Genomic DNA, 276,640 nt, shown 5'->3' on the forward strand with positions numbered 1-276,640 from the left:
GAAGGGGTCCAAAGAGTAGTTTTTAGAAGTTAAGATGTAACACTCTATGGTAATATAAGAACTCTTATAGGCTGTATGTAAATGCTATAGGATTTGTATCTTGTATTAGATTGGTTAGTGACAATTAGAATATTCAGTACAGAAGATGATTTATTGTATTGTAACCAGGACTTCAGACACTTCTACTTCAGACTTTCTCATACTTCTCTCTTCTCTTCATCCCTTTCCTTCCTTACTTCCACTCTTGCTCTTACACTCTCTCTCTCTCTCTCACCCGTTTACTCTCTTGCACTCTTGGGCCTGCTCAGAGCTGAGTCTGGCAGCTCTGAGCAGTGCCCCTATACCCACGCCCTTTACAATAAACCGGCTGTGTCCCGAGACCTGCCTATAGAGATCTCTGTCTCCATCCGTTACCGTCTACGTCCGGCCGTCCCGACTGGACCACAGAACCCCCCGAAACCTACAGGAAAAGTCTCATTCCCATCCTATTCAATGTTTCTTCTGGTTTTTTTCCTGATTTTGTCTCTTAACAAAACAACTCCTCCTGAACAAGAAATTGGGGAGCACTGTTGCTAGGGCAGATCCTGGGCTGAATTCCCAGCCATGAACCCTATTTCAGTGCAGCAGAAGTGGAAGCATAGTCCATGGGTATGACACCAATGTACTCATGAGAGCCCAGAACACCTACAGCACTGTGTCCAAATTCACGGCTTTTCCATGAGAAGTCTGGGCAGTCTTGTGAGCAGCTAGGAGGGGACTGAAGAGCAGCTTACCTTGAAGCAGGATTATTCCCCTCCCTGTGCATTAGACTTGGCTGGAAAAAGAGGGAGGAGAAGGTAAGGTTAGGATGTGAGCTGAAGGGAAGCTCAGAGCAGGTCTTGTTTTTCCTGTCCTTTCTAAGGCATCAGTTGCCTTAAGAGAATGAAAGATTTTTTCTTCCTTCTTGTGCAGTTGCTGGTTAATGGCCACTGTCTGCATCATCATTTTCCAGGGATCTGTAAAAGTTTTACCAGCTGCTTTCTCCCCCTTTGAAGCCAGCCCCCAAAGCAGACTTTCCACAGCTTTTCCATAAGTCATGTGAAAAAAAATGACATAGGAGGTGAAATTGGGATAGATTCCTTTATTATTATTAGAAATATTAGAATATTAGAAATATTGTCCCTAGCCCTCACTCCAGGGAAAAGTGGCAGTGGTATCAACATCTACTATCAAACCTTGTCTTATCACGAGGAGGTGCTACCCTGCATCTTTTTAAGGCTTCTTTCCTTGAAATGTGATGCAAATGTTAACAGAAATGAAACTGACTGAGACTCCCAGCCTTTGTAGCAGGATTGTTGAGTATTGATTGTTTAGATCCTTGAGCAGACAGGACGTGCTGGGGGTGCCCATTCTTATTCCCAGCCCCATGCATGCAACAGTTCTTGGGGCTGCCGGCACCTCCTCTGACTGACACCACAGTGCCTCCCGAGATATCAACAGCATCCCTGTGTAGACGTGATGCCACATTACTCAACAAGTCCCGTGTGCCTAGAGTGCCTCGGGCATGCTGCAGAGGCATAGGTCTGTCCTGGGGTGCAAAGGGGCGAGGTGTCCTGAAGCTGTCTGGCCAGGCTCTGCATATGCTGCCTGGAACGTGCCCCTCGCCTTCCACCCAGGAAATGCTGGACAGAAATATGGGGTCACTGCTTTCTGAACGCAACTGATGGCACTTAGATTAGCTCTTTAAGTCTTGCTATGGGTCCTGATACACGTGATTTGAATTTCTAATGCTGGAGAGAAGGAATGAAAAACCCCCAAAAGGTTTGTTGGGTTTTGGGTTGGTTTTAGTTTTGGGGGGTTTTTTTGGTTTGGTTTTTTTTTTGGTGTTGGTTGGTTGGTTGATTTTTTTTTTTTTTTTTTTTTTTTAGAGGGCTGTTGTTTTGTTTGTTTGCTTTCAGATGTGCTAGGTTCTTTGTATTAAAGATAAATTCATGTTTTCCCCTTGACTGGCTAGCTTTGCACTCTTGTCAATACATCTTTCATGTCTAAGATTGTCTGTATAGAAGTTGGAAGATATGGTGAGTTCTGAACGCCAACAAAAAAAATCTTTAGGTCTCCATCTATATTCAAGTGCAATTAATTGTAAATGCTTCCAGGTATCTAATCTCATTCTTTGTTCCTGGTAACTGTTTTTACTTTCAGCCTTTAAAAGAGCCCTAAACAGAAGATCAGACTGATGTTCAAAACTGGAAAGTCTGCAAACAAACTTTAGGTTAAAATGGGGTTACTCAGACTTGGCTTTATGCAAAAATAATCAATTAAGAAGCTTATAACTCAGAAACTCCTGTTTGAAATGTGCACTGCTGGACAGGGGAGGGAAATAAAAGGATTATATAAAAAAAGTCTTTCAGCATGAAATGTCATTTGTTCTCCATTTGAAAACCCAGGTACATTAATTGGCTCTTCTGAAATCCTTTCTTCCTGAGGTCAAGGAGTTCATAGCGTTAAAAGAAAAATAAAAAGGAAGAAAAGCTGAATGGCAGTTTAAATTCTCAGAGCGGCTTCCCGCACTCGCTGAAGCCCTTGTGTTCCTCCACGCCGCTGCAGTAGCGGGGCAGCAGGTCCCTGTGCGGGCGGGCCGGCAGCAGGGCGCTGCGGGCCAGGTGGCCGGGCAGGTGGCCGGGCAGGCCGCTGGCGGGGCCCGGGCCGGGCGGCAGCGGCCGGGGCACAGCCTCAGCCCCGGGGCGCCATCTTCCCAAGGGCAGCTTCGGCTGCTGGTCAGGGCTGCTGGGAAAGGCAAGCGGGAGAGGCCATGGTAAGGGGGCTGCAGCCCACCCCGGCGATGCTGAGGCAGGGCCAAGGGGAGCCCTGCGCCTCTGGCTTCCCTCCCCCTTGAAAAAGAGCAGGTGCAAGGCTTCCACTGCTGATAGGTGCTAGGTGGGGAGCACGTAAGAGGGTGAAGCAGGGGTTTGACTGCCCAGGAGATGCGAGCTTTTTTACAGCTGGCTGCTCCTGCCTCCGGGTAGTCTGGGAGTAGCTCTTGCCCTTGTGTGAGGAGCTTGGGGGGGCAGCGGCAGGGAGAGGTGCTGAGCGGTACCTTTGGAAAGCCAGGTTATTGCAGCCTGCGAATGCCCCTGGGAACACAGAGCTGGAGAGGGCCGAGAGGTGGTAATCGCGCCGGTGGTAGTGTTTGAATCTCCCGAAAGCATTCCTGCCCCCCTCGGGGGCGGAGGGGTCACGCTTCCGTCCTCTGCCTTTCCTTCGGTGCTGCTGCCTGCAGGGTGGTGAGAGAAAGATGCCCATGCAGATGCTTTCCTTGTGCTCTGTGGTCTGGCTTTTATTTACTCACACCCCTGGAAGGATCTGGCATGTTTGTATCCTAAGGCAGCTTAGGATGTCACCCAGTGATTTTTACTCCCTTCCTCTGCTCCCAGAGGAAAGGCCTGATGTCGTTTCAGCCCTGCACAAAAGGGTTGCATCACCTAGGGAAGAGCAGGCCCGTGGGGAGAGGTATGACTGGTGCCTGCTAAAAAGACGGAGATGCTCTCTCTTGCTGGAAGGGTTTGGGTTTTTTTTCCTCCTTGTCCTTGTGCACTTCTGATAATGAGTTAGGCTCTTGATTAAAGGTGCATTCCTAGGCTGCACGGTCCCTAAGTGTTACTTAATCCCTTGCCCAGGATACAAAAGAGGTCCTGCTGGACTGTAGTGTAGGCCAAGAAAACTGGGCAGTGCTGCTGCAGAGATGATGCTCTGTGAGTGACGTCTTGGCACCTCTGCTTGTCCAGTCCTGCTCCCTACCATGACTTTTCTCCCAGTTCTTTCCAGAGGAGAAAGCTCCTTCTTTCCCTCCCCCACCCTGGGCTGTGTGCAGGCAGTTGCACTGAACTTAGCCTCCAAAAAGGGATATTCCTATCAACCATCTTCCATGTATTGTCAGTTCCCTTCTTCCTCTGATAATGGGGGGCTTTGTGTAAATCACCAAGCTAACAGAATTGTAGAATAATTTGGGCTGGAAGTGACCTTTAAAGGTTGTGTGTCCCCACTGCAATGAGCAGGGACACCTTCAACTAGATCAGGTTGTTCAGAGTTCCATCCAATCTGACCTTGAATTCAGGGATGGGACATCTGCAGCTTCTCTGGGCAACCTGTTCCAGTGTTTTACCACCCTCATTATACAAACCATCTTCCTTATATTCAATCTTAGTCAACTCTCCCTCACTTTAAAATAATTGCCCTTTGTCCTATCATAATGGGCCCTGTTAAAAAGCTTGTACTCATCTTTCTTGTAGGGTCCCATCAAGTACTGGAAGGCTGCTGTAAGATCTTCCTGGAGCCGCCTTCTCTGCAGCTGGAATGCCAGCTTGCAGCCTTTCTCATAGGAGAAGTGCTCCAACCCTCTGATCATCTTGGTGGCCTCCTCTGAGCCTTACTCAAACAGGTCTGCATCCTTCTTACTTTGGGGACCGCAGAGCTGGATGCAGCACTGCAGGTGGGGTCTCAGCAGAGCAGAAGGGCAGAATCCCCTCCCTCACCCTGCTGTCCAGCTGCTTTGGATGCAGCCCAGGATACAATTGGCTTTCTGGGCTGGGAGTGCACATTGCTGGGTCATGTCCAGCCCCTCACCCACCAGAACCTCCAAGTCCTTCTCCGCCGAGCTGCTCTTGATCCCTCCATCCCCCGGCCTGTGTTGATATCTGGGGTAGCCCGGACCCCAGTGCAGCACCTTGCACTTGGTCTTGTTAAACTTCACGAGGTTTCCATGGTCTCACTTCTTGAACTTGTCCAGGCCCCTCTGGATGGCATCCCATTCCTCAGGCATATAACAGGAGCACCCCCTCTGCAATCAGCAGCAGCATCCCCACTGCCAAAAACCCCTTCCAAAGTCAAACATACCTTGGCTTTGGAGCAGTGGTTTAACTCCTCTTATGCTTGGTAGTTTCAGATGTGTGAGCAGGAGGGTTGTGAAAGAGCACGGGTGGGTCCCAAGTGTCCCGAGTGGTCGCAACCCGCGTGTCTCAGCAGATGGCAGCAGCGACACTCCTTCAGCTCCCGCAGCTGCTCCTCACTCCTGCGAAACCCACCCCACCGCTCCCACACCACCTCCATACTCACCCCGCGCGGCTCTTCCTCGCCCTGTCCCGCCAGCAGCACACGGCGAAGGAGACGGACAGTGCCAGGATGACGGCTCCGCTCAGCAGCGAAGCGGCCACCGCCACGCGGGACCCGGTGTCCGAGGGCTGCGGGGCGGCTGCGGGCAGGGGGCGGGGGCGGTCAGCAGGGCCGGGGAAGGGGACCCCCCCTTACCCCCGGCCGCCGTCCCCCTTGCAGGTAACCCCAAAGTGATGTTACAGAGAGTATTTATTAATAACCCTTAAAAAAGCTAATGGTGAACGTGGGTGATGCCATGCCGGCTCAATACACCAGAAAGTTAATGGAAAAAAACCCCATATTAACACGTCATATTTTCTTCAGATAATTCATATAAAATAATAATACGGGGCTGAAAATATCAAGCATTTGATGTGGCTTGCATAAAGCGTAAGGGTAGTAGAAACTAAGCCCGAAAAAATGAAAAAAGGTTAAACAGGAAAAATAGAAAAAAATTAAAATGTAATAAAGTTAAAAAGGGAGAAAAGTTTAAAAGGAAAAAGGGAAAAAAGTTTAAAAGCATAAAAAGTTAGAAAGGAAAAAAGTTGGAAAATATAAAAAAGGCATTTAAAAGGGACAAAGAAAACAGCTGAAAAGAGAAAAAAATTAAAAAGTACTAAGGAGGGCCACTTGCAGCTGGCACATGCTCAGCATGTCCCGGGTTATTGTGAAGTTCAGTGTTCCTCCTGTTGTGAGAGCTTCTGGCAGTGCCCTGGACTCCCTGTGCCTGGCACCAGGAGTCGGGTCTCAGCCGGTACCAGGTTTTGACCCAGCCTGATGCCTTGAGCAGCAGTTACTGGCAGTGAGGGAAGGTCTGGTTATCTGCTGAGCTGATCCCAGGTGAATTCACCCTCTGGCACCCCCTGCCTCCTGCAGCTCCTGAAATGCTGTTGCAGTGACCCTGCTGGAGCAGGCATTTCACCGGTGCTGACCACAACTGACTGGGTCAAGCTGGACCTTCGCTGTCCCTGTTCGGGGTGGCGGGGTCACCCCACGTCCTTCTGCCCTCGCTGGCTTGGTCAGAGTGAGGCAGCCCCCGTGTGAGGGCCGGTGGCTGCACGTCCCCACCCGAGTTAGCGAGTGTATGGCGCTGCCCCCGCGCCCCGCTGAGCCCCTGGGGCTGGGCACAGGGGCCGGCTCCCGCCCGAGGGCTCCTTACCCTGGCACTGGGGTGGGGGGTGGCTCCAGGACGAAGTACTCTCCTGGCGGAGGCAGGCGAGCCTCTCGCTGCCCACCAGCTGGTATCCCTCCTGGCACCAGTACACGAGCACCGAGCCCAAGGAGACGCCTGAGCCTCCTTCCACGTAGTAGTATCCATAGCGTGGCGGGGGGAGAGCTGTGCATGGCACTGGGGGAGAAGGGGACACGTTAAGCGTAGGTGGTGACAAAGACCCCCCCCTAGTGATGCTTTCGAAAACGCTGCCAGGCCCTGTGTCACTCCTGCGGGACCTGCAAGTCTCTGGGATTTTTTAATTGGTTGGTTTTTGTGTGTGGTTTTTTTTGCATTGTCCATAGGAAATACATTAGAAACTCTAGCAGCTTTATTTGAAAAATAAGTTTTTCAGTTGCAGACTCTCCAGTGTGAGCAGCTACTGAACAGCAGAAGTGAGACTGGAAAGGTAGAGGTTGGGGAGAGTATGCAGAGAGCAATTTTTAGGAACGAAGAGAATGTTTTTTCATAAGACAATATTCTGGGAGAATATTGTTGGTTGGAACTCAAATCAAAGAAATATTACTCTCTGCTAGAGAGAGCTGCTTTTTTCATCCCAGCCTTTAATTTTTTAACTAGTTTGTAACCCACAGCTATTCAGACCTACTTAGTTATTTTGCTTAGACCATCTCTTCTGCATTGCACTAATACCTAAGGAGAGCCAAAAGTGAGGTGGGCTTCAAAAAGAATGCCAGTCTGACTGGGTGCTTGCCAAAACCCCCCCTGGGTATTCTACCGTAAGGCCAAGAAAATTTGGTTACAGGTATCGTGGCTATCAATATCCCAAATGAAAGGAAAATGCTCTGATCAACTCTAATTTAATCAAGCTTAAAACCTGCAGGCAGAAATGTGCTTTATCTAGCTTAGGGGGAGCTTCTGTGGGGAATTCCAAGTGGAATAGTAAAGCTAATGTGAGAAAGAGGTTTCCCTCTGCTTTTACTGAGGTGGTGAAGGCTTCTACTCCAGTGGGGCTGATAAGAGACACGTCAGGTTGAGTAAGATCAGACTATGTCTAATTTCAGCAGTGCTGTTAACGGGTGGTGCAGAGGTCTATGAGTTGATTCAGCGGTGCCAGGGAGGCTGCTGAATGCCTGGACTGGATCTCTTCTATGGTTACATTGTCCAGCACTGGTTGCCAGGACCTTCCCGGACAACCACCGTGATTTGGAGTGTGACATGGGCTCTCTGAGCTGCTGCCAGCCCTGGGTGGGTGGTCACCCCACAGCAGCCCTGAGGCTGTGTACCACTCGCTGGGGAATGGTGTGTGCTTTGCCCTGGAAAGTGGATTAAAGAAAAATAATCACCCTCAGCATTTGGAGATTATTTATGCTTTAAAAAAAAAAAAATCTCCATTTCTTCCCAAGGGTCCCAGCTCAGCCTCTAGGGATAGCGATGTGTTCAGTGCACCCATACCCTGAGCAGACAGCTGGTCCATCATCATATGCATAGATGTTAACACGAAGGAGGACTTTACTTTCAAAGGAAAACATCAACTGTTGAGTTTCCTCCCTGTGCCTTCTGACGGCTTCTGATGTGACACATCTCTCCCATATCACAGAAGCTTCTGTGGCCCCTACGCATGCCTTGGGAGTGCCGCTGTGCCCTTCATCACCACGTCCCTGCGCCCTTCCCCCTGTGTGCCTGCACCGTGGGGCCCCAGGCAGCCCGCAGAGGGAGAGGCGGGAGATCGCTCATTTAAGTACCTGAGATGTTGCTGTGCACATCGGTCCCGTTGGCAACGTCTCTGGGCAGCCCCTTTCTGATGTGTCCTGCACCGAGTGAGGCGGTCCCGGGCCCAGCAGCATCACTCCAGGCAAAGCTCAGGCAGCTCCAGGGCAGCAGGCAAAGGATGATGCATTTCCCGAACCTTTGTCCCGTCATGGTTTGGGGAAGCACAACACCATTGGGCGCCTGGCCGCCCCGAGTGCCTGCGGTTTCCCTTTGCGTCTGAGCAGGAGTCAGCTGGGCTCTTAGTGCATTAAGCCCTGAGCAGCAAAGCTAGCAGCCGCTCTTCCCTCCGCGTCGGCACAAGCCCTGTGTCCCTGCTCCTAGCACTGCCAGCCGTGCTCTGGCCACTCGGCTCCAGAGCCCCGCGGAGAAAGAAAACGGGTGTGGGAAAGGGAGTGAGAAACAGCAAACCCGTAGGATCCATTCTTTACAGCCCCCTCTTGCAGGGACTGGCTGTTAACCTCTTTCCAGGTGCTGGAGCTGCACATCAGGAACCCTCCTCCTTCTCTTCCTCCTCTACCTGCCAAAATCCATGCTCGAGCTCACTGCTGAGACTCTTGAGCTGCAGACCCTCCTGTGCTCGTCTCTTCCTTCATGCCAGAACGTAGGGCTAGTTTTCTGTGGAGTGGGATATGAGCCATGGGAATCAAAAGGGTATCATAGCAGCAATTCTGCCAGCTTTGCCACTATGGGAACTGCAGAGAGATCTGCTTTTCCTTTTCCTTTTCTCTGCTTGGCATCTCTCTGCTGTCATTTCAGACTCTGATTATTTTATGATGTTTTAAAGCTGGAGGGGCTGTAGTAGCAACCAGCTCTTGCCTCCTGGAATGTAGGTTGCTCCTACCTGCCCCTACTTGCCTGGTCACTTGTGTACACCCATGAAGAGAAAAGACGCTGCACGTTGCCGGAGAGCTTGAGAGCAAGATGTTTTGGAGCAGGCAATGCCTTTGTGCCAAGGCTCTCCCCAGAAGCCAGTACATCAGCTGTGTGACCAGCAGGACTTTGGGGTGACTTTTGGAGCATCCCCTGCTGTGGCATCCCCTTCCTTGCATCCCCTGGAGCTCCCCTGCGGGTGTCCTTTGCCCCTCCTGTACTGCATCCTTGCCTGTCCTGGGCCAACCTAGAACTTCCTGCAGGAATGAGGATTAGAGGCTGTTATTCACTAGTAGCATTGGCACAAATACAGCTGTGCAGGGAGATAGGTCAGTTTTTGTTCATTTCTCTTTTTATATCTGTGGCCTTTAGCTGTAGCCCGTGTACTTGGCTGCCTGTGGCTGCCCCGGTGGGTTCTGAGGGGGGGAAATGTTACTTTGGATGTGTGAGCAGCTTCTATTTCTAAAACCCAAGAGTGGTCTTAGTGTGCTTTACATCTTAGTGTGCTTTACTGTAGTGCATAAAGGAGAAATAAAAATGTCAGACAGGATCAAGCTCTTGTCACATCCCATCCCAACACAGGCATGCAGATGAGGGTGTCTGCAGAGTGGAAGGGAGTTGTGGGGCCAGGCAGTGGCCGGACCTTGCTTGCCTTCCTCCCCAGCACTGGGACCTGCCCTTGCTCCCACTTGAGGTAGTTCAGCAGTACTCTGGCCTCCTTGCACTTGCAGAGAGGTTTCTTGTCACCTCCATGGGACTTGGCACGTGGGAATGCCTTAATCCTGGCCTGTTTGTCCATCCATCTCTCAGACAGTCCTTTGTTTGGTTTTGGTTGGGCTGGTACTTCTGCACTTCTCTCCAAGGGATTTACTTGATTTCAAAATAAACCTGTTTCAACCTCCCATGACTCATAATGATCTGGCTCAGAAACTACTTTAATTTCTTCACTTTTCTGGTTAATCCTTCTTAAACAGTGACCTTTCCTTGGCTCCCCCTGGAGAGCAGACCAAGGAGGTATGTTCCTCCTTGGCTCAGTGAATACTAGTGGTTTCTTGGGGGGTTTTGGTTTTTTATTTTTTTCTTTTTTTCCATCTGACTGCAGGGATTTTGCAATGTGCAAATGTGGGTTTTGCTTCTGCAATGAAGGTAACAGCTTTGAGGCAGACTGGGCTGTGTGACAGTGTAACACTGACGGTGGAAGAGCCTGCCTTGGGGCATGCCCTGGGTGCAAACCCTGTCATCTCCTGGCAGCCAGGAGCTGGAGCGCAGGCAGCCCCCTGGGCTCTGGGAACACACCTGTCCAGTTGGACAGGACCGACCCTGAAGTGGTCTCTCTGTTGAGCCTGAGCCTGGAATCTGTGTACCTTCTCCTGCTGGGGCTTAGGAGCTGGTCCCTCTGCTGCCGATGGCTGGAGGACAGTGGGAAGAGCCTAAGGCAGAGTCCCTCCCCGCTGCTGGGTGTGTCCCTGCTAAATAGCTGGGGACTGAGCACATGCCAAAAGCGTGGCCTTCAGCAGGGGCCGGCAGCAGTAAGCTTTGTCACATGTGTGCCAGGGAATGAACAGGCTCAGCAAAACCCTCGTGACACGATAACCACGCTTGTGCTCAAAATGCTGAGTAGATGACATGGATTAACCCTTTGCTAATGCTCTTAAGAGCTAGTCCTGGGACTGACGGAGATAAAGGGGCTTATTATTACAAAATCAGTATCCTGCTGGAGTGGGATTTCAGTGCTGTTCCCAGTTCCTGCTTTCCAGAGGCAGACATCTGCATCAAGCAGGAGAGCTGGGCACTAGAGCAGGGCACCAGGCTGATCCTGCAGGGAGTGACCCTGGGCTCAGGAGAGGAGCCTGTCCATGCCTCAGGTCAGCAAGCCCTTTCCTTGTGAGGAAGGCTAAGAGGAAGGAGGAGCTAGTGGGGAAGCTGTCATGGCCATGAGGCTGCAGCTGTCCTAGCTCCACGGTCTTGGCTGGGGTTGTCCACCTTTCCGGTATATTCCCTGTGGGTGATCTCCTTCAGGGGCAGCTTCTCCATCACAGCAGCCTGTAAGGCAAAGCTCAGCTGATGGTTTTCAGAGCTAATTCAAGTATCTCTTGTGTTTGCACTCATATCTCCCTGCTGTCTGATAGGGCCGTACTGAGGGGTAGAGCTTTCCTGAGGCACAGTGGCATTTCCCCCTACCTTCTCTTGTGCCCCTTTGAACCTTTTAAATCTCCCCTCTGCAGAAGTGCCCCTCTCACACACTCCCACTACTGAACTCTGAACTACAGAGAAGTTGTGGATGCCCAGAGAAATTGTGAATGCTCCATCCCAGGAAGTGTTCAAGGGGTTTGAAGCAACCTGGTCTAGTGAAAGGTGCCCCTGTCCATGGCAGGGGGCTTGGAACTAGGTGACCCTTAAGGTCCCTTCCAGCTGAAACTACTCTAAGATTCAATGAACACACAGGTACTAATTTCAAGTCAGTGACCATGGGTATCCTCCTTCCTTGCAGAAGGTTTTGCAGACAGAAGGACATAGAGGTGTTTTGTAACTAAATTAGTAATTGCAAGTCACTTGCTTAGCTCTCTTGCTAGTCCATCCTTTGTGCAAACCAGCCAGGGCTAGAGCTGTGGAAGAACAAACTGTTCTCCAGAAAGATGATTGCAGTCTTTGGTGTTTTGTTGGAGTTTTTTTTCACAAAGTCTCTAAGACATGCCTCTTCTATACTGCACTGCTTTTATTTCATAGCCCTGAGTTCCCTTTAGACACACCTTTATTCAACTCCAGTAGCTGGAATTCAGTGCCACAGGTCTGTGAGAGCACTGTGGATGAACCTGCTCTCTCAGCAAGGGCCTTGGCACAACTCAGTAAATCTGCACCTCCCCGGGTTACATGTGCACAGCCCCGCATGGAGGGAAGCCTCTCCTTCAGCTTTAGACATCTTCATCTGTGCCAGTCACTCCTGGTTGGTTCATAATTTGGGAAAGAATATGGTGCTAATAACATCAAGGTTGTGGGTTCAATCCCCATATGGGCCATTTACTTAAAAGTTAGACTTGATGCTGCTTGTGGCTCCCTTCTAATTCAGAATATTCTGTGAAGCTGTGAATCCATCCCACTTGGGACTCCAATTTCAAGGTGCACTGGAAGTTTTAGGGGTACCCACTGAAGGCAAAGGGAGCTCCTGTATCAGTGCCTGCACTGCAGTTGCTTAAAGTCAGAGGGAGGATTTTCAGGCACCAAACCTGCCTGTAGCCACTGGTAGTGGATAAATCTGCCAGCATGCTCAGATTTATCACCACACAGATCTTTTAAGGATGGTGTGAGGCAGGTACTTGCCACATCTATATCAACCAGTAGGGCCTTGGAAGTTGCCACGCTGGTGTCACCCCAACTGCAGTTAGGCAATCTAAGGAGTGAGGGAGACTTCTTGACTGTGGAGGCACAACCAGGGACAGTTTAGGTTTGCATCTCAGGGTGACATTACAGGTTGATTCATTATGGAATATGCCCTGGAGGAAGACTTAGAGGGAGGAATGTAGCATAAGAGAGAAAAATGGCCCTGTCAGGAGAGTTGGGATACATATGGTCCAGGCACTCCTTGTGGAGACAGGAGACTTGGGATCAAGCCTGAGTATTTGCACTTTGTCTCCCATGTTCCTAAGCTTGTCCTTGATTAGCTGCTTTTAACAGATAAGTCTCCATGTGTTTATGCCCCTGAGAGGCATAAACTGAGCCAGCTTTTACTGTCACGAGCAGCTGGCCAGATCATTTGACTGATAGCAAGAGATATGCCAGGCACACAAGTCTAAAGGCACTCTGTATTATATTTTTTTGTTATCTTTCCTAAAACATTATGAATAACTTGAAAAGGGTATACCTGCCCATTTATACTTAAAAGTCATTTGTACAATGAGTAGGCTGTTGTCAATAATCATTAGTTCACAACATTGCTGTTCAAACATGCGTTTTTGGTAATTGAATAACTCCTTGTTCTGAAAAACCTCACAATTTAGTAATTTATTGCTAATCCTGTTATATATACTTAAATATGCACCTAAATGTGCATATATACGTTATGTATACAAACATTTGCCTGTACACAGAGACTTCCTACTTTTCTTGCTTATTTCGGAAGGCAGGATATTCCAGGCTGGAGCATTTCACATGGACCACATAAATTTCTACTTTGACATGTACATTGTACTATTTCATAACCTTCATCTAGATTCCAGATTATTAACCTGTTGGCCAGAGGCTGGTATTGTTAAACTTTTCATTCCTAACAGGCCTACTCTAATGTTCAGGCTTTTGGCTATGTAGGACTTACTTCTTGTGTTTTTCATTAAAATCTACAAACTCAGTACTGTAAGAAGTGCATTTTTTGCACTGCAGGATTTCCCGGGAGGGCAAACAGGTTTTCTGCTGAGCTTTTCTTGAGAAAAAGGATTGTTGTTGTTGTTATTATTTTGTTCTTCTCATCCTGTTCACTTAATTCTATTTGTGTGAGCAGTTTCACATGCTAGTCTAGATGACACAGGTGTTGTTATGCACCCATGCCTTTGGGATGTTACACCAGTTTCTACAACTTGTTTAAGAAGCCCTGGTTACTGAGTACCTGGGTCTCATCTGAAAACAAGGTTATGGCAGGACTGAGGAGTCATTGAACAGATGCCGGGCTGAAATTAGGAGGTAGGAGACTTTCTTTAATGGGAGGTTGCATAAAAATTTATTGGGAAGATAGACTAGCCCCGGAGGAATACTGTGCTGTGTCTAGAACTAGATGATCTTTAAGGTCCCTTCCAACCCAACTCATTCTATGAGTCTATGATTCTATGATCTTCCAGGTCTCTTCTAATGCGAACCATCCTATGGTTCAATGATTTTGATGTCTTTGAATTTATCTGTCCAGCAGGTCGTAACTTCACTCAGTGTTTAGGGCGATGTTGTCCTATCTGTAATGCAGTCCTGGTCTCAAGAGAAGATCTGAGAATACCAAAGCTCTGTAGAAGAAGTAGGGGCTGGGATTTATTTCAGTTCCACTGCATCCTTTGTGGAAACCAGATGTTGCCAATGGCTGGTCACTAAGTGTGGGTGATGACATGCCCCTCTCTGAAGGAGTTTTTTGCAACTGGTCTGGGAAGCTCACTGCCTTAGCAAGCCATTAAATTAAACAGAATTTAATCTAAGTAGGGGAGGGGTGGGGTGTCCGGAATGGTTTGATGGAGCATTAATACCATTTGCTAATTGTTAAGAAAAGGGTAACTATGCTTTGGGCCATCTGATGGTCGTGAGCTAGGATCCTTAGCTGCATGGGGATAATCAGATGACCTGAAGTAATCTTTTTTCAGTCTTATGTTTTCTGTACCTGTCTGGTGTCATGTTCTGATGACTTGTGTGAAAGGAGGAGCCGCTGCCTGAGCATTCCAGGAGTCACACATGCACACCCACCCCTCACCCAAGACTATAACAGCTGAGACCAAAGTCATTTCACAGTGAGCAGCTCCATGAGCCAATGGGTGTCCCTTTACACACACACACACACACACACACACACACACACACACACGCTCTCAGGTGCACTTCCTCCTCATTCAGGCTCAACCATAGGTTTCCCACAACAGAGTTGCAGGCATCAGAATTTATAAAAATAAAGAATTTAACAGAATGGTACAGCAACAGGTCAGCTTGAGCTGAATGCCTTCAGAGAGGGACCATGAACAAAGAAATCCCCAGGCAATTATATGCTTAAGATTGCATACCTGCCCTTCATATGCTCTTAATGCACTTTTTTAGTCCAATGGTGATTTTTGGTCTGTGTCTTCTAATATCTTATTGGATTCCTTCTCTGTCTTCATGCAGGCAGGCCATTGCCTAATTTTATTGAGTTGATGGTTGTAGCATCTTTATCTTCTGTTTTGCATTTCTTGTGCACCTGTTCTCTGGCAGAACATGGGGAACTTAAAAAGTGTTAGACTCAGGATAAATATTACAACTAAAGCATCAGGGTATTATCAATATTTTTCTCATACTAAAGACAAAACACAGCACTGTACCAGTTACTAGGAAAATTAACTGTTTTTCAGCCAAAAGCATATGTCAGTGAAAGTCCACAGCTTGTGCGCCAAGGCTTCTGTAAATCTAGCTACTCATGCTAAGCAAGTAAAGCTAAGCAAACAGCATTCTAAATCACACAGTATTACAACTATGACTCATTCTATTTAAAACTTATTTAAGCTAAACAACTAATATATCTCAACACGTGATCGTTGATTGCTGCCATAAATAAATTCACAGAAAAGCTTCATTCTTTTCAGGCTGTAATAGGAGTACCCCACAAGATGACAGTGTTTGTACTTAAGCCAAAATACACAGTTGTTTACATATGAAGGAAGTGAAACTATCTAATAATTGAATTTCCCAAAGGTGATGACAAAGATCTTTAAACAGGCCCGACCCACACAAAAAAATGCAAGTTGCTCTTGAAACAGTAATGAAGCAACAATTTCCAAGGCTGTGCAGGATGCCTCTGATATCCTCTAGCATCCTTACCTATGGATGAAGTTTTTTCTGTCGTGAGGTACTGATTAACTCATTCCAGGGAAGGGCTGCTTCCCAGTTTGATGTGAATGCCGGTCCTCTAATCAGCCGGAGGAGTTGCTTATCTAAGCCAAAGAAAAGGAAATGCTTCTGCGATACAGCTCACATGAATAGCTAGGACTGAGCGCTGTTTGGGTCCTGAAATCCAGCTTCTGCATCTTCTCACCCTGTTTCTTTTAGAGTGGTTTTGACTGGACGGAGTGGGAATTTGGGAGGCTTTCCTCTTCTGACTGGTTCTTTTTCAAGGCAGTCGGTGAAGGCAAGTGGAAGGCATGACCCCCTCCTCAGCCAAAGATCTCAACGGGCTAGATAACCCCAGCTTTGTGGTGAGTCTGCTCTCTGAAGGGGAATTCTTGCATAAACAGGTGCAAGCCCTGTGAAAGGAGAAGAAAGGGAAAGCCGGGGGCTCGGGCTGCTGCAATAATTCTGGTGTGTGCTTAACTTCTGTCTTGGCTCTTACTGACAAGAATCTTATTGACAGGAATGATTTCCTCACTACAGCCTCTGCTGCTGCTGCAGACCCAGCATACTTTCTACTCTCTGGCACTCTTTTAACTTCTTTACTCTCCATTATTTCTAAAATGATAATGTAGATGAATGGCAGTGCAAGTGTATCTGTACTGAAAAGCAAGTGAGCTTCTGGCTGTGTTCCTGGGTAAAGCATTTTATGTATTAATTAGAAAAATTATAATAGAAATTTAGCCTAGTAAATACCGTGTTTCTTTGTCTTCTGGACCTATTTCCAGTGAGGCGAATTGTCAGAAAGGTGGGTGAAGAAGGGATTTGGGTGTCAGCTGTGGAGGGCACCCTGGAGAATTGTAGCAGTGTAGTAAAAGCTGTAAATGATGTACCAGTGCAGGGGTGTGGGGTGCACTGAGAATGCTGCTAGCTATAACAGCCATGAAGCAAGGTCCTGGGGCGTGGAAGCCCCTTTCCTATCCCACAGCAGGGGTCACCTCCATTAGAAACTAAAAACTTTGCTTATTTCCTGTCAGCAGGTGTGAAGGAGTGGGGTCCTGCAACCATCTCACTACCTTGGTACAGACCACCTGTCTATGCTACCTTGGAGGAAGCATTTAACCTCCTAGTGTACAAATCACACATTTCTTGGGTAGTCCTCAGTGAGTTTGCTATGTGCAGTGAAGGTGTTGTGCCAGCTGTGAGCAGAGCCTCAGGGAAGTGCTCAGAGCCAGTCAGAGTTTTCTTTCCTTATTTTTAACAGGCTCTCAATTTCAATTTGTTCTTCCGTAACACATATCAGACTTGTGAATTCTTACGGTCTGAATCATCCTAAAGAAGGTCGAAGACAAAGGTCTTTTACCTGTGGTTCAAGCAGTTCAGTTCCTGACTGCCTTCCTGATGCACTTATTTAAGATGCAATTGAGGGCCCTTGTGCTGTGTCTGGAGCCTGAGGCACATGGAAGATGTACTGGTCCCCTGAATTCATGGGAGCAGCTGGGCTGAGAACCCCCAATAGTGGTTTCCCTTCCCTGCTCCAGACTTCTCCTGCTTTGTCCTCCTGACAGCATCTCAGCATCACAGGCTGGCTGAGGTTGGAATGCAACTCTGGAGGTCACCTTCTCCAAACCCCCTGCTCAAGCAGGGTTGCCCAGAGCCAGCTGCCTAGGACTGTGTCTAAACAGTTTTTAATATCTCTAAGGGTGGAGAATCCACAACCTCTCTAAGCAACCTGTGTAGTGTTTGGTCACTGTCACAGCAAAATAATGTTTTCTGATTTTAAGATGATACCTCCTGCATTTTGGTTTGAGTCCCTGTCTCATCCTGTTATCTCCACTCCATTCTTTTCCTGCTGAGCCCTGCTTGCTCCCCTCCAGCTCCTGGGTAGGGTCAGGCCCTCATGTGATGATCATGCAGGGCTGTTACTGGCACAGGCTCTGCCTTGCTGGAATATGCCTCCTGATTAATACGGGGAAAATTGCAATGAAAAGAAAAGAGCTTACTGCTGTCTGCCTAGCTTAGCATTTGTCTACCTGTGGTGTTACTCAGGAGTTGTCCCCAAATAACCCCATGCATGGGCAGTCTTAAGTACCTTGCTGTACATTTGTTAATCCATGGCTCAGGCTCTCTTGTTCTGAAATGAAAATGTCTGCACAGGGAGTTATTAAGGAACACCTTTTGCTCTTGAAGTTCATGCTCGAGTCCCGTTTGAATTAACTCTGCTGTCACCTATCTATTTTGAAGTATTTGTAATGCTCCCGGTTTGCCTAGGCTGGATAAATACATTATGTTGTTAAAGAGGCTTCTCCACCCTAGGTATCCCATAGCAGAGTCTCGGGCTTTGAGTTGATTAAGGTAGTTTATTTGAGTGGTACTGCAGTAGAAACAGCTTGAGCTGCATGCCTCTGGGGAGGGACCTTGAACAAAGAAATTAATGAGCAATTATACCCTTACAACCTGAGTTTCCCACCCCTCACACGACAGTTCAGATCAATAACAATATTAGGGTCTGGAGTCCTAGGGATTACACGACCTATTTTCAGCAGCGTGATCTAAAATGGGACTTTGGAGGCTCAGCCAAGAGAATGGAAACCTGGAGGTGTCAGGCAAATGAATTTGGTGTTAATCTGCCACACCTGCAAAATTTACAACAGAACGCAACATTAATTTTATCCCCGTTCCCTGACCACAGCACTACCTGTTTGCCTCCATCAGTAGGTAGGCCAGGAGTGTTTCTGCAGACACTTTGCTGTGTTGGGCATTTTGGTGTCTTCGTGTTCCCACAGGACTTGGATAAAAAAACAAAAAGAAGTTTGGTGCAGGCAAACTGGTTGAGCTTCTCCAGACAGCAGGTTTCTGTCCCTGCGTGACAGAGCAGGGCATGTCAGCCCAGAAAAGCCCTCTGCTGCCAGCATGCTGAGGACTTGCTGGTTGGAGATGGGTTGATGAAACAAATGCTTTGGGATCTTAATTAGCTTTTGCATCTGGCTCTAAGTGTTGCAGTTTCCCAGGCAGCCTCTCTCCACCCCACTCGTGTGAGTGTGTGTGCGCACAGGGGTCAGGGTGGGCTGGAAGGAGGAGTGAACAACCAGGAGCATTTACTTAACTTAAAAGCTGTTGCAAATGAAGCAAAGCCCTGCTTTGCTTTCCTTGGCAAAGTGCACCTTTATGCAAGTAAACTCTGCAAGGCATACAGCTCCCTGGGAAGCCCTGGGGCTTCTGGCTGCCTGGGAGGAGACCGAGCCTTCCTGGGTAGCAATTTCAGTCAGCTCCTTTGGCATGGATGCTTGGATTTCCCATCTACTGGTGTCTCTGTGTTTCACTCAGTTCCTCTGTAGGAGCAGGGTTTTCTAATAAGACAAAAGGCAGGTGTCTTTATCAAGGTGGAACACTGGTAAGGGTGTGCATAAGGAGATTGGAAGGAGAAGACCAAGGAAGTGAAATATAAAATGTGTTTCTACTCAGTAATTAGTGGCAGCCAGGTGTTTTAGCTTATTTCATCAAAAATGCTGTTTGGGTGGAACTGCTGGGAGGGAGAGAGACCAGAGGACAGTGCAGCTTTCACTGATGAACCCACTGCACACTCTTTCTTGCTTCTGGTTGCAGTTTCTTCATCCTTAGCTAGATTTTAATGATACTAATGCACTTTGTCCAGATGTCCCTTTGAGATTGAGACACCCTCTACTGTTTCTTGAGGCCTAGACACACTAGTGCATACAAAAATTTTCCATATGTGTTTTGTGCCTCTATTTTAATTTCCCCTCCATAATATTATTTTTTTTAATATTGTGGCATTGTTGAAAGCTACATAGGAGGTGTTCCTGCCGGATGTGGAGTGTAGCTGCAAGAGAGGCAGCTGCTGGGCATCTGCAGGGCCGGGCTGTGGCTAACAAAGTGTTTCTCCTGTTGTCCAGGATGAAGATGGGAGCCACTGCTGTTCCTCATCAGCTTGTGCTGCCTGGGGCCCAGAGGAAGGTGGGGGCACTGGCCCCGGTGGGATCAAGCTTGGCTACACTGTCATAGATGTGCCTCCCTGGTATCTGTGCATCCTGCTGGGCATTCAGGTGAGATGGGGAAGAAGGTGGAGGCTGGGAGTAGGTAGAAGTTACATGGCTGTTCAGCCAGTTGATTGGGGTGAAACCTGAATTTGGGAGTGCTTTACCTTCACTGGTCTTGACTGGAGCTGTGAGGGTGGATCTCAGTGAGCTCAAGTCCTTTGGTCCACATCCTGAGCACTGAGTGTTATCATTGTGCCCACAGCTACGCTGCACCCTTTGAAGTGTAAATGGTCAGGCAGAGTCCTGGGGCCGGGTGTCATATAGTTAATACAAACATGTTGGGTACCTTGGCTGAAGGTAGCCAAATGCTTCTGAACTTCAGCCTTCCCATGGCAACAAAACCTCAGCAGAAAGGCACACACTGTTTTGGCTGGTCTGTGCCCAGGTGTGTTAAATGACCCAGTGCCACCAATGCCATGCCCAGGTAGGGAGCCTGGGGGAAAAAGAGACCTCAGAGTCATTAAGATAATGATGGACTGTGCTTGGAGGTTGGTAGAATTTTGTACTTTGTTTCCTTAAAGGGAAATCTAGAGTGCATCAACCCAACACATCTGCATCATAATTTTAATAAAACATGCTTCTAATGAATACAGTGAGTTTCTGAGTGCCACCAGTTCCACCACTGCAGTCCTGTGCTCCAAAGTGAGAGTGACCCAAAAAGGTTAATAATTAAAACAAAAAGAAGTGTGAAAAATTATTTTCAGATTTAGTCATTAACTACAGGTCATTGTAGAAATATGTCTGTGACTCTTCTGACAAATACAAGGCCAAATTCTTCCATTCTTTGGCACTCACTTTTTATGGTTATCCGTAACTGCACTGTGAGAAAAGCTACTGAGGGCAAAGAACATGTAGCTCCAAATTCCCAACTTTTTACGTCATCCTTTGTGGTGTAAATAAGACGGACTGAAATATTTGCATCCACTTTGCCTGATTGCTCTCTCCCTGTACCTTGGGATGTCCCCAGCTTCCTGGAAAACTATGTCCAACAGCTTTGTCTGCAGGTGCTGGGGATAAACTGGTTGTGTCTGACAGTGGCCAGAGCACTACAACAAGTCTTTGGACATGTAAAGGAGGAGACATTTCAGCGGGTGCATTGCAATTCTTGTAGGTGCTTTGGAACAGCCCCTAACAGAGCATTAAAGCTGCCAAAAAAAAAAAGAGAGAGAATGGGTAATACTGGTATTGCCCAAGCACAAATCTGTGAGTTCTCTCAACAACATGGTAATAATATAGAGCCAGTTCTGTGTCCTTCTTCACCCAGTCTTTCTCTGTGGCTCCTAGCACTTCTTGACAGCCATGGGAGGTCTTGTAGCCGTCCCGCTGATCCTGTCCGAAGGGCTTTGCCTCCAGCATGATCTACTGACCCAGAGCCACCTGATCAGCACCATCTTCTTTGTCTCAGGAATTTGCACCCTGCTGCAAGTCCTCTTTGGAGTCAGGTAGGCCAAATGCAAGAACTGGGAATGTGAGCAATTACTGTGTGCTAGGCCATCACCTTGTTGTAAAGTTTATCAGTGAGAGTTGTTTGTTACCCTTGGGCAATCAGGGCCCATGCCAAAGCACCATGAAACTGCTGAGAGCTTTACAGGGCTACCTTGCTGTTCTGAATTTTGCATCTCCTGATACTTCATATACCTTTTGTCGGGCCTTTAAGGAATCTGTCCTCAAAATAATAGAGCATTGCAACATGCAGTAAAAAGTACCTGCTTGCTCCTTACTCCAGCAATCCTCCAGATAAGGCAGGAGCCTTCTGATTTGGACCCAGGGTCAAGAGAGCACAGATTCTACAGGAAACTCTAGGGGAGGGGATAATTAGGAGAAATTGAAGTCCACCTGCCACCACTTAGGGATGAGCTCAGCAGCACATCTTGTTAGGTGGTGCCACTTCCCATGCTCAGGGATTTGTGGCATAAAGGTAAATCCTTTGCTGGTGGGCAGCCAGCAGTGAGATGAGCATGGAGTTGCCATTCAGTACCCAGAAAATGAAGCATTTAATGAGAGAGATGACTGTAAGTATTCCCTCTTTCCAGAAAGACCCTGTATCTTTGCTGACCTTGAAAAATTTCTTCTGTTCCCCTTGTCATAACTCTGGGCTTCCTCTCTCCTTCCACAGGCTGTTTTTAACTCCAGTATGGTGGGAACCTGTGTTTGTTGCTTTAAAGACAAAAATTACACATTCTTTGGCTTCTGAATCTGAAGGACTCTGGTTAAAACTTCTGCCATCAAATCACTGGTCAACTGTCAGCTCCACAAAATGTTTTTACCCCTTCTGCTTAATTCACTACTGAAACTTTTCTATCTCTGTCTTAAGAAGTGTCTGTAGACAAACTTCCTGGAGGGTGCTCCCCTCCTACATTGTTACAGGATTAGTGGAGGAAGGAGGGGCACCCTGACCACAAAAAACAGAGAAACTGGTTCTTCAGCTAAATTAAGGCTGGGGTGCGTGACCATTGCTGCTGGTGCAAATCAGGAGTTCTGTGTTCTCCCAGGCACCCTCCAAATGCCTCGGTGAATTCCTGAGAGCTGTGATGTCCCCTGGTCTATGGGTAGCTGAGGATGAAAGAGGAGCAGGGAGCCTCTCTCTCCCATGGCTGAATAGCTAATTGAGGTACTATAGATCAAATTAAATGGTAAGGAGTTGTTCCCATGGGATAAACTTGAATGGCTTCTGCCGTGCTGAGGGTACAGTTGCCTTGTTGCTGACCCCAGCTATAAGGCATGAGGATATTCATGATGCAATAGCCAAGGGAGAAGCTGACCCACTGCAACCTGCAGCTCAGTCATGTTACACAGCATGAAAAAGCAGCAGGGGGTCCCAGACAGTCACCAGAGACACTATCAGAGGCTTCTGAGGGGAGACACAGGTCACTTGCCGTTGTGGTGAGCCTTGCTTAGTAAATGCTTGGACATCATGTATTGATTATCAAAACATAATATTGCCTTCCCTAATTCTGCAGCTTTCCCTCTTGCAAACCCCATAGAAAAGAGTTCAGTGTGCCCCATAAGCATCACTTTGGCACCCCATTTTCCTCTGAGCCTACCCATGTCAACACTGAGCCCACCCATGCCAACACTGGCTGTGAAATAGCTTAAGGACCAACACTGCAGGAACTATAAATCTATTGTTAGATTCTAAGTCATGACCCTGAGCCTTCTCTGGTTTTTTTTGTTTGTTTCTTGTGCCTTGCCCAGCAAAATTATTTCAAAGCTTTGACAGTGCTTCAGTTGTGCATGACTGATAAAAATATTTGTTTTAGGTGACAGAGACACGGTGCTGTTACAGCTGCGCCATCTCTTGTTTTCAAGAACTGTAGAAATGTCTCTGTTTCAGGGAAAGCTGTGCAAAATCACTCACATGAATTGCAAATTGCTGTCCCATGGCTTGTCTGAGCAGGTGCCATGAGAGCTCCTGGCACAAGGAGAGGTTGCTTTGGGGTTCCTCCTAGGGGTGCTTCCTATACGGAGGAAACACAGGCACCTTGGAGGTTTCCCTTGGCTGTTTCAGGACTGCTGTGCCAGCCCTCAGGCAGCTTAGGATTTTTCAAGCACACTAGAGGAATGGTTAAAAAAACTTGCTCTGCAATGGGGGCAAAATTGTGTGGGGCTTTGAGGAGCCAGTCAGGCCTTTTAGGTCTCTGTCTTCATTTCTTTGAGCATGGAAAGAGAAGAGGCTGGTGTAGCTCAAAGGAGCATTGCTTTGCTGTATAAATCTCTGCATGAAGCTGGTGCTGAGCTCCTCTGCAGATGCAAGCTCCTTGCCAGCCTGAGGGATTCCCAGAGGGAAAGATACTCTAAGCCAGGAGACATGTGGTGTGGGGGGAGAGCCATGGTCTCATCCAGTCAGTGCCCACAGACCCCTCCATGCAGGTTTTCTTTCTAGTTTCAGTGGAAATGCAGAAGAGGAATTGGCATTAAAACCCTGGTACTAAAAGCCAAGTCACATTTTCTATCACCCTCAGACAGGATCATTGTGACATGGAAAATAGTTAGTGCATGTCCTTGTGTTCATGAGCAGACTGTGAAGAAAACCGAAACAGCCAAAGGGGACAGAGGAAGCAACTGGATATTGGCAAGAGTGATGCTGAGCTTTTCTTCAGTGTCTCACCATCTTTATTCCTTGGTGGTTTTCCCTCCTCCAGATTTTTCCTTTGGTTTTTCTACTCTGTGCAGGTCTGTGGTCTCATTGGCCATTAGGAGGACTGCTTTTTCCTTAACAAAGGGTAGCAGGGTTGGACTGTAGCACCGATGTGCCCCTCCTTTGCTGGTATTTGAACCTCAGCTCTTCCCCCATGTCACTGCTCTTGCATGCAATGGGCAGTAATTCCTACCCATGGTCAGTGATGGTGACCTGCCACAACATTTCAAAAGATAATGTCAGAGGCCATGGACAGACTGATTTTTAAATTTATTTAGCTTTCCTTTCTCTCACCCACATGGAGCTGAGTTTCTATCATTCTCACTTGTCATTTTTTCCCTCTGCTCTCCTTCTAGGCTGCCTATTATTCAAGGAGGGACTTTCACATTCCTGGCCCCCACCTTGGCAATGCTGTCTCTTCCCACTTGGAAGTGTCCTGCCTGGACACAGAATGCCACCCTGGTCAATGCCTCTTCACCAGAATTTATCCAAGTCTGGCAGACACGGATGCGAGAGGTATATTACCTTTTCAGTGCCACCTGCTTTGTATCAGGGCTGTTTGCTTTCAGTAAAGTGCCTGACCATGTCATGACCACCACAGCTGGAGAAACTTCTATCCCCAATGAACCTTGGCCCTCATGCTGTTGCAGCTTCCTAAGCATCAAAAAAGCTGCTGAACAGGGGACATGCAGGCTTCCTCATGTGATTTATGGTCCCTGCAGTCTCCACTGGTCCAGTCAGATCCGTTCTGTGTGAAGCATGGTTAGCCTTGAAGAAGCAAGGGAGGGAAAATATTTTCAAGGAAAGAACCCTGTCTGAGCACAGGAAACCTAGTTTAAAAAAAAAAAAAAGCAAGGCAAAACCTACTGTAAATATTAAGGAAAAGGGCATTCTTAGGTAATCAGAAGGGAGGAGGAATGCCTTATTCTACATTGATTGCCTTTATCAGAGCAAGTGACTAAATTTGCCTCTATTGATCCATTTGTTGGTGTGCTTTCCAAACCACTTGGAAAGTGTTGAAAGCTCACAAAGGATTTTGCTGTGCAGCACAGGTTGCTCTCTACTGATACACATAAATTTATCACAAGGGCATGGCTGACATCTCCTTTCTTTCACCCAGCCCCTGTGTTTCTCTTCCTTTTGGAGCTGGGGAAAGGAAGGTGCTCAGCACCACAGATGTCCCAACCTGGGCTTATCACCAAATCTGAGAAGGCAGAGAGCAGCCTCACCCCTGCCTGAAGCTGACATTTCAGAATGTAATTGCTGGCTCCTTGTCAGTGATTGTCAAACACTGGGAAGTTCAGGGTGATAAATGTGTTCCCAGAGCGAAACTGATACTCTGGAAAATAAAGAGGCTGTAATGAGTCACTTGCCCCACCAGTGTCCTGAAGAGACCCAAGCCCTTCCCAAAAGGGAGATCAGTAGAGACCATGGCCCTGCTCCTGTTTTTGGGCAAGAGCTTTTCCCCTGCCTTGGACGAGGAGGCAGGAGAGTGCAGGGCAGGTGGTGCATGCTTGGGTGGCCCAAGAGGATGGGGAGGAGGTGATCTCTGGAACAAAATTAGCCCTGGTGAGGACTAAATCCATCAGCCAAAGAGGCAGTTGCTGTGCTGCTGCTTTGGTGGTCCTTCCCACATGTAATTCTCAGCCAGGTTTTACTGTTGTCAGCAGGAGGCCTCTATGCCAGTCTGTCACTGGAGACTGAGCCTGGCTCTCATGCTGGATTTGCACTAACATGAAGAAAAGGCTCAACAGCTGGAGCTCCTTCCAACCTCTGTTTTTATCCTCCATTTTCCTAGGTGCAAGGAACTATCATTGTAGCTTCCTGCTTTCAAATCTTCGTTGGATTTTCTGGCCTGATTGGATTTCTGATGAGGTTCATCGGCCCCCTGACGATTGCCCCCACCATCACCTTGGTTGCACTACCTCTGTTTGAGTCAGCTGGGGATATGGCTGGGCAGCACTGGGGTGTAGCATTCATGTAAGTCTCACATCTCTGTGGGAAAGCTGAGAGTACACAAATCACCTGCCTCTAATATGAAACCAAGTGTCGCCGTCTGTAGTGGAATTCCCCTGGGTTCAAGGTTTATTTGTTGAGCACTGACATGTGACAGGCTTGTGCAAGGCAGCCACGTGGCATAGTCATTCTCCTCCAACCCCCAGAAGGCTAAAGCCCTCAGCAACACAGCAAAACCCAAAAATGAGTTAAAACCCCTGATTTTTGTGAAAATCCAAAGTTCATAGGTCAGTAGAGATACAAGCCTTTCCCACATGTGTGCAGTCTCTGTCACAGTTGTCTACACACACTGTCTTACACACCCGTTATTTAAGTTGAAAAGACATCCTAAAATGACAAAGTTGAGCACTCAGAGTTAGGTATTCTATGTTGAAATAGCTGGTGCTTTATATATTGTCTTCACATGAATAGGAGGAATTGTTCTCTCCAGAGAGGGCCTGGGGGGCTCTGGAAAGGTCTATTTGCACATGTAGCTTTGCAGCAGTGAGTGCTCTTGCAGGGACATTTGTGTGCCTGCCCTTGTGCACGAGTGTAGACTGCAGCAGAATTTCCTTGGTATTTCAGAAATGAGTTAAAAAAGGAGAAATGCCACTGTGTGGTTGCCTTGCAGACTTGGCACCTTCAGCTCCCTAATTTAGACTTCAGCATGGGATAGCATGCAACAGGAGTAAGTTGTTAACTTCTCTGTGGGCTCCCATTATTTACTGGTGCTTTCAGAGCTGATTTTGAGGACTCGAGACACAGGCTTGATTGTAGCCCTTGAAAGACAGCATGCTGTTGGGAGGACATGCTCCAGTACACTTCTCTCCTGGTCTCTTCTCCTCCCTGCACCTGCCCTCCCAGACCCCAAAAGCCACCCCTCTTTTCCACCCCCAGTTCCTCACCTATCTGGTCTCTTCTACCAGCACCCCATACAATTCCAAGCCCTGCTCAAAACCTAGCTGTCTTTTCACCAGTGTTTCTCCCATCATATCCCTGGCTTGTTGTCCTGTTCTCCAGCTCTGGTGATTTGTCCTAACCCCTTTGCTTAGCCAGTGTGAATTTTCCTCTTCAAACTGTATGTCCTTGCCTGGACTATCTCCTTTCTCTGCTGCTCTTCTCCAGCCACTAGCTCCTAAGCTCAGATTCATGCTTGACTCTTCGCCCAACTGTGCCACTCCATTAATGGGGTCCCAGTCCTTCAGCCTGTGTCCCTACTCTCAGCCCAAGTCACCTTTTCTGTCCTGTTCCTTTGTGTCCCATCTTCTACCTGTGATAATCCCAATCCATTCTTTCCTGACTCAGACACCTTAGCCCCAGCCTGATCATTGTGCTCTGAGCCATCCCAGATGTGTCCTCTTTTGCTGCCTTCTCCATACTCTGTGGATGTCATTAGTGAAAGAGGGAGAGCAGGGATGGAGAAAGAGGAAAACAGGAGCCATGTGGTCTCAGGCCTGTGTTCAGCCCCACCACATCCCAGAGTTCTTGTGATGGAAGGTCCCCATTGTTGCCACAAGAAACTCCTCTAGTGTGTGGTGACTTACTCGCTGGTGATGGTGCACATGCAGTTAATCACTGGGCAAGGCCTGGACATACTCAGAAGGCTGAGAATCTTTATGGTCTGCAAATGTGAAAGCCTGAGATGTTTCTGCTGACTGCTTGGGACCTGGAGTCATTGTTGCAGACTGAGCATACCTGAGCAGATTTTTGTGAGAAACATCAATATCCTTTTCCCCAAAGAACAAGTTCTACTAAATCTCAGATTTCTGCTCCAGGTCATAAGGAGATCTTGTTACTGCTCAAGGCAAAATGACCTTTTCCATGCAGGCTATATGCTATGTCTATTTCCTGAACGTCACTCTTTGAAATAGGTTTGATATATATTTTTCCAAAAATATTTGGCCTGAGGCAGATGTTTCCCATGGAAATTTTCATCCTGAATGGGTAAAGTTAGGTAGAACTATAAGCAACTGAAAATAGAGTTTGCTACTAGATTGTGTCAGGCAACCTGAATAATAAGCAGTGACACCTCCCTGAGACAGATGAGGGTTCTGCAGTGAGTTGTAAGGCTGCTGAGCACCTTTGTTCATGCAAATGCACAAAATGTGTGCTCACACAGTCTGCCTGGGCTCTGTAGCATTAGAAACCATGAATGGGAACCAGTTCCTCCTCAGACTTTCTGCCTCCAGTTATCCAGTGCTTTGAATTCTGATGGATAGATAACCTCTGGCTGTATGTTGTGGAGTGTCTTTGCAGAGAACCGAGGACAGCATTTTCTTTGCACTGTTGGAATTCTGCCTGTCCCTGAATATTGCACCTACAGTTCGTCAGCTTTTCACATGTGGAAAACACTGTCAGTGCACTTCAGCTGGTACAATTGATTTCTCACCAAATCCTATCCAGATTAATTCACTCAATGTACAAAATTTAGATTTGTTATAAAATAATGAGGAGCCCTTCAGAGGCCTGGCTAACACAGGAAATGTCCATGGTCTTCTACCAGCTCAGCAACTGAAATGGGATGCCCAGTCCCTGACCTCTCTCCATATGTGGTAGCCTCCAGCTTCATCTGGTTGGCCTTTCTGGGTAAAAGGCATGGGGGGCAGGCTGTGAGTGCACCCAGATGTGCTGCTGTTCACAGATATGTCCTACACAAGGGATGGGAGAGGAGCTGCACCTGCAGTTACTTCCACCAGCATGAGCCCCAGGTGCTGCTGGGGGCACATGGGAGTACCTTGCCTTGGAGGGCCCCTCCATCATGCAGCCCTTGCAGACATAGGGCCGTGCTCTCCCCTTCTCGGCTGGCTGGGAGGGCTCTGTGGGCACCATGTACAGCCCCACAGTCCCACTACGTTTTTTTCTTTTGAAACAGGGATTTGCACAGCCAAACCAAATCCTTTTCTTTTACTCTGTGTCACAGGATCTTTTTGCCCCTTGAAAAGCAGCATAGGTAAACCTAAAATCAGGAAACAATAAATCCTGTATTTCTAGTGTATCTGAATTACACAGGCAGGACCTGAACCTTGCATGTCTGTCAGGTCTTTCTTTTACTTTAGGAATAATTTTTAACCTTTCTGCAACTGTGTCATACTCATTGATGCGCTACCTGGGGTGTCAGTCTTGAAATAATAAGGAGAAAAGATATAATTGCAAATGTGCAGGAGCTATCAGTAGATTATGATGGAAAGCTTGTTCCACCTCTGGCTTGGTGAAGTGGGGAGCCACCCTCTGCTGCTGAGAGCCTGTTTTTATGGGTCCTCTGAAGTCCTGGGCTCTTGGGTAGCAGGTCTTCACTTAATGTGGGGACAGCAGCTGGGCACCCACTTCATTTATGGTCTCATTTTCCCTCTTTCTAGGACTATTTTTTTCATAGTTCTGTTCTCTCAGTACCTGAAAAATGTCGCTGTGCCACTGCCATCTTACCAGAGAGGCAAGAAGTTCCACTTCTCTCCAATCTACCTCTTCCAGATCTTCCCGGTAGGTTGGGGTTCCTGGATACCGGGGGATTGTGATGGGGGGACTGGCCTCACCCACCACGGGCTGCCTGGGCTCTTTCCACTCGTGTCCAGATGAGTTAGCACTTCCCAGCCGAGCCTGGGTGGCAAGGCGCAGAGGGGAAAAGGTTCCCCATGGCCTTGATCATTGGGAGGGAGGGAGGGAGGGAGAGAAGAAGGAAGGGCCACCAGGAGCCCCTGCTGCGTCTTTGCCTCCATTCCGTGTGCAGGGAAAAGGGTCGGGCAGGGAGACACCTTGTCCACTCCAGCCGTGCTGAAGACGCAGCCTTACTCTAACCAGACCCCACTGGTGCTTGTGATGGGCAGGTGCTGCTGGGGCTCTCCCTGAGCTGGCTGCTCTGCTACGCGCTGACAGTGACCAGCGTCCTCCCTGCGGCCCCCACTGCCTACGGCCACCAGGCCCGGACAGACACCCGTGGGACGTTCTGTCACAGGCTCCCTGGTTTCGGCTGCCTTACCCAGGTACCGCTGCCCCCGCTTCCCCATCCTGCCTGCTCCTGCTTGCACCTCCACTTCTGATTACCAGGGGGAGATGAAATGTCAGAAATCAGGCAAACACCCACGGGCATTCCTGCTGTTCTTCTTCCCCCGCGGCAGATTCAGGGCAAATGTGCCCCACCCACCTGAGCGGAGCTCTTTACTTGCAGGCCAGTGGGGAACGCCAACGGTGAGCCTGGCCGGGATCTTTGGCATCTTAGCCGGGGTGATTTCCTCCATGCTGGAGTCCGTGGGAGATTACTACGCCTGTGCCCGCCTGTGCGGGGCCCCGCCGCCGCCGAAGCACGCCATCAGCCGCGGGATCGGGGTGGAGGGCATCGGCTGCCTCCTGGCTGGGGCCTGGGGCACGGGCAGCGGCACCACATCCTACAGCGAGAACGTGGGGGCCCTGGGCATCACCAAGGTGAGCCTCGCTGCAGCAGGCGGCTGTGGTGGTGTGTGTACAGGACAGTGGTGCACATGAGTGTGTGCTGGACCTGAGAGTGGTCTTAGCCCATCTCCCGAAAGGCACGCTGGAAAATTGTGCCCTGGCACACTGGTGGCCAGCTCAACAGCACTAAGAATGACTTAACAGAGGTGGGCAATGCTTCCCTTTCTCTGCATGTGGTCTGCATAGGGAATTAGTGCACTCACTCGTAGCACCTGGCCTAGGTGAGGCTGAAGAGAGCATGCTACATCTGAGCTAACCTGGACAGGAGAGGAGAGGGAGAGGGAAAGGAGAGGAGAAGAGAAGAGAAAGTGAAAGGGAGAATATTTAATAGGGCTTCAAATTCCACAACTTTTATAACCCGAGAATGTCAATCATGTGAAAGGTAGACTATTTCTTTGGGGTTATAAAATGGGATAGCAAAGGTTTGGTTTTTTATGTATCTATAAAGTTTTGTGAGTTCCTCGAGTGTATTAATTGCTCTTATAAGGGAAAGAAATTTCCAGAGATAAGCATGAAAATCAGATCATAGATTTTCACTAAGCTTTGCAGCCAGAGGATAGGCTGATAGACATCTAGCTGCTAACTGGACAACATTTTCAAATCATTGCCAAATAAGCAATGTCATGCCAGAAGAGCTGTGAGTCAGTAAATAAATGTAGAATTAACATACAGCTTCCACTCTATAATATTGCTTATTTCACTGGATTTTATAAACCTCACTCACAATAACCATTTTTCTCACATTGCAGTGTTAGTGTTTGGCTGAGGTGGCTGCCTCAAGCACCAAGGGCTGTCTGGATGTCTGCATGGAGTCCAGTTTAGCCTGTCACCACTTGTACCTTGTCGCTAGGAAGTCTGTGCATACGAACCATTTACCTGAGCCAAGTCTTTCCTCATGTGTGCTGCACTGTATGTATGGGATGCTGCCCAGATTCATGATTACCAGATTATAGGACATGTATTCTCACAACGTACGCTAAGTGCTCCACGTGGACATGCCATCCTTCCCAATTCAGGACAGATATTTCCCTTGGATCCCACTTCTGCTCACTCTGTCCACACTTAAATGACCTGAAAATGAGTGTCATCTCAGTCAATTTAAATCAGTGTGAACACTCTGGTTGGGACATATGGGGGTGCTGAGAGCACAAGGCAGATTTAATTTCTTTTTTATGTGGGAAACATGTTTTTCCATGACAAATGGAAACACAAGGGACTTGTTTCCTCTTCTTAAACAGAGATGTCCAGCACCAGCTGAGGAGTCTTTGGAGATCTCAGATACATAACAGGGACTAACAGATAAGTCAAGGAGAAGCTGCTAGAAGCTGCCAAGATGCAACATCTTACATGGCACCAGGCACCAATATTTAAACTGCTTGATCAGACCCAGTATGCCAGTACTGAGCACTCCTTTCCAAGAAAAGGAGGATTTTAGAGAGATAAAGGCCTCAGAATCGCCACATATTGTGGAGAACCCTGCAGATTCTTCAACCTTAAGAAAGAGAACTGATTTTATTGTTTTCCTGTCATAGTTGAAACAAACTCTAAACTAGTGGTTTTAGCAGAAGATGGTCTCAGTGCTATCACTGGATTAGGTCTTTTTCCTTTAAAGCCAACTCCATATACATGGTAATTCAACATTTTAGCAAATTGAGAATCTGAATCTTTGTTCTAATCCTGGAACAAATAGATCTGTTGGCTTTTATTAATTAACATTTAGATGGTAATAGTGTCCCAAGGTTTTAAGCCAAAGAATATAAAAAGCCCACCTGAAGGCAATGCATGCTTTTGAAACTCCACACCAAATCTTAATTTATCTTTCACAATCAAGAAAGACTTAAAATATTTTAAAGGGACGTGCTTAAGAAATATTTTAAAAGAGGCACTACTAGTTAACTGAGAATGTTTTTGTTGAAAGCATTCACAGGAAGCTTGTCCCGTAATTAGACATTCTTCAGATATTTAAAAGGAGGGATTAAAATATTTAATTGAATTATAAAATGTTTGCAGAAGATTACAGAGTTTCCCCGACACAAATGCTGCAAGTTTAGCATGATTGTTTAGGCAGTCCAAGTTTTGGTGTGGGCAAGGTGTATCTTGAATTGGAAGTTTAACAAATATTGCTGCTTTTCTTTTCACTTTCCATATAAACGTCTCTTTCAACCCTTTGTTTGGCAGATACTCTTTTTCTTTCCTAATCATATAGGAAACAGTTACGTACAGGTAATGGATATGAATGAAGGGCATGGCTTGGTGCTTCATCCCATCTTTGTTGTAGTGCTCAACCAAGAAAAGGCCACCCTGACTCTTCCTAGGGGAAAAATGAGGAAAAAAATGGTTTTACTGAAGATAGATGGGTGATGAGATAGTGTTCCAGTTCAGACAGACCGAGAGACTTCCTCACTTCTTATTTCTTGACCATAGAAAGAATCTATCAGATCCCAGACATAAGGATGGATCAGCCAGCCAGCTCAGGTCTCCAAAATCTTGGTCTCCAAGGAATGGAGGGATCATTGTGGGATACCTCATTGAAGGCCACTTTTAGATGACAATCTAAATGCTGGTGGAAGAATAGTCTAGTGAATTGACTGGGGGGTTGCAGTGCCAGGCTTGTATATATGCCAAGATATTTGTAGGCTAGAGCAAGAACAAGCAAGAACAAGTGGGGATTACTGTGCTCTTAATTTAACTTTTTAATTTCAGTTTAATAGCAAACTGCTGAAGTCCTGTCAACAGTAAGAGAGAGGATAACACTGAGTAAATAGGTATGGTGCTCTCAGAGTGCCTTTCATTGTAAATATTTATGGTGCACAAATACTGATGCTTCCCATTCAGTGTCAGCATCCCAGCCCACCAGCAGCTTCATCCAAACCTGTTCCTGAACATGCCATGGAGTGCTAGGGCCAGAGCTGCAACCCCTGCCTGACAGGTTGGCGCTGGAGCCTGCCACCCCTCACCTTTCTCTGCTGGTTGGTGCGTGACTTGCCTCCTCTTCCTCTTGCCCCAGGTAGGGAGTCGAATGGTGATCATTGCTGGTGCCTGTGCCATGCTCCTGAGCGGCGTCTTTGGGAAAATTGGGGCAATACTTGCCAGCATTCCTATCCCTGTGATTGGAGGCATGTTCCTTGTGATGTTCGGAGTTATCACAGCAGTGGGGATTTCCAATTTACAGGTAACAGCTGTGTGAGCACGTTTTCATCCGTGCTGAAGGGGACTTAATTTCATTGAAACAGAGAATATGCTGAGTCCAACTCCTGGGCCTAAGCAGGACACCCCAAGAGTCACACCCTGTGCCTGAGAACATTGTTCAAACACTTCTTGAACTCTGTCAGGCTGGTGCTGTGACCACTGCCCTGGGGAGCCTGTTCCAGTGCCAAACCACCCTCTGGGTGAAAAGTTTTTTCCTAATATCCAACCTAAGCCTCCCTTGACTCAGCTTCATGCTGTTTGCTGTCACAGGTCATGAGAGTGAAGAGATCAGTACTTGCCCCTCCTCTTCCCCTCATGAGGAGGCTGCAGACTGCAGTGAGGTCTCTCCTCAGTTTCCTCCAGGCCAAGTGACCCCATACGGCTTCCCCTCAAGGCCCTTCACTGTCCTTGTGGCCCTCCTTTGGACACTCTCTAATAGCTTTATATCTTATATTGTGGTGCCCAAAACTGCACACAGGACCCACAGTTTCAAGTCAGATTCTTACCAGACTGTGCCAGCTATAACCACAATATTTATGTTGGCAATTCCTCAGGTAAAGATAAGGGGCTGTACCCAGAGGGGCTAAATTGCAGAGGGCTCCCTGGTTAGGGCAGGGCTGGCTGGCACTGGGGACTGCAGGATCACAAATGCCCCAGCAGCACCAGGGCTGGGTCCACTCCTGATTGCAGTGTTTCCATCCCACCATGTCACATGAACACAACAGTAATCCACAATTTTATGCATGGTAATGTATGAAATTTCTCTGTGCAGTACACAGATATGAACTCCTCAAGAAACATCTTTATCTTTGGATTTTCTGTATTTGCTGGCCTCACAATTCCCAACTGGGCAAGCAAAAATAGCACACTGCTGGAAACAGGTAAGAAGTGACATCAGAAGCATTTTCTGTAGTATAAAACTTAAGGAAAGGCTGATCCAGAGAAGTCTTTTAAAACAGTTTTTCCTGATAAAACATTGAAACCTGTGCTTTGCCTGTTTCTTTCTGTGAGGGCTGTTTTTGTCTTTTGCTTTGATGCAGAGCTCTGATGCAGAAATCTGCTTTTGGTCAGTGACTGCACCTCAGCAGATTCTTCTTGGGCTAAGGATTGCAGAGCACTTCCCTGGGACACATTCCTGGGGTGGGGCAAGAGAATACTCCAGGGCTGAATCTTGGTCAAGGTTCTTGATGAATGAGGCTTTCTTATGTGCTCCTACACAATAAAATGCCGGACTTCCAAAACACAAGAGCATACTCCTCTACTAAATTCCATCAAGTTCACTTTATTGAAATTTCCAGTTCTCCAACATCTGCCCCTTCACTATGTCTTGTATGATTAATGTCTTCATCACAAAGGCCAGAGTGTCCTCTCTCAAAGTCTATGTGGTGAGCTGGGTGGGCTGATTAAAGAGCTCTATAGATGGTCTATCAGATGCTCAGTGCCACTGGGCTTTGCTCATGGCCCTTAGCCCTCAAGGGGAAACATCACACCTGATGAGCTTGTGGTGCAATCCCATGCTAAATATACCCATATTTCTTCGGGAACTGAAGCTCATGCTCCTGTAGGGAACTGTTAGGTGTTATGTTGTGGAGGTGCAGCATGTGTTTGGAGCAGAAGGTGGCTTTTTCTCAGACAGTGCTGTGGTCTGCACTGTTAACAGGCTCTTAATGTATTTATGAGTCATCTCCTGCCCACTGTGGGTCTGTGAATAATCCTGTAGAATAAAACTGTAGGTCTGAAATTGGCTGCGAGATCATTTTCCCTTCCACTGCCAAATCTTATGCTCTGCTTTGGGATTTGCAAGTCTAGTCCAAGCAAGCATGCAGCTTGCAGCCTCTTGGCACTGGGAATGTTGCTGATAAAACTTGTGTCTCCCTGCACCACTATCTAAAGCTTTATTTTTCTGCTAGGAATCATCCAGCTTGACCAAGTGATCCTGGTGCTTCTCACCACTGGCATGTTTGTTGGTGGACTTCTGGGCTTTATCCTGGATAACACCATTCCAGGTAGGATTTGCTGAAATGAGCTGCTAGTTTATGCCTGTCCTAGGGTTTTTTCCCTGGCATTTTTTGTCTTCATGACTCCTGTTCTATGGATAGGAGTTGTGCTAGCAACCATGAAACACCATGTGATTGCACTCCTCCCAGAGAGGGGTGAGGAACAGGAGACATCACTGAAATGGTCTCTGGCTGGAAAACAGCAGCTTATTAAAAACTGAATAATTTGTCAGGAACATCCCAGGCTGAGGAAAAGGTTTATTTGGCAAATATGTCTTTCAGGGAAAATGCCAGCCTAGAACCATGTTGCTAGTTAAAAGGAGAGAGGAAAGCCCTCTGAAGTGGAAGGAGCCAACATGTGCCTCCTTAGGGGAGCTGCTAAAACTGAGGCTGAACTAAAGCCACAGGAGTGGAAACCAGTAGGAAAGGCTGGTGACCAAAGACAGGCCACCTGCAGCTGGCCCCCACAGGCAGCAAAGAGCCTTGGATTTTCATTGAGCATGGGGAGGGAGGGCACAAGAATAGGAGAGGGAACCCTCCCTTCTGCTACAGGAAAAGAACAGGAAGGAAGGACACTGTTAACCAGATTCTGTTACTGTCTGAGGCTTCTCGGAAAGCCAATCTCCCTTTGGCTCATTAATTTTCCTGTAGCCCTCAATCTTCAGTTCCTCTGGGCAGAATTTACAGGTGTGCTCATTCCCTTTCCTAAGAGGGACTTTGCTGCCACAGCAGTTACAGGCACTTAGGAATTCCTTTGGCTAGGGTAAATACCTGTGACTGACTAGTAATTGCTAGCTAAATGCACTCTGAAGTGTCTGGGCAGTTAACATCCAGCCTTGCTTTCCCAGCACTGTATGAACCTCCCCTTTGAACAGTTCTTGGATCCCCCGTGGCAGGTGAAAACTTGTCTTGGTATCTATCATTCCCATGGAAAGCAGTGGAGAAGACTGCTTATCTGGAAGCTGTTGCAGGAAAAGGGGTATTGTCTGGAAGCTCATTAGTGACTATTTGTAAAGGCCTTTGGAGCTAGAAGGGTTTAAGTAGAAGGGATTTGTATTTTGTGCTGGGTCTGCTGGGATTTGAGCAGTGGGTGTGAGGCACACAAAGCAGCCCTGTGCTTGAACACCTACTGTTCTAAACCCCACAATCTCCCTTTTGCTGTTGCAGGAACACAGGAGGAGCGGGGGCTCCTGGCGTGGAAGCAAAGCCACGAGGGAGGGATGGAGAGCTCTCAGCTTGTTTCCAAGGTCTATGATCTTCCCTTCGGCATAGGCACCAAATACTGCAACGTCTCTTGGTTTCGCTATCTCCCTGCTTGCCCCAAAAGACTTTCTCCTGACAAGAGAATGGATGAACTGAAGGCCGTTGGACAGAAAAACAGTGTTAAAGCAAGCTTAGAAAGAAACTCTGAGATTGGTGCTGATACAAGGATATAAGCATCTGGCCTGCAAGTGAACTCATCTCAGAGGTCTGAAACTGTGTCTGCAGCCCCCATCATCTGAGCATGAGCTGGCAGCTGTTAGAGGGGGGAACAGGAGAAGGATAATGTCTTCCTGTTCCCAGCTCTGCCCACTGTACCACTGGTGACCTTGAGGAAGTCAATTTTTCTTCTCTCTTCCTGCCTGCCCACTTCTAGGAAGAACCTAGTCCCTCTTCGGGGGACACCAAAGCCCAAGAAATGCCTAGGAAAGATGTTCTGTTTCCTTCCTTGCACTGACCCTTGGGCACCCTAAGGAGCCAATGGAGAAGGCATCCCTGATATGGGCCCTGTGCTACTCTCAGGCATCCCTTGGGCCGGGGTTAATCCCCAGCACCTTAAAACAACACTCACCTCTCACCTCATGTTTTATACCTCATCCTAGCCAAGGGGAAGGAGCAGGCACCTCTGGGTCATGATTCATCTCATTCCATATTCCCATAATTTAGTCAGCCAAATGAATGTTATTGTAAGAGAGGCATTTCAAGTTAATGGGATGGATTTTCTTCTGAACCTGTCTCTTCTGCCTTAGACCACAAAGGGCTCTGGAGACCTTACTTAGGTTCTTGACCTAACAGAAAAACCCAGCTTCACTGAAATGTATCCCACCTGGAGTGCTGGGAGGAGTCTCAGGCAAGCCAGTTTCCTGTAGGGCAGCCAACCCTACAAAGATGAAGGAATCCTCATCAAATATAAAGGAGAAAACATTTCTGCTCACAGTCTTGCACATCCCTATGCTACTGCTATGTCCTGTGTACCCTTGCTGTACCTGTTTGGTCTGGTGGGGTGACAAGCACTTCTCTGGAAAACAGGTGTGCAGATTATTGCTCCTATTCCCTATTAGCAGAAACAGCCTCAATCTGTATGGCCACATGCAGTGTGATCACACGTGGTCCTGGTTTCTGGTGGTGTGTAATAACATTGTTGCTGTAGCATAAGCTTGTGTTTCCTTCATTGAGATTTATACTTCCTTTTTTGTAAGTATAATAAATAAAATGTACACTGTAATGGTATTTCTCAGGTTGGAAGGGACCTCTGGAGGTTATCTGGGCCAGGCCCTGGTCAGAGATGGTCCTGTTAGGCCAGGTTGCAGAGGACTGTGTCCCATTGAGCTATGGATGGAGAGCCATGGCCTTTTTGGGCAGCCTCTTCCAGGTCTGCCCACCCCCCATGGTGTAAAGTGGTTTTCCTTGTGTCTAACTGGAATTCCTAATGCTTCACCTCTTGTCTGTTGCCTCTTGTCCTTTCACTGTTCTTCTCTGAGAAGAATCTGACCCTACTTTTCTGTACCCTCCATTGGACAGCTGAAGGCCAAGATACGATGGCCCTTTTGCTGTCTTGTCTCAAGGTAGAACAAAACTGGTGGGTTTCTATGACAGACATATTGCAGCCCTGTTCCTTGGTCCCATACCACAGCTGTAGCAGTAGGTGGCTTGTTTATTGGTAAGGGATATACTGGGGTTTTTTGCTTTGTGTGGGAATGAAGCCTGAATAGATCAATTGTGTGAGTGTTTGAATCTTAAAGGAAGAAACATTATGGTATAAATAGTTTGGTGTTATGGGCAGACTGGAATGCCTCTATTGATGATTGTGGCGTTATGTCTTTGAGAGAAAAGAAAATGATTTGTACTTGAAGTATATCTGACCCTGCCTCTACCATGACAGATTTTAGATAGGACCAGTCCCAGGCATCTCAGCTCTGGTATCTTCATCATCCCCAACCTTGACTATGTCTCCAAATCCATTTAGAGCCAGCCTATGCTCCCAGGCTTCTCTCACAAGTCACACCAATAGCTCCGTGGATGCTGCAGCCATATCCTTTCCCTTCTCCTCATAAGACGTTAGGATGCTGGCAAGTGCCAGAGGTTTACATTTGCTTTAGTTCTGTTAAAAAAAACCCCAAAACATTGGCACAGGTTTACTACAAAAATCATCTAGAACTGGCTTTTTGTTCCCCACCCCAAGGCTGGAGAACATTGCTCATCTGTTTTGCTGTCATCTTGCACTCCCAGCACCTTGCTGTGTGTCACCATCTCATATTTGGCTTGCAAGGCCCCTAGAGTGGAGCTGGGCATGACTTTACAGATCCTGGCATGAGGGGTCCCAGCTCCCAGAGGAAGCTTCTTGCCCAACACATCCTATGGCTCTGGAGGCACAGACAGCGGTGGGGGGTGGCATGCTGGTCTGGGGCAGCTGTGTCTGCTGTTGCTAAGGCTTAGAAGGCAGATTTTCTGAAGTTGTTTACATCCCTATGTCCATCTCAGGCTCCTAAATGCCCTTTAAAATTCCCCCTTTGATGTTCGTTATCTATTTATTAAATACCCTTTTATTTGCCTCAGGGGGGCAATTCCAAATTTTAAAATTATGTAGGCAGGGGTTAGTCTGCAGGGCCACCACTTCTCCCAGCTGCATGTGGCCACTTGAGATTTGGAAACAGCTTTGGCTTTGCTCTGCAGCAACACAGTTTCTGTTTACTTGCTACTTAATGAGAAGATGAAAATCAGAGGATCCTCAAGGCTAAAACTGAACATTTGAGGGCTGTTCCAGATCGCTTGGAGCACAGCCAACTAACTACCTGTCAGCTGTATTTCCCTTTCACGCTACTGAGTCCTGAGTGCAGCAAGACTCACTGAAGTCAGCCAGGTGTGGGGTCACTCTGCTTGTGGCTTCGCAGAGGCAGACAGCTAATTGGCAAGTCCAGATGTTCCTGCTGTTCTGGTGGGACATGGTGATGGGGATTTGCTTGTACCTAGGTGCACTGGCACTAGAGCAGCTAATCAGAGGCTCATTTTCATACCTTTGTCACAAGAAGATGTGACCTGAGCAGTAGGATTGCCTTTTGTTAGGCTCACTGTGTTGTAAAGTTAGAGGCTGCTACCCTGCAGCACAGCTGTCACGTACTGAGTCCTGTTCAGCTAGGTCTGCCCAAACCCCTATCATGGCTGCACTGTCCATGTGCATGGATGTGTCCATGTTTCCCACTGCTCCATCCCTGCTGCCTTTCTGCCTCCAACCCGTTTCCACTGCACTGCCCCAGTAGCCTGCCAGCCTACATATTTCCAGATTTTTTCATGAAATGTTTTCATCAGAACGACCACTGAGTGCTGCTCAGTGTGGGACCTGTGCACACCTAACAGTCACATGCTCAGGAATTAAAGCTGCTTCCCTGCCAAGGCAGAGCAGGCGTCACACACACCAGTGCAGAACAGCCATTGTCTGTGTAAAGTTGGCTGTGCAGGAGAGGAAACCCTGTTCCCGTGGTCCTTGCAGGCCTGCACTCTTGTGAACTATGATCATACAAGAGGCAGAACCAAAGTAATGTGTTCTTCATCTTCTCCTTAATGTCATTACCTCAAACCAATGCCAGCATGTATAAATGACGCACACTGGAAAGGCCAGGGAATGGCAAGGCTGCACCCTGGAGAACTCTGAAGAGCTCTTAAACCCAAACAAGACCCCTGCACCCCCACTTTCAAACACAGCAGCCTGGCAAACATTCATCTGGGAGTGCTACCACAGCCTCACCCACAGAAAGGGCTCTGTAGTGTTTATTTTTCCCTTGTACTTTGGTACTCAGCTCCACGTGTTTTTGCCTGAATGTATCATGCTTTTATGCACCAGGACAATGCTGGGCCACAGTCCAGGCCTCTTGGATTCAGTCTGAAAGCTGGCTGCTGAAGATGGATACCTAGGCATGCCAGCTTTAGTTTAGGTTTTAAAATAAAACTTCCATCCTTTCTGTTTGTGATGGCTGGTAGCATGACCTCAACAACACTATCAGAACACAGTTTGTTCAAGTCTGCAGAGAGCCTTTAATGATAACTCAGAGATGTGAAGGACTTTATTCAATTTCACAGCACTTTTAATTCCAAGACACTATCTGAGCATCTCTACTCATCCAAGAATTAGATGTGGAAGAAGAGCACAGGGCTGATCACTTGGCTTTACACACTTCACAAAAGTAAACAATCCAAAGTGTATTATTGTGCCTGCACTTTTCTGGGTGACTGGGGAGTGGGTGCTCACTGCTGCTGTCCTCATAAAGAGATCGAAGAGCCTCATCCCACTCTCTGTGAGAAAATCTCTCTTTCCTTGTCAGCCCAAGATGAAAAATTGCACCAGAAAAGTAATCACTGCCAGGAGGTGATTTTTGCAGGTTGCAGTTTGAGACCTGCATCCTATGGGAGTGTGCAGACTGCCACTGATCTGGCCTCCCGGCTGCTCTTCCCACAGCTTATGCTAGGCAAGGTCACTTAACTGTACATGCCCCAGTTTCTCTGTGAAGTGAGGCTAAACATTAAATAGCAATGGGTAAAAACATTTATTAATAAATATCTAAGACCTTTGAAACCTTTAAAAAGTATAAATTACTCAACTGATATATCAAGAAGTACTAATGAGGGAAGGAGAAGTCAGTGGTAACAAACCAGTTCAACACAGTGTCTCCACACTCTGCTTAGAGAGGTAGCTCGCTGAAAGAGGTGAAGCTTCCTCATGTGCCCGGTGTACCTGGCAGTGCTTGGCAAAACATAGTGGAGATACTGTTTAGAAATCTTCATCATCGAAGGTCTCAGTGCACCGCAGCATCACGGTCTCATGATCATAGTGAAGATCTTCTTCCTGAAAGCCCCCCCAAAGTCAAGCAGGATTAAAAAACAGAGGAGTTCATTGAATTTCAAATACGCAGTGAGTTGGTCAAGAGCTGATGTGCCAGCAAATGCACCATGAGCCCTCCCTCCTCTCTGAATCAACCACCAGCATTTGGTAAGTGCCTGAGGTGCCTGATGAAGAATGGCTCAAATTTTCTGCCAGTTTCCTTCTAAAACCACATGGCTCCACCCTGTGTCTATTTACATCATCTAGACAGATGTAACTGACTGTGGTAGCAAGGATGTCACAAAACAGGCTATGAAGGTATGAGAGCTTCCTTGAGGCCTTAACTTCTACCAACTTCAGGCTTTGTTCCACTTTTAGCAATAGAAGGAAACGGTCTTCTCTTTCACCAGTTTAGAGAGAGTAAGTGGCTCTTGAGAAATCCAAGTTTAGAAGGTGAAAGTGTTCGTGCCTGCAGTCCATCTAGTCCACCTTCCGCATTGATGCAAGACTCTTCAGTGAAATACTGCTTTTAAAAATAGGTGCTGTTTAAAAATGTATAGCTTAAGGAGCACTAAATACCACTTGCTTGTTAAGTGACTCATCTAAAATCCATGATTTCAAAAGAAAGTGTGCCTTTGAAGACACAAAGGTGCTCAGCACTATTTAGGAAAAAAACCTCATTGAGTTTCATTGAGGTAAAAACTTTGGATCTCAGTCTAAATGAATCCTTTACTGCCTTTGCTGCTAAGCTTCTCTTATGATGTGACCTTAAGACAACAGCTCTTGAAAAATTACAAGATTGCTTAACTAATCTCATGCTCAGAAATATTTCTTTATCAGGTACCATAGAAGCATGCTCCTGTTCTCATTTTGGGGTCACTGCCTTTTTAAGAGCTCTCCCTTTCCTTGTCCAAATCATTTCTCCCCTCCTCTTGCGTGAGTTTTTCTGAAGCTTTTTATTCCAGTGAGGGGCATGCCATTGGCAGCCTTGAGAGCCAGGGCAGCGGCTCAAGAGGAGCTGTGCTCAGTAGCTCTGTGACTATGAAACAGGGACCATCCACAATCCAACAGCAGTAGTTGCAGTTTGTACCTGGACAGTTAACCAGAAATGACAGAACATGGCACTGGCATGAATGACCAGCAATGAAATCCATCACCTCATCAGCTCTGCAGATGAAAGGAAAGGAGACCATGGGCTGCCTTTTGTATTTCAGTCAGGTGCACATCACACGACTTACCTTGGTACTTACTGTACTTGCTGCCCACCTCTGTATCTTCTACAAGGCGTGTGCACAGTGTCCTGGGACACTGCTTTATCCTTGGGATAATTATCCCAACACTTCCCAAACTCCTGTGCTAGCATAGCACCAGCACAGGTACCACGTCAAGGGAAGGGGAATGGTCTGCAGAGGTTCAGTCATACCCATAAGGTAAGCAGGACGGGTTCCTTTCCCTGTCAAGTCCAGGAGTCTCTGATGCTCTGAGCAGCCCAATTTCTGGGGTAAGGTGAGTAGCCTATACTGATCTCTCTGCTGCTGCCTGAGTTGGTGTGTTTCAAGCTAGCTGGAACATCTTCTATCCCTGCTCTGCAACCACTTTCATAACTGTCTCAATCTGTTTGCTTTGAGATGGATCCGAATTTCTGCTCTCAAAACAAAAAATATCTTGTCAGTCATATTTTCTTTTGGCTTTTTTTTTGCCTCTTGGCAGCACTGTCTAGATGTGCAGTACTGCACTCTAAATCAAAACAGATTGTGACCTTCACATTATCTAGCCTGGGTGATTTCTGCTCAAACTCCCTTTTTATTGTCTTATCACAGACAACTAAAAGTTCCTGTGTAAAACAAATGTGTGCAGCTTTTTATTTCCTTTTGGATCCACACAGTACACTCAACTGCCAATTTGCAGTACTTTGGGTTCTTTTGCTGCTTTTCTTCCCATCACTGCCATTCTCCTAGTCTTGTTTTAAATGTGCCTCTTTAAAGCTTGAGAGAGACACTACCTCTTCCCATACCACCTCATCTGGGAGCTGGGAGATGGACTTGGGCTCACATATAACGAGGCAGCTCCAAGCAGAAGGAAAAGATGAGACCATGCCAGGCCTGACACTCACAAAAGAAATTTAAAACCATAAAATGCTATATCTTGCCTAAAGATTTTCTTTCTTTTCTAGGCCTGCTCAGTTCATGGTCATTTACATAAACACAAGAAGAGCTCCGCTCTTACATAGAACATAGCTATTCACAGACCAAAGGGCTCTGTAGATCAGTGCCTGGTCTCTGACAACAGTCAGCAGGTGAAGTTTAGAAAAAAGTGCAAGAATTGGGCACACAGTGTGCTCAGTTTTACAATAAATGCTCCTACATTATAGCAAACTGTGCTGTGAGGTCCTCCTGTACTGGAAAATGAATCTGCACCTTCAGATTTAGTAATTGCCCATGGATTGATGACCCTGGAGTTTAAATATGGTAATTTGTACATGCAAATATCTTTAATATGTTGTTTTTTCATTTTATTTAGTGCTTTCTAGTTCTTCTGGTGTTAGACACAATGAGTAATCATTCTGTGTACCAAATCCACACCATGTAGGAATAAAATGGTCTTGCAGTACCCCTCAGTCTTTTTTTTAGAAAAGTCCTACTCTTAACAGTTTCTATTTAATGCCTTTGCCTGTGCTTGCTGCCATTCTCTGCACCTCCTTTAGTGCTGTCTCCAAGATGGGGGAGCCAAATGGCATGCAGCAGTTTCTATGTGATAGATTCAGACAGTGGTGCAACACTAGTTTCTGCTTTGTTTTCTGTCACAACTACCCCTCGCCACAAACCTATTTTCCTTCAAAGGAGCATCTGTTCAAGTACTAGAGACAGGTGGGAGCTAGGAGCTAGGCAATAGAAACCAGCAAACCAGTGGCTGCTGTGGAGGTACCACTGACTGAACCAAACCTCTGCCTGAGGGGTATCTCCCTTTCTGTTCTTCACCCACAGGCAAGCTCTGAGCCACCTCCTTGGCAGGGAGATAAGAAGGGGAGGACAAACAATGCAAGCACAAAGACTTCTGGCTCAGCAAACTTGCAACAGTAGGCTGAGGTTAAGAGGAAGCTCAGGACCTTTTCATCAGCTCTTTCAAGAACACGAGTATCCTGCTTCTAGGGCCTGCCAGTGGAGGGCTCAGGGCAGGGAACCTGGCACCCAGACAAGCAGAAGGTGGTTCTACTGAGCTCAGAATGAAGCAGCTGGGGGTTGATGGAGAACTGGAAAGTGAGCTTTACCTGGTCAGAGGAGATCACTCAAGCTTTTCCACAAGGAACTTTCATGCAAAGGATAATAATAAAAAAATTTTTAAATTCCTTACGTCATTTGCCATTTTGAATAATATTCAAAGCAGTATTCACTCAGTTTGCCTCTTACAAAGGCAATCCTACTGGCATTTTGGAATGACACATCTGAAATTATGAACCCCAAGTTCTTATTTGTAATCATTCTGGACAATATGATCAGAAGCATTGAATACAAAAATCCCTTTCTGACATTGCTCCTGAAATACACTGCTCCTTCTTTAAGGAATCCTTTGGCAAGGCTTACCTGGCAAAACTGTGTATTAGCAAAGAAGAGGTGTTTTAGGAAGTCAGTGACCTGCAGATAGAGTCTCTGGTGATCCTCTGGATTTTCAGAAGTGCAGCTTGCAAATGCTGAACTGAAAATGGAATCAGATACTGTATTTAATTTCCTGTTCCCTTCTCCTTACTTTCTCTCCTCCATATTTTACTTATAAATTTATAAAAAATTCAAATTGTTTTCGAGATGGTTCTGATAATAAAGAAAACAGCCAAGCAAGACCGGGAGGAGTGGTGATGGATGTATTGATGAGATACTGTTTGCCAAGTGCAAGGCAGATGTATAAGAACAGAGAAAAGAAATACAAGCAACTGGTGTCACAACAAGGAGATCCACTGATACATGACAGCTACAGTAACACTGTTTTGGGGAAAAGTAAATATCCATTAAAACAGACAGCTGCAATGGTTATTTGGGAGTGTATTTGGTAGGGTTGTTCAGAGGAACAGCTTTGACTTCTTCTGTAAAGTTTTTGAGTGAGTGCAGTAACCTGTGTTCATGTAATGACATGTTAGCTGTAACTGGCAGGTTTGTTCTCAGGTAACTGTGGCACAAAAATAAGCTTTTCATTCTGGACCTCACCTCTGCATTCTTCCTGGGATTTTACAAAGTTCTGCCATCACACCTCTGTCCAGAATTACAAGGTGCAGAACAATAGGCAAGAAGAGAAAACAATAAATGTTGACTACTGAAATACTAAACTGATTTGGGACCTAAAACAGACTGTAAAGATTATTGTAATACTCTGCAGTATTAAGAAATACTTAATCTTATTTTAAAAGCAAATGGAAATTATGACCTCATAAATACTATTTAATAAATAAATATTTGTTAAGCTTTTTCATCCATTCAAGTATATTCTGATCAACAGCCAAAACAACCTTATTTTAATTCATTCTCTTCTGAAAGTGCAACCTGGAATGGTGGCAAAAGAAAGAGAGTCACATTAAAGATTACTCTAAATGTTGAAAAGTAAGTAGAAAGTGGGATTAAAACCCCACATATTAAAAACACTACTTGCAAAGAGAAACAATCCTAACAAAGACTAAGCAGAAAGAATACATAAAAGAGAAATCATAATGTGATTTTCCTCTTGAGGAAAACAACCCTTTTTGTTCTTTGGTCTACTGGGAAAAATCAAAGGCAGTGCCAGCTTTGTATTTGACATGTTCTCTTCCAGGTAACTCATCTGAACTGAAGAGGAAAGAGGTGTTATTTAACAGGTCCTGTGTTTCTTTGGTATTACTGTTCAGGTCAACCACACTTTACCCTGATCGCCTCCACGTGACTGAATTAGAGTACTTGAAAAAGACAAGGGAGAAAATGTTGACAAATTATCATTTCTGTCTCATTAAATGAGAGTACAGTTTATGATTAGCTGATTCATCCATGGAATGCCTCTTGGTCCTCACAGGCCTGGTAAGTGACAGAGAGAAAAGGAAAATATTATGAGTATTGTAAATTGAAAAGACAGAAAGCTGTGCAGAGTAGCCAAGAAAATCAGAAGGACCTCAGTTGTCCTGAAGTGATGGGCTGCTCTTAATAAGTGATTCTAACTGATTCTGCTGTAAATGACCATTAGTAATTTCACTTTTACACCTGAAAAGGAAGTATTATTGTGAGCACAGTTGCTGGAGGCTGCTACTCTGACCATTTATTAAAAAAGAGAGCTGGACTATTGTCTTACTCCACAGAGTACTTGCCGTGGAGTACTGAAGTGAGCTATTAACGTACTGTGTCTGCCAAAAGGGGGCAGTTTGTAATTTACCTCTGGCTGGACATGCCCTGAGTCTTGCTTCTGTCGAGGAAACCAGCAGCAACATCAAACGCATCTTCAAACATCACCTAGCAGAGAAATCACTTCAGATGTCAGCATATCCAGCCACCTAAAAGTTTTACCCACAGCATAACTTTTAATAATGAAGTCTTTAAAAGCATGATACTCTTTCTTTACATTTAACAGGTATGTTTGCAGCTAGAGTAAACCAAGAGGTTTTGTGGAGACAGGAATAATGTGGAATAACTGTATTTCATGGCTGGGAACACAAGGTCATTCCACTCCCTTAAGCCTGTGTTTCAACCTCTAGGAATTAGGCTTCACATTACATTTCCCAGAAAATCAGTAAAACCCACAAATTGTGTCGGTGCTTTAGAGACTTGACTGTGGACTGCTGCTTATGGCTGGAGGTCTCAGCTGTACCAGCCAGTTTCTCCAAATTCCAGTTTACAAAGGAGTTTGGATGCTCCTTGTGCCAGACCACTAAACTCATTAGTTCACTCTGCCATAATGCAGTTCACACACTTTCTGTGCCAGAAAAGTACCGTACGTGGAACATTCCCATGACATTTCCTAAGGTGACGAGCAGTATGAGCTGTGTCCTGTGACCCAAAAAGAACTTGTCAATGCAATTTACTTATATGCTAAAGGTAAACATCTGTCCCTTTCTTGCAGCTAATGAAATTACACATACCTCTTCGAGCAGCTAGTTCCTTCAGCAATCAGTGCTCCAGGAACCATTTATAGAGTTGGCTGTTCTTTAATCAATCTCTTATTAATAAATGCCCTGGTCTATTCAGTCACTGACTTCTGCTCTGCAGAAGTGCATGGTACAGGCAGTCATTGGCCCTGTACCACTGGGACTGGTCTAAAAATACTTTCTCTTTGCTACCAAGTGCTTTGATGAAAAAACCCCACCCAACCCAAAACACAGCAGGCTTTGGCAAACTAGGTATCCCTTCTGGATTTAGATAATCTGTGCTCTTTGGAGAGTTTGCAGAGCACAGTAACTGTATAATTCTTGTTCTTGCTTCCTGTCCCTGGAGCAAGGTACGAGCAAATTTAACTGTAACTTGGCACAGAAACTCCGCAAGTCAGTGGAGACCAGCAGGATTACTACACTGCACTACTGCAGCTTGCTAGGTATCTTCTCCTATCTTACTATCTTACCTTGCTAGGTATCTTACCAAGATAAATTTTGCTGCAGACATTTACTCAAAGACTGCTTATTGTCTCCATGTATACATTCATGTGGTCTTGGGAAAGCTTAGTTACAACTACCCTATGTTTGCAATTAAAAGCTGCAGAGCCAATTGGCTTCTGAAGGCTTGGAGTTTCAGAGGCAGACTATGAATGTTGCTGAGCACTTACTTCCTCTGGCGTGGAGACTGAGGAACCACTGGCTTCCTCACTGTTACCTCCGCTGTCCCTCACACTACCTTCAGTGCAAGCAGGCTCTGGGCAAACAGCCTTGGGATCCATGAAGAAATCTCTCTGGCTACAGTACTGCAAGATGCTGTCCCTGCTCTCTTCAGAAAGCTCTTGCCAGAAATGGGAAATAGCTGTGGAGACCTCAGGAAGAGGCACCTCTCCAGTGCAAACAATTCCATGCTCTATCAGCAGGTCCACTGTGTGCTTATAAAAATACAGGTATCTGGAAGGAAAGGAAAGGAAAGGGAGCATCTCTTAAGAGCAGGCTATAAGGCAGCCATCTACTGAAAATCAGCGGGACACTGGGGAGTGGCTCTGATCCATAACTACTTCACTGACTCTGCCTCCAAGACTTCATACAATTACTGAGTGATGCCCAACACTGCTGAAGATTTCACCTGAAATCAGGCTCCAGCTTCAGCCTCAGCCTCAGCAGGACTGCCTCACAACAGAAGCTCCAGGCACTGCAGGTTGTACTGGTCGCACAGGCAAACCTCATACTGGAATTTAATAATTTTTCAGTTACTTGCCTCTGTATCCTGAGCCTTTTGCACTGTAAGTCCCTTTTTATACATCTACTGGCATCGCACTACGCTTTAAAGCCCTGGCTGAGGTCATATCCTGATGCACAAGGTGCTATACATGCAGACAGAAGGACACTACCCTAGGTCTGGATGCTCTGACTTAAGCACGGATGCTCAATTTCCTCCATTTTACATCTAAGGAAACACATCCCTAGGACTGACTTCTATGCAGTCTGTAGTGAAACTGGTGGTGGAACATAGGGCTCATAATTTCAACCCAGTGGCTAAATCTCAGAACAAACCTGCTTCTTCTGCTAGCACTGTGTGGCACAGTGAATCAAGGATAATAATGTCTACTTCAGAAAGCAGCACTGAAGGTTATTTTACATTAATTAAATGCTTAGAGAGTCTCAGATGAAAATAAAAAGATCAAAGGAGTACAAAGCAAGAGTTCTATAAACAGCAGTCATTGGTACTATGTTTGGGCTCAAAATGATTCCTTGGAAGATGTCCCAGATGAGCACATTTCCTGATTAACTGAACAATATTGCATGAGAAAGCAACTCAAAAAGAGTTCGTTCTTTTCTTTTTTATTTGTAAATATTTGTTCCAGCAAACCAATATTGAAAATATAATTTTGTAGGCAAGCATAAATCTGTTTAAACCCCATTTCCACACTCAGGAGTATTTTCCACCACTGCTGGAGACAAAATACCAGAAGGGGAATAAGTGTTCTCATGTAAGGTACTGCACTCACTAAGGTTTCTGTATGTCCAGCTCCAAACAAAGGACCTGGAATTTCTCAAGCAGAACATGAATCACCATTAGACTGCTCTGCTAAAGAAATTAAGCTTGAAGCACGACTCAAATATTTCCTTCCCAGATGGAAGGAGGCAACCACATTTTGCACTGGGCAGAGTACTCTGAAGTCCTACCAATGTAGCTCCTGCTGCTGGACATGGGGAAAAAAACCCAGTCAGTAGAAGCTCAAAGCATTTCTGATGCTTCCCAAATCATGTGATTAAATGATCATCAAAAGGCTGTTGCTTTCTTTGCTGAAGAGTCCCTTTCGTTTTATGCCTGTTATAAAAGGTAATTTTTTGACAAGAATTAGCTATAAACCAAATGCAATTGGCCCTAGGACTATAGGGTAAGTGCCAGAGTCTACACAGTACAGGCCCTGGTCTGCCTCGTCAGTAAAGAACGTGAAAGTCAGGTGTTTATGGCTCCGTCGTGCACTCTTTGATGAAGCAGATTTTTCTAATCCTGAAAATCTTGGTTCAGCACATTTCAAGGTCTTCTAAACGATACCTTAACTACAGCCACCTCCAATTCTAACGGGAGCAAAAGCAGGAGCAGGAGTGGGAAGCTGGTGCCATCTGCTGGTCCAGCTGCACTCTCTTTTTGAGGAAAAACCCGATGATCCAAGGCGTTTTTAGAAATACACAGCAGTTCAAAGCAAAAGAGAAGAAGGAACTGCAGAAGTTTTTGGCTACAGCGGTGATGCCATGGAAGAGGATGCCAGCTGCAGCTCTGGATTCTCCTGCACTGCGTGTTCTTAATTCTGGAATGGTTAGGGTGAAATGGACTGCTTGATGGTACAAAATAGATTACACATGCATCTATTTCTCATATCTTTACAATCAAACAGTCGTTTATCCTGTTGGAAATGCAGGATAGAACCTCTAATTACCTCCTAGTGTTGTCTGACAGGAAGGGGAAGAACATGGGAATATAATGTACTCAGTTTTAAGGTATCAGTAACTGAAAAAACCCCAGTAATTTTACCATTACGACTTCTAACTAAAATACATGGACAACTGACATGAGAATGGTGGTCTTTGACTGTTAGGTCCTGCATCAGGCATTTAGGAGCTTAAAGGGTTTACAGATTCACACCCACTAGCTCTAAGCGTAACACACGTGCAAGTGTTTAGGTTCCCCTCCTCCCCAGTGTTGCAGACATGTTTGCATTGTTGCAGAATGCCTTCTGGTATCTTCCAGACAACCTCTATTCTGCAGCCCAGAGGCTGAGGACTACAAGCTCTTCCTTGGTTGAATCCAGCCTTACCCTACTCTGATCCCAAGCTGCCAGGAGCTAAGGGTCTGTTTCTGGAAGGGGCAGCTCCTCATAACAATGCCATTAGAGGAAGGATGAGCATCACTGTGGGGAAAAGAATGTGCCTAACTCTGGTTCCTGCACCTCCCTGGAACACATACAGTTAGACACCTGACAAGTTCATCTGGTGCAGCAATTCTTACCCTCCTAAAATCTAGCCCCATTGCAGGGATACAGTGGTAAAGCATGGCAACACAGAGACTGACACACTTGAAAGAAATTTTCTTCTTTTTCTTAAGGGGTGAAAAATCCTCAGGGATCTACCAAGGCCTGAAAAGCTGGGGACTGCTACAGCACTGAGAGCTCATTCATGTGCAAGCTGTGGGGGCTTAGGAAGTGATCAGCTTCATCACCAGTAGGGCCAAAGTTGCTGGCACAAGGCTTCTGCAAGGCAGGTGCAGGCTCCAGCAGGACTGCATGGACAGCAGTGCCTGGATGCAGTGATTATGCAAACAAGTTAAAAACCTGAGGCTATGTGGGGTGCACCTACCGTTCAAATTCCATTAGATCTGGGGATAAAGTGTCTGAAAACTGGATCAATTCTGGCTTCCCATATTCTTCCGGTGTTTGTTTTTCACATTCTTGAAGCAAATACCAGATGGCAGAGTCACTTTCACTCACATCTTCTGAGGCTGATGTAGTGCTGGAAAGAACACAAGGGGAAAAAGCCACATGAACAACTTCTTAACTGGATTAATAAGGCCCTTGTCATGGTCACTCCAAAGCCCAGAGCCATTCTTCCCAAGCCAGCTTTTTCCTCCTTCTTTTGCTCTGCAGGCAATGAGAAATCCTTGCCAGAGATCAGCTACATAGAAGGGAAAGAAAATACAAGCACTGACTGGAAACGAGACCAACAACATGCTTAGAATGTTTGTGCACTCAATGGGATTACAGCAGTCCAGGTGAAACCTCTTTCTCCTCTCCTCATGATGAAAAACCTCTGCTTGGAAATACAGTAGCAATGACAAAGAAGTTCAGAGATGCTGGGATGGAAGCAAGTGCAAAGTATTATCATCTTTTATTGACTCGTATAAGCCCTTACCTGGAACTGCCGAACTGCCTCCTGACATACTCCTCCCTGACTTCCTCCAAGCTGGATGGGCTCCCATCCTCCAGACTGCAGCTCGCTGTTGTCAGCAGAAAGGTTACTGTCACATCAATGGCACTTTTGGCTTCTCTCTCACCCTCAGCCCCAACCAAGCAGAATACTGCCAACAACTGGTTCTTCACAAGCCAGAGCTTGTCATTAGGCAAAAATGATGTGAAAGAAGGAACATTTGTCTCTTCTACAATGTAACTAGCACTACTGGGAGTTTATGAACACTGAGGAACTTAGAATCAATGCCTTCTTTCTAAAATTGATTTGACAGAACTGATGGTGAAAACAACCAGCAAATCAAAGTCTGGGCATGCACTAGTCAATGCAGTATTTTTTGATTACCTTATAATGAATAAATTGCAAGTAAAAAACCTTGACATCCAACCTGTGATTCACAAGCAGTATGAATTTTGCATATATGCAAGTACATACAAGGGGAAGCTTGCCTCAAACTCCCCTCAGCAAGCCTCACTGCTTGTTATCCCTTCAGTTTTGCTGTCAAACTATTCTTTCTACCTGTAACTCACTTTTATGGGTTATCCAAGGATGTGGGTTCAGATGAGGTTGTTCATTTTAAGCACTGAGACTTCTAATAGATGCAAATTACTGGAGGTGCAAGTCACATGAATAGCCTTTTTTTTTCTAGCTGACAGGAATTTGGAGACTTGAAGGGACAAAAAAATATGTCCAAAGCCTCTATCCTGTCAGCCCCTAGTTCTGCCTGCTGCCAGCGGAGGCAGTGGCCAGCAGCACTACACAGAAGGCACGTTGTTGGGGGCGTGAAGCCCCGCAGCAGGAGCTGCCACCCGTGCCGACGGTACCTGCTGACCAGTGTGACCGAGGTGTCACAGGCTGTAACAGAGCAGGGCGTGCCAAGCTGAAAGAAAACAAAACTGTAGCATCTCTCTTAACCATTTATATCAGAGTACACTCTTTACCAGAGGCTTCCATTTCCTACCCTAGGAAATCCTTCTAGCTAACACCCCAGTGTGCTGTTGGGCAGTGTAAGCTCTCGCAGGGCTGGGTGCTGGTGACAGCTGTGACTCACACTGTGCCATACGGCTGTGGCCAGAGGAGCACACAGCTCCTGCAGGCTCCGAGTGGGAGCCTAAGGATCCAGCCTGGGCACCCATGCCAAGCCCCACACCTGCCAGGGTGAAACTGCCAAGGGGACTCAGCTCAAACAGCCTGCTGCCATGGGACAGCAGGAATTGCTTGTTTCCTTCCTTCACCTAGACTGGGGAAGGGGCAGGAAAGACTGAGAGTCAGAGGGGCATTTCTGAGACACAGTGCTTAGTGGGTTGGCAGACTTTTCACCATCCCTTGCTTTTTGCTACAACTAAAGCCACAGTTGGCTGCAACGCTTTAATGGGCTCAGCTGTGTACAGCTGTCTCTATTTAACAAACACATAAAAACCAAGTCCGGGCTCTTTGTCCAAGCAAATACTTGCATACAGTTACCTTTCATCTTCAGCAAAGAACACAAGGTTTGCTCCAGCTTCTGGATAGATGTCTTAGCCTTACGCAAAACTTGATACTAAACATAAGAAGAAAACAGAACTGATTGTTCTCTGCTCTAACTAGATTCATGTTTTAACATGCCTTCGTTGCTTTCTGCATTTTTCCTTCATGTTTACCTTCAGTAATTTCCATGTCTCTGTGAAAACAACTGTGTTGTTTCACTAGCTACCCTTATACATATGAAAAGGGGAAAGAATTAATAGGAGAGTAACTTCAATATAGAATATAAATATTTGGGTATACATTATGCAATACATACACAAACACCCAGTCACACAGACATTTGCTACTTAACTCTGATCTTTTTTCATCAGCAAATGGTCTTGTTTGGATCGTTCTCTTCTTGGAGCATGTCCAGAAATACCATGCTGTGAAGTCTTGTTGGATGCCTACCAACTTAAGGCATAAGATTTTACTAATGATTTCCCATGAGACTTTTGCTAGGAGAAGCCTTTGCCATGTCCTGCATTGCTCTAACCCGGATTACAGCAGTGTAGAACATGGCAAAGGCTTCTCCTAGCAAAAGTCTGGATTAACAGGATTAACTTCAGTGCTGCACATCATTCCTTCATCATCTATACCAAGCACAACTGAAAACATACAGCTAAAGCATTTAAACATACATATCTCCAAAATATTTCAAGACTTATGTGCATGGTGAGACCATCCATGTCTACACTGCAGAGCTTTCATGCTGGATATTTTAGCCAGGCACCAAGTGCTAGGATTACAAGCAACCCTTCTGTATTTAGGCTTTTTAAGATATTAAACTTCCTTTGCCCCCTAGAGTCACGCAAGGGGCACATGACACTATGAAAAAGCAATTTCAAGAACTGGCATGTGAACACAGTCCCCTTAGACCAGGCAAAGGAAGTAGTTGTTTAGTCTTGGCTTCTGAGATCATGCTGACTTCAGGTTAACTTGTATCTTGCTAGAACATGGCAAACTGAACTCTTACCTCAACCTGCACGAGAGCTAAGGGACTCAGCAGGCACAAGCTACATGTAGTGGTATTTAGCATATTCAGGGGACAATTCCTGTCCTAAACAATCATTACCCCCTCTATTTTACAAACTGGAAAACTGAAGGTAACCAATGTAACTAAACAAATCAGTGGAAGAATTGAGAAAATACTCCTGATGTTTACTCCTCTGCCTCAAGCATGGCAATTTCAGTCTTTTCAGTAGTATTTTAAGTAAATTTCATCTTCATAAACAATTTTGCTTAAATAGTTTCTTCCTTTAATAGAGACCAAGAAACAGTACTGGTGCTTCTTTTTTTCCTGAACTTATTTTTCCAGTGTCTTGAAGACAAAGTACACCTCCTAAAGCTGATTGAATTACTCCTTTCCCTCTAGCTCCTTCTGTCCCTAAACTCACTGTTCTGATTTCAGAACAAAATGCTGTGACATCAGCTTCCTCATGGGATCCCTTGGTTTGTTTCCAAAATACTATAAAAGAAAATTCAATGCTATAAAAGTGCTGCAAAAAGCCCATAAGGAAAGTACAGATAAGGCACATGACAAACCCATGACCCAGAAACTACAAACTGGACAACTCCCTTACGCTGAGTTGGCAGCTTCAAAGGGAAAGGTGCATAGAGTGAAATTACACACATACTGGCACCCATAAAGACACCGTGATCCTCCTCAGAGATTGAACCTAAAGCTGGTTAAATTGGAACATACTCAGGTATTACAGCGATGCATAGAGAAATAGTCACTGTTCCGCACCTTTGAGGCACAGTTGTCTGACTGGGATAAAACTCTTCCCCGCAAGCTGCTGAAGAGTCTTGCCAGAGGAACCCAGTGGTGTGCCTGTGGCAAGTGCTGCTTTGCCATGCAGTGTTCTACCTCTTGCAGGTGTGGCAGGGGATTGAGACTCACTTTGGCATGTGTCTTCCTTAGACTAGTCTCCAGCTGTGTCTGTTGAAAGCTGCAAGGCAACATTTATTTACACTGAATAAATACGTAAGTGAAGAGAAAGAAATCTTACAGCCCATATAGTGGACAGACAAAAAGAAAAAAACTGGCTGACTGACAAGAGTTTATCTTTCTGTAGAAAATCATGGAGTTTGAAATATTCTCTTTCCCTGAGAGATACCTGCCTGTTAAGTACTTACTGAAACCTAATTCACCACTAACAATTAACAGCAACCCAGCTGAAGCCAGCCTCCTATCTCCTGCACCCTTCCCTACAATGATTTGATGTTTCATTTCCATGGAATATCCAGGGCTCGGCTTCACAAAGCACTCCTCTGCTCCCACCGATGTTGCTAAAGGACAAGCTTCTTTACAACACTGATTTTTTTTTTTATCCCAATAAACTGTGACATTGATGTGGGCAACGATACCAGACATACACTTGCACGAGAGGGCCAGATCCAGGCTCAGCCGGGCCTGCTGCAGCTGCCCCGCCGGCCTGACACAGCCTGAGGGGCCCGCCTGGAAAGCCCTTCCCGGCCTTTCACTGGATTAACGCCCACTGCGCCGCTACCGACCGCAAGCACAGCCTAGAGGTAAGAGTGCCCGCCCCCGCTGCTCCTTCTGAGGTCGGGAGGGACAGGCCGGCCGGGGGAAGCCCGTGAGGGACCACGCCGGGAGCCTCTGGGATCGCTCGCTCGGTCTGTCTGTCAATCCGGCCGCGCCGCCCCGGACCCCGCCCCGGACCCCGCCCCGGCCGCCGCCGCGCCCCCGCCGCCCGCGCCAAGCAACACGAGCCGCACGTGGCGGAGGGCCAATCGGCACGCAGCCGGCGCCCGGCGCTGGCCAATCAGAAGGCGGGAAAAACGCGGGCTGGTCAGGCCAGCGCGTGGGGCGGGGGGCAGGGACGAGGGGGTGGGCAAGGCACGCTGGGAGCTGAAGTCTTCCCGGCGCTGGGCCGCGCCAGCCCCTCCCCGCCACGCCCCGCCCCGCCCCGCCCGTGGGCGGACGGAGCCGGCGGCGCCGCGGGGCCCCCATGGCGGCGGCAACGGAGCGCACGGACGAGCTGGTGCGGGAGTATCTGCTCTTCCGCGGCTTCACCGCCGCCCTCAAGCAGCTGGACGCCGAGATCAAGGCGGACAGGGAGAAGGGTTTCCGGGTGAGCGGCGGCTGCGTCCCCGTTCCGGGCGGGTGCTGGGCGCGGGTGCCCCCCGGGGAGGACGCGCTCCCCGGGCGGGCCGCGGGCGCCTCTCCGCGCTCCAGGGGCTGGGCGAGGGCAGCGAGCCTGGCGGTGGGGGAGCTCTCGGAGCCCCCGCGCTTCCCCGGGGGAGCGGCCGCCCCGGGCCCGCTGGGCTGGGCTGGGCTGGGCGCCGGGGCCCGGCCGGCCGCACAGGCGGGACCCCCGCATCCCGGAGCCGCCCGGCCCGCCCTGCCGGCGTTTCTGGCGGCGGGCTTTAGCCGGTTGAAGGCTCCCTTCCCACTCGGCTCCGGACCGGCATCAGCGCAGGACAGGGAGCTCCATCCCCTCGCCTGCCTTCCGAGCCAGGGGCTGCAGTTCGCAGCAGCCGCTGGTCAGCCTGGCCGGCTGTGGACCCTGCGTCCGACCTGTAACCCACCAGCGGATTCTCGGCTTCGAGTCGCGAAGAACGGAGGAGACCGCGTAGTGAGAGGGCAGCCACAGGAAGACATTTCTTTGCCTGCATCTTTTCTCGGTCATGAGATTTTTATCCAGCGGATTTATAGCTCTGCTCTTTAGTTTGTATGTCTTGAGTACCAGCTACCTGGACTAACGTGTGGAAATTGGCAGACAATTTGCCAGTCTCAAAAATACAGTTTCAGGCCTTTGTGTGAGCTTCATGTTCCTGTAGCAACAGTTTTGGGTACCGAATGTAGTGCTTTGAACAGTCAGAGTTTTCTTTGACCAGTAATACAAGCACTACTTTTATCATTAATAAAGCATGTTGCTTTTATTTTTTAAAACACTAGCACTTTGCTAATGTTTAGCAGTTGGCAAACAGCTGACTTAATTGGAATTATTGTCCAAGAAGGGTCTGCTGGGGTCACAAACTTCAGTTTTCTATATCTGCAGGAAGCCACAGAGATAAAAGTTGGGTATGTCCTAAGATACTAACTGTTGAGGGGAGAACAAACCACATACAAAACAGCCTTAGTTTAATTTTATAGAGGATGCAGGTTTTTTTTTTTTTTGATGCCTGTCTTGGCCATCAGAAACCACTGAACAAGAAAATCTATTCCCACACCACCATTCTGCCTTATTCATGTTGCAGAAATGATTTCCAAAGAGACATAATGATAAAAAAAATCCTGTTGCAAAGTTTTATGCCTGCCTTGTTAGTAGATGATGTTATTAAAAATCAAGGTAATTCAAAGATTGCATTAAAGCAGAACTGACTTCCTCTTTCTGTTGGCTAAATACAGGGGTATTTTCTTTTAGTCTAAAAATAACGCCTTTTTTTTCAGGTGCTGCACTTGAGTTTTCAACATTTAATCACGTTATTACTTTTATTATCAACTGACTTTTAAAAGAGGCAGAAAGCTGTGCTTATTTGCAAAAACGCCCGTCAGTTGGGTTCAACAAAATGTCAATTTCTGTCAAAATCTGTTTGGCTATGTTCTATCATATTCTTTTTCCCTTCATTTGAAAAGTGCTGTGGAGTGGAAGAATGCTAATACAAAATGCAGAGTATTTCTGGGATTAGGAAATAGCTAATGCATAAGGATTGTATTGTACTACTTCTGCAGTTAAAGCTTCTCAGCACTAAGTTACAGAAAGTCTTGTGTCTCAAGAGCCCTCACGTGACTGAAGTCTTCCCTGGTTTGCCCTCTTTAGGTGGATAAGATAGTGGACCAGCTGCAGCAGTTTGTTCAGAGCTACGATCTGGCTGCCCTGCGGGATTACTGGAGTTATCTGGACCGACGCCTTTTCAGCCGTTTGGAAGACGTCTATCGGCCAACAGTGAACAAGCTCAAAACCAGCTTATTCCGATATTACCTTGTCCATGCTATTCAGGTAGTATTTGATTGTTAGGCTTCTATTTTATAAAGATCCTGGTTTCTGATACCAAAGCAATAAACTACCCGTGTGAGCCTCTGACAGGCCTGCTGGATAAGGAACAAGCAATTCATATGTCATGGTCAGGAGTGTAGTAAGGAGTTTGATGCAGACTCACATGACAAGCTTGTGTGCAGGATAGGGAAATTCAGGCAAGAGGGAAGCATGGTTTTCTGGGAGCAAGATAGTCACACTCCCGTAAAGACAGATTCCCCTCAGAAAGGACAGCTGTACTGCTAGCTCAGTCCTGCTCAGTTAACTTGGATACTGGCAGAGAAGACGAGGTTCAAACTGGAACAAGGAAATATGGGAGAGAAAATGGATGTCTTTTTGCTTGCTTTGAATAGAAAAGAATGAGCTTAAAATGGAACAGAGATTTTTCTGTTCAAACCTTGTAAAGTCAGTGGAGTATGTTCTCCCCTTGATTCTTCCTTCTTGATTCCATTCCCTGATGGAAGATCTTTAATGATGGGTGTTGGTGGAGGAGTCAAAATCTAATGCATCTTTCTAAAAGTGTGTTTTTTCATGTTTTGTTTTGCCATGTGCTTACCCTGAGGTGTGACAGTCCTGTCTGAATAATGTGTCAGATGGAAACCTTTTCAGGCTGCAGCTGCTGTAGACTTGAGTAATTTGAATTATACTTTGGTCCTGTATAAGAATGCTCATGTCTCATTGCACTGGTTTAACTGGAAATCAGTGTGTTTGGTTCAATTGGTCTCAGCCTTTAAACAGGATTGTGGTGACTAGAAACAAGGTTGGATTAAGTGCATTTGTGAGCTTTTCCTAGTGTATTTGGGATTCTTTTGTTTCCTGATGAATGTTTAACTAACCACTTGTTGTGTCAGATGGTGAAAGTAGTTGTTACTGTGTTCATAACAAAAAGCAAATGTTCCTAGACCTAACCTGGTGGCACTAACGGAAGTGTGAGCCCTGTTCTTCTTGCTGTGTTTCAGAATGGCCGCAATGACAAGGCGCAAGAGTTTTTCCTCAAGCTGGCCTCCGAGCTCCAGAACCAGGCAGAGTGGAAGGATTGGTTTGTCCTGCCCTTCCTCCCTGCTCCAGATTCCAACCCCACCTTTGCCACCTATTTCTCACGCCAGTGGGCAGATACGTTCATCGTGTCCCTGCACAACTTCCTGAGCGTCTTATTTCAGTGCATGCATATCCTTTTTTGCAACTAATAGTTAAATCTCCCTTGCCCTGGTGTTATACTGTTAACAGTCATGCCAAGAATATAGTACTACAGAACTTCCTGTTTTCAGGTGATTTTTTATAGCCAAGACTTAATAGAAAGCTGGTGTTTACCAGAGGATGTTGGAATAGTTACTGCTCAATTATCTGATGGTATGCTGTATTCCCTGGGCACAAACAATCGTGGTCATTGCTGATGCTGAATCATCCCGATGCTAGTGACTAGAAATCTTGTGCACATCTTGTTCTGAAATGCTTTTACTCTTTGCTTGACATAGTACAAACAGGCATACAACCTTGGGCCATAGTCCATGACTGTACTGGCATCTTCTCTTAGATCCTTCTTTGGGTACATTATGTTCACAACATTGCCTAGTGACAGCTCATTATAATAGAGCAGTTGATTGTTGGCAGAAATAAGTGTTTTGCCCCACACTACAGAGTTCTGTCTTACTTGTTTGTTGATGGGCAGGCTTATGCTGCAGCTGGAAAACAGCTCATCTTGAACTGTTTCTTCAGTGTACAGGAAAGCAGTAACAGAACCTGTCTTGTCCTCCACTTCTGACTCTAAAAAGAAATAATCTAAAAATCCTTGCAAAGTCCACATGAAATAGTTTGTGCAACAGCAAAGTAAAAAGTTGACTTAAGGAATTAAGATGTTGCTAATCTTCTGGTCATGCACATACTTTTTGCTGATTGTATGGACTGGGCAGCTTTGTTTTTACAGGTAAACAGCTGGTATGGAGTGCTGGCTTTTAGAATTAAGCCAGGTGCACACAAGTTACTGCCTCGATTTTCTTTAACATTGCTTACCAGTTCCAGTCATACTGAACTTTGAAGCTGAATGTCTCAGGAGCAGTCTCATACAAGAAGAAAATGAATCGTTGCGGCATAAGGTCAGAACTGAGATCACTTTTTAGCTGCTGACTGACGCTGTGAGTTTTGTAAAATTGGTTCCATCAGTTCGAGAATATTGTAACTGTTCGGTTTGGTGCAGTTATTCAAAGGCAGATTCTTTAAGTGTGCTGTTTTATTTTGATTTATCTTTCAATCGTCTCCAGCAAGCTTAAGGTTGTGATCATATTGTGAAATGTGTGTTTAGGATATTCCCGTCCCTCTGCTGGAGGTGATTGTCCCCCCTCCCTGTGCTGTCTGACAGGTGACTGAATACTATACAAACTCCTTTTCTGTTACACTGCAAAGCCAAAACAAGGTGAAACTAGTGGTAGGTTAAGGGTGTATGTCATAGAATTATAGAATGGGTTGGGTTGGAAGGGGTGTATGGCTGATTTTGTGAATAGTATTCCGTCACTTCCAGGTTTTAGCTGATAGAGCAATAGAAGCTATAGAAACGGGCAGTAAGTTCTGGCAAAGAGACAGGAACTGTTACTTCTGAAATGACTACTTCACCATGTTTGATGTGCACTCAAAGCAATTTAGACCAACTAATGGAAATGTGAATGTCTGTTTCCCAATTCTAGATCTTACAGTAAGCCATAAGAAGGGTCGATTGGTTCAGACAAAATATTGCCCAGCTCCATGTCTTGTGTTTGACAGTATCATCAGCAGATACTTAGGAGAGGGTGTAACATGGGTCAGTCATTTCTGAGTATAACTTCCTATTAGATTTATAAAATCTGCAGTTTAAGAACTTTCTAAACTGTAGATCACATGTGGATGCTCACATACAAGTAGGAAGGCTTATTCATGTAAGCGGAACTTTAATTTCACTTCCTCAGACATACCAAATAAAAGCTGTTTCTGTATAAATACTTCAGTAAAGTTTGGGCTTTGCCTCCTGTGTTACAAAACATTGTTGTATGTTGTGCTTTCTGCTTTTACTGTTTTAATAGCTGTTCAACACTATCCTAAAAATTGAAGTAAAATAGAATCATTGATTTCAAAAGGAGGCAGTTTTGGGGGAAAAAACCTGAGGTTTGTCACTGAATTGTATGGAGTTAGTTCAGTCAGACATTGATAGGAGGGTTCTGCAAAGATGGTCAGTGAATAGGGACAGCAGGATAAGAAATAGACATTTTTGAAATGGAGCTCTTTTATTTCCTCCAATTTTGTATTCTTTACTTTTAGTCAAATTAAAGCTATGGTTGGTGTTCTGCATGTTGGTTGATATCATTTGCAGTCTGGATAAGAGTTTTCTGGCAAATTGACAGAGCTAAAACTAGACTTTCCCTTTTAGAGAATTCCTCGGGTCAGAGGAGGAATCAGCTACCTATAGAATACAGGTTTTAAAAAAAGATGTGAATAAATACTGAATTTTATGGTAGCGGAAATTAAGTACTGATTCTGTTTTATGCTGCTGGAACAATGCAAATACATAAATAGCAAGCTAGATTTCTAAAGCTCATTTTTCTTCCTGTATTTTCTTTCCTTAAATACAAGATAAAAAGAAAAAGAATTATGTCTGAAAAACAAATGTACAGAAGCAGAAAAGCCTGAGGAGCTCTTTGTGTGAATAAGAGTCACAGGCATAAACCACATCTGTTCCAGAAAGCTGCATCCTGAGGTTCCTCTCTGCTGAGGAGAAAAAGAGACAGTTTTCTTTCTCCATAATGTGGAGATAAATCTCATTGTTATGCTTGGGAAGGAGTTGCACAGGGTATGGACCTGGATTTCAGGGTGACCTTGGTGCACCCTGCCAGTTCACCAAACCCTTGGCTGTGGGAAGAAGATTACCTTCTAGGCTCCGTGCCTGCATTGCCCTAGCCTCAAACTGCCTTCACAGAGAGGGATTGGTAAGCTCTGCCCTGCCCAGCTCTTGTTTCCCAGCACCACTAATGTCCCCACAGCTACAGCCCGAGGAGAGGAGTGAAGGGTTTTAAGTGGCTTCAGTTTCATGTGCGTAAAGTACCTACCGGTTGTTTTGACTAATTGGACTGATGTGGTGCTCAGCCGGTCAGAGCAACTTTTTTCCTTCCCCACCCTTCCAGGGCTGTTGAAATAAAAGGAATAAACAACTTCAGTGAGTGGGAAGGAGGTGAATCTCAGTGACCCTGTGTTCACTTGGCTCTTTTCTCGTGTTGTAGCTGTTTGCTCTGCAGGCTGAATCCTCCCGCATGAAGAAAGAGGAACTGGAGGTGGAACAAACAGTTACGCATCACAAGTTGCCTGCATATGTGGCCAACATGGATCGACTAGGGGACTCTGAACTGTAAGTGCCTGCAGGAGAAGAGCTGGGGACAGGCTTTGCTGCTTTTGTTAGGTCAAGGAGGTTCCTGGAGGGTCATTTCCTTGTCCCCTGCCCTGGGAGTCAATGCAGAAAGACATCCTGGCAGAAATTATGGTGACCTAAGTAGGTTTAATGGAATTCATGACAGGCGTCTCTCCCATCATTTGGGAAGTTCTTGCAAACCAGTGAGAGCCCAAACACACATGGAAGTGATTCTGCTCTGCTCTCAGCATTGCACCAAGGTGTTCTGGGCATCTAGCATGTTAGCAGTACAGTACCCTGCAGTATTGTTCAAATGAAGTGGACTGTCTCTTGATTCCAATTTACTGAGTGCCTACAGTGCCATAGGTGAGTGCCCTATGTTGTTTTGTAGATACTGTTACTGTATGACCCAAAGGGATTCTTGTTACACAGGGATGTTTTCTTGCTTTTGCAAAGTCAAGGGAAAAGGAGCTTCTCTTCTGTGAGGCTCAGTTATGCACAGAATTCCCCATGAACTTGCTGCAGTTAAAAGTGCATTTTATGACTACATCTCTTGTATGCCTATCTCTGGAAATTAGGCAGCATACACAGTGATACAGCTTCTTTGATTGCTATTTTTTTACCCCAGTGTCAGGCAAAGCAAGTCTGTGTGTTTGGATTCACTGTGTTACTGAGGCTTTTCTTTCCTTTCTTTTAAAAGGATCTGAAAGCATATGTAGCTCAACTACAAGTTACAAATAACGCTGTGGCTCAAGTTTCTCATGTGCTTCTTTCACTTGTATTGGGACAGGAGCAGGATTGATTAAATTATCCTGTTGCTGGTGACAGATAGAAGTTGTAGCAGGTACTGCACACAAAATGTTTTAACCTAAAAGCTGTCTGATTCAATAGACTTAAGTGTCTATTGAACTTATCTTGGTAATGGCTCTGCAGTCTTTGCACAGGACAGGCTACAGAGTTTAGTTTGTGATACATTTTTTTTAACTATGTGGAAAGCCCTGATGCTGTCTGCATGTATGGATGAGTGTGACATGAGGGATGGGATAATTTATTCCTGTATTTATTTTTGTCCATTTGAATTAGAAAAACTTGCCTAAGAAGTGATATTTCTTCTGTGTGCAACTTGTCTCTTAGTCTGAGGGCCAGTTCTGTTTGCTTATTTTCATGTCTGTGCTTAACTCAAAGCCCAGGTTTGGTAGAACAGTTCCATCCTTGAAGAGTGGATAGAGACAGTGAAGCATATTGTATTCCTCTTCCTCTTGCTGCCACTCTGCTCTCAGAGGAAGCTGTAGCAGAGTGAAGTCAGATGGTTGTATTCTGGGAAGCAGCTGCTGATTTTGGCATTGTGGATTGAGATGGGAGGTGTTTATAATCATGGAAATGGGCTGTAACTCTCTTATTTTCTTTGGGTCTGGATTTTGAAATATTGAGGGCCTGTGCTGTAAAACTGTTGAACATAACTTGCTGATTATCAAAGAGTGTCCAGTGAAACACTGGATGCTGAATGTCTCTCAAAGTAGGTCTGTTTTATGTTTTGAATTGGGAATCCCATCTGAGTAAGTTCTACAGAAATCTGAATTCCCCTGCCTTTCCCTTAGGGTCTTTCTAAACAAACCAGATGGAGTGGAAAGAGTTTTAGGTGGCTTTAGGGTTTACAGTGGATTCAGCAACAGTTTGATCTCACTGTCTCAGTGGCATCTCTGAGAAGTGAGCTTTTGGTTACAGTAACTATAATGACCTGCTCCAGGCACTAACAGGATATTTTCAAATAGTTTTTAAATGCATAGTGGTGCATTGGCTTGGAAATGAACATCTGTTGTCCAGTGGTTCAAACAGCTGCCACTTCACTTAACTGGGTGGCCTTTGATCAGGTTACCTCGCTACACTTTCATACTCTCTTTGGTGATGTTTTGTTTTTTTCACTAGTGATATGACCTGCAATCAGAGGAGTACAGCACATTCTCTTCAGTCCCGGGGAGGCTTTCTGTCCTCTTTTCTCTCCCAAAGTAAAAAGGGCCCTTCCAGACCAACCCATTCAAGTGGGGCTTCTCCAACGCAGACTGGCAATATGCTGCTAGGGAAGAAAGAACCAACAAATCACCAGGTAATTCTCAACTGAAAGTTGCTCAGTCTCCAAGGAGTTAACTTGCAGCATGGCACTGCTCCAAGGTTTTGCTTGCACCTGAAAAATTAAATGTCCTTTCCTGCCTTGCAAACGTATGCTGGGCCTGAATGCAGCACAAGAACAGCGGCTGTCTTCTAAGAGCTTGTGGAGCCTTTGCAGGTGCTTCGTTGCTTTGCTGCTGCTTTTGCTCTTTGTTCTGCAGCCTGGTACAAGCATAACTTTGCCCAGTCACTTCTCTGCCTTCCAGAGTGCCAAAGGAAAAGAAGGAACAGTGAGCTGTAAGGACGGAAAGATCCCCTTCAGTGGTTTAGTGGCAGGCGAGTCCAGTTCCCTGCAGCAGCGGCAGAAGCGCTTGCAAGAGCATGGGAAAGAAAGGAAGGAACTGTTGTCGAAAGGGACCTTCCAGGTACTGGTCAGCACTGCAAGGCTTGGAAGCAGAAAGCTGGTATTTCTGTAAAACTTAAGTGGTGAAACAAGTGCCAGTGTTTCCTTTAAGCTTTGGAATTGCTAGGCAGAAGTAACTGTATCAAAGGTTAATGTCTGTAGTTAATCAACTCCATCTGCACTTCGTTTGTTTCTGTGTCCCTGGAAGGTAATCAGTACTGGCATTTCAAATGGAAGAAGAGTTGTCCTTTGTCTCCATGTTTTTCAACAACCTGGTCCTGAGGCTTCGTTAAGGTTTCATTCACTTTTAATGGCTGTGTTCCAATATCTTGTTAAAATCTCCATTCCTCAGTGGCAATGAACTTGGCTCACTCATTCAACCAAAGTGAGTTCTGTTCCTGTAGGTTCCTAGGCTGATTTATGCAGGCTCTGTGTGGGATGATGAAAACTAATGGAAAATTTTCCTGGATAGGAGTGGAAGTTGCTTTCTTAGCAACATTTTCTTTTTGGAGTTTTTTGCACTTTATTGTTGCAGTTTTGCCTGGGGGTGTGCCCTGCTTTAAAATCTAATGAAACAATAAAACTGTGTCCTGGATTTTAACTGCTGAAGGTCAGCAGACTACTTCTGTTCACCTGTGTGTTGTCTGGCTTTTAGCAGCCATGTTGTCAAAAAAAAATACAGAGCACAGGCAGCATCTCAGCCATTGTTATTTTGTCTGTATGAGACATTCTGCGGTGTGGAGAGACAGTGCTGAGGGACTGTTGCCCATTGGCCAATGTGTGGCTGTTCTGTGTGTGGGAGTGCTGTTTTAAAGAGATGTTACTCTATCACTCAGCATTCAAGGCCTTGAGAGAACTTTTTTCTTCATGGTTCATCTAAAACACTTTCAGCACTGGTTGGAAAATTGCAAAGCCCAATTTCCCAGTAAGTTTCCTTTGACTTTCCTTTTTCTATGATGTTCCAGGTTAAGGCAGTGATTTTTGGGCTGTGTAAAGATTGGTTCTTGTGCTGTTGGGGAAGCTTGATACTCTTTAACTTTCTCTTGTACTCAAAGCATGTGAGCAAAAAGGAAACTGAAAGGTGGCACTGTTTCTTTCACGTGAATGTCATTCACTGGTTGTTACCTCCCCACACTAACTAGCAGAATAATTCTTGGATTTATTTCCCAATCTTTTCCAGCTCTGTGATTTCAGATGATTTGATTATGCAATGCTTGATCCGTTGGTCACGATGTGAGGCTACTGTAAATTAGGCAAGCATGTGTTACAGAACAGGAATTCAAATCCATCAATACCAATACCATTTAGGGACACTTAGTTTTCTTATCAAAAGAATGCTAGCAGGTGATTTACCTCCTTATGTGCTGTATCTGCTTCTTGTTCAGCTTCTGGTGGCAAGAGAAAACTAAGCTGCTTCCAGATATTTCTGCCGTGCAGATCTTGTCTCACCCAGATACTTTCACCTCCTAAAACTCCGTTTGTTCTGTCTGCCCTGTCAGATTGGGTTTTAAGCTTTTGGACTCATGTGTCAGCTCTACTGTTGTCATCAGTCAGTTGGCTGCAGTGGTGGCTCCAGTGTGCACCGTCTAAAATCTCTGGCAGATGAGGATAATCCATCCACTGGGGTTTGAGATCCAACAAGTTTTTGTGCAGGTTTGCTGAACTGCATAGTATACAGACTTAACTTACATTGCTGAAGACAAGAATTCCTTGAAATATTTTGATTTACTTGTGAATCTGTGCTCTAATGGCCCATCTAAATGGACCTCTGATATACCTCTGGCTGAAGTATGCTAGAAATGTTGTGGTTTCTTTAATTCTTACAGGAAAGTATATAGCTGGGCACATGGAGGGGGATATAAGGGACTCAACAACTAAGCAGCTCATATAAAATAGTGCACTTGTGCAACACGTGGTCCTTGTGCTCAGAAAGGTCCCTGGCAGAAGGAGTGTTGGGCTGACAATGCTTCTGTTTTGTTGCAGCTTCTTTTTTTTTTTTCTCCCAGCAGGCTGGGATAGCTGAGGAGCTTGATATGGAGCTGCTTCCTTGTATTTCACACAGGATTTCTTCCTTCAGGGCCAAAGTGCTGAGAAGAAAACAGATACTAGCATAGCTGAGGCAGAACCATGCTCAGATCTGCATGCTGAGCAAACAGAGACTTCAGCCAAAGTTCCTGGCAGCAGTGCAGAGGCTGTGGGGGTTCGGCAGGAACAGCCTTTCATCGTCCTGAGCCAGGAGGAGTATGGGGAGCACCATTCATCCATCATGTACTGCAGGTAATGCACTGGCAGAAGAGGGCTCTCTTGTAGAAGCCTCTGCAGGAGGATCAGCTGTGTCTGGCCTCTTTCTTCCAGTCTCTGTTCTGTCCAGCACGTTGGACATGTGCTCTCAGTTGTAGGGCAGTGAAGCTGGTGTGACTGAAAATAGCATGTAGCTTGTGCAGTGAGAATGGACAGAGATTTTTGTGACTGGGCAATGCTAGCCAGGAAGAAACTCTCTTGGAAAGCAGGATGGTATTGCTTAAGGGCATTATGCTTTACGTCTGGAGCTTAGTGCCCTTCATTGTGCCAGTTACTGTGAAGTGAACAGGAAGTGGTGCAAAGAAGTTCTGATTCCTGCAGAAGGAACTCGTGTGTGGCCAGGAAAGGAAGGATTAGCGGATTGCATCTAAGAATTTGGAGCAGAAAAATATCCCAACAGTTTCATTCTACACACAGGGTTGATTGTTCTGGACGGAGGGTGGCCAGCTTGGACGTGGATGGGGTCATCAAAGTCTGGTCTTTTAACCCCATAATGCAAACTAAAGCTTCATCCATTTCCAAATCTCCATTGCTGTCCCTGGAATGGGCCACCAAGCGTGATCGGCTGGTGAGTAGTCTGCATGTGGAAGCACAGCAGATGATTTGGGGCTGTGTTGCTACGTGTTGCATGTTCACTTCTAGACAGCTGTACTGTGGATAAGATTGAGGCAGCGGTTAGTTTCCACTTTTAGTGGGACACGGGGAACCAAAGCCTCTAGGGTCTAAGAAAAACTAGAGTGGGGAGTGTATGCTTTGTATTGAGCAAGGAGTTCACCACCACTTGCCCTGAAACAGAAATTCCCAAGCTGCAGTGTGGGTACAGCTGCAGGATAGAAGTTGTTCCTTTGAGAGAAGTGCCTGACTTCACACAGATCACGCAGCAACTTGTAAAGACAGGCAGAGGCAACTGAGTACAACAGCCTGTGGGAGGCCTGCAGCAGAGACCTGTGGAGCTTTACTCATACCCCAAGCCAGCAGCAGAGAAGGGGAAACAGGGTTGTGGGGGTGGCATTTTACTTGTGCAGGTGTGAAAAAAGCTCCATGGCTAGTTTTAGACTGTTGTCTTAAGAGCTGAGGGTTTGTGTGTGCATAAGGAGCTTGTTTAAATAACATGGCAGTTTAAATGTTTCCTATATCCCTTTTTCTCTAGTTCTGTTACTAGAGAGGACCCTTAAATTATATGCATTCTTCTGAGTCCTAGAACTGTTGCTAGTGTTTCATGCCCTCCCTTGGCAGATACAGGGCTGTATGAGAAGGCTGGCCTGCAAATGAGGCGGCATTTTTCCCATTTTGGCACTGACAATGTGTGGCTTGCTAACCCCAAAATGCCACCTGTGAAGAGCTGGTGCTACAGCTCATCTCTTCTTTTGCTTTTAGAAAGCAAGCTGTTGATGCAGTTGTTGTGCTTTGTTTGTTGTGATGATGTTTCTTCTGCTTTGTGGAATTTATTTCCTTCTTGCTAATAGAAAGATTCTTCATTCTGAAATACATGTGGGATTGATCAGCAAACTAGGCACTGAAGTGACAAAGATCTGTCTTGCTCGATTTTTCTTTTATAATGCATCTCTCTATGATTTAAATTTTAATTGAAATTGTAACACCACTAATAAAGCATGTGTGAGCTCTTCTGGATGATTTCATCCTCCCGTGGGTGAAAGGAGTTGGCTTCCACTTGATTTTCTCTTTAGCAGACAGTTAACAATCTTAAGCCTCTCTGTCCTTGGCCCCTAGATATTGAGATTCCATCCATGTTTTGCATCCTATAATGTTGAGCTGTGATCTAGGAAGTGGCATTTTTGCCGCCTTGGAGCCTATTAGATCTTTTTCTCACTGGAAGGGAGGGTTTTAGCTCTGACTTCTGTGGCTCTGGGGTAGTCCTACTCAGTATGATTGCACAGGAAGACATGATGTACCATAATGAAGTAATATTTAGTCTGAAAGGATAGATAGAAAAAAATTATTAAGTCTTGGTGGTTGTTGGACAGCATCATTGTACTGTTCACTCACACTCTTTCCATCTCCCTGCTGGTTTCAAGCTATTGCTTGGCAGTGGGGTTGGGACGGTTCGTCTTTATGACACAGAAGCAAAGAAGAATCTCTGTGAAATCAGCATTGATGAAGACATGCCCAGGTAACTCTGGAATACTGATTTTTATATATAAATATAAATAAGTTGTGTTGGTTTTAACAGTGAACATCTCAATGTTCCTGCTGCTTTTCTGCAACTGCAGGACAATCCAGCCTTCATCTAGAGGGCAGTCCCTGCCTGAGCAGCGTAAAACTGCTCAGTTAAATGGGAGACACTCAAAATATGTCTAAGCACATGAATCCTGCCCTCCTTTACAGTGCACCTTGTCTTGCGGGGTCTTAATGGGAGAGCTCGTAGGTGAGTGTTTTGCTTGAGGCAGCTGCAGGAGAGAGGTGATTCAGACCATGTGCCTGTGTTTCAGGATCCTCTCGCTTGCCTGCAGCCCAAGTGGTGCCTCCTTTGTCTGCTCTGCAGCAGCCCAGAGCCCCATCTCCCACATTGACTTCTCAGTAATCAACTCTGGGGGCAAAAGTGTGAACCAAGTTCCTGGGAAGCTGCTACTGTGGGACACTAAAACGATGAAGCAGCAGGTACTTGCTGGGTTTCTTTTCCTTTCTCAGTCTGCTTGCTGAGAATGAGTGTCTTCTGTTTCAATGTGTAGGAGCCCTCTTTCTAAATTTTGCAGACTTTCTTTTCAACACCCTTCTTTTTCCTCCTTCTTCCTTTCCCCTCTGTCACATTCAGGATAAAAATAAATAATGTAAGTAGCTGCTGGATTGGGTGAAGTTTTTTTTTTTATTGGTGCGTTGGGGTTTTTATGAGGGATTCTTCAGAATAGTCCATGGCCTTGTTTCTATCCTGGTTGCACAGTTTGTGACTGGAAATATCCTGAGTGGATTGGCTGATGCTTTGCTCAGGCTTTCTCCAGTTGAGCTATACTGAAGGGGTTTTGTTGCTGCTGTTTCCCCTGCCTTCCTTGTTTTTAAGTGAAGTGCTGTCCCTGACATGTAGGAGAAAGCAACATACTCAATCTAATGCCTGCCAGAAGCTGGTTTTGCAACCTTGAGGCCATGGCTGAGAAAGCGATGGCTTGGCTGAGATGAATTGCTGGTTTAGTGTCACACTAAAGTGCCACTGCCAGACCTTGAAGTCTGTAGTTATTAGAGGTATAGGGCTCCAAACCAGAGTTCTTGTTACTAAATACTGTCTTTTCTTTCTTCCTTCCCCTGGAGTTCAGCTCTTCAGCCCCCCCAGCTCCATTTCTCAGCATTAATGCAAATTTTCCCTTTCAGCTGCAGTTCTCCCTGGAGCCTGAGCCCATTGCTATTAACTGCACAGCCTTCAACCACAATGGCAACCTGCTGGTCACCGGGGCTGCAGATGGGATTGTTCGTCTCTTTGGTATGGTGGGAAAGGACCTGGGGGTATTGGTTGATAGCCAGCTGTGAGGCCAGGTGGCCAAGACTGGCATCCGGGCTTGTATCACAAATAGCATGGCCAGCAGGACAAGGGAAGTGATTGTCCCCCTGCACTTGGCACTGCTGAGGTTGTATCTCAAACAGCATATTCCGTTTTGGACCCCTCACTACAGGAAAGACATTGTGGGGCTGGAGCGTGTCCAAAGAGCAAAACCAAAGCTGGTAAAGGGTCTGGAGCACATGAGGAACAGCTGCAGGAGCTGGGGTTCTTTAGCTTGGAGAAAATGAGACAGAGGGGACACCTTACTGCTTTCTACAACTACCTGAAAGGAGGTTGTAGCCAGGTGGGTGTCAGTCCCTTCTCCCAAGTAACAAGGGATCAGACAAGAGGAAACAGTCTCAAGCTGCATCAGGGGAGGTTTAGATTGGATATTAGGAAAACTTCCATCACCAAAGGGATTGTCAAGCACTGGAGCAGGCAGGAAAGTGCTGGAGTCACCATCCTTGGAAGTATTTAAAAGATGTTGTAGATGTGGCACTTAGGGGTATAGTTTAGTGGTGCACTTGGCAGTGCTAAAGTAACAGTTGGGCTTGATTATCTTGGAGGTCTTTTCTAACTTACATGATTCTGTGAAACTGAGTAGTGAGGTGGCCCCTAGTCCTCAGCTGGCTGCCCCTAGTACCCTTCTGCCAGCAGGGAGGCAGCTGTGGGATATGCTTGAAGACCAAGGTGGAAGCTATTGTCTCTCCTCCACAGGAGCTCTCAGGAGTGAATTGACATAGACTTTTTCTGGAGGACATTGGCTGGAGACCCTGGTAGTACTGCTGGATTTGTTGTTTCTCTCCTGCTGAAGAGGAGAGTTAATTTGCCCTTAAGCTGTGTGGTCTTGGGCTGTGTCAGGTAGCAGTACCACTAGAGGCTGAGTTGTGTGGAAAGGAATTAATGTGAGACCTCACATTTAAATGCAAGGGCTTCACATCAGTCCTGCTTCTGTGAGCAATTTCTCTTTCTCAGGTTTTTGTCCTCTTCAGCCTGTGCTTGCAATAAAGGCAGTTCATGCCTCTTACCTTTGAATGGGGAATCTGCTTCTGGCACAGGTCGAGGCTGCAGTCGCAGGTCTTTGGGACGACAGAGCTGTCAGCAGCTGGGAGGATGGGCAGGATTACTAAGGGAGGAGTGCCAGTGGTGCTTGGATGCAAAATGTTTGCAGTTGACAGTGAGTGTGTGAGCAGCCCTGTAAAGCTGAGTAGATACAATGATTTTTGTGGCCAAAGTGAAAGCCATGTGTGGGAGTATAGGCACAGGGGGCTGGGAACTGGATTGGGCTCCCCCAGGCTGGTTTGGAGGGCTGTCACAGAGAGCTTGGGAACATAAAAGGCCTCCCTCTCTTCACCTCAGCTCTGTGTGAGTACAAGGAGTGTTCAGTACTGTTCTCCCCTCAGATATGCAGCAGCATGAGTGCGCCATGAGCTGGAAGGCACATGATGGGGAAGTCTACTCCGTCGAGTTCAGCTATGATGAGAACACAGTCTACAGCATAGGCGAGGATGGCAAGGTAGGCTATGGGTGACTTCCTACTGGTCAGCTGGCAGGGAGATCACTTCTGGAGTCTTCTCCATATAGTGAGGACAAGCATAAAAATACGCTCAGATCCTGGATGATCTGTGGGCTGCTAACTGTAATCCTAGGTGTGCAGTACCACCCTGCTCCATGCTATCTGCAGAGAGAGTGGCTGAAAAGTGTATTAATAGTTGGAGCTGTCTCGGACCTTGTGTGCAAATCCTGCTGTTGGTGACATCCCCTTCCTAGATAGTCCATGTGAGGATGACCTTTCTCTGCCCCTGAGATCACCACATTTGAGATCTGGGATTCACAGGGAAGCAGATCCTTGACCACTTTGCATGTATCTCCTTGTCCGCAGCTCCCTGTTTATAATAAACAATTCAGTTTCTGCAGTTACATAGCCTTCAGCAGTAGAGGTGTGGCTCAGGGAGGGACCTTGGTTGAGGAGTTAAGCAAGTTCTCACCAGAATACTGCATGCAATGTGGAAGGACACATAGGCAGTAGTGCTTGTGGAAGGCAGGGCATATCTTTGCCTGGATACTAGGCACTCTTACAGCATTTGCAGTCTGTGTTTTGTTAATACAGCCACTTAGATACAGATGTCAGAATGCCCTGTTCTGTTTGTGAGGAATACCTACTTGACTTAAAAGGAAAAAAAGGTGACTCTACTTGCATCCCAGTTAATTTCATTATGGGCTTTTGTCATCTCTTTTTCTCATTCCAGTTTATTCAGTGGAATATCCACAAAATTGGCTTGAAGGTGTCTGAGTATGACCTTCCCAGGGAAGCTACAGGTCCTTTTATTCTGTCTGGGTACAGTGGCTACAAGCAAGTCCAGTTCCCACGAGGACGGCTTTTTGCTTTTGACTCTGAGGGCAATTACATGTTGACATGCTCTTCTACTGGGGGAGTAATATTCAAGGTAAGTTTCAGAAGTGGTGGAGAGTACTCTTAAGTATCCATGCAAGCTTTTGTTAATTGTGAGAGTGCAACATCAGCCACTGGAAGTTCTTAAGCAGCGCCTACTCATCTTTGCTCTGTGAAAGTTGCTGCTCAGTTTCACACAGTGTGCACTTTAGCAGTGTGTGGTGTACAGCAAGTGTTTGGGTCCTCTGTAGGTAGCTGGAGTATGTGTGCTCCTTCTTAAAGCTTAGGTTTTTGTGTCCCAAGTGCCTCGGACAAAGTTTTAATTACTTTTTAAATATATGGATGCATGCCAGTTCAATGCAAAATGTGTGATTGTTAACTGGTGCTCATCTTCAATCTGCCTTCTGTGCCTGCTGATTCTATGTTAGACCCAGCCTGATTCTCTTCCCTTATTGTGTACTGAAATTAAATGAAGGGTAAGGCTGAATGGTTCTGGGTGCCCAAATTTTGGTGCTTCAGTAGCAAGTGTTACTGATCACATGCTCATGCTCTTCCAAAGCAGATTAGATGACATTTGTACTTTGCATCTGGGGCACTCAGAGCACCTGAACTAACATGAGCTATATCTCAGGCTTATGTGCTTCTCATCAGTGTGTGCTCTTAGCCTGCTTTGTTCAATTACTGCAGTTCAGCTGATGTCAAAAGTTGAGCTGCTTGAGAACACCTGCTTCTCTAGTGAGACTGGAAACTTCCTTTCATGTGTGTGCTACACACATCTCAATATCTCTCTGATTTTCTGCTTACTTATGCATGCTGTTAGAGATTCGGAGTCTCTATCACACTTTGGCTTGTCTTGTCAGGTGCACTGCTCCCACTGCAGAAACTTACCTCCTTAAAATCTTATGCTTTCCTTCTTTTTAGTTAAATGGTGAGGAAAAGGTTCTGGAGAGCTGCCTTTCCCTGGGAGGACACCGAGCTCCTGTTGTCACAGTGGATTGGAGCACAGCCATGGACTGCGGGACCTGCCTCACTGCTTCTATGGACGGGAAAATTAAATTAACAACCTTACTGGCTCAAAAGTCTTAACCTGGACAGTACTGAAAGGGGAAAGAGCAATAGACTTGACAAAACCAGTGTTAACTCACAGGAACAAACTGCATGGGAGAGAAGGCAAAGCAAAGTCCCTCTTCTCATTGTAGCTTTTGCCTCTTGATAACTACATTTGCCAAACTGCTGTGCAACAGAATGCCAGTATGGGACTGGATCAGTGGCAGCACTGAAAAATAAGTCTCCACTAATCCATTGAGGCAGCTGGACTTCCCTCTGTTAGGGAGTCTTGAGTAGCACGTGGGTAGAAGGCTGGGGTCACATCAGGGTTTTGCAGAAGGTGAGGCTGGAGAAAGCAAGCATGAGGCAGCACAGTGCATGACGATAAGATGACTCAAACTGGAAAGGCTGATGAGAAACCAGAGTATTCTTTGGGTATAACATTTGTTGTTATGATTTTGTTAGTTTGTTTTTATTTGGTTTCTTTTTTTCCATAAAAAGAAAATATTCCCTTGCACTTGAGCTCTATGCTTTGTCGAGCAGTTGCTGCAAAACATGGAGGGTGGCTAGGGCAGTGATGTGCCAAGTCTCCTGCATGCAAAAAAGGCCCTTGTGCTTTCATGAGTGCTTCCAGCACCACACCAGGGTGAACCAGACATCCAGGAACAAAAATAACTCTTGTTTGGATGTATTGTGTTACCTTGCCATAGGTCTCTGCTACTAACTAGAGCAGAAATCCTGAGTCCAACTTTGAAATATTTGTGTTGGAGTTCAGAAGCTCCATAATGCCTAGCAGCTACCTGATGGCGGATAGGAGGAGGGAGGCCAGAACCAGTCTGGCCCTATATAGAGCTCTGTCACTGGAGCCGTCTCCCACTAAGCCCCCCAGCATCAGGGCAAGTGCTGTGCTCAGGTATTGCATAGTCTTTGAATGGAGTAAGCAGATACATTTCATCTGCTTACACATTGCCATGGAGCTTTCTGCTGCTTATGTCCCTGGCCTGTTCTGGGAGTTTATGGTACTGTTGTTCCTTGGCAGAGCATACACTCTGCTGAAACTGAACAGCCATTCATGAGCCATATGGGTAGCCATACTCATAGACAGCTGTTCAAGGGCAACACTGCTGGATACTGAAATCCTCACTACAAGCATATTCATGCTGCAGCTATCTATTGTCCATGCAGTATCTTGCTCCTGCTGACTACAGTCTCATCTGATACCCCACCTTCCTGTTCAAGGACTTCCAAGATTAACAGGTCCCCTGGCAGACTGACATCTAAGTACAGGGTTTCCACCTCAGTGGGATGTGATGCTAATGATGCAGCTGCTCTTCATGCCACTCTGAGGTAATGTCTCCTCAAATCCAGTGCTGACTTCGAACTGGCTTCAGGAATTCCCATGGTTAGTCTGAGAGTTTAGAGAGCTCTCAGGTGGCAGCCTTTGCTGGCCTCTCAAAAGGCCAACAACGATTGCAGCTGTATTCCAAGCCCTGCAGGGTTGACTACATTGCACAGGTGTTTTAGAATTTAGAATTACAAAATTATAGAATGGTCTGGGTTGGAAGGGACCTTAAAGGTCTTCTAGTTCCAACTCTGTGCTATGGGCACGGACACCCTTCCACTAGACCAGGTTGCCCAAAGCCCCATTCAATCCAGCCTTGTACCAGGGATGTTACTTTCTTCCAGATGTTATCTTCCAGCCCTCACAGAGGGTCAGTTGAGAGTCTGGAGAGAGACCACTTTCAGGTTTGCTTCATAAGTAGGACTAAAGCAAAACAAAAACCCCCGACCAGGGAAAGAAAGTATTTAAAACATGCTCCAGACCAAGGCTGCTATGCAAAATTATGCATTAGCACAACATGGATACTGTGCCAGAAGCCTGGAGGGAAGGAATGAACATGTTTTGCTAGAACAATGCTCAACAATGCTGTATTCCTAGAGGAGCTTTTACTCCGTGCTTTGTCCGGGCTCCCCTCTCTCCGCTCTTCCCGGGACGAGCCCCCGCCGCTCCGGCAGAGCGGTGCCGCCGCGGCTGCCCTGCAGGGGGGGCCTCAGGCTGCGGGCGCGCTCGGGGCCTCACAGCGCGGCCGTAACGGAGCGCTCGGGGGCGGCCCGGCCCGGCCCGGCCCGCCAGACTGCCCGGGGCCCGGCGGCTGGCACGTCTCGTTCCAAACGTGCCGTCTGCTCCGCAGCTGGCTCAGAGCTATGATGCTCCTTGACGGAACATCGAGGCATGCGCGGCCTCACTGGCTGCCTGCCTGCTTGCGTCGCCTCCCACCCCGCCTGATCAGACGCGGGGCTCTGTCGTGACGTGGGTTTTAGGGCGGCTTGGGGCTGCTTTTCCAGCTCCCCTGCACTCCGGCTGGGCGGGGAAGCAGCCGCGGCGTGACGGGCGGAAGGCGCCCCGGCGGCACCGCCCCGCTCGGGAATGGCGGCGGGCGCACGGCGGCGGCAGCTCCCGGCCTGGATGGGGGCGGCAGGGGACGAGCGGGCGGCGGCGGCGCCGTCCCCCGGGGCCGGGCGGCGGCGGGGCGCAGGTAGCGCCGCTGGGGCGGGGGAGCGGCTGGGGCGGCGGGCGGGCGGGAGAGCCCGGGCGCTGCCCGCGCTGAGCGTCCCCTGTGCGCTGCCCAGGCCGGCGGCGCTGTACTGCATGAACGAGGCGGAGCTGGTGGAGGTGGCCCTGGCGGTCCTGGCCGAGGTGAGCCGGGACCTCCGGGGGTGGGGACGCGGCCCTGGCCGTACCTGAGCACGGCCGGGCAGCGGGGCGGAGGACGGGCGGGGAGCGCTGCTGCTCGCGCTTGCCTGGCGGCCTCTCTCTGTGAGGGGTTCGGGGGATGCTATCGGGTGCCGCATGGCTTTCCCGGTCCCCTCCTCTCTTTCCCAGCGGCTCTGCAGGGCCGAACCGCGACCTGGGGCCTGTGGAGGGGAGGCTCACGGGAATGTTGGGCTGCTCTCCTACTCCTTGGAGTGGTCCCGGGGTGAAGTCACGCACGGCTGGGGCTTGTTGTTTTCCCTCTGGTCAGAATCTGCAGAGCAAAGAAGGTGAAGAGAAGGGCCGGTCCAGGAGTGAAAAGGACCAGGAGCTCCCGGCAACACCAGACGAGGCTCCTGGAAGCACGGCCAACACGGATGGAGGCAGTGACCACAGTCTGGCACTTCCATCCCCTCCTGGTCCTGGTGCTGACGCTGAGAGGACAGGCGAGGAGGACTCTGAGGACGATGTCCTGAAATACGTCAGGGAGATATTTTTCAGCTAACATCTCCTTTCTGACTCCCCAGGAGCAGAGGGCACAATGGGGAGGGTGTCTCTTCCCACGGCCCGGAAAACGGTGGGAGGAGGGCCTGGAGGGGGCTGTGCTACTACACAGGGCTACTGTGTTGGCCCTGTTTAGCTGGTAGGATACCCATGAAGGCCAGAGGGGGAAAGAGGAGGTACTCACTTCTCCCACTCTGCTAGGATTTGGCTCCAGATTCGGATGTGTTCGTTTCTGTTTCACATCTCAGAGCATAGACAGATTAAAGAGGACATTCGGGTTTCTGTGAGCGTCCCTTTGGTGAGTCAGTGTTGGGACTGGAGGGGAGCAGGGAGGTGCTGGCCTGGAGTACCTTTGCTGGCAGAGCTACATCGTCATGGTTCAGCCTTGGGAGCTCCCTTGTCCTTGTGGTCCCTCTGTCACAGCTGCAGTGGGGCCTGGCAGGCTGTCTCCATTGGACCTGGTGCTGACTTTGCCACCAGACTCTAGCAGTCCTCCCACGGCTGAGGAAGACTGACAGGGGCCAGGACTGCCCTGAGGGAGCTGGTCCCATGGCAGCCTGCATGGGGGTCTAGGAAGGGATGAAGATGGCTCAGTATCCTCTTCCCAGTCCAAAAGGGAGATGAACAAACTGCATGAGGCCAGGTGTGAGAGCCTGTATTGAAATGAAGAATCAGTCAAACCAGCATCACCAGCCTCATCCCCACCAAGGCTGAAGCAAGAGGGAAAACTATAGGAGAAAGGTTCACGAAGGCTGTCTGCACTTCAGGCAGCTCTCTTGAAAGCTGTTTATTGCATAGGCGAAGTTACAGCATTTCAGGGAGTGGGTATCCAGAGCCAGCCCTACAGCTGCCAGCTCCAGCTGTAGGCACACCTGAAGCTGCTTTCTGTTCAAGTTACAAAGCATTATATACTTTTCTTTGCAGAGTATCTTAATACATAACAACCAATAAGCACCGTACACAACACCTTTACATTTGCCTATAGCCTATCATAACTACTACCATCACCATATTATAATCATTATTATCCAATCACAAGAGTAAGTAAGTTACAATTTAAGCTTACAATGGAAAATTCTCAGACCTCTTTTCTTCTTCCTACATCAACATTTCTTGTTTGCCTGCGGTATCTCTCTTTTTGGTAAAGACATGTTTTCTATTTACTTATGCTCTTCTTGAGACTTATTTACTTGGTGAAAACATGTCTTTGTTTGTAGTCACATACTTTTGTCTTATTCCTAAAAATCTCCTTCCAGCTCATCTCCAACCTTTGCCTTCTCAGTTACTCATCAATCACTGTTTCAGCAAAACATTTTCTACTCTATATCAAAACTTGCTTCCATTTCTATCTCATCCCCAGTTTCTACTTGGCAGATCTTTCTGCCAAGCCTACATACCTGTGAAACTTTCTTACCAAACTTTCATCCTCCCCAACAGAAAACAGACCCTCATGTCCCTTGAAACAAATTCACTCAACAGCAAAGGATATCACTGTTAAGCAGGCATTCTTTATTTACGTAAGTGCTCCCGACCACTGGGTGAATTAATGCAGTTTTTATTTACAAGGCTGTTACATATTCATTACACAGACAAATCTCAGTAACAAAATGCCTATTTTGAAAAGTGATTATAAAAACCGGAGTCAACTATTTAAGCCTTTTCTGCCATCTAGTGTCGTTTAGGGTTTATTACAATCCTTTTGGTGGTCGTTTGGTAGTCTTCGTCACTTGTCCTTCAATTGCACTTTCTTAATTGGTGCATGCGCAGTCTGTTGTGTTGTTTTCAAACTACAAAACCGGTTCTTTCTGGTGTTATTTCCTTATCGTTCTAGATGGCTTACTTCACAGCTTCGAAGGTTGGTTGTTGATTGGCTGCTTATTTATTTTAAGCGATTTGTATCCTGTCTACTTACAAAGAAATTACCTACTTAGTTACATTTTCCTGAACATTTGTTAGTTACTAGTTAAACATAATCTACAGATCCTCTTATGTGGTGGGGCAAAAGGTCTTAAAAACATTTTGTTAGTTAATTAGATTTAACCACATATTATGAGATACTAGCAACTTACTTTCACCCTAAAGGGGATGGGGGCAAAGCAGGCGTTTCTTTGTGCGAGGTTACAGAAATGCAGGGAGCACTGCTGTGTGCTGTCGTGCCATGGAGACCCCATCCAGTGCTCTGGGTACAATGGTCCAGCTGGGGCACTGCACCCCAGCAGCCCTGGCCCTGCGCCCTGAGCTTGCCCTTGCGCGGCATGTGCTGAGCTGGCTTTGTGGCAAGCTGTCCTCACACAGAATCATTTCTCCTGGAGTGTCAAAGGCTGTTGGAGTGCTGGGCTCAGCCCCATAATATTAGTGGGAACAAACCTGGAGCTCTGCACCAAAATCCTCTGCTTTCTCAAGGAAACCCTCAATTAGGGCTGTGTTCCTTGAGTTGTTAGGCTGCCTCCCTCCATGTGCTCTGCTGCTGCTGGGGTGCATGTGGGGCACATCACCCTAATGAGCTAAGTCAGAGTCACTCTAGATATTATTCCAGCAGGTAAAGTACAAGTGCACCTCTGAGGGTGCCACTGCTGTGATGGCAGCGTGAAGCCACAGCTCCTCAAGTCACAATTACCTTGAAGGCATTTCTGGTTAGTCCAGGAGATGGAGAAGGAGCAGATTTTCTGGGCAACTCCAAGAAAGAAAGCTTGTTTGCTTCTCTGTTTTCCTGTACTTAGACTAGGTGTGGGCAGAAGGCTGTGTCCACTGTATGCTGGTTCTGCTACCTTCACTGCTCTTTGGGTCAGGGCCAGAAATGCTGTCACTTTGATGCTGTGCCCCAAACTGAGGGGTGTCACATGCCATTGTACCTGGGAAGCTTCCGTGCTTGTGCTGTGGCTGTTGGTGTCTGCTACTAGCTCGATGCAGGAGTGCTGCACACAGCAATGTGCCAGAGCATGGCTTGACATGAGCCTTTGGACTAGGGATCAAATTATTGCTAGGGAGTAAAGCTGTATTAGGATTACTATATTAAATCATGGTAACGATAGTTCTTGTATCTTCTTCACTGTCAAATCTTAGAGGGCAGGGCCTCCTTAGTTAAAGGGCTTTGACTCATAGGTACCTGAGCTTGGCCCAGCTGAGGTACACAGTGGCAGTGAGAATCTGGAGCAGTAGCAGAGCCCAAGTCCCAAGCAGTGCCAGGAAGCCACCAGTGAAATCAGAGAGATTAATCCACTGCGAGGTTTGTAAAAGAAACATAGCCAGGCCTCCAGACAGGATTATAATCTTGCTGAAGGGTATGATGAGGATCCTCTTCCATCCCTCTCTCTGCTCTGTGTAATGCATAAATAAAACATAAACGAGGTGGAACATGATGAAGACCAGGCAGCTATACACACAAACCCTGGCTAATGCCATTTGTAGTAGATTGATGCCCATCTCCTCTAGCTGTTCGTTCCCCAGGCACAGCAGCTCCCCAGCTGTGTCATTCCACAGGCAGAAGTTGTAAAAGCCAATGCGTTTGTCTGGGAGGTTTACCAGGTTTCCAAATTCCCACAGCAGTGCGTAGGACATCAAGGCCAAGGTCCCAACAGTCTCCAGTAAAGTCAGCACGTAGAACAGGTTCTCGGCACTCCTTGGTCGCAGCAGAGCCATCATGGTGCCCACAAGTTTTCTTGCTACCAAGGTAAAAGCTGCCGTGGGGATGCCTGTTGCAAAACGTGAAGGGGGGACCCCTCAGTTGTTGCCTGTTATGGCACTCTTCCCAAGTTGGACTCTGAGCCTTATGGCTGGAGTTTAGGGATTCCCCTTGCAAATAGAACAGGAGTGTCCCTGTCCCACCTAGGACTCTGCTGCACATATGTTACTGGGCCAAGGGGGGTACATTTGGTGCATTTTTGGTCACAGCAAAGGTGGTTTAATGATGTCCCATGTTTGGACCAGTAGTGAGAGGAGAGTATGACTCAGCCCCACACATGCCCTTTGCACCATGGTCTCCCTGGAAAAGAGGCATTTGTCAACAAACTGCAGTGCTGGGAGGAGAGCAGAACTGCTGTTGGGTAACAAGTAGGTTAAGAGCTATTCAGGGATAATGCCTTTCTTTCAGTTTTTATCAGACAAGGACATCCCTTGTTGATCTTTGGACTATTGAGTAAAAGAAGTGGGGGTTAAGAGCTATTCTGGGAAAATGCTTTCTTTCAGTTATAGTCAGAGACATCCCTTGTGATCTTTGGACTACTGAGTAAAATGCAGACATGACAGGATCTGAACTGCAGGGCTCCCCTTGCCTCCCTGCCCTTGTCCTATAGGTCTGGGAAACCCAGTGCCATTGATACCACCCATTTCCAGCATCTGAACTCCACAAGCGCCTGAGGTCCTTGCATGCTTGTAGATCCCTGAGCACAGCAGGACTGAATACCTCTGCTACCCACTGAGGCTGGCAGACATGGTGCTCCTCTGTCTTGGTTGCTTGGGGACCAGTGCCCTACAGGCAGGTGCCCAGGTCAGAGAGGTACCCTGGAACCACCTGCAGCCACTCACCTTCCTCTGAGGCCCAGGGACATGGGTGCTACTGAGGCACACCTGTGATTGCCATCCACCTTGCTCCCGTCTCAGACTGGTTGACAAACCCAGCTCTGCTGCTCTCCCAAGAATGTGTACTGTCCTCAGTGCTGTCTTGCAGGCTTCTGCTTCACGCTGAAAAACAGGGAAGTGGCATCAGGAAAGGGTATCACTGGCTGCAGAGCCACATGGCATTGAAGCACTGTCCACCCAGGTCTGCAGAGAGGCATAAACACAGGACTCACAGACCTTGGCTTCAAGCTCAGCCTCAGGCTTGAGACTTCGCAAATAACTTTTTCTTCCCTTTGACAAGCATTATCTGTTGAGAATCATTTATCACTTTCCTTCAAGAAGTTCACATTGGCCCTGCTGTCCCCTTCCACTGCCTACTGCCCAGTGATATATCATCCTTTAATCCTGTGTGGCCCATTTACTTAAGAATTAGACTCTGTCCCTTCCAACTCAGAATATTCTGTGAATCTGTGATACCCTGGATGTCCTCCTAGACCATCACCCAAAGCTGATTGTGAATTTGGTACAGCCTCTGAGTTTTTAGAGTGCCAGGAGAGACTCCACTCAATCTGTACTCAGCAGCTGGCAGCAGTACTGGTGACTAGAGACCTCTCAGCGTCCCCCTCCCACTCCTCTCCCTGGAAACTTGGAAGTGGAGCACCTCCGTTTAATGAGCACAAAGACAAAGCTTCTCAGTCCCAAACTTCTCGCAGGAGCAGCACACACACATACCATGGAAGGGGGGGGTGGGGGGGGTGGGGGGGTGTGTCACAGCATCAGACACCAACCTGAGCACTTCCCTGGTCACTTTCCCCTCACTTCTTGTAGTCTCCCTTGGAGGGCTTCTTCACAACAGGCTTCTGGAAGTTCACATGGAAGGTGCCCATTGTTCTGAATCTGCAATGAAGACACAAGCAACCAGGAAAATATCTATGCTTGGGCACAGAGAGTGCTGCAGAATGAGACCTCGAGCACGTGTAATTTCACCATGGTTTGTCTTGCCGCTGGTATTGCTCCTTAGTTTGTTTTACACATGGTCTTGTGTACCCAGGCACCCTCTCCCTGTTCCTCAAGGGCTCACGCCACTCACTGTTCTCCCTGCTGTCAGGCCTTGCAGTCCTCAAGAGGAAGAACAAGCTGCACTTGGAGGGAGCTCTTGGCTGGCTGAAATCCCAGGTCTCCAGGGATTTCTGTTAGACCTCAGAGGTGTGACCACTTGGTTTGAAAGAAAGGTGTCTGCTAAGGAAGGCAGGAGCCTCCCTTGGAATGGAAGATGCAACCCCCCTTCCCTCCAAATTATTATAATTTTGAAATCAAGGGGTTTTCAGGCAAAGATATGGGAAATAGGAATAACAGTTCTTTACTAATATATATATATAAAACAAGGCAGGGAAAAAACTGATCTAAACTGACAGTCAGATACAACCTGACCCTGTTAGTCAGGGTAGCGGTAGCAGTCCGATAAGGTGGTGGCTGCAGACCTCCTGAAGTGAATAGATGTGGTTCTGTTGAAGCAGTGATCCTGTGTAAAAAGATCTGGTCTTCATCAGAAGGTCCAGTGGTAGGTATGTAGCTCTTGTCCTCTGGAAATCCAGTGGGAAAGGCTGCCTGTAGTCTTCAAAAATCCCAGTTTATATGCAGGATGAGATGCTTGGTTCCTCCCTCTGGGCGGAGCATCTCACAATGGAATGACTCGAGATAAGGCGCTGATGGGCCATTAACAGGACACAGTGTTGAGGGAGGAGGCAGGGAGCACTGCTCCACCTGGTTTTAACAGCTCATGAAGATGGTGATAGAATACATGCTTGTGGGCACATCTTGCATTGTAACTTAGGACACCACTACAGCCCAGCCGACTCCTGGCCCTGCCCACCCACAAACCCTTGCTGCTGTATTTCTTTAGACTGGTTTCCTAAGGAAGGCAGGCTTCTAGAAACATGGCTTTTTGTTCAATCATCTCACTCTCACTCCCTTGGCATCCATGAAATATAAAAGCAATTAAAAATTGCCCTAGTTGCACATGTTAACTAGAGGGGGGGATGGAGAATTAAATTCCTATCAGGTTTGTGGAAATATATGGCAGGGATAGAGGACAACCTCCTCAGAGACCCTGTGCTGCTGTGTGATCTCTGCATATATGAGGACCTGGGGAAAGCCCATAGTACCTCTGCCCTCTCCTCTGTTTTGTGGCTCATGTGTGTAAGGACGTATTTTCCCAGTGATGTCCCTCTGTTCACTGCCACATTGCTGGCATCTTTGCCCTTCAGCCTCCTGCTGCTTCCCCAGCCCAGCCCAGCCCAGCCCAGCCCAGCCCAGTAGGTAAATCCCTGTCCCTAGGTGTGACTGATAGGACCAGAAACATGCCTGGGATGGTCCCGTGCCAGCTGGATAGAGAACACATGACTGGCCTGGAGACAGTGAAGGCTGAGACCTGGCACAGTGCAGCCACAGATATGACATTTGTGAGCTCTGCAGCTCATCACTGAGGCAGGATTGGCAGCAGCCTGTCTGAGAAGCAAGGGACAAACAGGAAAGAACTCTCACCCAGTGTACAGCTTGGGTTTTTCCCAGACAGCTGCAGCCTCACTGCCTCTAAGGAGGTGTCTATGCCTTTGGATGGGAATCTCTGTGGCTCTTCCTCAAAGGTGCGAGAACCTGAACACAGCACAGCGAGCCCCAGCCTGGATTCAGCCTCCTTGTTCCTGGACTGGCATTGCTGGAAACACTGGGTTTCACCATAGGAGAGCTTTGTGTCTCAGCCTCCCCGGCAGAGAGAGGCCCCATGTGAATGGCTCAGGAGCTCCCTGAGGTCTTTGTGTGGGAAATAAGGCTCCAGGCACCTTCTGTGCTTTTGGGACTGCACAGCCCTTTCCTCTGCTGCTCGTAGGCAGGTGGGCAGCCTTCCCAGGCTGGGGCTGTGCCTTCCTCCAGCAAGCTGCTGGCAGAGTGCCTGGGCAAAGGAGACAGGAAGGAACACAGCTCTGATACAGTGTCTGGCCTCTGTGCAGGGACGAGAATTTCTGTGGAGCCATTGGATGCCGCTGCAGTGGGGCTGAGTGCAAAGGGACGAGGGAATGGGCATTTCCTTTTGCACTGAAGAGCGCCCCAGACAGCTTGACTTTCCTGCATCCCCTCTCCCTGGCTGCTGCGGGGAGACATGCTGTACAAGAGTGATGGGAAAGTGTCGAGCTTTGCACGTGACACTTTTCCTTCACCACCTCCCTATCTCCCCACCCCAGCTATCCCGATCATCTTTCCCCCTCAGGCAGGCTTAGCTGCAGAGAAACCATGGCTGAAGAAAGACCACTGACAAGTGAAGGATTGCCGGTAAACAGAAACCAACCAGCAGCAAATGGAGCAGACTGTGCGGGAACTGCCCGCGAAGTGTTTTACAGCAGGGGAAGGATCCTCCAAGACATCTGCACCCTGCAACACCACTTCTTCTGGCAGTTCTCCCCAATGCCAGTGACATTAAAAAGGGGGGGGGGGGGGGGTGTCTCAGTGGAGGATACTTACAGGCTGCCCATTTGCGTGGGTGTGGAGCTGAAACACGCTGGAGAGGGCTGTGGTGCCGTTCTAGGTGCCGAGCGGGTTTCTGGCTCCTGCCGGTCCTGCGCTGGCACCACAGCCCCTGTTCTGTCACGTGTGGATCGTTATCTGCTTTCTCTTTCGCTTCTGAGGGCAGCGCTCTTTCCCGATAGTCGGCTGAATACGAGCAAGAAAGCAAACCAAGCCCAGCTGCACAATGTGAGCCGGGGTCAAGTTTGCGTTCCTTCTCCCTGCTGTGCAGAGCAGCACGAGTAAGTGACCGGGCTAAGCTCATCCATGACTTTTGTGCTATTCGAGTAGCTTGGGTGTCCATGAGGGCTTAGATGAATTTGTTTTGTTTTGTATGGACACTTCTTTAGAGGTGACTGACCGTGCCAGCACCGACCCCGGTACCGCAGCACTGCCAGAGGTTGCTGACAACATGGCCCTTCTTGCACTTGGGACGCTGATCCCCTCCCTCTGCTTCCCAGACACAGCGTCGCCCAAGCTTCTCTCGCCCGCAGCCAACATGTTTATGCAGGCACAGTGCAAGGTGGCTGCTGCTCAAGGAAACCGCTGAAACCTTGAGTGATGTAAGGGGCAAAACTCTCCTTCCTTTAGTCGTCCTGGGCAGATCTGGAACTGTTTGTCCTACTAGCAGACTTGGGTATGGTACACGATATCTAGGAATGAGTATCTGCAGCTGGGAAGCTGCCAAGACTGCAAAAACATTTAAAACATTTAAAAAGACATTCTTTATTAATCTCCTCTTTGGCAGGCAAGCTCTTACGCATCATAACACTGCAATATACTCAACTGTACCATACTTAAACTGTACTTGAGCACTACTTAACTGGACCTCCTATCCCACAGAAGACTATTACAGCTGTAATGATCTGTGCCCAGAGGCTGGGAGAAGGGGACACACACCCTTTTAACTTCATCTCCCTTCCATGCTATGAGTGACTGATGTGTCTTTTTTCTCAAGACCTGGATCTCCAGTGCCTTGGCTGATGTGACAGGCACAGCCCCCGCACTGACTGCATCTCCTCAAGTGTCCAAATCAGTGCTGCAGGCCAGGCCCCTGGGCTCTCTCTCAGCGTGACCTGACCCAGCAGATGTGTCTCACCAGCTGGACACGGGCCAGCTTAGCTGCAGCTGGCTTTAGTGCCGCACTGCAAATACCTCCCCTCACAGAACCACTGGGTGAGGTCCGTGGTCAACAGGTGAGATGAACCAGGTCTGACAGTGTATGGGGTGGTGTGTCCCTTGGGCACAAAGAAGATTTACAACATTTTGAAGCTCCTTTTATTCTAAGCAAAGAGGTGCCTTATACAGTTGATACTGAATTTCATTAATAATATTTAACCTAATGAGCATGTTATTACAAATGCATGTACCCTACTGCCAATAGGGAAAATATTTTTTCACCTCTCTGGAATTTGCCTTGGGTTTATTTTTTCTTCAGTGAGATTGTTGTCAATCAGTAAATCATAGTGTAGTAATGTGATGAAGACGGTTTAAATTGCAGAAAAATGAGATCTTCCAAATTCTGAGACTGAGTGAAATCCCAGCCAAAGAACTCCATACTTATCTTTGTGGAACATACTCTTTACTGAGGTCTGAGATTATAAAAAAAAATGGCCTATTGGAGTTTAAAGGATTAAACAAACCTGTAATGTTTGCCTTTTTTCACTGGCTCAGGTACCTGAAATATCTTAGGGTAATTATCAGCACCTGAGCCTGTGAAACAGAGTAGTGTCTTGAGTTTCTAAAAAAGAACAGAAGCAGGAATGAATTATTACTACAAGTTCCAAAAGACTGGTTGACAAAAAGGCATTATCAGTCAGCCACTTTTGGGGCTGTTCAGGGAGTGTACACCAGGCTGGCACACGGGAATCTTGGTAAGAGTTCAATAACTAATGGGAAAACAGTGACCATGTAAAGGCTGGTATTTTTCTTTTGGTGACAAAATTGTTTATGTAAAGTTACAGTGGTTAAATTGAATTGTCATATATCAGTCTCTGGTCAGAAAAAACCCAAATAGCCACAGCATATTCTTCCTGGGATGAAAAATATGGGTATTTCTGCTTTTAAAACTTCTGTTCTTAGCAATGCTGTGAAAATATTCTCCTGATATTTTAGGGGTTTTTTTTCTGCAGAGAAAATAGTTTGTAACCATTTTGATTCATAGGGGAATATTACAGTTACAAGTTTAAAAAGCCCTAACAAACCAAACCAACAATTGCAAATAAACATGATAATCACAATGCCAGAAGGAGTACATGTAAGAAAGCTGTTCAAGAGTGAATTCCTTATGCTGTTCTTTTCAGTAAGTATTTATGAACCTGGATACAAACGTATCATACTGACAAGGGACCTTACTTCCTACTCACTATGGCTTGTTTATTTTTAGTCTGGGAACCTGGACAGCTGTGCTTTCTCAGCAGTATTAACTGCCACTGCTCTGTTTTTCATATGTTTGGGCTTCTGAAAAGAAAAATTGGCATAAAATGCAAAAAGCTTGAGAAATGCTGGTCTACCTATTGAACCAATGAAAGCATTGATAAAGCGATCAGCATTATAAAGTTTATGTACATAAAAAGAATATTACCCATCGAAACATCAATGTGACATTTTTCCCAAAACCAGTTTGCTTTCTCTAGGCAGCAGTAACAGTGCTCCTATTCTATGTCTTGGGGCCATATAATTTTCTGGGCCGAACATCAGCAAAGTGCCTGTGAGGGCTACGTACAGCTCCAGCATGAATTTCTGACAAGAATTCTACTGCAGTTGTGATATTCCTTGCTATTCACCTTTTTTCAAATGCCTTTAACAACTTTGATCAAGATCAACAGCAGAAATTTTGTTAAGTCTTTTGATCTAATAAACTGAATTAGTCACTGAAGTAGATCCACATGGGAAAATGCACATAATCATGAGAGGAAGAGAATTAAGAAGTTTCTTGAAGGAATTGTGATCCATTTGATAAAGTGTTGTTACTTGCTTTACACGGTAACAGAATCACCCTGACATGTTTTGCTTCTGGTACACACCCAGAAAAAGAACTTTAATTCATTAGATGAAAGATGTATGAGTGCAATCCCTACAATTTCATTGCATGAAAGATGTCTTTGCCTATATTTTAGCACAAAAATTACAGAACAGGACCTAGTGAAGCTCGGCCTGACTAATAGTTTTGCCATGTATACTGGTGTTTATAGGTCTTGGCAAGCACAGCCTTACAGGATCAGGCTCTTTGGTGGCCAAAATGGTGTTCAGTCCTGAACATCTCCTCCTTTACGAAGTTTTCTCTTTTTCTGTTGTTTATTTACTGTATTTATGTCACAAACAGGAAGCAACATTTTACAGGAACTATTATTGTTGTCTAAATTTCATCCCCAAGTTCTCCAAAAGTCATTCACTCACAAGAGTTTGCTTTCTGTATTTATGGGAAACCTCTTGAGTAACAGTATGTCAATCACAGGCAAAAAAACAAACACCAAGTAAACAAGGAGAAAAACATGCTTCAACCCTTTTTTTTTCCTCAGCAAAACAAATAAATAAAGGTTACAGGAAAATAAAATGTCTCACTGTCCTCCTGTGAAATCACTCTTTTAAATCTGAGGCTGCATTTGTCTATGAGCTTAGATATAGGCAATGGGCCCTTAGTGCCAGTGTGATGACTTTTCAGCGTGTGTGAGAGGAGAACACAACTCCTGAACAGTCTGAACTGTGTGTTGCAAAGTATGACTGACACCAAAGTACATGGGCATGATACTTCTTGCGTAACGCCGGTGCCCTCCCCATCCTGACCCTATGACTGCTTGCTCAGCTGTACTGCAGAAGCTGACAGGTGGAAAGCCACCTTCTTTGGAACAAAAACTGCCTTCAGATGATTGGGGTTAAGCTACAGGGAAAATGAATACTACTGGTCTGCACTTCTCATTTGACCTAATCCTCTGATGATGCATCAAGGTCATAGAACCATCACAGAATCATAGAGTGGTCAGGGTTGGAAGAGACATTAAAGATCATCTGGTTCCAACCCCCCTGCCATGGGCAGGGACATCTTCCACTAGGCCAGGTTGCTCAAAGTCCCATCCAACCTGCCTTGAACATTTCCAGGGACAAAGCATCGACAGCTTCTCTGACCAGCCTGTTCTGGTGAGTCTTCACCCTCATAGTGAAGAATTTTTTCCTTATATCTAATCTAAATTTATACATGTGTCTTTTTGCTTCTTTGCATTTCAGTACCAGTTGTGAAGCTCAGATCTTGATTTCTATACTCTGGACAGCTTAAATTTAATGAGATAGATCCAACCCATTAATGTTTCCCCCCCCAAAAATGTACAAAAGATTTATTCCCTAATAAATGACCACATTACGGGCACAGCTCTTCATAACACACAATGCCCACCTCTCTTAAATCACCTGCACATCTGATCTCCAAGTCATCCACAGTCTGTACAGGAGGAGCTGATCTTGTTTAATAGGTGTATTGTTTGGTCAGCATGCAGATCCTGAACTTAACCACTTTGGCTAAAAGGAATCAGAATAGTGCCTTCCATGGTTAATGAAATAAGGTTTACACGAAACCAAATAATACACCTTATATTGTGTCTAGATTGATCTGCAAAATGTAAGGCTGCAAAAAAAAAGCATATTGATTTAAATGATGCAATAGACCAAACTCTGTGTCAACACAGTTTTTCTCTCCTCAGGAAGGCCACCTGGAGTAGATACAGAGCTTTGCTTCTTCCAATGAACTGCCTGTTAAGGTTTGACTAAAAAATTTGTGTGCAATCTTTTAAAAATTGTTAAATTAAGTAGTGTGACTCTTAAAAGTCTAATTTTAGTAACATTTCTAACATTTACTGTGGCATTCTTTATGAGATACAGAGAACATATAATAAATTGTGGCATATCTGAATAGTTCTAAGTGACCTGGAATTCCAGTTTAACACATCAGAATTCAGGACCTTGGAATTCACCCTGGCTTGTTGTTTCACTACCTTCTTATGTTCCTTCAGGCAGAGATAATAATAAGAAACACCACAAATTTAGTGTATTGCTTAAAGAAAGGCATTATCAACTTTATTATTGCTATAAACCTATAGACTGTTATGTTTTTCAGAGCTGGACTAATGAGGCAGGGAAAAAGGCCTAGGGGAAACTTCCTTCACCTGCTTGTTGTTTACACCGTAGTCCAAGAATACATTGGGAAAATACTGTCCTATGGACTCCAAGTCCTTCATGTTGAAATGGGTGTTTTGTCTGCAGCCTGAAGCATCAGTCTCCTGTAAGTTAGGGATCTACAGGCCAAAACATTCATTTGAAAGAACACAAACATTATTTAAAACAGGCTGTAACAAGATGAAAAACATTAAATATACTAATTCTGACACTGACTTTCTGCACAAGAGTCTTTTTTTTTGTTAATTTGTTATAGAAGTAAAACTGGGGGGATTTGGTTTACCAGTTGAAGGTTTAGTTTAATACCAGAAGATTTAATTTTATATCCAGTGTATCAATGCCTTTGTGAGTGGAAGTCTGCATAAGAAATCAAAGCCATTTGTAGCAAAACATACAAACATACAAAGATTGCCAAGCAAAACTTGGCAATCTTTGCTGTTAAAAGGACATCTGGGATCTATTCTGAACCTAACTTCATTCTGGAAAGTGGCTGTATGCCAGAAAAGAAGAAAATGAAAGAAATAGGGAGTTTGATAAGTAGATTTTTGCAGAAGACATGGGGAGAAATATGCTGAAAATGTTTTAAAGAAAATTCTTCTATTTTGAAGATATTACCAGAAAGGAGAAAATATATTAAAGAAAACCTGCACAATACTGAAGAACAAAATAAACCACTCTGAAAAGAAACTTAACCTAAACAAAGCAGTCAGAAAGTCTTGGGTGCAGTGCAAAGATGTAAGCAATACCAAAATAATAAGGGACGTAGAGACATCAAACTAACAAAGATATAGTGGAAAGGAGAATAGGGTATTCTAAAGGGAAAGAAAATGAGATTACCTTTTGACCATGTTTTGGGTATACCAGAGAGAAGGGGAACATTTCATCATGATAGATCTGTATCTGAAGTACAACTCCTGGCCTGTTAAACAGCAGTGGTGATTTCCCACAATCACACCATCTGGATTCAACACTGGTACCACTTTCAAGACAATATTGTCTCTCAGGAGTTGAGCTTTGCCTGAGTCACCAAGAATAAAATCCATAAAGCCCTTCATTATCCAGGAATTGTTAGTTTCTCCTGGATGCACCCTCACTATCAGTATTGCAGCCTTCTGCTCAGTGCCCTTGCCACTTTTGCAGGGGGGTAGTGATGGTGATAGTTAAAATATACACCGTGTTTCACAGTGAACAGCATGAGATGTGAATCTTGCAGAATTTGGACAGCACTGGACTTTTAGAGATGGTCATCAGGTACTCCTGCAGGTTCTTGCAGGTGTAATAATAGTAGTGGACAAAGTAGCAGGTGTCTTGGTCAAGGAACTGGAACACCCAAGTGAGTGAGAAATACTGATGTCTGTCTTGCCCCACACTGTTTTGGTAGTACTTGATTAATTTCCAGTCCTCTACCAGCCATTTCTCATGCTGTTCCTTAGCACTGGTTTCTGAGTACAACAGTGGCCACAAGCCATGCTTGTACAGGCTGTTTACTTGGCAAAGTTGACAGTAACGAAGCACTACAGCATCCCTGCCTGCGTATGGCTTGCTTGGAAGTAGTACCACTGTGTGTCTGCTTGTGTGGAGGTCGGTGTGGGGTCAGCCAGTACTCAAACACAGCATTAGCAGGCAGAGAGCAGGCAGTGTGATGCTGGTTAGCACTGTAGTATGAGGTAGTGTCAAATAATGTGCACTGCCATGAAAAAGCACCCTACAGTGAATCAGGTGCAAATCTGATTCACACTGTTATAAATCAAAGTCTAAGCAACTGCTGGGAAAAGATGCCTAATCTCACCAAACATGTCAGTAATGCAACTGGTATCTTGATTAGAACTTCTGGTAATAACTAGAGCTTCTAAAAGCATTCTCCACACTATGCTTTAAAAGGAGGTGCTTAAGAAATGTCTTGAGTTTTTGTACATGATTACCACCTGGAGAACACATTTAGTGCTAAGCAAGCACTCATGTTCTACTGCAGCTTGATGCTTGCTATCTCAGGAATTGCTAACTGCATGCCTGTCATTCCTCAGGAGCAGGAGGGTCAACTGGCCACACTTAAAGGCATCAGTTTTCTTCTCCCTGGTTGGAAAGTTTCATTAATGAAGCCTGAAAACCAGAATACTACAACACCCCCTTTGCTGAAGAGCTGCACAGGCTGAAATAAAAATCACTTCCAGTTGCCTGTGCACGAAGTTCAAGTCAGTAATAAAAAATATGGAAAGTTGAATTTTTAAAGAACAGCAACTAAAAGACTGTAAGAGAAATCCCTGTCCTTGTTTACAAAAAGGCAGGGAGCTGGGATTCAGAGTGTTCCTCCACATCTTGTCCCTTGCAATAAATTAGTGTGTCCAGTTGCAAAGGACAGAGGTTCCTTCCTGCACAGCAGTTACCAGTTTTCCTGGGTAGCAAGTGTAGCAACCTACTTGTGAGAGGTAATATGCCCATACTGCAGAAGTAGCTAATTTCTGAATAAACTTACCTCAAAGAGTACCAGTGCTTTTTCTGTCTATTGCAAACCTTGACTAACTGTGTTGGCCTCAAGAAAGTTACCAGATCCCTTTCAGTTTTGTTCTTCTGAACATTTTGTGGCCACAACTAGTTATCCTAGGATTGCAAAATTATTATAATCCTTTCTTATCCATGTAAAAGTATCCCAGGACCAAAATCAACAACTGCCAGAAGTTCCAAGTTCATCCAAGGCAACTGGATCAACTTAGCAAACACAGGAAAGAATGAATAACTCTGATACTCAACCAGCAACAATAGAATAAGGCAACTAACTTCCTTCAGCTCTGTCCAATGAATCCTTGCCAGACAGAGAAGCCTGTATTCAAGAACTGATCCAGTCTGAGCAGGTTCTGTTTATAAAACAAAATATTCTTCCAACACTGACTTCAGTGTTGATATTGCAGTTACACATCTCTCATTTTTCACTTACTTTTTTGGCTCTTATCTTTCTTTGTTCGTATGTTCTCAACAAACTAATTTTAAGCTGGTTCATATTGTTTTTCACTGAGAACAATGGCTTGAGCTGATCTGGGCTTCTGAGATAAGTAACATTACAAACAGAACTTAAAGATGATGAGGCAGATATGTAACTGTGTAACTAATTTCCTTCCCCGCCCACAGGAAAATAATTTATTTCCAAGTGCTCTTTAAAATAACATAGAAAATCATATTGATTCATCAGGCTTTGAATGATATTTGTAAAGGAGATCACAGCAAGTACTTCATGTATCTACATCTGACAGCAAGATTTCTTAGGCTGTTCCCACCATCTCCTAGATAAATCAGTTCTAAATAAAAACTCCTTTTTCAGGAGTTTGCTATGGCAGCACTGTCTCCAAACCTGTTGTAGTGTACAATGATTCAGGGGTAGGGGGCATCCACTCTGGAAAAGGTAGCAGAATAAGGGCACAGATGTCTCAGTCCCACCTCTATGCATTTCAAATTTTTTTATTATTTCTGAATTGCAATTTGTTGTACACATAAAGCACACAAACTGCCTTAGTTTTCACTATCTCAGAATAGGCTTGCACTAGGACTTCTGTATTTATTTATTAGCTGACATTTATATTTAACCCTATATCCCTGAAATACAGTGTTGACATTGCTAATAACAGGACATGAGATTTGTACTGAATCTGTAAGACCTCAGGACTAAAGTCTGAACTTTATCTGCCTGCAGCTTTGTTTCACTTAGTTTAGCTGTGATAGCAATTTCTCTAATTGACATGTGTGGCTAACTTAGTTTATTTTGTTTGCCTTTGTGTGGTATGAACACAGGCTTATACAGACAGCAGCAAGGAGGTGTTCTGTGTAGGAATGCAGGCCTACAGCTGGACAAACCATGTTTTAGGGGTAACAAAGAGACATCTGAAGTTGGTGGGGGGTTACTTGCTTGTCAGCCAGGAATTCTTCAAAGCTGGGAAAAGCCACTTGAATGATAGGCAGAGAAAAGGCTTTGGAAAAAATCTATTAATTGGATGATTGGGACTGCTGGTACTGTGCACTGACTGCAACATTGCTCAGAGTTAATTACTTGTCATAGGATCATAGATATGAAAGGATCCGCTTTCAAAGCATTCCCCATCCTTCCTACTATCTGCTCAATTCTGGCCAAAAGATAGAAGTTTGTTTTCATGCAAATTTGTATTTGCTTTGGGTCTGAATCAGATATCAGCAGCAGTAGCACTTATTTTTTACTAGAAAAAAAATTCTCATTGCTTTAGGCCTGATTTCTAGATTTAATTCTCTTCACAACGGACAAAAACCCATAATAAACAAAAGATCTTCATCTGAAGGATCTGGTTTCAAGTGTAGATGACATCATATATGAGAAGTAAAGGAATTAAACACAAAACTGATGAACCCATTTTTAAACTGTAGTGGATACCTAACTCTAAGGGATGGCTGGCTCAGTAGCTGGTGGTTAAGGGTGAGCTGCAAGGTGAGACTGAGATAAATACTCAGCTAGGTCAAGAACCATTAAGTATGAGTAGACCAACCTCCAATTTTGTTCAGAGCTTCACAGTAATGTGATCATTAATGTATTTTCCCTTGTCTTTTCTTCCACCCTGAGGTTCTACCGGGAAAATGTAAGGGAATAATTGAAAGGGTCTTAATATGTAAGAACAGTGCCGACTGTCTTGTGTCACAAATTAGCTGGGGGGGGGTCTTCATCCTAAGCTAATTACATTTAAATACTAAAATAAAATTGAAAGTTGATAGTAGGATAGCTTGATTTTGTTTATTTTCAGAGAGAAGAGCTACCTCTTTTGGTTTATTTTATGGCCTGCAGAAGAATTAAGCCTAATGTCCATAATCATGTACTCTGTCATTATCCCATGCCTGGATAGTGTGCTCATGCCCCTGTATAACTGAGACAGGGTGCTTGTCAGCTGTTTGAGGAGGCATGAGCAGGAAAATCTGGTGGGTTATACCATGAAGGCCCAACAGAAAGGTCAATTTGTGCAGGAGTTAAGGAATAACTGTGGTGTTGGAGGTCACAGCGATCTAAGCAAACTGGCTGGACTCTTCCAGCTTCCTCTGTTGTCCATGAAGATATATACTCGTGAGGAACCATCCAAAACACCGAATTTTGTATCTGCTTGGGTTTGCTCTCTGGAAGAGCTGCTTTTCCTCCACTGGTTATAGAGGCACCAATGGTGAGTTCCTTGGCTAACACGGGAGTCCAAGTTGGTTATGTGTGAATATACATGGCCAGGATTTCTCTGAATTGCAGGCAGGCATGACAGTCCAGCCCCCTGGACCTTGGCCAAAGCAAGTCACGAAGGGGATATGTGCCTACAGAAGGGACTGTAGGTGGTAAGCGTGTTCTCTACTGAGCAGAGGAGGGGTAACTCAAACCTGCCCTTTAGAGTGCTCAACGTGTTCCTGTGTGCTTTTGATCATGGGTGTAACAGAACACCTATGAGCTCCACAAATAGTGGAGCTCCACAAATAGTCTCTCCAGGGCTAAACAGTCATGGGGGTTCTGCTGTTCACTGCCACAAGACGAATGCCATGGCCTCTGTACCAGCAATGTTTGTTATGGTTGCATCAGTCTAGATGACACGAGGGACTGACCATTGGTTCTTCATACAGGTGGAAAAGTTGTTTCCTCCCTGTCATTATCACACTCCACATGTGGTTATACAACCCCCTCTAGGGTCAGACTCTGCACCTTCAGCACTGGAAAGCAACGGATGTGTTTCTCTCCGTAGTGAAGGTGGCCCTGAGAGGCAAGCAGGTGTGGAACATCTGTGCCATGCTACTAAAATGTTCGAGATAAATTATGTCACTGAGAAAAAAATACTCAAACCATAATGCTCCCCTACTTAAAATGAACTAAAATTGTGTGTTTAATATAACTATATTTACAGTACTACTGTGTGCTGCAAGAAAACCATTGTAATATGAGCAAATAGTGGGGAAAAATCCTGAAAAAGCCTTAAAATGTTTTGCAGGATAAAAATTAATATTAAATGATCAATATCCTGTGATTTCCAGAATTAGTTTTTTCTTTTCCCAAAATGCCGGTCAAATGATCAGGTTTACTTCCCTTGTATAAACATTAATTTCTGTAATCTAACCACAAACCAAATAAACTCAGTCATATGCTCATATTGCAATTATCCAATTTTATTTCTATCATCATGATACTAAAAAATCATCATCTCAATTGGAATCATGTGTAAGGTGCAGTGTTTTGCTAAGAGTCTACCCTTCTTCTAGAGAGGTGAAAAGGAGAGGCAGAGATGACAGAGATAGGAAACAGGAATGACTTTTCCCAGAGTTTGGAGTGGAAGAACTGCCAATGAAAACTATATCATAAATCTGTCCTGTCCACTGGGCAGCATTATCCCTTACATGAGCTCTAAAGTTTGCTGCTGACAGGGGAAACTTCACAGCCTAAACTTTAGCCTGGGATCTCCAGGAAACTTTGGGTACCTCTGGTGAGAATTTTTGTATTATTTCTTGGGAAGAAATGCTTATGTTGGTAGCAGCTTGATTTAAAATGTTTTCTTTAAGCTTTATGTTGAAAACTGTTTATCTCTCTAAGTCTTAATTTGTTTCTGAGTGAATCAAGGGTGGCAGGAGTTTAGGGTGAATGCACTAAAGCTTTGTTTGATACTAAAGATATTGTTCTTCATGAGCTATTTATTTGTTTTTAAAGGATCTGTGTTATATTTCCTTATAAGAGTTTTATTTGCTTTTGCAAAATGAAGTGATAGGTGCTATTTTCAGATCCTTGTGTAAACTTTATGAAAAATGGTTTTGGCACGTTTTTCTTTAATTTTATCCATTTTACAGTGTCACAGTACACATAAAGTGCTTTGGGTTTGCTACTTCTTTCCCTAAAAATCATTCATTTCTAGTAGAACAGCTAAGAGAACAGGGGAAAACAGAATTGGCTTTTAAAAAGGTCGGGTGCTGTTGCCAACAGAGAGAACAAGAATGGCCACGAGATGGTAGCAGTCTGTCAGGGAAGGGCAGGAGATGGCTCTGAGCTTCCCTTCTTGATCCAGGGAGGCAAGTGCTTCCTGTGTGCCTTGTACCTTAGGGTGGAACATTTGCGGTGTACAAGCAGAACTATTTCAGAACTGTGTTTTGAATTATTTCGCTCTGAGGTAATCTCGTGTGAGGTAAAGCAATGAAGAGTAGCACCACAGGCTGGTGCGACATGACTCAAAGAAGGATGCCAAGTGCAAATCCATTTTCAAATTGCCGGTGTAAGCTGACATCTGTGATTGTGTGCTGCTGTGAGGCCTTGGCTGGCTCGTTCAGTCCTCCTTTTTGGGCTGTCCTCATGGCATCCAGAATGGCACAGCCCCAGGCTGCAGAGTGTTGACCTGCCATAGACTCCTTCTGCCCTCTTTGATCTGTTCAGAGCAATATAAGGGGTTAAATTCATACCACTCGGCTTTGTGAGAGATCGGGTGTCATCCACTCTCCCCTGGCTGACATAAACTTCATGTTCATAGGAAAAGACAGTGAAAACTCCATCCTGTGCCCTGTCTGATTTGACAGAAATGCTGTCATATGCCCACACGTGATCAAGATTAAACTTTTGCAGCATACTGATCTGTCAGTGTGCAAACCCCTATTAATTGCACAAACACACAGTTTTGGGGGGAAAAAACCAAAGTTTTTTCTTCTGCTGCTTCTGCTGTAAGATAAAAGAGAAAGGGAGCTTCTGACAGATTGCTGAGGCAGAGAACTGCAAGGATCATTTTGGGTTGCAATTACCAGAAAAGATACAAGAGATTGTTCTGTAAACCATTTCACTGTGAATTCTGGCAGAATTTCATCCTTTTTTCATGCATGGAATTTAGGGGAAGGTGCGTGAGGGCTGACAACACTAATCTATCTTGTGTCTGTCCTACGTCGTGCCTGAGTGAGGTTATTGTGTGTCAGCAGGACTTAATATAAAAGCAACATTCAATTTACAACATTACAAAGTTAATTTAACTCTGCAGGGAAGACGAGCCCTGCATTTCTTGTTGCATTTCTATGTACAAATGCTGGTTGTGCTGCAAATAAGAGCAGTTTCATTTGGGCATGGCACTCAGATGTGAATGCTCAAACACCTTCCAGCATGCAGTTTAAATATGTCAAAGCCAGCAAAACAGTATCAGTATTTGTATTGAGCCAACTTTCATGGCCATCTGCTTACTGAGAGCCATAACAAACCGTCTGAACTGCCTTTTCTTCCATGAAGTCCATCTTTTGTGCAAATTTTTCTCCTCAGTGCTAATGATTTAAATACCTGTTCATTACTCAGTAAGACTCTGTCCCTGGAGGCAAAGAAGGAGTCTAAATGTCACTTTATGTTGCAATAATGAAGACTTGGTTTGTGTGAGGTGCCTTTCGCCCAGTGCAAACATGCACACATGCTTTAAATTTCTCTGGGTTTCTATAGGACTATTCTTAGCAGCACAGTGAAACGTGCTAATGTTAAACATGCTACAGAGAAGGTTCAAAATAAATCATGTCTTGAATTGACCTGATTCCTTTCTTTGCTGTTTTCCTTTGGCTATAATATAGCTTATGAAAAGATAAAATGCTGCACTGAAAGTTTGTTTCAGTTTGTTCCTCTCTGATGCAACCATTGACACATTTTCCTATTTCTGACTTAATTTCCATGTTTTGCTTTGATTGCACAAGTCTCAGAGGTGCATCCTCCATTTTACAGAAAGCAAACTGTTTAAGAATATATGTATTCCAGATACTTCTAGCTAAATAAAAATAATATACTCTCTGGATACTTACACGACTGACTTACTTAAGGGATTTAGTAAATCTCTATGAATTTTTACAGGTATTTGAGAAGCTCCATGTCAGGCAAGCTCCATTAAATCCAGTTATTTCTACTTTGTTCTTTTCTGCTCTTTGCAGACATTTTATTCACTCGGGCCATCTCACAGCATGACATCCCTAGCAGCCAATACTGATCTTGTGTCCGTGCTTAGGTTTCTTCTTTTTTTTTTCCAGCTCCAACTTTAATAAGCCTCCTGGGCTTTCTTTGAAGATTTCATTTGCAAGTGCAAAGAAACCCTTGTGTATTAAAAGTCTTCTATGTGGATTAAAAATATTTTAAAAGACTTTATTTTAAAGACTAAACATAATAGTTCTTGAAGATATGTGGAGCTGGGTACTTGACACACACCTGAACTCAAGCCTGCTGTACAGAAAAAGTAAAAAAAAATTTAAAATATTTTTCTGCTTTCTTCAACAAGTTGCTTTGAGCCTGTCTTAATGTTTAAATTCCTTTCTCTGTTTACTGAGCTATAAAGGAGGTCTGTAAATATGTTTCTTCCCTATTTTCCTCCAAATCTTCTGGTTCTTGTATATATAAAAAAGTTTCCTCACATACTTGGGGAATAATTCTAATATTTTTCTTTGTAACTTCAATCTGTTTTAAAGTCTAGGCTGAAGTTCTTGAGACATGTTGAAACAACGTGAGATCCCCTGAAAGGAAATCTGAAATGTCATGGTACGAACCTGGCCTTGCAATGCCAGAAAGTTTGCAAGCAACAATAAATGCCTTTTTCTGAGGCAACCCTGTTTTAACACAAATGCTTGCCCATATCATGTTACTGTAGTCCAGCACAATCCCTTGAGAGAAATGGGCAGTGCTGAGAAACTTTTGGAAATGGTTGGGGAAAAAAGGAGTCACAGAAAATGGGCAGTGACCACACATGGATCTTACTGCTCCTGCACATGATCTCCAGGGATCAGGAGTGTCTTTTTGTATATGGTTGGGCAGTGCTTAGCACAGCAAAGCTTTGAACCCTGCTAAAGGTTTTTGGATGTTATGGCAATGCCAGTAAATATTGTGCTATTTAACCAACAGTTATTGTAGTGCTTTCAGATTTTGTTTTGTTCCCACAGGTTTTATTTTTATCCACATTCCTCAGCTATGTGTTGGTGACAGTGACTATCACTGTCATTGTTTTGCCAGGATTGGTCCTCACTGCATTCCAGTCTACTTTATTTTTGGATTCTGAGTATGGCACTGACCTCTAATCACATGCAAATGCCCGTGTCTGAGCTAGACACCTTAGGGTTTTTCCCTTGTTCGTGAAGAGTTAATCAGTGTTGCTGAGACTAGAGCACAACTCATCTCATGCTGAAGCAGATGCCTGTGTTTGGTTAGATGAATATGTCTTTCAGCTCCAGCGGTTTTGTTGACTAGATCCTCCTTGGCAGTCATGCTGTAGGTACCTAAAGCCAGGAGAGATGAATCCCGTCCTTGGAGACCTGTACCATGCTGCCTGTGTAACCAAGCATAGGAAGATGATGTGTGAAGGGGGCTCAATCCAACCCCCATCAGAGGGCTGGGGGCTGCAGGGGCTGTCCCCCCATCCAGCAAAGCGGCTCCTCTAGATTTTTACTGTTCTGTGAATCTGTCATAACCATGTCCACAGAGATGGTCACATCTAGGGCAGAACTTGAGCTCCAGATAATAATTCCTCTCCCTTTTTCCCTCTGCCACATTTTCCCTCCCTGCCCTGTCCTCCCCTTCCCTTTGGCTAATCCCTGCTGCTGTTGCCCGTGCCATGCTTGTGTCCACACGGTCTTCTACCCAGACTACCAGTTTTCTACTGGTTTCACTGATTTTTCACAGGACATTTTTCACTTGTCTTTTTCTAACTTCAGGGGCAGCAGGAGTAAGAGAAATTCCTTCCTCAGCTTCTGAAAGAGCTTAGAACATAAGGGCCAGCCCCAAGGTTTCACAACACTCTTGTTGTGTTTCGGCTATCTTCCGACAGTGAACCCTAGGGAAGGATTCAGGGCAAGCCCACAGTGGTGCTTCCAGCCTTCAGAGGTCTGACTCAAAACCTTTCTAAATCAGAGAGATTACCTTGGGGTCTAAGTACATGAACAAGAACAAGGTAGGGACGTGGCAGTCTGTCTAGGGCTGATGTGTCTAATCCCTTCTCCTTCCTCCTCACTCTTGACTTGACATCGCTGGCTGTGTGGCTGTTTTGTAAACTTGGGGTTTACTTAATAACTCAATTACTTTTTCTGATTTTTTAAAATGAAATAATAATTAATTTTTCCTTAGCTATAAACTCCACAGAGATTGGCTGTACTCAGAGAACAGAGAAGTTAATGAAAGCATTGCCATCTGGGGTGATTAGGGCCTGGTGGAAGAGCAGTGGTAGCAGGGCTGATGTGTTTTAGTATTAGTACAGTGTCTGAGTTTGTGACTTGCAGCAAAGATTGCCTCTGATTTAATACTCAGCCATCCAGGATATGGAAGCCCTGGGATAACCAGGTTCTGAAGGGTCTTGTGTCTTAGAAAGATCTCTAAGGTAAGATACAGTGCAGCTAGAAGTCTTCCTTCCCTCTGTTACACCCCAAAATTGTAGAATGCAGGCTGATTGTGAGCAACAATATGACACCAGTGCTGGAGGAACAGTGACCAGCTTTCCAGAATGGCAGGGGAGGAAGTGAGAAAAGCTGATGGGGAAGATGCTTTAGGGAGCGAAAAATTTTGTTTTACAAAAGGGAAGGTGAGCAGGCAGTACGTGCCTACTGATGGCAAGCTCTGATCCTACAGCACTGCATCAATAAGCAGGAGCTTTTAGAGATCAGCTATCCTGATTGCATAGCATCTTAAAGACCATGAACTCGGATTTAAATTTCCACAGCACAAGAGATGGAAAAATATTTTGTTATTTTCTCGTTTACTTCTTTGTGGAAGCTTGTTGTGTAGAGGTGATGTGGTCTGTGTAAAATACTCTGCATCCCTTCAGTGATTTCTGGACTGGCACATGGCTGTCATGTCTGTAGTTCATAGCTCAGATGTACTGGGCTGGCTCCAGTTAGAGCTGCAATGCCTGAGCAGTGCTGTGCTGAGATAGCAGTCTGAACCTAGAGAACAGCACAGCAGTTTCACTGGTGACTCCTTTTCTCTGCAGGAAAATTAGCTGACCAGGCTACTGTGCTGAGGTGATAGGCTGTTTCTCAATGCAGAGCTATTTTGCTGGGCATTAACTTTGTAGCCTTTGCACCAGGCTCTGTTGCCTGTTTCTGCACCAAACAGAGCTGTGGTATAACAGACAACATGACAAATACTAAGACAGCTGAGGTTATTTTAGTCTCTCTGTTGCAAGATAGCTGTACCCAGATTAGGACAACATGGAGTAGATCTGGTGATGCTTAATGAGTCAAGAAGATCTGGGGCTGGCTGTGTAAATCAGCATAGCAGATCTGTAATGCAAAAACCAAAAAGTTCAACAATGTTCCTACTTTTAAGGTAAAAGCAAAGCCTCTTGGCTCACTGAAATGACAACAGCTGAAATAAAGTATCACTGAAAGGTGATGAAACCACTGCACTAGCTTTAAGCTATCTGGCATGGATGCTGCTGAGAAAATTGGTGCAGCAGCAAGAATTCTGCATGGACTGCAAAATGCTGCTGAGAAGCTATATAAAATTACCATAGGTTCATGTTTCAGCTAGTTGAAACACTTATAGCCCAGAAAGTAGTATGTATGAAACAAGTTCCTGCTCTTTACGTGGCTTCATGGACTTTTCTAGCCTGCCTCCAACCTTGGATGAATTCTTCTATCTTTTCCCTAAACATTTCAAAATTTTTTTCTAGTGGGCTGACCATGAAATCAAAGCATAGTGACAAGCATCTTGCTTGCCTTGATTGTTTTTCCTGGATTCTTTAGAAATAGTTCATGAAGTCCCTGCAGACTGTAGACCACAGACTGAAAATCATTTAATAATTCTCTTTGCTTGTGCCTTGCATGTTCCTGGGACACAGCATGCCCTTCAGCAGAAAAATCAGGGTGTTGCCTCACAATTAATAACCTTTAATAGGTTATTTGAGACAGAAAGTGTGGTTTTCAGGTCAAGACAGTGGAGCATGCATGACAAAAAGCACCTGATAGACAACAAAAGGTCTATGTGACATTTAGATTATGATAATGAATTATGTTCTTAATTTCTTTTTGCATTCAAACATTTTCTTGGTGAGGTGAGGTGAGAGCTAAGTGAGTTTGTACAGTGGAAAGCACTGGTTCCTCCACTGTGGCTAGGCTGGGTTTTTTAATGTTAAATTTGGGTTAGAAACAGTCTGTGGCTGCTGCTTTCTTCTTCAGTTATATTTTTAAATTTTGGCAAAGCCTCATAGTCTTGAAGATGTTTATTTTTATAGATTTCAGAAAACAAAATAAATAAAAACAAGCTATTTGTATCTCTGTGCTTGTATAATTCCAAGTCCTGACTATGACTTCCTCTGGTCAAAACCAGGACCCAGCAGCTGTTTTCTTCTGCAGTTTTGGAAAATACTTGAATAATACTTGATAATGTTAAAGGTACAAAATATTTTCACAAAACCCCTTGTCTTTGCTTCCAGGAAGAGGAAGCTCTTATTTATGGAACAGCTGCCAAAAGATGAAACTCATGTTATAACACTGCTTTTTTCCAAGTAAGTCCATCCCAGCAGCTGGGGAGGGGCTTACTACTCATTTTCCTACTCTAGGAAATACTTCCATGTAGGGAGAATTTATCCTGACATACAAAGATGTCATTGTGGATGAGCATCATGGACCCCTCTGTGCTGCTCCTGGCACCAGGTACTATAGTATTGCTCCCCTTCTGCGTGACAGGATGGGTTGTGGGAGGCAGCTGGACTCCTTATGCTCTGCATTCGGATGTCAGGTACTACTAATCCTATGATTCCTCTTTCATCAGCTTTGGAAAAGCCTCTAAATGTTTCTATGGATGGGGAACTTCCCTGTGTTTCAGAGTCAGAAATGGGAAGCTCAAAAGGTTTTTTACTTCTCACAACCTGACTCAGAATGATTTTGCCTCAAGGCTGGAGAAGCATGAGCTAGTAGTGCAGAAGTTTTAGGGCTCAGTTTTTGCAGAGACTCTTGAAGAATGCCATTGTCATTAAAGCAGCTTGCTGATATTTCTGGCTCTAAAAAGTCCAATAAAAATTTTAATGGGAAAACATACCAAAGTCACCCTTATTTTCTGTATTTATAGCTCCAGTTCTCACAATACACCACTGACATTTCTGTCTAACCATACAAGGCTGCATCCTCGATAAGGACATCTCTGTGTTGACATCTTCTGAAGTCTGGCATGGCCAGGAGCTGAGTGCCCAGCACTGTGTACAGAGGGGAAGCCAGGCACAGTAACCCTCGGAGGAACAGCAGGCAGAACCAGGACAAGCACATCGGGAGCCCCAAGAGTGCAGAACAGCCTTGGCAGCCACTGCCACCATCCTCCAAAGGGAGCTTAAAGGAGGCAGCTGAGTGCAGGGCATGGGGAGTGAGAATTGGAGAGGGTGCCCCCTCCCACACCTGCAGCCTTGCTGCCTCTAGCACTGGAACAAGAGCAAGGCTACTACTCACTGCAAATCTGAGACATGGCCTTGCTTCTACAGCTGGACTTTGCTCTGAGGGAATGGGGGTGTCCTAGCTACCCTCTTGTTAATGAAACCTTATTTGCCACAAATAAATTAGTAGCATCTCTCCATTTGAATCCCTTGGGGATCTGCAGTTCTCCCTCTGCTTCTGTTATACCAAGTCTGGACCCTGCCTGCTGGACAGAGCACCTGTTGGGTTAATCACCCAGTTTCTGTCCTAGGTGTGTCCTGCCAGCTTTTCCGAGGCAATAATTCCCCACCTAAACTTTGTTTTGAATAACCCACAAAATGTAATATGCTCAGTTAAGATATTAGTGAGCATGAGGCAGTCTCGTCCTCTGGTTTCCCACAGATGGCTAAAACATTTAACCAGCTGCTACCTCGTCTTCTCTAAAATGTTCCTTCTCGCTAATTATGTAATGAAGGCTAAGAACTTTATGTCTCTTTCCACAGTAAAGCCCTCAGCCCCATTGTTTCAATGAACCTAGATGGGTTTTACCGGTGGGATCAGCTGCCAACACTCTAGAGAAGCTGGAGGTTGACACTTGGGGTGGTGATGCCTCAAACACAAAATGTGGAAAGAGACTACTTGCTGGAAGAAAACACAGTTCCTTGAAACAGCGCACACAAGACCACCCGAGCTTCTCCCAAGGACCCAGAAAGTTGGTCTTGTGACCAGCTGCAGTAAATGTGGAGACTTATGGGAACAAGGTCAATTTTCAGCAGTTATGGTTCTGATCCTTTGTGTAGAGAATGGCTGTGAATTGTATTTTTTTAATCTTGAAACTACTGCTGGAACAGAGTAATTGTAAAGATTATTTTATCTGTTCACAGGAAATTTATTTAACCAACTTCCAGTAACTTCTACTTATCTTCACCATATCCTATCTGAATTTTTTAAATGCTGCTCTTAAGTAACACTGACTTAAAAGAAAAACCCCCTCCCTCTGCATTTTGTAACTGTATTTAAATATAGAAGGTGTCTCGACCTCTCTAGGTAAGAAATAATATGGCGTTTTAATAGTTTTCAAGTAACAATGTTCTAAATTGGAAGCCAGCATTTGCAGCTGATTACCACTGGCCAAAAAAATGAATGACCACAACATCCTCTGCTTTGGAGCACCAAAAGTAATAGGAATAGGTTACTTTTGTCAATATAATATTCTTGTCTCTTCCAAGGGAAGCACTGAGGAAACTTGCAGGTAGCAGCAAGTGAAATGAGGTGGGGGTTTTTATGCATTCTGAGAGAGAAAGGTCATGGATCTATTTATTCCTCTTTTAGGTATGAGGGTTTATTGTGTGAACTCCTTTACTAAGGGTACCACAGATAGTGAAGGTCTCTATAGGTTCAGAAAGTGTCTCAAAGCATCATGAAGGAAAAAATTACCAAGTGCTATTGTACACAAAGACATCAGCTCTGGCTCAGGATGTCCTTGGGTGCAAATCACTGGAAGCTACTAGATATGTTAGTGACATGCTGTTATGTACATAATTTGTATCTTGTCCTTTGCAACCATTACTGGCTACATCTGGAGGCAAAGTACTGGGTCTGAGGGACTTTTTTTCTGATTTGGTAGAGACTTTTAATTCTTGTGCTTTTCTGGACATTTCTCATTTAAATTCGACACACAGTGTCTAGTGAAGACCTGTTTTGCCTGTTCGATACCAACAGGCTAGAAATTTTGCAGTGCCTGTGTCAGGCTCAATGGCATTAGTTTAACATACATGCCAATCTCCATTCTTCCAAATACTTTTGTATGAATATACAGATTATCACATCCAAACACATGAGTTCTTGCTCATGGGATCCCACCTGTGCACCAGTGGGTAAGCATGGGTATTAGATTGTCAAATACAGCTGGTGTCATCCTAATGATGTCCTGTACAGTCCTGACTTGAAAGCTTCTCCAGTGGTCCTGCACAGGAGGTCTGAAATACCTGAGCCACAGATGTTACCCTCAGCATATCTATCCACCTTCCTGTCACACACTCTTGGTTTGAAGACCTACAAGGCACAGATAATGTGGAAAGTTGTTTCTGAGTTTCATTATTGCCTCTGTGAGAAATTAGCAATGTGGTTCTTATCTCAATCTGCCAAACCAGCCACCAGATATGATTTTACTTTTCTGCTGCATGTAAGAAAGACTCATTTCCTATCAGAAATATGTTCCCATGAAGACATTTCTGGGTTTGATCAAATGGCCTTTTGGCTATCTCTTTAGTAAACCAAAGAGGGGTTAAGGACCCTGATGAAATATAATGAAGCTGTTTAGGGTTACTGAGTACTGTTCAGCAGCTGAGCTGCAACAATGAGTAGTGCTTGTGCTCTGAGCTTGCTGCAAGCAGGGATGATATGTGCAAGCCTAAGTCACCATGAACTGTATTTTATTTGACAATTGGAGCAGCCAAAGAAGTCACCTTCTCTAACCCAGTCAGTGAGCAGCAACTTTTAAAGCAACCCCCTTGATTTGGATTTGTGTCTGAGCTTAGGACTGATTTGCCTTCTCTGTGTACATTCAGTGCCTTGTCACAAAGCTCGAGGGACTGAAGGGACTATGAGACAGGTTTCTCATTTTTAAGTAAGGTCAGAGTGAAGACACTTGAAGGGCAGAGAATGGGTTTTGCACTGTTACATAGCTCCTGGCCACAATTACAGTTTGAAAACAAGCCAGAGGATTTGTACTATTGGGAATACTTGGGACATTTATTTGATGTTCAGAGAGAAATTCCAGGTGGTGCCCACAGTATGACTTTTCTCAGACCTTTGAAAGAGGTGACTTAAAATTTCCTCTATAACTAAATAATTATAACAAGCAACAACTTCCTCCTGTTTGCAATTTAGTTCATATTAAATTTATCTCTACCATTTTTGTCTGAAGGAACTTGGGAATCCAGTTCATAATTGGCTCATTTAGATAGATCAAGAGATAACGTTCTTCTGAGAGTAGGCACCCAAAGGCTTCAAGCTTCTCATGTTGGATCACTGTATCAGCCCTGGGCCAGAGTAGTGAGGGTAAGGAAATGTTTCTTCCTGAAGAGTTTATCAACAGCATCTTGGGATCAGGGTAGCTAATTATTCCAGTTAGATGCTGCTTGAAGCTCTGAAATTCTTATGAATGCAGATTCTATATACATGGAAAAGCTATTGTAAGATAATATAAAACCATAAAGCCTTTTCTGTCAGGTAGTTCAGTGGTTTGCAGCAGGTTGGGTTTTTTTTGGAGATTGACCTGATCCAAAGCTTGTGGAAGTCAGTGCAAAAACTCCAAAGAGAATCCTGGCTTTAATTCAAGGAATTAAGTTGTATGCCTTAATGCCATAGGATATTATTGCACTAAAGAGCTTATTAAGATTAAAATGGGATTAGGCATTACTGTGAATGAATGCAAAAAGTTTACATCGCTGGGATAAAGCTTCAAAGCTTTATGCCACCTTTCAGGGAAATGGTTCCAGACTGAAGCAAAGAAAAAAAAAATTACATATCATAGCATTACACACAACAAGGTGCACATTGTGCCTTCCAAAGTGAGAAATCGGTGGGATGTGGAACTAAAATGTTACTGTATTTTCCAAAGAAGCAGTTCTCACTGAAGAGTGAAATGAAAATATCTTGTGTGCTTCCATGCTCTTTGTTTTGAGCTTGAGATTTTTGCTGGTTTTGTCACATTTATTTTTTAGCAGCTAAGAACACAGCATCTTACTTTGTGTCTTGTTATCAGAAGCTTACAGATGGCTGCTAAGCAGAGCTTCCTATGTATTTAGCTTTGATATTGTAATGCATGAATTTCCTACGAAAAGCAAACTTATTTTCTATACATCACTAGTGTGTAGCTTGAGAGACAGCAGTGGAGATGGCCCAGGGTGACTGCCCTGACTCCTGCAGGAACTATGCCTGTTCTGTGCCAGATGCTCTCTGCAGGGGATTCTTGGTTACTTTCTACAACGCAGTCACAAATGTACTAAGTATCAGAGCCTTCCCAGTTCCCATGGGGCCAAGAGTCCAGTTTTCCCAAGGAAGGTATTTGTCAGGACTTCTTGACAACAGCTACTTAATATTTTGATATTATTTTCAGATAGTTTTTACTTGTTTCATCCTTGCTAATATTTGTCCTCCGTTGTTATCTATACCCTACAACTACCTCTGGGTGGGAATCATAACTCCATTTGACTATTTCAGGGGGCTGTGCATGCTGGAACAACTTCCCTGATGCCTGTGGAGTCCTTACTCCTCCTTTCTTCATTTTTGTTTACTCTTCATCCCCCTTCTACATGAGTTCAAAATACAGAACAGTTCATCACCTTCTGTCCTCAAAATGCCTAGAACTGAATGGAGCCTTCTGGATGGGGATGCAGTGGTGTTAAGATCCTCTCAGATTTATCATAATATAGCTCCTTGTGGTACTCTTTCAGTATAGGCAGCTTTGGTTCACAATTGCTTCATTTGCTGACCATATTTCATTCCAATGTAATTGCTGACTTGCTTTCCCTTCGCTCTTGTCTGAGACTGGTGCTTACCAGATCATCTAGCTTAAGGTTTGTGTTTGAAAGGACTTTCCCCGATGCCTCCATCTGCATGTTCCTCACCCCAGCTGTCTACATGTGACCTGGCCACGTACGGACATTTTCAAGACTGACTGTGCTGCATCTCTGCAGTGCCCCCTTATTAGTGAAGTTCAGTATCCACAGGCTGGAGCAACGCTCTTGGAGAACAGGGTTATAACTGATTTGTTAGTGATGTACTTATGAAGTGCTTAGCATGGAAAGACCTTGATCCCAGAGAATGTTTCTGGTAAAACTGCAGTTGCTAAAGCCAGATCTAATACAACTTGCTGTTTTCCACATGGCTGGCCTGTGGGAAGAGGTGGAATAAAGTTGAGTTGTGAGCTGTAAAAGCTGCCTGCAGAGGCACATGGCAGCACAAAGGAGCACATGGCAGCACACAGAGGCTTGTCTCCGCCGGACCCTGGGGGGAGGAGGTGTCACAGGGCAGACCCCTACGGAGAGGAGCCTGCCGGGAGCTGATGGACAGTGAACAGCGAGTGATCACCCCATAGAAGGCAGTGTGTTGCTGATGTGGCAACACGGGATAGGTCACGTAGTGAGAATTGCCATGTAAGGAAATACTGTGCCTTAGAAAATTGTATAAAACCAGCTCATTCCTTTGAATAAACGATTCAGATTCCCTGCCTGTCTGGGTCTGTGCCTCAGTCGCCGACATTGGCCTTCTGTTATTTTTCTTCCCTTACTTTCAGACTTGCAGCCAGTTCCCTGGTGCAGACAGATGCAAGATTGTTATGCCCATGCCAGCATGCCAGCTGTCTGGATGATACAAATTTGAGCTGGCTTGAATCCAGATAGCTCTTGTGAGATGAGCAAATGAGTTTGCCTTCTCCTTGTGCCTAGAGAAACCAATGTGGTGTTTTGATCAAGCAATGGGAGTTTGTGCCTCAGGTCACTGGTGGGGCAGAAACTTCTGCATGGCTGAGAAACTGGCCTTGCCTCCCATCTGCCTCTAGGCTGCTGTGCCCCTCTGCAGCCCCTGTAAGCCTGCCTAGGTCACACTTCCAAGAGATGTGTTCCAGCAGCCTGCAAGGGTGGTGTTTTTAATGATCCTGGGATTTCTATCTGTTGCTCCTTTTGGTGTCCTGTCCAGAAGTGAGGGGAAGTAAAACACAGGTTTATTGAGGTCTCCTAATAGCACAAGATACAGATTTTCCCATTGATGTTATTCCTGCTTACCTACTCTATCACCCATGATTACAAGGTCATTGTGGTGGTAGTTTGGAGCTCCCACACTTTGATGTGTTTTTCTGCAAGCTCTCTTTCTTCCTGGATGGTTGTGCAGCTGCTGTCTTCCAGAGAGAGCAAGGTCTCTGGTAAGGAACCAAGTTCAGCTTGCTCAGTGCTTTGTAAATAGTTTGTACCTTGTGTGGATGCTCTTGTTCAGTATCATAACAGGCTCAGAATTCCTGCAAGTGCTCCTTGGCCAGCTGCAGTCTGGCACAGGCCACAGGGCAAAGCCCTGTGTACAGCTTTGTCAGGCAGCTTCCTGGGGCTTCACCACGTTCCTTCTCCGTGGTCTCCATCTTCTTGAAGGAATCTTTCCTTCCTGTGCACTTTTCCTGTGCTGACCACTGTCCTGACCAAGTTCTCAGGGTACCAAAAGCACTCCCAGTGCCCCCCTGTCTAAAGTCCTACTCTTCATAGGGTAGTTCTTACTTAGGGTAGTGACTTACTTCTGTCATATCCCTTGTCTGCTCTGCCATCTGGACAGTCTGCTGTATGTTGAGTATGTGCTGGTCATTGCTATGCTTGGCCACTTCATTTACAGCTTGAGGAATGTGAGAGGCCCTCAGAAAAATGCCAGAGGCAAGAAAGTGTTTGCAAATTCCTGAAGGCAATGAGCCTTGATAAAGAAGGTATTCTTTTCACCCAGCAGGAGCAGAAACGACCAAAATTCGCACCACAATTATGCTAAACTTCAAGAAGAGGAACAACATAAATCGTGAGAGAACATGTTAAAGGTAAGTTGCAACTGACAGAATTCAATTGTTATATACCCCCAGCACAGAGGCTTCAGCCATCCCACTCCCTCCAGGTGGATCACAGTCGGTGTGGAAAAAGCTCAAAGCCATAGATGCTCCCTACCTTGGGCTGTCAGAACAAACTTTGGAGGGGCAGGTGCCTGACATTAGGGTACTAAACTGGTCCCAGCTTCAGCAGCCCTGACAGCACTATGGGGACTGGGAATAAGGTTTCAAAGTTAAGCAGTCTGGTATGAGGAAATTCCAGAGTTGAGCACATTTATAAGCATGTGATACTATCTTTTATTTTAGTCGCATAATCTTCTGTTCTTTTTTTTTTCAGATCTGTCTAGGTTTGCATCACAGTGGTGTGGTGATGCTGAAACAGACTGTTGGCTGGAATAACCTGCCCACCCTACGGAGCATTACATAAATGCTCTCAAAAATACAGACTTCCTGTTGCTCAGATCTCCAATCTGAGGCCCTGGATCTTACTGTCTGGGTGAGATCTGGCTCAGAGAGAATGAGATTCACTAATGAGTACTTACAGATGCAACCACAGCTAATGACAGTTGCATTTTAAACTTCAAGATAAACTGTAAAATACTCTGAAAAATCAGGTATTGAAGACCTAAAGGTGGTGAGTACTGTTAATTTACCTAACTCCTAAAAACCCACTTATAAAATAGAAAAATGCCCCACAAAACACAGAGTGATAATGTCATTTTTTAGCCTACACCTTATTGATCCATATCATAGGAAAATGTGACAGTGGCTTGATACTGAGTGAGGTGCTGATTTGAAAACTTTTGGAGCATGGTAATTTTGTACTAATGCTCTTCAGATCTCCTGAAGCATCCAACTTACACTGAGGGTTTGGGGCTTTAATTTTTTTATTATTATTTTTTCTTTTATTTATTTTTAACTGAGATTCCTGAAGTGATTTAGATACTGTGGGGGACAGAAAGGGGAGAAGCAAGACAAGTGCTTCTCACTTCTCCTAAGGTTCATTCTTCTTTTCTTGAAGAGATTTGGGTTTAATTAACTTTCTCACTAGAGTCGGAAACTGGGGTCAGTGAGGATGGGACTCAAAAGTTGGTTACTGCTTTAAATTGGCATAACCATGTGAGAAGATATTTTTATGGCTTTCAAAATGCAGTTGAGAAAAGGTTTGAAAAAGCCCTCACAAAGGAGCCCTGGGCAACTCATGTTCATATCTCACAGGATAGACAACATTCAAAGACAAAAGACTTTCAAGTGGACGCTCAGTGATGAGTTGCAAGAAAAAATGCCAAGGATGGCACAAAAGAAAACACTTCTAAGGCTGAGATTTGACACCATAGCACCAGAACGCAATTGCACTTGACCATCTTGAAACCCCTATGAACATTTAGAAAGTTCAGCCGCAGCAAGAAGCAAGAGGAGATGAGTGTTTGCAGCTCTGTCTTGCAGTCATGGCAATGAGAAGGAACTAAGTGGCATTCACATCTCAGCAATTCTTTGCTATAGGGTAGAAAACACACTGACATTCATTTGCACAGAGCCCCAGAAGATGTAACTGGCCAAAAGATTTCAGCCTGAAAGAAATCATGTGCAACACTTTTGGGAGAATATACCAGTCATCACTCAGGAAAAACTGCTTCTCAGATGATATCACAGTTGGTCTTTATTGTCTATTGCTTGGAGATAAATAGCTGCTTTTCTCTAGCAAGAGGTGATGAGTGACTTTCAGGTCTTTCCCCAGGAAAGGATTTCAGGAAAAGCTAAGTCATCTGCCTTTCCCTGGTTGTATTTTGTAAGCAAGTCAGACTACACTCTTAAGATTTTTTAAACAATTTCTATTAATTTTTATTCCTTTTGACATGTTTTTGTAGTAAAAGAACAGAGAGTAACATATTACAATGCATATAGACTGAAGTCCTTCAACAAGCTGCTTTAACACATTTGCTTTCTTGCACCATAGCCATCTCTCACTGAAAAATGGAAGCTTCAGGAATTACGGCTCATAAAAAAAACCTCAGAACCTCAGACAAAACAACTGTGAGTGTGTTTTAAGACTCTTCTTCTAAGTCTCAAAATTCCTTACAAGTAAAGGAACTAATGTAATCCCTATTAATGCACAGAAATTATTTTAAAATAACTAACAAATTGTGTTGTCTCAAAGCATCCCTCTTCTGATACAGCTCATCAGCCAGGCATGAGAGCTGGCTTATGTGTACATTCCTGTTGGACTCCTCTAGGAAGAAGAATGGAGTAGTTCTCTGATGGGAACTGGGGATATGGCAATCAGATATGGAACTACACCAGGACCTTCTGATTTGCTAAAACTTCAGTCCCTGGACTAAGGAGAGTTTTGCTTTTATCCCAGTATTTTCTGACAAAGTGTCTCAGTGTCTGTGGACTGTTTTCCCAAGGTCTGGGATGAAAAGGGAGCAAAAAGACGAAATAAAATTTTCTTCTCTTGTTTTTGTCCTATTAAAAAAGCTTTAAAAAGGGAAAACTCAATGATAATAGAGGCAGCCAGCTTGAAGGATTCAAAACTGGGTCTAGTGGATCTTTTCCCAGAGAGAAGGGGACAGACTGAGAAGGTGGGATGAGGATCATATGTAACAGGATGGCATAATGTGAACAAGAGCACGAGAGTATTGCCATAGGAACATTCACATTTAACTACAGAAGGAGAGGGCTAGTACGAGCTTGAAAAAAATGAAATCAGTTCCCTATAGTAAAAGCTAAATAAAACGTCATTTACATAAAGAACACTTAGGGAAAGAAGAAAAGCATTAAAAGGTGAGAAAGGCAGGAGAAACTGGAAGTAAGTGGAAAGGACAGACTGCCTCTGCCCAAGGAAATAGCTGAGGGCTGCAATTAGCTAAATGGTACATGGCTTCTGCGCCGTGATAGTGCTGCGGTTCTGAACCACTCCGTGGTTTACTGCTGTGTCTAATGGCAGGAGTGCTGAATAATAAAAGCTGTACTCTGGACTGCCAACAGGAATTAATTTCCTTTAGCTTTTGGTGCTCAAGCTATATTTTAACTGGAAACTGCTAGCTTTTATTTCTGGAATAACAGTAGCAGATAACTATAGCACCGCCATGGATTTATAGCAATGCTTTATGCGTGGGGATCAATCGTTTAGACAGGATTTGCTCTCCTCTCCACAATCGCTCCCTGCGCCCATGAACATGTTCAGCATAGGAAAGATAAGATAGGGGGAGGCAGTTCTTACGCAATGAGGCTTCTCAAGCTAAAGGCAATGATTAAAAATTCCACCTCCCCTTATGAATATTATGTAGCTACAATAAACTTGCTCCTTGCCTGCAAACAAGCCAAAAGCCCTCCCTTAATGCCAGGGCCGTAGGGAATCTCGGTGCCTTCCCCGAACATTTAAGTGGTTACGGGTGCCTCACCACTCGGCAGCACTCAGGCTGCCAGAGACCAGGAGACACAGATCGATGGGGTTAAGTGGATTCTCTCTGTGCTTGCCTGCATGTACACATCCTACCCTTCCCCTGCCTCCTCACTTGCTCTGTTGTTACTTTTCTCTGGGGACACCATTTGCCTGCTTGTCCAAACAAGCTCCACAGCTTGAAATTGCCAGGGAGTAAAGAGAGAAAAGCCTTCTTGCTTATGAGGGGCAGCATGAAGGGAGACTTGTCCTATGCTAAATACAGGGAAGAGGGAGCAATTACTGCAGTACCATTTTCTGCTGAATGTGGCGGGACTGCTGGCACAGTCTGGTGACAGACCATAAGGATTCCCTGTCTTAATCAGCAGCAAGCATGTCCTGGGGAGCAAATGTCTCATGTAAATATGTATGGGCATGGGGACAGTGCAAGTGTCACACGGGGCTTCCCATCAAAGGAGAGGAAACGCAGCGTCATTTGGAGAGCTGCTTCTTTGGAGTTGCAACCACAAAGGAATGAATAATGGGATCAATTCACTTAGCTATTGATCTCAGACGCACACGTTTTCATTTAACATTATGAGAACAGCCAGACTCTCATGGTTCGTCGCCTGTGGGCAGTACAGCAGAGACAGCATTTGCAAGCCCTTTTCCCCATTTGCTGATGAGGTAAATCTTAGCAGCACCTTCCTTATGGTGAACCCCTGGGGAAGGATCTCCTATGGAAAGCAGCCTAATGTCTGGACTGGTGACTCTAATGCTGTTTTCTACAGATGTACTCTGAGCAAATAATTAGTGGCCCAAATAACACGGGGACCTACCCATGGAAATTCTATATAGAAAGACGAAGAAAGAGAGGGAAGGAAGGAAGAATACAGAATGGGCTGATTTAATTAGGTGTGGACATACATGCACACAATATCTCAGCTAAACAGGGAAAAAGTTCAAATACAGCCTCCCTGTATCACCATAAACATTGAAGATCTATGACAGTGAGAGAAGAAAAAATATTGTGCAGGGAGGCATTAAGACATTTTTCAGTAGTTTCATCACATGGAGCATGAGGCCTGCTCAGGGTCTCAAATAACTTCTTTGCCAAATTAATCTGCAAAGTTAAGTTTCTCATAACTAGCTCTTACAAAACCACCCTGCCCATAAGCAAGTGGATGCAAGGGCCAAAAATAAGTGTCAAAGGTGGTGAAGAATATGCTGGGATCTGTGGAGTCACCAGGTGACACCAGAAGAGATGCTGACACCTTAGATGATCCCAAACTGGGCCAGCTCGTGCAGCTCCAGATGGCTGAAAGCTTCCCATGGGCAAATCACAGTGATATCTGCAAAAGAGAGAAAAAGACAAATGGGTTCTTGCCAATGCACTCCTTGGATTTATTTTTTATTAATGGAAAGGCTGATTTACTCAGGAGCCATTAACAAGAATGAGACTCCATTTGAAGGTTAAATGGGCAGATGAGCATTACAAATCTGGTACTACCTGTCAGACCAAACCATATCAGTGTACTTTCTCTCAGTGAGAAAAAGCAAGGCAGCATTTCCTAGTCTCTTCAGTGACTATGTAAACTGGTGTAAAAATTCATTCCAGGTATGTGGTTTCTCCTGTTCTCATAAATTACCTGTAGCCAAACTGTGATCTCCTTGAAGACATGTGGAGTTTTAAATCAGATGCTGAATAATTTGGGCTACAATATTCAGGATCTGTGACTCTCTCATTATCAATACTTCAAAGTTCTGACTGGCTACAGCTCATCCAATGCATGTTTCTCAATCCCAGATGGGTACATGAAATGCTTAAAATTAGGATTCTGATGACAACACAAATACTTAACCATCTGGGATTTAGTTTCTGTGATTTTTTGGTATTAATAGCTTAGCATTTAGCATTTCTTTGAGAACCTCATGCTGCTGAAATTCTTAGCCAGAGTATTAGCAGAAAACAAACAAGCACTTCTGCAGCCCAATGTAAGTAGTCTGAAGCTGAAGCATACATAAATGGCCTTTCCTTCTTGTAGTGAATGTAAGCATAAGCATGAACGTGGCAGCTTGGGGAGGTAGAACGAGTCTTCTCTGGTGACCCTGAGAGCTGCAGACAGGCCAGGGAAACAAAGACCACCCCAGAATCCTTTCCCATGATGAAGTTTGTCTGCACTAGTGCTAAAGCAGGGCATGACAACAACATCCTTCAGAGCTTACCTGTGCCCAGCCCCTCCATGCCTGGGATGTCATCTCCAAACCTAGGAGAGAAAAGAGCAGGTAAGGAGTGTGTTTGGGGCAGCAGCAAGGAAAGGGGAGATGTCCTAAACGCCCAGCCAAGGAAGGAGAATTGTGGGTAGGGAGCAGAAGAGAAGCAGCTCCAGGTTGGAGAGCTGATTGTGACCCGGGGGCAGGGGAAAGCCTTCTGGCTCCTTGCCCAAGGGAAGATGGTATCACAGAAGCACAATGGAGCAGTGGGGAGCTACTCAACTAGCATGGTTTCTTTTCTTTCCAAAATTCCCTTACCCTCTTACTCCTTTTTTGGGGGGCTTGCTCTTGAACTGCCTTGTCTGTCTCTGCTTGAACTTGGGAGGCCCCTTGCGTGGTGTGCTGGGACCAGTTGGAGCATCTCCGGTGTTGAGGGTGGCGGCTGGGGTCTCGCTCATCGCTGGGCTGTGAGCGGCAGGCACGCGCCTCTCTCAGATCCCTCTGTCTGCAAGATAACAGCAAGGACTGACACAACACTCTGCTTATCTTTTCTAGGTATCAGTAGTCAGTTGACAGAATTATGGAAAATACAATTGTGGCAGGATTAAAGATAATGCTATTAAAGATAAAGAAAGATTGTAATGCATAGAAATTAAGCAGGGTAGCACTGCATTTCATCTGGCATGCTAGAATTAAGATGCCAAACAAAGGACACTCAAACTAAGGCCAAAAAGACATTTAACCCCATGGTGCAATGACTGCAGAGTCATGGAGACTAACACCTTCTTTTGTCTCAAACACAGTTGCACTCTTGGAGACAGGTTGCTGCAGAAGCTTGCCCCACAATTTAGGTAAAATAGGAACTTTAATTACAATGTTGGGGGTTTTTTTTCTAGCTAGCCCTGGAATAGCATTGCTGAGGTTTTTGCTTCCTGGTTCAGGACCTGATTGCTGCAGGAGCCACGAAGACACATGTATTGCTTAGAGAAATAGCCCATCCTTGGGAATCACCTCTTCTCATACTTGTGCCTAAGCATTACCTTTTGAACACTGATGGACATGGGATGCTGAGCTAGATGTGCCCTCTGTCTGGGTGGAGCTGCAGTTAGGGCTCCACGTTTGTCAATATCAAACTTACAGGAAATAGTACAAGATCATTGAAAGATTATACAGAAGGCTAAGGCAAAGCACTGGGGACTGTCTTTTAGGCAGAAGTTAATTCTGCAAATTTCTCAGGATTTAGAAGAGTAAAGCCTGTAACTTTCCCTGGGATGTGCCCATTTTGGTATTTCTGAGCATTGTATTACATATGCTGACCCCTTTTCATCACACTGTACATGAGCCAAACTCCACTTCACAGGGGCTAAATAGTTATCAGAGAGCAATTTCTGTTTGGGAGACCTCTGTCTTAGAGGGCAGAACTGCTGCAGTCTGAGCCTTTTGCTTCTTTCCCAGAGAGGACAGCAGTAACTCTCACCAGTGCCCAAAGGGAAGCTTCCAGTCCTTCGTCAAATTTTGTGCTAATTAGTATGCTAGAATGGTCTGAACAAGTGCATTTATGGATAAAAATAAATGCAACTTTTTTCCTTCTTCCTTGAAGTCACGTTCTTCCCCATGACTGTTATACATCTCCTATCTCCAGGTGTTCATCCCTGTGCATCCAGGCTGATGTAATCGCTGATGGAATTAACTTCAGGATTTGGTTCTAAAGACTAATCTCATTAGGTCACATAGTACTCTGGTTTAATCCCCAACATCACCGTGACACACCGGATTTTTAATCTCAGAACTATAAATGTCATCGAAGATTTTTTTTCCCAAGTCTAAAGAGAGTTCATGTCTTTGTCCTGAAATAGCCAGAGCGCTGGAAAGCAAATCCTGAGATACAAGGAGAAAGATCATCCAAGCAATCCTCCTGTGTCACTTGCACATCAATGCAAGGTTAAAAGCCATATTTCTGTATCTGTGGCAGTCTGGAAATACTTCACCCAGGACACCTTTCCATCTGTGGTGGCAGTAGGATGGTTCCAAATGATAGTACCTAGAGGCAGGCTAGCTCTTCTGTCGCTTGTGGTCAGGCTTCTGTCTCAGCTGTGATATCCCAAGCAGGAGACTGGACAGGTTCCAGCAGCCCCAAATGGAGCAGCAGATGGTTGTGTCTGAAGCTGAAGTATGCACAGATGCTATTCCCCCGCGTGTAACACAACGCTTCCTAAGCACACACTGTGCCCACAAACACAGGGATCAGCTCAAACCGTGGAAGTTACTTATTTGGCTGCCATCTCTGCAGTGCCTGAACAGTTGCCCAGTATTTACAGCTTTTTCTTTTTCCTCACAGCATGGTGGCAGGACAGGCAAACACTGCCACCTTCTTCTTTTACAGAATGAGAATGGAAGTGCAGTGATAGGTATGACCTGGACTGCACTGCTCGGAGGAGAGATGAAATCTTTTGACTCACAGATTTTTAGGGCCAAACTGAGAGATGAAGGCATTTTGCCTCAAAACAAAGACAGAATTTGGTGCCTCTCTGTTACTCAGGATGGGAGGAATTCAGATGATACTGCCCTACAACCAATGCTTCGCATCAGAAAGCTGCTCTGTAACGTCTGCTAATGTGCCAAAGTCTATTATTATGCCTCTGTCTCAGGTGCAATTCTCATCACCATGTTGTCTGTCCCAGTGCTAGACCCCGCTCCTGAACTAAAAGGGACACGCATCCACTTTTAAGCACCATGTTAATCTGACACCTAAATTACTTGGCACACCTCTCAAGGGCTACTTCCAAAAGTACAACAGAAAAAACAAACTGGCTAACAGATTTCCATCCCTTAGGACTGACATCCAAAACTTGACAGCTGTATTTGAGCTCCATCTCCAACTGAATTCCTGCTTCAATAACCTCTGCTGTGTACTGGCATGTCACCTTAACCACCAATACGTCTTTGAGGGTCAAAACTTCTTAGATCCTTGAGTCCACACTTTGTCCCTGACATTCACTCAATAGAGGAATAGCTAACAGAAAGATTGAGCCCTTGAAGTTTCTTTTTGCCCCAATCTGAAGTAGTTGTATCCATCTACCAGGTATTCAATAACACAGGATTTGGTAGGAAAAAGGATCTGCCCAAATCACACTTCATCCTCTCTCACCTGCATGAATTGAACAAAGAGCACTCAATGAAACTTTTAGTTAGGGACATTTCTAACATTAGGGACAATTCTAACTTTTTCCTTACTAACCTCCCTCTATTATCTCCATGCTTCACAAAAAAAAATGACCGAGGATGGAAAGTAACCTTAATGCCACATAACAACTTCCATCTTGCAGCAGGAATCAAGCTGCCCTCCCACCACGGAACTGGTGAGACTCAATTGCCATCATTAGAGTCAAAAAATTCTCCATTCATGCCAGCGTGGGCCCTGCCCCACAGGATGGAACCTGCTCCAGTTCCCACACCTCGGGAACAAACTGCCCCTACACACAGCCAGACAAGCACCTCAGGATCACAGATATGGAAGAAATGCCAATAGCAGCTCTTCCCGTGGGAATTTCACAGCCTTCTGTCTTACCGTACTTGGTTACTTGGCTAGTCCTTGGTACCAGATCAAACAGGTGGCTTGACAAACGTTTGAGTCTCCTCTAGATCTTTGCAAGTGCTGTGCTGCCTCTTCCCAGTGTTTCCTGGTCTGCCAGAGCTCTTTTGCTTCTGCCAGCACCAGCATGCAGCTCCTGGGCAAGAGCTGATGGCTGTGCATGTAAAGATTGTTCAGGCATAAGATCCTCTGCCATGCACTTCCTCTGCCCCCTCCTCTGATGAGGTGTTACCTAATTGCCCCTGACAGCAATTCTGCTCAGTCAAGGGCTTAATCCTCTAGGTAAGAGCTTTGCTTGCATCTGAATGCTAATTATACCTAATACTCTTTAATGGGCTTATCTCAGTTTCGTCAGAAATCCCTCCTCTGGGTTGTTGGCCAGGTTAATCATCCTTCTTTTAGTTTTATTTAAATTTAAAGGGGCTTGAATACTACTGACAAATGCTGACTCTTTAATCTGCCCCATCCTTAATCTCTGACTCTCTATGGAAAATGTCCCTGGCAGATAATGTAGATACCTCACTTGATCTTCTTCAGACAGTTTTGGTGTAGGGACTTGTCTTCCTCATCCAAAACTTTCAAAAATACAGATTCTTCTGTGTGCATTTGTCCTGTGCTGCCTCAGGGTGTCAGACACAGAACCTCCATAAGCCGTGGCCCTCCATGCAGATACTCTTCCATGAGTAGAGAGAAACCAGGAGGAAATATCCTTCTTTTCACATTCTTTTTATGGGTTTCTTGCATGCTCAGATCTTGGCCTCAGGAAAGCCACTAGCATCATCCTTTCAGGCTTTCGTCAGGGAGTATTGAATCCAGTGCCTTTGAGGAGTTTCATAGCTCCAGTCTCAATTGCTTGAGGTGGCTAATCATAGTGGCGGGAAAAAGTCCACGCAGGTTCAGCCCTTTCTGCTCCTGTGTCTTACAAAGGATTTCAAATCCTTCATTCTAGCAGCAGTTTTAAGACCAAGAACAGGTGAAAGAGGATGCACTCTAAAAGACAGAAACTCATTTCCAGTAGAACTATATTCCCAAATGGGGATCACTGGAAAGACCCCAGTTGAAAGAAGGGATTCAGTGACAGCAGAGGTACAGCATCATGTTATAAACTCCTCATTGAAGTGCCCTGCATGTGCGGTGGGGCACTGGGGCAGGAAACACCAGCTGCCTGTCCCAGCTGCTCCTAGGCAGTCCCCCGGGGCTCCTCACATGCAGGCTCAGCCAGTTGAGGACACAAGCCAAGGGGGTTCCAGGGAGCCCCAGCTGAGGGATGCCCAGCATGAGAAACTGAGCTCGTACAGCCAGGGAGCTTTGAGACAAACCACTGCTGCAGCACCTGCCCTAATGTTAGAGGAAACAGTGAGCAACCACACAAGAATCACAACTCCTTCCCCTAGATACTGGATCTGTTCATGCTCTCCAAGCACAAACATCCAAATTTTTCCTCCATGGAGTTTTATCTGGATGTTTCTCTCCCCTGGGTTTTGCACCCAGTTCTTTTTGCATCCCACTTCCCCCCCTTGCTATTACTTTGAGCTCCTGGGGAACACTTACAGTGCCAAGGGCTCCTCTTGCAAATCATTCAACTCCCGTCCTCCAGCCTGCGTAGAAAGAGTCTCGAGGTGTCCTTTGTCCTGCAGATATACCCTGCCACCAGGTGACATCAGGGCATCAATCGTGGGCGGGCATCTACACGGCAGGGGTGAAGTGGGGGGAGCACTGTGAGACCAGAGCTGTGCAGGCACAGCTCCAGTAAGGTCTGGAGGAGCAGCAGAGCCTCGTCACACTTCTGAGGGGTGATGTGGCCCTTTCTGCAAGAAGGGTGTGGCTTCTCTGGAGCTTCTGGGAGGACATCTCTGCAGAAGCAAAGAGAAATAAAGAAATAACCTGCCCTTCAAGTGATGCTGCTTCTTGGGAACACACATGTCTGCACATGTCAGGGAAGGGAGGATTCCCTATCCCTCTCCTGTGCTGGCAAATGCCTGGAGGGGTTCCCAGTAAACTTCTCAGAGGTGCCGCAGGGGAAAAGACACATCTTACAGAGCAATGCACGCAGTTAGACCAGTGTCAACAGAGCTGAGTCCACTCAAGGGAGTCACAGGGAATGCTGCTGAGATGCTGCTAGGGCTCTAGTGAAGCAGATGGGAAGGCAGGGGGAGAATGGGGAACCTTTGTGTTGCATGTGGGTGGCCAGCCAGTCACTCCTGAGAGCCCAGGTGTTGGGCTGAGGTAACAGCTAGGTCACATCTGGGTACCAGTAGCATTGCTACTGTGAGGAGCCCTTGGAGGTAGAGCTCAACCCATACTCCAACCCAACAAAACTCCGTGCATGGTAATGCATACTATTTTATACCAAGTGCTTGGTATCTCCAATATGTTGTAATAGCCTGTTGTAACTGCCTGGAAGATCAGTGTCAGAGATGTGGAAAGAGTTGGTGGAGTCTCAGGATGAAAAGAGAAGGTCTAGAGTCCTGCTAAAATGGGCTAGAAGATCATCCTCATCCTCGGCTGCAGCAGTGCCTCAGTGTAGTGGTTTGGTTCAAAATATCCATTACTTACTTATAAATCATCCCTAGGCCTATTTGCCTATCCACAACTTGCTCCGATCTTGTCCCTGATAGAAACCTAGACTATGCTAAACCATGACACTCAGTCATGGCCTGTAACTGTCTGGCTTGAGGTACAACCACAAGGTTAACAAACCTCAGGGGCTCTTGGCTCTGGTGAAGCACCTTGCACTCACCCTTGTTGAGCTCCCACCTCACAACATGAGATAAGGGCTGGCAGGACTGAAAATAATCCTGGAGAATGAGAGCAACAGGAGCATGAGAGCAGCAGAGGAGCAGAAGGACACCAAAGTGTGGGTTGTTTATGATGGATGGGATTTGTCTTTGGGTGAGGTTGGAGGAGGGGATTTTGGAGCAGCCATGCCAGCCAGGGGTGTGGCCACGTGTGGCCAAGAAGGGACAGTCTCTCACTGATGTGACAGACCCTGGCAGCAAACACCAGTCCAGCACTGTGCTGTTGCTGAGCAAGAGTCCCATAGCTGAGGCCTCTGACCTTTCAGATGGCTGAAGTTAGACAAGATAAATCCTTCAGTGAGACTCTTAGCTTACATTAAAAAAATCAGTAAGGTCCTAGCCCTTGAGTGGGCACTGAGAAGCCAGGAAGTAAATACTAGATGTAGCTGAGGGGCTTTTAATCTAGCAGAGAAGGAGCAAGCACACTTACATTCCCACACATTTAAGACAATCACACAGCTTTCAGAGGCTTGTGCAGTAATTTTTGGGCACAGGAAAGAGGACGGGGGCAGCATAGTGTTGGCATCCTCTCTTCCCTGTGGTAACTAGAGCACGTATACAAATGCGTGGAGATTGATTGCACTCATCCTCTTCTGACAGCAGAAGTGATTACTGTGGGCAGGACCTGCTTGTGTGGATATAAAGAGGTGCAGCCTGCTGGCAGCAGACTCACTCCCATTCCTGCTGCTCATTCCCATGCCTCCATCTGCTGCAGACAGGTTTCCAGGGGCTCCCCCTCCCCTTCTGCCTCCTCTTATGTAGGTAAAGTTGCTGGGGAAATCAGCTCTACAGCCCTCTACTCTTTCCTGAAGCTTAAAAATTTACATGTATTCAGGCCGTTTGTTTTCAAAATACTCCCTTTGTTTTCCTGTTTTCCCAATGAAACCTGTCTCGTTTCTCTTTAACAAAAGTGGACTGTGGGAAAAAAATTTCCATGGTGTCACACAAAGATATTTTTTTACCACTGACAACACATGACAGAAACTCCCTAAAGGGCCCCACTTCTCATGTTCTTTCTTATCTCCCAGGATTATCAGTCCTCCCTCTCCATCCATCCTCTCTCTCTCCCTTCCCCTCACGAAGTGGGTGGCATTTGCTTTTCAGAGTTGTAGGCGCACAGCTTCTTTTCAGAGCAAGAGGCTTTATGTTCATGCCTGGCTGCCACACCACATGGATGACAAGTCCTGCCCAGGGACTGAGTACCCAGTCCCTGTCCCTCCCTGCACAGGCTTTTCCCCCCCTGGTCCCAGGAAAGCCACTGACAACTTTTTTGGCCACAACAGTTGCGATTTGATCCAGACCAAAGCTGCACCAGAAACCAAGTGGTAGCAGGAGTTCAGTCCTCATGGCCTCAAAGGAAAACTCATGAGCTTCATCACCTCTGGCCAGATTATACTCTATTCCAAGGAATCACTTAAAAAGCATCTCCAAGGTTTCTGACCCTATTTATGAGCTGGTGTAGCCATGGAAACAGTAGTTATGCCAGAAATAGCAGATCACTTGAATGACAAAGAAAACACGAGTTTACAAGACAGTGATTTTTCCACAGGCTGACTGAGCTCATGGGACTGTGGGAGGAAATCCCAGCTGAGACACAGACTCAGGGATGCGGCTGATAAGGGCTGTGGTTGGTGTGGGCCACAAAACCTTTTGAAAATTATCTCTACAAGCTTGTGCCACATCCTTGGGAGATTTTGTGCCTTATTGATAGAGATTTATCACTTGCCACAAAGATACACCTAACTGGAAGTGAGCAGAGAATCAACCACGCAGTAAAATGTTGGTTTCACTCCCGAAGATAAGCGGCCTACTAACTGAGTCTGAAGCCCTGGTGAGAGAACCATGGTAGGATCTGGATTTAGAATGGGATTGTCAATTGGTCTCATAGAAGATCAGTGAGGTTGTCATGTCAACAGAATTTTGGTGAGAAACTCAATGTAGTAAGTTGCCTGTAAAAGAAGACTCACATGCTGTAATCCTCCTCCTGCAATGCCTCATGTCATTTGTCCTAGTGTAGAAAAGAGAAACAGATACAGGGGATTGGGCTTTGCCTGGCAGAGATATTTGGTTGTTCGAATACATGAAAATCAGTCCATCAAAAATGCACAGAAGACAGCACGCCCATGGATAGTTTTATCATTTTTCATCCAGGAAATCATGCACAGTTATTTTGGTGTCAGGATTAAGCATCTATAACAGCCTGCAATAAACGGGGTGTGCTGACTTTGGGAATCTGTGCCTGCTGCTGGATACAAAAGCTGTGTTCAGTGCGTCCAAGCTCAGCTCGCAGAAGAGCCTGATCTTGATACTCATTTCCACTTATGCCCTGGAGGCTTCTCTGGCAACAGGGCAGAGATGAAAGAGGATGAGGTCTGTTTTTCCACTACCGGGGCTCTAGAGGGAGATTTCCATGACCGACCTGAAGAAAAGGGTCCTTTGAGGAAATATAAATCAAGTCATAAGGTTCTGCTGAACTATCAGCAATGGCCCTGTCTGTGCTACAAACTAGGCATTGGGAACATGACTAAGTCCTCAAGCCAAATGGCCACTGCCAAGGCTTCTTCAAGAAAAATGAAGTCCCTGCTTTTCTCATTCAGTCAAGGGCGCTCTACTTGTGCATGTAAGAACATCATTACAGGCCCCAGGCATGCAGGCACAAATGCTTTAGGACATTCTGGGGCTTTTTATAGCAGATGATACAAAACCATGTAGTCTGTCCTACACTTCATTAGTTACCAGAGAGTTATGTTTTCTTCTGAGTAGAAAGTCTGGCCTTTCTTGGAACATATAACTGAGTCTTAGCATCTCACACTCACAAGGCTGCTATGTTAGCATGATTTTAGTAACTTACAGAAACTTTTCCCTGATTGGCATAAATAAAAGGAAAACCAAAAGGAATCCTCTCCCCTCTCTCTTTTTTTGATAACCCTTTTCACCATCAGATCTCAAAAGAGAGAACTAAATTTTTACCGTTCTTATTTGTAAATACAGAAGAGATGCTGGAGAGGAAGTTCACAGACTTGCAGATGAGACTCAGCCATGCAGGCATCTGCTGTGGAGACTGATGTTCTTGGCCATGCAGCACAAAAAGCTCAGTTGTTTCTAACTGCTCTGTGATTCACTGTTTAAGAGCATCCCCATGCTCATTGCAAAGCTGTCCCATGAGAAAGCAGTATCATTAGTGAGCATTCTTTCTGGGCACTAACTTTGCTTGATGTCTGCATCCAGGCTGTTGGTAATGACACAGTAGCACTGAGCTTGTTAGACCATTTTAAAAAGCATCTTTTCTTTCTTGCTTTCACTCTGCCCGCAATTAAAATATCCACTTTTTAATTTATAAGATTATTTCTCTCCTGAATGACATTTACAGAACAAGCTCAACATTAATATACTGAACCAAAACTTAGCATTTTTCCCTTTTTTATCAAACCCAGGTAGTTAATCTGGTTATCTAGGTGACTGCTATAAATCAGAGCTTGTGGTTGCTCTTAAAAATGTACCTGAATCACACAGTTTCCACAGTATTGTCTCAAGGGTCTTATTCAGATTTTTCTTTTCTCATAATTGATTCCTTCTGTATGAACTACATGCCATGTACCTGTGAACAGTGATTAAATGACACGCTAGTGCTCTCTAAAATGATCATGCATTGAACTAAACAGAGAAGTAATACTGCCTTGCTAAAAAAAAAAAAAGAGTGTGTTTTTATTTAAATAGAAATCAGATAGTCCCAGAGTTTTATTCAGTTTAAAACAGTGAAGCAAATGATTCAGTGTCACTGGGCTAAGAAGAAGAAACTGTACACAAGTCAGCTCCAGATGTCTTCTTTCCTGACAGCTCCTTTTATCATATTTTTTTTTTTTTTTTTTTTTAAATGATCGATTCTTTCTCCTTGGCAACCAGCAGCCCAAGAATGGAAGGCTCTTCTAAACATTTTGGTAAAATGTTTCTTTCTTCTTCTTAGGGGGGCACATACCTTCCCATGTCTTTCACACCATGCAACAGACATATTCTTCTTTCCTCCTCCTACCACATAAAAGCACCGCTGTGCAATCTCATTCAGATCAGCTCTTTGCCACCATTATTATGATTTTTTTCATGTAACAGTTGAGGCTTTCAGAAAGAAATGATTGCTTCTGGGGAGCATCTCACACTCTCCTTGGGAACATTTGACTAATGGGCAGAGGAGGCAGCTCTTCCTGCTCCATTATCTTGTCTCTTGGGTTGCTGCTCAGCTCCCAGACACATCGATGCTAAATGCTCTAGCTGCCATGTGATAGCAGATCCCTGGTGGAAATAACTGTGGAAGCAGAAAAGCCAGGGGATGAAAATCTGAATCAATTTTTTTTTTAAATTTTATTTTCTCCTTTTATTGCTTAGGTGTACTGCTAGTGCTAAGTCTTCTGTTTTCCCCTCAGGATCTTGCACAAGTGTAGAGCTTAATGTTGTAATGTTTGTTTGTTTGTTTTTGTTTTTAATGGCCTTTCACTGTCAGATTCCAACCTTTTTTTTTTAATCTAGATCCTCTACACTCTTGTTTCCCACTGAAGGTACACACCTCTACAAAGTGCATTGAAGCTTCTTACTGGGAGGCTGCTAAGGATATTTCTGTGCCAAGAACCTGGAATTGCAGCTTGCTTTCTGGTCCAGTCAGGCATCATAAACACACCATAGACTAAGTGAATTGTTTAGTAATCATCATTGCATGTGGGGCATGCACATGTTGCACAAAGGATGTTCTGACAGTTTTGTATACATGAAGATTTATTTGTGGCACAATGACAGCTGTTGGCATACTTTGACTGTAATGCTGAAAATTATTTCTAGAAAGAAAAAGAAAATAAAGGAAAAGGAGAGAGAGAAAAAGGGGAATTTTTTTCCACTGGCCAGATGTCAAGGGCAGTGATGGGGTCCCATAGGAGCATCCTCCTCTGAGGACTCTCTCCAGTGGTGCAGGTGATGACAGTGAAAATGACCAGTATGATGATTTCTTGCCTTGCTTTCCCTTAGCATGATATACTTTTCATCAAGACCCACTTAAACTCCTATGGGTTTTTTCTGGGTGTGTTTCTATTAGATCTGAGAGGAGAACACTCATCATGTGCAAATGCTGCACATTCATTGCTTGTTCAGCTTCCGTGAATATATGACATTGGATAATATTTACCGAGAATTTAAATAGCCATTGGTGCTTTTGTTGAACACCACATTTGTTTTTCTCCTTTATACACTGAAGTCTACAATACAAGAGAAATAGAAGGAGTGGGAGGAACAGCAATTCTCACACCAGTTCTTCCACGAGAATCTACCATAATAACGCTGTGGGGGTTTACGGAGGCAGGGCTGTGAGAGCAATAACATGTGAGCAGCACAAGTGCAATAAAGGAAAAACGTTGGCACAGAGAGGCTGCTAGTTACTGTCTCATGGGGTCAGAGGGAGGTTATATAGAGAGAGGCATGCAAGCAGCATGCCCTGAGCTACAGGCAAAGCACCAAGGTACATAAGGCACCTAAGAGCTAGTCAGAGGCTGGACAAAACCTGACAAGAAGCCATAAATTCCAGTATAAAAGCAAGTTCCCTGTTGAGAGTAGTGTTTAGCACAGGAATGTCAGGGTGCAGCTGGCAAGGGAGATTTCCCAAGGTCAGCAGAGGAGGAGAGGATTCCACAGCTCTCCTAATTTAGTCCCAGCTTCAGCTCTGGCTGTTTCAGAGGAAAGTCACAACACAGGGAGGAGTGCTTGAATAAATACCTCCAACACCCTGCCTGATGATCAGCTTAGAACTGGGATTTGATTACACTTGCTGAGATTTGACCTTACATAACCACCTGTTTTCTTAGAGGTCCTAAAATAATCAGTCCTCTTTTAAATCCAGCTCTGGTGGGCAACTTCTCCAGGACACCTTCACCTGCAGAACACTGACTTCTGCCACAGCACCTAGTGAGGGATGGAGAGCAAAAGCTGCTTTCCTGCATGCTAGGCTCTGGAGTGCAGGGGATGCAGAGAAGACACTCCTGCTTCCCAATGACAGGGACCATCTTCCCTTCACCAAGCCCTGTCTTCTCCCTCACCCCCCTCCCTCCCACTTAGCTCTCCCCCTCTCTCCTTCACAGCTGCTCTGTCCATCCTCAGCCTTTCTTAGGCTAGCCTCTGGAGGAAACTGGCTCTGTTTTGCCCCTATTCTCTCATCCCCAAAGAAATCCTTTTCCTTCCTCTGTCTTCCTGTTTTCCTTGCTCCCCCAGGGGATTTGAGTCATCCAGAAGTGACATGTGAAGTCTTTGCACACCTTCAGGCTTGTGATGGGGGTTATGGGATTAGCACTTTAACAAGCCTGAAAGCTGCTTAGACAAGTATTAAATCTCCAATCTCTCCATCTTTCAAAGAAATCACTTCTGGAGGAGTTGGAGAAATTGAGCCCACAGTTATGTTTTCAGGGATCAGCTCTTCATCCAGCTGACAGCCCTCAAGTCTGGTGGCTGGGTGGTTTGAAGGGATTCCCATGGGATTTGGGGTTGGGAAACCCAGTTAAACCCTCACCAGGGGCTCTGTGTTGGCACCTCAAAGTGCCTTCTGTCTCCATGCTGAATATTTGCTCCCTTTCCTGGCATTTTACCTAGCCTCCTTCCCTTCCCTTCCCTTCCCTTCCCTTCCCTTCCCTTCCCTTCCTTCCCTTCCCTCCCTTCCCTTCCCTTCCCTTCCCTTCCCTTCCCTTCCCTTCCCTTCCCTTCCCTTCCCTTCCTCCCTTCCCTTCCCTTCCTTCCCTTCCCTTCCCTTCCTTCCCTTCCCTTCCCTTCCCTTCCCTTCCCTTCCCTTCCCTTCCCTTCCCTTCCCTTCCCTTCCCTTCCCTTCCCTTCCCTCTGCAGCACTTTAGAACAGGTGAATAGCACCAAGTAAGAAGAAAACAGGCACCACTTCTCCTAGGCACAACAGGATCCACCGTAGGATGCTGATTTTAAAGCCAATCCTGGGGCAACTTGTGCCTGTGTTTTATTCATACAAGATGAACTCATGCTTCATTGGCTGTATCATCCTGTTTATCCCACTTAACTGAGAGTCAGAGAAGGCAGTGCTGGGATTACCAAAGAGTTAGGTGGCACCTCGTGGTGCAGTGAATGCTCCCTGACATGGCAGGGACGGGTCTCATGTCTAAGCTCCCTGATCTGTCACCTTCCCCAGCTCCCATCTCCTTGTGACTGCCTCAGGACCAGATTACCTCCTCCCATCTCTGCAGGAAAGAGGATCTCTGTACATAGTGATTGACACCATCTGGGGACACCATCTAGGGGACACCCACGGCCAAAACTGACGCTTACCTTGCAGCACTTGCTGATGTGAATTTGCTGAACTGTGAGGTTGTCTTCCCAGCATGTCACCTCTAGCCTTCCTGGAGACTGTAAAAAGCTTGAGGAGGAGGCAAAACTCATGACAGTGACAGGATTCAGCACCATTGTTCATTAGAGAGAAATCTAAGTTAGTAACACTACGTACTGAGTAGTTCCAAAACAAATCACTTTACAAGAGCAGCATAAAAAAGTATTACTCTGTTGAGCCTCTTAAAACTACAAAAATGCATTCCCTTCCTGGACTGAATCTCTTTTTATTTTTCCCCTCAGGGCTTCCAGCCTGGGAAATTTCAGCTCCAAATTAGATAGTTTTGGAAATTAAAAGTAGGTGAAGAGATTCTAACAGGTGAAATTTTTCTGGATTAGTCACTTCTAAATAAAATAGTTCTGTTCCTCAAGTGCAGCAACCTGCTCTGAAAAGATGGAGATGACATTTAGCAGCACAAAGCTGCAATGTACCATCACTGTAACAAACTCAAATCCAGAAATACTGGATACCTAATGGCAACAATCCAAATTCAAATAGAAAAAAAAACCACCTAAATTTTTGATCTTACAGTTCTAAAAAAAGTCAAGGTTTGTTGTTTCCAATAAGGTGCTACAGACATATATGACTGCTGGGAGTACAGGCTGTGTAGTTGAAGGATATGTGTTCAAAGTTTTGCATAAACTATTTGAAATAAGCTCAGACACTAGCAGTTGATCACGCCTATTAATGTGGTCTATTAATTGTACAACCAACTGTTATCAGTGGGGTAAAATTAAATAAGATCTAATAATAATATTTTAAGTAAAAAATATTATTTTCCAACTAAGAACACCTTTGAAATTTTACCATGTTTTTTGCAATAAAGCAGGTACACTTTAGCTGTTGTCCCTGCCTCCCTCTGTCCCAGGCAAAAGAATCAGCTGGGGCTGGACACTGTCTGCCAAGACATGATCTTCATGGCATGGCATCAGTTTGTCAGAGATTACATACTTGGTGGTAGAGATTTGCTTTCAGTGATGTTCTGCTCCATCATGGTTCAAATCTTTCCTTTCTTCCAGCAGAGCAGTGACCTGGTTCCCCAGCAGGATGTCGGATATTCTGACCCAAGGGATCATGCCTGGTTTCTAAGTTCCCATCTGCTTGGCATAGTGTGATTCCAACATCTCCAGCTCCTTCTCACACTGCTTACCATAGGAACATGAAGCACAGAGCAATTACATGATGTCCCCGTGATTAATAATGACTAATTTCTAATCTAGGAGTAAAATCTGTTTCCCCTGCATGCTAGGCAGATGAACCCATGTAGGCCGAATGTGCATACATATGGTGGCACAGAGCTATAGATCCCTATACCTTTATGCATATTTGTGGATAAACTGATCTTAACTTATACTCACATGCGTTTAGAAACAGTGTGCAAATAGCTGCGCAAAGGCACACACAGTCTGATGTTTAACTAAAAAGAAACCCACAAAAGAGACCAAGCTAATCTCAACTATTCCTCAGCAAGAATGGTTGCAATAACACTAGCTCGAATTGCACTGTTCACAGTCGCTAAAGCCAAGGAAATTTCAAACCAAGCCATGAGTGAACAGTAACCTCAACCCACATGTCCTCCCAGCTAAACTGTGCTCTGGTCTCTCCATATAAACTGGGAAACTGCAACCAAAGAGTTGGTGCAGACAGCAAAGAAACCAAGACAAGAAGCTGATGTACAAGACACAGGCTTCCTCAAAGCCTCCCATACTTAACACATCCAACTCTTCACAGCTTTCCCAGGCCAGGACTGCTTACGTAAGCAGTATGGGTTGCCATAAAGTGGCACTGTAGTTGAAAGAATTTGCTCTGTCCTTTCCTCATCCCTATCCCACTAAGTCACTGGTGCTAGCATAAATGTTTAGCCACATTTGTCCATTATGAACAAGTATGGGGAAACCTATCTGGGTTGAAAACTCACCAATATATACTTATGCATTTGCTTACATATTTTTTTCCCTGCTACAATTTAAACTCATCTCAGTACTGTATTCAAGTCAAGTACCTTGTGCTGGCCCAAGGGGTGGGTTAGTATAGCAGTGAAAAAGAGGGGTAGAGAATAAAATAATTTTTCTTGATGGTGAAGGTAATTCATGGAAGCTTGAAATGTTTCTGAGGCTATAGCCCCTGATAAATTGGAATCCATTGCCAGACAGACATATGCTCTGTTATTCCCTTGAAATGCATGAGGTAAGAATCATTGTGCCACCCATAGCCTAAATGAAAGCAACATCTGGCTGGAAAAATCAGTCCCCCTCTTCTGAGATCTGCTCATCCCTGAAGAAGAGCCCTTTTCCTCAGCTGTCTACAAACTTTAAAAATTTGTGTACAACAAACATTTTTTTAATGGACATGTGGATCCGGGACAGTGAATGTGAGCCCATTGGCAATAGATATGTTTTGCTTATTTTGCTTCTGTAAATGCATTAAGAGCAGTCTATCAGTCATTACAGGCCCAGACTGTTGTTTGCAAACCAATGATCTAATTTGTTGTGCACTGAGGACTACGTACATGAAGGATTTATGTGACTGATGAACTAAGTGGGCACTCCATGAGTGGCAAAGAAAGAGGAAATCTGCTGATATTTCAGAAAGTAAGCAGTGTAAAATCCTTCAGATCAATGAAACAACCCTGGGAAACGAGAGCTTTTTCTTCCGGAGGTAGCTGATCTTTGAAACTGCTTGTGTGAGAACGGCTGGGAGTTGGGAACAATAAGCTGATTAAGTGCAGCAGGTTGCAGGAAAAATAAGGTTCATAATGACCTCCATTTGCAATACCCCTTATCTTCCCACGTACGCGGGAATACACAACCTGATCCTCCGCATATTTTAATCGGTATAAATCAGCGCCAGTTTTTGAAATCGACCTTAATTACACCAGAAAAATAAACAAAATAAAAGCCTGCGGAGAAAAACAAAGACATCACCCCCCTCGCTCCCAGGCACAGCAGCCCTCACCGAGAGCCCGAAGCCGCGCACGGCGAGCACTCCCGCGTCCCTGGCCGGGCTCAGCTTCGCAGACAAAGCCCTGTGCACCTCTGCGCAAAAAGAGCGCAGCGCGGCGCCGGGCGGGCGGCAGCGCAGACAAAGCGGGGCAGGCGGCGGAGCGCCGCAGCATGCGGGGCCGCGCAGGGCTTCCTCTGCGGGTGGGCTGCTGCTGCTGCCGCGGCTCCTTTTTTTTTTTTTTTTTTTTTTTTTTTTTTCGCTGCGTGTGAGTGTTATTTTTTTTTTTTTCCTCTCTTCACCAACTTCCTTCCTGCTCCAACTGCCAAAGCTCGAGGCTGAGCGCTGACAGCAGAGGAGGACCCCGGCCGCAGGCGCCGCGCAGCCGGTGAGTGCGCGGGGCGGGTGGGGGCAGCCGGGCAGGGACAGCGGAGCGGGCGCACCCCCGGCCCGCTCCCCGCTGGCGCCGCGCAACTTTGCGCCTTTGTTCCCGCGGGCTGGCGGCGCTGCCCAGTCTTGCCCGGGGAGACGGGCAGTGCCCTGCCTGCAGCCGAGGGGGAAGTCAGGCTCCGCGCTGCGAGGGGGCGGAGGGGCAGGAGAAGGGAAGAGACCCGCGGTCCCGGGCTGGCGGCGGGTGTATCCGTGCGGCGTGGTACCCGGCTCTCCCCGGGCAAAGGGCTACCCTTCTGTCCCCGCACCCCGGGGCTTGGGATGGGGAGGCCAGGGCTGGGGGCGCTGCTGAGTCCGGTGTGTTTCTCCCCCATCACGGAAAATTACTTCCTCCCTGCTAAACCCGCTTCCTGGAGATAAGCCCTCGGCCAGGGGTTGGTTTGGAGAAGTGATGAGCAGACGGAGGGCAAGTAAAATGCTGCCCCTCTGACACCCCTTTGTGTAACCCGTGGAGGCATGGGGGGGCGAGGAGGTGCCTACCCTCCACCTTGTCACTGCCCCCTCCTGCTGCAGGTGCGAGGGCAGCCGTCCACCCACAGCACAGGCAGAGCTCAGCTGCAAAACCCTCGCACCTCTCGCTAAGGCGTGATTCCTTCTTTGCCTCCTGCAGCCATCTCTCTCTAACAGGGGTCCCTAACCCTGCCCTTGCCCTCTCCCTGCTGTTTCAGGGGTGCTGCCAGGCCTCATAGGTGCATGTGATGCAGGACTGTGGGCTGGGGCTACAGGAACGCAAGAAAAATGTGGCAGGGCAAGACACAAGCCACACAGATTTCTCCTTGCCTAGAGCAATACAGGGTTAATTCTCTCATTTTAGTGAGGCTGTTGGTCTCGGTGGGGGGCTCTATATTGGCCCTTCGCCTGGGCAGTGGCACAGAAGCTCAGGAACCCGACAGCAGCATGGTATCTCTGGGGAAGCAGTGGTGCCTGAGCTCAGGAATGTGTCTCAGCTTGCAAAGGAGACCAGCTCCAAAGCTGGAGCAAGCAGGGGCAGGAGCCGCTGAGATGGGAGCTTTCCTCTTGGTCACTGCCTGCCTTGGAATTTGGCAGGAAGGCAATGTAAGGTCCACGGCTTGGGGAAAAATGCCAGAACTTGGTCTGATCGGTGCCATCCTGAGACGCCTGTGAGTCAGGGGTTGTTCATCCCAGACAGCCTGGCTGGTCCTGTTCCCTGCAGGCTCTTGCTGTTGGCACAGCAGGTTGTCTTTCCACCTTACAGGGAGGTTTTCGGAACCTAAAAGCATTCCCCCTCAAGTGAACCCCCCCCTTTGGGCTGGCAGGGACAGTTTCTGCGGCATGTGTGATGCAAAGGGCAGGGCTGAGGGATGAGGAGCAACCAGCTGGTCCAGTCCTCACTCTGCCTCTTCTGTGCTTGTGGACAGAGATGTCTCTTTCCATCTCCTGTGTCTGACCCTCTCCTGTGATAAACCACAAGAGGTGGACACGGGAGGATGGAGGCAGGCAGGCACCTCTGGTATGTGCTTGTATTGGTGGTAGATGCAGCCTGGTATTGTGAGAGAGCTTGGGACAGTGCTCAGACCTGCAGCTGGAGCCCAAGTGGAAGGCAAGACTTGGCAGTCGCTGTCATGGCTAATCACAGCCTCTTCCTGTGCCAAATGTAGCACTGAGGGGATTGTGAGGATTTCTAAGGTGACTGTGCTGGGGCCACAGGGTGGTGGGGCATGTGTAATTGTTGCTTTCAGGAGGGAGCTTTTGGTTTCCTTTCTCGTGAGGACAAGCTCAAGGGCCTGTCCTACAGGCCTTTCCTATGGTATTTGGGTACTTCACACTCCTAGAGCTGGGGCATGAACTGAGCCAGGGTTATTCAGCTGCTAGGACCTGCTTTTTTTCCTGCTTATTTGGATTGAAATTCCCTTTTATTTCCCAGTTGCCCACTCTGTACTAGTTCCTCACTCACCACAAAATTGCAAAGTCGTCTTGAGATGACCATTTCCAATTAGAATACCTGACTGAATCTTGTTGTTTGTGCGCTGCTCAGTCCTTCTCTGTCCCTTTGTAGCACGCCAATGTACCATTCGTTGATTATTTTTCTTCCCAGCACTGGAATTGCTCTGAGAAGTCTGCATACTACTCAGTGTTGCCTGATACCACTTGCTGATTCATCTTGAACAATTGTTTTTTCTTTTTCTTTCTTTTTTTTTCTTTTGTATTTCCTTTCTGTTTTAATGAATGAAAAAACTATCCCATTAGCTCCCGGTTTAACTTTTGGGACCAGGGGCAAATGTTAAGGCCACAGCTGCAGAGAAGGACAAATGATTTGTTTGGAAAATTGCAAATAAGCAGGCAAAAGGGGACTTTTTAGTAGGGACACTCTCAAAGAAGCATAAGAGGAAGTGAACTGAATAATCTGTGTAGTTTGACCAAATCCTCTTGCTGCCAAAGAACAAGGAATGGCTTGGCCATTTGTGGCAACTGCCACTGTACCAGGACACTGCTCTCTTTTTCAGCCTTCCTCTGAAGAGTAGGAAGGTGGCTGGGACCATGTGGCTGGCTCCGTGAGGCAGGCAGCTGACTAGAAGGGACCTGGCGCAGCACTGCTTACCTCTCCTGCCTGTCTCCTGTTCCCCTACCCCATGCTCTGGCTGCCCACTGGTTGATATTTCCCTGCTCTGGCTCCCATTTGGGTTGCCACCCAAGCAGTTTCGCTGCCCTTCTGCCGTTCAGCGGTGCATGTCCCAGCCGTGCTGACTGCGGCTCCCACTGTCCTGCCTCTCCACTCCCAGAAGCCCCACTGGAGCAGCACGGTTATGCATGGCTGTTCTGTGGTCACCACCATGCTTCTTTCCTCAGTGGGAAGGAGTCCTGATCAGTGCCTGAAGTGAGCTGTTAGTGGGAGCACACGGAATGCCAGCAGATAGACTATCCTGCCCACTTCCTTGAGAGCTTCAGCTGACGTGCTAATCTAAGGAAGTGGCTGTCAGGTATTCCATCTTTCTATGAAATGTGGCTTTTAACCCATTATGAGAGGGCGAATGAAACATCTGTCCTTGGCTTTATTCGTGTTTCTCTGTGCTCCAGTGTGTAGCAGTGGCTCTTTGTGCGAGATAGCAGGCGAGCACTGAAGCCTTGTACAATGGCTTGTAATTGCAGGGTTGCTGGCCACAACTGTGCTGCAGAGTGGCTGTAAATCACTCTGGTTTCAGCCTCTGCTCCTGCACCTCCTCCCTGGGAGGGAAGAATGGTGTAGGTCTGCGTGTGCGCGTGGTGCCTGCAGGGAGAGAGGAGTGGGGGTAGAGGGGGATTGTGTTTGAGCCAGAATATCAGCACAGCAGTGTCGGGATTGCAGCTGATCACCGTCGCCATTTGCCTGTAGGAATCCTGCTGCCTTTGGCACTGGGTGGGTGCCTGCCTGTCAGGGGAACTGAGACACACTGTGCCTGGAGTGAGAGCCCCCAGGGACACTACCCCCATCCAGAGCAATCTCATTGACCGTCCCTTCCTCTGTTACCCAGACCAAGTCACCATGACTGAGAAGACCCAAGAACCTCATGTGGAGGATGATGATGATGAGCTGGATGGGAAACTCAATTACAAACCTCCTCCCCAGAAAACACTGCAGGAGCTGCAAGAGTTGGACAAAGATGATGAAAGCCTCGCTAAGTACAAGAAATCCCTGCTGGGAGATGGACCTGTGGTAGTAGGTAGGCTGGGGTACACTGATGGGGAGGGACTGGGGAGATGTACTGCGACAGAGTGCTGTGGGGATGAGGTAAGGTAGGTAGCTTCAAAGAAGAGGGATCTTGTTTGACCAGGGACATGCACTGCTTGTGCTGGAGGACTGGGGATGGGCAGGTGGAAAGATGGATGTAAAGTAAGCATGAAAGATGCTCTGAGTGCTAGGAGTTAGGAACATTACTGGGGAGTGCTGGCATCAGAAAAGGACTTGTGGTGGGAGATGTGTGCGTCTCGGAGGACTTTTGAGGGGTGAGGAACATGAAGGGATCAGCCTATGCTGAAAGGTGGTCTTGTTGCTCAGAATGATCTTAAGAAGAAAGTTTTCTGTAGCGGAAAGACCACCTCTAGGTATTGTGATGGAGGCCAGAGGGATCCATGTGGAAGGACTGGGTAGACGTGTGGTCCTATTGTGCTAATGAAGCCTGGCATTACTGGGTGTTTCATGAAATGCAGTTTCTGTGTAGGAAGGCATCCCTGTTTCTTCGGAGTAATTCCCCTCCGATTGCATTTAATTTTGTGAGCTGACAGCTTCCTCCTGACTTTTCCTACCTGCAGACCCAACAGCTCCCAATGTGGTGGTCACCCGACTCACTCTGGTATGTGACTCTGCTCCAGGACCGATCACTATGGACCTTACAGGTAGGCACAGGCTCTGCCCTTGATCACAAAGGGGAACAAGCAAAGGCCCTGGCATGCTCCAAGAGGGTTTGTCCTTGGGGTGCTAGAGTGGGTTTTAGAGGAACTCTGAAGGCATCTTAGCCTTGTTTCTTATTTTAAGGTATACACATATGAATACAAAAGGAGATGTAACAGAAAAAAATGTTAAGGGTTTTTTTCTTCATCTAGACTGCTCCAGGAGCTCCTGGCTTTCTCCTGCCATCTCTGCTTACTTCCTTTCAATGAGACTTCATGAGCACAGGGGATGTGCATGCATTTGGGTAACAGGCTGAATTGAAACTTCAGAATCAAGCAATACTGCAGTTCCGCTCCTGGGGACATGGGGAGAAAACCTTATATGGGCTTTTCTGCAGAGAGAGGAAGCTGGGCCTGGAGAGGCAGAGAAGTTTCCTTTTCACCCAAAACCACACAGAACCCTGCAGGGCCCAGGCAGCCTTCCAAGCTGGGCAGGAGCTGTGAAACATGCTCCTTTCACCCAAGCCAGGGCTGGGCATGGATGGAGCATACACACACTCCTGCATATGCTCAACCAGTCTGTGCATAAACATCTTTATGTGTATGTGCCCAGACCTGTGTCTGTTTAGGCATTATCTTCTGTGGGCACAGATAGATGTGTACATCCAGGCATTTCTGTGTATTTTGTACAGATGTCTGTGTACTCCTTTTACAGGTGTCATCCTTCAAAGGGATGCTCACCTCTGACAGCAGCCCCACCCCCATCTTCCCCCTGTGCATGGTGTCTCCCCACTGTGACATCTCTAGCTGACAGCTTGATCCTCTCCTTGCAGGTGACCTCGAAGCACTCAAGAAAGAGACCTTCGTATTAAAGGAAGGTGTGGAATACAGAGTTAAGATCCACTTCAGAGTGAGTTATTTTCCTCCCAGTTGCTTCTTGTCAGTTACTGAGGCCAGTCAGTGGCAGTCTATCAGATAACTAGAGCCAGGCAGCATGCTTGCCCAAAAGCTGAGCACTTGTAAAGTTCCTCTGGCTTCAGGTGTTGTTCTACCCAACAAGGGATGAGCTTTTTCCAGGAAATCACTTCTGCTTGCTCACCCCTTGGAGGAAGTTGACTTCTGTTTGCTCACACTGATAAACAGCAAGTGGTTTAAAAGCCAGATGGGTAGTTTTGGCTGAGTTGGGTTTTGCTTTTTAGCCACTGGAAAATCTTTACTTCACACTAAGTGGAAATGAACAGGGAGGAGAAGAGAGAATGGCTATTCATGAAGTACTGATTCAATCAGTATTACTGGGCTTCATGTACACATAAAAAAGATGTAATATTGCAGCATTTGGCTGAAGATACCTGAATTCTTCAAGTTGTGATATAACCAAATGGGCTCATTTCTCCCGCACTCCCATGAACCTGTGGGTCAGCCATTTCTTCTGTTTACAGCTGAAAATGAAGCTTGGCCATGCTGCAATGTGGCATCCAGCACTGAACTGATGATCTCCATAAGTGCTTGCTTCAAAGCTGGGCTTGGAAGAGAAGGCAGGAAGGAAAGGAAGATAATTCTCCTGAGACAGATGAGGGAGGATGTTAATATTGTGGGTTCTGTAGGGCAGATTTCCCTTTTTCTCTGAGGCTTGCTGTCTCAGAGATGATTGTCCCCCAGTGCTCTCCCCAAGACACCAGCTCTCTTTTGTGCTGTGAAACATTTCCACCTGTATCTGCGCCCTGTTGACAGGAGATACCTGAAGCCAGACAGGTTTTTCTAACTCCCTCCCTCAGTTCCATGGCTGGTAAGGGCTCATACTGTGTGAATTCTACCCTGGGATGTAAGAGCATCTGTCCATCTTGTTTTCAGATTGAGTAGTGTACACTGCAGGAAGGCAGTGTATGCTGGAGGGGAGCAGCAGTGGAGACATCCAAGCTATCCATGGGAGATTTGAGAAAAGATTATGAAAACTGTCCCTCTGTCTTTTGAGAAGAGACTTGCCAGCTCCCCATGGAGGCTAGAGGGCAGCTGGAAGTGTTCAGCTGATCTTGCCTACCCATTTAGGCGGAAGGGATGACTAGTTACCAATGTATGGTTTTCAATACGAAAATTATTAAACAGGAACTCCCTGCTTCACTTCTCTTTGTCCTCATCAGCATGTCTTGAGAACCTGACTGATGTGCTCCAGTCAGCTTCAAAGTTGGGCAAAGGATGGGGAAGTGCAGGAGATGCACAGAGGCTGCTGTAGGTCTCCAGGTACCTGTGGAGAAATTGTTTTAGGGGCTTGAGGCTCCCTGGTGTAGGGAGCCAAGATGGGTATGTCCCTAAGGAGGAGGAAAATCATCAGATACAGAACCAACACTCTCCTCTTAACACTTACTTCTGGTTACTTCTTGCAGGTAAACAGGGACATTGTGTCGGGACTGAAATATGTGCAGCACACCTACCGGACAGGGGTGAAGGGTAAGAGCCCTGCATGCCCTGCACCCCTCTGCTTCTACCTGTGTGATCCCTCTTCTCAAAGAAGTGTTCCTGCAGCTCTGGACTGGGACAGAGACTCCCTTGGTCCCAAGTCCCACCCTGTGCTAGCATGCAGGAGGTGACTTCTCAGCAGAGTGCATAAGCCTGCTTCACCCAAGACAGCTATTTCTTGTTTTGTGCAAACTCAGTATGAGCCAGCTCTGGGATCTGTATGCTGCACCGCTGTCTGCAGCAAAGTCCACAGAGACTCTGCTTAGACAGTGCTTGCCAGGAATTGCCTCTCCATGCAGAGCTCTTTTCCTCTTCTCCATCCCCTGTGCAGTGGTTTAACTTGTGTGGAGCTTCCCACCCTCTGAAAGCTCTTCAGAAGCACTTGGTGAAATTCAGACCTGCTCTTTGAAGCTTCTCGTTGTGTGCAGGGCCCTGTATTTGCCCATGGGTTCTCCTCAGTGCTGCTCTGCTTGGACAAGGCAGAGGAAAGCCCCATTTTGCACACACACATCCCACAGGCATTTTCATGCAACCACCTCTAGGGCTTCAGCATCCTGTTCAGCACACATAACTGGTGTCTTTATACCAGGAAAGAGAAGTAGTGGGAAATCTACCTTGATTTTCTACCTTGAGCCATATGCTGGATGTACTCACACCCTTCTAGCAGCACATGCATGTGAGAGTGTATGGGCTGAGTTGCCTGTTCACCAGCCCATCCATCCATGTTATCCTTCCAGCCGTCCTTATGCTTCACTAACCCACTTTTTCCACTGATTCTGCTCTCCTTTGCTGACATGGACTGTCCCTTTCTCCCCCATCTCCTTTCTGCTCTTTTGCTCATGGCTTCCTCTCTCCCTTATCATTCCCCACCTAAGGGGCTTTATTCCCTGTGGATTGTTTTCTCCTAGTGGACAAAGCCACATTCATGGTTGGCAGCTACGGACCACGGCCAGAGGAGTACGAGTTCCTGACACCTATTGAAGAGGCTCCTAAGGGTATGCTGGCTCGAGGCACCTATCACAACAAATCCTTCTTCACGGATGATGACAAGCATGACCATCTCACCTGGGAGTGGAACCTGTCCATCAAGAAGGAATGGACAGAATGAGTTTACCCAGTTTGCCTTCCCCCTTCCCATCCCCTTGCCTCCTGCACCAGTCTCCAGGTGGGCCATGCCCACCACTGCTCCTTCCTGCCAGCATCACTGGCCGCAGCCCTGGCAGCCCTTCCCGGAGGTGCTGGGGCTCTGTGCCAGCCTTGCTCGATGCCCAGCCCTGCAGGTGGCCTTTGCTGCTTCTTCTGATACACTGAAAATGACCCAACCGTTCTCACCACCGCCCCATCATGACACCATAATGGGTTAAATTGGGAAGCATCTCTCTCCCTCTGCCCCAGTACTTCCTTCTGTTGTCCCCATCTCTCCTGTACCAACTCTGGTCCCGGAAGTGCCTTTTCGAGGAAACAAGATCACCTGGCAGGGCGGACTGGTCCCTGGAAAATCCCAATCTTGAGTTACACTTGCCATGTGCTCTGACTCATTGTAAATGGTTACTTACCTCCCGTGATGGTCTCCTGGTCTGTATCTGGTGCCCTACCCTGTTAAAATCCATCCTTGTGCAGGCAAAGCCAGTCAGGGGGAATGCAGCTAGATGCCGTAACAAGACTTCAGTGTCCAAGAATAAAACCAGTTTCTTTCTTCTTTTCTGCATGAGTGTCACATTCTTTTCTAGAGCATGTTTTTCAGTGATGTGTATGTGAAGAATGCATTATAGGAAGGCTTAAGAGCATATTTCAGCAGGGAAATAGCCCTCCTCCTTCAAAACATCAGCCTTACTCTGTAAGCAAATTATTTCAGAACTGTTTCCTTCAGGAATTTCATGAATCCTTTGAAGCTCAAAGTCTGGGCTGTGATGGGGATAGACTCCAGGGGTAGACAGCCCCCACCTCTCATCCCAGATGGCAGCTGAATGAGCCAGGGAGCTATAACATACCCTTCTGATGTTTTAACACCGTAGCAGCTGTTCCTCAGAGCTAATGGCAGACCTGCATGTTCCCGTGGCTAGCCTGCTGGCCAAGCACAGTGGAACATCAGCCTCTGGGATCCAGCACCTGGAGAGGGATGTTTTTAACCTAGCTGGGGTGCCTGGTCAGAAAGGTGCAGGGCAGCTGAGATGTCCAGTACTGTGAGTGAGGACACACCAAGGGCAGTGTTGGTGCAGCTCTCCAAGGCTGTTCCTGCACAGCAGGGAGGGGCTTTCTCCAGCCAGGCAGTTATCTCAGGAGCTGAAGGCTTTGGCCTGGGCCAGCTGCTCCCTTCCCACCACCTCAGGAGAGGTTGTGAGTCCTCACGGCAGCTGACGTGTCTCTTGCCAAGGAGAGGACCGGAGCAGGGTGGCATGGCGAGGAAAAGGCAAGCTGGTACCGTGGCCACATTTGTCTTCCCATTCCTCCTTGTTATCCTGCTTACCAGATGCTCCCGAGTGGGGTGTGCTGGAGGTGATGACTCTGCATCCCACAGTAAGTGAGCTTTCTTCCTGCTTCGGGGAAAGGCTGGGTCTGCTGCAGGGAGTCCTCCTTATCCAAGGTATGCTGCACAGACATTGTGTTGAGCTTGCAGGAGAGGTGTATGGGTGAGGTTGGGATGCTTGTGTTGGGGGCATCCTCTTTGAGCTGCTCTGTGTGTACACTCTGCCCAACCCTGACCTTTGCTCTGCAGGCACAGCCAGCACCACAGAGAAACCTGTCCTGTTAAACAACATTGAAGATGCTGAAGCCTTCGTCAGCGGTGCAGAGGTGGCAGTCATTGGATTCTTCCAGGTGTGTTCACAGCACCTCCCCTCTGCCAGTCGTGAGCCCTATCCCACCCTGATGAGAGCATGAGGCTGGATGTGATGCAAACATCTGCCGAAGGCAGCTGTTGTCCCAAAAGGTGCTGAGGCTGTGACAGGCACGTGGAGGGATTAGGTGATGGGTCACAGAGAGAGTACAGGGAATTTGGTCTGGGAATGGAAAAGGAGATGGAGACAGAGAGGAAGATGAAAGAGACTGTAGGAGCCCTGGTGCAGGAGAAAGGGAAATGCTGCAGGGGAAGCAAAACAGAAATGTGCATGGTAGAGAAACAATGTTGGTGAGGGGTGAGTGGGAACATCAGTTATGTGCTGTAGTCAGCAAAGACAGTACGGCACTGCCTGTGTGATAGGGCTGAGGAAGCGAAGTCTCAGGGAGAAGTGATAGCACAGGTCCGCTGAAGTCCAAAGGAGTTTAGGCTCAGGCTGCAGCCTCCTCGTAGGGAGGGTGTAGGCATGGGCTGTGTCTCACTGTTTTGTTCCCCAGAGTAGATATCCTTGAGATCTCTGTCTCTTTTTGTCTAAATTCCATTGAATTCAACGGTGAGTGACAGGTACAAGTCCCTTGGCCCCAAAATGGCATGAGTATTTTTCCTTGCACCTTTTTCCATGTGTTTTTTGAGCTCCGTTCTGCTCCTCTGCTGCCCACACACTGCCTCATGTCAGAGAAGGCTTAAGACTTTCAAAAACACATCCTTCTGCAAGCACCTTCCTCCTTCTGCCCTGTGCCTGGGGCTGGAGGGCAGTCTAGGGAGGGCATCATGCTCTTGGTACAGGGCAGTGGCATCTCACAGCCCACCACAAAGTGAGGATCGATGGTGCTGCCTGTGCAGTGCAGGCAGCAACAAGTCTGGGAGTGAAGGAGGCTTATGCCCCAGGAGTTTTGTAAGCACTGATCACAGAGCACCAGCCGCCTCCACTTCGGTGCCTGCAGGCAATTGGAGCTCCTTGGGGGTTGCTCTTGCAGCGCTAAAGCTGTGCAAACCAGCCAGGCAATCTGCACACGCAGAATGAAAGTGCTGAGACGCCTCCTTCCCCGAGGGTAGCTGGCAGAGCTGTACCCAGAGCCTCTTCCTGAGCTGCAGCAGGCACATGGCTCCTTTTCTCTTGTGCCACAGTGATCTCCTGCTGCAGGATTTCATTCTTCAGAGCCAGACAGGAGGCTGCTGCCGTGCAGCCCCAGCTGCCAGGGCACGAGGCAGCAGCCAGAGACATGTCGGGCATTCAGTGCCTGAAGCATGGCAGGGCTGCGTTTGAATAAGATAAAGTAGATAAAGACGTATGTGTGCCATGAAGGCTTGGCTCTCTGCCTGAAAGTATATTCATCCAAATAAAGTCCATGTTCTCTGCTCACCATGAATTATTTCTCTGCTGCAGCCTTTCAATTCACTGCTGTACGCGGCTCAGCAAGCTTCCTGTATAATGAGCACGGCCTCCCTGACTGGGAACAGCATGCCGTGATGGAAACACAGCACACTGCTCCAGAAACCCCGTGTGTCTGTGAGAAAGGGCCACGCTTGGCCTGATTAAACCCCAGGTTTCTCAGGAATGCTCCAAAACTCAGTGAGATTGTTCCCATCCTAGGCTTTAGTGCTCTCACCAGAGCAATGTTGATGCACTGGCATTTCCAAAACGGGTCATGAGAGATGTTTTTCTTTGGAAAAAGAATTTTCTTTGAACAAAGAATTCTGTTTTCCATTCTCTCTGGGCTCACAAACAGCTGAGCTGACAGTTCAAACTAAAAAGAAAAACAAACCAATTTCCAAGCAGACACTATGTCTACGTCCATTAAATAGAAGTATCAAAAATACATCACTGAAAAGTTGGGAATCAGAATAGCAAGGGAGGCTTTAATACAGGCAAAGGGTAGTAGTAGTTAATGCTCTCTCTGCAGGAAAGAGAATGGACCTCAAATTGCTGAGAAATCGCACATTTCTATCCTTTGATACACCTGAATTAGCTACTTTTTACAGGATGTAGCTAAGATATTCTTTTAAAAGGAGCCGGGGTACTGATAATGCAGGGTGTTCAAAATTGTAACCTCCTGGCTCTAGAATAAGGATTAGTTTAAAAATTGTGACGTTTATATATTTATTTTATATACACACACATATATACATAAACACACACGCCTGTGTGTGTGTGTGTGTGTGTGTGTGTGTTTAAACGTGCTAATCTATATTCTGGGTTTGTCCCCTTCTTTCTGAGTGCCCAAGGGCTCAGCACCACCCTGGCGTGCTCCCCCTGGGCATGTGGGTAAGCAGGGCAGGGTGCCCACCCTGCCATAACTGAGTGGCGACTGTGGGTCAGAAGCGGAGCTCTGCTTGTCGCCGGCAGCGGGCGGGTAGGGGTGTGTGGGGCGGGGTGTGTGTGGGGCGGGTAGGGGTGTGTGGGGCGGGGTGTGTGTGGGGCGGGGTGTGTGTGGGGCGGGTAGGGGTGTGTGGGGCGGGGTGTGTGTGGGGCGGGGTGTGTGGGGCGGGTAGGGGTGTGTGGGTCCCGGAGCACCCCGCCCGCGCTGCCCCGGGCGGCCGGCAGGTGTCGCGCCCGCGCCGCCCACGGCCGGTGCCGGTGCCGGTGCCGGTGCCGGTGCCGGTGCGACCCTGGGGCCCCGCTCGGGCTCGGCCCTTCACCCGCTCTCCTCTGCCTCCGCAGGAGCCGCAGAGCCCCGAAGCGGAGCAGTTTCGCCTGGCGGCCGGACAGATCCCGGAGGTGCCCTTCGGCCTCAGCAGCAGCGCCGCCGTCCTGTCTCACTACGGCGCCTCGGCGAACACTGTCGCACTGTTCCGCACGGTGCGTGGGCCCGCGGCGCGGCGTGGGGGGCATCACGAGCAGCTCCCTCCCCGGGAATACGCTGCCAGGCAAAAACCTGCATCTCCAGCATAAGCGTCTGGTTCCGGGTCCCCCAGCCCGCTGGTGTGGGTGGGAGAGGCTCTAGGACGAGTGCTTACAACGGTAAAAAGCGTAAAACTCATCTCTCCTTAGGGCAAGCCAAAAACAGGGTTGTCATTGGCAGTCAGGCTGCCTGCCCACCTCGAAGTACACCCCCCTTCCTGCCCCAAAGAGGGCTTTTGCTTTCCAGTTGCAGAGTGCCTGTCACCGAGACATGGAGCGTTAATTACACCTGGTAAGAGTCTCCTGTTCAGGTGTTTGCCCTGTGGATCTGGTTCAGCACCCAGTGCTCTGCAAGGAGCAATGCCTGTGTTTCTACATGACCTGCCCGGAGCCTGGCATTAGCTTGGATTGAGCTTCTGTGGTTTTGGAAAGGATCCTGAGACACGTGAAAAGCATCTAGGTCCATGTTACCATGGATCAACACAGCAGGCTTGATATCAGAACTTGGCAAGTGTCACTTCAGGCAGGCAAAGCTGTCTCCTAGGGTACAAAACTTTTCCATCATGACAGAAAACAAATCCAGACTAGGTCTGTGCAGGTGAGAGATGCTGTGCCACCCTACACTTTGGTCTGCAGACTCATTTCCTAAATATCCTTTAGGCATTAGAAATCTTGCTTTGGAGTTTCTTAGGGATGGATGCTGTGCAAGATCAAATCTCTGTTGACTCCAGCTCTAAGTGCTGGTGCCTCAGTGTAGCTACGTTTGCTGAAATTTAAGCAGATGATACTGGGAAGAACCATGTATTTGCTGCAAGAGTACCAAGAAAAGCTAAGAGCAAGTGTTTTACTAGTTACATCAATTTCCTCATGTTGCCCCTTCTCACACAAGCATGGCAGTTGAAAACTGCAGAGATAGGTGTGTCTGAAGAGGAAAGGGGCCCCAGACAGCACAAGATGTCCTAAAAACCACTGAAGTGTTGTGACACCAACCTCTAAGTGCTCGAGGTGGGGAGAAATGTTCTGGGGAAACTAAATATGGCAGCTTGGCTAAGTTCTAGATCCAGGCTGTACAAAGATTGGATAAAGACAGTTTGTTCTCTTTTTTTCCCCCTCATCATTTCCTGCACCATGTTTACCACTAATATTATCCAAATAATTAAAAAAAGAATGATCTAAGAGTGAGCAATAAGTAGGCAGGTCCTTTTATTTAACCTTTTATTTGCTAGATGTTGCAATTTCAAGCAACACCCATTTCAATTTTGGTTCTTAGTCATTGTGGTTTTCTTCCAAAAATATTGAAAAGATCCTTTGTTTTTGAACTGTGGCAGATAGTGAGGATGACTGCACTGGGAGAGAGTTTGATAAAAGATAGTGTTTGGATTGTTGGAATTTGTATTATATTGAATATTCTTTGTTCGGAGTCCAGTTTTTGCAACTGAACTCTAGTTCAATAGAGAAGAAAACAGTCAAGAAAATAATACACCAGTCAGGTTCAAATGTGGTTGACAATTCACTTGTCTGATTGTCAGTTTTTCTTAAATTGCCAGACACATTATTTTTCCTTTTATCCTGTGCTGAATAATGTGTAGGAGTAAGGGGTCAGAGATAAAAAGGAATTTTAAAAGAACGGATACAGGAACTTGGAATCAAATACTCATTTGAAGGATACAAAGATGCGTCACCAGGATAGAAGTGAATCAGAGGCATAAATTAATTTTTTCTTTGCCTTTGCAGTGTATGAAACATATATAATGCTTAGAAGTTTAAACCATAATTACAGTAGTAGGAGGGACTGTGTCAACCGGTGAGACTTCTTTGTATATAATGGAAATACACTGATTTATTCTAGTAAGAATTCCTGATAGACCTAAAAAGAACATAATTAACAGATGCTAACAACCTAATTATATGGAGTGATAAAGACATTTTGACTAGAGCTTCAACTATTAAATGCAGGCTATTTTCCAGCCTTATTTTCTTAAAAACATAAATGTTGAGTGCAGATTGAAGATGTTATTATCCCCAAATGGAAATCAGATGTTTTCAGAAGCCCATGAAAGTCAAGAGAAGACTTTCTGTAGAGTCCAGGCTGCTTTAGATCGGTTCCCAAGGCCTGTCTGATCTCACCTACCCAGGTGTTGCACTGTCCTCATCTTCTTTACTTAGGCAGAACTGCCCTTTCATGTTATGGAGGAGGAAAATCTGTGAGAGGAGTTGGGCCACACAGTCTGAAAAGCACCAGCTTGTGTTGTCAGACAGGGTGGGTGGCTGGTATCAAACACCTTGCCAATGACCACAGAACAGCAAAAATGACTTTAGATGTTTGCACACCACTGGAAAAACTAACACAAGCACTTTCAGAGGTTGTCCAGATGCAGAGAACAAAATCTGGGATGTGCATGTGGACCGCTCCTCAGCCCCAAGAACCTCATTCAACATGTGTATCAATGGCCTTCAAATCCAAAACTTCGATCCTACTTCATGTCAGAGACCACTGTTCCTGTGGCTTAACTCAGTCACATCCTGTGGTGGTACTGCACAGGAACTCTGCCCTTAAACTCTGGTGTGTTGCTATCATTCAATGGTTGCCTGCTTTTTTTCTGTTTACCAGGTCATGAACATCTCAATAAAATCACATCACTTTGAGGGGATGAAGTGTGGGAAGATGTGTGGCAGGATGGATTTTCCTCTAAAGCTGAAATATGCTGGGCTTTATTTTTTTCTTTTTTTCTTTCATTTTTTTTCCCTGCTGTGCTGGAAGAAAAATCCTCTTTTTATTGGAGAGATTTCCTGCTTGCACAATGTTTCCAGGAATTCCATACCAGATGATGCCAATGTTTATTACTTGTAGAAGAAACAGAATAAGCAGATGAAGATTTTTAAAAGGGACATAAAGCCAATATTGATGTGAGGAGTTAGACTATTTAATGACCTCTCTGCACAATGCCTAGAATAGTTTGTCAGCTAATTCTCCCTGTCTCCAGTGCATTGAGAGCTGATAGTGTAGGGATGTCTGGAGTCCTAAGAGACTTCTGTTATACCATGAGTTTGCCTTGTCCGTGGGAGGCTGGAGAATGCTGGGAGATTCTTATCTCAGGCTGGCCCCTGTAGGTTCTAGACCTCCAGAAGTGGTGATGGGAAGAGGTGGGGATTACATAGTGGGGGAGAGAGGGTGGTGGTGCCCCAGGGGGTGGGTATCTCTGTGAGGGAGTGCAACCAGTGCCTCTGGAGGAGGTGCTGAGATGAGAGGACAGCTGTCACTGTAGGTGTCTTTGCATGTCTTCAGGTAGACAATGACCGGAGGGATCTGGATATGAACAACAGAGATGTTGATGCCAAGAAGCTGACTCGTTTCGTTCGGATGAACGAGCTCCGCCTGGTGACTGAGTACAACCCTGTGGTAATTACCAGCTCCCTGCATTCCTCACCCTTGCGCTTGGCCTCCTCCTCACGGTGTCCTCTGGCCCCAGTTTGCATATCCAGATGTGTGTGAGGGTTGGAGCAATGGTGTAGATGGGACTGAGGGAGCCACACAGCTCTTCGCTGCTTCTCCACGTGTGGACTGGAAGCAGATTTGCTGGGGCATGAGTGTGGTGGGAGAGGGAGTCATCACAATTTCTTTAGCTCTCCAGTAAATTTGGGGTGTTGAGGGGCAGAGAACTCCATTTCTTACTACTCTTGTGCACAGCTCTGCTTCCTCCCGCGGATATTTGCCGTGTTGTGCCATGCCTGCAGAGCCAGCTCAGCCAGAACGCCCTCTCCTTGACAAACCTTGAGAAACATGGAAGCTCAGATGACCTGCTCTCAGAAGGCAGGCTTTTCTGCATCACTCAGACACTGGGCTTGATGTGAGCCAAGAAATTTGAACACATATTCAAGAGCAGCTTGGGAACTTCCCAAGCAAAATCTTTCCCATCCCTTCCATCCATTCCTCCAGAATTCATCAGCTCAACAACAACAATCGCCACCAAAACAAACAAACAAACACTCAATCAAACAAACCACATACAAAATCAGGCTTAGAGTGCTTCCATGTTGGCCATCTTCATTGGCTCACCCATCTGACTGGCAGTGGCAGGGTCCCAGTGCTCCTCCCTGCTGTAGAGGTTGACCGAAGATTTAGGTTCCTCTGAAATCTCAGCAGTTCCCTGGGCTCATTGCTGTGAAGTCAGTGGGTCTTAGAAGCCCCAGTTGCTGCAAGGCTGAGACTTTATCATTGCTGATAGGGTATTCTGTGGCCTTCTGGATAGCTACAGCAGTGCTGACCAGGCTCAGCTTACATCAGAGAAGAATGACCCAACCTGTTTCAGAGCTAAACCTTATCAAGATAAACCCAAGGATCATCTAAGAGAACTGACACATTCAGTCAGTTCAGTCGCAGCCCACCAGTAGAGAGTATTTTGTTTTGAAATTTAACTTTTTTTTTCCACAATGAAATATGGTAGGAGTTTTTTTTTTTTTCTGTAACAAAAAAGAAAAAAAAAATTGTTTTTCATCTTCAAAAGGGAAAAATACATTTTGAAATCACAGAATATTTCTGGGGACTGCTCTATCCTGCCCCACTGGCCTAACAGCCCTTTAAGAACATCCAAGTCACATCAGCAGGGATATTCTTCTTATCTTTGTAATTTCCCAGACCTTCCCTATTCATCCTAAAGGGAGCCCCTATTGCATCCTTTTGCAATTCATGGGACCACGTCTCTTTCTTTATGCATTTCTGCTGATGCTTTGGGTTCTAATTGCATGGTGTTCTGTTTGGCACCCAGGCTGTCTGTCTCCCTGACTGAGAATTCCTCAGCTGTTCAGCTGGTCCCCTCTGCCCTGACTGTCAGTACAGATGTTGTTGCAGTTTTTTTCCAGACCCTCTGGAGCGCTATCAAGGTGCTGCAATTAACAGTGCCTCCTGCAGTCCCTGGCCCAAAGCCCTCCCAGCTTCCCTAAGGTAGCTTGGTTTTTCATAAATATTTATTCCCAGTGCATATGCTGTTTGCATCCAAAAATGCTGCAGGTCAGCAGATAATGGGGTCACATGGCTCGCACCAAGTGCTGCCAAGGGTTTCTCTCCCCATTCTGGGGCCCTAACTGTTTCTCCCACATACTTCAGGAGTTTTTAGGCAAGTTTTACCCTGTGGGCTTTTCAGGACAGTCAGATGTGGCCCAGCCGTGCTGATGAGCTCTGCTGATCGCTCTCACACAAGGTTGTGTGGACAGGCACACCTTTGCATGCAGCTGCTGGAGGAACTGCTGCTCCAGCCCTGTCCGCTCTCACTCCAGGCTTGTTATGGGGCTTGGTGCCGGCTGGCTTCACCCTCACCTTCAGCCTCATCCTCTCCTATGAGGTCTTCTAATGTTCTCCAGCTTAGCTTGCAACCCCTCTACTGTCGCCTGTCTCAGCTGCACACCATCAGAAAAGTGAAGGGATATAAAATATCTGATAAACATTAAGCTAACAGCAGAGTCCCGTCTGCCAAAAGCTGGATGCTCTGTTATGCCCCACCCTGGCCAGCATGCATTCCCTGACCCCTTCCTTGTTGCTCCTGGAGCATGTGGAAACTTTCTGGTCCCACTGGCAGGGAGCTGCACAGTCTGTGCCTCTGTGGTTTTGGTGGCACGGGGGAGGCAGCAGGTCTGGCCCCGCTACTGTTTAATTTGAGGGAGAGGCTGCAGGCCTGCAGGAAGCAGGCAGAAAGAGAAGTGAGATGACGAATGAGCGAGTTCATGGAGATGATGCCGTGGCTTCTTGGGCAGTGCCAGCCCTGTCTCCTCACAGAGGGCCAGTGTGTAGTGCCCTCTTGGCCCTTGCCCAGGGTCTTCTCTCACTGTGGGACTGCAGAGGTAATTTTAACCCTCAGCACCCAGGAGTGTGAAGGCCATCGGGTTGCTGAGGCTCTGGACTCATTCCCATCCTACACACAGTGTAACACTAAAGAAAGATAATAAGGACAACCTTTACACCACAAATCCTTCCCACTTACTTGCTCACATTTCAGGCAGATGCTAGGCTTCAGCAATTTAGGACACCCTTATATTCAGTGTTTGCCGGCCTTGCTCTTCGCATCCTTGTTCTAGTTTTCAGCTTGCTGTATTCTGCCCTAGCCCTACTCCTCTTGCCTAGTAACTGTCTTGAGGCCAGTGAGGGACCTTTGTGGTCTTCAGACTCTTGTCTGGGGAATAAGCAAAGCCAGGAGGTTAAGTGCTTCTGCAAAGAGCCCAGACTGGATCTCCCCTGCTTTAAGAAACCCCATCCTGCTTGTGATGCTGATTTGCAAAGAAACCACAGCTGAGCCATGTGGACTTATGTCCCTCTGACACTGCATCCAATGCAAATTGAATGTTCTCAATCACCTTGCCTGTGTGTGTTTCTCTCTGTGCTGGCCAGACCGCCATAGGTGTGATGCAGAGTTCACTCGAGTTTAACCTCCTCCTGATCACAGACAAGATGTCCCCAAAGCACCCTGAGCGAATGCGCAAGTTTCGGGCAGCGGCAGAGCTCTACAAGGGGAAGGTAAGCCCAAACAGAGAGAAAGATTTAGGGAGTTAGGACTGTCAGGACTGTTAGGGAGGAAGAAAGAACAGTGAATTCTGCCATGAATGGTGAGTGCATAATCTCCTCTGTGAATTATGAGAGCAAAGGTCAAGTAGCAGGAGAAGAGGATTATCTGGATAATTAAATGGAGGGGTTGGTTCTGTTCACCTTTTGCCAGTTTGCCGCCTCACGGGGAAAATATCCTCTGTATCCTGCTCCTCTGCTCTCTTGGTGAAACATCGTGTTTCTTTTAGTCCAGTCGTGTTCCCTTGCACTGGCAGATGACACACAGCTGCTGCACTTCAGTCTGGCAACAGTTGCGTTGCACTGATGTGATAGGTGAATTTGTATCTACAGCCTGAAGGATGCCAAGGAGCCTTATATAAGTGACCAGATAGCAAATAATGTCAGCACATCTTAACCCTTAGACTTCTGGTTGGGTCCTGGGGAAATGGCTATTTTAAAGGAGCTGCAGATTAATTGCTTAGATTTTCTACACTAAGGTGATGAGATAGATGAGGTGTTTCAGAGAAATTTTGCTTGAATCCCATCCTTCTGTGAACAGAGCTCCCCAAATAGTAAATCATCCTATGTCTGCTTCTCTGCCAGCAGCTGGATTACAGTGGAATTTGTGTCCAAGCGACAGAAGCAAAGGAGGATTGGGAGCAACAGGAAGGCATTTATGGCAAGGGAGAACAGCAGATGGGAGGGGGCAGAATATCATAGAAGTGGGGAAGGATAAGCTGAGAGGCATGAAGAGATCTTCCTCTGAGAAGTGTGGAGCTGGAAAGAGCTGTGATTTGATAACTAGAACATCTGCATGCACCTGGTTTTGGTATTGAAGGGACAGATTAGAAATCAAGTATACCCTCAGCTTCAAATTCAGGGACCACCTCAGAACCATGCACTTTCGAAAGTCTTGAGACTGCTTATGGCAGGACTACTTTGGACCTTTATGTCTTTCCTACCCATTGGCAAGAGCCTGGGCAGAAACTATGCATCAAAATCAAAAGGTCGCTTCAAAAGTGTTTTGCTTTGATGTATATGTAGTTATAAAAGAAAACTCATTTATCTGTAAAATTCCATTTATCTATTGTAAGATGTATGTTAAAGTGACACCAATTAAAACTGTTCTCCCTGAGAAGCAGAGTCTGATACAGGTCTCCACCTAGCAGCTGTCTCTTCTAACATGATGCTGTTTAGCATCAGTGTCCTTTGCTGATGCAGCTGCATCTAGTCTTCATGTGACTTGTCTAGATCTGAGAAAATGGCTATAATTTTCCTAGAAATACTTCACAAAACATTGGATAAATTGTTGTACTGAAGTTCAGACAATTTATGAATTCTTAGCAAGCCAAATTTAATTTTTTTTATTTCTGCAGGCAAGTTTCCAACCAAATCAGTCTACAAGTTTGCCAGAGTAAAATATAAACATTAAGGATGTGGGGATTTGACTAATTATTTCCACTTCACTGCTTTGGTACTTGAGAACACAGAGATGAAGTGACTTAGAGTCTAATAAGTTGTTTTTCCTGAAGGAGTGGCACTCTGAGGAATAAACTGTGTTTTAGACTGCCCTCCTAGAAAGCAGCCAGAGAGTGCTAGGATCCCTCTCTTTGGCTTTTAGGTCTGGATAGTAAGGAGTAAGCAGAGTGATAAGCCCACTTAGGTTCGTCTCCATTTCTCTGTTGTATAGAAAGACCTGAATTAGTTTGGGTATCAGTGGCGGCCACTGCACGATACCATGAAAATCCCTGTTGGCTAATTTTGCTATGTGAATTTCTGTTAACTGAGGTTTGCTTCAAAATAAGTAAAGTATTGATTAGATTTTGCCTTTTAGTGGCTTGCAGATTGTCTGAGAATAAATGCAAGATTCTTGACCTGAATTTTATTCAGCATTACCAGTGAATAATTCCTGTCCTGTGGTGAAAGGCTTTTTTGTGCTGAGGGGTTAATGCTGTCAGTGGTTTGAGCAAGGAATCATTGCTCTGCAGTGGAGAGGTGTTCAGGCTCCCTGTGAGCACGTACCACTGCATCCAGCACTGCTTTACAGTGACTGCAGAGTGTCAGAACCGAGTGGGGATACTTGGTGTATGTTGCAACATTTCTACAAGCCAGTGCAAAACACAGAGCCTTGAAAGGGTTCCCAAGCAGGAGAAGGGGTACCAATCCTATCACACACCTCTGCTGCACGCTGATGGAAGAGCAGTCCTTGTCGTTGTCATCACTAGTGGGAGGGAAAGGAGAAACTTGTTACTTGGATGGAGAAATGAAAAGGAGCTGCTGCTGCTGCTGAGCGACTGGCTCCAAAGAGTGAAGAAAACCATAGAATTGTGAAATAATTTAGCTTGTAAAACACCCCTAAGATGATTGAGTCCAACCGTTAATGGATCATGAGGAAGTGATTCACCTGCCAGTTTCTGGATTATGGTCCTTTCATCTCTGGTTTATGATATTTTCACTTCTGCCTGAGGGGTAGCTGAGATTTTCAGCTGGAGAGTCCATGAGGCAGTATGGTGAGGACTGTAATTTGAAAACAGCCTGAACTGCACCTGGAGCAGCAGTGACTGCCTGGAGGCACTCTAGATGTTTCTAGATTTTATTGTGGAACCTGAGCACTATAAGATGTTGGAAGGAAAAATACAAATGGTAGATGATGCTGAGCCAGCATAGGCTGGCAACAATAAGAAGAAATATGGTAGTTTTCTAGCAGATTTTGAGAAACAATTGTGGGTGGATAATGGTAAACAGAGTTCAGAGCACTGCAGCTGCAAGAGTAAATCCACCAGCCTTCTTGGATCTTCAATAAAATATGTGCTTATTTGAGAAAGTACTGCCAAGAGTCCAGGCAAGGAATGGAAATGCACTGGAAAGGAAATGTCAGGGTTTGCACTGCTGAGCCAAACTAGCATAGTCATACTTAGTTTTCTTTCCACAGTATCAGAGTAGAACATGATAATTACAGCTGGTGTAACTCACGGGTGTTTGCAGAAGTCTCAGTAAGGTCATGCTGGAAATAACAAGAGCAACTTTTTTTGCATCTGACGTAACGGTTTCCAATATCAAAATTATTTGGGTAGGGATGTTTGTAAACTCCCTTTAAATTTACATGTAGGTCCATTTAGAAATGCTTTCTAAGAAACTCTTGGTGTCCTTCAAGAGTTCTTCTATGGAAATTAAAACCTAATGCCTTTTCTCTTGCAAATAGTCATTTGCACAATTTTAACTTTTCTTGTCAGACACTGATGGCTCCAGAACTGAAAGAGATAGTATTTAGAGATGCCTCTTTTAGCCATAAACAGAGGAGCCCATAAATATGGACTTTTAATGTCACTTAATAGATACCTGCAGTAGAGTTGTTTTTATAGCTGTCTTTTTTTTTAAATTCAGGACTGATTTTTTTTTGATGTAAGAAATTACTCAAACTTCAGAATTTGGTCTTTTAGCTTATACAGAACAATGAAGACTGCAGCTCTCTGAAGCTCAAACCTTGGATATAAGGCTTGACCACCCTTTCTGTTTGTTAGAGGAAAAACTAAGCAATGTCAAATTGGTTTCTATCATTGCAGTGCTATTTTCAATTAACTTTATTTCTTTGGGCAATAACATCATTCCATATCTCACTATCTACCAGGAACTTGATGTTCTAAAAGCACTGGGCTAGGAATCAAGTTGTCAAAATACCAAGACAACACCAGTATACAAAATTTTCTGAAAGGCACCTTATTGCAGGTGACAGTGCACAGATAATATCATGTGTGAAGGGGAGATTTTGTGTCAGGAGTTCCTCATGCATGCAGGATATCCTTCACTGCCTGAAGCAGCACATCTGAACATAGGCAAGAAGATTGCTACAAAATGAAAAAATTTCATGGAAATAATTTCAGAATGAAAAAACCCCAACCAGCTATTGTACAAGATAGTATGAAACAGAAAGTGAACTTTTTGTTCGGTATGGAGCTAACTGATTTCTAGCAGTGATATGAGAATTGCCATTATAAGTGGGATTTGTTTTGGTGAATTGCAGCTTTGGTAAGGATCTGAGTAAAGGTTTTAGGCTCTTCTCAGCACTGAAAGAGAAGGACAGGCATATGCTGCCTTCCCTTCTAAAATAGGTGGAATGAAGTTCCTGTTACTGTTTATTGTAGAGGTTACATAGATGACTGGCTGAGACAAGACTGGGATCTGAACGGCAGAAGTTAGGCAGTGTGAATCCTGCCTCATGGTCAATATAGTTTTCCATGGTTACTGCATTCATTCTTTATGATTGGAGCTGACTGGGAATCTCAGAACAAAATAAATTCCTCATGAGAAAATGCCAGTTGCATGAGATGGCATCCATCATGGAAATGTGCCAACTGAGAAACTTTCTTGGTTTTCAGCTGCTGTGGAGATCAGGCTTCCAGTGCTTGTGGCTTCTGGGCCAACACATCCTACATTCTGCCCCACAGGTGTGACCTTGAGGCCACACAGGCCTTGGCAGGACTCCTGCAGCACAACCAGCACAGGATGCATGTCGAGCCCTTCTGCTGAAGGAGGTTCCATCCCATGTCACAGCACTTCCCAGGAAGGCATCATCCTGATAGGCATTAAGGTGTCTTCTTTTGAGCTACAGTGACCAAATGCAATTGCTCTCTTTCCTGTATTTTTTGAATATAGGTGGAAATGGAAACTTTGCTGTATTTTGGCACACTCTAACTCTGTGAGCCAAATGGGAGTCATTAGAGAGATCCAAGTCAGTAACTCTGAATGATGATGATATCTCAGCCTTTCTAGCTGAGGGGCCAGTTTGTGTGTTTCTGTTTGTTCTTGTGAGGAAGAAGGCATTTGGAGTTCTAAACCCCAACCTTTTTACTCCTTTTACTCTTTTATTCTTACTCTATTCTTTGTGTTCATGGATAAAATACATACACCTTTTTAGTTTTGGTGGTTTTAACAAAGTCTGGAAGCTTGATGAAGTGAAGAATGTTGACTAACATTTATTCCTATCACCATTTTAAAATGCTATTCATCTGTTTTAAATGTAGCAGAGATTTTATATAAAAAGTGACACAACTTAACAATACTTTAAAAAAAATTCATGACTACTTCTTTAACATTTGATTAAAAAAACACTGCTGTCTAGTGAATCTCTATAAGAGATGAACTGGTGAAAATGTACATTTCCTGTACTGACACTCTGAAAGTGCTTCCCTCCAACTCTGGCCTCTGTTTCCAGCTTGCTAGTTGGAAGGCAAGCCCTAAAGCATTAAATATTGCTGTTCCATCTTAAAGCCTCTTAGATCAAGTCCCTAAACCTGTTAACCTTAATCTTGTGACCCTTCTCTAGCTTGATGTTTTATCCTGCAAAAAGATGAATTAAGCACTCTGGGACAATTACCCCACAACCTGTCTCACTAGCTTTTTGCTCTTGGGGCACAGTTGACTTTTGGAAGAGAAATTACAAATGGTAAATACCATATATCCAGTGAAAATGCCATTCCTGTTTCTGTATTTCACTATATAACTGAAGTTAAACCTTACAGCAGCCTAACTATCCTCCTTCCCATAGGCTGTTGCCTAGTAAAGTTTCCAGATATATTTGGTTTTTTATAGAACATAACTTTAATAAGTAAAGAATTTAGGATTGATTAAGTTTATTTTTAGAGAAGAAAACAAGTTTGGAACTAACTTGAGTGTTCTTCATTGAAAAGAAAGAAAAACATGAGTCACAGCCTGGGAACTGGGCACATAATCTTCACATTATAGTGCTTCTTTTTTTTAAATTCTTCCTGTGCAAGTGAAGCCATAGCCTTGTCCATATGTACACTGAATATGCTAGGCCCAGTAGATTGCACAGGGTAAAAAGAAGATAAAATGACACATGCTGGCTGGATGTTTATTTCAATGACTTGGATCTCATCTATTGAGGGATTCTATTTAATCAGGTCACTGAGTAAATTATTTAATTGCTGTGTTAATTTTCTTTTATGAATTTTATACATGATGTTTGTATTTAATATTAATGTATAAATCAACAAAAATTTTTAGAAGTAGCTATATATTTTATTGATAATCTTTCAGATTCCAGAATTTAAAATTCATACCTATTCCTACTGCACCTTTAAGATCTAAATTGAAACTTAGCTCTTAAAAATAAAATCATAGAGTTTGTCACCAAAGTCTGTCTTCTGATCATCCCAGCAGAATCCTAATCCTTGGTTTGATCTTGCTCTCCAAGAGTTTTCGGAAGCACAGAGAGCTGTAGGTCATTCTCATCCTGGCTTATTCCTTGTTGAGCTTCTCTCCCCAGGTCTTAACAAGGCTCCACCGAGCTGGGCTGTGTGGACATTGGTGCCTTGCCAACAACTTCTGTTTCCCAAATCATTGTGTCTTCATTTGTGCTCACTGCAGCTCACTTAAATATGTCCTTTGGTTTTGGTACTCTCACGTCCTTATCCTTGCAGGCTCCTGATGCCCTGTACTTCATTCCCACACTCTTGCAATTGAGTTTGATTCTTCCCACATCAAAACCCCTTTTTACTCTGGGTCTTGCATGGATGTGAGCATCTCATCCAAATAATATTCAAATAAAGGATTCAGCTTCTTTGACATTTGCTGTTAAGATAAAAGACATGTTATACTGTAGATGTATTTTTAAAGAAGGTGAAAGAAGACATTTTGTTTGGTAGTGTAAGTCTGGACTTGATAAAATACAGACAAATGCGCTTCATGGAGCTGCTAGATAGTGGCCAAGGAAAGTGGTGTCCTAACAGAGTATGGATGGTTTTCTCAAACTCTTTATAAAAATATCACTGTAAATCTTCATATTATCACTCTTTGGTGATCTGTTCTCTCTCTCAGCTTCTGTTTTTCTCACAGCTCCTTTCCTATTTCCACCACAGATTCTCTTTGTCCTGTTAGACACCAATTTGAAGAGCAATGAACGAGTAGTGTCATACTTCCAGCTGAAGAAGTCCCAGCTGCCAGCTCTGGCTGTATTCCACACACCAGATGATGAGCACGATGTGTTGACTCTGGATGAAATCTCCATTGAGCGTGTACAGGACTTCTGTAATCGTTTCCTTCAAAGAATGCAAAAGGTAATGGGGGGTCCTGATGCTGTTGTTTACCAGGCTCTTGAAGAAGGTGACTTCAGTTCCTTGAACTCCTCCCCATCCCTGTCACTTCCTCTTTCATGTACATTTGCACCTGAATATCAGAAAAACATTAGATTTAGGGCAGAGCAGAGATGGATGTCTTTGCAGAGCCTCTGTCTTCATTGACCTCTACCTTCTAGTCTACAGCAAGAACTCACTGGTCTCTGCAGCTGTCTGAAGGTCTCTGTGAAGCATCTATCTTTTGGGGACAGCAGCTAGGGAGAAAAAGTGAAGGGTGCTTTTGGATGCTGAGAATGGAGGTGGTGGATGGCAGTGTATGAGAGCAGGTCAGAGAGACAGTGGCATGGATAGGAATTAAATCTTTCAGGAAGAGTACAAAACAGAGTGTACAGATAAGGCCTTAGGACTCTACCAGAGGTCTCTGCTGGGAGAGGGACAATTAAATATCCATGTTCATTCAGTGTTAAGGGTTCTCTCTCTGTCAAAATTCATCCTCCTGTAGCACAGAGGCTTTGTGTTGTGTGATGGAAATGAGATAGGGCAGTGGCATAGACAGCAGAGGGAGGCATTTGAGTTATTTTGTTTTCTTTATCTCTATGCGGACAAGCCAAGCAATGTCAAAACTGATTTCATGCCTCTAATGTGTTTTAGAAAGAAGACAAATCTGAGGAGAAGCCCCTCAATGAAGAACTCTGATTCTTTCTCAGCCAAGAGGATGACTGTAGCCAGAGTCATCTGCTTCTGGTGTATGAGGAGTTCACCCTGCCCTACAGCTCAGCAATTCCTGAGCCAAGTCAGTCATGGATTCCCATCGTCATTCTATGTACATTTATGCCTTCTGTCCTCTCCAGGAATATCTTCTCTCTTATCTCTTCTCATTTGTTGGCTCCAGAACTCTTTTTTCAGTACTCCAGGACCTCTGGTATTGCCCTACAGTGTGTCCTTCCATGCCACTCTGTTGGAACAAAAGGTGACATAGTGAAATGGCAATATTAGAGGTAAAGCTAGTAGTTCCCAGGAATCTGTTTCCCTCATTCTTTTGGTTTTTGGTGCCATGCTGGGATCCACTGTCAGCCTTTCCTGATACTACGAACAGATTTGTTGCTTCATGTCACATGAAATTCTCCATTTATTTTACTAAATAAAGCAGTAAGTGAATAGCCTGAATTTTTATGCAAATATGTTATTTCCCACTCCCCTTTTCTTTCATTTAAGGACAAAGTCTCTGTATTTATAAGTAAGTAAGCTCAAAAAATCTCCTTTCTCTGAGTTTAACCAATGCAATGCCTAACCAGTCAGGTTGATTGCTAAGAATCATTCCCTATGGAAATGGACCCATCATCAATAGATATTTCCACCAGGATAGGAGATATCTGTGAAGCTTTGGGATCAGAACAGCATGAGGTAAGCAGGTCTGAGATGGTGCAGCAAAAATGAATGAGCCTTGGATGTTGTAGTCAGTGAGCTTACCCAGAAGATGCAGTTGTTGGTCAGAGCAAGTCATGCTCTCACCATCCATGGGGCCAGGGAAGAGAACTGTCTGCATCAGATGATCTCTTGAATGAGTGTGTGTACAGAGGTAAAGTATAAAAATGTATGCCTGACTTCTGCTGGATGCTCTTGTGGCTTTTGTGCATTGAAAAAGGACTACAGAAGTACAGGATAGATGCTAAGAGCTGAAGGCTGAGCCCCAGAGGGAGCAGAAGGGTCTAAGGTGCCAGAATACCTTGCTGCTTTTGCCCTGGGTATGGGCAGAGATTGTAGCACTGGACTGGAAGACTGAATGAAGCAGCGTTGGTGTTGATCTGTGTGAAGGTGTGAGCACAGGGATCAGCCCCTCTGAAGTACTGGGGAGCCAGAGGGTCCCATCCTAGACCCTGTCACACTACAGCTTTGAGGATAAGAAATGGCTCACCTTACACTGGCCCAGAACCGAGGCAGAGCAAACTCACACCTGCCTTCCAGGATCCTCATGTCAGTGGTGTGTGTGGTTTTGAATTCCTGGTTTATGCCAGTCCCAGAATGTGCAGGGCTGTATCTCCTGCCAAGACCGCTGCTCACTTTCCCTCAGCTGGAAAACTGCTCCTTTTTATGGCTATAGCTTGCTCCTACCTAGGAAGGGTTTATTCCTTTCTCTGCAGTATGGAAGAGAGGGAAGGTCTTCTGGGGAGACCTCTGTGAATAGTCTTTGCATTGTAGGTGTTTCCAGTGTCGTGCACATCTGTGGTCCAGACCACAGTGTGGGGGCACTGACCTGCTGCACGAGTGTCTGAAGTCTGTCTTGGCCAGCTGCAGGAACCGGGCACAGCGACGTGACTCTTCCTCAGGGCTGCAGGGAAACAAAATAGGACATGAATGAATCTCTGGTTCTGCAAACAAGCCTGGGAGTAAAAGCAGTGTCCCCAGTGACTGTGTTTGCTGTGCACACAGCTAATTATAGGTATAGCTTTTCAGGAGCTTCCTTATGTACACTGGGGAGTTTAATTCCCTCTGCACCTTACAGAGCTCTGCATCTTACCAACAAACTTGGGAGCCACAAGCAAGAAACAGGAAAGGCCTCCTCCTCCTCCTCCAGCGGTTCTGCAGTACTTTGCAGGACTTAGAGAGCACAGACAGCCCGGGGGTGCTGCACACAGGATGCCCTGTACACAGATCCGGTGGAGGTGGAGTCAGGGGGTCTGCCTTAATCCCTGTGCTCAAAGGCTTCTGCAATGCAGCTTTGGTGGGCTTAGCCACTGCCATAGGGCATTTGAGGTAGAAACCAGAGGCAGAATCACGTGCATGGGTCAATCTCTTGTTTGTTTTATTCTTGGGTTTTGTGCTTCGTTGTGTCATCTCTGGTCTGAACTTGTGATGTACGTGGCCCAGATGTTTTGAGCTGTCTGGGGAGGCTGGTTTGGTTTTCAAAGGGAGGAAGTGCTAGATGCAAATGGATAGAGGGCAGGATGAAGGGGTTCCCTTTCACCTCAGCATTGTGGGCATATTGTGGTATGAGAACCCCTGCTCTGCAGCAGCATCTGAACTCAAAGGACGTTCAAAATATCTATGATGAAAGCTCAATTTGCCTAACAGGAAAGTGAGGCTGCAGAGGCATGTCAGAGCTGCTGTCTTTAGCCCAGGGAACAGGGTATTCGGTCGTGTGATGGAAGATGCAATTTCATATCCATCTTTGGTGAGAAAGGATTTGAATATCCCCAGAAGCAGAATGTTACACAGACCTGGAGGTTCAGCAAGGGGACTAACATTTTTTTATTTCATTCCCCTGAACCGTTGTGTGTGACATTAAACAACAAAGTATTGCTTAGAGGTGAACTAGCCCCCATCTGCTGCAGGTTGAACCAAGACTTTGCATATGAAAGTCTGTGCCTCAGCTTTGTCACTTCAGTCCCACTGCACGTAGAGTTATGAATCAGGCTGTGAGGGGCTGCTGAGCTGCAGAGAGTCTGGCTGCAGAAGGACTGAACAACCTTTGCACCTACCCTGAAGAAGAAGAGCAGGCACGGGTTTCTGCATGTGAGTCTGCTTTGTCAGCATTGCTCCTGCTCTTGGCATTGGCTGGGAGGTGCTGAGAGGCCTCTGACTGCCAGCATGAAGGGAAGAGACATCTCCCAGGCCATGCAGCCCTGGTGCCTTATGCATGCAGAGGTCAACCACCAGCACAGCAAGGCAGGGCTGAAACTTCTTCCTTTCTGCTAGGGATCCTGCCAATTTTGAAGAAAAATTTTTTAAAATCTCTCAGATATTTCCCAGAATAGCTGTCACAGGATGAACTTCATGGTGCCTAAGTCAGATCCCATCTCATGCACAGTCCAGCACTGAGCTGCGCCTGAGATAGTGATGATTAGAGCAACATAGGGTAGGAACCATTGCTCTCCTTATCATAAATGGAGGGAGGGCATGGCTGTCTGACACCTCTGTTCACAGAATCACAGAATGGGTCTGGTGGAAGGCACCACAGTGAGTCATCTGGTCCAAGCTCCCTGCTCAAGCAGGGTCATCCCAGAGCACATGGCACAGGATCGTGTCCAGATGGTTCTTGAGTATCTCCAGTGAGGGAGACTCCACAGACTCTCTGGGAAATCTGCTCATTCACCCGCACTGTAAAGAAATTCTTCCTTATATTCAGATAAAATTCCCTGTGCATCAGTTTCTGCCCATTGTCTCTTGTCCTGTTGCTTGGCACCACTGAGAGGAGCCTGGATCCATCCTCTTGGCACACCCCCTTCAGATACTTACAGACAATGATGAGGTCCTCTTTCAGTCTTCTCAAGGCTGAACAGACCCAGCTGCCTCAGCCTTTCCTCATAAGTGAAGTGTTCCAGTCCCCTCATCATCTTTGTTGTCCTCTGCTGGACTTGCTCCAGGAACTCCATGTCTCTCTTGTGCTGAGGGGCCAAGGGGAGTTCATCTGGAAGGAAGCTGAACCAATAAATCTGGGCAGAAATATTAGAAACAAACTCTCTCTTGCTGGTGGACAGATCACAGGACTGAGTCACTCTTAGTCACCTCCACACAGGATGGCTTCCTCTCAGTACCACAAATGGCAGCCCATGGGCTGGCAAAGAGGTAGGGACAGTTGACACAGGAGGAGGAAATATTGTCTGAGGGATACAGCTGGGACAGTGGTTTGCAGGACCGTGAAAGAGGGGGGGAAGGAAGAACCAAAAGCTGTTTGGAGAGGAGGCGAGGACTTGCCCAAGGAGTGATGTGGCCAGCAACAGGTAGGAGTCAGTGAGGGAAGGTGGATACCACAGAGAACTGATAATGGTGGAGAAGAAAACACAGAAGTGCTTTTTCTAAGGCTGTGAATCAAATACCTCTTTGACACATCTTGGCCTAGTCACTAAGGAAACTTCAGAGGACATTTTCAGTGGAAAAACCTGCAAAACCACAAGATGCACATTGAATAAGAGAGTACTTGTTCTCTCATTTGAGTTTCTCCCTTCTCTGCTAAAGTACCTGCAAATCCAGGCAGGTGGGCAGGCTAGCTGCGTGATCTCTAACGCGGCACTTTTCTCCAGATTAGAGGAAAGGCCCGTGGATGCCTGCATTCCTGCCTGCACCAGGCCTCCGCATATGGCAGCTATGTATCACAGCCCTCTGTATCACAGCTGCAAACGGCGCTGTGTCCTCCTCCCCACACGCTCACCAGGGCTCAAGGCGTTGAATCCGCCGTGGATGACAACAGCCCCCGGAGAGCCCCATATCCTGTCCACACACAGGTTGAAATGCCAGCCCCATCCAGTTTCCAGTCTAAACACATGGGCTGTGGGAGCACTCCACATTTCTCCCTATCCCTGTGTTATGAGTATTCTATATTCTTCATGTCTCCCACCTTCCTCTCTTCCTAGGCCAGAGCCCACATTTCATCATCTTGTTAGGGACTTAGTGTGATTCTATGCCACCCATGTCATGTGTTTTGTATGTCTACATCACCGACATCATTTCTTGCCTTTTATCTAGTAGATGAGGCACAGGTGGTATTGCTATCTGTAACTTTCTCAGTCTGGCCTAGTACACCACATCATTACTTCCATAGGTGCCAGAAGACACAGCATGGGTGCAGGCCAGTTCTGGTTCCTTTATCTGCGTGGGCAACTGCAGACAAATGTCAAGTCCTTGGGTGTTCTAGTCAGTTATCAGAAGAGCAGGATGGGAACTTGCAGTTTTCCTGGTTTTTTGTTCTGTTGCTGTTAATCACTGGAAGGAATAGAATAATCACCCCAAGAAAAAAGGTTCATCTGTTTTCTTCTCCACTGAATTATAGAGGGCTGTATGCCCGAAAGATTGTGTTTTAAAATACAGATGTGATATTTTCAATATAAATCTGTTGTGCTCAGAGTATTCTTTGGCATTTTGTAATTCAGTGTGGGTGTTGATCCTGGAGGTATCATGACTTCCCATTGCAATCAGGACTTTATTTTCCTTGGCCAATTTTTTCTGGTTTTTGGCTGAGAAACAGAAGAGACAGACAGTAACTTACCCCAGACTGTTGATGAAGCCTGTAGGCAGAGCTGGAGACAGAGCCCAGACCTTCTGCATCCAGATCTCCTGAATGCAAGCTATATGGCCACACTTTCTCTTCACCTTCCCTCTCCCTGTGACTCCCAATGGCTCTTTTCTTAAGTTGAAGTGGCAGTCTTTCACCAGGAGTAGAAGGCTGTCTTGTTTGGTTGCTTGTTTGGCACAGCTGAAGCTGAACAGATCTGGATCGTTGTTTTCCCTCCATTTCTCACTCCTTCCCAGTGAGACCTTTCCTCCTGGACAAGCTGCTTCATTCTTTTGGGGTCTGATGGTGAATGTACTTCCTTTCCACATGACTTTCTCCAAGTAGTTGCTGTGCTTTCTTGGATCCCTGGGCATCCTGGGTTTCAGACCCCATCTTGTAGCAACATTTTCAGGTTTTTCGCTCTGGTGAGATTCTAGCAGTAGAGAAAATATTATGTTAAGCAGATATTAAGAAGATATATTTGTGTAGTAAATATTTTAATATTATTTTAAATAATATGAAAATATTTAAATATTATTTAAAATATTTAGTAAGGTATTTTAAATATTTAATTACAAAGATATTAAGAAGGTATATTTGCATAATCAAGAAGTATAAGTGGCAGGTGAGAAGAAAATGTGAATGAGTCCTTGCTTGGTACATTTTAGTCGTGGCAAGACAGCAGCAGAAAGGAAGGTATTGTTAAAGCGAAAGGCAGTTTCTCATGCTACAGCTGAGGTAGTAATGCTTATATCAAATGATCAACTGTCTTTAAATGTTCATCAATCTTCTTTTCCCAGACCTGTTCTGTCATCCAGGGGTCTGGATGCTGCCATGGTTAATGGGTCTTTCATGTGCTTCCGTCTTGCAGGTCTCTAGCATGGAAACAGCACATCTTTGGTGTCTCTGCTGTGACTGGATCACTCACCACCACAGAGACACAAACCACTCTGGAAAGATGCACTGCTCCCACAGAGGAGCAGGCAGAAGTAGGGCGACCTAAGAATCACCCAGTTAAGGTTGTTCTCAGTATCCCAAACCAGGGTCTCTTCTTTCTGCCTTGCTATCTGCAAGCAGCACAGAGACTTGAGAGAACAAGGTACTCCACATGTCCCCTCTCAGTCTCCAGCCTAGTGCCGGCTCTAACTGCACCCTCCTCCTCCCTGCTGGCTCCCTGTCGCTGCGTGAGTGATGGATCCTCTGACCCTGGAATGATTTTATTTCTCTTTTTGCCCATACCCAAGCTCTGGAGGGAGGTCTGCCTCAAGCACAACACTGCTGCTCCCAGGGAAAAGTGCCTGCCTTATTGCATGTGCCCCAGGCATTCCCTTTTAAAAACAACAAATATCCTAGGCAAAAGGAGAACAGAGAGAACCCACCAGGCACCCTCTGTCAGAGTGGTGATGAAGAAAGACTTAAGCAACACAAGCAAATGGATTAGCACTTTGCCTGGGGGCCCTGTTCGAAGGTTTCTGTTTGGTCTTGGAGTCCTGAGACTGGTATTTCAGTGGAGTCCTTCTTGGCAAGTCTGGTTTTGTGATCTAGGACAATAAAACAAACCCTTCTTTTAACAATAAAGATAACTGCATTCAGGACATTTCAAACTTAAGAAACTGCTTTACCAGCATTTTACAAAATAGGTTGGGATTCTTTCTTTGGCTGTTCCTACAGAAATGAGGTGGTCTGTGTGTCTGCTTGTCCTGTCCCCGCTTTCAAATGATCAGATGTACCTGACAGTAGGGCAGTGGTCTCTAAGGTATTATGGTGCTACTGGTTTTGTGAGACTATGTGTTGGGCAGATGGGGAAAGTCCCAAAACTTCCTCATTAGCTTTTCATGCCAGGGGCACTGTAGTCCTGCTCATAACATGCCCTCACACCCTTGCTGGGACCCTCAAGCCCTCCAGGACAAGCTGCTTGGGAGCTGCTCCTTGCTCCTTGCCCATTGCCTTGAATGGTACCGATGTTCTCCGACTCACTTCAGTGCCACCTTCTTGGAAATTCATGCAGGGTTGTTTACTTCAGTTTGGGCTGGGTTTATCTGAATGTCTGTCCTTATGCTGGGAATCCATCAGGCATGCAAATCCTAAGCTCCTGAAGTAGTTGGCTTCTATTTCTAGCTGTGACATCAGCCAAAGGCTTGGCACTGCTTTATTTACGTTTAATATATTTAATCTGTCTCCATGAATTTCTTTGCAACAAACGGGCGTGTCAGGGATGGGCAACATGTGTGGGAGAGAGCACTCTGTTTCTGGACAGTACTATCCTCCTCTGCTTCTCCCCAAGATCACCACCCACTTAGAGAAATCCCAGGGAGCCCATTCCCCAGATCACTGACAAAACCAGCAAAAGCTCCCACTAAAAACAAGGAGGAGGGGACTGGGAAGAAAGGCAAAGTTACCTGCCCTAAAATGCTGCCAGATGGAGAGTGGAGACACCGGGGTCCTGAGCTTGGACCCAGGGTACAGAGACCTCCATTTGCTTCTTCATTGGTTGTGGAGCTGCTATTGGCATCTACTTTGTTCTGTCACTTGGGCTTGGTTGTGCATGTTCCCCCTGCTCCTCTCCCCAGCAGCTGGGACCCCTCTGTGTGAAGCTTCCCTTTCTGTGGCACCCTCCTGCAGACTCTTCTCCAGGGCCAAACAGGGCCTGGAGCAGGTGGGAGGTGGCAGTGCTGTATCTGTTGCGAAGGGGACAGGGAGTCCCTGGAGTACAGGGTGGGGCTGGTGCTATAGTGTGTCCCACTGGCCAAGTGGAGCAAACATAGAGAGGATTGGAAGTAGAGTGGCATGGGGGGAGCTGAGGCTGGCTGTGGGCTGTTTTATGACTGCTGTTGCTCAACCCTATGGCTGAAGCATGGTGGGCAGGTGCAGAGTGAGAAGCCTGACCTCTCTCCTCCCCAGGGCTGCTGTTCCTGTGTTATGCTGTGCTTCCTGCAGCATTGGAAACCCAGTCCTGGAGCCAGCACAAGTCATAGACTCAACTTCACATGAACACCAGCAGCCCTACACAGAGAAAAGGGCTGGAGGTACACCCTGGATGTCCCTCTGCCTTTTGATTCAGTTTCTGGACAGCAAGGCAGATTAGGTAGAAGAAATGCATGCTGAGGGGACACACAGGCATGCAGCTATTGTGAGAGAAGCTGGGGTGCTTGAGTGAGTAATGGCAGGGGGCGCAGGGGACTTGCAGTGTGACAGGTGAGGCAGGCCCCCTCATGGGACAGGTCATGGGCACATCTGTTCTGGAGGCTGGGTGGATGAGCTGGTCCCCGTGGCTGGAATTAGCATTCCTGCCATGCTCAGAACTACTGATCTGGATGTTCACCTAGTTTTGTATTTGCTGTAAACACAAGGCACTGCTGGGGCTGATCTTCCTTCCACCCTGGGAATGCAGTTTGCCCTAGCCTGAGGAGCAGTCCTGTTGCTGCTTGCAGCCCTCAGTGTCTTGCTTACATCTTCTTTCCCTCCCATATCTGGGAGACCTTGATACATTGATTCAGACGTAGCTGGAATTCAGCTATTTAACTGGAATCCATGTCTTCTGCTACCTGTCCAGGCCCACAAGTATACGTCGTTACTTGATTCCTGTTTAGCAACGTAATTTCCTAAGAAAATCACAGCCTGCTGAAATCCAGGGCAGTTTGATCACATATGTATGAGTTAGCTTATGGCAGTCATACCAACATAATGGCTGTCAAGAAAGTCCCTGTGCACTTTTCCCTCATCTCCTGAGACAATTTTCTCCACTGCAACTGTTGGACATCAGCTTGGGTGGGGGGCATTTCACATTACCACAGGAATAGTTGCAGAAGTGCAGAAGAAATACTTCTTGGGGCCCAGTAACTTTTCAGGGAGCTCGCACAATTCAGCAGAATGAAGGACAGCCACCAGGCAGGCAGGGATAGGCAGGAAGCAGCTTCAGCAGCAAGACATCAGGAACCTTTTTCTCAGGAGCAGCTTAAGGTAATCTTTGTGCCTCGGTGCTAAGTGTTACATGGAGAAGGCAGAAACCTGATCTGAGATTTCAGGTGCTTGCTGTCAGGCAGGAGAGAAGGAGCTGTAGCCAAGCTCTCAGCTGCCATGCCATCCTTGCAGATCTCTCTTCAGTGGCAGTACAGAGCTCCTCAGAGCACTCCTGCTGCTGTTTTACTGATGATGTCCCTTTCTCGAAGTGCAAACCCAGTGTGATAAATTATTTTCTTCTGTTCTTACTTACTCAAGATCTCCCCAGATAAGGTAATGACAGAGATTTCTGTTCAGCAATCCAGTGCCTGCAATAGTGGATAGGGGTCAGCAACAGATCATTGTTAGAGTGATAGCACAGAGAGCCCAGAGAGATCAGATAATGCAGAAGAGCTCCAGGGGCTGAAAAAGAGTGAACTTGGGACACCTGCATATCATCTGTCATCACCAAGCCCCGGGCTTGGGAAGGCCAGGCAGTGATAACAGGGCCCTTGGCTGAGGGAGGTGCTCCTGCCAGGCAGGCCTCTTCTCCTATGGAGGGGTGAGGACAGGCACATAACCACACATCTCTCCCTTCTGGGGCTTGTACAGCACTTAGCACAAACAGGATCTTAATCCTAATGAGGTCCCTGGGAGATTTTAATGAAATGACCGTCTGACTGCAGTCCTTACTGTTCATTTCAGGTATGCACTCAGGTCTCAAAATAGACAAGGGTCTTTTTAGGAGCTAGTGAGTATATCTCACTTATTGTGTAGTATTGCTATTCTATTTACTGGATCCTCCAGCAGGTTCACTGGTTCCTCCTCCAGTTTACTAGTGAAATAGTCATCAAGAAAGACAGGCACCTACCTCGAAGGAGAAGTGACAGACAGATGCTTGGCCAAGTAACACAGGGGAAGCTGTGTTCTACAGATGTGTACAGATGTTTGGTATATAGTATTTGCACAGCAGAGATTCGCATTCAGTGTCTGCTGTATGAAAATGTATGGTATTAAACAACATTGTCACTAATGTTAGGCTTAGCCAACCAGCAAGGTTGTAACTACTTGTGTACCCAATATGTGACTCATGCAGTGTATTTTCTTGATAAATGTACAGTAACATTTTCCAGTGAAGCCATGGCTGTAGGTGGGAAAAGAAGTGAAAAGAAATCCCAAATAATACAATCCAGCTGGTGCCAGGAAGTACTGTAAGCAGATCCTATTACTGGAACAGAGTGGAAAAAAACATTGGTTAAAGCACAGGAAGGATGAAAGTGTCTTTGTTGGCAAAAGTCTTTAAAGAAAGATTCTACTGTGAAAAACAGTAAAATGTAACTTCTATGACTGATACATGTTGTAAGTCATACGTGTCTTCTTATGGGATTTTTGACACTTGTAGCGAGTCTTAAAATGACATCCTTTACCATGTAGGTAGACAAAAAAGGGCAGATAACTTCAGCTGAGAAGACCCCAACCAGCTTTGTCTGAGCAAATGAGAGGGAATGATGAATCCAAAACTGTCAACTCATGCCTGCAGCACTGGCTAAAAAGGTTCATGAGACAAAATGAGACAAAGAGCTCTGAAAGAAACATATTACCAAGCAGACAACTGCCCAAGATGCAGAACAACTTCAGATGGGTTTGAATAAAGAGTTTTCCATACTGAGGACATCATAAGAAGTCTTTATACTGCCTTCTGATACTTAATTTTTCAGTGATTATTTTTGCAATATTGAAGTAACAGAGGGCAATGTGAGACACTATAGAAAGGAAAGGTTATTTTATTTCAAACCACACTGATTTCACTCACTCAGACTAACACTCTCATAACCACATATTCATAGGCACCAGTAGGCATTTGTTCATACTATTCAGTTTTCTTGCAATCATGTAGAAGATTCAATTCATGGGCTCTGGAGCTCTCATTATGTCTCCTGTGTTTCTCTTAGTTTGGCCACCATATGCTCATTTTAGATGCACCTTTTGCATCCTGCAGAAATTGGCAGTAACTGTTGTCTTTTGTGCCTCCACCTTTTCCCACCTCTGAGTGTCATTAGAACTCATCTGCCTTTGTCTCCTCATATAAGTATCTCAGAGCTCAATCTTGTTCTTTATCTTAGCACCATCATCTCCAGAGATCTTATTTTTTTTTCTTTCATTAAGTCTTAGGTGTACTCTGTCCCTTGTTTTAGGAGCTGCCTGGTTTTAAACTGTGATTTATTTTTTTCCCCCAGTCTGGATATCCAGAGGATCTGTGTCAACATGCTGGGATCTTAATGATCTGCTAATCCAGCTGCCATCAGTATATGCTGTTCTTGTAGCCGTTCTTATGCCTTTCTTCCCAGTGCTTCCACACACAGACCTCTTCTTTGTTCTCAATTTATGTTATTTTATTGTTTCTTTTATAATTTAAAGAAAATTGGGACCATTAATGACAAAGACACGTCTGGCAGAGTGGTGGCTTTTGGAGTGCAGTGACATTTTACGAAGAAGGAAAAACTGATCTAAAAGATCTGATTTATCACAGAAACATAGAATATACTGAGTCAGAGGGAACCTATCAGGATCATCGAGTCCAACTCATGGCCCTGAGCAGAAAACCCTAGGCATCACACCATAAGCCTGAGAACATTGTCTAAACACTTCTTGAATTCCTTTTATCTTTCCTTCTCCTTTTAAAATTCTTTCCTGCTTTATGAGAACACAAAATTTCTTGATAAAAATAATCGGTTGTCAAGTTTAATACAAATAAACAATAAATATGTATCCAAAGAGCATATAAGCAGTGTGAAATTAGTTACCAAGAAAGGTCATCAAGTCAAATGATTTGACTAGCATGTGATGTTAGGAACATTAATATAATTTGTAGTTATGCACAAGAAGATAAGAGTAATCAGATTTCATAACTCAATAAATAAGGATGTCTTTGTTCTTGCCACAGACAGCATTTCACAATTAGCTGGCTATTGTGTATTTCCCTCCACTCCCTAGCATTCCTTTGTACTCCATCTGATATTAACAAGAGAGGCCAAGACCAGGGGCTTGATGTGCCACAGAAAAAGTTATTTATTTACTAAAGACAACATTTATGATCCTTTAGATACTGAACTGAGATAGAACAAAGAAACATGTATAATACTACAGGGATGCTTGTAAATACTTCAGTGGCCTCCTGCACTCAAGACAGACAGAACATAAATGTTTCAGTCCAACCTTGGCTTCACAAGGGCTGGCAGATTTGGGATCTAAGATGCTATCTAAGTGTGTTGTTAAAGAAAAAAGAAGCATTATTGTTATTTTTTTATTTACCAGATGGATGAGAAGAGTGAAACCACAGCTGCTTTCTTATCTCCTTCCAGGTCTGTACAGGAAATAAGGCGGGTAAATCTCATCTGATCCCAAAGAATGAATCAGGTCAGGACATTTTTGTGTTCATGTGGTGAAGCAAGGGGGATGGATGTGGAAAAGAAGAGAGATTTCTGTTCCCTTCTCCCATGAGAGTGCAACCCAGAAGCATGCTCTCTTTATATAGACAAAATTTGAACATTTTCTTGCTCAGTTTTTCATAGGATTCTTGAAGTACAAGCAATGCAAGTTTCTTATATGCATTATTTAGTCTCTACACAAGAGCCTCTGCCAATTTTTTCAACATCCAAATAATATTAATATTATCCTGTCTCTTCCTTCCTTCCCAGACTGAAAGAGAAATATGCTGATCAGTATATGTGGACATGTGTGGGTGGGGGTGAAGCCAAAGGAAGCAACAGAGTTAGCTCTTAGCCCTGAAATGTTTTCATTGCTTTATTCAGTGAACTGAATAACCTTGGTCTGACTTCTGTGAAATTTTAGTCTTCTCGGCTCATGAACCTCCTATTACCAGCCGAACACAGCTGTTCTGGGAAGTCCTGACCAAACAGAGATAGTTAGTCTTTGAGGTAACTCAGTGATATCCCATGGAGTGTGCTGAGTATTGGAATTGAAGGCTTGAGCCAGGCTCACTTTTTTCCAACAAGCAGAACTGGAGAGGAGTGGGCTCCCATTAGGCTGTGCTGCTGGCTCCAAATGCTCCTGTATTCATAGCCAGACTGCGGTTTTTCTAGGACACTAGGCTTTGTTTTGAAGTTTGATGGATTACAAGTAGTAACTTCGAGTATCACAGCTGCACAGAGATTGTGTCTGGACACTAATCTCTGAATTTCAGTAGATTAAACATTTGCCACCACCAACATAATACAGTGGCTAAAAATTCCCCAGTTTACCAACCAACCAACCAACCGGCCAACCAACCCCCAGAGCTCACCAACTGTAAACTTCTCTTTATGGTCGTGATTAATGTGCAGACAGGCCCAAATTCTGTAAGTCGCTGCAAGTGGAAGAAGAATTATCCTCTCGCCCTCCGAATTTGTTCAAGTAGGAAGGATCTGGGCCTTTTTATGATGTTTATTTTCAGTCCTGCTCCTTAGCCTTGGGATACTGAGCAACCATTTGTCCAAGAATCCAGAGAGACATCCTTCAGGTTAGACATGCAGGTGTACTCCACATCCATGGGCAGGAGAAAGTTGCTGGAATTTATTACGTAAGATGGAAAAGGAAGCTTCTAAAGTGCCCAAAATGTTGGAGGAAGCATGAAAGAAAATAGCTGTGAGATGGTGTGGGAGCCTTCCCCACCCACAGAAAATTGACATTGTCTGTGAGCTTCAGATGGTGGTTTTTACAACAGTCCTAGGACTACACATGGATGCACATTGTTAGAACCAATATGTACTTTCACACTAAAAACTTTTATTTTTGCAGGAAGTTGTAATGCTGGGGGCAAAATTTTTCTCAGGGGAAAGGTCAAGACAGATTTCAAAGATGTGTTTAAATATTTTTGAGGAAAAAAAATCCACTTATTTGTTATGAAATTACTCTTTTTCCCCCATTCCATCATGGAAATGGATATTAGTCATTTCAGTTATTTTGAAAAAAATTGTTTGATGGATTTGAAACTAGATTTTCCTGTTTATGTGCTCCCCTTCTCTTTCAATCTTTGGAAATTTTTAAATCTAGTTTTGAAATGGTTTTTTTCCCAGGTTGAACTAGAAGTTGAACTAGTTTTAGTTTTAATTTTGTGTAGCTGAGTGAGTTTGCTGCCAGAGCTAACACACGTTGAGATATGTATATCAAGTTCTTTAAATGTCTGAAATGTGTTCTGTTTATTTTTATTTCATAGTCTTTTGACTGGCTTCTGTGTTTAAAAAACATCTCCCTTTCTAAAGCTTAGTGTCAGCATGCTAGTTTTCAGCACGATTTATTCCATGAGGTTGTTGACTTTAATTATATTGTGGACACTCAAACACTCTTACTTAGTAGCTCAATTATTCTTGCTTCTTGGATCAGTTCCTAGGTATTACTTAGGATGAAATGGAAAAGTAAAAATAAAGTCTTGTTTTCTCATGTGCTGTAGAACTAGTTGTTCTAAAAAGCACTTGTTTATCATGTTGAGAAATCTCTTCGTAAGCCATGGACCATGTGGTGGTTGACTAACTTACATCCTGAAACACAGGAGCAAGCTTGAAAAGGACTGTCCCGATTGGTGAGTCCAGTTACTCTGGGAAACCTGGGTTTGGAAACCCTGCTCTGTTGCAGTGCTGATAGAGTTTATTCCCCTACTGGAGTGCTCAGCTACTCTGCTGAAGCCTTTCTAGAATGAGCTGGGCACTCAGTGAGGGAGACATAACTGTGGATCACGGCTTTAAAGACACAGAGGCTGGAAATGGGACTTCTCCTAATCATGAGAGATGTGGACTCTGAAACAGCCCCTGGCGGGTACTGGAAGCAAAACCTAACTGCTAGTCCATTGTCCTGCTGGAAAAGCCTTGAATTCAGTGCAGGGATGGAGGGGCTCTGCAACTATGCAGAATGTTGCAGAATGCAACATTCCCACAAGCTATGGTGAAAAGGTCTGTCCTTTTGGGTGTGAGTGCAAATCACATTGTCTTTTTAGTCCTCATCTATAGCACTTCCTTCCAGAATTATTATTCCATGAACATGAGCAACCTGGGCCACACAGAGGAATCCTGCTGAGGTCTCCCTGGTAACTTACCCAGTGGCACTGACAGGTGCCCATCTCTGCTGGCACATTCTCAGTAGACATCTTAGAATCATCATCTTTATGACTGTTGGCTCATAGTTCTTCTTTTTGTTCCCCATTTACTTTTAGCTTATGAGCTTTTAATTTACAGCAGGATTCTTACTGCTGATCCTGATGGCAGACCTTGCATTTGCCCTATTGCATATTATCCTGTTTCTGTTAATAAAGCTTTAAAGGTCATCCTTTTCCTCCTGTATGGGCTCTCAGATCTCCTTTTCACTGCTGTTGTTTTCTTGCTTTGTGTTATTGACAAAATTCCTCAACAAGTATTCCTTTTTAGAGCCAGTTATTAACAGAAGTAAAGTAAAACTTGTTGCAAGAGAAAGTCAATTGGCAATCTCTCATCATTTCTCCTTTCCACTGCTTAAGTTTTTGCCCCATTTGTCTGTTTCCCTACCATCTTTGCTGTTTTGGTTTTAATACCCATTTTCTCCTACTTAACTAAGAGTTTGCCAGATGGTACTGAGGCCAATGATTTTTCAGTATCTAGGCAGATGAGGGTGACCAGGTCATCAGAGCCCTGATTTCTTTCAGTGTTCAGCATGTCATAGGGCTGCAAACTTAGATGACCCTGAAGGGTGGCAGACAAGGGCAAGAAATGACCTCCTGTTTGCACTGCTTTTCAGAGGTGGTTCCTGATGCCTTGAGGCACAGGCCCTATGCCTTGAGGACAGCTCAAGATTGCTGTTCTCAGGCTCCAAGGACCAACAGCTGCTTGTACGAGGACACAAGTAACACACTACCTCACTGCCACAGATAAGTCTGAACTTTCCCCAAACTCAAAGAGCACTGTAGGAGCTAAAGATAAAACCCTTGGACAGGAGGTGCTCACTGTTCCCTGTCTGAACAGTGGTGGTTCTTCATCTCCATGGATCTGCTATCATTTTGGGCCAGAAGCCCAAAGCACAGTTCAGCAAGCATGTGTCCTGGGCTGCCCAGCACTGCTGTGGGTCTGGTGTGAACAGAGGGTGCACCTCAGGGATTTGGGTTTGTGTAAGCCAACTCTTTGCCTCATAGGGTATGTGACTTTTGGGGGTTTTGGAGCTGACACCTTTGTTGTGTGAGTTTTCTGTCTGATATTAGCCTGCCATTAAGAGGAGGGATCAGTTGTAAAAGCAGCATGAAATGAGATGGGAGAAGGGTCCTGTTCCCTGAGGAAGAACAAGTGCCCTGGCTAGCAGTGTAGCTTGAGATAGAGCCCAGCCAGAAAAGGAGGGGGTGAAAGAGGGGGGGTCTTGCAACAAAGAGGGAGACTGGAGCTTGTTCTCATATTTCTGTCCAGTCACTGCACCCAGGCACAGAAAGGCAACCTGGATGTGGCTGTGTCCCCACTAGTCCCTGGTGTGTGCTCTGTCTCTCTCCCTTTTGGCTCAGTTCTTTGATGTTGCTGGCTTGCTGGCTGTGGGCAGAAGGTGGTTCTGATGGTATCCTGGGGGTGGGAGAGGGGAGGAGTCACTGATCGATGCTAATAAATAAAAGGTCCCTCTTCTTCCGTCCAGGGTCCGAGACGCCAGGAGAGCTGCCCCCTGAGACAAGAGGCGCAGACTGGCAGGGAAGCGACAGCTTAGTGAGTATGCAGGGACTGCCTTGCTTTTCCTGGACAGCTGCTTGTTATTATTGCCTTGCTGGTGCTTCACCGCTGTAAAATGTTAGGAGTGCTTGCTACAACATGTGTAACATTGTGATTTTCCACTCCAGCAGCAGACACATCAGGGCTGCTTTTCTGATGCCCCCTTTATTTGTTGGACCGCAGAGATTTCCCTGGCATTTGCAGAAGATTGGTCTTAGCTCCTTTCTGTATTTCTAACCAGTGGATGCTGCTAGAAAGCAGAGGGTTTGGGCTCACTGTGCTGCATGGTATGTTACCCCCCAGGGCAGCCCACTGTTGTTGAGTAGGGGAGTAAAGTATGGAGTGCAGGGGGAGTAGAAAAGAGTACTTTTGCTAGAGGAAGCATTCCCCGAAAGAGGTTTGTTGTTACAGGGCTGTGTCACTGGCATGTTCATTCATTCCTTGAAAAATGTATTGCCTCTGTGGTTAAAAATGAAACATTTGGGTTAAAGTGGTGTTTGTGGCTGTTCTGTGGTTGATGGCAGAGTATGCTCCAGGCATTCTGGGATCAGAGTCATCTGAAATGGAAGCAGAGTCGTCCAGGGAGCAGAAAGTTCTGCCCTGAGGGAAGACAAATAAAGAGGGTTTGGCCGGAAAGCATGTTGGAGTTTCCCACTGGGCAGCCTCACTTTCATTCCAAAGTACACCCAGCATCTTCCTCTCTGTGCCCCACTGTTTTCCCACAGTTGCTGGTCTGTCCTCCAACCTCTCCCTCAAGTTTTTCTTTCTTAGCAGCTCCTGTACAAGACATTTGGGAAACCTATAAAATCCACATTCAACACGAAGTCCAAAACTATGAGTTCTAAGAAATTAAAAGGATCCCAGAGCAGAGAATTTCCTTAAAGAGACTGGAGTGGCAGGGCACAGAGGGGCAGCAGCAAAGTCTCAGTTCCCCTCTGACCTTGTGTCTATAGCAAACCTACAGCTTTTTCCCAAGTTTTCCTCCTCATTTCAGGCTAAGCACTAAGCAGGCAAGAAGTGGATGTGTATGGGGGGGTGTTGATGGTGCAGGACTGAGCTGCTCTCCACAGTGGATGGGATAATGGGGAAGAAGAGCAATTCTTTCTCTTTGGTCTGAAGTTGAAGTCCCTACTCAGCTTTTCTCCCTGAGACAGGAGGCTTCAGGAAAGGGTCATGAGTTCGGCATTGAAAGGGTAAGTTGCAAAGCCCAGAGTGATCTTTTTCCACTGAATTTCACTCCTCACTGGTGAAGTGTTAGGCTCTGGCTATCTGTCCCTGTAGTTCTTGGCTGTGTTACCTTCAATGTGGCTTCATGGTTTGGCCTCTGAAGGTGACAGCAGCGACAACAGCATATTGGTTTGGGGAGAATGGTCTGCACCCAGAGTGCATTCACTTCACACCCTGTCAGTGAGAAATCCTGATACTGCATATACACATGGACAAAACGTGCAGTAATCACAGCTTGGATCAGACATAAGAATGGTTCCTGTGCCCTAGGTTCATCCCCAGGCAGCATGTGGTGTCCCAAGCCCATCACTGCCATTGTGGGAGGGGCTGGCAGGCAGTGGGAACCCACCCTGCCGTGCTACCTTGCCTCTAGCACACTCCTTCCTTTTCACCCAGCAGGGGTAGCCATCTCTGTAACTCCTCCTTCTTTCTTACACTGCTTTCTACTGTTCCAAGAGTTGGAGAGTGGAACACCCAATGTTTTGGATGTCTCTGCTGTCCATTATATTGGACCCAGTCAAACTCTTTTAGATGTTAAAAGGCAAGGTAATTCTCCCTGAGACTGCTGGCCTTGGAGATTTGTCCCAGGTGAAAAGCCTTTCGTTGACATGTGACTTCGGTGCCCAGTGAGGCAAGGACTGCTAGTGCTACACCAGAGAGACATCAGTCCTGAGGGAAATGGTTACCTCTGACTTCACCAAGATGTTGTCCTTTGGGCTGCAAGAGGAATCTAGGGTCAGCACCACAATGAGAGGCTTCAAAGCTAGAGTTCTGGGTGCTTCTGTCATCTCAATGCAAAAATCATGATCCCACCAGCAGAAGGGATTCTTTCAGGTTGCTGCTTGTCACTCCTGAAGCAAAAAAATAGGAGATGAGAAGGGGCAGCAGGGTTGTATTTCTCCTCTGATAGCTGGCAGGCTATCATTACAGCAAAGGCCAGCTGGGGAGAGGGGGACTGAGTGGGACAGGAATGTTTGAAGCCTCATTTTCCATGTCTCCATCGGCAAAGCTGACAGGACAGTTTGGGCTGGTTGTATCCAGACAGAGTATGATGAGATCAAAGAGAGCAGATCAGAGGAAAATTCAGAAAAACAAACATTTATATTTGGGATCAACACACACCTCTGCCTTTGGGTCCCTGGCAGCCCATGAAATTCCTTCAACTTGCATAGGCCAGCTTTTCTGAGTGTGGAGTGCTAGTGACATGTTTGCCTCTGGATTATGTCCCCCAGCACTGAACTGTGAGAGGAAGGGGGCATGCCCCTTCCTTCCCAAAACCCAATTCAGTCTGCTAATAGAGGTTGTTTTGTAACAGCTCCAAGAAGAGTGTGTACCAGCTAGCTGTCACCTTGCCAAGGCTCTTTCATGGGCTCCCTCCTAGCTCTGTTTTCATAATAAACATTCCACCGCTAATTTTGCAGTCAGCCCAGGATCTCCAGCTACCCTCAGTGGGAAGAGAGTAAAACACAGTGAGGAAGACAGAGTGAGAGATTCCTTCCTGCACTGGCACAATGCGCACTCTCATCGTCCTTACGCTCCTGGCTGTCTTGGTGATGGCTGCCACTTGCTATGGTAGGTGACATTTATTGCTGGGTAGAATGAAAACTTCGCAGACATTTATGGGTCTGTTCAGATGTTTGTTGCTTAACTTTGTGTCTTCTTTCCCCTTAACTTGATCTCTTGCCTGTTTTCCTGCCTTTGTGCTAGATCCTCCTAGCCCTTATCCAGAGCTGTTATCTTCAGCCATTGGGATTCACAGTCCAGGATGCTTCAACCCCTTCATCTCTGTTCCAGCTCACCTCACCTCACAGACTGCTCCTCTTTTTGTGCCTTTGTTGTCTGGACTATGATAAGAGTGCTAATTCTTAATTATTCCTTGCTAATTGGAAGATTTCCCTTTTTCCTTTTGTAATATCATCCCCTTTTTCCTGTGAGGCACACAGTTCCATATTGGTGGCATTAGGATGCTGCTTCATGCAAGAGTCAAGTGCATTTCACTGTGCTAATCCATTCCCTAAGAGCACATGCAAGCTTTGAAGGTAAGTAGGTATCATATCCACTGTAGTGTCAGGAACAGAAGGTGAAGAACTATTCTAGAGAATGAGGCTGGATGACCAAGCATGAGTCTGGAAGTACTGGCTAAAACACCAGGTAGCTCTGTATTAAATTCCTGAGCAATTTAAACTCCTCATATAAATTCTAGGTCACACCACTGATTCCTTTGTCTTCCTTTTAAACATATGCCTTGAAACCTGGCTTCTCTGATTTCCATGTGTGTTCTAGCTATCTGTTGTGTAGGAAAGACTGAATCCCATCAATACAGCATCATACTACATGTTTCATTCTTTCTTTCCACAGAGTCCCGTGAGAGCATGGAGTCCGATGAGTATCTCTGTAAGAGACTGCTTTACTATTTTATTGAATTTGAAGAGTGCTACAGACATGTCCAAGATCATTTCCTCGTACTCCTACTGTAGGGATTAAATAGGTAGAGCCACCCAGCCCAAGGAAATTGACTTTACTGGGTGATGGAGTTTCAGGATGAAAAGGGAGAGAGCTAAAAGAAAGAAAACTTCACATGTTTCAGCACAAGCTCATACACCATTTTGCATAGAATATAATGAGAATTGCAAAACAAAATTTGAGAACAGTGCTCAGGTCTCTGTTACACATACCAAAACCAGGTTAACTGACACTAGAAAAGGACACTGCTCAAAAAACTCTGGGATGAGCATAGAAAGAGGTACTGTAGAAGCCACTTACACAATTATTCTCCCCGAAGAACAAGGAGAGCCTTACTCTAAGCACCTTGGAAGCAGGCAGGGTGTGTGAGTAGAAGGGATCCTTTGGCTGGAAGAGGGAGAAAAATTGTCACAGGAAAAGCATGAAAAGGGTGGAAAGTCTTGTATTGGAACAAGCAATATCCTGGAGAGGTTAGAGAACAGATGAATCAAAACTTAAAAGAAATTAGGACATCTGGAAGAAGAATTTCACAAAGCAGAGAGTCAGCAACACAAAGGCACATGTGGGAGCCAATATCAATGACATCCACAGACTCCTGAACTCTGCAATGGGACTGTGATGTTTCTCAAAAAGGTCAGAAGGGGCTTTCAGGCCCCTCAGTCCAAAACTGCCACAAAGACTTCTCAATCACTGTCTAACCTTGGAGGCAGAGAGACTTACTCAGGCCTTTTCTGTGTGTAATTTCACAATTCTTGTAGTTCTTCTGAGCGTGCAGCTTGTAGTTCTTCATGGTCTGTGCAGCTTGGTGCCTACCTCTTCTGGGCCAAGCTCCACTCACTCAGAGGGGCTGTGGCAGCAAAATCACAGTAGCATTCCCCTGGGTGATTTGAGTAACAGCAGAACAAGAGCAGCATGTGCACTTCTGTACAGGCTGCACCAGCCGCTGAGAGAGCCTGAGCATGAACCAGCGGGGGGGGCAGGAGGGGATATTGAAAGGTCCTGGATTTCACTGTACATGGGAGGGCAGACAAGGAGGCTGTTATAAAGGAGGACGATAGCTTTTGTTGAAATCTGGCATTGAAAAAGTGCCATTCTGAATAATCCCTTGCCTTCTCAGATCCCTTCCTCAACAGGCGAAAGGCCAGTGACTTCATACAGGCTGACACGAGACTAAGAGCCGTCACTCAGGAGAGGTATGTCATGGCCTCAGGACACTGAGGTCGAGAGTGGGAACAGGTTCCTCCTTGCCAAGCACAGGCTGGTACCAGGGGTGGCAGCCAGGGTGACTTGTGAGAAGCCTCAGCCCCTCTCTCAATGTGAGGTACCATTTAAGTCCCCAATCCCAGGAAAAGCAAGAATTCAGATAACAGAGAGTGGGTCCTTTGATTTGAGGACATGTCATATGCTGAGAAGACTGATGAATTGTTCTGAAGGAAGCACCAACAGAAGGAGAGAGAATGAGTGTGGGATGGTCCAAAAGAAAGCTCAGTTTGAGATCTTATTCTAGTCCTCAGATCTCATGCAGAACTTGCATGACCTTTTCTAAATCAAAGGGTCATCTGGGGGCCTCATTGCTTCATTTATAAAACACAGATATAACAAATTTCATGCCTTATTCAAGGCTCGTGAAAATAAAGACTGAAGCACAGAAATAGCAAGGCATAAGGCAAACCTTCTCCTCAGAACCAGGTGACCCCTTTGCAGAATATTTCAGGTCTTTGTCCCGTGTGTGTTTGGGAAAGAGCAGAAGAGCTGAAGAGAGCAGGCTGGGGGAGGCTGCAACGGGAGGACCCTTCCTCAAGTTCAGGCAGGAGCCATTCCCCTCTCCCCACCACCTTACTTAGCCCCAAAATAAAAGGTTGCCTGAGGAGGCAAAACATTCCTGCTGTAGTCATGTCACTCCCTGGGTGTGGTCAGCACAGAAGCTGGCGCTCTAAGAACTTTGTCGCTGGATGATGGGCTCTGGTGGTGGATCCTTATCTCAGTGGGAAGTTTCTGGACAGGAAAGGGCTGTAGGTGGATATTTAAGATGACAGCACTTACCCCTCTTCTCTCCTACCTTTACAGGATCAGGGAGCGTAGTAAGGCACACCAGGAGCATCAGAGGGAGCTCTGCGAGGACTACTACCCTTGTGAAATGTACGCTTTTCGCCACGGCTACCCGGCTGCTTACAAGCACTATTTTGGAAGGAGGAGGACTAAGTAAAGGATGACCCGTCCCCACCCTGGGGCCTGGAGTCCAGGGTATCCTCCCCAAAAATGCAATGGCTCTGAAAAATACTCAGTTGCTTGTGTCCCTGTATGTTATCCTGCCTGCTGCTTCTCTCCCATGTAGCCATGGATTCCTGCACTGTGTTAATTAGCTCTGAGCTGATGTAGCAGAGATCACAGAGAGGTCAGGATGTGGGTGTTTACTACAAAATAAATTGCTGGTTTGATACTATCTTCTCATGAGTCACAGTACTTTGGAAGGGGGTATGCAATTTTCCATGAAGAAACTGAATTTTTTTATCACAGATTCTGGTGCAGATTATGGGAGAAAAAGTTATTACCTTGCAAGCATATGGTTCGGGAAGAATCTATAATGGTTTTGTTCCAGGTTCTACTAGTGGCTTCTTTCAGAGGTCACTGGCCAATTTCAACTCCCAGTCTTAAGACATCTAAAAATGGTGGGATGTTCAGAATGCAGATGCACTTTTTGAAAATCAAATCTTTCCTCAGCTGGGGAAACTAAATCCAGAAGGCACCTATTTAATCTTAAAACAAAATTAGGGTGAGAGTTGGTGAAAGAAAATCCTGTAAATTGCCTCTTGTTTATCCAGCTACCATCAGGTCCTGATGCTAGGTGCTCCTTTAGAAAGGAGTGTGTGGTCCGGACTTAACTTGTATTTCCTTTTGCAACCCCCTTTCGAAACCTTTCCACTTGAAACTACTCTGGTAGCACTTGAAAGCTGCAGAAACCAAAGCTGGAGAGGGGCTCCTGGTGGTAAATAAACAGATAAAGCAATCTAATCCTTGGGGTCAGGCCCAGCTTTGTTCACATAGAACAATTTCATTTTACTGTTCTCAAATCATTTGAAGCCAAGATGTGGCTTGACCCTGTGCACAGGTTACTGAGTACCTCCCAGTCCTCTGAGGAGTGAGCATGGCTGCATTCTGGTTGTCACCATCACCAGGGCCTGTCCCCAGGCCAAAAGGCACCAGTGCTGACATGTCCAAGAATTCAATGCTGCTCTGGGCTTAACAGCAGCCACAGGAGCTGGGACACTCCTTGGTGCAATTTGTGTAGGAGACATAACATCCAGCTAAGCTCGACACAGATGGTTTCGACATTCACCTCTCCAGGCTTACACAGGCACCTGCAAATTATAGAAGTGGGAAAGATTCATGGCATGCAATCAAAGTCTATGATGTATGAAGTATCAAATTGTTGACTAATCTGTGAAATTAAGCCTGGAGCCAAAATTACCTGGCCCATTAGAAACATGCATCTTCTTCCAAAGGGTGCTTCAAGGCTTTGCCAGCTTTGAAACTGAATTTTGGAAAGAAATGTGATTTATTTATTGAAAACACTTCTGATAGGAAACTCTACCCTGACAGTTGCTAAAGTTTTGTCCAGGGGAGAGAAATGATTTTAAGGAAAAAACCTGTATGGATTAGGTATATTCACACACTTGTTCTCTGTATTCTCAAGTAGGTAAATCTTGTGATCACCAACCAGAGCAAGCTCACATATGCTAGAATCAACAAGTCAGCAGTGTCTGGGTTTGACTTGACACTGTGACACCACCAAAACAGAAGGCACAAGGTCTAGTGCTGTCTGGGTCTGTGTCCAGAAATATCTAGTGATCCCAATCCCCAGTTAACCAGTATAAATAATGAATAATACCAGAGATTTCTGTGGGATTTCATTAGTGGGAGCAACAACCAAACAGATTTAAGAGACTACATGCTGGTTAGAAAGCTTGGGAAAAGATGGGAGGATAAATAAAGCCGTTTTCATTACTAGAATTGTATATTTATATATTTATATTATTTCAAGTATTCATCTGGAAGCATAACTTTCCTAGAATACTTATTATTTTTAGATGTTTGTTTACTTTTAAACTGTTGCTCTTTTGCTGGAATAATATGTATACAAAACCTTTTGCTGGATATCATTAGTATATATATTCAGCTTTCCTGGACTGTAGAAAAGTTAACAGGGACAAAAGTTGGGGTTTATTTTAATCCTCTAAGCTAAATTCTCTAAGATAAAAGACAGTGTTTCTAAGAATTGGCAAAGTCCCTAATGGCTCTGATTTTCCTTGGGAGCCTCCTAAACTTTACTTCTGTAACCTTTGGACATGTCTGCCTTTGCACATGGGTCTGAGGAGGACTGGATATGAGGTGGAGGAAGATTATGTTTCCACTACCAGAAAGAAGAAGCACATATGATTTAAAAAAACCCCAAACTTGCCAAACTTGGCCACATGGTCTGTTCAGCCTGGAGCAGACCTCATTGCATTGTACAATATCCTCCTAAGGGGCAGTGGAGGGGCAGCACCGATCTCTGCTCTCTGGTGACCAGTGACAGCACCAAGGGAACAGCTGGAACTGTATCAGGGGAGGTTTAGGTTGAATATCAGGAAAAGGTTTTTCACCCAGAGGGTGTCTGGGCACTGGAACAGGATCCCCAGGGCAGTGGTCGCAGCACCAGCTGGACAGAGCTCAGGGAGCATTTGGGCAATGCTCTCAGGCACAGGGTGTGGCTCTTGAGGTGCCCTGTGCAGGGCCAGGAGTTGGACTTGATGATCCTTGTGGGTCCCTTCCCACTCAGCTTATTCTGTGATTCTGTGGCTCCTATGCTGTTTGTGGGATGTGGCTTTGGTAACTTGGATAGGGGGTTTGGGGATTGTGGGGTTATTGATACACAGCCCATGCAAGGCTCTTGTAGTACCAAGTAACTTTAGACACTCGGATCCTGAAGAATAAAACACTTTTGGAGTCTAAATTTTTATTTGACTTTTAGACAAGAGAAGCCAAAATAAAGCTTCTAAATTATGAAGATTTCCAGGAGGAAAATACAAAGATCTTACCTCAAACTAACTTTCAAAGTTCCTAAAAGTATAAAAATCTCATCTCTCCAAAGTGATTTGGGTGAAACTGTGAAACTGTCTGAAAAACTATTGTTTTTCCTATGCAAACTGATTTACAGGTTTCCTTACCCTCAGGGTAATGGTTGAAGGTGGGGTGGAGGAAAAGGTCACCATTGGGTTCAGTCTCATTTGACAGACTCCACATGAGACAGCCCCATCACATGAAAAGAGCTGCTCTACTTCAGGGTGTGCTGGTCTCTCCCCTGGCTTTCCAGCATGACTGAATGACTTTCAAGTCTGTAAGAAAAATTATTTTAAAATCTGGTTGTTTTTCTTCAACAGCCCCATTCAAAACCTCAGATAAAATCTTCTGGAAATGCCCTGGGTCATGAGATGGATGCCAAAATGACAGCCAGGTCCCGGCATCTCCTGGCCAAAAGACGGGCTTTGTTTTGGAGCACAGATACAGGAACACAAGCCAGATTACTCACCTCTCCAAGAAATCACAGGCTATAAACCGCTGCCCAAAAGCAAGCTCCGGAGAACTTCAGTAGCCTCCAGGAAAGCTCTGAGGTTAGGGGGACTAGCGCAGCCAAAGAAGACATGAGGAGTCTGCTGGCACTGCTGATCGTGACTCTGGCCCTGGCAGCACTCTGCTGTTGTGAGAAAGGTAAGGGGACATCTTCCCAGGAAGGCTCTAGAGCACTGCTGAACCCTGCAGCTTGCTGCCAGCCTCCCTCCAGTCTGGGAGAGACACAGAGCTTTGGGGGGAGGAGATGCACCACCAGTCATTGCACAACTTCAGAGCTCTGTTGGAGAGAGAGTCACGGGTGAGAGAGGGCTTGGGAACAGAGACCCCCATCTTTTGCTGGGCATTTTCTTCTGCTGGTCAACACCCACTCACCCCCACCTCAGTTGCATATTGAATTGCAGCAGAGAATTTGAACATTTTAATATGCTTAAGAATTAAACTGGTTTATAATTTAGTCTCTCTCTAAATGGTGGGTGTTAATAAAACCGTTTTCGTAGAAACAGACCTTCTGTGTAAGTGGGGGGAGCTGGATCTGGTGGATCAAGTCAGTGGTGGGATTCAGTTACAGAGGAAGATGACTCACAACCATAGAACGACTCACAACCAGACTCCTTTCTGTCTGTCTGTCTTCCAGATTCCAAAGAACCCTCAGGATCTCCCAGTGCTGACAGTGAGTATATCATTCTGACTGATGCTCAGCTCCATTCTCCTGCATCTGCCTTCTTTCTTCCCTTTGATAGGTTCAAGGGCTGAACAAGACCTATGCTGAGTCCCTCTCTAGCACTTCCCTTTTTGCTCCCTAAGTCTGCAGTCCCTGTGGTGCAGGAGCATGTGCAGCAAACAGAGCCCTTCTTGTGTGAGCAGGTGACACGAGGGCAGTCAGTGTCCCTGCACCTGCAAGGTTAGCATTGCTCCGGGTGTGCTGGTGCCACAGCCTGCATCTCCAAAACCCTCTAGCAGTGCCCTGGAAAGACATGGGTGATGCAGGTTGCTAGCAGCTGGATGCATCTGCCTTCTGTGAAACAGGGTTGTGTTGGTGGAGCAACACGGCCAGCCTCCCTGCTCTGACCTGGCTTCAGAGACCTGCCCAGAGTGACTGCTGCATCCCCAGGTGTTAAGAGAGCTGCCCACATCAATGGGTTGTGACATCCCTGCCAAACCCTGCAACATGGAAAGCCTGAAAGAAAGGGGCTGCCTTGGCTGCTCCTGAGGGCTGCAGTTCCTCTTGTCAGGTCACCTGAGATGTGGGGATTTGCACACCTTGGGTTGTTCACAGCTTTTGCAGCAAGCTGATCCTGGCAGAAATCTGTATGGAAAATCCTTTTTGTTCTCTCCTGTCTCTCCTTTCTCCCACTTTAAAGGGTAACATTGGTGCTGAGAATCATGAAAGCTAGTATTTTTCCAGTGAGCCAATACAAACACAGATTGGGAAAGAGAAAAAAAAAGATGTAAAGACTATTCAGGGAAAGGTGGTAGTTTCTGACAACTCATTAACTGGAAGTTTCTGTGTAGTCAGTATTTTGATCCAGAATAAACCTCAGTTTGCTAGAGAGGAGATACAGCTCACTTCCAAAGAGAAATACAGCCAAACATTCCATGATAATGAGGGAAGGAACAAACCCCACCATCTCCCCACAGGCAGAGGTCTTAGAACCTTCTTTTCCCCCAGAGACAGCAGCAGCTTGCCAGTTTCCACGCTGAAATGTGTATTGGTGTGCAGCTGCCTGTGTTGCTGCTGTGCTGGCACCTGTGCACACCTCTGCTGTTGTGAGACCATCCCAAGGAGCGAGGCTGTGCTGTGCTGAGCCCTGGCTCGGGCTGGGGAGAGAAGTGGCTCTACCTGGTGTTTGTGGGGTGCTTCAGAGTACCACAGTGTTTGCACAACCACAAATCAAGGGAGCACAGAAGCAACTGTGCAGGCACAATGTGCTAGTGGAGAGCAGGGGCAAATGCTGTCATGGCTGAAAGACCTCTCGTATTCTCCAGGTCCCGAGTACTGGGATCTTTGCACATCCTGGGTGTATTTCTCACTGGGTGATGTTTACTGTAGCTATTTTATACTCTTCCCCTTTCACAGAACTCTGTACATGTGAGCACTGGCATTTCTGTGTGCTGCCTGTTGCTCATGGCTCATTGGAGGTGTTTTAAGGTCTTCTGGTCGGTATCCCACATCACTCTCAGTCTGAGTCAAGATATAGAAAGGAAGCCAAGACTCTAAAATTAAGTAGGCCAGGGAGAGAGGGTGCCAATCTCCTAATTTTCTTCTTATTCATATTTTATGCCTTCTGCACATTTGCTGCAGACTCAGATTATGCTGTGTGATAAGGAAATTGAGTTTATGACAGAAAAAGCCCTTGGTTCATGGAGATGTGAAGTGGGAAGGGAGCATTGAGTGGACAGTGGGATGGGGAGAGATAAACAGACCATCAGTATGGTTTGTGGCAGTCATGTGCTTGTGAAGAGAGTAGATTTTGATATTCAGAGGTTAGACTAGTCTCTGTGCTTCAGCGCTGCATCTCCAACATGCTGTGTTCTCTCCTGGCAGGCATCAAGATTAAGAAAGAAGTTGCCAATGCCTTTGTGAAGAGGAATAAAAGATCCAGCCCATATGAATGGTAACAACTCAGAAGCTGGGCTGAGAGCTGGACTCTGGACTTGTTCTGAAGAGGGGGTGGGAAGGCAGTAGGGCATGACAAGGCATTATTTTCCTGTACAGCTATGTCATTACCTTCATGTACTGAAGGAAAAAGGCTGTAGGAGACAGTGATGGAAAAATGGTTCTGTTTTCATTAAAACCCTTTTGAAGTCTCATAGCTGAACTCTAGTATTCCTCCCAGGGGGAAAGACAGCACTAACTGTGGGCTAGCCATGGGCACAGCAGGATACAAGTTAGAAGCTGCTCCAACCTACAGGGTCATCAGAACCAATTTCCAGGATAATGAGAATCACAGAGCCTTGGTCATTGCCTCTGGTTCCCCACAAAGGAAGCACAGCTTTGTTGCGGGAACAAGGCTAGATAAGATTGGCTGTTCTTTCTGAAACTTAGAACATACATTCACATGTGCAGAAAGCAGACACAAAGATTGGGAGAAATCCTAGCTATTTGAGAAATTTGAGATAATGCAAGAATGTTCTTCACGTATTTCCTGGAAGAGGTTGTTAAGCTACTCTTTCCAATACAGAAATAAAGTAAAAATTCATGAGATACTGGTGGGATTCCTGCGGTGGTGTGTGTAGTCTTCAGGAAAGATTAACAAAAGCTAGAAGAGGAGCTGAGAAGGACATCCAAAGTGTACAGCTGAGACTAAAAAAATTGGGCTTTCTTAGCCTGGCAAAAAAGAAAAGAAAAAGAAGTTACATGGGGATAGTGTTCCTATCTACAACAGAAGTGAGGATAATTAGAGAAAAGTGTTTAAGCTAAAGAAAAAGAATGGCTAGTGGGAAGGTGAGTAGAAATTGGGCAAAAATAAAGGTAAGAAGGAAATAATAAAATAAATATATAATAAAATAGATAACAACAAAAAAATAATCCTGGGTAGTTGGGGAACGAGATTGAAGACAAAAAACCCCCAAATACTTACAGCTTCTGTGGTATCCTTTGCTGAGAAAACCTCAAGAGCAATTTATTTAACTTGGGTTCAATACCATATTTCCCAGCATTGACCAAGTAGTCTATCCCTGTGTAAGTAGATGTTAACTCAGTATGACCAGTCCTCTGTTGGGTCACACTGGAGAATCACTTCTTTCATGTCAGTGTCAGGTGAGGGAGCTGTCTCCAACTGCATTGGCTGAATCTGCAGAATTGCATCTCTGTCTATTCCAGGTACTTTGAGAGTTACAGAAGACCGATGGAGCAGATGCATGAGCGCTGTGAAAACTATCCCCCCTGTGACTATCTCTCTGACCAAATAGGATTTGCCTTGGCCTACAACCGCTTCTTTGGGAGATACTGAGGATGGGAAGGTCTCTTCACTTGTTTGGCTTGGAACATTCCGAATCCCACAGGAGAAAGAAGGCTGTGGCTGGGAAGGAGGGAAGGAAAGCATCTAGACTGGCATCTTCTGCCATTGTCTCCCTAACCAGCTGGAACACCAAGGCAGGAATTACCCCTCTTGTTGAGCTTCCATTAACTTTCTTCCTTTCATCAATAAAGTCTCTCTTCAGACATCTTTTGTGGTATTTTGAGCTTCACCAGAAGACTCTTAACTTCCTTCCACCTGAATCCCCAGCACAGAATAGGCGAAAAATGGTGATTAGTTTCAAAAAAAACACTGCATGCCTTAGAAACACCATTATATCTCTTATCCTCTTCTGCAAAATGCAGGAGGATTATGGAAGAAGAATGTCACGATGTGTGTAAATGTGATGGATCTGATCCTGGGATGCTCACTGGGAAGAAGGAAGAACACCTGTCTCCTGTTCCAATTAGTGGGAAAGTTCAGTATTTTCATGTAGTATGATCACATTAAATACACATCACAGTAGGATCGTTTTGTAAAGATAGAAGCGTGCGAATACTCTTGCATAGACAGCAATCAAGTTCTGGTATGCTGTTCTGATTATTCTGTCACAAAATTTGCCTGTATAGCAACGACAAATAAATCCCAAAAGGTGCATTTAAGGAGTCCTTCTAGATGAGCTCTTGCTTTTGTGTGCTGCTTTTAGTGACTGTAAAAAATGACTTTGAATTCTCTTGGTTATTTGGGATTTTTTTACAATCAGTTTCTGGTGAAACTGAAAATGCCCATCAGAACAAAAAAAATAACCTCTTCTCCTCCACTGCCTTTGCATTTATCCTTGAAACTAGAAGTGTCTTAACATCTTAAAAAAAAGAAGAAGAAGAAGAAACGAAAGTTATAAACATTATGAAAAAAACAAAATGAAAATTGCTTCAAGGATGGATTGAAGTTGGGGCAGTGTTTTGTTTATTCAAGACAACTTGTAGCTAAATATATATATACACAAAGTATGTGTATTTTTATGTACACATATTGTCTTCCCTCTGCACTACTTCATTCTGTCCTCTGGTATTAATATTATACCTTAGCAACTTTCTGCATAACCTTCCTTAATATACTCTGTCAGCTTTCCTTCCCTGAGAGGCGGATGGCAGATCACACTTCCAAGGACAAGGACTGCTAATGCTCAGGGAACTGACAGAGACCAAATCTCTCTGGTTACATGTAAGGTAGTGCAACCATCCTCAGCTGCTAATTCTAATAAATACTGCTTAAGTAAAGCAAGTTGGTGTGCTGCTTCTTTCTGTTCCTCTGTACAGCTTTTACCTGTGGTAAAAGAGATGTCTGAAAGACACAGTCTGCTTTTGTGATCCCTGAGGAGCAGGAACCCAGTGCATGAGGCTTCTTTCTCCCCTCAAATGCCCCATCTTGAATCCAAAATGACTACATTGAAATTCAGGTCATAGTTCCAGCACTCTGTGACACTGAGGGAGAGGAGGGCCAGGCTTTAGCTGACCCACCATCTACCCAGATCAGCGTTTCTCTGAAAAGCCTTGTCCTGAAGTAAGGACGCAGGATAAGTCCGCAGAGATGGCTGCCAGTGTGAGCCTTGTTTGGCAAGCTGCTATGACTTGCACTGGCTATGCTGATCCTGGCCAAGGAGAAGACACTTCGTAAATATCTCTGTATGTCTTGGTCAAGCACTTGTGACTGGTTCATCTATTGACATAAACTAATGGGCCTTCACTGCTCACAGTAAAACTCTCCTCTGAACACGATCTAGTAAAAATTAACAGAGTGCTTTATTGAAAAGAGTGAAATTTTTTCTTGGAAAAATACTAGAGATGAGTGGAATCCTAATATCTACTGTACTAATAAAATAGGGATTTTGTTGTTGTGTATGGTCTTGTTAACACAAAAACGTTCTTGTGTATATTTGCCTTTTTTGGTTAGTTTTATATTTTTCTCTCCCTTTCAGTAAATATTTTTTTCAGGCAAGTTGCGCCTGGAGGCCTCCATTATGTCATCTGCTCTGTGTCATCAGATCTCTTCATGGGCTGAAGTCATTGCGACCTTTGGGTATCTGAGCGCTCAGATCACGTTACAGATTTACTGCTGAAATGGAGGAATTCGATTTTTGCTTGGTTAATGAATCTCTAAGCACCGCCACAAATCCTCTGCTGCCATCTTACGGCCGTTGTGTTTATTGTAGTTATAATACTCTGCGTTGCTCCTGAAGCGTTCGAAAACGCAAATTCAGTGGCCTTTCTTCCTGGTTCCCTTCATACTAAACATTCACTAACAGGTCAGAGATGAAAACCAGGGACATAATTTGCAAACTGATTATACGCAGCTGAATTCACATTTTAGTGGGGGTGTTTATCATGACTGCCAAGCTCCCACGGGAGCCTGTCTCAGTTTAGGTCTGTTTTAACTCTACACAAACAGACATGGAGAAGCCTCTGAATAAATTCGTGAGCCCTCCTGTGGACTCACTTCTAGCAGTCAAGCAACCACTTTCTGAAATACAGCCCAAGATAACAGAGAAATTCCAGGAAGGAGAAGTAGGTAGTCTGCATCCATCACTTTCTCTCGCACCTCATGGCATCATCCCATGTCACCAGGGGCTGCAGATACTGTCAGCAGCAGCAACTGCTTTGAAAGAAGCCCAGTATGTCACCTCCCACCTATCTCAGCAATATTTTGCAAATGCTCTGTCCACAGAATCCAAGCAGCTTCACAAACATCTCTTATTTCAGGGAATCACTCCACGTCTGGGGGTGCCTCCCTCACCCAGCCTATCACCATCAGGCCATGGAAAATGGGCTTCACTTTTCTGTAGTCAGAACCAAAGCCTTGACAGCTCTTGGCTCTTTTTCCATACAGAAGAATTACCAGAGGTCATGGGGCTCCACAGGTGAGTAACTCGCTGCCAGTATTTGGAAGGGTGTCTGGAAAGCAGCTGCTAGAGAAAGCTTTGTCTCAGTACAGAATCTGCAATTACACACTCGTTTTGCCTGTGCCCAATGTAAACAGTCCAACAAGGTGCCACTCTGCAGTGGTGTAAGAGTAGGACTGGCAGCACATGAGTAGAAACCAGAGGGTGATAAGGACGGTCAGGTTATCTCTACTTCCAGACGGGATCCCAACCTACCCTGCACTTCTGTGTTGGCTTTATCAGAGTCAACTTCTTTAAAAGGGCTTTTTAAACTCTTCAGCAGGGAGTAGTCACCCTGACACATCACTCCTCAAGAGAAGTGCCTTAGACTTCTCCAAGCCACAGTTTTCTTCCTTTTTGCAAGAACAACACGAAATACCTTGGAATTAAAGGAACTATCAAGGTGACAGACACTCACTCCAGCTGTAGTTGGTGCAACCAGACATTTCCTGATGGATTTCGGGCACACTTCTACCAGTAAATTGTCTGCTTGGATTGATTAATGACTTCTGAATTGCAGTGAGAATTTGGCAAATGATCTTTGGTTGAAGAACAGCCACCAAAACCTGAATGCAAATTACAATCTGCAGAACTTTCCAGTTCAAAGAAAAACAGAAGGAAGGACATGTAAATTGCCTTTCCTTGAAAAAATGTTCTTTACAGTGTCTTGGGTGAACTCTAGGAAGCTGGTGCCACTGGGCAGCCTCCTGTTGCTGATCTTCTCACAAATACTGGTAAAAGAGGTAAATATTGCTCTTTATTTGAAATAGTGAAATTGCTTATAGCCCAGAAATATTTTTTTTTTCCCCATTTGAAACAGGTTCTTTAAGGAGCTTTGGGTTCAACTTTACTTTTCTGCTTTCAGTTCCTCAGTTCCATTTCTCACCTGTCCTAATTTGTTTCAACTACTTGGGTGGAATTTTCCTCTTGTTTGCATCCAGATGGTTTCCTAGAGTATGTTTGTGGGTAGATCTCATGGAATCTTTCCTCTCCTTTTCCAGCCTGTCTCAGCTGAGGCTCTGACAAAATCAATGTGCTGTTGGATGGGACAGTGATAATATTGCTCTACTTCTTGTGACTGCCTTTTAGCTTTTCCTTAAAACAATTATGATATCATGGATAAATAAACTGAATCCCTGTGTGGTTTATGGGCCAGTATAACTTCAGAGGCTAAGAAAGGTGCTAATTTGATTATGTGTCCAGGATGAATATTTGAGATTAAAGTAAATATCTATCTACTTTGTAGAATTCAACTGATTACAGTACTTGACTAGTCTACTAGGTGATCATAAAGCAAAAAGAACAATGCCATAACTCACACAATTTCTTAGATCTGATTAAATGAGGTTTTTATTAATTAGAAATGCTAGAAACACAATTAGCATGTTGTTTCATAGGCAGAATACATTAGGGGTTATTTTCCTATTATAGCACCCAGCTGTGTAAATCCTTACTCATGTGTTTAATGTTTATTTACATGACGAGTCCAGCTGGTCTCACTGGGACAGTGAACGAACAATAGTTTTGGCACACTGCTGCTATATTGTTCTTTACTGAACACCTTCCCCTGGAGCCAAAACATGTCCAAAAGGTTTGTAAGAACAGGGAGAAGAAGTTCACCTGTGATAGTTCAGGCTACACTGCCTCTAGTACATGGTTTTGCTTATTCTTTCCCTCTTCAAAACCACTTAACAGTACTAAGCTGAATATTGAAATAAATGGACCATGGGTCTGTCCTGCAGGCTCAATACCATCACACTCTGAAGGACCAATTCTCCCAGAGATTTTAATGTAGCAGATCCACATCAAATAAGAACTCTGGCATCCTGACTAGTATTTGCCTGTGGTTGGTGTATAGACAGTAACCTGAGGTTGCTCAGGAAGGTCTTGCTAAAGATTAGCTACCAGCCTTGCTTGCTCTGCCAGTAATGACAAAGAGGCAAGAAAAGGGTAGAGGAAAACTTGGCTTGCATCCACAGAGATACACAAGACATTCACACTTCTGGTGCTAATCTTCATTTGCTTTTACATAGGCTATGTCCCACACCCTGATGGATATGGCTCTGCATGCCTTTGATGACCAGTATCTGGGGTGCAGAGAGGAGATGATGGAAGAACTGGAGCAAGGAGACTATTTTCAAAAGGAAATAGCTGCTAACAAGGACTATTTGAGTCTCTGGAAGAAGGCTCGGGAGGCTTTGCTAAAGAGCCCTGTAGGTCTCCTGAGGGAGATGCGTGAGAGCCATGCCATCGTCCTCATGGCTTACACCATGAACTCTTCCCTGCACTCGCAGCTGAACTGGGCTACATCTACAGCAGGAATCTCTCCAGAGCACTACAGACACAAGTTCCATTTTAAATATTTTCACTTCTACCTAACAACTGCTATCCAGATAATGAAGGAATGGCAGAGCAGCATGGGGGAACATAAGTGCTACCAGGTGCACAGGGGTGTAAAAGACTTACATATCGAGGCCGAGGTGGGCAGCAGGGTGCGATTTGGCCGTTTCACTTCTACCTCCCTCCTCAGGAATGAAGCCCAGAAGTTTGGGAATGAAACTTTGTTCACAGTGACCACTTGCCTGGGATCAGCTATGCAAGGCTTTTCTTACCACACATCTGAGAAAGAAGTCCTCATTCCCCCTTATGAGATATTTCTTGTCAAAAGCTTCTTTCAGACCCAGCAGGGTAACCGGCTGCATCTGCATTCTGTGGGGAACTACAGCAAATACCAGTGCCAGCTGGTGGAAGGTATTGTATACAGCCTCTCACGAAAGGAGGGGGTGCAGGACAGTCTGGTCTCGACTGCCCCAAGCAGCCCCACCAGCTGCACCTGCACGGGGCCACATTCAAGGCCAAACCTGTACCTTGCCTGCCATGTTCGACTATGAGAACCACACCCAGGTTTTACCTGTTTGCTGTGAAACCTGGGACAATCCCACAGCTCATTAAAGATGAATCCACCTGTAACACAGCAGGTCTCAAGGTTCTTTGCAGCCCCCATTTATCCCACGTGCCATTGCAAGGATGTTGTAGGACTCGAGCCTTTGGGTCCCCAGCGTTTTTATTGCAAGAGTGGGTGAGACTTGCTTGAACCAAGTAATCTGTGCTGGTGTCTTGCAATGCTGCTACACTTCAAGCCTCAGGACTGTTCTAGGCTTTGGTCCACTACTAGTCTGGCAAGCTACTACTTCTACATTTATCTCTGGCAAGCTGAGTTAAGTGTAAACAAAGCTACTGTCACTTTATCAGTGACCTTTCTCCTGAGACAGAAGGCAGAAAAGGTATCCTTTGACAAAGGACACACTGAGTTTCCTGTTTATAGAGAGAACTCTATGCTGGAATACCTCATGGGGTCTGTTCCACATCCCTGCGTTTCTGTGAGTCTACCACCAGTCCAGGACTCTTGCTTTTGTCTCTTTGTACAGTAGAACAAAGTAGTGTGTCAATGCAATCTTTGAGCTCAAAGCAATCATTTAGGAGGGAGAGTTTGTGCCTTCACAGTCAAAGTAATAGATAGAGTTGAGGAAATGGCTTTTGTGGGCAAAGGTTGTGTTAGCAAATGCAAAAAGCATTAAGCAGTGAAAAGAGGTCTAAATGACTGCTCTCTTGACTTTCTTTCAGCTTCAAGAAGCAAGAACAGTGGTTATACTGCACTCTCCTCTGCCATTCTTCCTAGTGTGCTTGGAGTTTCCCTGTGCTTGGCCAACAATCTCTGATTCTCTGGCTGCATCCAGATATGTGCCCTTGAATAGCACACAAGAAGTCTCTGGAGTTCCTGCTGCTATGGAAGGTTCAATCTTCCCTTTGCTTTCAGCTGCAACTCTCCAGCAAAGACCGGAACATTCAGCCTGGTTCATCAAAACAGACGTTCCCTGGACCCATTCAGGTAAGAGGAAACTTATCTATGGCCTTTCTGAGGACTAGATCAGGGATAACCTTCACTGTAGATAGCTTTTCCCTTAGGCATTCAGGAAAGACACACAGGGACTCTGGACTCCTTACAGATATCTTAATACCTTTATTTTAAGTGAGAAAGACTCTGTGGGATGCAGAAGGCACCATGGCAGTAAAGCCAAGTGGGTAACTGGGCAGCTGTGCATATCTCCTTTGAGTGCAGGATTCGGAGTCGGATTATTGCGTTGGTTGAAAAGACAGAGAAGTACATTAAGCCGTGCAGATTCTGGCAGACCCTGAACAGCCTTTCTTTGCCACTCTTAAAACCAAGATGGACTAGCACTTCTGGAGTAGTGTCTGACTCTGAAAAGCAAACAGAGGAAATCCAGAAGGTGTTATTACAGGGAAATTACAGGGGAATAAAGGTGGACATATTTTTGGCTAGATTGTTACATTTCTGAAATCAATCATACAAATTGCCAACCCATTCTTGCCAACCTGACCCATTCTTGCCAACCTGACCCATTCTTCCCCAAGACACTAGTTAGAAGAAAACACAGAAAAAGTTATTGACAGCCTTTTCTGAAGTTTTACCAAGCAGGCCAGCAAAATATCGTGCCACCAACTGCAAGTATTGTTACGCTGGTGGCTGCAGGAAGTATGACTTCAACCTGAAAACTTCAAAGTAAGGAAAGTGCTGCAAATTAATTATTCTTATGTTTCAATGTTTTTTGGTAAATTCATGTGAGTCCTAGAAAACAACTGCTTTACATCATCCTTAGAACTATAATCCTTCAGTTTGTATATACTGGTGGGTATACACAGAATTAAACTCTCATTTTTGGGACGGGGGAATAGACACAGCAAAGTCAAATGCATGACATCTACATTCAAGGGACAAAGCAATTGAAGACTGAGTAATGCAATGTTTTGTCAGGCTACAGTTCCCTGAAAAGTGATCTATGTCAGTCAGTTCATACAGACTAGATGGTGACAGCATCCCTTGATAGGTGGAAGCACAAAAACATTCTCCTTGCTTGGGTGCCCATCATGATACCATTTTGACTGCTAAGAAAGTTATGTCCTTCTGCTTGCACCGATGGGTTCTCCCAAGGCCAACTAGAGATACAGTCCTGGGATAGCATGGGGCTCAGAGAATGCTCCTGATGTTGCCTTTAATTGTGCCAGAGCCCTATAAAGCCAGACTGATTGCAGCAGACAGGTTTCATCAGTTATTGCTGTGGTTAGATGTCTGCAGCTAGAAGTGTTCAAGCACTTGCAACTTCCTGTTCCACTGTATACTTCTAAAGACTTTTTTTTCAGAACTCAGTTCAACCAGCTGCCTTTCCCTCCATTCCTTTCCCTAAGCAAAAGGGGTCTGAAATTGAGTGAAATGGCAAAATTGATTTTAGACTTCACTGCTGTTCAGAGCTGAGTCTGGGCCTCCACACCACTTCTTCTACTCTCATGGCATCAGAGACCTGGCAAATTGCAGCAATGAAGGATGACAGACACTCCAGATTAAGTCTTTTCCTCAAACTTAATAGGCTTGAAACAATAGCTATTAATCTTCCCAAAAGACCCAAAGTGAAGCAGGAACAAAACCTCCTGCATATTGTTCAAAGTATTTTCTGTCATGTTCCAAATGATGGGGGCTCTAGAAGAAAAGAATTTGCATCCACTGCAAACACCGAAGACCTGAAATCAGTTTCCGGAATGTGACACACAGGCAGTTGCCAGCCTGATCAATTAAATTTGGTTCAATATGGAAGAAGTATTTCAGGACTACATGGCATTCTTAGTGGAAAACACTCAGGAGTCAAAACTAACTGACAATTCCAGAAATACAGCAGTTATATCATTTAGTGTTCTCTTTCAGCTTATGTTCTCATGCCCACAGCTCTGACAACAAGAGAGTTTGGCACTCTGATTGTATTAATTGGGAGTGAATACAGCAGCTCAGCTTTCAGGTGAAAAGAAGTTAGCAATTGCAGAGTACTCATTTTATGCTTCATCTTATATTTTCATCTGAGAACTCAACCATCCTCTATAGTGGAAGCAGTATTCCTGGTGAGACCCTTGTGGGCTGCAGGTCCACCTTTCTAAGGATAAGGGTACAAAAGATGTCTAGCTTGGTTGAAGGCATATGTACAAGCTTGTCTTACTGGAACAGACAAAGCCTGTTTCCACTGTTTGTGGTATCTATTTTTCTGTTTATGTGTGACTGTTCAATTTTTCTTTTATAATTTGCAGGGGTACAAAAGCAGTCATCGCAAAAATTCATTATTTCAAGGCATAGCTGCAAGCATTAATGTTTATATTTATAAACAATAGAAATTTCTAAATCTCATTTAAAAACCTAATCTTGTATCTATTTGAATTAGAAGTGCTGTCCTACACCTTTTATGTTCTGAGGACAGCAAGAAACACCATCCCCTTTCAGCCATGGCTGTAGGTACCTGTGATGGTACCTGCTGCAAGCAAGAGGGATTTGTGCTGTACCTATTCTCTCCTTTGGAAGGCCTTTGGACGATCTACTAATTGGGAACTAGCATTAAGTAAACTGAATTCTCTTAAAATTGGAAGGAAGGGGAGAGGAGGAAGAAAATGAGATGAATCTGGGTAAACATCACACAATAGAATTAATGACAAGCAGGCAGGCAACAGGATGCAGCTGAAGCCCAGCCTCCGGATCCCTAACTCATCACATGCTGCTGGAAAGCACCAGACGAGCAGAGGGGAAAGAGGCTGAAGTTACTATTCCATACACATTTCAGCAGGAGTATTCAGACAAAATCAGGTAGGCAGCCTAAATGTTTAATTTGAAAAGTTTCTGTGGTAAATCTCCCTGGAGCTGGAGAAGTAGAAATACAGAAATATATGTGGCCTGCCTAATTCTAGAAGAAAAATGTAAAAACTAACAAAAGTGTTAATGTGAAAAGTAAGAAGCAATTTTTAGCAGTAGGAGACATAAAATCTAAAGCAGCTATAAGAAGCTGAAATAATCATATGTAAAGAACAGGTTCTAAAAGTCTTCACATCTGTCTAGTATGTAAAATGTTTGTTGAAGTGCTATTCCTTCTAAAACATTCTGTCTTCTCAGTTTCTATCGATAAGGGAAAAAAAATGACCTTAGAACAAAACACCACTGGAGTAGAAAGGTTTTATTATCACACTGAGTGAGAGAGCAAGCTAGCAACATCCCTGAGGCAGGATTGATACGAAATCATAGCTTGCATTAATATGGCTTTGTTTCCTGAAAATCACAAATCTTTACAGTGTGTGTATTTTGCTTCCTACAGCTTGAAGAAGAAGATGTGTTAAAGAGTTTATTCTCTTGGCAGAGGTACAAGGTAAATGGCTGAAAGAAATACACAGTGCTGTGCAAAATATTGGGGGGAAAACAACCTCTTTTCAGACTGGCTTGTATTTCAACACTGAGATTAAAAGTTGGCACGGGATTGTGGAAATCATTCTGGTTTTCTACCATGACCTTGTGGGGGAGGGTGTGTTTAGTAAAATACAGCTGGGTCAGAGTCAGATGATTTGCAGCTAACAGATAGTGCAAGAACTACAAAGGACCAAAATGGCACAAAGGTACCTTTTTAAGAAGAAAAATCTGGGTAGTCCCCTACACGTAACTATTTGTAGTTCTAACTGTGAAATTTAGGCACCAACAGCAAGAAGAGGTTTATCTTAGAAAAATGCAAAGCACTGCAAGAAAGTGGTCCAGATTAGCAATAAGAGGGCTGAGAACATAAAAAGTACCAACAAAGAAACGAGTCATTCTACTCATTCATAGTTTGCCCCCATAGCAAAGATGTTTGCATTTAAGCTGAAATCATGCTAAAGCATTTTCCCTTTGCAGCTGGTGATAGGTTAAAGGGAAGTGACACCGTGTTGATTACAGAATCTTGGTGATCAGGAGTAACTCTGTGATCACTGATAACTCAGTCTCTTTGGACTCTCTATGTCAGCATGCATTTTATGAAGAAAAGTATGTTAAATATGCCCTTTTTGCTGGCAAGCTGGTAGCAGCTCAGAGAAGAGTGGTGGCCATAAGGATTAGACACAAGGGTTTGAGGGGAGTTGAATTTTGTGCTCTGGTCTGTACAGTGACAAGGGAGAGCCAGATTCTGCTCAGTCAAATCCTAGGCACTTTGTGAGCGCCTGCAGATATTGGCTCCACATGGAATGGAGAGAGTGAGGCTGTGCAAGCTGGGCAAGCTGGTGTGTGCTGCTCCAAGGCAATGTGACATCACAGCCTGCAGGCCTAGATGCACCTTACAGCGCTTACATGGAGCGCTCAGCATCACGGGAATGACTGCAGAGTAAAAAAACAATGGGAAATTGATTACAGCATTAGGGAGGCAAATAAACCATGAGGGAACAGGGGCTAAATATCAGGGAAGGAAATACAGTGAGAGATGTGTGTAAGGTGACATAGGTTAGGATGGGGTTCTTATATACAATTTTACTATTCACTATGAATTCCCAAGGGGAAGCTTCTTACTATAAGCACAGAATGCTTATATAATAACATCTTCTCTTGAATGTTAGAAGAAAAAAGCTATGCTGGCATAAAATACCCTTATTGTGACACGGACCATGTCCACTCCACCAATCATCATGGTTGCTGAAAAACTGGATGGCAGTAAATGGAAAAATTAGGCTGATACAAAAGAGTGCCTAGAACAGGCCTTTAATCTTAGACCACATCTTTAATTTTGCTGATTAGATGAGATTGTTCCCTTTTTTTAGTGAACTAGTTCAGCTTCGACCATCTTCAGTTTCCAAGGTTCAGTTTCAGTTTCAGTCTTCAGTTGCCAATGACCCACATCCATTTACCAATCTGCTCCTTACATATTCGTTAGCTACTTTTGTTGCTCTGAGTTTACCCAATGTCTTACAAGGTCCTTTTCCAATCATTTGGCTAAAGATCCAAAACAAGAATTAAGATTTCTACATTTACAAGCTATGCCTTGGGATTTGACCTGCTCAGTATGAAAAGAACCAGTGGGGGAGAGATAAAGCATATTTCACTGCTCCTTAACAGCTATGGTTATGGGTGTTGAAAAGAGTAAGAAATTTTTTTCTCTCTTGAAGTAGCCTATTTCTGAAGAATGGCATTGAGTGACCTCCTTTACCCAGATAATCCCAAGAGAAAGCAAGAACTGATCAATCTGCATCAGGAATTGCTTGACTGTATGTCCACAAATTTCCATGCAACAAATGAGCTGGTTGGAGTGCTGAACAAGCACCTTGGCTGTACCATTACCCCCATCGAGATGAGAGAGAGCAGCACAGTCAAGGAAAACTGTGAGATTATCATTCAAGTGATGAGTGAGATTCAGCATCAGGTGCAGAAGATTGATAGTGACATGAAGGAAAAGCTCGAGCCGGTGCTGTACCAGAAGCTGTATGATATCAAAGAGCCTGAGTTGGAGAAAATTGCAATAGCCCAGAGAGTTTTTTCCATTATTCTTGGAGAAGCAACTTCAACAGCTGCGATGGTAGCTATCAAACTTCTTGGCTCCAACTTTTTAACTCTCACTGTGAGCAAGCTCATCGGTCTCCTTGCGGCTATTGGGGCATCTGTTCTTGGGGGAGTTAGCATTACCATTATTGGGCTTGGCCTTGAAATGATCCTCCATGCCATCCTGGGAGCTGTGGAGAGGAGTCAGCTTCTGACAGCTGTGAGAAGTTATGAGAAGCACCTGGCTGAGTTTAAAGCAGCCTCAGAAAAGTACCAGTGTGCCATACATGAAGTGACTTCTTTGGTGAGACAGCAAGTTCAGTGAATGAAGCTGGAGCTCTCACTTCTGCCGTGATAGCAGCAGCAGCAACTATGCCAGCAGAAACCTTCTCGATTCATTATGACAAATGAACTACTGATGGCTCTTTTTTTTTCTTATTAATGACAGCAGAACAAGAAAAGTGACAATTCAGGAAGCTGGCAGTGAAATATATTAATAAAGAACTGGTTTGCAGGTGTTTCTGGGAGGCAATGTTTCAAATACTTCGCACCTTTCCTTAAGGTTATTTTCTGGGCAGCATTGTAGGTAACCTTGAACCGTAATTCATACTAGTGACAATAATACTGACTGCTGGACCACTAGTGGTGAGAAGGTGTGTTTCTACATCAAAGATGACAACATGATGAGAGAAAACAATTTCAACAAGGCAATTCATGCCAGCATCTGGAGGCTTTATCAAGACATCTGTGGTTGCTAAACTCTTAGTGTGGATTAGTGCTAAATCTGATAGACTGAATTCCCTGTTCATTACAAGGACTAGTTGAAGCATAGCTATTTCCTGCTGTCCTAAGGAGCCAGCCAGAGATCTTCTCTGAATAAACTATAATCCCAGTAGACTGGCAGGTAAGAGAAGCCTGGCCCTACAGGCAAACACACACAACCTTGCCCCACAACTGAGAAAAACCAGCTGCTGCGTTCCAGGTGTGCCTGGCCATGATTAACCTTTTATGCTTGTAAGGCTCTGCTCCTGCCAACCCACAAAAATGTCTGTGCAAAGTTGCTGTTTTTTGACTGAATTGGGATTATGCACATGTCCAAGCGCCTGTAGGGTTGAAGCCCTGTTAATGTACTAAAGTTATTTTCAAGTGCTTTACCCAATCCCACCAATGTGGGACTGCCAAGAATGTGCTCAGATTCTGCATTTCACAATATGCTACCAATTGTCCTTATTTTTCAGACTTTAAAACCAAAGCTGGAAGCAAGAACATTATTTGTAGTGTCTTGTTTTGATTTGCTGTGGATTGCTTTTCCTTGATCTTAGAAAAAAAGTTAATTTAAGAATTAATAAAAACATACATGAGTATTGGAAGACCTCTCTTTTCTGTACTTTTTTTTTCTGAAAAACCAATCTTAAACCAAATAAAGAAGTATTAAAATTGTCATTATACATGCAGTTTATATAATAAAACCAAATTCATGCATGTTTGTTAATATTCAATATTAGCAATTTTAATTTGTTAATAAATTGATAGTGTCTATGAAATAAAGAGATGGGTGAGATTCACAACCCTTCCATTCTGGGGTTTGGGGGGTTTTTTTTTGTTTGTTTTGTTGGGTTTTTATTCTCCTCCACCTCTGACTTTAATCTTTTCTGACTACTCTTCCCTTTTATGCACAAAACCCACTAGATGGCAATGAAACTGCTGGTACTCAACAGCTCTGCCAGTCATCAGGGAGAAAGCCCAGAGTTTAGAAGCAGAGACGGGTGCCAGGGTCTGAGACAGTGGCGCCAGCTGCAGGCTGGGCTATGTGGGTCAGGAAAGCCACTTCAATGGTGGCAAAAAGCACTGCCTTGCCTACACGAGGTATTGCGGTAGGTGAGTGGTGACCTGAAGCATCATTTCTCCAAGATGTAATATCTCTTGTCTCCTGACACGACTGACACTCAGTTTAGAACTAGTTGTGTAGAGGCAAGAGACTGTCAATCAGTAGAACAGCAATATTTGTGTGTTGGAGAGGTAGGAGTTCCTGGCTCCTGTTTTCTATGTGCAAATGTACACTCTAAAGTAGGAAGAAAAAACAGCTCTTTGCAAGATTGCCAATCACTGGTGTGTGAGAATAGTGGAGTCAAATAAAAACAAATCTGTTGTATGTTTCAAGCAATTTGCCCACATTATCTTACCCCTCTACAGTGACATGGCACCTGACAGCTGTGTGGCCACAGCTTTCCATCACATCCTGTTGAGCTTTCTGCTTTTGCTTAGGCTGCTGATCTGGACAAAGGTTTAAGAATTAAAACTGTGATATGTGTGTTCCAAATAAGAACAGCCTCAAAAAAACTTCAAAGCAGCCCAAACCACTCTAAACTGCTTCCAAACCTACGTGGAAAAACAGTATGGTCGCAACCAAAATCTGCCCTGAAGAATGTGCTTTCTGGTAACAAAAATAATACAAAGTGAACATGCCAAAGAGGCACAAGGTGGGGATGACTATGCTGTGCACGTGGTTAGCAAGACTCCCTAGGCACTGAGAGCTCCTGAAGCTCTGGCTCTGAGGATGCTCATTGACTGCCTATCTGCTTACTTGGATTTTGTGCAGTTTGTGACTAATGCCAGCATTAATGTGATGTACAATTTATAGTCTTTTACCCACCCTGCAGTGATCCTCACAAATTAGCCAACTGAGACTCCATCATTTGAAAAACTGTAACAACACTGTGTTGCATGGTATGTCCACCAGGAACAGGGAGTCTAGAAATCCTGCCCAGAGATCTCACTGCCTCTGCTCCCAGGTGCCACCTGTGCAGAGAAAAATTTCCTTCCTATATCTCCTCTCCGACATGCTAGCTGTTTAAGCCTGCACCCATATTTTATTGCCTGCACATTGATGTTTCGTGCATCTTTATCCTGTTTCTTCATGTGCTGTGGACTCTTGCTGGAAATTGTACTTTGGACAATGACACAAAACAGTCCCCACTAGGTGTTCACCAGCCTCGCCAGCTCACCACAGTGGGGGCTGTAGGAAGAGACAAGTAACAGAGTAGTTTCTGTGGTCCCCGATGGCATCAAATGATCTCTCCCGTTCTCTTCGTTCATCTGAGCTGCCCGATGAACGTCATCCAGTCACCTTTCTCCAGCAGTCCCCGGGAAGAGCAGCCGGCGCAGGAGCGCAGCAGAGGGATCCCAGCCTCACCCTCCGGGCGGCAGCGCTGCCGCGAGGCCAAGCCCCACAGCAAACCCATGCAACAGACCTGAGGCTGCGGGCAGCCCCTGCTCCCGCAGCGCTTCGCCTTTATTCCCCATGGACAGAGGCTTCCCCCACGCCCCTCGGCTCTACCTTGTTTCAGGGCACGGGGGGCACTTTGGGGGATGTTCCCTGGAGAGTGTGGGGGAGCAGAGGCCGCGTTCACAGCGCTGCTTCCAGCACTGGCCGTGCGGGAGCAGCGCTCCCAAACCCGCACTCCTCCAGAACCGCGTATGCCCACCTGCTCCCAGAGCCCGCCGGGGCCGGCTGGCCGCTGGTCCCTAGCCCTAGCCCCGTTCCTGCCCCTGTCCCCGCCTGTCCCCGCTTCCGCTCCGCCTTCCCGGCCCTCCCCTGGCCCAACCATAGAGTTGGAGCCGCCGAGAGGGAGCGAGGGGTGGCGGAACCATCGAGCTGGGGCTGCCGCTTCCGGAGCGCGGCTCCGCGCCGCCACTCGGTCTCGGTGCAAGATGGCGGCGCGGCCGCGGCGGCGAGCGCGGGGCTGAGCGAGGCCACAGCAGCGGGAGGGAGCCGGGCCCGGCCGGGCGGAGGGTGAGAGGGGCGCGGCGGTGCTGGGCGGCGAGGAGAAGAGAGGCGAGGAGACGGCGGCAGTTCGCGCTGCCTCATTTTCTTCCTCCTTCCATCGGGCGGGAGTAGGAGGGGGGGTTTTCTGCCCCGTTCCTCTGTGGCCAAAAGAAGAATGAATTTAGTGCTTGATTTCCTGTATTTTTTTTCACCTTCGGCCGTTAACTTGTTGCGTTGAAGCTCTTTAGCGTGGGTGCTGAGAAGATGTGAAATCGAGGTTTCCGAAGTTCGTTCTCTTTCCCTTTAGCCTTTAAATATTAGAAAGATGGGAAATACGTGGTGTAAATGTTACTCCTACCTCTGTTTGGTGAGCTTCCCACCTAAAGAAGTAATAGTGTCTTGCAAAAAAAAAACCAAAATCCCAGTGTTTTGGCAGGGAGGTAGGTTTGGAGGTGGAGGGAGAGAAGGAACATCCCTAGCTGTAGTTTGGACCCTTATCTGTAAGCTGAAAAAATGTCTAAAGACGGGAAATCATTTTTTGCAGAATAACCCTACACTTGCTAATGGATACAGTGAGTGCTGGGGAGAGATATCAGGGGTAGTTAGAAGTCAGGAGGGGAGGAAATGTGTGGGGAAACATTTGAAACAGAGAAAGGTGAAAACTGGGGAGCACTTACGAGAGGGAAAGAGAAGCTAAACTCTGATATGCACTTAGAGAAATAGGATGTGTGTTTCTACCTGCCCTGCACCCCTCCATAGTGTAAGCACGACACTTCTTGGTTTGAGTCTTAGCATGAATAATAACAAACTCGTCAATTAGTTTAAAATTATAACTTACTAAAGTAGTAGTAATTAGGTACTTAGTTAAATAGTAGTACTTTATTGGAGTAGGGCAATTTTGCTATGAGTGACTGAGCTCATAGTCAGGCTTGAGGACCTTACAAGTGTTTGAGCTCTTTGGGGGAGTAACTTGCTGATACCAAGAAGAGAAATAAGCATACTCAAGCTACCAATGTGTAGGACCTGAAACAATGTCATCTTTTCCAGGTCCCTCCCTCTTTTTCAAGTTCTGGTTTTTGAGGCAGAAGAAAAAAGATCAAAATGGGGCGGAGATCTACATCATCCACCAAGAGTGGGAAGTTTATGAATCCCACGGATCAGGCCCGTAAGTATCCGTGAAAGCTAAGCCGGTGGGAAAGGGGAGTGCCTAAAGAAGCAGGTAAAAGCTTTCTCTGAGGATAGAATCCTCACTTGTGGATCAGAACTGAGTTTCTCTAACTTGAAAAATGCTATCTCAGTTTTGGCTGGGAAGGCTGCTTGCTCTCATGCTCTTGCTTCTCTTGAGCATTTACCTCTTGATTTTCTACTGGTTATCAGTGTTTGGAGGCCTTTGTACTTAGTTGCTGGACAAACTGCAGGCTGCTTCCTGGGACAGAGTTAATCTGTCCCAGGCAGGAGTTTGAGGAACTTGTCAAATTTTGCAGGTGCTCTGGTTAGATGGGGGAGTTGTCTTACTGGGTTTTTTTCCTACTTTTTGGTAAAATGCCAGATGTTATCAATGCTCAGCAAATAAAGAAAATCCAGACTCCCACAAAGGATATGCTTTATTTCAGAGGCATTCTCAAAGCCTACATATATTTGATGTGTGTTGTCTGATGACTCTATTTCAGCTTCTCTGCTGCAATCTTTTCATGATATCACCTATCACTATGATTTCTGTTGCCTTTTGTTCTTTTTTTGTATGGGAAAAGCCCTGCTTCTGGAGACATGAAGAGTGTAGTATCTCTTTCTTTTTTTCCTGTATAAAACACAAGAAATAGAAATCTATTTCATGCTGTATTTCTCTTTCACTGGGAAGCTGAGTTACAGTAAGTCTTTGTGAAAATGTCTGAGCTGTGGAGAAACAGCCCTAGTCTTGATGAAGGGAAGGTTTTTCATTAATTTGATTTTGTCTTTCAAGTTGTTATTTTCTTTTTCTTTTCCACTCTAGGGAAGGAAGCTCGGAAAAGGGAACTAAAGAAGGTAAATCAAGAAATTGGGGAACATTTAGTTGGCATTTTCTATACTGTGTATCATGTCTGTAACTGTAAAGGGCTATGAATAGACTATAGATATTTTGGTTGATATCCTAAGATTGACTTTGGAAATACCATCCAAACAAATAGTTTAAAAAAATGTAGAAGTCTTGTTTTGAGTAAACATATCACCAGCTGTTTTTAAACTTGTAATTATTTTTGAAGCATTATTGTAACTACTTAGGAGTAAAAAAAAAACCGAAGCAACAAAGCAAAGAAGCAAGCAACAAACCAAATTAAAAAAAAAAAAGACCAAACTAATAAACCCCAATTCTCCTGCACTTCTTAGTGTGTTTTACTGTATTTTGTCAGTTTGGTTATTGTGTTGATTCTATGTGTCTTAGTTGGAGTGAAGGAATGATAATAGCATTTGCAATTACCAAGATAGTGGAATTAAAATTACCAGAAGTTTTAACTACATTTGCTGCTGATTTGTGCCATGGTGAACATTTTCAGGGCATTCTGAGGTGTGTTTCTTCCTTCAGAATGGAAATATTGAGGAAGGGGTAACAGATGGTCTGTGTCTTTCTTCTGCGAAACTTTTCTGATCTGCTTGATCTCTGATCTTAGAACAAGAAGCAACGAATGATGGTACGAGCAGCTGTACTGAAGATGAAAGATCCAAAGCAGATTATCCGAGACATGGAAAAATTGGATGAGATGGGTGAGTGAGAGATACTAGGTTTTGGATTTAGGCAGTGGTTTATGTAGATGCACAGCATAGTTTTAACAGATGACTGGGGAGACTGAAATAGAGTGTACTAGTTTGAAAACAAACCAGTGGGAGACTCCAAGTCAGAACTACAATTCAGTAGGAAAATTAAAGGCAGAAAACACTGGCTTGAACTGACAGAGTCAGGATACAACCTGACACCCTGTTGGTCAGGGTAGTGGTAGTAGTCCTGTTGAAGGGACGAATGTGGTTTTGTTGAAGTGGTGATCATGTAGAAGGGTTTGGTCTTCTTCTGAAGGTCCAGGGGTGGTTATGTATCTCTTGTCCTCTGGGAACCCAGTACGTAAGGGCTGGCTGTTGTGTTCCAAACCCCAGATTATATCCAGGTAGGAATGCCTGGTTCCTCCTCCTGGGTGGAGCATCTCACACTGGGGTGATGTAATTATGTATGAGTTATGCAGTGAGACTTGATGGCCCATTAGCAGAAGGCATCCCCAGAGGGAGTTATCAGGGATGAGTCATGGAAGAGATAAAGAGCATTTCCCCACCTGGTTTAACAGCTTATGAAGATGGGGATAGAATACATACTTTTGGTTACATCTTACATTGTAACATAAGACATAGAGTAATCTTTTTTCCTTTCCTGTTAGAAGGGGGGGATTCTGTGAATAACTGGAGATTGTTTGTGATTTGAGGTGGTGTGGTGCCATCAAAGAGGACTTTTTTCCCAGAAGATGATTGATAAGAAGAATGAGTAGTGTATGTGTGCTACTACTGTAGAGTTCAAGGAGGAGATTGTTATAAGGCTGAAGACTTCCTGAAAACAGGGATTGGAGCTTATTTGCTTTGAAGTAGTTTCATTCATGATAGCTCTGCAGTAGAATAATTTGCAAATTTTTCTGTCCTTTTTTTTGGCTGTCTTGGATCAGAGTTTAACCCAGTACAGCAGCCACAGCTTAATGAAAAAGTGCTGAAGGATAAACGCAAAAAGCTCCGTGAGACTTTTGAACGTATCTTGCGGCTCTATGAGAAGGAGAATCCAGACATCTATAAAGAACTGCGCAAGCTGGAGGTGGAGTACGAGCAGAAGAGAGCACAACTCAGCCAGTATTTTGATGCTGTCAAGGTAATGCTTACTATGTTTCAGCCTTGTAACTGTGGTAGTGTATTCTCTTTGCTCGTTAGGTGTGGCAGTTACAGAGGAAGGGAGATTTGTACGAGTTCAGCACCATGTGGCCCAAATGAAATATTACTTTACATAGTACCTCCAATTAGAGCATTTCAGCGAGGACAGTGTCGTGGTTGTCAGGTCACTGTCTCTGATATGCTGATCTCATTCAACATGAAAGGAGGAAAGGGAAATTTGTGTTGCAAACCAACAATATCAGCCTTTTGTTTTCTGTATTAAAGAGAGAGCGAGCCTGTGAGTGTGCTATTGATATTTCTGTGAATTTCTGCTAAGGCTCTTGCTAGCAATAATGAGAATTCTTTGTCATTCCTTTAAAGATCTTTCTCTAACATTCTTCCTACCGTGTTGGAGAACATAGTGTTGAGCAAGTGCAAGGATCTGTAAGATTTCTTTTTTCTTTTCTTTTCTTTTGGAACATGCAGCAGTCTGTGACTTGAATACTTAAGAAACACAGCCATACTTGTCTGCAGCCTCTTCATTTTGTAGGTATAAAGGAGGATAGAAACCTGACTGAGTTTTGACTGAAATACTGAAGCTTTTCATGGGTGCATTGCAAGTGCTTTGGTTTGCATTGAAAGCTTTTACTGTTGACTCTTTCCCAAATTTCTTTCATGGATTGCTGCAAGATAACACACCCTAAGAACAGACAAGTGGTGGCAGGTCTCACATGTTCTGTACTTTGAAAAGTAATGAGTTTGTGCAGTAGCTTCTGTGGGAGTAACCCATTCTCTCTTTTTTTTTTTTTTTTTGTTTTTGTTTTCCTTCTCTCCCTTCCAGAATGCTCAGCATGTTGAAGTGGAAAGTATCCCCTTACCAGATATGCCTCATGCTCCATCCAACATCCTCATACAGGACATTCCCCTTCCAGGGGCCCAGCCACCTTCTATCCTCAAGAAGACGTCAGCCTATGGGTAAGTGGAAAAAGAAACTTAGCAGGGAAATAAAAAGGAAGCACTCATATTATGGGGAAGGAGCTAGGGGTAGAGGCAGGGGTAATATTGACTCACAGAAGTCAGGAATTCTGTGCAGGTAAATTCTTCTTTCTTTTAATCAAAGCCCTTTTTAATCTTTCCCCACTATTACAGCTTTTTGTTTAAATTCCTTTAAGTAATACATTATACCTTCTAGTTTTTGTCTTTTTCATATCAGTAAAACTTAGAGCCCTGCTGCTTTGAACGTGAATGCCTCTTAAATTGCCTATGTATGTTCTTTTGTCCTGCTGGCATATTCAGTGTATATGAATAGTTCACATAAACTGTTAGTTTGCTTGTTAATTTTTTTTTTTTTTACATTCTAGTACTAGTTTTTTTCTGTTTCTTTCTAAATAGCCTTCTGTTTTCACCAATTCTGTGATTATTTAATTCTTCTTCTGTGGTAGGATTCAATAGCTCATTTTTTTCAGTATTGTCTTCCGTTGCTTTCTGAGGAGCTTTTGTCTGATCTTCAGCAGTCACGTCTTTGTATGAGGTTGTAAACTCCTTGTGTCAAATCTATACTTTTTAAATGTTGGTGTTGCTTTTTAGAAGTCTGCATAAGCAGTGGTGAGAGAAGGCTAAATAATTCTACTAAAGACATGTTTGTTTTAATTTGTTCTTGTTCCTGCATTTCTCATTTCCTTTCTTATTTCCAGACCACCAGTTCGGTCCATTTCTGTACTTCCTTCTCTGGGGCTTGGTGTTCCACGTTTACCTCCAGGGAGGAAGCCCCCTGGACCTCCACCAGGGCCACCCCCGCCTCAAGTCCTACAGATGTATGGCCGTAAAGTGGGTTTCACCTTGGATGTGGCTCCTCGAAGGCGAGAGGAGGAGATTTCTTACAGTTCCGAAGCAGGTAAGGACTTTCCTATTACCCTCTGGGGTTTTCCTTGACCTCTGTTTTGCTATGGATAGTACAGTGTGCCCTAGACAAAGTGTTCTCTCGGCATTATGAATGTTAGCACTACTTGAAGGACTCCTACTAAGTGATTGCACCTCTGAGGTAATTCAGATATAGTCAAAATATCTGCAATTTTGTTACCACCTGCATTTTTAAATATTGAAACATTTAATTACATGTCTCAGATACTTTTTTGTTAGGTTTCACAGATATTTTTAAATGAACATGTAGCAGTGCTGAAACATTGTACGTATTGCCCCTTTAAAAAATCCAGTCACTCTCAGAGAAATCTTCTGTTTGAAAAACCCATCAAATAGACACCCCCAAACCAAAACCACAACAACAAAACCTACAACCAACCCTCAGTGTGCATTTGCTAGGAGAACACAGGTCCTCTTTTTCATACAGTTGCTGTATCATCCCTAGAAACTTTTGTGACTGGATGGATTAGCTTTATTTCATGCCAGAAGGCATCGCAGTATTTCAATGGTGGGCAATTGCTGAATAGAAATTAATGAACGAGTTGCAGTAGCAGTTGCCTTCACTTGTTTGCTGTGCAAATTAACCAGCAGGTTAATAGGAAATCTTACAGATTTTCCAAAATATCCTTTAAGATACGTGCTAAAAAGTAAAAGGATGACAGTTTGTCCATGCTTTTGCTAAGGGGAATGTTGTGACTGTAAACATACACTGGTGTGAAAGAGTATTCTGTATTTGGAGTTCATGCATTTCCTAATACTTTGCCTTCTGCAGGACAGCGAGGCCATGATGATGACATGTCCAGCACTAGTGAAGATGAAGGTTATCCTGAGGATATGGATCAAGATAAGCACGATGAGAGCAGCGATGACAGTGACAGCGATAGGTCAGATGCAGACAGTGAAGGCGAGGACTTCCTGCATCGTGATAATGACAAGGAGAGGGAAGGTGGCGAAGAAAAGAAATCAGGTGTGAAAGGGAAATGAGAGCTTGGGGGTTGATTTTTCAAAAGAAAAACACTACTTGATAGAGTTGAGGGGGTGTGTGTAATTTATTTAGTCAACTAAATGTTCTAACTCACCTAAAGTCCAGCTAAAGGATTTCTATTAATAAATGGGTCAGAAGGAGGCTACCTAAAAGTGAAGCAACTTTCAGATAAACCTGTTTTCTTAAAAGTTGAGTAAGCTTATAGCTCCCAAGGCGTCTTTCACCTGTATCGTTGCATTGGTAAGGTACCCTACAAAATTAAGCCTCAGTGTAAAATATGCTCACTTGCCTGGGGGAGACCAGTTGGTAGAGAATACTAGGTTAGCAATCAGTAACACCAATGTTAACTCTTATCTAAGGAGCATCATTGTGTTAGAATGATATGCTATCTATACCAGATATTGACGGAACTATCTGATTTTTCTTATTTTCTTCCCGCCTCCTGCTGCCCTTATCTGTACTCTGCTTTCCCCAGGTCACAGTGTCCGGTTTGCAGACATGCCTGGGAAGTCACGAAAAAAGAAAAAGAACATGAAAGAACTGACTCCACTCCAGGCCATGATGTTACGAATGGCAGGTGAGTAAGGTGGATATATGATGTAATGGTAATATGCCATTAGGCTTCCAGTTAAGGTTTCTCTGGTAAGCTTACTTTGCTCAGGTTTTATTTTATAGAGTAAGTATTTTGCTGTCATTATATAGGATCTGCTGAGAGTATCAGCTGTCATTAGGTATTTGAGTTATGGCTTGGGTTTTGCTTCTTTTTTTTGTTTGTTTGTCTGGGGATTTTTTGTTTGTTTGCTTTTGTTGGTTTTTTAAATTTTTTTTTTAAAGTAGTGTGTGTGTTTTGCATAGCAGAGCTGAAGAGCAGCAATTTACTGTTTTTTTCTTCTAAGCATTTTCTTGCTTAGCTTTTAAACAGTTTTTCAAAATGCAATATGAATCTCGTGGTGAAAGAGAAAGGGTGACATTGTCTATGTGCTCAGCATGTAACCTGTAAGGATTTGTACTCCCTAAAAATACGCTGCTTAACCAATAAGTTAACTATTAGAATGAAGACTATTTTTTGTTTTAGAAAGAAACTCCAGTATCTTTCAAAGGTGCAGGACTTTCTTGGACATGGGGATTATGTTTATTTTGACATTGTGTCCCCCAACCCCTTGTTGTCCCACTTCCACACAAACTTCCATAAGGCTTAGATCAAATAGCTGCAGTTTGGGTTGGTAGTATAAGTTTCAGGTCCCAGAGGAATACATAGCTCTTGTTGTCAGAGCTCTATCTAGAACAGCGATGATTTCTCTATTATTATTTTTATTTGTTTTCATTTTATGTTTAACAGTAAAAAGTGATCAGATTTCTTCCCTTTGGAGTAAGGTTTATCTTTCTTTTTCTTCTTTTTATTTTGTGTGCTCAAGTTTCTCTGATGTTCACAAAGATGTTATGCGTAGACAAATTTTATAAGTATATCTCCATATCCAGGTCAGGAAATTCCAGAAGAAGGGAGAGAAGTGGAGGAATATTCAGAAGAAGAGGAGGAGGAGGAAGAGGACTCAGAGTCTGAGGAGACATCACAGCAACAGCAGCAGCAACAAATCAGTGAGGAAGCTCTTGCAGAGACTGGGTCATCTACTACGACTTCCCAGGCACAGCAGCAGCAGCAGACTGCACAGGCTGTTCCTCCAGCTCAGATACAGGCGCCTCCCATGCCTGGGCCTCCTCCGCTGGGACCGCCTCCAGCCCCTCCACTGAGGCCCCCCGGCCCACCCACCGGCCTTCCTCCTGGCCCTCCACCAGGTGAACACTTGCTTTACTCTGCTTTGAAGGATGCAGGCTCTCAGGCAGTGGTATCAGTTTGGGAGTTTGGAAGCTGCAGAATGTGGATACAAATATTGCTGCTAGCAAGAATTTTGCTTCTTTCCAGTCCCATGGGATACTTTTCTCTCTCATGGAAGATATTTGTAGAGTTCTATAAACTATGAACACCTGTGACCTTGCAATGCTTTGTTTATGCTACAGTAGAAAAATACTTTGACAATGGATGTTTTAGGATTTTGGCCAATCACCCCAAGGGGTGGCTGATCCTTTGACCAATTAGACTATGAAGAAAAAAGTCTATAAAAGAGTTTGTAAAATAATTAAATAGATCAATCTTGCTGCACAATTCCTGCTTGTTGGATCTCTCCTCCCTACCGCTGCAGGATACCATCATAGCAGAGTGTGTTGCAGATGGAGTATATGTACTCAGTTACTGAGACCTGTCTGTTGTCAGTCTACATCATTGTTGCTGTACCTTGTTTTTGAGGCATCAGGCTCCTGTAGCTGTAGCCTTCCTGATGGTTGTCTCTGTTAGAGCCAACACTGGCAGACAGCAGCAGAGCCAGTATATGAAGTGGAGTGAAAGAGCAAAGGTACTTATTTTTAGGCCAGAAGAACAGTCAAATTCCACAGAGAAAGGTTTTTAGCTGTTTAAATTCTGACAAACTCAGCTCCAAAGCTGTTACCAGTTACTACTTAATTACATGGGGAGGGACCCTTTTTCCATGATACTCTTAGCTATTATGAAGATGCTTCAGCTGTGTAACGCTGCTTCTTCTTGAGATTTTTAGAAATTCTACTTAATCTGACAGCTAGGTAATACAGCTCTCATTCATATGTTGAAGATCTTTATTATTGGTTGATGAGATAGTTGCTGGGATATATTTTTAACTGTGAACTAAATTTCTCTTTTGTTGCACGAATGCTTTCAGGAGCTCCTCCATTTCTGAGACCTCCTGGGTTACCAGGGTTACGTGGGCCTTTGCCTCGACTGCTGCCACCGGGTCCTCCCCCTGGGCGACCACCTGGTCCTCCCCCAGGCCCCCCACCAGGTCTGCCGCCGGGTCCTCCTCCACGTGGTCCTCCTCCTCGTCTGCCCCCTCCTGCCCCACCAGGTAAGGGGTTCTGTTTGTTCCAGTGCCATGTCCCTTCTTGCTTGCTTTTTGCAGTTTTTGCTGTGGTGATCAAGCCAGTGAGGTATAATGGACTGCCGGTTTGCCTTTGTTCCTGTCTGTGGCTGCATTGTGCTATGTGCTGTTACATTATTCTGTGTAATAACAACAAATAAGTGCTGTGCATGGTTTGGTAGCAAGAAATCTGCCCTCAAAAAGAGAATTTAAAAAGAGTTTAAACTTCTGTTCTGCAGGACTCTCTGAATACCCTTTGGGTGCTATAATGGTGTTCAACTAAATGAGTTGGAGATCGGGGTATTTATTTTTTCTGCCTGGGTCAGATATTTCTGATGACTCTGAAATTCCTGTGGGATAGATTGTCAAGAAACTTTATTTTCAGATTATAACTTTAAAAATTGAAAGGGAACAGTATACAAGCTCCTGTGGCTTTCAGAGTCTGAAGAGCAGCATTTTCAACTCAGCATTTGGTGCAGGGTTGAAAACTTTTTTTTTTTAAAGCCAGTGCTACTGTATCTTGTTGGGAGTTATTTTGTTTTGGTTTTTGTTCTTGGCATTCTGAGCCTGTGCACTTTTTTTATCAAATATTTTGAAATTCCCAGATACAGAGACAGCTCATGCTTTTTTCTCTTCTTACAGGTATCCCTCCTCCTCGCCCAGGCATGTTACGGCCACCTCTGGTGCCTCCCTTAGGACCTGCCCCACCTGGGCTCTTTCCACCAGCTCCCATTCCAAATCCTGGGGTACTGAGCGCCCCTCCCAGCTTGATTCAGCGGCCCAAGGCGGATGACACCAGTGCGGCCACCATCGAGAAGAAAGCCACAGCCACCATCAGTGCCAAGCCGCAGATCACCAACCCCAAGGCAGAGATCACGCGCTTCGTGCCCACTGCCTTGCGAGTGCGCCGCGAGAATAAGGGGGCTTCTGCTGCCTCCCAGAGGAAACAAGATGATGAGCCTGCCCTCCCGTTAACCAAAGCTGCCCCTAAGGCTGGATCATCTGCCCCTATCTCTGTACAGACAAAGGATGACGTGTATGAAGCCTTCATGAAAGAAATGGAAGGTCTCCTGTGACCTGTCATAGTCCTAGTCAGATTTCCTGCCCCTCTGAACATGGATGAGATCACTGTGGAGGGAGAAAAAGGGAAAGTCCTCCTGCAACAAAAGGGCTCGCATGACTGGAAATAGTTCCCTACCCACAGGTTAACTTGCCAGTGTGCTGTGAATAGAGACCGCTGCAGCTGAGGTGTGCCTGGGGTCCTCCTTTCAGAGCCGCCATGTCCACTTGGTGAAAGGAAATTGCAGTAAAGAAGGCGATGCTGCTCCCCTCAAGTCCTCCCCCTTCCTTGGAGGGAGCTGATGACACGCTGGGACAGGGGTGTCAGAGAGGGGGGTGACCATGCTCTGCCTGAGTCCTTACACACCCTGAGTGCTCTGGTGAGGGTAGTGGAACAGGTTTCTAAGGAGCCAGAAAAGTGTTAGCAGCATTTCATAGACAAATGGTTGTCCAGTTTTTATTTTCTGTACTGTCTTTTTTTTCTGTAAATATTTTATAATCATGTTTTTTAGTTGCAGTGAGGTTGATCAATCATCTTTCTTCCAGGGTAGTCAGGGAGGTAATTTGTTGCATATACTGTACACTGGAATTTTGCACCCTATCCCCTTTATGGTCATCTTGATGGATTTTTGTTGGCTGGGGAAACTTCATTTTGTCTTGTGAAAGACAATAAATGTTCAGTGTATCAAAATACCATTTTTCCTGTGATTTGTGTAAAACTAGCAGGTGGAGAGGGGGGAGGGTTCTTTGCTCGCCTTGGAAGATGATAGAGGCATTCAGAACCTCAGAGAAGAAAACCAATAACCACACTGTAAATAAGATATACTTACTTTTTCCCACTAAACTTCTGCTATATTCTTATTTTTAAGTTCATAAACATCCGTTTTTTAACCTTTATTGGTAGCTAGTAGAAACTTAAGTCCTGAAATACTACTAATAATTACAAGCCAATTTACTTTATATACTCCTATTGGAAGGTTTGCTTCATATCGAGCCTCAGATAACCACTGGGTGCATCATGGACAGGCTACCTTAGCTAAAAATCAGTAAACAATTTTAATGTTAAAAGATTTGACTGACAGATAATTTTACTTGTGGCTAATAATATTAAGACCCCAGACTAGCAGATACTTCAAACAATACATTTAGTTGGCTCTAAGTTTCAGTCTTAATGGAATACACCATGTTTTGAGGTCAAATCTGGTTTAAGGAGGCAAAGTTATTAGCTAACCAAACTTACACTTGAAAACTTTGCATCTGTTTTCACAGATTCTGGACACAATCAAAAAGGTTTGCACAGCAGTTCTCTTCCTGGTTCAGGACTTAGTTGCAATTGTGTCAGTAATATCTTAAATATTTTTTTTTGGTTGTACTTTTGAAATATATTTTAGCTAAGTCTGAAACTTACAGCCTTGTCCACACACTTCTTCCACTATAATTTTATGATACTCTTATCATAGGATCTGGGGTGCATAAAAAGGAAGAACCATGATTTAGAGTACAAAAACTTCAAGGAATGAAGATGGGAACAAGAAAAAAATTATAAATAACTGAAATTGATGGAAACAAGAGAGCAGAATTGGGAAAATGAAGGAAGAGCCGGTTGTACAACTCTGGTGTAGCAGAGGGATGTGACTTAAGCCCAGCTGCAGGCTCCTTCATTGCTTTATGCAGGACAGGGTCTGCCCTTGCCCAAAGAGCGTGGAAGAAGGAGGCAAATATGCCAGGAAATAAAGAGAAACCATGGCAGATTACCAAATCAACAGGAATCTCTTTGTCTGTAAGACAGGGCCAGCATAGCAGAGGAACGTCTTGAATCTTCAAGAAGTCACTTCAGCTTCCTGGTGCAGTGATTATTCTCGAGTCTGAGTAAGTGTGACAGCCTGATTTTTAATGCTCTGCACAACAGCCTTGCCGTTAATACCTCATTGTGGTTGGCTTTAGGAGCTCTCTAAGAACAGACACAGAGTCTAATTTGGAAAGGAGACATTGTTTATTCTGCGTGGGGTGCACAAATCAAGCGCACCAAGGAGTAGTAAGTTACATCTTTTATACAGTAAAATTTACGTGAACCCGCCCATCTAATGCATATTCTCCGCCTACCTAATGCATATTGTGTGATGTACCTTTATACAATTCTTGAAACAGGAAGTTCTTTATTTATTAAGCAACTTCTGTTGTAGAAGTTATCTGACGACATCAGTTATGTTTACAAAAGGTGAAAAGATTCAGCCTGGAGACAGATCATTCGGCTTGAAGACACCAGTGTGACTTTGATTACAGCAATACTGAAGTAATTTGTCTCTAGAATCAGGGAAACCTCCTGTAGTACGTGTTGCTGCCTAGTTTCTACACATATCAGTGGTGCTGGGGTGTAAATGTTCCTACTGGATGTAAAGTTTCTCATTCGTCAGAACATTAACACGTTTTTAAAGTAGCCCTGTAGTAGCATTTCTGAGGTTTAAAATACGGGATTATTTCTAAATCGATAGCGTTAGCGGGGGTTCCCCCATCCCGTTCCGGGGCGGCAGCTGTGCGCCTCTGCTCTGCTCGGGCGGCCGGGGACGCGTTTCCCCCGCGCTGTCCCCGCTCACGGAGCGCGGCTCGGGGCGGGCGCGGAGCGGGGCCGGGGCCGGCGGCGGGGGCGGCTCGGCGGGAGCGGCCGCCGGCGGCTCCCATTGGTCGGATTTGGATCCGCGGCGCCATTGGTCGGAGCCAGCCAGAGCGCGCCGCAGCCAATCAGAGAGCGAGCGGGGCGCGCGCAGGAGCTATAAAAGCAGCCGCGCGCGGGGCAGGGGGACACGTGACCACGTCAGTTCGGGCGGCGGCGGAGCAGCGTCAGCAGCGATGTCCGGCCGGGGCAAGCAGGGCGGGAAGGCGCGCGCCAAGGCCAAGTCGCGCTCGTCGCGGGCCGGGCTGCAGTTCCCCGTGGGCCGCGTGCACCGGCTGCTGCGCAAGGGCAACTACGCGGAGCGCGTGGGCGCCGGCGCCCCGGTGTACCTGGCGGCCGTGCTGGAGTACCTGACGGCCGAGATCCTGGAGCTGGCGGGCAACGCGGCCCGCGACAACAAGAAGACGCGCATCATCCCCCGCCACCTGCAGCTCGCCATCCGCAACGACGAGGAGCTCAACAAGCTGCTGGGCAAGGTGACGATCGCGCAGGGCGGCGTGCTGCCCAACATCCAGGCCGTGCTGCTGCCCAAGAAGACCGACAGCCACAAGGCAAAAAGCAAGTGAAACATCTGAGGAGCGCTCCCACCTCAAGTAACCCAAAGGCTCTTTTCAGAGCCACCCACTTCCTCATAAAAGGAGCTGTACATCCTAGTGAAAAAACAAGCTAAAAAACTCCAATCGTCTCCTTAAAAACGCCAAAACAAAACCTAAAACGAACAACCCACCCCCAAAGCCGTAGTATCTCAGCTCTTAAAAAACTAGCAAACCACCCCAAACCCTTTATATCTTGGCTCTTTAAAATTAAATTTTAAAAAAAATTCATTATACAGTTAAACAATCGCTGGTAAGTGTATACTACTACTGACGAGATTAATTTGATACTAAGTAAATCACTGCTCTGGAGAAAGACACAAAGTTTCTGAAGACCGAAATAAAAAGCCCACAGCCCCATCATGCCTCTTTGTTTTTCAGCTGGGCCATATGTGAAGTTCTGGTAATTCACTGATGTCTTTAAAAACAGCCCTGACCCCTTTAAACAATTTCTAGACCTACAGGCTTTGTTGGGGGCTTTCCTGTTGGTTTGTTTTGTTGTTGTTGTTTTGGTTTTGTTTTGGTTTTTTTTTTTTAATATAATAATAGGCATTCTGAATTACTAATTCTTATTAAAAATCTTTCAGCTGCCAAGCTCATTTTCTGCCTCAAATCTGAAGGAGTTTGACAATAATTGTTCACACAATGCACTGGTAATCTGAGGTGAAAAGGACTGTTGCCAGTTTTGATTCTACCTTACACATAGTGCTCAATATAAACCATAAATATGTTGAAATAGAAACAGAGAATCTGCTATTATTGCTCAAAAAACGTATTTTAATAATTATCCATTTGAAAATATAAATTACTTGAATCAAAACATTGTCCAGAATTTTAGTATCACCAACAGTTACAATAGCAAGAGGTAAAAAGGAGTTTACAGGCCTTTCTCAAAAGAATGGGTTGCAAGCATTAATAAACATATCAGAGAATACTTCTTTTAATTCTCTGTACTCTGAAAAACAATGTGCATTTATTTTTAATTTAAGTTTGGTCTTGGAAAAGTGCATCTGAAGACTGTTCCCCCTGTTGCTAGCAGCCAGCTGTTTCAGTGTAGCAGATACATCAAGACATGTAGTTTTTAATATTAATTCCAATGTAGGGATCAGTCATTAGACAGTAAGAAATTGGAATATTCAGGAATCTGCTGTGAAAGAGGAATGCTAACTGATCACTTGAGCAAATTTTAATATGTCCAAGTAGTGGGAAAATCAGCCGCAGCAGTGTCTCCTTAGACAATGATGACTCAGATTTTTGCCAATCCAGCTGTATCAAAATAAAAACACTGACATATTATCAAACGATAGGGCACTGGTTATCATTATTAACAAAACCTGGCCGTTTTAAGTTTTTATGTCACCTGATTTATTAAGATAGTAAGTATTTCTGTAGCAGAGGACGAGGCAACCATGTCTGTATTGTGTACACTGAGCAATACAGTGCAAACTGCTATGCTGTAAAAAGTCACCTCCTTTGGGGGCACAAAAAGCCCTTCACAGAACTTTAATCTGCTTCTTGCCTTGCTGCATGATGCACTAGTTTATTTTCTCTTAATTATTTTGAAAGAGGTAAAGGATTTTGGACAAAGGAGCTAATTTCTAATCCATATTCAGTGCTCAAGATGAGCCTGTGTTACTTCCTCCTCTTTGAAATCAATTTGCGACTAAAATATCGATTCAAACCCCTGATTTTCAGCTCAGATTAAGAGAAGACCCTTTAAAGAATATTAATTAATTACTTTGGAAATTTAGCTCCCCACGTCGCGGATTTTATTTAGAAGGAAAAACAAAAGTTTCTGTCTCCCGAGGTCTGTTCAGGTCCAGGACTCAGTGTTTATTGCCTCTTTTTTAGCTCACCCGTTGCCTCCTCGGAAGGAAACTTGGCCGAGGGGAACAAGAGTCTTTCTTTTCCACGCCGCTGCGAACTGGGGGGGGGTTGGTGGCAGAAATTCTGATAAAAACAGCCGTTTTTGGCTCCTAAGAAACACAAAATGAGCGGGGAGAAGAGACCTTTCTGCCGTGCAGCGGGGCGGGCTCTGCAACGCACCAATCACCGCGCGGCTCCGCTCTATAAATACGAGGCTGCCGACTTGCTCCAGGCCCAGTGATTTCCCCTGGATCGTGGACGACGGCTGACATAATGTCGGAGACCGCGCCTGTTGCCGCTCCCGCAGTCTCTGCGCCCGGTGCCAAAGCCGCCGCCAAGAAGCCGAAGAAGGCGGCGAGCGGCTCCAAAGCCCGCAAGCCCGCGGGGCCCAGCGTCACCGAGCTGATCACTAAGGCAGTGTCCGCCTCCAAGGAGCGCAAGGGGCTCTCCCTCGCCGCGCTCAAGAAGGCGCTGGCCGCGGGCGGCTACGATGTGGAGAAGAACAACAGCCGCATCAAGCTGGGGCTCAAGAGCCTCGTCAGCAAGGGCACCCTGGTGCAGACCAAGGGCACCGGCGCCTCCGGCTCCTTCAAGCTGAATAAGAAGCCGGGTGAGACAAAAGAAAAAGCAACGAAGAAAAAGCCGGCTGCCAAGCCTAAGAAGCCGGCGGCTAAGAAGCCCGCCAGCGCCGCCAAGAAGCCCAAGAAGGCGGCGGCGGTGAAGAAGAGCCCCAAGAAGGCCAAGAAGCCGGCAGCCGCCGCAGCTAAGAAGGCGGCCAAGAGCCCCAAGAAAGCCGCAAAGGCCGGCCGCCCCAAGAAGGCCGCGAAGAGCCCGGCTAAGGCCAAAGCGGTGAAGCCCAAAGCAGCCAAGCCTAAGGCAGCCAAGCCCAAAGCAGCCAAGGCAAAGAAGGCGGCGCCCAAAAAGAAGTGAAGATGACTGAGAAAAATTGAGTCTACTCATTTAAATAAACCCAAAGGCTCTTTTAAGAGCCACCCACTTACTCTCAAAAAGAGCTGGAACACTGCTATCGTACATCAGCAAACCCAAATCACTTAGAGATCTCAGTAGGGCTTTACACGGCATTCATGAAAGTTCAGATTTTGGGTACGTGTGCGTTCGGTAACGCCTGCGTGGGAGACTGGTGCTTCCTCTTAAGAGGAAGCGTATCCCTACGTGCAACTTGGGAGCCCTGCGATAGCAGCTGCGCCTGCCCCCGCCCCCGTTCATTGACCGGCGCAGCCCGGAGCAAAAAGAGGCGGCGCCGGCGGTCCCGCGGAGCAGCGAGCGCCCTTCGCTCCGGTGCCCGGGGGAGTTTAAAAGTGCCGCGTTGGGCCGTGATTGGCCCCGCGCCGCCCCGCACCGCCTTCGCGCCAGGCTCCGCCCGCCAGGGCGATGACCCTCCCTCCCTCCCCTCCGTGGCTGCGCCCGGTGCCGGCCCCGCACGGGGAGCGAGCGCTGGCCGGTCAGTGACGCGCGGCATCAGCCCTCCCTCCCCTGTCTCACGGCCTTCGAGCCGGGTGTGGCTGGGGGAGGCGGGGAGAGGAAGGGAGCAGGGATGGGGGAACGTGCGTGCCGTGACACGGCCCGGTCCAGCGGCAGCTTCCGCCGCGCTCCGCTCCCACAGCGGCGCGGCGCGGAGCCTGCGGCCCCGCGCTCCGGTTCTCCCCGGCTCCCATTAAACCTTGCAGTCTAAATCACTGATGGCCCCTTTATCAGCAGCTTTGTTGTTTATTTTCTTTAAGACAGAACCATCTCCTGCAAAACTCTGGGAAATCGGTGTTTTAAGGCGGAAAACCCTTCAAGAAAACCTTTTTCATTGCCTAATCAAGTACTAACACCTACTTGAATAGAAACAGCCAGTATTGGTAGGGGTAACAGCAGGTTAGAGTACATGTAAGTAAAATAATAAAACCCGAAACTTTACAAGCCCCTCTAAAAAAATTAAGCCCGCAAGACATAAAAAAAATATTTATTTTACTACTATAGTGCGCTGAAAGTAAATACTAGGTCAACCAAATAAAAGGCATTAAACCCTCAGAAAAAGCTGCACCTTCCCCACAGGATTTGTATTCAGACAAGTTCCGCTGCTTTTTAGTTCCATTAAAAACCGAACCGGATCACAGGCTTTGAACAAGCAAGTTTACATACCGAGCACAAGCAAAACAAACTCTTAAAGAACTTAAAAAGTACATTTAAATTTGCTATAAAAAGGAACACTTGATTTACTAACGTGCAAATGTTAAGCCTGTTTACATACCTCCCACTACAAGCACTGATTCAGCCCTTTTAATTGAAAAAATGGGTGGCTCTTAAAAGAGCCTTTGGGTTGCAAGTGACGGTCCGAGACGCCCTACTTGGAGCTGGTGTACTTGGTGACAGCCTTGGTGCCCTCGGACACGGCGTGCTTGGCCAGCTCGCCGGGCAGCAGCAGCCGCACGGCCGTCTGGATCTCCCGCGACGTGATGGTGGAGCGCTTGTTGTAGTGCGCCAGGCGCGACGCCTCGCCGGCGATGCGCTCAAAGATGTCGTTGACGAAGGAGTTCATGATGCCCATGGCCTTGGACGAGATGCCCGTGTCGGGGTGCACCTGCTTCAGCACCTTGTACACGTAGATCGAGTAGCTCTCCTTGCGGCTCTTCTTGCGCTTCTTGTCACCTTTCTTCTGCGTCTTGGTGACCGCCTTCTTGGAGCCCTTCTTGGGCGCAGGGGCGGACTTGGCCGGCTCGGGCATGGCTGCAGCTCCTTAGCGGCTGTATCACAGCGGAGTGCCGGATAAGGCGATTACTCCGCTATTTATACGGGCCGTATGCAAATCGCTGGTATCAGAAAGCAGTGTTTCCATTGGACAAAGGGCGTATTGACGTCACCCATCGTACGGAGTGCTTTGCTATTGGTCCTTTTTAAACACCACGCTAGGATTGGTCAATGTTTCGAGCGCTATCAGCCAATCAGAATGAGCTCTTTCAATCCCCGCATTCGGTGCCGAACGCGGACGCTGCTGCCCGGCCTCTCCCGGCCCGGGGTCACCCGAAGCAGCCGGGTCGTGTGTCCTCCGCAGCTTCCGGCGGGTTAGGGACCCACAAAATATAGTTACCGGCATTTCTACAAGAAAAAAGAAAAAAAATCAGCTTGTGAGGGGTTTTGTTACTCTTTTTTTCTTCTACACGAAGGAGCATACCTGCGTGCTTCATGTAATAGTCTGCATTTTTAACAGCCACAAAATAAATGTAACAGGGAGAAAGATGCAACCAGGAAAGATACAGAGACTCCAGAATACAAAAATGGTTAATCGTGTTTAGAATTAATCCTTTTGGCCCACAGAGCATGTTTCTTTTTCATCAGTTTAAATGAAATGGAAGTTCTGATTTAATTTGTAACATGAAATTATTTGATTTCTTTTAAGATGCAACAAGTACTGGAAGGATGTGTTTAAGTCAAAACCATGATAATCCTAGAAATTAAATGTGGATTTTATTCTGCAGTTTGAATTGACCATGAACCAGAAAATGAAGCTGTTTTCTTGTTAATATCACTTCATCTTGCAAAAAGAAAACATGATGCTATTTCTTTTTGGAAACCTTAAGGACTATTCAAGGACTGGTCTTGCTTCTGCTCTTTTTCCCTTTTTACCATGCTGAGCAGAAGAATAGATCCACAAAGATTTCCAGCCTATATCCAATACAGTGGTGTCTGAAGGGAATCAGACAAAGAAAGGATGGGACGTTTTTTCTTTCCGGTGAGGGAGGCTTGCTTGAAAGTGCATCTGCTGTACTTTTCACCTAAACTCTGGAGGCAAAACAGTGTTAAAAAGAGCAGCTTAATGCTACCTCGGTTATCCTGCTGCTCTGTTTTAATATCTGCCTCTCATCCAGAACAGGGATAAATGTTGAAGATTTAGATTCATTTCTGGACATAACTTCCTTTTAGTGTGGTATAATTTTCTATGGGGAACACAGAGAAAAGAACCAAGAGCTCCCAGGAAAAATTAAAGAACAACTTGGCCATCAAGAGAAGACAGCACATAGCATTAGGGAAAATTACAAATGTACTGATGATGAGACATATCTGCCTTGTGATTGGGATTATTTGGGAAAATTTTTAAAGTTTATGATGAACCTTAGAATCACATTTGAGAAGCTAGGTTGCTTGTGGGTAGCTACTTACAGATCTTTAGGTTTTGAGACTGTAATTTTAAGCAAAATTTTCTGATTTGCTCCATACCTTGTTGCCTGCAGCTGCAGGTTTTCTACTTTTGTAAATTGTTGGGTGTTATCATGTGAAGACCCTCTAACTCCTTGGAGAAACTCTAAATATATGTGTCACCTTTTGACAACAAAAATTAAGTGTATTTAAAAAAAAGACAAGATTAAAGAAAAGAATAAAGAAGGGGAGAAAGTCAACCATGCATTTTCAAAAAAAAACCCCAAACATAAGTACACTTGAAGCTACTAAAGATGATGAAGATGATGCAACTCATTAAAATGAATGCAGCTGTAGAACTACAGTAAATAAAAACTATTGATTTGTGTTCAAAAAGCAATATTAAGTGAAAAAAAAATAGAGTGAAAGGAATAATTCAATAGGTATCAATGAAGAGTGAGACAATGAAAATGACCAAACACATGCCACTTTTTAAAAGCCATTAAGAGGTATGGATTTTTTTCACAGCAAGAGACACAAATCAGCTCCTTCATCAATCTTCGGTCCCATAAACAAAAGAAAGTTGTGTGATAATGAAGTCAGAGACCTGGGACACGCAAAAGAATTCCCCCCCAGCGAAAATTTGAAATGTCGCCCCCACAGAAAAAAAAAAGAGAAACTCCCGTTTCTCAGCCTTGGGTAGAAAAGGGTGCATTTACTGTAGTAGCGGGACCACGGCGCCCACTCTCCCCTGCCCGCCCGGGCCCTTTGTTGGCGCGCAGCGCGATGGCGGCGGCGCGGCGCGGGCGGGACGCGGCTCTCCCCACCCCGCCGCCGCCATTGGCCGGGTTTTGCTGCAGCCCCGCGGCCGGCGGGGCCCCGCTCCCCATCGGCACCGAGAGCCGGCCGGCGGGGCCGGGCAGCCGGGCCGAGCGCGGCGGGCAGGGGGCGACCCGGGCCGGGATCCGCTCCCGCGGCCCGAGCCGGGTTTGGCCTCCCGGGCGCGGGGCCGGGCCCGAGCCGGCAGCGCGCGGCCCCTGTGGGAGCGACGGCGCGAACGCCCCGGCCCGCGGGGGAAGGGCGCGCGGAAGAGCCCGCCCCGGCCCGGCCCCGGCGCAGTCCTCAACCAGGTCGGACCGCCGGCAATATACAGAGGCGCGGGCTGCTGTTGGCGCATTAAGTGCGGCGGTGTGCTAGGGCGAGCATGTCTGGTCGGGGTAAGGGCGGCAAGGGGCTCGGCAAGGGCGGCGCTAAGCGCCACCGCAAGGTGCTGCGCGACAACATCCAGGGCATCACCAAGCCGGCCATCCGCCGCCTGGCTCGGCGCGGCGGCGTCAAGCGCATCTCGGGGCTTATCTACGAAGAGACGCGCGGCGTGCTCAAGGTGTTCCTGGAGAACGTGATCCGCGACGCCGTCACCTACACGGAGCACGCCAAGAGGAAGACGGTCACGGCCATGGACGTGGTCTACGCCCTCAAGCGCCAGGGTCGCACCCTCTACGGCTTTGGCGGCTAAACTCAAAAAACTTACATTGTCAGAAACACCAAGGCTCTTTTCAGAGCCACCCACAAATTTCACTATAAGAGCTGTTTATTACTGATACGGGGGTTTCTGAAGTTTTTAGTAACTTGGAATAATATATATAGTAGCTTAAGTAGTCCGTAATTATCGGGTAATTGCAGTATCTATAGTGCCAAGGTCGGCGGTGCTAATTGCGCTGCTGAATGGCAACGCATTGCAGTTAGCATCGCGCACTAAATTACGTTTTCAGATCCAGGACTGTCCACCCCAACGGCAAAGCTCTACGATTGTGTAAATTGCAGCGCCTGAGCTCTGGCGGTTGCAGGATAGAAGTGCCTGACATTACGTTGATACTTTTTACTCCAATAGGAATGGAACGATTACAATCCTCTAATTTGCATAACACCGTTATAAATACCGGGGCCAGGCGCCATTTTCGATGTTGTTGTGCTACAGCGAAGGTCTTGGAAAGAAAACATTAAAGATGCCTGAGCCGGCGAAATCTGCTCCGGCACCGAAGAAAGGTTCTAAGAAGGCGGTCACTAAGACTCAAAAGAAAGGGGACAAGAAGCGCAAGAGAGCAAGGAAAGAGAGCTACTCGATCTACGTGTACAAGGTGCTGAAGCAGGTGCACCCCGACACGGGCATCTCGTCCAAGGCCATGAGCATCATGAACTCCTTCGTCAACGACATCTTCGAGCGCATCGCCGGCGAGGCGTCGCGCCTGGCGCACTACAACAAGCGCTCCACCATCACGTCGCGGGAGATCCAGACGGCCGTGGCGGCTGCTGCTGCCCGGCGAGCTGGCCAAGCACGCCGTGTCCGAGGGCACCAAGGCTGTCACCAAGTACACCAGCTCCAAGTAAAAGGATTTTAAATTATAAACCAAACGGCTCTTTTAAGAGCCACCACACGGTCTTAATAGAGCTGTAATTGCAAATAATGAGATTTTTTCTCATGTGGATTACCTTTGTTAAAAGAGCAAATAAAGTATATTGGTCTAGGTACAGAATACTGCACGGTTTTTAAGGTCACTTTTTCCTTGCATTACTAATTTTGAAGCAATTACTAGCTCTTATAGTGAAATCTGTCGGTGGCTCTGAAAAGAGCCTTGGTGTTTTAGAACTGTAAATTTTAGCGATTCAAATTTAGCCGCCAAAGCCGTAGAGGGTGCGACCCTGGCGCTTGAGGGCGTAGACCACGTCCATGGCCGTGACCGTCTTCCTCTTGGCGTGCTCCGTGTAGGTGACGGCGTCGCGGATCACGTTCTCCAGGAACACCTTGAGCACGCCGCGCGTCTCCTCGTAGATGAGCCCCGAGATGCGCTTGACGCCGCCGCGCCGAGCCAGGCGGCGGATGGCCGGCTTGGTGATGCCCTGGATGTTGTCGCGCAGCACCTTACGGTGGCGCTTGGCGCCGCCCTTGCCGAGCCCCTTGCCGCCCTTACCCCGGCCAGACATGGTCCCACTTTCCACAGCGACCCACTACGCGCCATCAGCCGCCCCCAGCGGCTCTTTATTTTCCGGGAGCCGACCTGGTTGAGGACTGCGGCGGGAGGCGTGGTCTCGGCCCCAGTCCCCGCCCACCGCGCTCGTCCCCTCCGCGCGGCTCCGGGCGTCCCGCGAGACGCGGCCGCGGGGCTTTCCCGGCTCTGCCCCCCGGACGCGCGCGGCGGCTCCGCCTCTCCCGAGCGAGGCCGCGCCGGCCCCGCTCTCAACCGCGCCTCCTTTTGCTGCTCTCCCGTCCCGCCCTGGCCGTGCCCCCCTGCGCGGTGACAGTTCCCCAGTAGCTCTGAGTCTCCGCCGGTAGCAGGAGCGGGGGCTGCGGCACCCTCTTCCCGCACCGCCTTCCCCGCTGCCAGCAGGTCTGCGGCAAAATCCGACCAATGCGGGGCCTCCCCCGGTGCCCCGGCCCCGCCCCTCCGCTGCTCTCCGCCCGCCCATCCCGGCTTCTGCTTTGGACGCTTCAAGTGTTCCTTTTTAATTTTTTTGTTATTAGCATTTGCCGGCATAGACACCTTCCTCGGGAAATTTATATAACTCTGCCAACCTTGTCCTCTGCGACCCACAGCTTCTTTCTGTTACTAGCTTCTTGTTGTTTAAAATAGGAGGGGAAGGAAATGGTTAAGCCTCGTAATGGGTAGAGGTTTTTTACCTTTTTTTAATTTTTTTTTTTAATATAATGCCGAATTCATTCGAGAGGATTAAAGCGTGAACAGTTCTGTGGCCTATGTTTGTTTTATTTGGCACCTTGAAACACAAGTCCACACACATGCAAACATGTACATGTGTATCTGTCATATCTTTAACTATCTAGCATATTTTTCACCGTTTTTAGGAAAGAGCCTAAAGAATTCTGAAAGAACAGAACGTCACGAAGCAGCCACTGGTTGCAACAACATTTTCCGGGAATGCTTCCTACTGGGGAAGTAGGGGACCTGTTCTTGGTCTGCACTGTAATGGAAATGAAAGACTATTTCAAGTTTTTCACACTAATGTTTGGATTATCTCCTTGCTAAACACATGCCATTTACAAGAGGAATGCTACTCGTATTTTTAACTGTAACACTAAAATACAGATCAATGTTCTAGTTCTACTAAGTTTCCTGGATTAAAGCAGAATTGCATAAACTAATAAATTTTACCTCCTTATACAGGTATTATTAAACTAATTCTTACTGAGATTAAACACAGTTTCACAATTAAAAAAGATTTAGGTTCACTTGGCATTTTTCCTTTCTACTTTTTAACAGCTGAAATTTTCACAAATTTCTATTGATTTTGGTAATAATAAATAATCTTTACATTTAATAAAGGAATATTGACATAGAAATAAATACGTCTTCAAGAAGTGTGAAAATTAGAATTATCCAAAGATCCTTTTAGAGATTTTGTTTTGGTGTGGTTTCTGTTGTAATTGGCATTTAGTGTTCATATTCTGAGAACTCATAGCATTATAAAACATTTTCACTGGCATAATTTTGTGTAACTTCTTTGAAAAAGAGAAGAAAAAAAATGCTGCAGTTACAATGCCCTCATCCCCCATCATCCTTCTTTCTTACTAATGACTCACACATGCTAGGGTAAAAAATTTATCTCGTTCTTTACCTCCCCTCACATAACCCCTCAAAAGTGTGATAGATCCATGTTCAAAAAGGAATTTGCTTTCCTTTTGTAAGATAGAAGGATTTATCCTAATTACTTTTTCCAAACACAGGAACATAATGAAACAATTTTGGATTTGGTTGGTTTTACTGGGGTTTGTTTGTTTGCTTGCTTGTTTTAATATCTTTTAGCTCTTTTTCTATTTCCCTCTGCAGCAGACAACTTTGTTCAAAACTCTTCATCCTTCTTTCATGAACCTGTAAATTTACTGCTAGAATCTACTTTATAACTTAGGCAACTGCTTGTTTTGGAATTGTGACTCCAGCATTTAGGGATGTCTCATAGTGCATTTGGTTTTTATTCTTCCCCAACATGGGGCCCTCTTGGCTTTTGTGGCTGGTCACCTTCTTATAAGCACCACTAGTGAACCTTCTATTTGATTCCTACATTTAAACTGGAGCCTTCTACGGGAAAGTGATTGATCCATCAGCTTTCTGTGACACCCTCCAGTCACATAAGCCTGTTACACAGCAAAAGCAGTTAGCAACTCCAAAACCAGAATGTTAAATAAAGTCGTCATTAGCACTGATGGGTGAATGAAACACTTACAAAAAGATATCCAAGAGAAGGAGGAGTAGAATACCATTCCTTTTGCAACAGTAAATACCTGCTGGAGTCTCATGGAGGCTCTCAAGGAGCTCTGCTTTACATTTCTGAGGACTTGGGTGAGGGTGTCTCTCCTATGTATTTGGGTTCTGCATCTATCCTGGGACAGTTGGGTGAATTAGTGCAAACTTCATACAGTACTTTTAGTTAAATAAACATAAAAAGTAACTCTTAAACATTATTTATAATGTGTTAAAAAAACCAAATGAGCCCCGACCCCTAAACTCTTGAGAATAAAAAGTTTTAGCATTTGAAAGTGTTCTTAAACTACAACATATGCAGGTGCTTGCAAAGTACTGTGTATTATGCAATACCTCTAATGTAGTCTTACAGCCATGCATTTCAGGGCCATTAAAATAGATAAATTTTGTAAGGATGTTAAGAACTTCCTATTCTTCTCATTTAAAGATCCTAGTTACAGGTCTCTGAAAATGTATAATGACTGCATGTACACATGCATGCACACACGTATAATAATTATAGTTCAGTCCTCACAGCACGTAACCAGCATTGAATACTTCACAGTAGACTTGCTTTTCATTTTATTTCTGTGTAGACTGCACTTGTGCTGCTGTTGTAAGGTGAACCCAAACTCTGCACACGCCTGTGTCAACAACCAGAAAAACAGCAAGGACTGGCCTGGAAATGCTGCTGAGTCTGTTACTGTTTTCAAGCATTGGATGCAGAGGTGGGGTGACACTTTTGTTCTGGAAAAATTTCTGTGTTATATTGGCCTAGACTGAGAATACCAAAGGAGTCTGAGAGTGACAAATGTTGGCACCCCCTCCATTTTCTTTAGTCTCTGCATTGTTACCACTCTTAGACTTTTAAATGCATCTCTCCTAGAAGTGGATTAGTCCATATCCATGTAATGATCTTAATTTTTTCCAAACATGTTTGTTTTTCCTTTGTGTTTAAAAACAACAACAGCCTCTCAGATGAGTCTGCCTGGGACAACTGATGGGAAGATCAAAATCAGCCCAAATAAGTAAAATACAATTCAATTTCAGCAACCAACAGCATGCTTCATTTAGTAAAAAAGAGGGGGGGAAATCCTTCCTTAATATTCTATTTCAGAATATAAGTAACCTGAATTGCAGCTGGCACTGTTTGTGCTTAGAAGTCCTTCAATCTCAGTGTGACAATGATTCTGACAATGAGCTGATTGACTGCAGCAAAGCATTCAAAAATTCCTAAGTGCTACTTATCATTGCATTGGTGCCGTGGGGATTTACCTACCTTTCATGTACTATCAGTAGTCGAAATTAATTCAGGAAATGTTCAGACTTCAGCACACTGAATTGGCATCCAAAACACACAAAGATTTACACTTGACTTTTGGCTGCTCCTGAAAAGCTGTGTTTCAGAAACACTCTTTTTTGTTTGTTTTTTGCCATGCTTCTTACATCGTGCATTAAGCTCTATATCCTTATGTTCATTACAACATTGGCATACTGCCATAAATCCATGGGGTCATATGGAACACTTATGGACAAGTGTATCATGGGCCCTCTGGATCAATTACTTTCCTGTTGATGGCATTGCAAGTTGAAGCTTTTATAGGCCAGAATTTTGTATAGCTTTACAGGTCAGTCCTGATGGATCAGTGCTGTGCTTGGAATAACATACAAAATAAAAATCTATATGCAGAGAGAAATGGGATACTCATAAATACATCAAATATTCATGGTGTGGGGAAGGCATGCAATGAAATGGAAGATCTTCAGAAACAGATTGTGATGAGCAAGAATAAAATGTAGAGAGAAGCAATAAGGACACAGAGGATATATAATCAGGTTCCTTAATATCTTAACTACATTTAACCTCCACATGAGAACAGATGACAGCACAGCAGAGTACAGACTTTGCTGATGTGTAAAGATGAAGTGATCAAGCCCATTAAAAAAAATCTTCACATTAATGTACTAGAAAAATCTCACAGTGCTTAAGGGTAAAAGAACATGAAGGATGGGGAAACAGATACAGAACTGAACATTGCCAATACATGCAAACTTGAGAAAGCAGCACAGGTGACCCAGATGAGAAAGGTGAGGAGGGAAAAATGTTGGGGCTGTGCCACACTGCCCCTGGTATGCTCTTTCCTTCCCCAGGGTCCCTGCAGGTGTGCGTTTTGTGACTCTGACACCTTACCCTAAGAGCAGGCTTAGGCTGAGGCCGAGGTGCCCAGCACCATGGATGGCCTAGAAGAGAAAGTTGTGGAGGAACCAGTGTTGGGGAAGTGCCATACTCACTTTGGCATGTCTTTGGTGGCACCTGGGTCCCTGGGACTCTAGACTTTGTGGCTCTTTGAACCTGAAGCCAAACCTAAAAGCGCCTTTAGACTAAGGTGCAGGGCACTATGGGTGGCACAGACAAAAACAGTGTGGAGTGAGCAAGTTTAGGGCATGTCTTTTGCCACCCCAGTGCCTCTGGAGCTGCAGGATTTCTTTCTGTGATCCCTATCAGTCATCACAGACTGGGGCTGAGGGCCCCAGCCAACTGGGCTTACATTTTTTATGTACAAATGGTTTTAATTCAAACTCAGTTTTCATTGCTTTATATATTATGTTCCTTTAGTTCATTGTCTTTTTATTACCAAACCCTGTTATTGCTGTAACAGCTTCACTGAAAACAGTTTTTCATCTTGTGTTGCTTCATAGTCTTTTACAGGAAATTTCATTAACTGTATTCCTCTTTCCCCATATCCTTGTGATGTATTAAGTAGTTTAGCATAGTAGCTGGAGTGGTTGTAGAATTAGGCCACAAGAGCTGACCAAAAGAAAAGGTTTTGTTAAAAACTAATGCTGCTAAGATACAACTAGCCCAAAGCAGAATGAAAAAGGCAAGGCAGGATCAAGGAAACAATTCCAAGAATTAAGGTAATGTCAGATGAAGATCATTTACACAATAGTTAGAAGAATTAAAACAAACAAACAAAAAACAACAGAAGAGACAACTAACCAGAAGCAAGTGATGGACTTGGGAGTTGAGTGCTGGGTGGCCTGTGTGGGATTGAAGGTTAACTTTTGGTGTAGTGGTCACTCTATAGATCCACCCAGCTCAAGCTGTAACCTGAAAACTAATAAAAGAAATTGGAAACCTTCACTTGGAAAAGTGCATTAGTCAACAGGATCCAAGGGTCAGGACCTGTTATTCTGGCCAGTGTAATTAATTCCGTAATAGGAGTAGCTGACAAAGTACTTTCTAATATACAATATAAACTCTCAACAAGTGTTCCATGCTGTTGTGACACCATTGTTTGCACATCTACGATCTGAAACATGCTGATACCCAGCTTAAAGATACAACATGACTTGAAAGTGGGAGAGAAGAGAGAGGAGATGATGCAGCAGAGCAGTACCAGCCAGGCCTGTAGGAGAGCTGCGGCTGGCTAAGCTCAAACTTCTCTGTTGGTGTTTACAGAAGACTGTAACCAACAGGTGATTCAGATTGTGAAGAAGCCCAGAAGAGGGATTTTCAAATGAAAACATGTTTAGGACCTATCTTTGCATACTAGCTTGCATGGAAACCACCTTTATAAAATATTTACATTACAATAGTTAATGCAAATGAGCACCTCTGTTCTTCTTCACATGGGTATAGCTGTTCAGATTTTTTCAGAAACTTCGAGCTGTCAAGCAGGACTGATTAAAATATTTTTGTTCTAGAAAGATGCTGTCATCAGACCTTCTATGTATTTGCCTGAAATGAAGTATTTCACCAGGATGTCAGTAGTTATGCTCTATTTTACTGGTTGGACTGATAAGAGCATTCTTCCAAGCAATGATTTTAATTTGAGCCAGTTCATCCAAGGAGGATAGTTAAAGAGCCAGGACCAGTCCTAGACAAATATCTTGCTGAGCATCTAAAAATCACCTGCAAAAGCACCTTGATTACCAACAGCAACGCTCAAGTTGATCCTCAGCTGCCCAGCACAGTGGTCTTGCTCACATCCAGTTTTGACTTGGCAGCATTCTTTTATCTCAGGCTCTCCTGCAAAAAGCAAAGAAATGCAGCTGAACCTTGCTGGCACCAGAGGAATCTCCACTTGTATTCTCACTTGGACTTAGGGAATCGTGCATTGAGTCATGTGTGACTACACACCACCCTTTTGCTATGTATTACACCCCAAAACTACTTCAGACTCAGGCATTACAACTCGGAGTTTATATGAGCCCTGAAAAACAAACAAACAAAAAAAGCATTGCACATTTGCTTCTGTCTCAGCTGATTAGTTGTTAGTGTTTTTTTTACAATTCAAGCATACAGTTCTCTCAGACTGAATCCAAATAATACTTAATTTAATAAAACAGTATGAAGTTTTCAGAAGACTAGAGGAAAATGCAACAGATTAAGGCAAATAAAACCTGTTTTCCTGTCCCACTCCTCAAAAATAATGTATTTCTTAAACATAAAAAAAAAGTAGCATCATTTTTCACCCAAAAATCTGCTGAAATGTAACTACTCTAACCATTGGCTTATATTAGATATCAAATACTTTCTATATAAACTATTAGGAAAAGCTACTCTACTGGATCTATTAAATTTTTATTATAAGCATATGCAAACAGGCTCAGATAAATATATCTTTGGCTATCTCAGACAGTGAAATGAAATGAGTTAGCTTGCACAAAAACTCATTTCTGCAATCCCGGTGGTAAAAAATCTGTTCTGAAAAGCAGAAGTCCTATATCAATGAACAAATGTGGGGGGATGAAAAAATCAGACCAGAGACTTAATTCCCAAAGCACTACTCCCGATAACTTCCCCCCTCCCTTTTAACCCTCCGAGGTTCAGTAACAGAAAATGGCTGAAAGTGAGAAAAACAGAGGAAAGAAAATGGTGTCGAGGCACTTGATTGGTCAGATTTTGCTGCATAGTCCAAGTTTCTGACACAGAGAAGGGAATATTCCTAAAATGAAGCTTATCAGCAGTTAAGAGAAAACTAAGACTCTTACAATTTTGGGCTTTCCAAGAGAAGTATTTCCTCGAAACATTTCTCCGTGGCTCCTTATTTCCTAGTTTAAATGAAGGCTGTGTCCAACTCAATCCTACCGCTTCTTAAAGGCACGGATACTCATTTGTAGCATCGAAAAACCAAAGGGACATTATTTCCATTAATTTAATGGAACAGCAGGCTCCTCAAATGATATAAAATGGCCTGTAGTACTAAAATACATAAAGGCGGCCTAGAGTCAGGAATAACTTAGGAAACGTAAATTTTTCAGCTGACTACAGATCTATTTACTAGGAGAGCAAGAGGGTGTGTCATTGAATTTACAGTGAGGGAGAAATCCTTTTTCCAGGTAGGTTCACAAAAATCACTGAATACAACGAATAGGGAAGCGTCAGAATTTTAAAATTCTAGACTTGCTAGGTCATTAAGCATAGATACTCCTTGGAAAACACATCTGTGGTAACTTCAACAAATCTTTTCGAGAGCCTCAATAATGACAGAGAAAATTGGTGCAACCCAAAATCTAAGAATTCTTACAGGATACCCAGAACCATTAAGGATGTCACGCGTGCGGTCCTACACCAGCAAGGAGCACACCACTTGGAAAAGGGACTCGGAAAACATCCCTGCCTCCACCTTACATTCCACCCCCGCTCCCCTTCCCCTTTTGAAAATAACATTTATCTCGGGAATAAATAGTAGTGCTCGAGATGGGCTGAAAATGCCCGCGGGACGGCGCTCACGACCACGAGTGATAAAGCACTGAGGAAACTACCGATTGAGAGCCCTTCCAGGGAAGGCGGGAAAGGAGTTTTTACGGCTTCAGAAACAAAGGGAGTCCCGCGCGCCCTCAAAAAAAAAAAAAAAAAAAACACAAACAGGGTTTGGAAAGCGAAACAATATTGCTTTCAGGAAAATAGACCAATAAACTGTTAAACTGTTACCTTAAATGAGGAACATAAGCACAGCCCAACATTTACAATACATTAAACGTCTCTAATCGTGAGAGCGGAATTCTGTGGAAGTTCCTTCCTTTACAAATTCAAGCACTTTGAAGCGAATGATTTTAAGACACGGCCAAACAAACAAAACCAACTTATTTTCTAACTGGATATCTTTCCTTTCAGATCAGGAAAAATTATTACAGTAGTTTTAAATACGGAAACACCAACAGGGAAAACATGTAGAAAGCAGTATTTCACCCTAAATAAAAATTTGTCTTAGCAAAATTACTTCAAAGGAATTAAGCAGTATACTGTTTCGCTAAAACCAAGATCCTGTAACTTTAAAACATAATAAACGCATTCAGCTTGCTACTTACCTGAGACGTAAGATCTTGCTAACATAAAGCCTCCCCCGAAAAACATCACCTCCAACACGACTAGAAATTAACAGCTCTTTAGTGATATTGTGGTGGCTCTTAAAAGAGCCTTTGGGTTTTCGATGGTCTGAATTTTCCGTTTGCCAACGAGCTTATGCACGCTCGCCGCGGATGCGGCGGGCCAGCTGGATGTCCTTGGGCATGATGGTGACGCGCTTGGCGTGGATGGCGCACAGGTTGGTGTCCTCGAAGAGCCCCACCAGGTAGGCCTCGCTGGCCTCCTGCAGCGCCATCACGGCCGAGCTCTGGAAGCGCAGGTCGGTCTTGAAGTCCTGCGCGATCTCGCGCACCAGGCGCTGGAAGGGCAGCTTGCGGATCAGCAGCTCCGTGGACTTCTGGTAGCGCCGGATCTCGCGCAGCGCCACCGTGCCGGGCCGGTAGCGGTGCGGCTTCTTGACGCCGCCCGTGGCCGGCGCGCTCTTGCGGGCCGCCTTGGTGGCCAGCTGCTTGCGGGGCGCCTTGCCGCCCGTCGACTTACGCGCCGTCTGCTTCGTGCGCGCCATCTCCTAGAAAGAACAGCAACGACGGAACGAAGGGACTGACCGAGGGGTATCTGCGGGGCCGCTATTTATGGCCATCAGCGCGCTGTGATTGGCCAGCGCGAAGAGACGGCTCCCATTGGGCAACGGGCGGGGTTTGAAAATCCCGCGCAGGAGGGGGGGGACAGGAGGAACGGGCGGGGGGGGTAGGGAAAGGGATGGAGGGGGGGGAAGGGCGAGCTGCTGCTTCCCGCTCCGCACCTCCCTCCCTCCACAGGAGCAGCCGCGCTCCCTCCCTCCCCTCATCCCTCAGCTCCGCCCTACTGAGCGGGACTGGAGACGGCCCGGAGCTCTTCCACTGCTGCAGCCCGCCCGCAGACGCGGAGTTTTTACTCTGGCCCGCAGCAGTTTTCTCGCTGCCTCTGCCCGGGACAACTGGGATTTAACCAGATTATAAAAACCGTTTTCTTAAATACAGCCTCCCCTGCACGTTCTGAGCAACCTGAGGTTCGTTAAAGCGTTCGCCTTCGCTTTTTTTTTTTTTTTCTCCTAGTGTCTTTAATGTTTACTTGTAATTTCCTATTACGTTGTCACCTCGGGATTTTTTGATTCTGCTGCAGTTCTACTCCGTTGGAGAAAGAAATAAAGTACACCGCTTCCTTATGAAACCTCCAAGACTAATGAAGTTATGCTGTTCTCTATACCACTATGTATCTGCTGTGCTTGCTACTAGATGTTACATTTAACATCGTGTTTCAGTTATCAGAGACTTAATCCCTAATTTCCCGGGTAAACAAGGCCTTTTGTCTTATGGCCAAGTCACCTCAGAATAACATTTAATATTTAAAGAGAACAAGTTGTCATTGTAAAAAACTAGAGCAAATAAATAAAATACGGAAAAAAAATTATAATAGCTTTAAAACTCATTAGGCGCTTATCATGCTTTTTATAGACCTCTGGGACCAAGTATCAGAAGAGGACACCGACAAGACGACCCAAATCTTCCCCAGTACTTAAACAGGATAAACATTTCCCAATCTTCTAACAGTATGTTCTAATCCGGGAATTTAAACGCGGCTAAATATAAATACCACTCACCGAAAATAATCAGTGTGATCAACTCTTTTATGGAATATATGGGTGGCTCTTAAAAGAGCCTTTGAGTTGTAAGTGACGGTCCGAGACGCCCTACTTGGAGCTGGTGTACTTGGTGACAGCCTTGGTGCCCTCGGACACGGCGTGCTTGGCCAGCTCGCCGGGCAGCAGCAGCCGCACGGCCGTCTGGATCTCCCGCGACGTGATGGTGGAGCGCTTGTTGTAGTGCGCCAGGCGCGACGCCTCGCCGGCGATGCGCTCGAAGATGTCGTTGACGAAGGAGTTCATGATGCCCATGGCCTTGGACGAGATGCCCGTGTCGGGGTGCACCTGCTTCAGCACCTTGTACACGTAGATCGAGTAACTCTCTTTCCTAGTCTTTCTACGTTTCTTGTCCCCTTTCTTTTGGGTCTTGGTGACCGCCTTCTTGGAGCCCTTCTTGGGCGCGGGAGCGGATTTAGCTGGTTCCGGCATTTTTCGGGTCAGTCAATACCTGGCTACCGCAGGAACGACGTAAACACGAGAGCGGCGTCCCCCCCCGTATTTATAGGGACGGTATGCAAATGAGATGAGTCAATGTTGTCTTTGTCTATTGGACAATTCTGGTTCGTGACGTCAAAGGACACATCATTTTCTATTGGTTGAGTTTTCACATCTGCTTTCCAATTGGCTCAATTCACAATCCCTGTCTTCACCAATCAGAAGTCCAAGCGAACCTCCGGAGGAGCTATAAAAAGGCAGAGGTGACGCTTTCAGCGCAGTTATTTTGTATTCGCAGCGTTGTTGCGTAGCTCTTTAACTTTTTTCGCTTATTTTTGTGTCTTTTTTTGTGCTGAGACATGTCCGGCCGGGGCAAGCAGGGCGGGAAGGCGCGCGCCAAGGCCAAGTCGCGCTCGTCGCGGGCCGGGCTGCAGTTCCCCGTGGGCCGCGTGCACCGGCTGCTGCGCAAGGGCAACTACGCGGAGCGCGTGGGCGCCGGCGCCCCGGTGTACCTGGCGGCCGTGCTGGAGTACCTGACGGCCGAGATCCTGGAGCTGGCGGGCAACGCGGCCCGCGACAACAAGAAGACGCGCATCATCCCCCGCCACCTGCAGCTCGCCATCCGCAACGACGAGGAGCTCAACAAGCTGCTGGGCAAGGTGACGATCGCGCAGGGCGGCGTGCTGCCCAACATCCAGGCCGTGCTGCTGCCCAAGAAGACCGACAGCCACAAGGCTAAAGCCAAGTAAAACTTACCTGACTAACAATCCAAAGGCTCTTTTCAGAGCCACCCACATCTTCATAGAAAGAGCAGGAACGCTTGAGCCTAGAAATATATCCTATTTGATATTTAGAGACTTAAAATTTTGAAGACGGTTTTTTGCTGTATATAATGTTACGTATCTTTAAGTTCTATTTCGCTAATCTGGTTTTCTGCCTTCATGTTAAAAATCAATGTGCTTATGTAAGCGTGTGTCAGCTTCCCTTTTTGTGAACGAATCAATAAAAGGTAGCGGTTACGGCTGATGGAATCGGTCACCGCCGTATGGCTTAAAAAGAGACGTGAACTCCGAAGGCTGTGCTCGCTGCCTCCCTCCCCGTGGGTTCCGTGGGGCTGAAGCGCCGTTCACCCCGGGGAGGAAGGACGGGGCGGGATCGGGGCTGCCGCCGGCCAATCCGGCTGGAGCGCGCGGCGTTCAAACCGCGGCGGGATTGTGGCCCCTCTGCTCCCTGCGAGCCGCGGGTGTCTGTGTTGGGCGTGGAAGCCGGATTCGAGTGCCTTGCGCGTAGCGGTTGCTGTGATTTTCTGCTTTCCGTGTTTTTTTTCTTGTCTGCAGCTTAGAGCTTTCAACCAATAGTAAAAAAACCCCCGTAAGTACTTCCCTGGGATGCAGTCCAGAAGGGTTTCCAAAAGTTCTATTCTGAATTAAGTGATGGTGATGACAGTTGCTAAATTGGCTCGAGTGTGAGTTCATGTACAAGCTCTACGGAAAGTCACATATACACGGGGAAGGGAGTCATGTACTAGTTTGGACTTGAACTGATGTTTTCATTCTTTCTCCTTCATCCTTCATCACCTCCTTCATCATGAGTGGTGTTTAAAAGTGCTCTTGGCGATTTTCCTGCAAAAGTTTCCTTTACTTATACAGTATGGTCTCCTGGGTACTGCTGCCTTTGGCTTTGCTGAGTTCGGTACTGCTTTTTTAGATTTGGTAGCCTTTGTTGCCTTTTTTTGGGGCCTTGGTCGCTACAACTGCCTGGGCCTGCTTGACTGAGGGAGCCCCTCGCACCCTGAGAAGGGGGACACGGCCTTGGTGATGTGAAGGCTGTGGACTTTGAAGCCGCCAGCCACTGCATCCCTCTTCTTGGGGTGTAAGAGGCTTATAAATCAAGATAATACGCGAGGGACCGGTATTTACAGGGAGGAGCTTCTCCACCATTGGTGCCTCGAGGTGGCCGCACTGCTGGGAGACGGCGACAGCTCCTCTCTCCTCTCTTTCCTCTGAACAGGTTAATTTTCAGGTTTTTTTGCTTTTTTGTTCCCCCACTGCAAAGATCACCGCGTTCCCTCTTTTGTTAGAACAGACGTAGATAAAAGAGACTCCAGTTTGTTTTTCGTTCAGTGATATTTTACGTGGAAGTAAAAACTGCCCGAAGGGAAGGCAGGAATGCAACGCCGCGAGCCTCCGAGCGAGGCTGCCTAAGGGCTGGGGGAGGGTGTTTTCTTTGTTCTTTAAAATCGTCCCTTGAGAACTAAGGCGAGGAAAGCTCTGCTGGGTTTTTTTGTTCGGTTTTTTTGTTGTTGCTTTTAGTGTTCTGCCTCGGGACGCAGAGGAGTGAGTCACTGGGGCGTTGTGTTAATGGAAAATGTTTTTCAAGCAGAGGGAGATAACGTGGGAGTGCCCGGCTGAAGTCTTGTTTGGAAACAAGATGAGAATCGCGGGTCTGTTTCTAAGCGGTATATGTTTCTTAAACAATTTTCAGGTTGAGTTGTTTTTGTCTGGTTTCTTGTGGGGCTTTTTTGTGGTTGTTTGGTTTTTTTTCCTTGTATGTTTTTTTGGCTTTCCTTTTCCTTTTCTTTCCTGAAATAGGCAGAGAACCTTTTTTACCCTCTCTCTCTTTTTTTTTTTTTTTTTGGGTCATCCCTATTCTGCTGAAAGAAATTGCATTAGATATTAATCATCTACCATTCGGAGCTGGACTTGGAAACAGCAGTAACTGCAGGACTTTATTAGTAACCATTCTGAAATTTGAGGCTAGAATTAAGTTTAAAACACTTCAGGAATTTTTTGTATGTTTAATAATCTTAATGTTGCTGTATTTAGCATATTTGGCAAAATAGCTTTCTATTGGTGTATATCTAGTAGAGAAGGGAGAGATTACGTGGGTCTGAAGAAGGGAATTGATTTGTACAAGGTTCTGATTGGGCCATTTGAAAATCCCGAAACAGAGGCCTCCCGGGTTTCATTTTTGCCCTTGAAAACACGATGTGAGGAGGGAGCATTTGTTTTCAAGAGTAACGTTCATATTTCCTGCTCAGGCACTTCAGTATATATGTTCTGCTTCTCTTGGAAATTGGTTGTTTTGGTTTTGTTGGTTTTCTTTCTTTTTATTTCCACCTCCCCCCGCTGATGTTTGAAAAACCTTTTGAAAACACAAGTATTTTAACAGTTTTCAAATAAGGTATGGGTAGATTGCAATCTAGTGTTGTGTTTGTTTTGTTTTTCTATTATGTTCTTCACTAGAAACTCATTAAGCTCAGTGTTGTAATTCATTAAGTTCGCCATTTCATTCTCTGCCTTTCTAGCCACCTTTCCTCCTTGAGACAGCTCATGTAATGAGCTCAGTTTCCTTATATAGCAATTTTTAAATATTGTTGCATTCTCTATGCCACCAACAGGATTTTCATGATGGGTTTAAGTATGTTTTTGTTAGTACAGGAGAACTGATGAGTTCTGTATGCTATAAATCCTTTTTCTTCAGCTAAATTATGCCTGAAGTGTTTTCCTACAATTAGTGCATATCCGTGTTTCTCCTGACCAGTCATTCACAGTTTATGTAGAAAGGCAATATGTTTTTCTACCTCAGGTAACTGTGCTTGTTGTAAATGAACCCATTCTCTGTCTGCATACTACAGTTAAATAAAAGGTTTTTATATATTGAAATAAAAGGGAGAAATGTATTATATGATCTGAGTATGTGACAAATTAGAATTAAAAGTGGGGGTTTTTTTTGACAAGCGAAATATTTCATTGAAAATGCGGAATTTCCCTTCCCAAATTTAGTTTCAGCTATTCAGCCAACCTAAATTCTCAAAAATGTGGAAGGCCTTAGATTTAAGAACAGTGCATGACAAATGGCTTTGGTAATGAAATAAACATTTAGTATCATATGACCCCAATTTGCTCTTGAACTTTAAGTCCACACAAAATATAACCTTACACTTTAAAGTACTAACCATAACATAGGCAGTGCCATCTCATCTCCCAGATTGCTTGCTCCCAAGTAAATGTTACTTAACCTCTAGTTGCTTACTAGCTTTTCGTTTTTCCATAAAGCATGGAGAGATAATATGCAAGACTATATTCAAAAAAAAGCCAAAATCAAACTCTGCTCAGTTGCAGAAGCATTCCGAAGTATGCCAAGAAACAAATTTTTAAAAAGTGATGTAGTAATAGAACATTTACTATTAAGCTTTGTCTTAGTGACAATCGAGTGCCAAAACAAGTCCCTGGATATTAATTTCCTTCAAGAAATCTTATTCACATTGTTTTGGTCTATTTTTTACTGGTTTGGTTTTGACGTTTTTTGTTTGGTTTTTTTTTTTTTTAATAGAAAGACTGCGCTTGATTTTTCTCTGGTGACCTGGTTGAGGACAGGATAGAAATGCTGCTCCAACTCCCTTGGTAGGAAGCAGTCTTCCAAAGTATTAGAGGAAGATGTGATTTTAATTTTTTTTTCTTTTTTTTTGGTGAGAATTTGCTTTAGGCTAGAAAATTTATCAATAATATAGGCAAGCTAGAGTATTTACCTAGACCAACAAAAATGGAAGGATTTAATTACATGGTACCAATGCTATCCCCACAGGCCCCAGGCTCATCCTTGTAAAACTCATATGAACATTTGCATCACAATGTCTATGCAAAGGTTAAGCTTTTATAGTTCTTGTATTGAATTACTCTCAAATTCCTTCACTCACATTTTTAGTTTCTTTAGTATCTTTCTGCCACCTTACATAGCATACCAAAATAAAATAAAGTAGGAAAAACTTACAAATCTGGCGTTGTTCTTTAGAAATAATTTGAATAATAGCATTAGTAATTTACTTTTCTTAAATGCTCAAACCCAGACCTGCTTAGACACCAAAGAACTTTTTACAGAATAAGTTCCTGTTTACTTCTCTCAAATATATAGTATAAGATCAGTTTAGACTTTGGTAAACACGTAAGAAATTCACTCGTCTCCATTCACACAGTTTTGAAGGCATTGATGCTGATGCTCAGGAAGTTTGTATGAAAGTGGAAGCCAGTTGCAGCTTCTACAGCCGTAAAAATGCAGCAGCAAACTGCATTTGTTTGGAGGTCACAATAAATGCTCTGAGTGTATCTAACATCAACAGAAAAGCAGATTGCTAACCGTGAACCGTAGCTAAACCCCTGTGTGTCTTTTCCTCTGCATCTTCTGTCATCCCTATCATTACCGTGGCACAGCTGAGTGAAGGGGAGGCTCCATCGGTTTGGAGCATCCCCCAGCACCGCAAGCAGGTTCGGCTCGGGAGCCCGGCGGGGAGCGGGGGCCGCAGGCGCCACCCGCCTGGGCTGCAGCAATTTCCGACCAATCCTGCCCGGGAAGCAGCTTCCCTGCCTCCCTCCTCCACCTTCTCCCCCCTCCCTTCCCCTCTAGCTCCCTGTGGTTACCTTCCCTGCCACCGCTTCCCGTCTTTCCACCATCCGCCCCCCCCCCCCCCCCCCCCCCCGAGCCGTTTTCCTTTCCTTAATCCGCAGTCAAAGAACATGAATCTGCTGGACGACACCGCGATGGGTGATGAGCATCTCGCTCTGACTGCTGTTAAAGCCAAACTGCGTTTTGAATGCTTCCGGTGTTCCTTTTATCAAGGAGTATTCCTTTTACCCTTTTATGCTGGTTTGTATTTTTTGACTGCCGTTTATTCATACCGTGGGTGCTGCCCAGGCTAAGGCAGCAAAAACCAAACAAAAACAAACAAATGAAACCCTAACCAACCCACCACAAAACCAAAGCACCCCAAGGAGCAGTTGGGATGTTCCAGCTTGCTCTGTTAGAAAATGTTAATTCTGCAGGCTTCACAGCTGAGAGCAATGGACCATCCTACATGATAAAATACTTCTGTCAGGAGCCCATGACCATTACATCCTTCCCCTCCCCTCCCGTCTATTCTGTCCAAGAAACTCGATGCATGGCTGCCTGGTCCAGAAACAACCCTGCCACAGTAACGCGGCTGATGCAAACAACCCTTCCTTCCTCCCCAGGAGGCATCTCTGTGTATCACATCTTTGAGAGGTTGATTGCTTCAGGCCTCTGCACTCTGCATACAAATGATGCCGCTGCTCTCGTGTAGGGAGGGCTTTCAAATAGAAAACAAGTCCTCTTCCTATGGATGCTACAGGTTTTTCTGGTCATGGAATTCCTCCATGGCCTTCACAGGTAGTTTCTGAGAGAACCATGAAAATACCAGCACAATACCAGGATGCTAGCAACTTGGAAGCCCAGGAAAAAACCCAGTAGTTAAGGCCTCGAATAGGAGCTTTTTGGAGGGTAAATTTTTTGTTTGTTGGGTTTTTTTGTTTGTTTTGGCGGGGGTGGGGGGAGGGTAGAGTCAGTTTTTTTGGGTGTTTTGGGGGAGGGGATTTCTTTGGTTGTTGGGTTTTTTTTACCTTACGGAAAAAACAAACTTGATCCTCAGGACATGCATGTAATGAAATGGATCAGTTTATGAACTATTTACCACCAGTGTTAGGAGCTGCTTATGCTTGTGCAAGCAGCTGTGTAGTCCAGAATTGATCTCTGTGAGGAGAGAGATGGCACCAATTTCTTCTTTTCACACATCATTTCTCTCTCTGATTTGAAAAAAGCCTGTAAAGAAGGGATCCATTTACTTAAGGAAACTGCCTATGAAACTTAGACAGCGTTTCTGGTTTCAGTAACCTTTTGGTTGTAACTAATTTTATGATGAGATTAGACTTCACTAAGTTGGATAGATTTAACCACTGACCTCCTAGGTAGTAAAGATAAGCAAGAACATCTTCAGTCAGTAGTGGTCATTATTCTGAAGGTGTCCTAGTATGCTTAGTAGAGAAGCCATTTTAAGCCTTAAATCACCTTTATAATTTTTCTCAGATTTTCTCTCTCTCTTGCAATGGTTTATTTATTTAGAGGCCAGAAATGTGCACACTACACTGGATGGAACTATTTCACACAATGCTACAATGGTACAAGGATACAAAATCCTGTTTTACTCTCTGTTCCTGTTCTGGTGATTCCAGACATTCAAGTAGCTTTCATTGTAGTGCTTCTGAGCATTGAACATGTTTGTTTTGTTTATTTGTGGTTTTCAAATGTGGAAATTTTTTTGTTTTATTATTAGGATCAAACCGGAGGGTGCAGCAAAGGTGGAAAATGGTGGTGAGACAGTTCTGAAGAGTGAGTCAGGAATCAGGCACAAGGGGAGGACAGGCAGTGAAATTGAAAACTATGGGTGTAAAAAAGTAAATTAATGAAAATTCTCAAGTCTACTGTTACTTAATGACACCCAAAGCACCTAAGGATAGAGAGCCCAAGATGTTTATGCTGTACAGATCATGGCAAGTTCCCTGTTGCATATCAGGAAAATGAAGATTTATTTTGTTCCTCACCAAAAGGTTGGTTGGATTTGCCATTTGATCACCCATTATGATCCAGAAGTCCAAGTCCACATGTTTATAAGCAGTGAAGTTCCCATTAGTTGCTAATCCTGTGTGTGTGTGTATAGACTGCTAATTGCTGAAGGACCTTGTAGCCACAAGAATTTCACACAGACTAGAAGCAGCAGGGGATAGTGTTAATAAGATCAATATTTAATTGCTATACTTACATAGAAAAATGAAAAAGAGTGAAAAAAAGTTATTACCTTGTAAATGACTCAGTAATTTTCTTTGTGTGGTGCTGTTTTGGTTTTTTTGTTTGTTTATTTTCAGCCTAAGTTGCCCCTTGTCTGTCTCTGTGAATTTGGGGATAACCAGCAAGAGCTACTGAGAGTTTCTGTGTAAACACATCAATGCATAAAAAGGGAACATTTTTAAGCATCAGTAGGTAAAAAGTACATGTATGATTTTAATGTGATTTTTAATACTCTGTCAGAGATGGGCTCCACTGTGACTGGATAGGAGCTACCATGATCTGTGCTGATTTCCAGCTTCCACCTAGAGGACTGCAGCTCTGAGTGTATGGGCTCTGGTCTTGAGCACACAGTTACAGGTACAGCCTGGGGGCAGATGCACAGCCAAGAAGAAATCCTGCTGTGCCCTGGGCCAGACAGACCCTGACCTGGGTTCATCAGATTAGTCCAGGTGAATGACAATGAAAACTAAGACTGAGCTGACCAAGCTTCAGAGAGTCTGGCAGTAATTTAGGGGCATATTGAGGGGTGAAATATGTGATTCTCCTTTATTATGTGGGGATAACCAGTGGCCATGCTGACAGGCCTGTCTTCAGTATCCTGGAGTGTGGGCTGTGCAGAGATTGACAGCGTGGACTATCTGTGTCAGTAGGGTGCACAAAGCTTTAATTTTGCTTGTTCTTCAACTTTCAAAAATAGTTTCTTCTCCCCTCCATGGAATTAGACAACTTCTGTAATATTTAGTCATGTTGATTATCATGCTAGGCAGAAATCCATCTCTATTTTTAGCTGGGCTTGTACATTTCATGTGATAATGCCCTGGGGTGCTCATCTCCCTAGGAAGATGATGCAAAAAGAGATTATTCCTTTCCCTCACAAATGTCTCATCTAAAGAAAATAGCACTATCGTAAGCTTTTGCTTTAGGAGATAAACCAAATCTGTATCTCCAATTTTCAGTATTTCCATCAGGGTACTTTTAGCTGATTCAAAAAATATACCACAGAGACTTTGTAAGCTGATATTCGTTCTCCTAAGGATGTGAAACTACATGTGCTGGCAGATTCACTGAGAAATCAGTAACTCCTTCAGCTCAGCTAACAGCTGAACAGATTTCCTGAAAAGAAATGCAGATCATTAAAGAGAAAACAAACTTGAAAATCATAGTATTTCAACAGCCTTCTCAAGGGGGTGGTTGTCTTTTGGAAGGGATAGGAATATTAGGAAGAATGTCAGGATGAGAGATTGAGAGCAGATGCAGAGGGCAAGAGAAGTGCTAAAATCTGCTGACACTCCTAGAGTGGGCAAAGAAGTGTAGTCATTCTCTCACTCATTCCTGCCGTCACCCAACCTGTGCTGGTTGGAGTGATCCTTCACTCCAGTGTGCCCTGACATCCTTCCTACTTCATGGGAGAAAGTTCAGGGCTCTTCCAACTAACTCTACCTGACCAGGAAAAGTTTTTGCCCTTGCCCTTCTCATATTGTCTTGATTAGCAGGAAAAGATAAGACAGACAGATAGATAAAAATTTGTAGTCCATATACTCACTTACTGGTTCTGAGTAAAAAAATAATCCATGTAGGTGAACCACCAGGAGTGAAGGATGAACACTGGCCATAAAACATGAGACTGGCCATAAAATAAAAGATGTCATACAGGAAATTAAGTGTTATTCCAGAAATCAGTGAGTTCAGATTGCTTAGAACTCCTTTTTTCTTTTCCATAGTATTGAAAGGTTTGAGTTCCTGTAAACAGATTGTTTGCTCCTCCTTTTGGTTTAATTTTGTCTATCTTCAGAAGTGTCCTAACACTTCAATAATATCCACACTGTTACTTTATACCTACAGATGCTGGTGAGAACTTTAGAAAAGTAACACACAAATAAAGTATGCTAAAATGAAAACAAGAAAATTAAGCTACCTGGTGTGGAAAAAATAAATTTGGTAAGAATTACTTGGACAATCATGAAATACAGAGTATTTCCTCAAATAACCCAAGCACAGTGTAATACATGAATCTATTCCATGTACTTGTATATTGCTGTCATATCTACAAAGATTCTGTGTAATATTGGCTGTAATAAAAATTCATTCTGAATAATCTCTGGGGTTTATTCCTTTGGAGCTAAAGTACTGCTTAGGAACAAATTACACTGATACCTGTTGTAGTTCTTCATACAAGTTGTCTTAAGAATATGTAAGAAGTAATGGACCCTGGATACTGATAAAAACTTGATTATTTAAAGAGGTCTAATACAGAGAGGACCAAGAAAATATGACTTAAAAGTAAGCAAGGGTTAAATTTCATGGAAAAAATATTAATTGCACAATAAGCACCACACAAAGAGATCTAGTGAACTAAAAAACATCAAGAAATAGACAGTAAAAGAGATTGCAACTTTTTGACAAAATGCCAATTAGCACTGGGCAAGGGAGGCTAACAGAGCAGTTTGCAAGGCAGAATAACTATTCTCATTAAACCACATAAATAAAATCAAATTATTTAATTAGATAATCTACAAGAATATTAGCACCTATGCATTTTAAGTAATTGGTGAAATGAAAGCAAAGCTATAGAGAAGATGTACCAAAAATACCCTGATTAAAACCAAATGTGCCACATGAAAAGGGAAAAATAATTCTTACAGCAGTCCTGAAGAGACCCAAATAGGTCATCTGAATGTAGATAAATAGAGGGAAAGCCACACTCACTTCTGCCAAGGAAAAGTTATGTGATATCAAATGCTGAGAGCAGTATAGGCAAGGAAGAATATGTTTCATAGTTATGCAGAAGTTTTGCTGAGTTCTCTATTGTTTTCTATCTATGCTGCAACCCATAAATGCAGTGATGTTGGGGTGGCAGCCGGGGAGAGACAGCATATAAACCTTTGGGGTTTTTCCCCCAGGTAAGTGCAATGATAAATACTGTGCAAAGACAGGGATTCTAAGTGTGCTCGTTTTGGTTGGGTCGGAGTTAATTTTCTTCGCAGTGGTTTGTGTGGGGCTATATTTAGAATTTATGCTGAACACAGGGTTGATAACACAGTGATGTTTTGTTACTGCTGAGCAGCTCACGCAGTGCTAAGGCCTTTTCTGCTTTTCATGCTGCCACACTGGTGAGGAAGTTGGGGGTACCTGGGAGGTTGTGAGAACACACAGCCAGGACAGGTGTCCCCAAATGATTAAAGGAATGTTTCATACGTTATCATTTAATGCTCAGTATATAAAGTAGCAGAAAGAAGAAGAAAGGGAGGGGACATTTAAAGTGATGGCATTTGTCTTCCTGAGTAACGTTACAGTGCTTGGGCCTTGGTCTCCCAGGGATGGCTGAACACCTGCCTGCCCATGGGAAGTGGTGAATTGATTCTTTGTTTTGGTTCTCTTGTGTGTGAGTGCAGCTTTTGCTTTCTTTATTAAACTGTCTTCATCTCAACCCACGAGTTTTCTTGCTTTTATCCTTCTGATTCTCTCCCCAGTCCCACTGGTGGGGGAATGAGCAAGTACCTGCATGGTTCTTGGTTGCTGGCTGGGGTTAGACCACAACAACTGGGAGAGTTTCATCTGTCCTACAAGCATCGTTAATGTTGATACGCAAAGATAAATATGTCTTTCCTATAGCTATAGAACAGAGAATTTGATATTAATAGGTATAAACTGATATAAACACTGGCTGGATATCTACACATGAAAATACTTATCACTACGGTGGCCAAGCATAACCTGAATTAAATAACATACACAGAAGTTTACAAAGAGACAAAAATAAATCTCATAGTCTCCATCATCATCTCCCCTGAGATAGAGAACTTTTGAGAATATGTGGTGAAAAAGGAACAAACAAAAACAACAACAAAACAGCGATGGCTCAAATGCAAAAGTGTGTGAAATCAGCAAGCAAAACATTTTCACATTCAAGAAGCATTATATAGTAATGAGCATCCATTGGAAATAGGGAAAAGGTGGGAAGGATTAAACAATATGAGAAATACCTGACCAGCAAAAAACCCAAACCTGTGCACTGCACAGGTATAATTAACCAGGGGAAAACTCGTGCCAAGAAAGAGATAGTATATAGCAACTGTATGGAATAGCATTTATTTTATGATTCTTCCAGAACAAAGTAAAAACATCTCAAGTATATATTCATGATAAATTTAAATAGTAAGAAAAAGTAATAGTAGGTGTGGACATGAAAAACTTGAAGGCTTTCAGGAGTCACTGTAGCAGAATGGACTGATGGAGCCAAGAGGCACCCTAGCACAAAATAACATCTCCAGGCCACTTTTTGTGCTCACAAAGTAATATAATGTGAAGAAAGAAAGGGCAAAAGCAATGCTTTATTACGGTTCAATAAAGAATATGACCATGAAAACGGTCAAGCTTGCCACATATTTAAAACCACATGACATAATGCAGATTTTTTCATGGGTACATCAGCAAGAGAAACAAATCACTTCCTTCATTAGCACGTCAGTCCCATAAACACAACAAAGCCACGTGATTATTAATTCAGAGATGTGGGACAAGCAAGGCTGCCCCTCACTGGAAAAAAAAAACCACCCTAAAGTGTCGTACTCACAGAAAACAAACAAACAAACCGCAGCACATTACTCCCGTTTCTCAGCCTTGGGTAGAAAAGGGTGCATTTACTGTAGTAGCGGGACCACGGCGCCCACTCTCCCCTACCCGCCCGGGCCCTTTGTTGGCGCGCAGCGCGATGGCGGCGGCGCGGCGCGGGCGGGACGCGGCTCTCCCCACCCCGCCGCCGCCATTGGCCGGGTTTTGCTGCAGCCCCGCGGCCGGCGGGGCCCCGCTCCCCATCGGCACCGAGAGCCGGCCGGCGGGGCCGGGCAGCCGGGCCGAGCGCGGCGGGCAGGGGGCGACCCGGGCCGGGATCCGCTCCCGCGGCCCGAGCCGGGTTTGGCCTCCCGGGCGCGGGGCCGGGCCCGAGCCGGCAGCGCGCGGCCCCTGTGGGAGCGACGGCGCGAACGCCCCGGCCCGCGGGGGGAAGGGCGCGCGGAAGAGCCCGCCCCGGCCCGGCCCCGGCGCAGTCCTCAACCAGGTCGGACCGCCGGCAATATACAGAGGCGCGGGGCTGCTGTTGGCGCATTAAGTGCGGCGGTGTGCTGGGGCGAGCATGTCTGGTCGGGGTAAGGGCGGTAAGGGGCTCGGCAAGGGCGGCGCCAAGCGCCACCGCAAGGTGCTGCGCGACAACATCCAGGGCATCACCAAGCCGGCCATCCGCCGCCTGGCTCGGCGCGGCGGCGTCAAGCGCATCTCGGGGCTCATCTACGAGGAGACGCGCGGCGTGCTCAAGGTGTTCTTGGAGAACGTGATCCGCGACGCTGTCACCTACACGGAGCACGCCAAGAGGAAGACGGTCACGGCCATGGACGTGGTCTACGCCCTCAAGCGCCAGGGTCGCACCCTCTACGGCTTTGGCGGCTAAACTCAACTCTTGGAACAGCTTAGTGTTTTTAGAATACAAAGGCTCTTTTCAGAGCCACCCACAAGTTTCAGAAAAAGAGCCTTAAATCGCTTTTTGTACAGTGGTCTCGTTTTGGGGATTAAGTCTGGAGGAGGGGGAAAAGGGGAAAAGGGGAAAGGGGTTTTGTTTTCTGTAGCTTCTGAAGCGCACAGCTGCCTCCCCCAGCCGCCTCCCCACGCTAAACGAGGGGAATTCTCGCGCTCGGGAGGGGGAAATGCCCTGATCTTACTGCGGGAACTCTACGGGGGCAACGGCTGTAGCGCTTTGCTGGAGGGAGGCTTCTGGTGTTAGAGGGAAACGTGCTCGGAAAGTCACGTCCTTTATTCCCCCATTCTCCTCCACGCGGAGCCCCACCCGCTCAACCGCCAGACCCTCTTTCGAAAGGGCGCTTGAAGGGATACACAGGGGAGAAAAAAAGAAAGGGTTGGAGGTCCGGGGCAACCGCGATTGCCGCAGCCGCTCTCGCGGCACCAATTTCACCGCCACAGCCTGGAAGGGGAAGGAAGCTCCTGAAATGGCGGCGGCTCTCCCCTCTCCTTTCGGTGGGCGGGACAGAGCGGGAAAAAGAAACAGCGGAAAGCACCCGTTAGCGCCCTAGGCACTGCACGGCAAAAAGGGGCTGCGAGCCCTGTGCCCAAAGCCTTCCCCTCCTCCCCCGTCCTGCTTGTGAGGCTGCCTGTTCTCTAAGCACCGCTCTCGCCTCACCACAGCCCCTGACACCCTCCCAGCGCCGGCGGCTCTGTACAGTGAGCCTTCGAAGCACCAACGCATAGGGAGCGCAAGGGGCTGGACACTACGGAAGGCCTGCAATCCCCCCTGCTACCCCAGAACTAGTACTGCTTTAAGCACGGACAAGTGCTTGGTACGGACTGCCTGTGCCTGCTCCGTAACAAGAGACAACAGCTCTCTCCGGTGGCCTTGTAGTGGCTCTTAAAAGAGCCTTTCGGTTTTGAAGCAGAAGAGTGGAAGACTTAGGCGCGCTCGCCGCGGATGCGGCGGGCCAGCTGGATGTCCTTGGGCATGATGGTGACGCGCTTGGCGTGGATGGCGCACAGGTTGGTGTCCTCGAAGAGCCCACCAGGTAGGCCTCGCTGGCCTCCTGCAGCGCCATCACGGCCGAGCTCTGGAAGCGCAGGTCGGTCTTGAAGTCCTGCGCGATCTCGCGCACCAGGCGCTGGAAGGGCAGCTTGCGGATCAGCAGCTCCGTGGACTTCTGGTAGCGCCGGATCTCGCGCAGCGCCACCGTGCCGGGCCGGTAGCGGTGCGGCTTCTTGACGCCGCCCGTGGCCGGCGCGCTCTTGCGGGCCGCCTTGGTGGCCAGCTGCTTGCGGGGCGCCTTGCCGCCCGTCGACTTACGCGCCGTCTGCTTCGTACGCGCCATAGCACCTCCCTGCAGCAACCAGCCCAAAACAGCAGCACTGTGTCCCCGCGAGCCCCTTTTATCCTGCCCGGCGGCCCCGCCTCCTCGCCGCTGATTGGTCAAAAGAGCGGAGAATTTCATTGGGTAACAGCTGAAGGAGCTCCGAACCTCCGGCTTCCCAAACGGACACGGCCGTTGTTTCATTTCAATTAGGAAAATGTCAACATCTGTCAATGTCCTTTTTTTATCGTGTTTATTTCCAATATTTCTTTTTTCCCGAAGTTGTTTCGGAATCCTAATCGTATTTGCGGCTCTGCATCTCAAACAATGCAATTACCTATATTACCTTAACTAAAAAGAACCACAACCCCCCAACCCCCACACTAAACAAAACAAAAAGTCACAATCAAACAAACAAACAAAGATACGAAAAGCCCAAGCTGAAAAAAAAAAAACCCACCACGTGAGTTTTGGTTTCAGATTGCATATAAAGCACCCGATTCCTCGATAAATAGGTCCATAAAAATACGGGATTACAAAATAAAAGCGACCACTTATATAGACAATAAGATCTCAGTAAGCAAATCTGTTTAAAAACATGGTATTGAATCCGTAATTCCAGGAAAATAGCGTTCAATTTTACCCGACCTGAAGTAGCAAAGTCATTTAGCTATTTAAGGCAAGTGGTTAAAAAGCATAAACGCCGGCTCGGAAGGAAGGGAAGGCCAAGAGAAAAGGCAGTTGTGGGTTAGCAAAACAGGAGCAGGGCTCAGCATAGAGGGGGTTAACGCGGATTTTCAAACCATCCCTCTGAGCTCGGCCGATTCCATCAGCCAATCAACGGGCAGCGCTCGGATATAAAAACGAGGTGGGGAGCGCTCTCCTAAGCCCGCGTAAGGTTTGTTACTGCAGGGTGCGGAGGGCATTGAGATGGCGCGCACGAAGCAGACGGCGCGTAAGTCGACGGGCGGCAAGGCGCCCCGCAAGCAGCTGGCCACCAAGGCGGCCCGCAAGAGCGCGCCGGCCACGGGCGGCGTCAAGAAGCCGCACCGCTACCGGCCCGGCACGGTGGCGCTGCGCGAGATCCGGCGCTACCAGAAGTCCACGGAGCTGCTGATCCGCAAGCTGCCCTTCCAGCGCCTGGTGCGCGAGATCGCGCAGGACTTCAAGACCGACCTGCGCTTCCAGAGCTCGGCCGTGATGGCGCTGCAGGAGGCCAGCGAGGCCTACCTGGTGGGGCTCTTCGAGGACACCAACCTGTGCGCCATCCACGCCAAGCGCGTCACCATCATGCCCAAGGACATCCAGCTGGCCCGCCGCATCCGCGGCGAGCGCGCCTAAGTCTTCCACTCTTCTGCTTCAAAACCGAAAGGCTCTTTTAAGAGCCACTACAAGGCCACCGGAGAGAGCTGTTGTCTCTTGTTACGGAGCAGGCACAGGCAGTCCGTACCAAGCACTTGTCCGTGCTTAAAGCAGTACTAGTTCTGGGGTAGCAGGGGGGATTGCAGGCTTTCCGTAGTGTCCAGCCCCTTGCGCTCCCTATGCGTTGGTGCTTCGAAGGCTCACTGTACAGAGCCGCCGGCGCTGGGAGGGTGTCAGGGGCTGTGGTGAGGCGAGAGCGGTGCTTAGAGAACAGGCAGCCTCACAAGCAGGACGGGGGAGGAGGGGAAGGCTTTGGGCACAGGGCTCGCAGCCCCTTTTTGCCGTGCAGTGCCTAGGGCGCTAACGGGTGCTTTCCGCTGTTTCTTTTTCCCGCTCTGTCCCGCCCACCGAAAGGAGAGGGGAGAGCCGCCGCCATTTCAGGAGCTTCCTTCCCCTTCCAGGCTGTGGCGGTGAAATTGGTGCCGCGAGAGCGGCTGCGGCAATCGCGGTTGCCCCGGACCTCCAACCCTTTCTTTTTTTCTCCCCTGTCTGTCCCTTCAAGCGCCCTTTCGAAAGAGGGTCTGGCGGTTGAGCGGGTGGGGTTCCGCGTGGAGGAGAATGGGGGAATAAAGGACGTGACTTTCCGAGCACGTTTCCCTCTAACACCAGAAGCCTCCCTCCAGCAAAGCGCTACAGCCGTTGCCCCCGTAGAGTTCCCGCAGTAAGATCAGGGCATTTCCCCCTCCCGAGCGCGAGAATTCCCCTCGTTTAGCGTGGGGAGGCGGCTGGGGGAGGCAGCTGTGCGCTTCAGAAGCTACAGAAAACAAAACCCCTTTCCCCTTTTCCCCTTTTCCCCTTTTCCCCTCCTCCACACTTAATCCCCAAAACGAGACCACTGTACAAAAAGCGATTTAAGGCTCTTTTTCTGAAACTTGTGGGTGGCTCTGAAAAGAGCCTTTGTGTTCTAAAAGCGCTAAACTGTTCCAAGAGTTGAGTTTAGCCGCCAAAGCCGTAGAGGGTGCGGCCCTGGCGCTTGAGGGCGTAGACCACGTCCATGGCCGTGACCGTCTTCCTCTTGGCGTGCTCCGTGTAGGTGACGGCGTCGCGGATCACGTTCTCCAGGAACACCTTGAGCACGCCGCGCGTCTCCTCGTAGATGAGCCCCGAGATGCGCTTGACGCCGCCGCGCCGAGCCAGGCGGCGGATGGCCGGCTTGGTGATGCCCTGGATGTTGTCGCGCAGCACCTTGCGGTGGCGCTTGGCGCCGCCCTTGCCGAGCCCCTTGCCGCCCTTACCCCGACCAGACATGGTCTTTCTCTAGCAGCACTAAACTCAACGCGCTAGACACCCTTCCGCGCCTGTGTATATTGCCGGCGGTCCGACCTGGTTGAGGACTGCGGCGGGAGGCGTGGTCTCGGCCCCAGTCCCCGCCCACCGCGCTCGTCCCCCCCTGCGCGGCTCCGCGCGCTCTTCCCGCGAGACGCGGCCGCGGGGCTTTCCCGGCTCTGCCCCCCGGACGCGCGCGGCGGCTCCGCCTCTCCCGAGCCGGGTCTGGCCTCGTCCCGCGCTTCTCGCAGTCATGGAATCATAGAATATTGTGAGAGAAGGGAAGGGACCCACAAGGATCATTAAGCCTTACTCTTGAGTGGTTGGCTCATACAGGGATTGAACGTACAATCTTGGCCTTTTTAGCCCCAGGTTCTAACCAACTGAGTTAATGCCGGGTTTCACTACGCTGTCCCTGCCCGCTGTCAGCCCACGCGTCGCTTTCCTGCTTTCCTGTCCCGTCCCGTTGCCCTCTGCACTGGTAACAGTTCCACGGCGGCTCTGGGTCTCCGGCGGTAGCAAGAGCGGGACCAGTGGGACCTGCGACCCCCGGCCCGCGTTTCGGGCTTCGCTGCCCCTTCCTCGTCCCTCCCCGCGGGTCTGCGGCAAAATCCGACCAATGCTGGGCCTCGCTCGGCGCTCCCGCCCCTCCCCGCCGCTGTTCCACCTCCCGCTCGCGGGGAGCGTGATGGAGGATGTTTTCCCGGGCAGCGCTGTCTTTGTTTGCTTCGGCCATTCACGTTTTCTTTGTCTACCCGGCCACTCGCACGGCTGTCCCCTCCTCCGCGCGGTCCTGGGTACCGAGCGTTCGCACGGAGCGACTGCAGGTCGGTGCGGGGGGAAGCAGAGAGCAAGGCCCTGAGCGGCAGGGGAAATAACCAGTGAGGGGCTCCAGTGGGAAACGGTTAGACCAGAGACTCGTTGAAGGCATTTCAGAGGGTCTTTTTGAGACCGCGAAAGGGACCATCTTTTCAGCCAGGCCCAACCCCGCAGAGCGGTCTCAGCTGCAGCGCTGGCCGCAGGGCTCCGGGCTCGCTCCTGGCAGCTGCCGGCCTCTGAAAGACGTGTCCGCTGACGTACACTGAGATCCAACAAGCGAAAGAAAACATTACGGATATCACAAACAACTGTCTGGGTGACATCTGAAACACTAACGAAACAATTTTTGTTCCAATGAGGAATCCAGAAATTTTGCTGCATGTTTCACACTTTTTAAAAAAACATATCAAACATGCTGCTTACAGCATGTTGGACTGTATTTGTGAAGTGAATGAATAAATACTGAGAGAGTTATGAGACTGTATTTCTAAATTAAATCTGTTAAGATTTTAAAATATTACACAGAATAGAACTGAATTGGCTAAGGTGCTTGCCAATTCTTATCAGTATTTTATGCCCTTTAAACATGTCTACTACTTCAAAATTTTTCATATCCCTTACCATTTTTGAAGTTTTTTATTTAAATTTATTCCTTAATGTAATTTAGAGAACCTTGACGATAACTCCAGAATATTTCTTAGAAAAAAATATTCCCTAAATTCAAGGGGAAATGCAATTGAGATACTCATGCATTCAGTTACAGCTGTCAAAAAAGTACAGATCTTGTTATAAGTATCACTGTGGATTCCTTTTTCTTTCAAATTTTAAGAATTGCTACTCATATATACAATATAAGGTGGCAAATGTATCTTTAATTTAGACCAGGTTTGCTTTTTCGACTGAACAGAATGAACTAAGACTGTTTATAGACTAACTGGAAGATTTGTCACTAGTGGACCTGCCAGGCTGGTGCTTAACTGATGTTTGGCTCCACAAAGTCTGCTTTCTTCTTTATATCTGAAAATCTGTGTCTAGCTATGTTTCCTGAGGCAGTTATAAACAACACTGTTTACTTAAGAAAGCCGAGAGGAATTACACAAAATCTTTTGGTATGTCAAAATAATCGTTTATTCATAAGGCTTCCTAAACGCAGAGTGAGGGTCCTAGTAAAACTTTTCCTTCCAGCAGTATAACCACTGCAAGACTTGGAAAATCTCCTTCCATTTCTGCCAGAGGTGGGTGGTACAGAGTCTGAGACCAGTAGCTTAAAGTAAGTAAAACAACTGCACACCCCTTTCCTCAATAAGTGTGGTACATTAGATATAATTTAACATCGTGCCTTCTAGAAGGCTGCCTTGCCTATAGGGTGCTACAAGTGTGCACAGACACGTTTCATGGGTGTGTCCATTAGGGACATATTCAGTTCTCACATGAATGAGAGCATGTGAGAGCATTTTCTTTGGCAAAAACAATTAAATTGGAAAGAAAATTTTGCCTCTGAATATAATCCCTAATGAAGTTGTTTCCACTGTTGATTGGAGATAATTTTTTTTTTTGATCAAAGTTTTGTATCCAGTCCTCATGTTATAGATATTACATTTTCCTCATGAATTTGGGCACACAGCACTAGGGGTTAAATGAGGAAGGAAATCTTTGAAAAACTCAGCTCCGTTAAATTAATTACAATAAAAATCTGTAGCTTTTCAACTGTGCATTAATTAGGACAGTTGCCCTAGTTCCTCATTAAAATATAACAAGGAAATTGCATTTGTTTATTACAACAAGGCAACATCTCACCATGACTGCACAACAGGGTACATAATTAGTAAAAAAAAATCATTGCATCACTGTATTATAACCATATTCAAGGCTGCTAATAATTTTCTTGAGAGCTTAAGTGGAGATTTAAATTCCTATCTGTATCTGCTACAACTGTCATAATAAGTATAATAATATGCAAACTAAAGTAATGTAAGAGCTGCTTAATAGGTACATTTTTTCCTAGCATTGCAAGCAATATAGATGAAAAGGGGTAGAAAAGCTCTTTGAATTTTTAGCTACACAGTTTTAAGTCTTCTGATATATGGACTGTCATTACTGAGTTATCCCCAAGCATAACTGTCTGTGATTTATAACATTTGAGGGACCTTGGTTGGAGGGTTTTTTTTTCATCTCAAATTCTTTAGAATGTGAAGGTGCATTGGAACCCAATGACACAGTTGGTCACCATGTCATATGGATTTCCTCTTCCTACTGCTTGTATATGCAAATGAGATAAATTCATTTTTTTAAACTTGCTTTGCTGCATTCCTTCATCCACTGGAATTTGCTTGAAAGCTGTCTTTAATACCAGGAGAGTTTCCAGCACTCCTACCATATTATCCACATCACTTACAGGACTTCTACATTTGAGACCTCATCAGTGCTGATGGCAACACAGGGTTAGCAACTGGTGAAACCACCACTGGCTAAGAAGAAATCTAGGGAGGGTTAAAGGGTGGATCTGAGTATCCCAGAGGATGAAACTCTGGTTGCTGAGGTGAGAAGACTAATGAGTGTAGTAAGAGGTATTTGGTATGAAATTCTGAAGCAAATAATGAATTCCTGGTCAGATGACATGAAGAATTTGGAGGGATATACTGGACTTAGCTCCACACTCAGAAGATGGGGCCTTCTCTTGTGATGCCAACTCTGACCTCCACATACAGGAGTTTGTCCACAGAGAAAGCCAACTCCTGTTTAAGATACCTCTACCCCATGGCCTTTCTCTGGAATTCCAGTGCTCTGATCTAGAGATGCACACTTGTGGCCCAGAAAGCCCATCGTAACCTGGGCTGCACCAAAAGCAGCCTGAACAACAGGTTGAGGGAGGTGACTCCTCCTGTTCTGCTCAGCTCTCCTGGTCCTGAGACCCCACCCAGAGAGCTACATCCAGCTCTGTGATCTTCTGACAGAAGAAAGACAAGAATCTGTCAGAGCAGGTCCAGAGAAGGGCCACAAAAATGATCAGAGGGCTGGGTCACCTCTCCCATGAAGAAAGGCTGAGAGAGTTGTGGTTATTTGGCCGGGGGAAAAGCAGGTTCTGGGGAAACCCTATAGCAGATGTTCAATACAGAAAAACTTCTTTTCAGGCCTGTAGGGACAGGAGGAAGGACAATGATTTTAAACTGAAAGAGGCTACATTTAGATTGGACATAAGTAAGGCGTTTTTTGCAGTGAGGCTTGTGTGACTCTGGACAAGGCTGTCCAGAGAAAATGTGGGTGCCTTATCCCTAGAAGATGTTCAAAGTCAGGTGGGATGGGGCTTTGAGCAGCCTGAGCTAGTGGAAGGTGTCCCTGCCCACCGCAGGTGCTTTGGATGAGATAATCTTTAATGGTCCCTTCCAACCTAAATCATTCTGAGACTGAAATTTTCTGACAAACATATATGTAGAAATGTCTTCTGGAAACTAAGTATAGAAGGCTCATACCCGTTAAAATAAAAATTTAATTACTATTGCAGTTTTTAAGGAAGAGAAATATAGGGGCCAGGAGGTATTTAGCTGTAGCAAATGACGATCAATAAAACAGCATAAGAAAACCACTACAACCCTAAATGCGCCCACAAACAAAAAGTTACAATGTAACAATGTTAAATGTGTTGCAAACAAAACCTTTAGACGCAGATACCATCACTATAAAAGATCAGTCTGGTGCTCCACCAGCGCTCTTCTTTATGTTTCTCTCCACAAATGATCCCTGATGTCCCACTGTGGCCATGGCACGATGCTGCCTAAGAAGCCTCTCAGCTACAGCTTGGGGGTGGCAAGGAGAGGCAGGGTGGGAGTATTGCCTTCCCCCCCAAGCCCAGAGCACTCCTTCTCTCCAGAGGATGGAGAGAGTAGAGGTGCAGCAGAGATGAGACCAATCATCTCAATGCAGTGTGCTACAAACCATCAGGTGAAGCTTCTGGGAATATCCTAGCAAGAGGAATCAGCTAGCACTTCTCATAATTTATAATAATAAATATAGAGATTTAAGGTTGTGCTCTTGGGTGGCATTTATGTCAACAATATAAAGAACTCAGTAATATTACCCACTGTTAATTGATGTAAGAAGAGGAGTAGCAATGAACAGCAAGAGAATTTAAGGGTAGGATATTTGAAAATGCCACTTAAAATGGCAATATACTAGCACTGAAAGGTGGTCCTGAACGAAACAGTGCTACACTGTTCTTTTACAGTGCAGATCTAAGGATCTAAATCAAAAAGCCACTTTTCCTAAGGCATTCCTCATTTTATTTCTACATAAATTCAATTCATAGGGAACTTTTACATCTTTTCAAGGATGGAGGCCTTCAAAGGGGATTAAGAAATCGTTTCTTCATTTTTAGATGTAATTACACATGGGATTTGGGATGGTCTATCTCCATGCCGCATAGCTTTTGCCACTCCCACCTGTGCTTTAGCCACCCTCCCATATTTTATACCCTAAGTAACCTGTGGAACCCATGAAAAGTGTACAGAATCCATAAGAGCAAGTTTTTTACCAGAAGTTGAAATGAAAAGAAACAAACAATAAATCACTACAGAAATATTAGCATTAATTTAAAAATACGACTTAGAAAGCAAATGTATCACTGTCTTCAGTAGAAACCAGGTTTTAAAACACTAACAAAAGTTAGATTCAGTTAATACAAATATCAGAGGCCTCAGCACCACAGCCCCAGCGTAAACAAAGCAACACAACTCTTTTTTTGACTGTGTGGGTGGCTCTGAAAAGAGCCTTTGGTTTAAAATGTTACGTCGTGCAAAGTCTGAGTGGCTTTGCTCGCCGAATTTATTTGCTTTTAGCCTTGTGGCTCTCAGTCTTCTTGGGCAGCAGCACAGCCTGGATGTTGGGCAGCACGCCGCCCTGCGCGATCGTCACCTTGCCCAGCAGCTTGTTGAGCTCCTCGTCGTTGCGGATGGCGAGCTGCAGGTGGCGGGGGATGATGCGCGTCTTCTTGTTGTCGCGGGCCGCGTTGCCCGCCAGCTCCAGGATCTCGGCCGTCAGGTACTCCAGCACGGCCGCCATGTAGACAGGAGCTCCGGCACCCACCCGCTCCGCGTAATTACCTTTCCGGAGGAGCCGATGCACACGACCGACGGGGAACTGCAGCCCGGCCCGCGACGAGCGCGACTTGGCCTTAGCTCGGACCTTGCCTCCCTGTTTCCCGCGGCCGGACATGTTGGAAGCACCAGATAAAGCACCGCCGCACCGCACAGCGCACGAGGGACACAATCACGCTGACGCAACCGCTCCGCCCCTTTTATCCCTTCCCTGGGCGGGATGAGCCCTCGGCGATTGGCTGGAACCCGTCGCTGCTGAGAGAGCCAATGAGCAGGCGGATCGTATTCTGACCAATCGGCGGCAAGGACACGCCCGGCGCAGGAAGGGCCAATCGCATCGCACGGCGCTGAGGCCTGGAATTTGCATACGGCGTCTCTATAAATAGCGGGCGCCGCAGCCATTTTATGTGCTGAGCTTTCTCCGGGAGGAAAAGCGCTGCTAAAATGCCCGAGCCGGCCAAGTCCGCCCCTGCGCCCAAGAAGGGCTCCAAGAAGGCGGTCACCAAGACCCAAAAGAAAGGCGACAAGAAGCGCAAGAAGAGCCGTAAGGAGAGCTACTCGATCTACGTGTACAAGGTGCTGAAGCAGGTGCACCCCGACACGGGCATCTCGTCTAAGGCCATGGGCATCATGAACTCCTTCGTCAACGACATCTTCGAGCGCATCGCCGGCGAGGCGTCGCGCCTGGCGCACTACAACAAGCGCTCCACCATCACGTCGCGGGAGATCCAGACGGCCGTGCGGCTGCTGCTGCCCGGCGAGCTGGCCAAGCACGCCGTGTCCGAGGGCACCAAGGCTGTCACCAAGTACACCAGCTCCAAGTAGGGCGTCTCGGACCGTCACTTGCAACCCAAAGGCTCTTTTAAGAGCCACCCACATCTTCTATAAAAGAGCTTTTACACACTGCCTCGGTCTTTTTGGGTATGGAGATTTAATAAGGAAACCTTAGATAAAATTTTTGCCAAGCATTTATTCAGTTGCTTAATCTTATAATAATGATTATGAAATCCTTGAGTATTTTGCAAGCTAATTTAAATGTATTTACTATTCTGAAATATGTTTAAATAGTTTTTCAACAAATGGAAACCGTATTATAGTCTTACAGTAAAGGTGAGAGGCAATACTTTATAATTTATTCCATCTAAATTAGGAGTTTCACAGTTAAATTGGCAAACATGCTTCAAGAAAATGAAAACAAAATGAAGTAAATTTTTAATAATCGCCCCTCATCACTTTTCGTGTAGTTATTTCGGAACACTCTTAGGCTGAAACATTTTGCCTTGCGTATAAGATGGGCGAAATGACTGGAGGAAGTGAGAACATCTGAGATGGGGTAGGCGCTTCAGGGGGATGAGATATCACGGAATGCGGGAACCCGGGAGCACGGGTAGGCTCGGAGCCAGGCTCGCAGCGCTCCGTGCCCCCTTCGTTCTCCCTTTTTCCACCCCCTCCACTCCCCACTTTCTCCCCCCCTTCCCCCCTTCGCCCGCAGCGCGGGCTTTTCCAAATTTCCCAACGGCCCAATGAGCGGCTGCGGCTTCTCCCACCGGCCAATCACAAGCGGCGCCGGGCCGCCCCCGCTGCCGCGCGGAGCTCTGCGCCGCTCTCCCTCGGCGCTCCCGCCCGCGGGGTTCGGGCCGGCTGCCCGGCGGAGCTCCTGCCGCGCCGCCAGCACCGCCGCCAGCCCGGCAGGGAGCGGAAGAGGAACGCCGGTGACTTCTACCCGCCTCCCGCCCCGGCAATCGCCTCCTCGAAAAAGTAGGTCGGTCAAATCACGCAGAAATGAAGACCTGCCCCGCGGCAGCGCTGGCAAGCGGAAAGGTCATTGCCAAGGAAGCGGAGGAGCCGTGCCGACAGTTCCCTGCGACGGTCACGGAGAGGTGTGGCAGTCGCATCCGTGCTGTTAGGAATCGCGCTGATTTTAGAGCAACGAAAGAAACCTCCACGCCCCAAAAAGGTACCCGCCCTTAAGCAGTCCCTTTAACATATACACTCACTTGCGGTGCTCAAAACAAAACAAAAAAAAAAAAAAAAAAAAAAGCAGCCTTTAGAAAGCGTTTTCGCAGAGAACGTAAACTTTTATTTTTCCAAGTCTTAGTGTAAAACCACGGCCTGAAGTTTAGCGTCCCATCCACTCCACAGACGAACGTCCCACACGGATAGTGGCGAATAGTTAGCTCTGCTGCAAGCAGGGAGCTCAGTGACGGAGTGTATCAGCCCTTTTGGGGACAATAGTGGGTGGCTCTTAAAAGAGCCGTTGGGTTTAAAAGTATTTCCACTTCAACACCTCATTTCTTGGGCGCTGCCTTCTTCGCCTTCGCTGCTTTCGGCTTGGCCGCCTTGGGCTTGGCTGCTTTAGGCTTCACCGCCTTGGCCTTAGCCGGGCTCTTCGCTGCTGCCGCCGCTTTTTTGGGCTTGGCAGCCTTTGTCGCCTTCTTGGGGCTTTTGGCTGCTTTCTTGGCTGCGGCGGCCGCCGGCTTCTTGGCTTTTTTAGGGCTCTTCTTCACCGCCGCCGCCTTCTTGGGCTTCTTGGCGGCGCTGGCGGGCTTCTTAGCCGCCGGCTTCTTGGGCTTGGCTGCAGCTGTTCTCTTCTTGGGAGCTTTTTCCTTCACTTCTCCGGGTTTCTTGCTGAGGCGGAAGGAGCCGGAGGCGCCGGTGCCCTTGGTCTGCACCAGGGTGCCCTTGCTGACGAGGCTCTTGAGCCCCAGCTTGATGCGGCTGTTGTTCTTCTCCACATCGTAGCCGCCGGCGGCCAGCGCCTTCTTGAGCGCGGCGAGGGAGAGCCCCTTGCGCTCCTTGGAGGCGGACACGGCCTTGGTGATCAGCTCGGTGACGCTGGGCCCCGCGGGCTTGCGGGCTTTGGAGCCGCTCGCCGCCTTCTTCGGCTTCTTGGCGGCGGCCTTGGCGGCGGGGGCCGCGACAGCGGGAGCGGCGGCGGGAGCGGTCTCCGACATCGCTGCAGAGACTTCTTCCTAATCAAAAGAAAGTAATTGGGCTACAGTAACCCCGATGCCTGAATTTATAGCGAAGCGGTGATCTGTGATTGGTGCTTTGCAGAGCCCGCCTAACTGTTAGCCAGGAAGAGCTTTTCCTCCTCCGAGTCTGTGTTTCTTCGGAGTTATAAATTCATATTTTTCGTAAAACTAGTGACGCAAAATCACCCCAGTTTCTTGGGAGAGTGAAGAGAAGACGGTGGACTTTCATTCGGGCAAGTTTCTTGCTGTTTGGACCAAAGATGGGAGAGAAAAGCTGTTTTTAACCCCGCGTTGTGAAGCCAGAGAGACCCCGGGAACGGCAAACTTTTGTTTTTCCTTCTAAATTAAAATAAAACACGTAGATAAAAAGTCTTCCCCGTAATGCAGGCTTACTCTTTGGGGGGTTTTCTCCAGATTAGGACAGAAACCGAGTGGGCAGCTTGAGTATTTTTGTCGTAAATTGATTTCAAAGACAAGGAAGTAACACAATTTCATGGCTGAGCTTTGAATATGGATAAAGATTCGGCTCTCTTAACCATATCTTTAACTATTAAGGATACAGTATTTCAACAGATTTTCTTGTTTTGGGAAAGAAAGAGACCTTCAGAGGAATATATATACTGTTGAAAAGTGTTCGGAACTTGCCAGGGCTCTGCTTTTTTTGTTGTTTTTTTTTTGTTTTGTTTTGTTTTGTTTTTTGTGTGGTGTTCTCTAAGTGGATAGAAAGATTTTGATATTTTTACAAATAGTCTGTTTGTAAAATGAAGCTGTTAATGCCTAGTTAATGCCCAGAAATCCCAGATAAACTGCTAGTGTAACACTTTCTTGGTTACAATAGTGGATGCTATTATTTATGATTTACAAACATCAGAAGCAGACATGGAGAGGAAAAATTTCTATCAGGTATAGATACACTAATATGTATTATATGCTACTTAAACAATTATGGAGCCAGCTGAAGCATCAGTTATCACCCAATAAATTAAATACTGTGGAAATCTGGCCTTCACGAATAGAATGCTGCAGTTTCAATATTACTTATAAATATTTGGACACTGACTGTTGTGTTTTGGTTGCTTGTTTGATTTTTGGGGTTTTTTTTTTAAATAGGTTTCATATTCCTTCAATTCTTTTCTTGAAAGGAAAAGGAGAAAGCTCGCTATTGAGGTTTCCATTGCAAGCCTAAAAATATTGAAATAATTTTCAGAGAATCCTCATAAACCAGAATCACTTTTAATTATCATAATCCAACTTAATTATTGAGTCTTATAAAGTGACAATAGGAATTAATTAAAATTTTTAAGGACTGGAATGAATAGTTTGGGCTAATTTTTTATTAAGTCAGAAGACAAAAGCCTCAATTGGTTTCTAATTAAAAAGCAGCCAGATTTTTCCCCCTTGGTTTGAAAGAACAAGTTAAGATCAAACTTAATATTTTACTTCGCTGTACTTTGTGAAAATTTGTCACACAAAACGTCAGTGGGCTGTTTCAACAAAGGAACATCTTTTCTAGCATGGATAGACTTGAGATTCAAGACGACATGACGTATGCTACAAAGGGCCCTGAAACGTATTTTGATGCACTGAATGTTGAAGACACGATAAAGTCATACTTGATAGCAAGCAGTTTTAATTGAAACGAGATAGATTAAGGTGGCAATGATACATTAGATGCATTAGAATTACAAATTAAAACAGTGAACTGTGACTCTTCCATGTTCTCTTTTATTTTTATTTTTATTTTGTTGTGCTTGCATGCAGGTGAGCTAATAAATTCTTTGAAGGAGAGGAACAGAAAGTGGAGATTGGGAAAAATTGGGCTTGTCAGTACTCCACAGTAAAAAACAGACTGAAAGGCGTATTGAAGTGGGCTGTGAAATCTGCCATGCTTCTTGTGAACAGGACGTTGTTCACAAAAACAACTAGACCAAGTCCACAGTAGCCATAAATTTTGAAAGTTGAGCGTGGCAAGCCGTATGAACAGTATGAATATGTTTGAGAGGTAAAACAGTGGTTGGTTGTGGTAGGATGAAAGTATTATGCATATTTTCCCGTTTAGATAAACAACGATATAGCAGAATCTGACTGTAAGTGATACAAAAGACAGAGCCGGGAAGTGTTGTCGTCTATCCGGGCCTGTTTATTGTGATGTACATTCTTCAGAGAACAAAGAATGTATGTCGGTTAATGTGCTTTAATCCCTGCAGCTTTGACAGTTTAGTGTTAGAGCTCTGTGACTGGTTTATTACACTTGAAAGTGGTCAAGAAGCTGGGAGCAACTGGGAGCGGACAGTACCGCTCCTACAACAATGCAGCTGTAGCCCCAGGGGTGCGTCCTTTCCGCACCTCCCTCACATTCACACATTTGGGCAAGTTTCCCCTCAAGCTTGCTTTTAGCAAACCTATTCTCGGCCCATCAGGAGAGGAGAGGTTTCCTTCCCTTCCCCCATTAACAGGCCGCGGGTTAGAGATAAGGACACAAGGTAGAAAGTGATGGGAGATCTTAGATCTTGCTCCCTAAGCAGCGCAGTCACTGGAACTCCACCTGCAGCACTTAAGGATTGCTGTCCCCACTCTGTGATAAGTTTTAAAGGCACAGGAACGTTTCCGGGTGTTTTTGGGGTTGGCTTGTTTGTTTGCTTTTGTTTTGTTTTTGTAGGGAAAGCATATGAAGAAGATTGTGAAGGTCGTTATTTAAGGATATCAAGGGTAGAATTTAGGACTTCTCTCACTTTTCGTTCTGGGTGCATCCCTGTAAATCTTCGTGCTCCCTGCTCCCTATTTTGAGTTGCACTTCTGAAGTCCTTTGCTTTTTCCTGGTAGCCTGAGACATTGGAAGTCTTGGCAGCTGGCCTCCGGCATTGTGTGTCAGCATCCTTTATTGTATCTTTTCCTTAACCATCACAGTGGCTCTTATCTGTACAGAGAATTATTCCTGGCCTACTTCTGAGAAGACAAAATGTTCCTGGTCTCACTACCCATTTCTGGAGAAGGAGAATTTTTTTTTTTTCTTTTTTTTTTTTTTTTTTTGGCGTTATTAAAGAGAGGGGATTTAGAAATATGAGGTGGTGTGAAAAGGGGAGGCTTTTTTAGGGTTATTCCCGAACTCCGGGCCAAACAATGACGTTTTCTACTTAATTGGGTAAAACAAACTTGTCAGGAGTTTTGAGCAATTTTCAGGTTTGCACTGCTGGAAATAGCTGTTAAATGCAACACTGAACCACAATAAAAATTATCCTATTTTAGAGACTGATCATTACAAATAGCGTTGACATTGCCATGGGTGTTTTACTGATAAGAGAAAAAGACAAAGCAAAACAAACATCTGAGCACATGATTTATCAAATCAGTGGTAGATCATGGAACAGCTTTTCAACGACAGAGAAATTTTCTTCCTGTCCTTCCAAAATTACTTGAAAATAAAAAAGTTTCGAGAGTGAGCTGGTAATAAAAATTGCTTGCAGTTTCCACATGAAGAAATGATATTTAAATGTGACTCATTTAATACTTAATTAAACAGCAAACATTTTCCAGTATTCTCCCTGATTTCCTTTCCAAGCACCCTGTACAATTGTAGTCTCTGTTTATTTCTTACTGAGGAGCTCAAACAGTTTGTTATGCCCACTTTAAATGTGCACCCAAAACATGTCCTCATTCCCAGGCACCATCACACACATGCCTTGCCTTCCTTGCTCAGCTGTGTAGGTGCCAGTGCAGATTACAGAGGAACCTACAAAATGACAGAGTATTTTCTAGTGCGAGGATCTTCAAAACAAAAATAGTTTACATAGAATGTAAGAATTCCTGAAACTGTATAGTAGAGAAAATACTTTTTTCTCTTGTCAAGAGAGAAGCTTCCCAAGGAGGAGAAACAGATAAGATAAGACATTAGAGAAATAAAGGCAAATAAGACATTCAGACTGCAGGAGAGCAATCCAGATAAGCTGATTAGACAAATTTAGCTGAAAGCCTACACCCAGTTAAATACAATTACTATAGTTAGGACCGTGAAGATACAGAGAAACTGACAACTTTTAACTGAAGCATGCTGTCTTCTTCATAAATAATAATTTTGCAGACATTCAAGTAATCACTCTCAATGTTAATAACAAAAACACCATAATAAGATATTAGTCAGGTCTCTGTCGTGCTGAAACTGTATTGATGATACTGATTCAGCAACTGCAAGGTTTACACGTAGGGAAGATTCAAGGTGTCAAAGAGTAGTAAAGAAAACTATATCTTTTAGTTGTGCTTCAACTATGCTAGCAAAAATACATCGACAGTTATTTCAGCATTAGGGCAATCACATCTCCTAAAAAAGTACCTCATCCTTTAGTCTAACACCTAATGCAGTAGGTCCTGGCTGTGCTCAAAAAGGGTCAGCTGGAGCTGGGGAACACTAAAACCTCTCTCGGGAGCATGTTCCAAAATTTTTTTTCTTACGTTTAAGTAGAATTTCCTGTGTTCCAGTTTGTGCCCATTGCCTCTTTTCCTGGGCAGTACTAAGAAGACTGGGTCTGTGTCTTCTATTCCCCCTGTAGGATATCTGGACACATTAATGAGACACTCCTCATGTGAGAGATGCTCCAGTCCCTTCACCGTCTTTGTGGCACTTCACTGATCCCACTCCAGCTATGTTCATGTTTCTGTTGCACTGGGAAGGCCAGAACTGGACATAGAACTCCAGTTTCTCTCACTAGTGCCGAGTGGAGGGAAACAATTGTTTCCTTTGGTACCATTTGGCACATAGTCCTCTGGGTTAGTTTGTGACGCTTGTATCTAGATTAACCCTGAATGACACTCCCACGACTTTTTAAATTTTGGTAGTTCAATAGAGACAACTTCAAAAACCACTGTAACCTCTCACACACTCCATAGTCTCAAGGCTTGTCAAGATGAGTGTGAACAACCCTGATTTGACTTGGTGCTCAGGCTGTGCATCAATGAAGGATATGTTCAGGCTAGTTAGAGTCTCAGCAAAACTTAAATTCCTACAGTCTGGAGTGATCAAAAGGTGACTGATCAAAGAGGTAACTCCTCTGCCGTAACTGCTAAATGTTTGCCAACCAGCAAAAAAGGGCTGTGCATTGTAATGAATGACCCCACAAATCTCATTTTTTCCCCATATAATGACAGCCTCAAAATAAAACATCAAAATATTCCTCCCAGCTTCTGAAAGCCTTTGGATCAGAGATCTTCTTATAACCAAATTTTACTTCTCTCCATCCATCCATCCATGGGACTGAGAATTACTATTTTTATTAGTAGGGTTACTATACTTAGGAATCTCAGTTATGAGCAGGATTCTGTGTTACTTTGTTCTGCAGACCAACTAACTTTGCATTGATTTCAGTTGAAGAAAAAGGGGAAGAAGGTAAGTGTCAAAAGATGAAGAAATACAGGGATCTACATGCAAAAATATGGAAATGTAGCCCTACCTGTAACTTTTACAGAGTGCCTGAAAAGAACTGGAATGTGGTATTTGAAACTATGTGACGTGCTGTCTATCCTCCCAGGAGCACAGCACAGTCAAATTTTTTTTTTTTTTTTTTGTGATGGAGGTTGTAAATTCTGACTCAGTCAGAAATGCAAATTGATACGATGTCATCAATACAGAAAATCTCTGTCCTATCCCTCCAGTGAGACCCAGATGTACAAGTTATTAGATGCCATTTCCTAAGCTGTCAAAGGTAATTCCAGCCCTTCATGCTGAGCAGAGGGAAACAGGATTTTGAAAGTTTTCCTGGGGCAATATGCTGCAGACCCAGCTATGCACCCAACCTACGCAGCCTCTCCTACTCTTGAGGTATCTGAAGAATATGGCCGAGACCTAAGTACAAAATCAGGCATTTTGGGTTACAGATCAATGCATTTCTCAGGTTTACAGACTCAGCCCACACTGGGGAAGGGATAACTAATTGATGCTGAGATGTACTAGTTACAAGGTCAAACAAATTCAAGGAAGATATGAATAAAAAATTAGAATTTACAGTACTCAAAACAGATATAAGGGAAGAAATGAAAACCATGTTTAATAGGCTTTTTCCAAAATTGACTTTAGGAAGAGTTTCAGTACTGGATGCAATGTTTCTCTAGAACTTGCTGATATACTACAGATTTTCTCTCAGTTTCATTTTGGTTCATTTCAGAAAAGTATTAGAAATGAAAGTAATAATCAGGAAAATTTGGTCTAGCAGAAACATCAACCCTTGCAGGGTAGAAATTTATATTTAGATATTTATCAACTATGAAATTAAACTGCAGTCTCAAACAGCCTAGGACTGCAGCGTTCAATCCTAGGCCTGGTAAAATTTTATTTATGCTCTGGGTTAAAGTCTACAGAGCTTGTATATAAATACTGTGAGTACCAACTAGGAAAAATAATTACAATGGTGGAATACATTTTATGTAGTGAAAAAAGCTGGATAAGAGGCTCTGTCTTCAGAAATCTGTCAGATTCTTCATCTGGCATAAATGATATCAGTTTTACAAATACTAAGAAATATCACAAAACTGCTACTGTCAGCAAGAGCTGACAAGCACCTGAGTAGACCTGGATCTTCAGATTATAGTTCTATGTTGATAATGAACCAAAACCAGTATGTTAGTAGAAAAGGGACACCGTGACTCCTTCTATAAGACAGGTGAAGATGATCTTCCTCTGTAGTCAGGAAAGGTACATGCCTATTTGGAGTTTTTAGGCCTAGTTTTTAGTTCCAAATTTCAGGTAATGAGAAAGGAACAATAAGTCAATACACAGAAGAGAGAAGCAGTGATTGTCAGAGGTCTAAAAATTCTTCCCTGATGGAAAAGAATGTATTATTGAAGTACCCTGACTGAAAGAGAATGCTGAAAAACTAAAGTTTCTTTTTAAACACTTAAAACATGATGAGGAAGGAAGGAATTTTTGCTTATTACACATTTTCCTTATCGTACATTGTAGAAGATACAGGAACTGGTGTTCTTTGTCACAAGGTAGCAGTAAGGAAATAGCTTCTCATATGGAGTAGAAAATGCTATATGGAATGACAGCAGGGTCTCCAAGAAACAGAGGGACTGAGTAACTCCCAGAAATAAAATGGGTTCTGTTGACTTGATAGAGTGGATGGAGTGCAACAAAAATTGCTCATGTCTAGGTATAGGTAATTAACACAGAACTGTTGATTAAGGAGTATCTTTGTGGACAAAGGAGGAATGCTGTATGCAAGATACTTGACATTTCATGATACTTTTGGAACCATCTCCCAGGTGTTCTTGTTTGGGATCAGAAGGACTACAGGCAGGATTAGCAGGCTGTTAGGTATTTGAAAATTGTCTGTAGCCCGGGGCCAAAAGGCTATAGTTAACAGCTTTGTGTCTGCAGACAACTGGTAATCAAAACAATGCTCCAGGGCTGGTATTATTTGGTATTTTCTGGAACACCCTGGGTGATGAGAGAGAATGTACACGTAGTGTGGATAACACCAAGTGAAGAAGGGTAGACAGAGCAAAAAGTAATACTTGCAGATAAAAGGGACTTTAATAAACTTGAGGTATGGGCCAACAGAAGTCTTGTGCAGTTTGTTGAAAAGAAGTGCCAAGTTCTGCGCATGAAGACACTTGCATGCTGCTTGCATCAGCATGGTCCAGGTAATGACTGGTGTGACCCGGACAGGACGTGGACATTCTGGTGACTTTCTTAACTGCTGCATCCCTGAAGACAAGCTGCTTTGTCCACAGCATAACCATAAATAAATCCCTGTAAGTGGCTAGGGTTTCCAGCTGGAGATTTTGGTTTTCCAACCAGGTATTACTGCAACACAAACAGAGCACAGCAGTAGTCTCTGGAGTCACTAACACAAGGCACATCACCATTTTTCAGAGTTGGCTTCCTCCAGAAGCACATAGCCCAATACAGTATTCAATAAATTCCTACAGGGCTGCCTATATTAGGTTTGTGCTTGGAAAACTGTGCCCCAGAGACACCATTTGGACAAGGCATACTTCAGCTGCTTTTAAGTACTTACAGCTCTGTAAGGGTTGGCAGAGTTCAGCTGAAAAACTTACTGCCCAGACCAGCTCTGCGTGAGCCTGGGCAGCAAGAGGAGCTACTCGGTCTCAGCTGCTCAAGAAATACCGTGCTTACAATGCCTTCTGGATTCATCTTTCTAGCTTAATCAAGGGACAGTGCATCGTGAGACCTGTGCTGCTTCAAATGCCGGTTTAGAAAGAAGAGTAAGGATTTGAGAGAAGCAAAGCTCCTGAGCATCCATGTCAGCTGGGGTTGCTGAGTAGTTGGTTTGCTGTTTACTGCCGCTTTACTGGAACGCAGGAGCAGATTTGCATGGTGTGCTACTGGGCTCGGAGCTCCACAGGCCACCCTGGAGCACTTGTTAGTGAGACCCTTTGGTGTCTTCCTGAGAGAAGCCCAGGAATGCCATGGCCATGGCCAGAATTCACTCAACATTGTTGCCCTTGCTCCCACTTACACATTATTGACCCTGTCCCTTCTGCCATATCCTAAAAAAGCTTCATACGAAGAGCTGGGTATTTCATTAACTTCCCAACACCCCTAACCTGATCTAGGAGTTCCTACAGCCTTTTTTCATGGACCTATTCAGCTATATCAGCTGTTCCAGCTGTTCAGCGAGCCTGCAAGGCTTCAGCTTGTGCATGGAGTGATGGGGGTGAGGCCTGTGCAAGCCTTCTTCACAGCAGTGGCTCAGACAACATGCCCACAAAACAAATTTTGGAACATTTTGCCTCTCTACGGATCATCTGATCTGTAAGCCACTCTGTGTGAATGGCAAACTGCATCCTCAAAGGTCAGCCTAAGATGCTGGACCATGACAGAGGTCTTTTCTTATCAGTCCCTGTGTAGTTTCTGAATTTGGCAGCAAGAAGGAAGTTGGAAACAGTCCAAACCAGGGCTACAGCCCAAACTCTTTTATCTCTGACCAGCTGGAGTGGTTAATTAAAACAATGAGAATGGGTCTCTCCACCTCTGACTGTGTGAATTAGCAGGGAAAGGTGGGGAAAACACTAAATTAGTTATCAATGTACCAGTCATT

At 45.5% G+C, this 276,640-nt stretch overlaps 27 protein-coding genes, 2 long non-coding RNA genes and 1 pseudogene across 44 annotated transcripts in view; 18 read left to right on the forward strand and 12 right to left on the reverse strand.

Moving 5' to 3' along the window:
- Positions 1-1,881: 1,881 nt before the first annotated feature.
- Positions 1,882-9,218, reverse strand: LOC120412002 (sushi domain-containing protein 3-like). Of its 2 annotated transcripts, none has more exons than XM_039571687.1 (5): positions 8,041-9,218; positions 6,287-6,475; positions 5,092-5,227; positions 3,077-3,253; positions 1,882-2,763 (listed from the first exon to the last, which is right to left on the reverse strand). In XM_039571687.1, the coding sequence occupies exons 1-5, from the start codon at positions 8,216-8,218 to the stop codon at positions 2,532-2,534; spliced, it is 912 nt and encodes a 303-aa protein (XP_039427621.1). In that variant the 5' UTR covers positions 8,219-9,218; the 3' UTR covers positions 1,882-2,531. The 2 variants fall into 2 exon arrangements, with proteins under 2 accessions (XP_039427621.1, XP_039427620.1); XM_039571686.1 differs by having other exon boundaries at positions 1,882-2,766; positions 8,041-9,217.
- A 6,543-nt stretch (positions 9,219-15,761) lies between these two features.
- LOC104696558 (solute carrier family 23 member 1-like) lies at positions 15,762-37,785 on the forward strand. The gene is given in 13 exon segments (XM_010410939.4): positions 15,762-15,843; positions 19,390-19,539; positions 20,818-20,975; positions 24,028-24,187; positions 25,470-25,651; positions 29,023-29,143; positions 29,488-29,599; positions 29,602-29,643; positions 29,829-30,082; positions 33,117-33,281; positions 34,071-34,179; positions 35,209-35,304; positions 36,463-37,785. Coding segments are annotated over 13 exon segments (1,872 nt in total). The 5' UTR covers positions 15,762-15,789; the 3' UTR covers positions 36,732-37,785.
- Positions 37,786-40,577: 2,792 nt separating this feature from the next.
- Positions 40,578-55,374, reverse strand: STRA8 (stimulated by retinoic acid 8). Its single transcript, XM_019292758.2, has 8 exons — positions 55,186-55,374; positions 53,394-53,469; positions 51,876-51,960; positions 51,324-51,476; positions 48,131-48,413; positions 46,751-46,827; positions 44,950-45,061; positions 40,578-41,392 (listed from the first exon to the last, which is right to left on the reverse strand). The coding sequence occupies exons 1-8, from the start codon at positions 55,291-55,293 to the stop codon at positions 41,318-41,320; spliced, it is 969 nt and encodes a 322-aa protein (XP_019148303.1). The 5' UTR covers positions 55,294-55,374; the 3' UTR covers positions 40,578-41,317.
- A 983-nt stretch (positions 55,375-56,357) lies between these two features.
- On the forward strand, positions 56,358-75,060 carry WDR91 (WD repeat domain 91). 2 transcript variants are annotated; one of them, XM_039571279.1, is made up of 15 exons: positions 56,358-56,533; positions 58,226-58,405; positions 59,401-59,608; positions 60,452-60,534; positions 62,683-62,807; positions 64,734-64,911; positions 65,180-65,338; positions 67,379-67,593; positions 68,035-68,185; positions 69,654-69,748; positions 70,068-70,236; positions 70,939-71,047; positions 72,508-72,620; positions 73,354-73,551; positions 74,418-75,060. In XM_039571279.1, exons 1-15 carry the CDS (start codon positions 56,411-56,413, stop codon positions 74,580-74,582), a joined length of 2,271 nt encoding a protein of 756 aa, XP_039427213.1. In that variant the 5' UTR covers positions 56,358-56,410; the 3' UTR covers positions 74,583-75,060. The 2 variants fall into 2 exon arrangements, with proteins under 2 accessions (XP_039427213.1, XP_039427214.1); XM_039571280.1 differs by having other exon boundaries at positions 67,394-67,593.
- A 1,911-nt stretch (positions 75,061-76,971) lies between these two features.
- Positions 76,972-78,081, forward strand: CYREN (cell cycle regulator of NHEJ). Its single transcript, XM_039571675.1, has 3 exons — positions 76,972-77,105; positions 77,175-77,241; positions 77,576-78,081. The coding sequence occupies exons 1-3, from the start codon at positions 76,972-76,974 to the stop codon at positions 77,798-77,800; spliced, it is 426 nt and encodes a 141-aa protein (XP_039427609.1). The 3' UTR covers positions 77,801-78,081.
- Positions 78,082-79,287: 1,206 nt separating this feature from the next.
- Positions 79,288-86,073, reverse strand: TMEM140 (transmembrane protein 140). 4 transcript variants are annotated; one of them, XM_039570293.1, is made up of 5 exons: positions 85,873-86,073; positions 83,783-84,062; positions 83,145-83,253; positions 82,324-82,479; positions 79,288-81,491 (listed from the first exon to the last, which is right to left on the reverse strand). In XM_039570293.1, exon 5 carries the CDS (start codon positions 81,439-81,441, stop codon positions 80,896-80,898), a length of 546 nt encoding a protein of 181 aa, XP_039426227.1. In that variant the 5' UTR covers positions 81,442-81,491; positions 82,324-82,479; positions 83,145-83,253; positions 83,783-84,062; positions 85,873-86,073; the 3' UTR covers positions 79,288-80,895. The 4 variants fall into 4 exon arrangements, with proteins under 4 accessions (XP_039426227.1, XP_010409036.3, XP_039426229.1 ...); XM_010410734.4 differs by having other exon boundaries at positions 83,783-85,306; XM_039570295.1 differs by lacking the exon at positions 83,783-84,062.
- On the reverse strand, positions 83,172-92,876 carry AGBL3 (AGBL carboxypeptidase 3). The gene is given in 7 exon segments (XM_039571083.1): positions 83,172-83,253; positions 90,832-90,911; positions 91,071-91,161; positions 91,918-92,231; positions 92,233-92,567; positions 92,570-92,683; positions 92,870-92,876. Coding segments are annotated over 7 exon segments (1,023 nt in total).
- Positions 92,877-97,458: 4,582 nt separating this feature from the next.
- On the forward strand, positions 97,459-112,631 carry LOC109146141. 2 transcript variants are annotated; one of them, XR_002047969.2, is made up of 3 exons: positions 97,459-97,532; positions 111,913-111,997; positions 112,341-112,631. It is a non-coding gene; the product is annotated as an uncharacterized LOC109146141 (long non-coding RNA). The 2 variants fall into 2 exon arrangements; XR_002047970.2 differs by having other exon boundaries at positions 97,474-97,532; positions 111,910-111,997.
- A 1,187-nt stretch (positions 112,632-113,818) lies between these two features.
- On the reverse strand, positions 113,819-122,847 carry PDE6H (phosphodiesterase 6H). Of its 3 annotated transcripts, none has more exons than XM_010410730.4 (4): positions 122,743-122,847; positions 117,918-118,104; positions 117,612-117,652; positions 113,819-116,737 (listed from the first exon to the last, which is right to left on the reverse strand). In XM_010410730.4, exons 2-4 carry the CDS (start codon positions 118,055-118,057, stop codon positions 116,661-116,663), a joined length of 258 nt encoding a protein of 85 aa, XP_010409032.1. In that variant the 5' UTR covers positions 118,058-118,104; positions 122,743-122,847; the 3' UTR covers positions 113,819-116,660. The 3 variants fall into 3 exon arrangements, with proteins under 3 accessions (XP_010409032.1, XP_019148155.1, XP_010409033.1); XM_019292610.3 differs by lacking the exon at positions 122,743-122,847 and adding an exon at positions 121,173-121,398; XM_010410731.4 differs by lacking the exon at positions 122,743-122,847 and adding an exon at positions 121,168-121,397.
- An 11,599-nt stretch (positions 122,848-134,446) lies between these two features.
- On the forward strand, positions 134,447-143,232 carry ARHGDIB (Rho GDP dissociation inhibitor beta). 2 transcript variants are annotated; one of them, XM_039570292.1, is made up of 6 exons: positions 134,447-134,689; positions 138,222-138,410; positions 139,000-139,083; positions 139,911-139,987; positions 141,459-141,522; positions 142,440-143,232. In XM_039570292.1, exons 2-6 carry the CDS (start codon positions 138,233-138,235, stop codon positions 142,637-142,639), a joined length of 603 nt encoding a protein of 200 aa, XP_039426226.1. In that variant the 5' UTR covers positions 134,447-134,689; positions 138,222-138,232; the 3' UTR covers positions 142,640-143,232. The 2 variants fall into 2 exon arrangements, with proteins under 2 accessions (XP_039426226.1, XP_010409030.1); XM_010410728.3 differs by lacking the exon at positions 134,447-134,689 and adding an exon at positions 137,592-137,690.
- A 90-nt stretch (positions 143,233-143,322) lies between these two features.
- Positions 143,323-162,002, forward strand: ERP27 (endoplasmic reticulum protein 27). Its single transcript, XM_010410729.3, has 7 exons — positions 143,323-144,048; positions 144,248-144,348; positions 147,030-147,167; positions 150,496-150,609; positions 153,589-153,714; positions 160,620-160,817; positions 161,487-162,002. The coding sequence occupies exons 1-7, from the start codon at positions 143,703-143,705 to the stop codon at positions 161,529-161,531; spliced, it is 1,068 nt and encodes a 355-aa protein (XP_010409031.2). The 5' UTR covers positions 143,323-143,702; the 3' UTR covers positions 161,532-162,002.
- LOC120411853 lies at positions 160,706-163,429 on the reverse strand. Its single transcript, XR_005604406.1, has 3 exons — positions 163,354-163,429; positions 163,090-163,164; positions 160,706-160,926 (listed from the first exon to the last, which is right to left on the reverse strand). It is a non-coding gene; the product is annotated as an uncharacterized LOC120411853 (long non-coding RNA).
- A 14,963-nt stretch (positions 163,430-178,392) lies between these two features.
- LOC104696405 (matrix Gla protein) lies at positions 178,393-184,602 on the forward strand. The gene is made up of 5 exons (XM_010410726.3): positions 178,393-178,466; positions 181,118-181,268; positions 182,055-182,090; positions 183,277-183,352; positions 184,227-184,602. Exons 2-5 carry the CDS (start codon positions 181,208-181,210, stop codon positions 184,363-184,365), a joined length of 312 nt encoding a protein of 103 aa, XP_010409028.2. The 5' UTR covers positions 178,393-178,466; positions 181,118-181,207; the 3' UTR covers positions 184,366-184,602.
- A 3,049-nt stretch (positions 184,603-187,651) lies between these two features.
- Positions 187,652-193,008, forward strand: LOC104696404 (bone gamma-carboxyglutamate protein). Its single transcript, XM_010410724.4, has 4 exons — positions 187,652-187,907; positions 188,404-188,439; positions 190,315-190,384; positions 191,593-193,008. The coding sequence occupies exons 1-4, from the start codon at positions 187,841-187,843 to the stop codon at positions 191,720-191,722; spliced, it is 303 nt and encodes a 100-aa protein (XP_010409026.1). The 5' UTR covers positions 187,652-187,840; the 3' UTR covers positions 191,723-193,008.
- Positions 193,009-194,924: 1,916 nt separating this feature from the next.
- SMCO3 (single-pass membrane protein with coiled-coil domains 3) lies at positions 194,925-205,409 on the forward strand. Of its 6 annotated transcripts, XM_039571676.1 has the most exons (5): positions 194,925-195,409; positions 196,700-197,417; positions 198,291-198,555; positions 200,817-201,363; positions 201,866-201,916. In XM_039571676.1, exons 1-3 carry the CDS (start codon positions 195,317-195,319, stop codon positions 198,383-198,385), a joined length of 906 nt encoding a protein of 301 aa, XP_039427610.1. In that variant the 5' UTR covers positions 194,925-195,316; the 3' UTR covers positions 198,386-198,555; positions 200,817-201,363; positions 201,866-201,916. The 6 variants fall into 6 exon arrangements, with proteins under 6 accessions (XP_039427610.1, XP_010409025.1, XP_039427612.1 ...); XM_010410723.4 differs by lacking the exon at positions 200,817-201,363 and having other exon boundaries at positions 201,866-201,918; XM_039571678.1 differs by lacking the exons at positions 194,925-195,409; positions 196,700-197,417 and adding an exon at positions 203,670-205,409 and having other exon boundaries at positions 198,396-198,555.
- Positions 205,410-207,726: 2,317 nt separating this feature from the next.
- WBP11 (WW domain binding protein 11) lies at positions 207,727-219,277 on the forward strand. Its single transcript, XM_010410720.3, has 12 exons — positions 207,727-207,832; positions 208,853-208,970; positions 209,796-209,827; positions 210,451-210,544; positions 211,483-211,679; positions 212,520-212,653; positions 213,373-213,572; positions 214,371-214,565; positions 215,059-215,160; positions 216,063-216,377; positions 217,331-217,513; positions 218,168-219,277. The coding sequence occupies exons 2-12, from the start codon at positions 208,907-208,909 to the stop codon at positions 218,599-218,601; spliced, it is 1,950 nt and encodes a 649-aa protein (XP_010409022.1). The 5' UTR covers positions 207,727-207,832; positions 208,853-208,906; the 3' UTR covers positions 218,602-219,277.
- A 2,116-nt stretch (positions 219,278-221,393) lies between these two features.
- LOC104696400 (histone H2A) lies at positions 221,394-222,084 on the forward strand. The gene has a single exon (XM_010410719.3). The coding sequence runs from the start codon at positions 221,432-221,434 to the stop codon at positions 221,819-221,821; it is 390 nt and encodes a 129-aa protein (XP_010409021.1). The 5' UTR covers positions 221,394-221,431; the 3' UTR covers positions 221,822-222,084.
- LOC104696397 (histone H2A-IV) lies at positions 221,399-242,605 on the forward strand. The gene is made up of 2 exons (XM_039571654.1): positions 221,399-221,431; positions 241,898-242,605. Exon 2 carries the CDS (start codon positions 241,898-241,900, stop codon positions 242,285-242,287), a length of 390 nt encoding a protein of 129 aa, XP_039427588.1. The 5' UTR covers positions 221,399-221,431; the 3' UTR covers positions 242,288-242,605.
- LOC104696399 (histone H1) lies at positions 223,965-224,710 on the forward strand. The gene has a single exon (XM_010410718.4). It carries the CDS (start codon positions 223,988-223,990, stop codon positions 224,642-224,644), a length of 657 nt encoding a protein of 218 aa, XP_010409020.2. The 5' UTR covers positions 223,965-223,987; the 3' UTR covers positions 224,645-224,710.
- LOC104696555 lies at positions 225,667-226,706 on the reverse strand (annotated as a pseudogene). Its single transcript, XR_005604618.1, has one exon. The product of XR_005604618.1 is annotated as a histone H2B 1/2/3/4/6-like (transcript).
- On the forward strand, positions 229,044-229,459 carry LOC120411991 (histone H4). Its single transcript, XM_039571664.1, has one exon. It carries the CDS (start codon positions 229,059-229,061, stop codon positions 229,368-229,370), a length of 312 nt encoding a protein of 103 aa, XP_039427598.1. The 5' UTR covers positions 229,044-229,058; the 3' UTR covers positions 229,371-229,459.
- LOC120411980 (histone H2B 7-like) overlaps positions 229,792-276,640 on the forward strand; it is a 50,981-nt gene continuing 4,132 nt past the window's right edge. The window contains 3 exon segments of the mRNA XM_039571650.1: positions 229,792-230,157; positions 230,159-230,229; positions 265,425-265,462. Of these exon segments, the coding sequence (XP_039427584.1) occupies positions 229,816-230,157; positions 230,159-230,229; positions 265,425-265,437 (426 nt within the window). The 5' untranslated portion in view covers positions 229,792-229,815 and the 3' untranslated portion in view covers positions 265,438-265,462.
- On the reverse strand, positions 230,508-230,855 carry LOC120411994 (histone H4). Its single transcript, XM_039571667.1, has one exon. The coding sequence runs from the start codon at positions 230,834-230,836 to the stop codon at positions 230,525-230,527; it is 312 nt and encodes a 103-aa protein (XP_039427601.1). The 5' UTR covers positions 230,837-230,855; the 3' UTR covers positions 230,508-230,524.
- LOC104696554 (histone H2B 8) lies at positions 241,071-241,577 on the reverse strand. The gene has a single exon (XM_010410934.3). The coding sequence runs from the start codon at positions 241,530-241,532 to the stop codon at positions 241,152-241,154; it is 381 nt and encodes a 126-aa protein (XP_010409236.2). The 5' UTR covers positions 241,533-241,577; the 3' UTR covers positions 241,071-241,151.
- On the forward strand, positions 254,281-254,661 carry LOC120411992 (histone H4). The gene has a single exon (XM_039571665.1). The coding sequence runs from the start codon at positions 254,305-254,307 to the stop codon at positions 254,614-254,616; it is 312 nt and encodes a 103-aa protein (XP_039427599.1). The 5' UTR covers positions 254,281-254,304; the 3' UTR covers positions 254,617-254,661.
- Positions 256,935-258,196, forward strand: LOC120411981 (histone H3). Its single transcript, XM_039571651.1, has one exon. The coding sequence runs from the start codon at positions 256,946-256,948 to the stop codon at positions 257,354-257,356; it is 411 nt and encodes a 136-aa protein (XP_039427585.1). The 5' UTR covers positions 256,935-256,945; the 3' UTR covers positions 257,357-258,196.
- On the reverse strand, positions 258,310-258,697 carry LOC120411989 (histone H4). The gene has a single exon (XM_039571662.1). It carries the CDS (start codon positions 258,683-258,685, stop codon positions 258,374-258,376), a length of 312 nt encoding a protein of 103 aa, XP_039427596.1. The 5' UTR covers positions 258,686-258,697; the 3' UTR covers positions 258,310-258,373.
- LOC104696396 (histone H2A.J) lies at positions 262,992-264,770 on the reverse strand. The gene has a single exon (XM_010410714.3). It carries the CDS (start codon positions 264,728-264,730, stop codon positions 264,341-264,343), a length of 390 nt encoding a protein of 129 aa, XP_010409016.2. The 5' UTR covers positions 264,731-264,770; the 3' UTR covers positions 262,992-264,340.
- Positions 265,022-265,485, forward strand: LOC120411988 (histone H2B 1/2/3/4/6). Its single transcript, XM_039571660.1, has one exon. It carries the CDS (start codon positions 265,057-265,059, stop codon positions 265,435-265,437), a length of 381 nt encoding a protein of 126 aa, XP_039427594.1. The 5' UTR covers positions 265,022-265,056; the 3' UTR covers positions 265,438-265,485.
- Positions 266,667-267,937, reverse strand: LOC120411978 (histone H1.10). Its single transcript, XM_039571648.1, has one exon. The coding sequence runs from the start codon at positions 267,564-267,566 to the stop codon at positions 266,901-266,903; it is 666 nt and encodes a 221-aa protein (XP_039427582.1). The 5' UTR covers positions 267,567-267,937; the 3' UTR covers positions 266,667-266,900.

This window comes from Corvus cornix, chromosome 1A (assembly GCF_000738735.6).
Source record: "Corvus cornix cornix isolate S_Up_H32 chromosome 1A, ASM73873v5, whole genome shotgun sequence".
NCBI lineage: Eukaryota > Metazoa > Chordata > Aves > Passeriformes > Corvidae > Corvus > Corvus cornix.

Bases quoted from the DNA above. Each gene is read 5' to 3' on its own strand.
- ARHGDIB (XM_039570292.1), top strand. From the start codon at position 138,233: ATGACTGAGAAGACCCAAGAACCTCATGTGGAGGATGATGATGATGAG. The intron at 138,411-138,999 runs GTAGGCTGGGGT...TCCTACCTGCAG, and splicing joins AGATGGACCTGTGGTAGTAG to ACCCAACAGCTCCCAATGTG. The intron at 141,523-142,439 runs GTAAGAGCCCTG...GTTTTCTCCTAG, and splicing joins CTACCGGACAGGGGTGAAGG to TGGACAAAGCCACATTCATG.
- STRA8 (XM_019292758.2), bottom strand. From the start codon at position 55,293: ATGGCAAAGCAGCACTTGCCACAGGCACACCACTGGGTTCCTCTGGCA. The intron at 51,961-53,393 runs GTAACTGTATGC...TGCTGACAACAG, and splicing joins TTCTTTGCTGAAGATGAAAG to CGAGCTGCAGTCTGGAGGAT. The intron at 51,477-51,875 runs GTAAGGGCTTAT...TGTTCTTTCCAG, and splicing joins AGGCAGTTCGGCAGTTCCAG to CACTACATCAGCCTCAGAAG.
- LOC120411991 (XM_039571664.1), top strand. From the start codon at position 229,059: ATGTCTGGTCGGGGTAAGGGCGGCAAGGGGCTCGGCAAGGGCGGCGCT.
- WDR91 (XM_039571279.1), top strand. From the start codon at position 56,411: ATGGCGGCGGCAACGGAGCGCACGGACGAGCTGGTGCGGGAGTATCTG. The intron at 58,406-59,400 runs GTAGTATTTGAT...GCTGTGTTTCAG, and splicing joins ACCTTGTCCATGCTATTCAG to AATGGCCGCAATGACAAGGC. The intron at 71,048-72,507 runs GTATGGTGGGAA...TTCTCCCCTCAG, and splicing joins TGGGATTGTTCGTCTCTTTG to ATATGCAGCAGCATGAGTGC.
- LOC104696404 (XM_010410724.4), top strand. From the start codon at position 187,841: ATGAGGAGTCTGCTGGCACTGCTGATCGTGACTCTGGCCCTGGCAGCA. The intron at 188,440-190,314 runs GTGAGTATATCA...CTCTCCTGGCAG, and splicing joins AGGATCTCCCAGTGCTGACA to GCATCAAGATTAAGAAAGAA. The intron at 190,385-191,592 runs GTAACAACTCAG...TGTCTATTCCAG, and splicing joins AGATCCAGCCCATATGAATG to GTACTTTGAGAGTTACAGAA.
- LOC104696396 (XM_010410714.3), bottom strand. From the start codon at position 264,730: ATGTCCGGCCGCGGGAAACAGGGAGGCAAGGTCCGAGCTAAGGCCAAG.
- LOC104696554 (XM_010410934.3), bottom strand. From the start codon at position 241,532: ATGCCGGAACCAGCTAAATCCGCTCCCGCGCCCAAGAAGGGCTCCAAG.
- LOC104696400 (XM_010410719.3), top strand. From the start codon at position 221,432: ATGTCCGGCCGGGGCAAGCAGGGCGGGAAGGCGCGCGCCAAGGCCAAG.
- CYREN (XM_039571675.1), top strand. From the start codon at position 76,972: ATGGCGGCGGGCGCACGGCGGCGGCAGCTCCCGGCCTGGATGGGGGCG. The intron at 77,106-77,174 runs GCTGGGGCGGCG...TGCGCTGCCCAG, and splicing joins GCCGCTGGGGCGGGGGAGCG to GCCGGCGGCGCTGTACTGCA. The intron at 77,242-77,575 runs GTGAGCCGGGAC...CAGAATCTGCAG, and splicing joins CCCTGGCGGTCCTGGCCGAG to AGCAAAGAAGGTGAAGAGAA.
- LOC120412002 (XM_039571686.1), bottom strand. From the start codon at position 8,218: ATGACGGGACAAAGGTTCGGGAAATGCATCATCCTTTGCCTGCTGCCC. The intron at 6,476-8,040 runs GTACTTAAATGA...CTTCTCCCCCAG, and splicing joins TGTGCACAGCAACATCTCAG to TGCCATGCACAGCTCTCCCC. The intron at 5,228-6,286 runs GTAAGGAGCCCT...CCCTGCCCGCAG, and splicing joins CCCCCCACCCCAGTGCCAGG to CCGCCCCGCAGCCCTCGGAC.
- LOC120411989 (XM_039571662.1), bottom strand. From the start codon at position 258,685: ATGTCTGGTCGGGGTAAGGGCGGCAAGGGGCTCGGCAAGGGCGGCGCC.
- LOC104696397 (XM_039571654.1), top strand. From the start codon at position 241,898: ATGTCCGGCCGGGGCAAGCAGGGCGGGAAGGCGCGCGCCAAGGCCAAG.
- SMCO3 (XM_010410723.4), top strand. From the start codon at position 195,317: ATGTTCTTTACAGTGTCTTGGGTGAACTCTAGGAAGCTGGTGCCACTG. The intron at 195,410-196,699 runs GTAAATATTGCT...GCTTTTACATAG, and splicing joins CACAAATACTGGTAAAAGAG to GCTATGTCCCACACCCTGAT. The intron at 197,418-198,290 runs GTATTGTATACA...ACTTTCTTTCAG, and splicing joins CCAGTGCCAGCTGGTGGAAG to CTTCAAGAAGCAAGAACAGT.
- LOC104696399 (XM_010410718.4), top strand. From the start codon at position 223,988: ATGTCGGAGACCGCGCCTGTTGCCGCTCCCGCAGTCTCTGCGCCCGGT.
- LOC104696405 (XM_010410726.3), top strand. From the start codon at position 181,208: ATGCGCACTCTCATCGTCCTTACGCTCCTGGCTGTCTTGGTGATGGCT. The intron at 181,269-182,054 runs GTAGGTGACATT...TTCTTTCCACAG, and splicing joins GATGGCTGCCACTTGCTATG to AGTCCCGTGAGAGCATGGAG. The intron at 183,353-184,226 runs GTATGTCATGGC...CTACCTTTACAG, and splicing joins AGAGCCGTCACTCAGGAGAG to GATCAGGGAGCGTAGTAAGG.
- TMEM140 (XM_039570295.1), bottom strand. From the start codon at position 81,441: ATGATGGCTCTGCTGCGACCAAGGAGTGCCGAGAACCTGTTCTACGTG.
- LOC120411994 (XM_039571667.1), bottom strand. From the start codon at position 230,836: ATGTCTGGCCGGGGTAAGGGCGGCAAGGGGCTCGGCAAGGGCGGCGCC.
- LOC120411992 (XM_039571665.1), top strand. From the start codon at position 254,305: ATGTCTGGTCGGGGTAAGGGCGGTAAGGGGCTCGGCAAGGGCGGCGCC.
- LOC120411988 (XM_039571660.1), top strand. From the start codon at position 265,057: ATGCCCGAGCCGGCCAAGTCCGCCCCTGCGCCCAAGAAGGGCTCCAAG.
- WBP11 (XM_010410720.3), top strand. From the start codon at position 208,907: ATGGGGCGGAGATCTACATCATCCACCAAGAGTGGGAAGTTTATGAAT. The intron at 214,566-215,058 runs GTGTGAAAGGGA...TGCTTTCCCCAG, and splicing joins TGGCGAAGAAAAGAAATCAG to GTCACAGTGTCCGGTTTGCA. The intron at 217,514-218,167 runs GTAAGGGGTTCT...CTCTTCTTACAG, and splicing joins GCCCCCTCCTGCCCCACCAG to GTATCCCTCCTCCTCGCCCA.
- LOC120411978 (XM_039571648.1), bottom strand. From the start codon at position 267,566: ATGTCGGAGACCGCTCCCGCCGCCGCTCCCGCTGTCGCGGCCCCCGCC.
- ERP27 (XM_010410729.3), top strand. From the start codon at position 143,703: ATGTCCAGTACTGTGAGTGAGGACACACCAAGGGCAGTGTTGGTGCAG. The intron at 144,049-144,247 runs GTAAGTGAGCTT...TTTGCTCTGCAG, and splicing joins TGATGACTCTGCATCCCACA to GCACAGCCAGCACCACAGAG. The intron at 147,168-150,495 runs GTGCGTGGGCCC...GCATGTCTTCAG, and splicing joins CTGTCGCACTGTTCCGCACG to GTAGACAATGACCGGAGGGA.
- PDE6H (XM_010410730.4), bottom strand. From the start codon at position 118,057: ATGAGCGAGACCCCAGCCGCCACCCTCAACACCGGAGATGCTCCAACT. The intron at 117,653-117,917 runs GTAAGGGAATTT...TTTCTCTCCTAG, and splicing joins CCCAAAAAAGGAGTAAGAGG to GTTTGGAGATGACATCCCAG. The intron at 116,738-117,611 runs GTAAGCTCTGAA...TCTCTTTTGCAG, and splicing joins CATGGAGGGGCTGGGCACAG to ATATCACTGTGATTTGCCCA.
- LOC120411981 (XM_039571651.1), top strand. From the start codon at position 256,946: ATGGCGCGCACGAAGCAGACGGCGCGTAAGTCGACGGGCGGCAAGGCG.